This window comes from Cervus elaphus, chromosome 18 (assembly GCF_910594005.1).
Source record: "Cervus elaphus chromosome 18, mCerEla1.1, whole genome shotgun sequence".
NCBI classification, from domain to species: Eukaryota; Metazoa; Chordata; class Mammalia; order Artiodactyla; family Cervidae; genus Cervus; species Cervus elaphus.
The window spans coordinates 73,124,466-73,391,500 of NC_057832.1; the positions used below are offsets into that span (position 1 = coordinate 73,124,466).

General features: G+C 51.2%; 4 protein-coding genes, 1 long non-coding RNA gene and 1 pseudogene across 6 annotated transcripts; 3 read left to right on the plus strand and 3 right to left on the minus strand.

Annotated features, from left to right (window-relative positions):
* Positions 1-10,703: 10,703 nt before the first annotated feature.
* Positions 10,704-24,200, minus strand: AQP1 (aquaporin 1 (Colton blood group)). 2 transcript variants are annotated; one of them, XM_043872421.1, is made up of 5 exons: positions 23,631-24,200; positions 13,614-13,778; positions 13,210-13,290; positions 12,588-12,746; positions 10,704-12,355 (listed from the first exon to the last, which is right to left on the minus strand). In XM_043872421.1, the coding sequence occupies exons 1-5, from the start codon at positions 24,018-24,020 to the stop codon at positions 12,284-12,286; spliced, it is 867 nt and encodes a 288-aa protein (XP_043728356.1). In that variant the 5' UTR covers positions 24,021-24,200; the 3' UTR covers positions 10,704-12,283. The 2 variants fall into 2 exon arrangements, with proteins under 2 accessions (XP_043728356.1, XP_043728355.1); XM_043872420.1 differs by having other exon boundaries at positions 10,704-12,746; positions 23,631-24,196.
* Positions 24,201-24,927: 727 nt separating this feature from the next.
* LOC122674240 lies at positions 24,928-30,936 on the plus strand. The gene is made up of 4 exons (XR_006334936.1): positions 24,928-25,470; positions 25,592-26,320; positions 26,906-27,193; positions 29,708-30,936. It is a non-coding gene; the product is annotated as an uncharacterized LOC122674240 (long non-coding RNA).
* A 12,375-nt stretch (positions 30,937-43,311) lies between these two features.
* On the minus strand, positions 43,312-152,299 carry MINDY4 (MINDY lysine 48 deubiquitinase 4). Its single transcript, XM_043871937.1, has 18 exons — positions 152,145-152,299; positions 146,098-146,217; positions 142,299-142,534; positions 139,647-139,893; positions 135,171-135,598; positions 103,393-103,451; positions 98,316-98,422; positions 95,359-95,475; positions 94,069-94,157; positions 85,455-85,553; positions 83,767-83,830; positions 82,605-82,670; positions 76,368-76,435; positions 64,916-64,979; positions 61,441-61,602; positions 54,938-55,118; positions 54,280-54,352; positions 43,312-43,732 (listed from the first exon to the last, which is right to left on the minus strand). Exons 1-18 carry the CDS (start codon positions 152,205-152,207, stop codon positions 43,684-43,686), a joined length of 2,292 nt encoding a protein of 763 aa, XP_043727872.1. The 5' UTR covers positions 152,208-152,299; the 3' UTR covers positions 43,312-43,683.
* On the minus strand, positions 43,739-49,547 carry LOC122674638 (annotated as a pseudogene).
* A 15,235-nt stretch (positions 152,300-167,534) lies between the features above and the next one.
* Positions 167,535-171,917, plus strand: INMT (indolethylamine N-methyltransferase). Its single transcript, XM_043871938.1, has 3 exons — positions 167,535-167,720; positions 169,146-169,353; positions 171,249-171,917. Exons 1-3 carry the CDS (start codon positions 167,567-167,569, stop codon positions 171,676-171,678), a joined length of 792 nt encoding a protein of 263 aa, XP_043727873.1. The 5' UTR covers positions 167,535-167,566; the 3' UTR covers positions 171,679-171,917.
* A 38,220-nt stretch (positions 171,918-210,137) lies between these two features.
* On the plus strand, positions 210,138-255,181 carry CRHR2 (corticotropin releasing hormone receptor 2). Its single transcript, XM_043873372.1, has 13 exons — positions 210,138-210,348; positions 220,041-220,131; positions 226,590-226,715; positions 239,942-240,027; positions 241,566-241,675; positions 242,012-242,129; positions 244,209-244,362; positions 244,888-244,948; positions 246,378-246,450; positions 251,600-251,685; positions 251,880-252,015; positions 252,433-252,474; positions 253,615-255,181. The coding sequence occupies exons 1-13, from the start codon at positions 210,262-210,264 to the stop codon at positions 253,753-253,755; spliced, it is 1,311 nt and encodes a 436-aa protein (XP_043729307.1). The 5' UTR covers positions 210,138-210,261; the 3' UTR covers positions 253,756-255,181.
* The last annotated feature ends 11,854 nt before the right edge of the window (positions 255,182-267,035 follow it).

Consider the following 267,035-nt stretch of genomic DNA (forward strand, 5'->3'; position numbering starts at 1 on the left):
ACTCCCATGAAGTTTGCAGGACCTGATGGATAGAAATTGCTCAAAAATTGGTAGCTGTCCCCATTTAAAATGTTGATTTCTGTTGTTGCCTCCCAGGAGCAATTCCAGATGGCTTGGTCAAGTCCCTCAAAGTTGGGAGGGGAGGGGAAGTGACCTGTCTTCACTCACACAGCAAGACAGTTTGAGGCTCTCTCCTCCTCACTGCACTGCCTTTCTACTCCATGCTTCCTACCAGTATGGAGAAATGGAAAGAACTTGGGCCCAGACCGTGGCTCTGAATCCTGGCTCTGCCCTTGCTAGCTCTGCAACTTTGAATTGGTTGCCTAACCTCTCTGACTTAGAGTTTCTTCATCTTTAAAATATAAGCATATCTGTTTTGTTCAATATTTGATACCCAGAACAGTGCTTGACAAGTAATAGTATCTCCAGAAACATTTCTCCATTGAATTAACGAGTGAGTGATCCCTACATCTCAGCTCATTTATGAGTATCAGGCAAAGCAATATGGATGAGAAATCTTGCACAGAGCAAACACACAGCAGGACATTGTAGATGGGCTTCCCCTTTGCCCCTTCACGGACCACTCTGAGGGCTCCAGCCTCCCTTCTGATCCCATCCAGGATCCTCCATCTCCAAAGCCCAGATCATCCTGAAATTCCCAGGCACCAGGCACCTGGAACCAAAGAAGTCAGCTCAGAGAGCCCCAGCCAGCCTCCTCCTCAGCAGCTCCTCTGGCCGGTGCCCCAGCTCCCCTGCCTATCCTGTGGTCCCTTCACTCAGTGCCTAGAGATACAGCACCTCCAACTTCCTCATAAGGTCCAACCTGCAAGGCCTGCATCCCCAGACACCCCTTTCCTCTATTCTCTTTGGTTCGGTGAACATTTCCCTCTCTCCATGACCAGTGGATGTGCACAGGGGCACAGGCTGAGTGAGCTAAGAGCAGGGAGCCAGGTGAGTCTGACAACCATGCCCAGGTACCCACTGTGTTCGGAGTGATTCTGGAGGCTGTAAAGGCCTTCACAGAAAGAGATTGGGGCTACCCCATGGGGACAGGGAAAGGCAGAGATGAGAAATGACCATAGTGAAAAGCAGCCAGAGATGAGAGCCAGGGAAGGCTCAGGCAGCAGAAAGAGCTCCAGTCCAAGTGAGGATGGAACCCCCAGGTGAGGGAGGGAAAAGCCTTTGTCTCTGGCCTCAGTTTTTCCAGCTCTTTAATGGGGGCAGGAGTGTAGATATGAGGGATTTGGTCAACTATCTGTCACCCCCGACTCTTCTCAGCTTCCTAGCATTATCACACATCACATCGTCACAGCTTGCTCACACAGTCCCCATGGTCCCCACATGCAGACACAGCTGTCCCAGGACACCCAAAAGAACAGGCAGCTTCTATTTCCAGGCTGGCCTGCTAAGGAACCCTACCCACCCCCTTCTAGACTCCTTCCTCAATCTATTACACCCCAGAACCTGCCTTGTAGAGCCCGCAAGGGATTAGCAGCCATCAGGAGGAGGGGGTAGGACATTGTGAGCATGAGATTCGGGCTGAGAAATTGTCCCCTTGGATATGTTCAGCCCTGGGCAGGGGCTTCTCTGACTTCCTCAAGAGTTGGGCTGAGGTGCAGGGTGTTGCTTCCATCCTCGGAAGCCCCAGCGTGAGTAGAATAAGGGCCAGGTCTGTGGGTGCTGCCCAGTCCCTCTCCTCCCTTGGCAGGGGCTTAGGTCTGGGTCTCCAGCACTTGCATCAGGGCTGAGAGGGGTGGGAATGATGATGCATGTGGCCAGCCTCTGTGAAAGCCCACCATGACCCACCTTCCTCTCACCTCCATGCTGTTACCAAACTAATTTGGGGGAGGGGTGCCCCAGGTGCCCCAGCCCAGGAGAGGCTCAGACAACTGGGGAGGAAGAGCATAGTGCAGTCCTGCACCTTCTAGAGCTAGACAGGCCCCATCCTGGCTATGTGGGGTGTCGGGTCTCCCAAAGCATCCTGGAGCTTCCAGGATGAACCCAAGGCCTCCATCCCTCTGCCCACCCCCCACAGCAAGTGCAGAGCCCAGAGGGTCTTAGCTGCCCAGGCACGAGCTGGGGTCTGAATACAAAGACCCCCCCCAGGCCCACACATGAGGAGAGGCCTTCCGGCATGTGATTTGGAAAAGCCTTTGAGAAAATCCCAGATCCAAGAGGGGTTTCCTGGACTCTCAAATTCAATCCTCCTTGTACAGTTGGGGAAATCAAGGCCCAGAGAGAAGGAACGAAGCCAAGGTTTCACGGGAAGCGGACGGCAGAGGCAAGCCCAGAACCCAGCACGTCCTGGTGGACCTGCGTCAGCCTGTTTCCAAGGCTCTCTATGAGATGTGGTTCAGCTCAGACTCATCCCCAGCCCACAGCACCTTTGCCCATAGCTTGGGGAGCTTGGCATGGACAGCAGACTCCTCTGGTTCCAGCACAACGAAGGCCAGTCAATGATTCATGAAGGCTCTTTTCCAGGAGGCCTTCACTGCGTACACCAGGCACCTGCTCCTGGCCACAGTACAAGCCCCCCTGGACCGGGCAGGATGGGGATTAATCAGTGATGGGCCCTGAGGCGGGTTCTCCCCACCCATCAGGCAGACTGTACGCAGCCCACCCCCAGCCCCTAGCCTCTCCCTTTCTCTCTCTCTCTCTTTGTGTCTCTCAACCTTTGTAATCTTTCTGTGTCTTCTGATAACTGGTTATTTTCCTCTCTCTCCGAGTCTCTCCCCTACTCTCTCCATCCCAGTCTCTCTCTTGCACACACACACACACACACACACACACACACACACACACTTACCTGCCTCCCCCTTCCCCAGGGGCCCCAGTACCCTCACCCTGAACTCAGAACTTGTCTCTCTCTCACCCTCTCCCCTTGCACCTGCCCTCAGGAGAGGCTCTGATAGAACACTCCCGTCCCTGAGGTTTTAAATAGGGGAATCTTACAGAGGAGCTCTCAGAGACAATGCGCAGGCCACAGTGACAATATGTGCTCTGTGGAAAATCAGTTGTCCAAAACAGTCATCAAATTGCTTTCAAAAGAGTTCTATCGACAAAAATAAGTGTGGTGAACACTGGCTTCAACAAGTTCTTTATTGCAGGACTTGACAGAATCTCTACTACGATGAGTTTCCCAAAGGGTGATGTGTTTTTCAAAATTACCTCAGCCCCTGGGAAAACCGGTCAAGAGCTGAGGGGACCAGAGAGGGCAGGAGAACCACCCACGCCATTCACTCAGGCCGTGTCTGGCCACATGAATGGCACCTATCAGTAAAATCCCATGGCTGCTAAGCCTTGTCTCTAAGCTAATTCTCCAGAATTTTCCCTCCAGCTTGAGGTGGCTTCACAGGGAGAAAGAGGGAAAGAGAAGTGAGCAGGGAGCTGGGAGCCCTCAGAATTTTCTGGAACTGAAGGTTTGGGCCTGATGGAGGCATTCCTAGGCTTGGTGTCTCGAGGCCCCACATTCCTGGAGGCAGATGCAGTGGCTCCTCCCAGGCCGGGAGGTCAGCAGTGCCAGCAGTGGAAATTCTTGGAGTTCGTCTCGGATGGAAGGTGCCGCCGGCTCATCAGTCACAACCCGGACACATCAGCTAATCCCGGAACTTCACGAACAGTTTAACAGAGTCATTCTCTCCATAGAGCCCAGGAATCCTCTTGCAGGGTGTGGAGCAGATACAGAGCATCGAGGCAGTGGGGAGAGAGAGAAGAAAACAGGCAGGAGACACAGAGATACCGGTGTACAGAGGACCGGTAAATTCCCGTGTCCCTGTCTTTGCTGCTAAGACCCGGAAATATGGGTGAACACACAGTATGCTAGGACAGGAGCTCACAAATACTTCTTTCAGAGTTGTATGTGTATTATGCCTGCCGGCTCACACCTGCCAGAGCCTACAGACGGCAGGGGCCATGTGCCCCTGGACTGTGGGAGAGGTTGCCTCCCAAACTGGCCTGGGTCAATGATTTGACCTGAGACACAAAACTAGCTCCATCCTTCTTGAACGTGGAGCTCACCTCCCAGTGCTGATTCACAGGAATGTCAGCTGAGGAAGCGTGGTATGTGAAAATAGAGGTTGCCAGCATTTTTATCAAATGTATAATTTATTATGCATTTCTCACTGGCCAAAAAGGTAAAAACACCACCATGTTATGCGTAATCTGCCCAAGCAAGAAGATCTGACTTGGCGCGGGCAAGGAGGGAGTCTGATCTCTACCAGGCTCCCAGGAACTTGCTTTTCCCAGCAGGCAGATCCACACGGACCACCTGGAACTTAGCGCATGCTGGTCTGCTCTGTGGTCTGGGTAATGTGCCTTCATGGTGTTCAAAAACTCAAGCTTGGTGATTTAAAGGTTTCCTTGGAGTTCAGACAAATCACCCCAAATGTGTGAGATGTTCATATCATTCAGTAGCAAGCAGATGCTATAGGAGGTTCCACAGTCACCTCGGGCATCACTGATTCTTGCTTTATGGCCTTGACATCACTCTTCACCACACCCACACCCACCCCCACCAGAGTATATTGACACCTAGCATGACCCAGGCACAACCCACAGCTGTCAATGTCTATATGATTATGACTAACTTTATTGGTTTTATGCGTTTAGGTTGTTTGGGTTTTGTTTGTGTGGTTTTTTTTCTTTTTTTTTTTTTTTTTTTGAGTTCTTTAGAGTCATAGGTTATCTAAGTTGCATTCTGGAAAATATAAGTGAGTGAAAGTCACTCAGTCATGTGACCCCACCGACTGTAGCCCACCAGGCTCCTCTGTCCATGGAATTCTCCAGGCAAGAATATGGGAATGGGTAGCCATTCCCTTCTCTAGGGGATCTTCCTGACCCAGGGATCAAACCCAGTCTCCTGCATTGTAGGCAGATTCTCTACTGTCTAAGCCACGAGGGAAGTCTGAAAAATATAAGCTAAGTTTAAAAAAAAAAATAAAGCCCACATAAAGTAAGGGGTCAAGGATATGTTAACCAATTTTCAGAATGTTCAAGAGTTCTGTCAATGGTGAGCACCCATCCTTGAGAATTTTTTCATGTTTATTAATTCTTTGGGTTTGTTTCTTTTAGACTGATCTCAGTTAAATTCACTGAATCTCTCTCTCTCCTCTCTCTCCCCCTCCCTCCCTCTCTTTCATTTTCCTCCCCCAAAACAATACTTTTCCCCCTCCAAATTGTAGTTCCTTTGGCTCAAGCAGTAGCTTGTTGAAAATGTATACCAGCTCCCCCTTCTTGAGCACAGCCAGGCCAGTCATCCCAGGTTCATATTCTCCATGGAGGGCAGGCTGGCTTCAGGTAAACTGAGCATAGCACCTGGTGTTGGACCTCTTGTAAGATACGTGACCATGAGCAGAGGAGGTTTCTTTAGCCTTTGTCTATGTGTCAGGGATTGGTCCTCAATGAGGCTGCAAGAGCTAGCAGAGCACTGGGTCTGTGTACCTACACAAAACTGTCCCGTGATTCTCCCATGAGAATCACTGGCAGGTTCTCAGGACAGATCAGAGGATGATCCAAATACGGTACTGTAGGAATGAGTCCTCCTCCATCACACACAGTTTCTAATTTGGACCTTACTGGAAAGACACCTCTTTAAAAAAAAATAGAGAGAGAGAGAGAATGCACTCTTTCTTTCCCACCTAGAGGTGATGTGCAAAATACATGTCTCATGTGGCAAGGGCACCTATCTACAAAAAGCATCCCACAACTGTTGAGCTGGACAGGATCTTGGAGGTCCCCTGCTGATGACACTTTAACCCTTTAAGTGCTGAACTGCGGAGAGGTCTAGGGGAGGCTAGAGACTAGAGAAGCACCAGGGTAGCCCGAGACCAGACAGCTATGGGTGAGGGGTGGGGGGAGGTACTTGCAGAATTCAAAACATATGGAGGTTTTTTTTTATATTAACACATACATGCTACTATATATACAATAGATAACTAACAAGGACCTACAGAGAACTATACCAGTATTTTTGATAACCTATAAGGGAAAAGATTCTGAGAAAGGATATATATATATATGACGTTGCTGTTGTTTAGTCACTAAGTCATGTCTGACTCTTTGCGACCCCATGGACTGTATAGCCTGCCAGGCCCCTCTGTCCATGAGATTTTCCAGGCAAGAACAGTGGAGTGGGGTACCATTTCATTCTCCCAGGAATCTTCCCAACCCAGGATCGAACCCCATCTCCTGCACTGGCAGGCAGATTCTTTACTGTTGATCTATCAGGGAAGCCCTATGTATATACAAAAAAACTGAATCTATTTGCTATACATCTGAAACTAACACAGCATTGTAAGTCAACTATACTTCAAATAAATAAAAATGAAAAAGTTAATGGGGAAGAAATTAAAAGGAAACAAATATTTCTAATTCATTACACTTAAGTTCATGTTTAATATATTTAGTAATATGTTTGACTTGTACTCAATTTGGTGCCATTTAGTATTTAAGTAAAATTTGTTACTTAAAAATATTTTTGAAAGCAAACAAAAAAAGAATTGGCGAGGCCATACTAACCCACATGGTCAAAGATCAGTTCTACCCTGGCCCCATTCCTCATCAATACACTGGCAAAAAACAGAAAAATAAGCACACATCTACATACTGAGAATAAGGTTTACTAAAATGAAGTAGAGTCATCTAAGCAGGACATGCTTGTTACAATTTCTGGGCTCCCTTCCCCTGTGGCCTCTCTGCACACTAGGGCCTGAAGTGTTGGTGGGAACTGTTTCTTGAGGGCCAGAAATGATGGCCCTGTTGGCAAGAGCCTCATTTGCCTTTCCTACTTTCAGAATTTCCCCTTTTGAGGCACGAAGGACAGTAAACATCACCACCTGTGGGTCCTCAGCCCCAGAAATGGCCCCTCCCTGGCCCCCAGATCATAACAAATTCCACTCATCGTCCTCATTGTATTCTAATCCTAAAGAAAACAAGGTGTCATGCCCAGCAGCTCGACCATAAAACATTAATCACTATCTCCTTCCTTGAGAGGCTCCTGTCCAGTGAAGGTGTGACCCCCAGGAGTGGTGGAAAAATCCTGATGGCTCAGCACGTGACCGGGCCACGCTATGGGTGGAGGCCCCTGGCACCAGTCCCTCCGGTGCTTTTCCAGACTGGCTCCTGGCTTTGGTGGCAAGGACACTGGGGGCCAGCCAGGGAACCCCAATAGGGAGTGAGCCCTGTTAGCTTCTACCAAATCCCCAAAAGGCACCATACCCTTGAGGCTAAGTGGCAAATGGATGCCCTAAGCCACCCACAGCCTTTCATTTGGGGCCTCTTGGAGCTCACTTGAGCTTTGGAGATGGACAAGGATGCTGGGTTCAGGGAGAGTTTTGGGTCTCTAACCCCACTGAGGTCTCACGGCGTCTATGTCTGACCAGTTGACCGACCCCAGTCTTGATCCAGAGATCAATTCTTCTCCTGTAGACCTCTCTAGAGCCCTTCACCCTGGAGGAGAAGGATATATCAAAAGGAAAATGCAAGTCTATGTGCGTGTGTGTGTGCTCGGTCACTTCAGTCGTGTCCAACTCTTTGTGACCTTATGGACTGTAGTCCGCCAGGCTCCTCTGTCCATGGGGTTCTCCAGGCAAGAATACTGGAGTGGGTTGCCATGCCCTCCAGTGGGATCTTCCCGACCCAGGGATCAAACCTGCGTCTCCTGCGGCTACTGCACTGCAGGTGGATTCTTTACCACTGAATCACCAGGAAAGCGCATATGAGTTTACAAGTATCCCAGATTTCCGGATATTTAGAAATCCAGGACTGACCTGATGCAGGAGGTCATATATATGTGTGACTAAAAGGCAACCTTGAGTTGACCTGAGCATTACTCACAGGTCTCTGGCCGATGTCCCCTACAAAGGACTTTGGAAAAGCATGCAAAAAGGTGTGACTCAGAACAGATGAGGCAATTGCGAAATCACAACTTTTTGCTCTTGTGAGTTTAATGGAGGGACAAATACTCTAGGATTCACTAACTGCTGAATTACATCCTGCTTCCTTCGGGGCCAAGTGCTGAGGGCACAGCCTTCCAGGCCAAGTGAGCCCCCTTCATGTGCAGGTCTGCCCTGAACCATGGGGAGCCCAGGGGAGGAAGCAGCCTGTTATCTGGCCTCAGCATGGATGCAGCTGGGGAAGGGGGGTTGGTGATAGGTGACCACCCCCCCTCCATCAAAGCACCTCATGTGTGTAGTGGCTTGAATGCTCAGCATCTGGGAAACCAAGGCTGAGTCATGGAACATTTCAGGAAATATACTCTCTCCATTAAATTTTGATGAACAAAACAGACAAGAGTTCTGATTGCTCCAGAAGCTCCCCTTCAATTCAGCTACTCTCCTAAAGCCTCCCCTCTGTGCTGGGCTGGACAGAATATGAGCAGATTTGGGGATGACCCTTGGGAGAAAGAGGCCCTAAAGCCCTGAACCCACAGGCTGGAAGACGAGGAATCTGAAGCAGCCTGGTCCCATGTGCTTTTGCCCCCAGGCCTGAATGGTGCATTATTATCCTTCAGGGTATAGCATTGTCCTACTTCTTCCCATATATTCTAGTGGGAGAGGACAACCTCTGGATGAACAAGTTTATCAAATATTTTCCTCCAGAATAGAGAGAGGGGCAGTCAGGCCTGGAAGGCACTGGGTGGGGCCAGTACCAGGGGAGCAGTCTTGGGCCAGGTGGTAACAATAGGCCTCAAGCAGACACAGTATCCAGCTGGCCCCCAAATAAATGGCATTTCTCCTGGTGCTGGAGTCCCCTTCAGTCAGTTATTATTTTCCCTTACTTTTTCCTCTCAACACCCTCCAGGCAAAGGAAGCCTAGCTCATCCAGAGGTAAATTCAGTGGGAGTCTTGACAAAATGGGACAGCACCACATAGTAGAAAGAGCCCAATCTTTGAAGCCAGATAGAACAAGTTCAAATCCCAGTTTTGCCACAAACACACTGTGCGGACTTGGGCAAATTATTTCATCTTCAGGACCCTTAGCATCCTCTAGAAAAGGAGGCTGTTATCTCTGCCTTCCAAAGGTATTGTTAAGATTAGAAAAGCTGCATGTGAAGTCCAAGGGGAGTTCCTCGACCTCTTCTTCAGGCTCTGTATCCTGGCACTAGCATCCTGGAAGTTAAAACTAAACAGTTACTAAGAAAGGCGCTTCCCTGGAATGGTCAGAGGACAGCAAAGGAAGAGCAGGTGTTGAGATGGGGGTGGCCAGGCCCCTGATGGGGACTGAGAGGGCTTCACACCAGGGAGGAGGGGACAGGATGGAGATAAGCCAAGAAGGGCTGTGACAGAGAGTCTCGGCACACCCGCACAGGTAGGCCTAGCTGCTGCAGGCTTGCCTGGACCCTGTTCCCAGGGCCTGGCCTGCACCCTCCCATTCACAGCAGCTTGCCCTCAGCCTGGGAGGCGCAGAGGCAGTTTGCACGGACTGAGGCCCTAGCTGTCACTCGTAGCAGCCCCCTGCACCCTGGGATAAGAAAGCCTGCTCTGGCCACGCTGACCTCACAACTTCCACAGGCCAAGCTGCCCCTGTATCACCATCAGCAAAGGCCCCCACAGAGGGAGGCAGGATCTGGGCATCTCTCAGAGCAGAGTGGGGGTGCCAGGACCTTCCCTGTCATCCCTGACCTGCCCATGTAGCCCAGTGAGATATCCAGGTTGGTGGTTCTTGGAGTCTCCCAGACTCTGGGCCTCTGTTATTGAGCACTAGGTTTCAGTGTAGTTGTCCCTATTTCGAGAAACTAGCCCTAAGAGTGTGTGTGTGTGTGTGTGTGTGTGTGTGTGTGTGTGTGTGTGTGTGTCAGGGGCCTGAATCCAAATATCAGCTTGGCAAAGATCTGTCCTGAGACTTGGGCCTGTCTCTGAGGATCCTCTTGCCTCCACCGAATAAGGGTACACAGGCCTTCTGGGCCCCCAATACCAGGAGGCCACATGTGGGCTGGGATTTTGTGATCTGAAGAGGGCTGGATGGAGCCTTTCCAGCCTGCACCAGCCTTGGGCTACACCAGCACAGGTGTAAAGGCAGGAGCAGATGGAGGGGTCCTTTTCTGGCTTCCTGTCCCCCTGGGGACTGAGGTCAGGCCACTTTGATCTCTTCTGCCCTGGGGATGCCCCATAGTAGTCTGACAAAAACCACAGGAAGATGCCCAGAATGTGGGCATCCTCCCAGAATGTGGCTCATGCTTTCAGAGCAGAGGAACCCTTCACACACACACACACACACACACACACACACACACACACATGCCTCCCCCCCACCCCCGCCAGGCCCTAAGGAAATGAGGGACTTTTCCCCTCTTAGCTGCTGCTCGTCACATTTCCCCAGCCTCCCCTGCACCTGGCACTAACCTCACTCTGATGAGTGAGTCCACCTCCATCCCTGCCCCCAGGGCTGAGCCCCCCAAGCAGAGCCCAGCCCCAGGGCGGGTGGGTCAGAGATGTGCGGAGGGCCAGAGGAAGTGTGGCCCGGGCGTCCCTGGTGCTCCCGGGCTCTGTTCTAAGGAGGGGGTCAGAGGGAACCCTCAAGCTGTCACACGTCAATCCTGCATGAGGCTGATTGTCCCTCAGAGGGAGCTCTGGTTGTGTCCGCCCCCTGAGACCAGGAGTCCTCGGGTGCAGTGGCTCCTCCGCAGACTGGGCCCAAGTTCTCAGACCCAGAGATCCCTTGTGGGAACACGGTGCCCAAAGAAGAAAAACCTTCATTCCAAGGAGTCTGGATGACCTATATTATGTTTATTTTCTTAACATATAATGAAATTCCAATTCCAAAGAGACGTATATGCAGAGCAGACAGATGCAGGGTCCTGTGTGCAGCAGCCAGGACAGGACGGGATGGAGCGCCCCCTCTCCCCTCCAAAACTCCCCTCACCCTTCCTAGCACCTGGCCATTACCCAGGCAGAAATGCAGGATCTGGGTCTAAGAGGGCCCAGTCTCACAGTCCAGGGAGTAGCCAGAGGCATGGCCCTGGCTGCTAGGCCTGCCAAATCATCATCTTGCTCTGGGTCCTTGGACCCTAGTTTCTTTCTCTGTTAAATGGACTAGAAGCTTTTGCTCAGAAATGGAGGAGAGAGTATATGGATGTCATGATGTGCTGTGATCGTTGAAGGCCTCCTGGTTGTCCTGCTGCTTCCAGATATCTATGTATTGTGTCTCTCAGTGTTTGTCACCGTCGTGGCTGTGGGGCATGGGGGGACCTACTCTGGCCCTGGTGGAATGGTATGGAATGTGTAGATAGCTGCCTCCACAAACAGACTGTGCACGGAATTATCCTTGGGCTGCAGCCATAGCTACTTCATTTGGTCAAGACCAACTCTCCCCTCCAAATAAATGAAGAGGGAAGACTATGGCCTGGGAAGCCTGTGCAGGTCACCCAGCTTCCCCCCAGTGCCTCCAACCAGGACCTCTGGAATAAGGGAGGAATCTGCTTCTCCTCCTACCTTGTCAGCTAGGGGCTCAGAACCCTCGCTGAGGGTCCAGCAAGGACAACTGTCTCCAGGGGCTGACCTTCAGATGACCAAGTGTCCTTCAGTCAACACACCCGCCACTACATAATGTTGACCTGTGTCTGCACTGGCAAGAAAAACTGAAGAACCAAATAACGACGAGGGTGATACAGTGATAGGTAGAAAAGATCAACTACAACTCAGTGAAGGAACTCGGACATTCCTCTCTCTCCCTCTAGATGATCTTCATTCTGCAACAGCAGGCTCTGTCCACTCTCAGCTCTGCTTCCCTAGGAATGGGAACTTCCTACGGTTGGATGATCTGTTGCTCTTTGCTATGGAACATGTGTGCCTATGTACATGTGTTCACATAGATGTGTAGGTACAAGTAAATACTGGGCAAGTGGAAGAAGCAGCGCTGGGCCAGACTAGGCCTTCCAGAACGTGCAGTGTGTCTACACTTACAGAATTCTGGAGAGGGGTCTCGGGCCCATGTAGCTCTCCCTGCCCCTGCCTCTTTACAGATGGAGTCACTGAGTCCCCAAGATTGAGACGTTCCCAAGGTCGTATAGCACTTCCGGAGCTGGGGGAGCGGACCTGGAAGCCAGCCGGGCTGCAAGGACGGGCTCTGACTGCCCCCTGACCCCACCACTGCACTTGGTGGGGTCTCTCCCCCTTAGAGCATCCTTGGGGCAAGTGCACATTACAGAAAAGAGGGCCACGCTCAAAAGCACAAAGCTATCACTGAGGAGCCCCAGGCACCTGCAGCAGATGAGCTGGTGAGCAATTCTGGGATGGGGGGGGGCGTGCTTTCTGGCATACCTCACATCACACTCTGAGAGGACAACTTAGCAAGGTGGGTCCCTCTCTTTCACCTCCTTTGTGACTTCAAGGGAATGGGTGATTGGAAAATCTTGGTCCTCAGAGATCCCCAAAGCCGGGAAAAGGAGAAAGAGAAAGAAGGTGATAGCAACAGTCCCAAGTCAGGCTTAACCATGCAGGCCCTGCTGATCTTCGGGAAGTGAGTTTGGCCAGCTTGTCAGAGTGTCTATGATACAGATTTCACCCCTCCCCTCCCTCTGCCCTCCCCTGCCCCCCCACCCCCCAGGTGGATGCCCAGGCCTAGCCCCCTTATTTGGGCTTCATCTCCACCCTGGAGTTGATGTCGTCGGCATCCAGGTCATACTCCTCCACCTGACCGCTGGTCCACACCTTCACGCGGTCTGTGAGGTCACTGCTGCGTGGGGCCAGGATGAAGTCATAGATGAGCACTGCCAGGGCTGCTCCGATGAACGGCCCCACCCAGAAGATCTAGGAACAGACAGCAGACATGCTCAGGGGGCATCTGATGGGACCTGCTTCCCATGAGAGCCCCGACCCACCCACCACCCTCCCACTGCATGGCTGCTCCCCAACCTGTGCCTGGGACAGAAAAGGCAGTGCTGAATCTCAGCATCTGCAGCCCTCCACCCGCTACAACTGGCCCAAGCCAGGACTTAGGTAGTGGTTTTCTCCTTGCTTCTGTGTGACCCAACTCAGCGTGCCTGGAATGGTCAGACCATGGTCTGATCTGGGAGGGGAGGCTGCCTACACTGCCCTGCCTAAGGTGTGAACCCACCACCCCTTCATCTCAGGTCTCATCTTCCCGAATTCCTCCCCCTGGCCATCTCTCAGGGCCTTTGTGATGGGAGATGATGTCACAGGGTCAGGGGTGGATCTACCATAAGGCACCAAAGTCTCCCTCCCACCTGCACCGAGCAGCCCCACTGCTTACCCAGTGGTCCTGGAAATTGTGCGTGATCACCGAGGAGCCGAAGGACCGGGCAGGGTTAATACCGCAGCCGGTGTAGTCTATCTGTGGGAGGGAAGGGTCAGGGGGAACAGGAGAGGAGATGGAGAGAAAGAGACAGAGGGAGGGGGAGGGAGAGGGTGACATGGAGGAAGAAGACCAGAGGGGAAACAGGGCAGTGACCATCAGACCTGGAAGGAGGGTCAGCCAGGCCCTGTGCGTCCCTCTCCAGGGCAGCTGGTCCCCCAACCCGCGGAATGAGCCCTGTCGGAGTCCCACCCTCTGCCCTCAACAGGACACCCCCAGCAGCCTGGCTCCACCCTCCCCACCACCACTCCTACTTGGGAAGATTCCGCACACCCCCCCCCGGCCCCGCCTCCGCCGCTCACCGCCAGCAGGTGTCCCAGGGCCACAGAGAAGCCAATGGCCAGGGGGCCAGAGCCCCCGAGGTCGCGGCGCCTCCGGTCGGTGGTGGCCAGCACGCACAGCACCAGCTGCAGAGTCCCGATGATCTCGATGCCCAGGCCCTGGCCCGAGTTCACGCCAGGGGCCAGCTGTAGGGGAGAGGGGCGGCGAGCTCAGTGAGCAGAGCAGTGAGGATGGAGTCCCAGGGCCCCTAGGCCCGGGCACCAAAGGCCAGACCTCCAGTGCCCTCAGAGCCCATTGCATCCACCACACTCAAGCACATACAGCCAGCAGTGAGCATCAGGCCTTGGCCCCTCCCACACCTGTCGAGGAAGGACCAGCTTGTCCTAAATCCCACAGCATTCTCCCCAGAGGCCAGAGAGGCCTGGAGGCGGGATGGTGCTTCTGCATCCACCTACATCCAGACCAGGGTACACTGGGGGAACCAAGGCCATAGGTGATAGGCAAGCCCTAGAAATGGGAAGAGATGATCAGGGACATTCAGGGACAGTCAAAGAAGAAGAGGAGCAAATGGGTAGGAGAGCCCCCTGGAGACATTTCTTCTTACCCCCACATCTTGAGCATTCCACCCCATCTCCTGCAGAGGTGGAAAGGGACTTCGGCAGTTAGCTGGCCGCAGCTTCCCATGTCCATCTCTCCCTTGAGCCTGTGTTCCTCGCAGCCCCCACCTCTGTCTCCTTCCCACCTCTGTCTGTCTCTGCCCTCCGCTGTCTCTCTCCCATTTCCTTTGGGCCCCACCCTCCCTATCTGCCCCCTCCTTCTCCCTCCTGGCCACACAGGCCCCGCCACCACCGTCTGGCTCCCACTTGCTCCTGGGCCACTTTTAGAAACATGACTCATGGAAAAAGAAGGGAATGGGAGCTGCCATGAGGTCACCAGAGCCCTCCCTCTGCAGCTGCAGCCAGGAGACCCCTCCCCAAGAAGCCCCTGCACCATCCCCCATGTGGGGGTCAGTCCCAGGGGCCAAATATGCCCACACAGGGGACCTGGGCCACGTGCGTCAAGGCCCCCTCACAGATATGCCTGAATGTGGCCACGGAGGCTGCCTTCTCCCAGGCAGGGCTAGTGTGTCCAAATAAGACTGAACTTGAACCTTCTTCCTGAGCGGGATGGGGGTGTCTCCAAGGCCACAGGGCATTTTGCAGAATCCTAGGTGGAGGGCACCCCTCCACCATCCAGAGGTTTTCACAGCCCCACCCTGAGGCCATCTTACAAGAACAATTCTCTTCCCGCCTTTGTCTGCCACCCTGGATCACAGGGAAAATGACTCATATCCCCTCTCCTCCGTTGCAGCCCCAGCTCTGCACACTTTTCCTGGCCGACCCCAGGGCTGCAGCCCCTCATCTCAGCCAGCCCTCTGGGAAATACCCAGCTTTCTTTGCACCCCAGTGTGGGGCTATAGAGGTGACCCTGAGTTCAGGTCCCTGCTCTCCTACTTGCTGGCACCATGACCATGGTCTTGCCCCTCTCTGGTCCTCAGTTTCCCCATCTGTAAAGTAGATCTAATTTTCCCTTTCCCGTTCTCCAGAGAGGCCAGAGGTTCTAAGGTGTGGGGTGGAGGGGGAGGGGCTGTCTTGGGGCATTTGAAGTGTTGCAGAGGCAGGCAGGCTCAGGGTAGTTGTGGCTTTGTTCTGGTTCTTTCTCTTATCCCCAGAACTAGGTGGGGCAGGCAGAACAGGAGGGGCTGTGCTGCTCAGGAGTCTGGAGAGTAGAGTGAGGCCTGCCTGGAGCGGAGATAGGCTCCACGGAGGCCAGGCTGGTGAGGCCAGGCAACTCGCACCAATGCCCATCACATTCACACCTGCCGCTGCCCTCGTGTCTGAGCGCTCGGGAAGCTCGGGGCGCCTCCTCCCTCGCGCCTCCGCGCGCTCTCCTTTGCTCTCCAGGGTCGGCCTAATTGCTAGCTGGCAGAAGTCCTGAAACCAGCCTTTCCACTCTGATTAATGGAATGATCACTCTAAGTGGCTCCTGCCTCATACTCCTCATCCCCACCGCACTCATCACAGTTGTGGTCTGGGCGAGCTCATCTCTCCCGGGTTCTTAACCAGGTCTCAGCCTCTCCGCTCCTGCTCTGCCCAAGGACACCACTTTTCATGCAAAGTGGGCAGACCAGGGGCCCTGGTGCCAAGCCCAGTCCACAAGAAGTGATACCTGCCCTGGGGACTCTAAGATGCACCTCATCCTAGCGGCCCAGAGCCCTTAGAATTTGACTGCCCAGAACCACATGGGTTAGTAAATTTCCTCTCCCTAAACCCATTACCACCACCACCATCAGCAGGAAGCCTCCCCTGATTGCTTCTGTGATCTCTCTTTCAACTGCCTAAGAAGTTGTGCTACTTACATCTGAAAAAAAAACATCAATCATTCCAAATTGAAACGGATAGTTTAAGGTCTGCTGAAGTTTGACGTCCAGAAAAGAGCAAGTAAAAATTCAGACCCTATGTTCTGATTTTGTTGCTAAGTCTCTAAGTCTTTTCTGACTCTTTACGACTCCATGGACTGCAACCCTCCAGGCTCCTCTGTCCATGGGATTCTCCAGGCAAGGATACTGGAGCCGGTTGCCATTTCCTTCTCCAGGGGATCTTCCCAGACCAGGAATCGAACCAGCATCCCCTGTTTGACAAGCAGATTCTTTACCCCTGAGCCACCTGAGAAGCCCGTGTTCCTGTTTACAACCTATTGAAAATGACACAATTGCGTAAATAGGGCTAATCCCAGTTGTGATTACTTGTTATTGAAAAAAAAAGTTTGCACATCCCCAGAGCATTTTGCCCAGCCTAGGTCTTATATTTCACTAATTAAGGCCAAAAAAAAAAAAAAAAAAGGGTAACAATTTTCGGAGCACAAGTATAAATAAGAGAAAAAGCCAGACATTTAATCTTAAGCATCAGAAAGATGCAAACTCTCCAGTTTTGTATCAAACCCATTGAAGCTCACTCTCAAGGTCCAGTTCAGATTCCACCATCAATTCCAATTCAGTATCAAGAAGTTTTCTCAGGTCCCTGGCTGGAATTAACCTCTGCTTCCACTCATCAAGCCTTCACTAAACAGCTTGCAAATCTTGCGGAAAAGTAACCTTTCTGTCGCCTATCCGGTGCCTCAGAAGCCCTGGCCTGGGAGCTCAGTGGGGATAGAATGTGGACACCTTCTCATCTCCCTGCCCAGACCTCGAAGGGACACTTACTGTGTGGAGACAGAAGGGGCAGACAAGGAAATTTCTTGGAGGCCCAGTGGTTAGTACTCTGCACTTTTCACTGCCGAGGGCCTGGGTTCGATTCCTGGTCAGGGAAGTAAGATCCCCCAAGCTGTTCGGTGTAGGCCCTCTCCCCCAAAAGAAGTGGCAGATTATGTTAATTTTCTAGCATTTCCACCCACTCTAGAGGGAAGTTCTCCGGAGCCAGGGCTGGTTCATTTGCTTTCTAGCTGGGAGACTGCAGGCCAGTATTAGTCTCTGTGGACCTTGCAGAGCAGCCTGCTCAAGACTCTGTGAGATTACAGACGTGGAGGTCAAGGCCTAGGAAGGAGATGGCAACACCAGAATTCTTGCCCCAGAGTCTATGCTGCCTACGCTCACAGGCAAAGGTGCTGGCTACCTATGCACCTGGCTAGAGGTCCTGCCTGTTGCCACCTTAGACTGAGGAGCTGGCAGAAGATGTTCTGTAGCTGCCAGGGTATCCCAGGCCCCAGGGTGGCACAGAACTGACCTCTCTAGGCAATGAACTTCGAACCCTCCTCTCCCTGCTGCCCATGAGCAGACTGATCAAAGTAACTTCTGAGGCCCAAGGCCCCAGCATGACCTGAGCATCCTGGTGTCCCACCCTTCCTGAACCAGGCCTGGCTGGGCTCTGGGCATCCATTAAAGAACAAGACATCAAGGACTGCCCCACTCACCCACTGCCTGCAGGACTCAGTATCCCAGTGAGGGAGACCTCAATGAGCCCCCTCCCCAAGTATCACCCTTTCATCAGTGATTTTTCAAGTGCGCATGTGCCTCTGGGTATCCATGACTTTGTGTGCCTCTCTGTGTCTCTCTACACTGCTCTTTACAGAGTCTCTGGGTGACCACATATGTCCAGGTGTGACTCTTTTCTTTTTCCTTAGACATTAAGAGGTTTATTAGACACTAAGTAAGTGAAAAGTCTATCTAACAGTTATAAAAGTTCTCAACCTGTATGCACTAAAGAATACAACCTAAAAATAGGTGACACAAAAGTTGACAGAATTACAAAAAGAAAATGATCAATCCACTGCCAGAGTGAAGGGGTTTAACAACTCTCTCTTAGAAACCGACGGAGGGAAGTGTCAATAATATAAACAGCAAGAACAGGGCAGATTTGAACCACATAACTAACAAGCTTGATTTAAGGAAAATACATAAGCCCTGCACTTCCAAATTCAAGAATATACCCTCTTTTTCAGCCCACAGGGGACATTCAAACTAGTCATGTATTAACCCTACTAGGCAGGACGCCGTCTCTTACAAAGGTGGGCTCTAGGGGTGGGGTGGGGAGGGCTCTCTGTGTGGCCTTCGGTGTCTGTCTTGTGAGTCTAGTGGCATTTCTGAGTTGTCACCCTGTCCCCATGTGCTGCCCTCCCACATACATGTCCACCGCTGGCTGGGGATGGGGGAGGAGAAGGGATGGAAGCACCCTTGAGTAAGAGAGAAAGAAGCAGGTCTCAAAGCGCCCTTTATTTGCTCTCAGAAGACATTTCATCTCCCTGACAAGGAACAATACACAAAGCAAGGGCTTCCTCCTTCCCTCCTCCTTTCTTTCCTTGCTCGAGGGCAGCCCCCGCCTTCCTGCTTGGGAAAGGAAGAGGTACCATTGAGGGGCCCCCACTCCACCCTCCTAGGGTCCCAGGGCTTGAGGGGGACCACCCAGGCTTCAAAATGTGCTTTACGCCCGCCCGTGTGTGTGTGTGTGTGTGTGTGTGTGTGTGTGTGTGTGCACGCGCGCGCCTGTGTGCATCATATCGCTGTGACCGTGCACGCACACATGTCTGCCAGTGCAGCGTTAAGTATGTGCAATTTGCAGAGATTTTCAAGGGTTGTAGGCAGGCGGCTGGGGTCACAGTCCTGCTCCACCATCATCTGCTGCACAATACTGAGTGACTCCACCCATCTGTGAGCCGTGGTTTCCTTATCAGTAAAATGGAGGCCTCAGCCCAGATTATAGCCCCAAACTGTCTCTAGGATTCCTTGCTGCCTGACATGGGGCCCCTTCCCTCAAGACCTGCAGTCATCCTCCAGGCTAGGGTCCTGAGTGCAGGATTCCCACCTGGCCGTGTGAACGGCCGGTCTCCGCGTGGCACAGAGCCTGTCATAGGGCCTCCCGCCCACCTGGAACTGTTAGATGGCCCCCACCACTGCCCCCCGACATGCCTCAGAGCCGCAGCTGCCCGACACACCCTACCTGCACAGCCCTGGTGACCAGGAACTTATTGATTTGGAAGCCGTCCCTCCCCAATTTACAATAGTAAGTTCTTCCTTTACCCTGAGCAGACACCAGCCCCGGGTTGTCCTGATGGTGGGGTTTCAGGCACTGAAAGCACGTGCTCGTGGAAACAGGCATTTTCCTGCCTTTTCTATCAGCTTGTGAGTTGTTTTCAGCCTCAGGGTGTACTCACCCACTGGCCCGCAGCTCCTCGGATGTGTGGAGGGAGCCCCTCACTCACCCCCGGGGAACCGCCAGGGTTAAGGAGCCCCTCTGAACCCGGACGGAGGGTCTGGCTGAGGGAACTTTGCCTGCCCTTATCTGCAGTTGTGTGGGCTCAGCCCACACCCATTCAGGAGACCTCAGATACATCTATTCTTCCAGAGGGCAGGGACCATGGCCCCCAGGGGGCTCTGCCAGCAAAAACCAAGGGCTCCTTGTGCCTCCAGGAAAGCTTGCCCAAGCCAGTCTTCAAGGTGCAGGCAGGGGGCATGTCTGAGCTGCTTGGGGGAAGCCCTAGGAGGGTAAGGCTAAAGGCACCCTGCTGGGTGGGGCTGCAGAGAAAGTGGGGAACAACATGTGGGCCTGAGGTCAGGTTGGGGGAGACCGCATGCGATTGGCCTGCAGTCAGCTAATGCAGTGAGGGAAGGCTGTGACCTGGGTTGGGGAGAACAATGGAACAAGGTGAATCCTTGTCCCTCAGACTGAGGGACCCCGGTGGGCCATATCCCCTCTCAGGGCATAATCTCTTCACAGGAGGATTCCCAGAGCAAGCCCTGGTTAGGGGCCAGTGTCATGATGGACGACATGGGGCTGGCAGGGCGGCTCCAAGGGCTCTAATGGGGAAACCGCCTCAGAATTTTCCATGGTAAGGAAAGTCTCCACCGCAAAACTCCTGCCTCTCTCTGCGCTTCCCCCTCATCGGGCTCTGGCTGGAAACAGTAATTACATGTCCCATCTGTGGCACCACCACCCAGCCCCCAGCCCACTCCCTGGACAGGGCCATTGGAAAACTGGCTTCCCTTTCCCCAGTCCACCCTCAACTCCGGGGGAGGCGGAGGGCTCTCAACGCTGGAAGACCTGGTGGCGTGGGGAAGAGGGGTTCGGGGGTTGGAAGTGCCCTCATTCTGTGGCTGGGGAAACGGAGGCTCAGGAAGCTGGGGAAGTGGAAAGTTTGGGGCTAAAGCCAGGTCCCAGATGCAACAAGTAGAAGTGGTTCCCCAGGCAGTTAGGCCCATCTTCAATGGGGCTGAGAAAAGACCCCCAAATAAGGGAGGTTTGCACTCTGCCTGAGCTCCCAAAGGGGCTGAATCCACAGGCTCCAGGACGCAGGCAGACACTGACCTGAATCCTGAATCCTCACTGCTCTCTAGAGCTCCAGCCTCCCACCATGATCCACCTCCCAACCCGACCACCACATCAGCCACACCCTGTGATTCTCAGACCATGACCTCCTCTGCAGGAAACCCCTTCCTTCCTCCCTGGAATCTCAACTTTTAGGCTCCCGGGACACCTCTTCCTTGAAGGCCTCTTGGCCCTCACCACAGCTCGAGGTCAGAAGTTCCCAGGTGCCCTGACACGTCTTATCACACCTGCCTCCTGCCCCCTATCATTGACAGATGCGCAGCGGCCTTATCTTGCTTGGGACCATGGACTTCTCAGAGCAGGGAGCGGCCTGACTCAGCCCCAAATTTAGTCTGCAGTAGTGAAAGCCATGTTTGCAGCAGACATGGGTGAGCAAGCAAGAGAGGGGAAGAGTGAAATGAGCCAGTGAGTGGTCAGAATTTCAAGGTTCGAGAGCATCTTCCACTTCCTAGCTCCCAGCCACGCCTTGCGATACACGCATTCCACAGATGGGACCCGGGACCACACAGATGAGGTGGCTTGCCTAAAATCATACTGTATTGGTATCTGAACTAGGACAGGGCAGGCCAGGCACCAGCTGCTGCCTGTCTTTCACTCTAGAAATAAACTCAGGGTCTGGTTTTGAGAACCAGCTAGGATGTGGCAGGATGGTGAGAGGTCCATGGTCGCTCCAGGGCATATCCTGAGCCCTGACTCAGTGAGGAGAAAGTTTTCTCCAACATGTCACCATGGGACACCCCCTGACTCACTCCAACCACTTCCTGCCACTTCTTTCCCTATTCTCCTTGAAAATCTCCATGCCAACGACTGGTTTGGGCTGGGAGAGGCCCGGGACTCAAGGGGCTAGGGGAAACTTCTCCTGGAGTTTGGAGGAAAGAGCATGTCACCTGCTGTGTAGACTGGTCTCTGCCCTTCTTGAGGCATTGAGGCCACCTCCCAGGCCCCTTTAGATCCTAGGCTCAGTGTCCTGAACCCTTCCTGAGTTCTTCAGCCCAAGACATGTGTTTCTGGACCCCAAACTTCCATGGTGGGGCCAGGGCAATCCCTGGGCTCCCACCTCAGTATTTACTGCCCTTATGTTCAGCCTGGCACTTCTTGGACTCCTCTTAGCCAGCCCCTCCTGTGAAGAGTGATAAACTCAAGTCCACAAAGTGAGCTTGCTGGCAGTATGGGTGTGGCCAAGAGATATCAAGAGACCTAGGTCCCCTCTTGGAGACTTAAGGGCTCTCAGCTCCAAGAAAGTCAACAAGTAAGCAGCCAGGCCTTGAACCCAACTTGTCTGCTTCCCTGCCCAGGGTTGAGTTCCCTTTTCTCCCTCTCCTGCAAACCCGCCCAGCTCAGGTACTGGGGAGACTGGAAAAATGGAGGCTGGCAAGGGGAAAAGACACTGAATCAGGGTGTGGCCAGATCAAGATTGCACAGGGATGCTTGCCCTCCTCAAGTCTGCCTGGGATGCCTGTGTGAGAGAACAGAGTCACCAGCAGATGCCTGGCCTGACCCATCCTGGAGAAGGAAGGTCAAGAGGGGGCCAGAAGGCCTGGGGAGACTCTATTCACCCCCAGGAAGGATCTTTCCCCTTGCCCATCATACCCAGCTGAGCCCCGCGGTGATCCTGACCCTATTCCGTGGGCACGCCCTGAGGTTGCCCGGCTCTGCCCCCACTAGAGAGACAGGCCTGGAGGACCTTACATCCATGGAGACCACATCTTCCTTGACTAAAGTTTAAATTCCAGCCCAAAGGGCTAACCTTCAATCCTGGAGTGGGTGAAGTGTCACGGTGACACAAGGAGTGCTAATCCCTGCTTGGCAGGGTCATGCCAACTGCCCTCTGCACGGACGTTTGCAGCCGTAGCACCAGGATCTGGACTTTGGCTGGGAAGCAGGAGGACGTTTGCTTGTCTAATCACCCTGCCGCTCTTTCTGTGGAGCCTTTGGCCGGCTCCCTCACTGTCCCAACACCCGCCTGCCTTGCCCAGGCCCCGCCAACCCAGACCTGATCTGATTCCTTCTTTCTCCCTCCCTGTGAAAACAGCTCCTTGGGCACTCTGAGACCTCCTCCAAGCCTTCCTTGGCCTCTCAGGCCAAATTTTCCCCCTGCTGTGGCCCAAGCCAGGTCTGAGTTTGCACTTGGCTGAGGGTCTGGAAAAGCCCAGGTCGGCGACAGCAGGCAGCTGCCTGCCAACGGCCAATTAGCTGTGCTAAGCAGCCCGGGAGGAATTCTTTTCCGCAGCTTCCACCCAGTCGCCCACATCTGCTTATCATGAGTGCCCCCAGGTCAGGGCTGAGCAGTGGGCACACGCAGGTATGCGCTCACCTCCAGACACACTTACACCACAGCACTGACACGCTCACAGATACACTTTCAGAAGTAACACAGCCAGCTTTCACAGGTTCGGAGACCCATGCCGGCATCCACATGTGCACACACTGCTCACAGACACAAATAGACGCGCCACACCTCTCTGTGTCCGGTGATAGACAGCAGACCCAGAGATGGAAGATGTGCATCTCCATCAGAGCAGAGGTGAGATGTCCCTGCTCTGGCCCCCACCGTTTGCTACAATCCAGGAAAGTCACCTGCAGGCTGTCCTGAAACTGTTTTTACCTCCCATCTTTGTCCCATTCCCGGAGCCAGCAGAGCAAGAGGAGCTTTTTCCTTGAAGGCAGTTTGTTTGGGGACCTGTGTGAAGGTGGGGCTGCCTAGATGCTCAAGGAGCCCCTCTGGGAGAGTTCTGCTCACACAGGATTGTATGGCCAGCTGCAGACATGCTGGACGTGTGGTCCAGGGAGACTGGGGGCAGCAGGCAGAGTGTAAGAGGGTCCAGGCTGCGTGGGGGAGGGAGCCGCTGCCCAGACGGGGCTGAGCGGAGGGAGGGGAAGAAACTGCAGCCCAGGGGTGAGGAGCTGCTGGCCCCACTGTTAGCTGCCTCCAGAGCTTATTCCCCACAATAGAGACCCGCAGGGGACATTGGCAAGACCATTATGCTCTGGGTCTCAGCTTCCCACAGTGCCTGGCAAAAAACAGACTCTACTGAGTTCCAGGTACAGCTCTGCCTGACCTCCCACAACCTCTCATCCTCTCTGTTCCTCAGTGTCCCCATCTGCACAATGGGTGAGGATGAGACGAACCCATCTCAGCACCATTCTAGAGCCCCCAGAGCCTGGGGCCACCCCACTCACCGCGTTGAGGCCAAGCGAGTTGTCGGGCAGAGAGGAGGTGATGCCCGAGAGGATGGCAGTGGCGACGATGGCCCCCACGCACTGGGCAATGATGTACATGATGGCCCGGAGGACACTGATCTGGCAGCTGAGCAGAAGCCCCAGCGTGACAGCTGGGTTGAGGTGGGCACCGCTGATGTGGCCCACGCTCTGGGCCATCGTGGCGATGCTCAGCCCAAAGGCCAGTGACACCTTCACGTTATCCTGGACTGCACCTGTCGTCTGGTTGCTCTTTATTGGGTAGTGGAAGCCCAGGGCTGAACCGATGCTGATGAAGACGAAGAGGGTCATGGCCAGGAACTCGGCCACCACCGCCCTCCAAAAGAGCTTCTTCTTGAACTCGCTGGCCATGCTGGCAGGGGGCTTGGCTTGAGACCGCTGCCTGGTGCTCGCCTCCCTCTGAGAACTGAGCCACAGCCCGGGCTGGGCCTATTTATAGGGCCCCGGGGGGAGGAGAAGGGGGGAGCACAAAGGGAGGAAGGCCTCTCCTTGCTCCTGGCCCGCCCCACACTGCACAGGCCTCCTCTCAGCGATGGATGCAGACACAGCTCTGCTGTCGGACTGCCAACTTTTTTTCCTTCCTCCTCTCTCCCCTCCCTCCCTCTCTCCCTCCGCCCTCAGCCCTGCCCAGCCCGAGGAGGCAGGCAGGAGGCAGCCACTGCTCTAATAGGCTTTGAGAAATTCCTCCAAGTTGGCCCCACTCAGGGGGCCAGAGAAATCCAGGTGTCCCCGCCCTGTGTGCAAAGCTCAGGGGTGCCGGAGGGCAAAGCCAGGCCTCCGATGGACAGGGCAGGGTGAGTGGCAGGGATCAGTAGATGGACATTGCCCTCCAGGAGGCGGGCACCGTGACCCTGCTGGCCTGGCATCCCCATCCCACTCTAGAGTGACGTTATCCTGGAGCCCACAGGTCCTGGGGTTCCTAGGGGCTGTCTGCGCCTCCCACACCTGGTTCAGACCTGGCCACTGGATGTCACTGTAGGAATAGCCCAGGGCCCCCAGCCCCACCAGCCAGATCTCAGCTGATGGAGACCCGGCAACACCAGAGGGTACAGAGAGCTTGTCTGTGGACCACCCCCAACACTCCGGTCAAGGGCAGGCCTGAGATAGGTGAGAATATGGAAGGCCCCCACTCTGGGAGCCCTCAAGCTTCTGGAGCAATTTGAGCAAATGATCTCGGGGCAGGAGCAGGGAAAGGAAGGCAGGTGAGGATATTCGTCTCAAAGACTGTCACTCTGGCGGACCACAGGGGAGACAGAAGGAATGGCAGACTAATCTGGAGACTGGAGGCCTGGGGTTGGCAGTGGGGACGAGGGAGCATGAAAGTGAGGGACGACGGAAAGACCCAGAGAGAAGGAAGAGGGAAAGGAGACAGAGAGAGAAGGATGGACAGAGAAGAAGAATTAGCAGAAGCGGAATTGAAAGGGCCAGATCCCCAGGCAGAGACCGGGAGGTGGGTCTGGCTGAGTAGGAGAGACAGAGAGGGCATGCAGAATGAAGAGACAACCTGGACAGAGGGGAGACGGGACTGGACCCAGAGGCAAGAGTCCAAAAGAGAAAGATGAGCAAGCAGGAAGAGTTGGGGGAGGGATCAGACAGTGTCCCCAGCAGGGGAGGGGCAGAGGCTGCCCTGCAGACCATCCACACCCCCACCCTGCCCCGTAGTCCAGCCTCTACCCTGTGCGGCCCCAAACCAGACGCCCGGAGGCAGCCGAGGAAATGAGAAGAAACTGGATCCCTGGGCCAGGAGCCCGGTGAGGGGCCACCAGCCTGTTGCACATTATCCTGTGAGAAGAGGAGCCAGGTGGGGCCCAGGGTGAGGTTGGACCCACGAGGGAGGAGCCTTCCCAGCGCTCTCCTACCTGCCTCACCACAGCCCTACCTCATTTACACCACGAGAATGCTGGCTTCTCCCCATTTTACAGGTGGGAAACTGAGGCCCAGTGAGGGGAAGGGCTTCTCTGAGTTCTGCGTGTGTCCAGGGGCCATCTGCAGAAGATGATGCTGGCCCTCACTGGCCTCCCTGCTGCCTGACTGCAGCGCACCAGAGCTGCCCTCGCCCTGGAGTCAGCGGTCAGCCTGGTGTTTACTGGGAGAGGAGGCCCTCTGGGGTGGAGCTGCGGGGAGCTGTGTGCCCCTAAGCACACCTAAGTGTCTGTAAATACAGGATGGAGTGGACGTGAGGCAGGGAGGCAGCATGGTGGCGACAGGCCCAGCCTGCCCAGAGAGCCCTGTGGCCGGAGGTAATTGGTGCCTTATTAACTGTCTGAGAGAGGGAGCCAGCCCCACTGGGCCACTTCCCGGAACCTCCTCCACGTCCTTCACTCTGGGCAGCCCCAGCTCGGCTCTCCACACCCAGGGAGGCTCTTGCTCCCTGGCCCCTTGGGCTGGTGGCCACCATGCCCCTCAGTGAAGGGTCCTCTGGTCAGTTCCAAGCCTCCAACCAGAGCTCCCTCCACGTGGCCGGGATTCCCGCACTCTCAGGCTTTGGCGGATGGCCTATTTACCCTCAGACCAGGCTCTGAGGACAAGGTTGGGGTGCACCTCAGAGCAGGGTCTTCTGGAGCAGGACTGCTCCCTTCAAGACACGGACTCCATGTCCACCAAGGAGGGACACACACCCTCGGCTTGGGCAGCGACCAGCTCTGACGCCGGTAGGTGCTGGGACCCAGCCAGGAGGGCTCAAGGGAGGCAGCGGGGGGAGAGCTGACCAGCCCCACAGGGGCCACTAGACAGACTGGTGTGGGGGCGCAGTACCCCGGAGACAGGAACAGGAGTCTGCACAGGCCTGTGTGGGCTTCGGGTTCTGTGACAGTGTCCACGGGCCAGGTCAGGATCCAGGCATCTTGTGTTACTGTGCATGGGGGTGAGGGTCACCTGGGAAGTACTAATTCACCCAATAAATAATTATAGAGCACTTTTCAAGTGCCAGACACCATTCTGGGCACTGGGGGACAACTACAATCCAATGGCCCAGCTCCTTGTCCCCCTGAAGCCCAGCATATGAGCCTGCAGGCTCTGTGTGGGTGACCAAGCTTGTGACAGTGGGGGCATATGTGTGTGTGTGTACTTGCCAGAGGCCCACGTCCATCTGGAGCTGGGCAGGAGATGGGGGATGTGGAGGGGTTGTGACAAAGCAATTTGCCCAGGGAAATTAGGCAGCCACCAATCTTAGAATGATACGAGGGTCCTCGGGGCAGTACCCTCCAGCCCCCTGCAGTTCCTACCCCCTCTCCCAGGCCAGCGTGGCAGCTGCCTTTCTTTGGATGAAGGCACTGCCATCAGCAGGAGGCGCCATCAGAGTGCAGGCATCTCCAGAATAATGGCAGGCATCTCTCCTCGTTGGCCCGCCATCTCCCATTCTGCCAAAGGGCCTCTGTGGCCATGTCCTGACCATTCCAATGGGGAAGGGGGAGCCACAGTTCGTCGCTGGTCGGCCACAAATCCAGCCCAACCAGGGAAGGAAAAAATGGAAACAGCCTTTATCTGAAGGCCTGTCTTCACCACAGCCCTGGGAGGCTGAGACGGTAAGTGGTTTGCCAAGGAATGGCAGAGCTGGGGGACTCAGGAACCCCAGTCTGGTTCTCTGCCAGCCTAGCAGGATCCCTAAGAGGAAACCCCAGTTCTGCTGGCCCAGGAACAAGTACAAGGACTGGGGAAGCTGGCCTCAGAGGCCCTAGGATGGGTGAGGGGTGAGTGTGTGAGGACCACCTGCAACTTCCCAACATAATTCGGGTAGGGTCAGGGGTGCATGGGGAAGGGAGCATCAAGGAGAGAGTGGGTACATGGAGAAGCTGGGAGTCACCCTGCAGCCCCACCAGCTGGGGAGCTTGGGCTCCAAGGAGAGCGCTTCCCCCACCCGGTTCTCCCTCTGTGCGGCCTGGCTCGGGCTCCGCGGCCCTCCCATGGGCAGTGGTGTGGGCCTGGCCTCCAGAACCCACAGGCCTGAGCCAGGCTACATAAGGGGCGGGGGGGCTGCCCCCCTCCCCCGCCCCTGAGGCCTGGGCACTGTCTGGCCCTGCCGGAGCAGCGGCCTCAGCAAACGCTTTTCCAGATGTGCCTTCTTCTTCCTGACGTGCCCCGGAGACCTGCCTTCCAGTCAGAGCTGGCTGTTCCCAGGGCCGTCTGGTCCCGGTCCCCACCGGATGCAGCGGGAGGACCTCCACTTGGTCCAGAGGTGGACGCACAGAGACTCACACACTGGCCAAGGATCTGCCCTGGGCTGTGCAGGGGGAAGACGCCCACGGGTGTGGCCGAGGCCGTCACTCTTAGAGCCAGGAGCTTCTGTGGAGTGCAGAGCAGAGGGACGAGCAGATGGACCCTCCCTTCTGGGCCCACAGGGATTCCCCACCCATGGGCTGAGTTGTGGGGAACAATGACTTCATTCCCTCCAGAAGGCCCACCGGGAAGATGGAGTTCGAGGTGGGAGGAGACACAGACAGCAGACTGGCCGTGATCGTCATCAGCTCACCAGCAGCTTGGATGAATTCCCCAAAATCCCTCAGGCTTTTCTGAACCTGGCAGAGTGCACTCTTGTAGGGTAGAGATACAGGACAAAGTCTCTGGGGGTCTTGGAGAAGAAGCCATGAATGCCCACTCCCAGAGAATCCCTCTGGTCCTCGTATCTCTTCCCTTCAACAGGGCACCGGCTACCATACCACCCTGACCTTGACCTGGGCTACTCAGATGGGGCCTGTCTGCCCCCATTGCCTGGGAAGCAAGGATTTGACTCCAGCACAGAGTCATTATCCCTGGGAGGGATGGCCATTCCCCTCCAAGAGGGAGGAGAGGCGGGACAAAAGCCCAGAGTACAGAGACCAAAACGGAGACTCAAATCCTTGGCTATGTCCTCAAGGCTCTCCACTAACCACCCTGTGTGGCACCTGCCACCACCCCTTCCAGCCCCAGACAAAGACCCAGGTTCCTGAGTCACCAGGCTCACTTTGCCCAGATGTTTACGTGTGAACCCTGTCTCCTGCTCCCTCCCTACGCCAGCCTCCTCTGACCCCTCCTCCACAGCAGTATCCACAGCTACAGCTCACCCCATCCTGGGCTGTCCCCTTCTGACCTGGTGGGGTGAGGTGGGGCCCAAGGGCCTGGGTCTTCTCCCACCCCATCCACAGTATCCCCAGCAGAAATGAATGCATGGCTGGGCATGACAGACATGATCTTGGAAACTTCTGCTGGCTGACTGTCCAGCTCCCCCCAGAGACAAGGTACCCACCTCTGAAAGCATGTGAATTCTTCCCTGTGTGACAGATAACTCCTGGCCATTGAGGCGTCACACGATCCCCCTTAAATCAAAACCGGATTTAGCGGCCACCAGTGATTCACCAGAGGCGGAACGATTTAGTAATTTTCTAAACTACTGCCTCCCATTCAATTCTCCTCATGCTGCCCTCACCCCCTCCCTGCCTACCCTGTATAATATCAAAGCTTGTTGGGGAGGTAGGGAGGGTGGGACAGTGTCAGACCTCTTTCTGGAAAGCAGGATTTTCTATTTTGACATCTCGGCAACTCTCCAGCAATAGCCCTTACTTGAAGCTACAGAAGAGGATCCAGTGAGACAGTATGGGAAAATTGCCCCCCTGCCTGGCTGGGGGCGTTGGGCTAGGCTCATAGGCCTGAATGAGGACACGGGACAGCCCCCACCCCCTTCACTCCCTTATGCCCCTGTCTGCTAGGACTGGATGAGGTCCTCCAAGAGGGAGTGAGGTCACGTTTTCCCCAGCCCTGCCCTGCGGGTGAGGAGGGCGGCATCTCTCACTTCCAGAAAATGCTGGTGGTGCCATTTGTCCCAAGCTGCTGACCACACCCTTCAGGAGAGCACTGGCAGGATAGGGGGCTCCACCTGGAGCCGAACTCAGCATACTGGGTACCTGGCAGGGAAGTGGGTTTGGAGCCTTTCCTCACCCTGGGCACACACGGGGCACCCCCTGCTCCACTGGGCTGGCTGCCCCTGCAGCTCCCACTCGACTCTCCAAGACCCACACACTCTCCTGCCCTGGACTCTCAAACATCTCTTGTCTTTTCCTGGTTAGATCACAAAGCATCAAGACTTGATGGAGGGGTCTGAGAACAAGGGATCTGATGCCCTCATTTTTCACATGGGGAAACGGAGCCTCGGAGAGGCCAGGTGACGTGCCCGAGGTTCTTTGGTGGGTCAGAGTGAAGCCAAGACTGGAGGGCAGGTCTTCAGGTTCCTGCCAAGGCCCAGTCTGCCAGCCTCACCCAGCCTCTTCCTCCTCCCTTCTCTGCTGGACAAGAGGCCACCTCCTCCTTGATCTCCAGCAAGGACTCAGAGAAGTGTCTGGGCAGCTGGAAGGTATATTTGGGGGAGCCTGAATTCTATGTCCTGTGCCACCCCAGCCTCACCTCTGGTCATTGGTTCGGAGGGAGTGTCCAGGTGGGCACTGTAAGTCCAGCAGGCCAGGACTCTAGGCTCCCTGTTGTCTTGCTCCTGCCCTTGCCTAGATGCCTCCGTGCCCTCCCTGCCCTGGTGTGGGCCCTGGTGGTCTCCCTGCCCTCCTGTGGATCCCACTGCCTCTGCTCCTCCTCACGACATCTCACAGGGCCCTGCCTCCTCCTGAGGACCATCCCAGCTGCTGGACCCTGCTCCAGCTATCTCTTGCTCCCTTCACACCTGCTGGATGCCATGGCCTCCTCTGGGCCCTGCTGGGACACCTGGGCACTTCCTAGGGCCCAAGCCTCGCTGGCTCTGTGGAGTTTCCAGCAAGCACACCATCACTGGGTTCTAGCAGTGGGAGCAGGTGCCGGCTGGTGCCACGTCATGCCCACTCCAGGCCCCACAGTGGGACTGCCTGGGTCCTGCAGGTTCCAGAGCTTTAAGGAAATTCCTCTTTCACTGTGCTTGTGCCTCACCACCACAATTAATACACTTGTCTTTATATCCACCAAGTCATCAAATTCCGCATTTAGTATTTTTTATGGAGGAAGGGACCCACAAAAGCAAAAGAACCCCGAGCTCACAACAATCACAGTGCGGCTTGGGGCGCCACCCTGGCCACCACCACCACCACTGAGGCCAAAGACAGTGTTCGGGGAGGGGCCGGAGATGGGCACGCTCCAGCCGTGCTCACTCAGACTGACCCCTCTGACAAGTAAAGCGTAGTCCTGGGCTGAGCGGTGTGCGCATTTCTCTCCTTCATCGTGAGTCCTTCACCCCTCTTGACTGCCCTGCCAAGTCACACCTGACCCAGGTGCTACCACACAGGCCAGTTTGACCCTTCCTTCTCCCTGACAGTGAACGGGCTTGCATGCATGTGCGCACACACACACACACAGCATATTCTCACACACATGTATACATGTACACATGGACTTTGCATATGGATATATACGCAATGCACACACATTGGTTTTCATACACAAAACACATGTTGCACTCATACAAACACGTGTGCATGCCCAAATATATACCCCTGCACGTGCACACACATGCAAACACACAGAGTAAAGATATAGATCATGGCTCACAAACCCCTGCACCTCTGAAACACTCTGCCACGTACATTATAGCCTCTGCTGCCTATACCCTGAGCCCGGGGACATCTGCACGGCCTCTCTGGCACCTCCGAGCACTCACAGCTGCAGCCACCCATGCTGTTCACAAGCCCAGGACCTCCCTCTGCTCCTCAACATGAAGCTGAAGTTAAATGGTGGAGAGGAGGAGTCAAGGGCAAGAGGAACGCAGCGGTGGGCATTTCTGTGACATAGTGGCTTTGTGGATTCTCTCTTGGAAATTATCTTATCTCACTTACTCTCCAGATGGGACCCCGCCCCCAAGCCCTGGGTGGGTATGGGTACTGAGTCTGACCCAGTTCTCTGCTCACAGCCAGGTGGGGAGCAAGCTTACTGTGCAGGGCAGCTTGGGCAAGTTTCCAAAGGTGAATGGAACCAGCCAGCTGCCAGCCCACCAGCGAGTGTCAGGGTGGGTGTGCTGAGCCCCTACAGTGCCAAAAGGGGCAAGGCCAGCTATGGGGACCCCCCCTTTCACTCTTTGATTTTCTAGAATTCTGTGGGCTGGGGCTGGTGGGGGGAGTATAGGACGGTGGGAGGAGGTAGGCAGAGCCGCCCTTGTCCGCATCCACCGGAGACCCCTCCCTCTGTGGTCCAGTCTGGGGATTCTATTCATGTGAAGCCAACATTCCTTGAGCCCACAGGGCCAGCAAGATCATCTCACACAGGCGGATCGCTGTCTTGCCTAATGAGAAAATGATGACATGGCCCCCTGCCCTGGGCTCCTGGGCCCCGCAAGGGCCCTAACTCCTCAGCCTCCGGTACCAGCAGCCTCACCCCAACACACACACCTCCTGCTTTGTGCTACTGTCTTATAGGTATACCAGACAGTCCTAGGAAGTCAGCTCACAGGGTGCCTGTATAACCCTTTCCAGGGCCCCCCTGCCACAAAGACTGAGCATCTCTGACCTCCTGAGTACTAGACCATCAGGATAGAAGCACCTCCAGGTCATCAACACCTTATTGCACAAAGGTAAACTGAGGCCACAGACTAAAGTGGTTTCCCAGTGTCATACACAGTGACCTAGTCCCAGCCTAAGCCCTTTCCCCACCGTCAGAGCGGCAGTCAGGCAAGCACACAGTGACCAGGAAGGACTTGCCTCCTGAGAGAGGCAGGACTCGCCCCTCCCCACCACCCCCTCCAGGCTGACACCACTGGGACCTCTGAAGAGCCAGCACCTGAGGAGCTGAGGCAGTATTGCCCTAAACTCGGGAACCCTGGGTCCCCTCGTGTCAATCCTGCCTCTGTCCAAGGCAGGGTCAGGCCTGAAAGCAAATAAGTAGAATGTTGGCAGCAGGTTAAGAGGTGGTGAGAAGTCTTCCTCTGAGCCCTCCATGTTCAAGAGCCAGATGCCCGGAAAGTGGCTATTTTTTGAGTCAGTGGGTAAAGGGACCCACTGACCTGGATCAGCTGCCGCCACCTTCCTCTCATCTGTCTGTCATCTCTACGCTGCCAATCAAAGGACAAGGGGGCAGAGGGGGAGACCTAGACTTGAGTTACCAGGTTGCTTGAGGGGGCCCAGACTCACAAGTACAAAGCAGTCAGAGAAGAGCCTGAGCAAGGTTACCAGCTGGCGGGGAGGGAGTGAGCAGTGAGGGCAGGGGAAGTCATAGAAGCCTTCTTGGAGGAAGAGGACTTTGAATCATAGAATCTCAGAATCCGAAGGGATCGTACAGGCTGCCTAAAAATTGCATTTCATCAGACCTGGGAAGCTCTTAATATTTTCCCTGCCACAGGGCTATGACCTCCTCTGTGGCTACTTCTCCCCCTAGGAACCTCTCATCTGCTCCTGGTGAGGAGCTCTTGTGGTTAATGAGTGGTTCTTTATATGTCACTTCCCAGCAATGCTGCCACCTTCACCAGCACTGCCCTTCAGGGCCACAGACCAAGTGTGCCCCCTAACACTGACCAGCAACAGCTTTTTGCAAAAGAAGTGGGGGCTTAAGGACTATTTTTCAGGGCCTATCATGTGTCAGAGGGGCCATCCCCAAGTCTCTCTGGCCTTCTGTGCTGGTGGTGGTAGGGAGCCCAAGCCCAGCAAGATCACACCAGGACAATTCCATTACCCCCGGGAGTAGCCAGGAGCAGCCACTGCCCAGAGCCCAGTACTGTAGAAAGATGACCTTGATTCATGAGGGAGCAGACAGCTGGTCCATGGAGGGTCCCCTGTCCTGGGGCACATGCCCACCACCTGCCTCATCCTATAGATGACAACTTAAGAAGACTCCCATTCCATCTCCTCAGTGACCTAAGCCTGCTAGAGAGTATAACTGAGGACCAAAATCAGAGGCAGGGCTGGTATGAAGGGGTGGGGTCAGCTTGATCAAGGCTTCAGCAGAGATAAATTCGTTGGTGAAAAAATCAGGGTAGGAAATGGGAGAATCATTACTGGTCTTATTTCAAATATCTTTTACATCTGTTCCCAAAGCATCTGAGGAGTCCATCAGTGCTTCTCAGACTTTGATGGGAACATGAATCCCCTAGGGATCTTGTTAAAATGCAGATTTTGATTCAGCGGATCAGGTGGGGCCCAAGAGTGTGCATTTGTAACAAGCTCCCATATGATACCAATGCTGCTGGTCCCAAGACCCTTGGTCTCAGGACCTTGAGCTGCAAGGAGCTGAGTTACGAAAACAGGCAAGCAAAATAAACTCCTGATCTGAGTCTAGTTAAAATACAAACACAGAAAGGAAGGAACCTTCTCATGATACAGGAGAAAGATCACAACCGAATATCATTTTCCATCGGAGTTTCCTGGAAGCCATGGCAAGAAAGGAAAGAAGTGTTTACCTACTCTTACTGTATGATAACAGACACAGCTCTCTGTTATCAGGAGAAAGTCTTTCCCCTGATTCTGGCTGCCCAGGGAATTGATGAAGCAGCCCTCACCATCAGGAGATTTGAGAAACAGGCTATATTTTAGGGGCACAGCAGGCCTTTCCGTGAGAGGGACTGAGTCTGGGCAGCCCCATGAGATGCACCCCTGAGGGACACAGTGCTCCTTGTGCCCAGCCTGAGTCAACACCATGGTCAATGCCCACGGGAGATGGGCCTTCCAACCACCTACTGGCTCAGACACTAGTTGGCTCAAGGGCCCTGACAACAGAGGGAAATCTGGAGCTCTGAGGCTTCACCACTCAACCCTGAGTGTTCAGAAGAGGGCAGCTAAGGCCAGGGCCTGAGCCTCAGGAAGGGGTGAGGTGGACCTGTGGGCAGCGGAAGAACCCCACCTCTTCCCAATAATCAGGAAAGGCTTCCCGGAGGAGGGGACATGGCAGACAAACCTGTTTATGTAAAGGAAGGGAGGTGGTCTGCGGAGAGGAAAGACCAAGCCGAAGGAGGGATGGAATGGGGTGGGCTTCCAGCTACAGCAGAGGTGGGGAGGCTCCCCACTGCCCCTCTCTCCTCTGCTGGCTCAGACCCGCAGAGGAGCACTGGTGGAGGTGGGATGGCGCAGCGCCCCCCTCACGCCCGGGACATCCTGTATGAGTCTATCTTCTCTTCGCCACCCGAAACTCTGCTTCCCATCCCAGTTGGTGTGGAGGGGGAGGCCTGGGCCCTGCCTACTCAGGGAGCACCCACGCCAGGGGTGGAGAGACTGTGGCCTCAGAGAGCTCCAGACCAGGGACAGTGGGAGCTAGGGCTGAGCAAGGAACGCCAATATGGCCTCAGAACACGACCATGACCCAGGAGGAGAGAGACTTGGTCAGCCTCACACCAACAGGCCTTGGGAGGTCACTGCCCCCGCCCGAGGCCCTTCACTCGTAAACAGGTTTGTTCCTATGAAAGGCCAACTCAAGTGGTCATCTCTGCCTGAAGCGGGGTCAGATAGAGCACAGCGGGGTCACCTGGGAGCTGGGTCCCCAGTCTTCCTCACTAGCTCTTCCGGTGGTGACTCAGAACTTGCCCTCGGCCCCCAGCTTTCTTTGTGATGAGAGAGATGTGCAGGGCTCTGATGATTTCTCAGAAAAGGAAATGGAAAATCTAGACAAATAAAGCCAAGGTGTGTCTGCGTTAGCAGGGAAGAAAGACAAAAGCTCTTGGTATTTTCTGTGATTGCCAAAGTCGTTGGGAGTGGATGGGGAGAACTGGGGGAAGGGGCATAGGAAACGGGGTTTGCAGGAGACGCAGGGGCTGGATGGCTGCTCCAGCCTTGGCAGGCCAGGCTTCCTTCTGGGCAGGGCCCAATGGGGACTCTGACCCATCCTCTCCGGGCTGCTCGAGGGGAGAAGTCTGCAGCCTGAATTGAAGGAAAGGCTGGGCTCCCACACAATCGCTTGCTGGTATTGAAACCAGGACACTCGCAGATGTTTCCAGAGCCCCCAGAGTCTCAGGCCTGAGCTGGCGACAGGGCAGGAAGTAAGGGAAGATAGGAGAGGAGGGGTTCCAGGAAGCCCAGCCTCTCCCCCACCCGCTTGACCTTCAGGAGGCAGGAGAGCAAATAGGAAGGCTTGGCACCTGCTGTCTGTCAGCCTGGAGCCCTGGGAGAGTGCCCTGACGCTCTGAGACTGTTTCCTCATCTGGAAGCAGGAGGTTGGAGGGAGATGCCGGTCGGGTACTGGTCTGGGTCTTAACTCGCAAGCGGTCACTACTGAGACTGTGGGCCCAGCTGTCTAGGGCCACATCATCCAAGTGCCTCATTTCACAAATGGCACAAGAGGGGATCAAAATCCAGAGTCGGGAGGGAGGGCCTTATGGGGGTAACCAGAGAGGAAGGCATTTCTCCATCTAACTCAGAAGCAGTAAGAACTGGGGAAGGGAGAGGAGGGACAGCTATTTGGGGATGGGTTTGGAAAGGTATGAGGAGAGGGACTAACCTCCAGGGCTCAGTGAACAAGTTAAGGTCCAGCTGGCCTCGCTGCTTCTCAGCTTCCTCATGGTCACTCTTCTTGGACACTCAGTGAGCAAGACCACCCCCTCCCCGCCCCGCCTCAATTTCTGTGCCTTCCCATCCAACTCCCAGTAAAAGACTGGCATCCACCCAGCACCCAAGCACCCAGACTAGGTGATGGGCTCTAATCCAAGCACTGTACACTTACTCCTCACACCAAACTTCAGAGGCATGGGATGTGATTATTCCCATTTTACAGGGAGGGAATCTGAGGTTCAGAGAGGTTTTAATTTTGCTTGTTTTATAACTTAGGTGACATTGGAACTAAGATCTAAACCCAAGTAATCAAGCTGTCTGGGCCCCTTTCTCACAGTGCACACCCCATGGTGGCTGCAAGACAGATTCCCCCAAAACCAGCGAGAGAAGAGCAGATGGATGGACTCGGGCCCTCTGATCAACAGGTCGGGAGAGCTGAGGCCGTTACACAGCAGACATGAAGGAAGCATGAACCTGGGACCAGGATCTGGGAGCTCTCTTTACCTTCCTGCCTAAGAAACTCCTGGTCCTCGGGAGTGGAGCAGTTTCCAGAAAGCCCACCAACATTCCAAATGGCCAGAGCTGGGGGGCTTCAGCCTCTGAGAATACAAATGAGGCCCCAAGGCCCCCCCATCATGGCAGAGGCCCTCCCCAAGGCCGCCAAGGGACCGAGAACCGTCCTGCTAGACTGGCTGTCTTCCATGTGCATTTGGAGGTGGCCAGGCCCAAGGGAGCCGACCGGTCCCGTCCAGCTGGCCCAAGGTCACCAACAGCTCTAGAAACAATGGGCAATGGGTCCAGCCGTGGCCGAGGCCAGAACAAAGGCTTGGGCACTTCCTCACATTGAGGCCCCCTCCTTCATGGTTTGCCAAGGCAGGAGATGGAGGAAGCCTTCATCAGGAGGGCAGACATGTTTTGCAAAGACTGTTCCCAGGAGAATCGCGGTCGCCAGTGCCGACAGGGGAGCTGACAGAGGGGATGGTTACTCATGGCTGAAGTCTGCCTGCCAGGAAGCTAGGGAGATGGGGGCCCTGACTCCAGGCAGGCCCAAGGGGTTCCACCTTGCTCCCCAGGCTGGATCACTAAAATGCAGGGTATCACCCTGCTGCCCCTCCTCTCCGTGGCCCTAGCTTGGAAGTTGGCATCTTTTCTCTGAGCTGCCTCGCCCCCCACACTGTTGCAGTTTTCGTCTTCTAAACCAACTTGGCTCTACTGCCGCCCTGCTCTGAAACCCCCCATGGCTCCACAGTGCTCACAGAGACAGCTCAAGCTTCTTTGCTTGCCGTGCAAAGTCCTTCAGGAGCCAGCCCTAAAATCTTCCATCTTCCTGCCCACCCCCACCCCCTGGACTCCCCAGGCCCCTTTCCCCTGGCAACTCTGCCCTGCTCCCATCCCACATGGAGCGCCCTATGCCTCCAACTCCCCTACCCTCCTTCAGGGTCGGGCTTCAAAGAAGCAACTTCTCGCCCATACGAGTTTCCTCCTCTGAGCGCTAGGCCCGCAGTAAAATCCAAGGAGGATCTGAGCCCAGGAATTTGGAGAACAGGGTGTCAGGAGACCAACTGATAATGGGACAATTCTTCCTCAGACTAAACTTCCCCACACAGCACAGTCTGTTGACACAAGTGTCCTGACGTCATTGTTAAGAGCACCCCCTCAGGTTTGGCCCCTGTGCTGGGGCAGAGGAGGGGTGAGGCAGAGGGGGTAGGGCCCAGTGTCCCCCACCCGTGGCCTGAGACTACCTGCCCCGGGGTGCCCCAGCAGGGCCCGGGAAGATGGGGAGAAGGGCGCTTATCCCCCAGGGCTCCATTCTGCATGGAGGTGGGACTTGGCTGAGCCTCACAGAAGTCCATGGGCCTTAAAACAGACCTTGCCAGATAAGCACCCAGGATCACTCTTATCAGAGGCCACAGGAAAGGCGCTGGCTTTAATCTCAAAACCACACCTAACTCAACAGTTTGGACACCTCAAGCAGCTGGGCTGCCTGGCAGCCAGACACTCAGTGACGGGCTGGAGCTGGGGCACAGGGTGAAGGGAGGGGGCAGGTGTGGGCTGGAAGGGGCTTCTTCAAAGAGGAAAATGAACCTTGGGCTTCATCCCCCACGACAGGACTGGTATGGGTTGCTGGCGGGAAGGAGGGAGAGAGTGAAGACCAGGACCCCCAGGTCAGGAATAAGGAAACACAGTCACAGTGTGTGGTATAGATGTGTGTGTGTGTGTGTGTGATAGGCATGCACACACACACACACACTAAAGGGGGAAACCTGTAGCTGTGTGACCTACCCCCACTCACTGGGCTCTGGGCTTGTTAGAGAGGAGCTGACCAAGGACATCCAGCCGGGTAATCCAGGAGGGCTTCCTAGAGGTGGGGTCTTAGACACGGGCCCTGAGGGACAGGCAGTATTTGATGGACAGACATAGGGAGCTGGAGAGCAGGGACCCAGGTACAGCAAGGAGCACCAGGGAAGGCCTTAGGCCGCAAGGAGTTCACTGGGCCAGCAGCCGCTATGGTCTAGGGTGGGGAGTGCATGGAGATGGAGAAGGGAGTGGGGGAGCCAGAATTAGAGGCAGATTAGAGTCAGCCTTCCCATCATATGTGCTCCTTTCCACCTGAAGACCTTCGTGGTGGTTTGGTTTCCAAGAGACGCCTGTGAAGGAGAAACGCCCTAGGAGGACTCTTAATTACAGATTTCTCTCTGATCAGCTCCCCCATTTGTAAAGAGGAGTCCTTCAGTGTCTTCCTGAGGAACAGGATGGGTATTTTATGGGAATGTGGGCTGGACGGCAGGATGAAGCACCATGATATGAAAGTGGCGTGGAAGGAGGGGTGGGAAGGCAGACTGAGTACTTGGCCAGGGTGGGTGCTCTGCCCCCTCTCATGCAGACTGGGTCTGCTGGAGCAGCGACCCCAGCAACGCAGAGGCCCTGGCAGTGTGCACTCCGACCCACGGGAAGTCTGCCTGCCCACTGGTCCAGCCCACCTCTCGTCCCGCATTAAGCAATCTCCATTATCACAAATGCCTGGGATTTTTGCCTGGTAATTATAGCTCCCACAGGCCTGTGAGGATTAGGGAATGATTAGGGAGTGAGGAGGACTCTGGTGGTTGGAGAGAAATACTTGCAGATGGACTTGGTGGCCTCTTTACCCCCTGAAAGTGTCAGGATCCAGTAAGGAATCAGTGACCAGTGAGGATCATCCATGGGGCCGCCACTGGTGAAGGCCACAGCATTGGTCCCCCCACCATTGGTTCCTTGCCTTTCTGCTAGGACTGCTCCCCTGGGGCCACCACAGTAGCCCCTGGATGTGCCCCTTTCTCTGCCCCACACCCACACCCCCACCAAGGAGAAAGGTGAAGGAAAGCTCTGAGCAGTCCTTGTCTCCAGAGAAAACACCCCATCTCAGGACCTGCTGTCTCGGGTCTTCACCTCCTCAGCCCCCTCTCCTAATCCTCGGAGCCTCTCACTTACGTCATCCCCGGTGAGACCAACCCACATCATGGACTCTGGTGGGCTCACATGGAAGGATCTTCTATCCAGTTCTCGGCTTGTCAGAACCCATCCTGGTTCACGGTCGAGGCTGGATGCAGTACCGAGGCACCTCTCCTCACTCATGCTGGAAACATGAAGAGCAAACACTTCCCTGGCCCTTGGGATGTGCAGCCCTGCTCCCCGTGCTCAAGGTGTAGTAACGCCCCTCGTCCTCATTATGACCTGATGAGGGTTCACTTTACCGATGAGGAAACAGCTCCAGACAGCTTATGTCAAGTGCTCACAGCTACACAGGCAGGAAGCAGTGATTCAGGACTAAACTCAGGCCTTCTGCTCCCAATGTGACTTCTTCCCCCTGTGTCTGTATGGCGTTCCACTTGCTCGCTCCTTCAGTACTTCTTCATTATGGGGATGACTTCTGTGCTTCCAAACTGTGACCCCACTAAGCTTTAGGGCAGAGCTTCCAAGGCTCTCCCCTCACCACTCCCAGCCCTCCCAGGAACCTGGGCCCACGGTTGCCCGCTCTTCCATCAGCAGTGCCTCTGATGGGCCAGGCCCCAGCTTGGCTCCTGACTTCTGGCTCAGACACACACGGAGACCCTAGGGAGCAGTCAGGTGGGGTCTGGATGAAACCCCACCTTAGGATTTCCCCCAATGCCCCTCTAATCCCTGGTTCGACTCTGATCCCCAGGGAGTTCTCGCAGCTCTTCTGGAAACTCTTACCTATGCATCCGCTGTGTAGAACTTAGAAAGACAGATGTGAACAGTTCTGCCAAGGTTGGATCATCACACCCGCCAGCTGCAGGAGAAGGTGAGAAAGCCCTGGGCTGGCGGTGGAGCCGGCCAGCAGGTGGCAAGGGCTTCATTGAGGAGGCATCCATGTGCTGGGATCCCCTTCCCCACTTCCTCCTAATAAAGCATGTCCTCTCCCGAAGCCAAGGGAGGGAGGCTTCAAGAAAACTCCTCAAAAGCCAGTCATGTGAGCCCTGAGTGTGGGACTGTCCTTGACTCCTGCCTGGGGATAATAAGATGCCGCTGCTCCCGATGGGTGGCTGAGCAGACAGGCAGCCTGAGGGGAAAAGATCCGAGGAGGTGAAGATGTAATGGGGCTTTGCTTGGTTCAAACATGGATCCTGCAGAAGGAAGACTCCAGTCTTTCTGGAGTTGGGAAAAGAGGGAGGTTGACTCTACTAGCAGTGGGGGTGGGGCCAGTGCTGGGAGCCTCCATGAGCTCCAGCTTGGGGATGAGTCACCTGACTCAGGAGGGACCCCTGTGGTTTAGAGGTCCCCCATAAGACTAGCAGGAGGAGAAGGAACTTTCCAGTGATGAGAGCATGAACTTAAGTGTTGCCATCAGCCTGGTCTTACTGTTCACACTGCTAGAAGAGCAGTGGAACCAGACTGCCCTTTCATCCAGAGGCCAAGAGACCAATACCACTGAAAAGAAATCTAAACGGAAATGCAGACAACGTCCCTTGGCCTCTGAGCGGGACTGGTCCAGGAGGCACCAAGGGTACCAAATCCCAAGGATGCTCAAGTCCCATCGCTGGGCTATCAGTATCCGCTGGTGCAGAATCCATGGATATAGAGAGCCAACTGTAATGAGAAAGAATAAAGCTGCCTCCTGCTCGCATCCCACAGAGGTCTGCTTCTTCAATAAACTGGCTCCCCCATGCATGTGGAGGCCAGAGAGGGAGCAGCCAAGCCCAGGTTCAGCCCTTGAGAGGCCACTCAACCCTAGGATATGGTTCTTAACCTTTTGGGGGAAAAGAGAGGGACTTGTTGCAAGATCAAAGCTGTGAGGTAAGCTACAGACTCTCTCCACAGAAAATTACACAAATGTACACGTGCACAAAAAGTTTAATATAATCTGGGGGCACTATGGACCCTCACCCACAGTCTCCCTCGAAAACTCTGCAGCCCAGATGGGAAAGCCATGTGCAAGGAGGCAGGGCCTACATTTCATTCTTACAAGTTTGGCAGCAGCACCGTGGGCTCATTCTGATTTGTGGACCTGGAAGAGGGTGGTGTCGGGCTTTGCTCATCTACCTTTCCAGAAAATTCCAGGCCAGGGGCGTCATACTGCACTTGTACCTGTGTCTTGGCTTCTAGAAAAAGTGCTTTTGTGATTTGTTGGAACTGATCTCCTCAAGCAATGCTGGGAATATTTTGATTTCTCCAGCTCCGCCAATGGTGCCCTGGTCAGGAGGTTAAGTGTTTTATTGAAAAGACACACTTTTCCTTCCCAGGCTGATAAACAAGGCTGCTGCAGGGAAACCGACTTCCTCCCCCGGGTCGCTCAGCTGGAGCAGCCTAACCCTGGCCAAGGAAAACAAATGCATAAACATTTCAGGGACATATAGGAAGCGTTTCTGCTGGACGCCTGCAGTGAATGGCCACTGGAGTTTACACAGCAAACCCCACGGGGGCCTCGGCACAGCCAGGACAAAGCACTCCTGGCCTCTCACTTCCCTCCCGGCTCCTACTTGCTGCTCCCCAAAGACCCATAGTCCCGCCACTGCTTTTACCCAGCCCACGAAAGCACTAAACAGACTCTAGTGGTCACCATCAAACACCAGCTTTGCCTGCTGTATGCTTGGCTCTTAAAGAGAAGGAGGGGGTCTCCTTTCGGCCAGCACTGCCGGGGGATCACAACCCCCGAGCTGTTTGTGTCCTGAGCCTTAAGGGGGGACACGGAAGCTGGGGACTGGCTGCCATCCAGTGTCTACAATTCTCCCCGGGTCAGGGCAGATGTGGGAGGAGCGCGTGCCTGGTCCTTGCGTGTGAACACTCTGCTCTGCAGGCCCCACTCAGAATCCCAGCCAAGCACTCGAGGGGCACAGCCAGGTGTGTGTAGGGTAGGGGTGGGGGGACTCGTCCACGATGCAGCTCCTGACTCCCACGTGGGCAGCCAGGTGACAGAGGTCCCTGGAGGCCGTGTTCTACTTCTGGGTACCCTCGCTCAGTCCACTGTGGGGAGCCACTGCAGAGGGGTCTGTAGCTTCCGTTTTTGACAAAACTCTCTCTGGTCTCCTTCTTCACCAGCCTTCCATTGCTTTTCTATGCTTGCTCGTGCTCCTCTTTGGAATCCGTAGGATATAAATTATTGGAATGAAGGAGGCTCCAAGTACAATTTTCTCTTCTCGGGCGACTATGGAGTCTTCCCCGTTCCCACGTACTCTACCCTTCCCACCTACTCTACCCTCAATCTGGAGTGTGAGGGTCTCCATGGGCTCTGCCCACCCACAGTTAAGCCAGTTTTCTCCACACATGCCTCACTACGGTCACACAAGGGACCATATCTAGTCCCTCTTCTCATCCTCATCTTACTGTCCTCCAGGGCCAAAAGGTCCCTCCCTAGAAGGTTCTCTTCCCCATACCTGTTTGGCCATGTGTAGCCTACCCTCCAGGTGCACATGTCTGTCCTCATGGGGCCTCACAGGCATCGAGGTCAGCCCTGAGCTGGGATCCCAGGGGGCCTGAGTTACTCCTGCTCAGGACTGCTTATGGAGCTTGGTGTCTCAGACATGGGCTGATCAACAGAAGGCAGGCCAGACCATAAGCCCAGCCAGGGACACCTCTGGGCCACAGGGTATGTCTCACATAGAGACTCTTGCTGGGTGATGACTGAGCCCACAGGTCTCCAGGGCTCTGGCCCCCTCCACCCGTCACCATCCGCCCCCAGCTATGAACCTCACAAACCTCAAGCTTCCTTTGCAGCAACAGAACAAATGAGACTGGGCCTCAGCAAAGATCCGACTCCTGGTTTATAGAAACCAACTCTCAGAAATAACGAGTGCCCTGGATCCCTCGGCTGACCACATCAGAGGTCTGACGAGGGGATGGCCTGGCAGGGAGTCAGGGAGGGATGCACAGAAAAGGCAGCAGAGGTCCCACCAGCCTCCCTTGGCAGTCACAGCTCAGCTGGGAGGGGCTACACAGCAGCGCACTGGGCCCGAGTCGCTCCCCGGCAGGCCCTTCATGGAAGAGGCAGGCAGGTTTTGGACACTTCTGCGGCAGGGCTGGTTCAGGTGCTGGCCCAGACTTGTCCCTGAGGCCCAGGGCTCCGCCATCACCCCTGGTGATGAGAGGTGGAGCCATGAGCTCATCCCCACAGAGGGTCACAGGATGGGTTCCGAGCCATTCCAGTCCACTGATGCGCCCTTCCACCTAAGAACAGAGCGACAGAGAGTTAGAGCTGCGGGGCCACAGAGGAACCGTCTCTTGTCTTCACTCACCTGATCTCCCATCTCCAGGGCTTCGAGGATTTCAAGTTTCATCATGTCCACGTCACTCCTCCACACCCACAGACAAAACTACACACCGGGTCCCTATAAGACAAATGCACCCAAAACCCCTTGACAAGCCGAGTGATCTACACACATCTGAGTCCAGCCGCTCTTCGGGGGGGGGGCCAGATGGTGGCACTTTAAAGACACATGGGAAGACCCAGATATGGAGCAATCCTGGAGGTTTCAAGGCACAGAAGGGGGTCCAGTTGCCGGAGCCCAGAAAGGTAGGCAGGGGACATAGGGAGCCTGCAGGGGCTGCACCACACAGGACCTAGGAGGCCTCGCAAGGATTCTGGCCTTTGCTCTAAAAACCACGAGAAGTTAGTGAAGTGCTGTGAGCAGTTCAGTAAAACACAGGTTTGCATTTTCAAAAAATTACTTTAGGAAGCTTTAAGAAGCAGTGAGTATGATTAAATAGGAGTCCAGAGTTAGACAGGGCTTACTGGTGGATCAGATGTAAAGAATCTGCCCACAATGCACAAGACTCGGATTCGATCACTGGATTGGGAAGATCCCCTGGAGAAGGAAATGGCAACCCACTCCAGTATTCTTGCCTGGAGAATCCCATGGACAGAGGAGCCTGGCGGGCTGCAGTCCATGGGATTGCAATGAGTCAGACACAACTGAGCAACTAACACTTCAGCAGAGTTAGATATAATTTAATCATAGTTCAATCCCCAAATTAAAGTCATTATAGGAGAGACCAGCACTTAATTTTAATATTAGTACATGAAATTAGTTTTCTATAAAGGACTGAGAGGAATCACATTTATAGCAGGCAGAATACTTCGGAAAAATCTGGCATTGGGTGCATTATACACAAACGTACATCCTAACATTATACAAACCAGGAAACAGATGTTGCATACCTCAATAGCAGTACTAGAACATGGAGTTTGAGGCTGGGGTTTTGAAATGTTTCCCAGGGTGTGGGGTTTGGGGAGCAGACATTTTCAAACCCTAAAGTTTATAAGTCAAAATTGAAATTGTCACAGAGAGGGAAGAATGGGACACTTTTTTTTACTTTACTTGTACATCTGCACTGGAAAGCCCAGCACAGGCAGACCTCATTTTATTGAGCTTTTCTTTATTGAACTTCGCAGATACTGTGGGGTTTGTTTGTTTGTTTGTTTGTTTACAAATTGAAGGTTTATGGCAACCCTGAATCGAACAAGTTATCAGCACCATTTTTTCCAACAGCATTTGCTGACTCTGCAGTTCAAGCTGTTTCATTATTACTATCTTTGTTACCGTTATCCATGATCAGTGATCTTTGACATTATTACAAAAGATTACGACTCACTGAAGATCATGATGGTTAGCATTTTTGGCAATAAAGTATTTCCTAATTAAGATATACACATTGTTTTTTAGACATAATGCTATTGCACACTTGACACACTACAGGATAGTGTAAACCTAACCTTCATATGCACTGGGAAACCAATAATTCATATGAATTGCTTTACTGCATGGGTCTGGAACGAACCCACAACACCTCTGAGGTCTGTCTGTATCCCTGAGATTGCACCTGCAGCAAGATGGGAGTGAACAGGTTCTCTCAAAGTAAGACTGCTGCATTTTCCAACCAAGTGATTAGAAGTACCATGAAGTTTCAGTCGTGGTTCACCATAAAGCCAGTATTTTCCATCTTCATGAATAACCTAGAACCCCGCTGAATTTCTCTCCTTCCCTCCTCAGGCTTCTGCTCTTTGCCTTTCTTCATGACTGTGCCTGCCTTTCGGGACCCCATCTATGTCTCTGAGTTTCCAGTTGAGAGGGACAGCCTTGCAGAGGCAGGGGGATTCATACTCGTTCTGTTCTTCCAACCCACTTTCCTACCAATGACCAGCAACTTCTTGGTCTCTATAAAGACTGTAAGACCCCCACGGAGTATTTTTCACACTGTACATCATTCCATTTCCCTTCAAGTGAGCAAAAAGATTTCTTGTCATTTGGAGAAGAAAAAAAAAATCTTAGTGTAATTTTGTGTTCCTTGCTCCCATAGAAAGGTGTGGTGTGGGTGACAATATTTGCATGTAGTTCATTTTGTAACAATTATTACGGCATTCTCCTCCTAGCTCCACCGAGGCCTCCACCCTGCCCAGGGCTTCCATAACTCCCCAGGGAATGTAAGAATGTAATGGCTGCCATAGTCTAGACACCGGGCACAGCCCTGCCCGTGTCATGCGTGTCAAGTGACAGTTTAAGAAATTTTCATCTGGTCCAAATATGAACACTGGAATGCATCTTCTTGTTAAAACACTCGGCATAAAAGGCTGTGGACGATGGAATAGCTGCTCAGCCATGAATGTTAAACTATTTTAAGAAACCCTCCAAAACTAGCTCTGCATTCCCTTCAATGTCATTTGGTAGCGTCCTGGGATGCTGCACAATCACACCCAAAATGGGGTTGTATGGTTTTTTGGCAAATTGGTTCTTTTCTTCCTGCATAAAAGGCTAAGAGAGGTACCATTTCATCACCCGAACCACTTGGTCCCTGGAATCCTTCCAGTCTCAGATACTCAGAGGCAGGTCTGGATGTGCAAAAGTTTGCATACATTTCTAGAAGAGAGTTTCTCCCAAGAGTAATTGTTGGAAGAACTACCTTAACAAGATCCATTCCAAGCATACCCTGTGATAAGAAAGGCAGGATAACCTCTCATGCTCCTCCACGGACCTAACCTCTGCTTCATCATCAGTCATGTCTTGTGCATCAACAAGGTCAGCATTACCTGCTCCACTGGAACGTGGACTAAGTGATTCTTTGGTACCCGAGTGCCTTAGACAGTGTCCTGAGGTGCTGTGTTGTTGGCACTGAGATAGATCTAGAGGAACCTATTAGATGCTTTGGGGTTGAGCTAATTTGATGGAACCATCAGCATCAGAGCATCCATCACTGCTTTAAGGAGAGACACTGGGATGGTGTCTGGAGACAACATAGCAGCCCCAGAAGGAGTCAGGCTTCTCCTTGGTGAAGAGTGCCCACTGCCTGCCCTACCGGTGCAGGACCCTGATGACAGCTCACGGTAGCTAATAGAGGTCCAGCTGGTGGGGAAGATGGGTAGAGATCTGACTTCCACAACCAAGCAGGCTCTGGAGGTAAGATGAGCTGAGAAGGGTTGCGATGACCACAGGTTCCAAGGGAGTATGTGGACCTACTGCACCTACTGGGTAAACAGCACTTGAGCAACCTGCAGCCACATAAGGCAGAGCCTCATTGATTCTACCAGGCAACTTGAGGTTTTCAATTTGCTTTCTCTGCTCATCATCTTTGCAGTTTTGAAACACATCATTAAAAACCTTTTACTGTCCTGTTAAGATTTGTAGAGGAGAGTGTGTGTATGTGTGTTAGTCGCTCAATCGTGTCCGACTCTTTGCCACCCCATGGACTGTAGTCCACCAGGCTCCTCTGTCCATGGAATTTCCCAGGCAAGAATACTGGAGTGGGTTGCCATTCCCTTCTCCAGGGAATCTTACTGACTCAGGGATCGAACCCGGATCTCCTACATTGCAAGCAGGTTCATTGCCAACTGAGGCACCAGGGAAGCCCCGTAGAGGAGCATCAGCTTCCGTAAAGTTCCTATCAAAATCTTAGACACTAGGAGCACATCCTGAATCCAGATGCCCAGATGAAAGGCAGAGAAAAGAGCGACATTCCTGCCCACAGCCTGCCTCCAGACAGGCACCAGGGACCCAGATTTGCAAAGGAGAAACTACTGCCAAGACCAGTTTGGATTCTTGCCTCCAGTCATGGAGAGAATGAGGGGAAGAGTCAGAAATAGAGCAGATTTCCTGTATCCCTATAAGATCCACCCTCAGCCTGGTCCCCAGTGCCCTTCCCTCATCCCTCTCCATCCCTCACAGCCTCACCCTCCCCATACTGACAGGCAGACAGAAGCTTCTCCTCTGAGCTCCCAATTTGACAAAATAGTTTGGCTTCAGTGCAGGGGTGAGTCACTCTCATCTGCTGCTAGACGCCCATGTCACACCAACCAGTCAGTGAGTCCTAAGGTCTGGCTGTGGGTTTGATGTTGGCTTTGAGGCTTCCCATAGAGGTAACCAACACACCGCACCCTGGCCAACAGGTGCTGAGGCAGGGAGAGTAGCAGAAACACAGAAAGAAAGCAGTGTACAACTACAACAGGAAAGCAGACATGTTTTAAAATTAAAAGAGCTCAAAGGCTGGGATGCTGTGTTTATGAAGGGGATGAATGGTTCCCCGGGGGGATGGTTCTGAAAGTCTACAGGCCAATTACAAGGATGAATAAGAACTCTAAACATGCAATCAGGGGCTGATAGAGAAAGGGAAGGGTGAAATGGAGTGGCTTCTCGGTGGGCAGGCAGCATCAAAGCTCACTCAGCTATGAAGAAGCAGGGCTCCTCAGCGTGGGCACAGTGGGTATTTGGGGCTGAATAGTTCTGTTGTGATGGCTGTCTTGTGCACTGCAGGACATCTGACACCCTCCCCCCCACCAAGGGCAACCCAAAATGTCCCCAGATGTTGCCAAATATCCCCTGCGGTACAAAACTGCCCCCAGTCAAGGACCACTGGCTCAGGGGTTGAGCTCAGTGAAGATGCGGTGGTCCCCAGAGCTCAGGTACACTCAGCGTCACGGGCAGGCCCATCTCATGATCACGACTGAATCCCTTTCCTCTCCAGCAGCCATCACTGAGCAGAGCAGCAGTTACCTGCCTCCACAGATTCTCAACACTGACAGAACTGGTGTATTTCAGGGGGAAGAAAGCTGACTTGCTGTACCAGTGAGAAGAGAGCAGGCCTGCTTTTAAAGCCGCCAGAGCTGACCTGTAGAGATACACCCCAGAATTCCTCTCACTCATTTTGGATTTCCAGATAAGTATCCAGTGTGCCAGCATCCCATCCTAGGTGCCAGCCACTGGCAGCCAGAGCAGCTACAGGATGAGCCCCATGGGCTGCCTCTCACTTGAGAGCCTGGCCAGAGCTGTGCCCTCTGGGGGAATCATACCAACTGAAACCACCTATCCTGGCCAGGAACCATAGGAACCAATCACATGAGCTATTTTATGACAGGAGGCCCTGGTAAGGAACACAGAACAAGCCACCGTCAAACTGAAGAGTTCGGGAAAAGGTCAAAAGGAGACGCCTCATGTCCGACCACCTCCCAGAATCCTTTTCACCGGCATCCATCTTGGCTGAGCTATGTGTGCTTCAGCAGCAAGGACCCTGAGTCAGAATGACTGGCCAGAGACAACCCAGAAACTAATCCCATCCCCATAAAACCCGAGACTGTGAGCCACATGGCAGAGCAGTTCTCCTGGGTTCCCTTACTGCTCTCCACCCGGGCACCCCTTCCCAATAAAGTCTCTCACGCTGTCAGCACACGTGTCTCCTCGGACAACTCATTTCCGAGTGTTAGACAAGAGCCCACTGTTGGGCCCCAGAAGGGGTCCCTGTTCCTGCAACACCTGCACCTGCAATGACCATCCTCCCTCTCCACCCCGCATCCTTCCGGGTCAGATCTAGCACCCCTCCTTCCAGAAGTATCCTTCCTCAGTACCGCGGCCAGGCTCTCCCCACCATACTGTTATGGCGTCTTCCTCTCCTGCTAGACTGTGAGCCCCTAACGTGCAGAGCTGGTCTCACTTGCCTCCATCCCCTCCATGACCGCTGGCTCAGTGCTGGGCTCCCAGGGGTGCTGCTGAATGACCATGCCCCTGCACACCCACTACCCCTGCTATCCCTTCTCAAGCCTGGGCACCAGCAGGAAAACCTGAGTCTTCACACTGCACTCCCCCTCCCCTTTGACCCCAGTGGGCACTGAGATCTGTCCAAGGCCCACCTCCCCTCCCTTCCCTTCTGCCTCCTCCCATTCTTCCTCCTCCCCACCCATCCTCGGCCAACCTCGCGTGTGAGTCCCCCAAGGTCTCCAAAGGAAAGGGAATGCTTTCTCTCAACCTCGCCACAGCTCAGGGAAGGCACCATTATACCCAATCCACATATGGGAAATGGAGGTCCAGATGGAGCCAGACCTGGAGCCACATGATAGCAGCAGAGCCAGGACTCAGTCGGGGTCTCCAGACTCCCATTCAATGCTGTGCAACATGGTGTCACATATTCCATGAACAAGGAACACCATGGGCCATTGTGCCTGTGGGCTGCAGGGAGGGGACTCAGAAGAGGGGGGCTGGGTGGCAGGAGCACCCAGGGTACTCTCCCTCAGCGGGTGAGAGGCACTGTGAAGACAGCACCGAGGCAAGAAGGGTGTTTGCAGAGATTCCTCAGGCTGTAGGGGGGAGCAGCAGAGGGAGGTGGGCACTCGGCTACAGCCCCTCAAAGGCATCGTCCCAGCTGAAATTACATTTTCCATTTTTCGTCTGATCCTCCAAACAGAAACATCTGTGGCCCAGCCCCAGGCCCCAGTTATGAGTTCTTTCCTCTTTTCTCTGGACTGTTGACAACCGTTTCATTTTTTCTCCCCCATTCTACTGAGACTGGAAGCTTGAGAGAGGTTACTGTGTGTGCCTTGTTTGGAAATGACCATAAATCAGGCTTTTTTTTTTTTTTTTTTTTGCTGAGATGGCTAGAGAACGGAGGAGGGAGGAGGGTAGGTGACAGACACAAGCAAAGGTAACAGGAGATTCTATGAGGCTGAGGCATGTGTTACGCTAGAGAGTGGAGATGGTCCGGGACCTGGGGTGGATTCCAATTAGGATGCTCTTCTCCGAAGTCTGGCAGTCTGGTCTTGTGCAATGTCACCATGGCAACAAAGCCAGGTGGCGGGAAGTCACCCTGCCCGTTCAGTGACCTTCCACTGGGCTGGGACAGCATGGGCCTAAGCTCCAGGCCCTGCACTGTTCTTGACTCGGGGTGTGGCCTGGGGCCAGACCCCAACCCTAGAGAACCCTGTCCGTAGAAGGAAGGGCCATGTCAGAAGTTGTCCAAAGGCCTTTCTGTGGACCCAAGCAGGCCGCCAGATGGCCGGGCATGTGGCGTGCCTCGTGCGGTTTAGTGTGAGTGTCAGAGGCTCTTATAGGGCAACAAGAGCTGAGTCTGAGGGTGGGCAGTGCGTCTCTTCCTGCATTGCAACAGAGTTGATTCTGAACTTGACTTCTGTCCATTTGTGAACTCTGAGAGCAAGACGCAAGTCTCATCCAGCTGTTTCTTGCATAGAGTCAAGTCCAGAAGTTTCATGAGGTTGGAGTGATGATGGAGAAATCCCACCTGCCCTCAAGTTGGTCTATGCTGCTGTGAGACCTGCCTTTCAGCAGGTGCTTGGACTCTGACTGGCCTTGGAAAGGACCTGAGCTCGAGCCATACCCACTTCCTGTCAAGGCAGTAGGACCTATCCCCCAAGAGGCAGGGCCCCAGCACTAGCGGGTCTCACTGACCTTGAAGGTCACTTTCCCAAGTTTCTCCCTTTGAGCTGTTTGAGAATCTGGGATGAAAACAAAATGCAAAGCCTTTGTAATCCAACCCCTTGGAAGAGGATCCCAGGAGGCTGGGCCTGCTGTTTCCCATTACAATGGTATGTTATCTGACGGGTACACAGGGGGAAAATCCCACATTCCCTCTACTCACTCACCCACTCAGCTTTCCGGGAATGATGCTGGGAAAAGTCGTGTCGTGTTAACTACCCAGAAGGACCCAACAGGGTAGAGCAAGTGATGGGAGAAGTTGAATTGGTCTCAGCAAAGTCCACACGGGGGTGCAGCACTTAGACCTGGGCGGGCAGAGGGCAGCCGCGGAGCCAGGATGGAAGTACCTCAGGGACAGTGTGTCAGAGCAGGCCAGACGCTGGAGGCCCAGCATCTCACTTGACGGCTGACCCTCACCAGGCAGCCAGGGAGGGGGAGGGGAAGGTGGCCACCATCCCCACCAGCCACCAGAGCATCAGTTCTCAAAGGGCCGCCCTAGGACAGCAGCACCTACAGCCCCCAGGAACTCGAGAGATGCAGATTCTCAGGCCACATTCCAGACAGACTGAACCAGAAGCTCAGGGGTGGGCGTCAAGGGGCAAGGGATTTGTGTTTAACCATGCCCCAGCAGGGGAGGCCCGCTGAAGCCTGGGGACCACGCTCTAGAGCAAACCTTCCCTGCGAGGGGACAGACACAGACATGCTAGACCACTGATCTCCAGCAGCCAGCAGGGAACAGCTCTATTCAAGGGCTCACTGGCTATCCTACCAGGGGCCCCAGGCCAGTTGTCCCAAACCCTGTGTGTTGCCCACATATGATGATTTTCTATCTGTGACAAGCACTAAGGAGCTCTGCTGGAGGAGATGCCAGGACTCAGTCTGGCCCAGGCTGCTCCCGTGACAGTAAGCAGGGATGGACAAGGGCGGGGCAGGGACTCAACCTGGACCGCCTGCCCCAGGCCAAGGGCTCAGGGAAGCCTCTCCAGATCATTTCACATGCCGTCATTTCACTGGTTCATTTCAGGGCCCATGGCCCCACCCCAGGGCAGGGGTAGGTCATAGGAGAAGAGACCACTGACAGACGAGGGAGAGGAGCCTCAGGCCCACGTTCATACTTGGATGTCTCTGGACTGACCAGAGCCCCAAGTCATTCTCAAGCACTTGTCAATCAGGGCTGAGCCTACAAAGACCAATCCCTGGATCCCTGGGAGGCACCTGGTAAGCCGAGTTCTGCAGCAGAAGCATTCTCAGGAAAGGAGGAGTTACTCCAAAGAGGGTCAGCGGAGAGGTTCGGGGCAGTGGGCCACCGGGGAGGGCTGCAGAGACGGACTTTCCTGCAGAGGCCTTCAGGGAAAGGTCCCAGGGGTTTGGAGGAGGGCAGAGCCTGCGCCCAGGGCGTGGCCCGGAGCCCTGCTGGGCAGACCCTCCTGCAGGAAGGATGCCCGGTGGCCCCCCACCCTATCCTACAGGAGGTGCCAAGGTCGGTGTCACCTCCTTCCCCCGCTGCTGCCCGTCTCTCATCACTCTGAATGAGTGGCCCTTTGTACATGAAAGGAAAGCGGGCTGCGTGTGCCTTTAATCCTCCCGACGAAAGAAACGCCGGCACATGACCCCACAGGAATGCTCCACCCCGGCCCGGCAGGCAGGCAGGTGGACGGATGAGCAGATGGATGCATGAGTGGGGGACAAGGCAGATGTCCCCATACCTCCTCTACGTCCCTTCCTGTGTTTGTGGAGCCTACTTTCTCTCCTTGGCTCTATTCAAGGGCTCACTGGCTTGTGGGTGGCTGGGCAGCAGCCCTAGGCTCCAGGTGAGTCCCCTGGATCTCAGGCAGTCAGAGACGCAGGGCCCCAGACGTGGCCCACATCCTCCACCCCAATCGCCACCACTTCACAAACAGGAAAACAAAGGTTCCGCCCAAGGTCACTGGGAGTCGTGAGCGGTTGAGACAATAATATCCAGGGCTGTGCAAGGCACTTGGTGATGTTCTGGGTACTCTTTATGACAGCCATGTGAGCCAGGCCCAGCCATCAACCCCACTTTACAGACGACAAAGTGAGGCACAGACAGGAGTCCGATGGCTCACTGACAGAAAGCGGCGAGGCCGGGATCCAAACTCTGGGACCCACGCTCACCACGCTGGCACGTTCTCCTGCTCCCCTGCTGGAACCCGGGTCTCCTCCCTCCTGGCCTGCCCCTCCCCTGGCACCCTGAGGCCTCTGCGTCACCACCCAGAGGCTCTGAGAAGGGTCAGCCTGAGCGCTGGCGATTCCCTCTGCCTCCCCACTGCAGAGTGTCGCCCCAGCTCTGGGCCCGGTCAGGGAACTCCTGAGTCAAGTGAGTCCCCTGGCCTGATCCTCAGTCTCCCTAAAGACCGAGGGTGGGGTGATAGGACTGGAGGACCCCCCACTGCCTTGGAGGCTCCAGGGTGCCTCCACTGGGTGTTCAGAGGGCCCCACCTGCACCAGCAGAAGGTCCAGGGCCGCCCCTCCCTGACGCAGAGGCATCACTTCTCCAGGAGGCTCTGGCTGAGCACACCCTGGCCAGGCCGGGTCCTCCTCACTTCCGATCCTATTCAAGTGCCTCCCTGCCACCCCCCACCCTACACGACACCACCAGGTAACCTCACCTGCTCTTCCTCCTTTGGGCCTAACAGCACTCACCATGTCTGGCAGCTGCTGCTTTGAATGAGGAGGGGTCTCAAGAGGCACCAGCTCACCACCCCCACCACCTGACATGGGGCATTTTAACAAGCTGTCTGAAGACATGTCATCTCACAAATCACACGCTTCTCCCTGGGCTCCAGTGACCAGAAAATGCCACGTATGAACCAGCCCCAAGCACTGAGTCTTTCCAGTCTGCGGGGGTCCTCCATTCCCCATCACACACACCCCTCCTAGGTGGGGACAATCCAGGAACCCCATTCTCCTTCTTACAGACCACCCCCCCTACTGCTGCACCTCACCCCCCCACCCCTCCACCACCACTCGGGCAAGGCTCGGCAGTCAGAGATGAGCCTGACTCACTTGGTTCTGATGCAGAGCTCAAGGGGAGGGACGAGGCTGTTGTCTCTGTCCTCAGGGACGGTCTGGGTGGTGTCTGGGGAGGGAGGGAGAGAGAGGCACACAGTCATCAGCCAGGCCCAGGCTCACCCGAGGTCAGCATCAACAACCGTACTCCTCAGACCTGAGTCCTCGGGCACCTACCGCTCTTCTCCTCTCGTTTGGACCCTTCCTGGCTCCTCCTGCCTGTCAGCTCTGACCCAGATACCACAGAACCTACTCACTGGCCTCCCATCTCCAGTCTCTACCCCACCCTCCTGCTCCACTTCAGCTACCAGAATAATTCTTTCCAAAAACATATCTCATCCCATCACTCCCCTTGCTCCAAAACCTTCCATGGCTCCCCTTTGCCTGGAGAATAAAAACCCAAACTTGCTGGCGTGATGCGTTTTCCTCTGTAGTCTCCACGTCACCTTCCACCCTTTAAGCCCACCATTTCTCAAGGCCCGTTGCTGGCCCCGTCCTGCAGGAGGCCCTGCTCTTACTCGCCCTCTGATCCCCCAGTCCCAACAGTCGAGTCTGCATTGTTCTCTGCCTGCCCTGACTGGGTGTGCTAAGGCCGGCATCCCCGACCAGTCTGGAGGCTCCCCAGTCACACAGGATGGGTGGGGAGGCGGCGCACCGACGGTCAGCCGGATCTGCTCCTGCTGGTTGGCCAGGCCGTCGTAATAGTACAGGTCGAAGAGCCGCTCAATCCTCCAATCTCGCAGCAGCTCGAGCTGCTGGCTGAAGAGGACGCTGAAGTGGCTCTCACTGCATACCACCCAGATAGGGAACCTCGGGGTCTTCAGGAAGCAGCCCACCTGGACAAGGGAGAGGGAGCAGATGGAGATACCTGATGCAACACGGCACCCAGAGAAGCAGGTTGGCACATCTTCTGTCCAACCCCAGGCCTGGGCTGGCCTCAGCGAGGCCCTGTGGGGGATCCCGGCCTGTGTGTGCTGCTCACTGACAAAGGGCTGTCCCTGCCCACTGAGCCCCTCACTCCTAGGGCCTTTGCCCTACAGACAGTCATAGGGAGATACCCCTGCCTGAAAGCCAGGCATCATCCTCCCCTCATCTCTGGCAGCCAGCTGGCATGTGGTGCTGCCCATCGTGCCACTGAAGGCCCCCGCATGTCCAGCCCCTCTGCCCCCAGCAATGACCTCCTGACCGGTTCTTCCTACACCCTCCCCTCCCCAGCCACAGCCACACAGGGCCTCTCACCAGTCCTCAAGCTAATCCAGCAGGGCAAGCCTCATGCCTGCGCCCTGTCCACGAGTACACCTCTCTTCTCCTTCAGGTCCTGCTTCATCCAGATGACCCAGTCAGAGAGCACGCATCATGTCCCCCTCTGGGTCCCGGGGTGAGGATGGGAACTAGGTACCAAGTACCCACCCTCCTCTGTCACAGCGCATCCCTCTGCCCTACGACAGCATGTCTGCCTGCCCCTTGCACGGACTATATACCCTTAGCAGCAGTGCAGGGGCTATCAGTCGACACAAGCAAATGTTTGATGACCGAAGGTCCTGGTGATTGAAACAGAACATGGGCTAAGAATTTAGCTTGAAGACAGGTGGGGCTGGAGCCAGGTGGAGAAGGGAGGGAAGGCCTCTGGGTGAGCATCTATGCGTGATGCCAGGACAGATGTTCAGAGACCTTCAAGGAACAGCAAGCATCAGGGAAAAGCAGGGAAGGGGAGAATAATGGTGGAAGTTCCTGAGGAGGAAATCCTTTGGAAAGTCCCCAGCAGAGGACCTTCACGGTGGAGGAGTGCTGTGAGCAAGGCAGATGCCCAGGATCAACATCAGGGCCCTCCTGTTGTTGGATCTGCAAAGGGGAGAGGCAGGGCCTGGCCCCCCACCCCACTCAGATGCGTGCCTGGTCTGCCCCTTGGTGGCCAGACTTCGACACGCTCTCTCCCTGTCACCTGTGATTCCCAACCCTGGGCCCTGGCTGATTCAGTTCTGTACGTGCAGTGGGCCAGGCTTGATTCGACCTAATCCCCACCAGCCCCGGGGAGATGTTTGCACACTCAGGTATTTACAGCCGCAGCCTGTGGATTAAGGAAAGAATGGGAATTATTTTTCCAGTGGGGAGATGGGCATACTTTCTCCGGGGCCCGTCCCAGAAGACTGGGCCTCCCATAGCCCACCTGGAGCTGGCATGTCTCGGCCAGAGAGGCTGTGCTCTGGGGAAATGCCTGCTTGTGAACCTCCGACAGAGGGTAGCAGGGTGAACTTCACAAAGTCTTCACTTTCTCATTATCCAAGCACCCTGCCCATGTCCTACTTGGCCCGCTAGGCCCTCACCCCAGCCCCCTGGGAACAGTAAAGTGTGACTACAGAGCTCCCTCCTTGGTGAGAGGGGCGGGGAATTCGTTGTCTTAAGGGACGTGGCTGGACGTGCCTAAAGCCCACTGCAAACTTGGCTTCCGTTCCAGTTAAAAGAGGCTTTTCTGGTGAGGGCATCACCTCGAACAGGGAGCTCTGCAGACTGGGAAGCCAGCGCTCACTCATTGCAGGAAAAAGTGCCGTGCAGCCCGCCAGGAACCGGCGTCTGCAGAATCAGCCACCTTGAATTTTCCAGCAGAGGGACAAAAGGGCAGCTTGCCATCTAAGCAATGGTCAAAAGATTAAGGGCAAAAAAAGCTGCCCGGGGAATTTATAAATGAGTTTTCTCATTCAGGAGCCCCTTCCAATTGGGTGACTTTTTTCCAAAGACGAAATTGGCTTCCTGTGGTTTCCAGGGTAGCTGACCAAAGGCCTGGGGTGAGGAAGGAGGGTGGGGGCACATTTCCCGTCCCCCCAGCACGGCCCCAGGCTTTCTCCTAGTGGGTGAACGTGCAGCACAATCTTCAGGGATTACAGCTGACCCTTGAACAACATGGGTTTGAACCGTGCGGGTCCACTCATACATGGGTATTTTTCGATAGTAACTACTACACTACTACATAGTGCATGGCCGGTTGACTCTGGAGACCGAGGAATGGCAGATATGGAGAATCTATGATGAATTATATGCAGATTAACCCCTGAGTGGCTCAAGGGTCAACTTGTATTTTTAAATGGATTCTTGCATCTTTTGCAGGACAGAGGTGTGTGAATGCCTCCAACCCATTCACGGACTGCCAACTTTAAAGCCCTAATTTAAAAGGACCAACCTTTGACTGCAGCAAAGTGACAGTTCGTCATCTCCAAGGATCGCATCCTTTCAACGTGACTTATACTTCAGACCCAGGCGGTGAGGGACCCTAGAACAGCCTGTCCTTGCGGGGTTACCCATGGGTGGAGATAGTAAACAAATAATCACACAGACACATTCGCACCACATGTCAGTGAATCTAAGACGCCGTCAGAGTCACCATTAGTTGTGTGTCACTAAGAAAGAACACAGGCTGGCAATTAAAGCCGGACGCATCAACTGCCACTATACACCAAAATCTCAGAAGTGTTCAAATGTGGGGCAAGTTTGCATCTCAAAAGCAATGAAATGGGATATGTAAAACCAAGAGGAGGCCTGTGAAGGAAAGAATTAAGATTCTTGTGATGGAGAACCACAAGGTGGGCAGGGGGCCACAAGAGGAGACCTCTACTGAGATAGAGTGATGAGGTTAGGAAAGACTTCCTCTAAGAAGCGACAGTGAAGTCAAAACACGAAGAATGGGAAAAGCAGGGACAGGATGTAGGGCCTTATCAATCAAGGGAAGGTCTGGACTATAGTCTCTGTATTAGATTGCTAGAGCTGCATAACAAAGTTCCACAGACTGAGCAACTCAAACAACAGAAATTAATTTTCTCACAATTCTGGAGGCTGGAGGTCCCAGGTCAAAATGTCAACACGGTTGGTCTCTTCTGAGGCCCCTCTCCTTGGCATGAAGGTGGGCGGCTTCTCCCTGTGTCTTCAAGTGGTCTGCCCTTAGTGTGTGCCCATGTCCCAACCTCTTCTGATAAGGACACCAGTCAGCTGGATCTGGGCCCAACCATCGGACTTCTTTCACCTTTGTTACCTCTTTAATGGCCCTATCCCCAAGCATAGTCACATTCCAAGGTACTGCCAGCTAGGACTTCAACAAATGAATGCCGGGTTAAGGATCGGAGAGAAGACACGATTCAGCCCGTAACAGTCTCAGAGGGCTGGGAATCCATGAAAAGTTGTTAAGCAATGGAATAATGTGATCGATCTACTCTTTTAAAGATTACACTGGCTTCAGAGAAGGAGCCCGATTGGAAGGAGGCGGGGACAGGAGCCAGAGGCCAGCTGGGCTGCCACAGGTGTTCAGACCAGCAAGGCTGGTGGCTCGGATGGGGTGAAAGAGGACTTGAGAAACAACTTAGGGTGGGAGCCCCATGACCTCTTGATGGACTGGACGTACTCTTGGTTCAAGTAACTGGGCAGATGGTGCTATTTGTGGAGCTGGACAAAGGGGAGGAGGGTGGCGCTTGTAGATCTCTCCCTGCCAAGCTCAGTCTTTGCCCAGGTCCCTCCATGAAGGCAAGCAATGAACATGACTTACAGGTCATGGGGAAGCCCTTAAGTTAAATTCCCTGTGCTGTGTTTTCCTCCCTGGCCTGTCAGTCCCCCATCACCATGGCCACCAGGAGCCAGGAGGAGCTGGTCTTCCCAGTGCAGCCTAGCCTTCACATTGAGCCTGGGGATGCAGGGAGTAAGGGGAAGTCAGATGGGCAAGGCCAGTCCAGTTGGTCATGGAGAACAAATCAGGTTCCATAGGACACAGCCAGGCTGGAGTGGGAAGGGGTAGGGGCTCGTTACTTATGGCAGGGGTGCATTTTTTGGCCCAGAGTTGCCTCTGCTTCTCCCAGGGCACAGGAGGAATGTGGGTCACCTGACAGGACCTATCACCCCCCACAGACTCGTGAGGGCCCAGAACTCTGGCTCCCAGCCAGAGGCTGCACTGAGAAGCCTAGAGATGGGCTGTGAGTGAAGGCAGGCCGGGCTCCATGGAAGAAAAGCTTCAGCCTTATCAGAACAGCTCTGCTGTGGACATCATTTCCAGGTTGCTCCAAATACCAGATCTTCCCCATAAGCACATCTGGGCTGCCTGGTGGAAAAAGACCAGGCCAGGCTGAGTGGGGGCCCTGGCTCTGGGTCCAGGTCTGGGCCTGGATGCTTAACCTCCTTGGATTCCTTCTGTTTGATGTGGCTAATCATGAAGGCCCTGGGGAACTCAGAACCAAAACGACGGAGGGTGGAGTTCCAGGAGATGAAAGCACTCTGGTCAACTGCCAGGCCTCCACCTTCTCCTTCAGACGCCTGGTCCTCAGAGAGCTCTGGGGAGAAGGGGAGAGGCCCAGGGTTCCTTCTTTAACAAGGCCGCTGTCCTAAGGCAGAGGAGCAAACCACCCCTTGTTTCAAGGAGAGAGAGTGCCCGTCTCCAATCAAATAAACAGTGGCAGCTGGGGTGGGGATTCCATGTGGATCTGAGGATTCAGATCATTGTAGGATCTGAATTTCTGCAATCAGCATTTTACTCTAAGGAAAGGATGATGTCCAACTGATGTTCCTGTCAATTACCCCCAACAGACCAAAGGAAAATAGTTTACATTTAGACTAACACCCTCCACACAAGAGTGAGATCAGGGCTCCTAGTAAGCCTTGGGATTCTGTGAGCCTGGTCAAGATTACCTCTCCGCCTGTGGAATTTCAGGTGAATGCTTGCAGAGCCCACACAGGGTCCAAGGCTCAGGGTGCCTGGTGCATCTCATGGGCCACATGGCTGCACTCCTGGGTGCTCTCCTGACATCAGCACATCTGGGAATGAGTCACTCATTCTTTACTCCCTAAGTCTTTGGAACTCACAGGGTTGCTTCCTGTCTGTGGGGGTAGGGGTGGGGGGGTCACCCCAAGATGACCCCCAGATGTCATCCACAGATGTCTGGGGATGGGGCCATCCAAACAGTGGTGTTCAATGGAGACAGCACACTTGAACATGTGATCACCCAGGAAGGCCATGATGAAACTGAACTACCCTACATACCCATCCACCTAGCATGCTCTGAGCATCCCTTTGGCTCAGTCTCTGCATCCCTGGTTCTGGGGATATAAGATCTATGAGGCCTCATCCTGACCCTCCAAGAACCTCTGCAGGGCTGGTCACTGCAGAAAGACCTCCTGCTATTCCCTCAGGACAACTCATTCGTGAAATCAACCACAGAACAATTCTTCCCTGAAGACATGAAGACCGAGACTCGGAGAAGGCTTGGCAGCAGGCAGGGACAAGGACACAGGGCCCAGTGGTCCCCTGCCCATGTTGCCAGAGATACTGTCACCCTACCCTCTGTCCAGCTTCACCTGGGGGTCACATCCTTTCTAAGATCCCAGCTGAAGTGACAGGAGAGGTAGAGGGACCAAAACACTTGCAAACTGACTGAGACCTACTACGATTGAACTGTGTCTGCTCTAAAAAAGATCTGTTGAAGTTCTAGCCCCCTGTACCTCAGAATGTGGCTTTATTGGGAAACAGGACTGCTGTAGGTTACTTAGCTAAGATGAAGTTAGTGGAGTAGGGTGGGCCCGCAATCCACATGACTGTCTCCTTCTAAGGAGACATTGAGGGAGGAGATGGCCATGTGACACGGGAGGTAGAGATTGTAGTGACAACTCTACAAGCCAAGGATCACCAGGGGTTGCTGGAAAACACCAAACACTATAAGGGACAAGGAGGGATTCTCCTTGTGGATTTCAGGAGGAGCGTGGCCCTGCCAACACCTTGATTTTGGACTTATATTAGGAGAACTTGTCCTCCAGAGCCATGAAACGCCACATTCTGAGGTTTTAAGCCACCCAGCTTGTGACGCTTTGTTGAGACAGCTCTAGGAAACTAACACGGTGCCCAAGACCTCAGGTCCTGATCACTAGAGAAGACGCCCTGGCCAACACAGACACACACGACAACTGCGGCCGTTTGACGCTACAAATCCCCTGAAGTCCCTTTCCTGGTGTCTGCTGGCTGTGGGTGTGAACCCTGGATGGCAGGGGAGCCGCACTTCTCCTGAAGCTTTTGTGATTGAGACTGGACCCCGCTCTCGGGACCTGGAGTTGAGCTCTCCTTCTCCTGCCTGCTTCCTGCAGGTCCCCAGGAGCTGGGCTCCTGGGTCTCCGGGGGCCCAAGTGCTCCGAGGGTACCTGGCACACATTGTAGTGCTCAAAGAGGGACAGGAAGCCTATGTCGCTGCGTGAGGAGATGCCTTTGAGGAGCGTGATGTTCCCGTTCCCAGAATCCAGCTCCACCACGTCGTTGAAAACATTGGACACGGCCTTCCCGGTCAGGAGCAGATTGACAAGTTCCTGTTGATGAGAGGAGAGACCAACATCAGAGGGGCCGTACCCAGCACTCCCCCCGGCCCTCGGGGAAGCTGCCAGCACTGCTCATCAAAGCGACTCTGGGAACTCATCCGTCTTTACTCCACAAGCAGTCACTGAGCATCAGCTGCACCCGGGACCCCGCTTGGGGGCAGGGGGCGGTGTTCCTGATGGAGGGAAAGAGTGGCTCCTGACCCCGGGCGTCCGGGTCTAGAGCAGGGAGGATCAGGTACGGGCCTGCATGCCTGAAGAACAATGTAGGAAGTGACCGGAGCTGTAAAAAATGTGTGCACAGAGCACTCGTGGCCCACACGGACGTGGGACCACATGACTGAGTCAGAGACGCTTTGTGGAGAAGCGACATTTGGGTGGGTCCTGAAGTGTTGGACTTTCTTTTCTTAATAAGCTTTTTTATTTTGAAATAATTTTAGAGAGTCAAAAGAAGTTGTAAAAATAGCACAGAGGGTTCCTGTGTACCCTTCGCCCAGCTTCCCCCAGATAACATCTTGCGTAACCAGAGCGTGTTCTCAACACCAGGAAGCTGACAATGGGGAGACACCAGAAAGTCAGATCCAGGCTGTACTAGGACTTCACCAGTGAGGGCAGGGTCTTCCAGCAAGGAGGGAGAGGCAAGGCCAGCAGAGGCAGGGAGGTGGGGGCAGGCGGGCCCCGGCCTGGGCTCCTGCTCTGTCTCTGGCCCTGTCAGCAGCGTGGCCTCGGGACTCAGGTGCCGCACACCTGTCAGGCCGACGCGCCTGCTGACCCCAGAACCACCAGACTTGCGGAGCAGTGACTCTCTGACCATCTCCCTCAGGCAGTGCCTCCTGCGTTGAGATGGCTGCAATGGCCCTGCCCTAAGCAGAGCATCCAGGGGTCCAGCTTCCCGTTAGGAATGGGGAATCAAGTTCACAGCTGGGAGAGGATTTGCCCAGGCCACGCAGCCACTTAGCAACAGAGCCGGACTCCCACCCTCACTCTCCAGCTCCCTTTCCAGCATCCCTTCCCTCTCCCCTCACTCGTTACCCTTGAGGGGACCATCTGGCCAGCCAGAGATACAAGATGAAGGGCAACTTTTAAGTATCTGCTGCACCACTAAGGAAGGTTGCAAGAGCCCAGCCTTAACGCTGGGGCAGGACCTTCTGTCTGACCCACCCCCTGCCAGGGCTGCTGTGTGTCTGAGGCCAGCCCTCAGGAATCCCCCCGGTGGTACGTGGGAACGGCACTAACAGCTCTTGCCCATCATCAACTCTGGAGAGCAGAGTTCACAGAAGTGTTTTCCCCTGAATTGTGAGAGCGATGTGCAGGTTAATAACTCTCTCCGTCAACACCAGGATCCCTGGCCCAGAGGTAGTAAAAGAGGCCCCTCTGATGGCCGCAGAGGGGCCATTATTGAAGGGAGATGCCGAGGGGGCCTCATTGTATTCTTACAGAGGAAGCAAGAAGGAATTTGGAGGAAATGTCTGCTCTGAGATACTGCACTTTGGGGGCAGTGGCTGCCGAAGAAAGGCACAGACTTCTCCAGATACATTCAAGTGTTCCCAAATGGTTTTCGATGGGGAGAACACATCCTGCTCCCCATCTGAGGGGTATCCCAAAACCTTCCTCAGAGCAGGAAGCCTTCTCAAAATGACAAGTGGTGATAGGCCGCTCCCTGACCCTAGTCTCAAAAATCACACAGTGGCAAAGCTTAGTGGTCACCTGACTCCTCACAACTCAAATTGTCATCCGTGGACCAGCAGCATCGCCCTTCCTGGAAGCCTGTGAGAAATTCAAAACCTCAGACCCCAGTCCAGGCCCACTGAATCTGAGCCAGCTCTTCAACAAGATTTTGTAGGATTCACGGGCACATCCAAGTTCAAAAAGCACTGACTTAGGGATTTCCCTGGTGGTCCAGTGGCTAAGAATCCACCTTCCAATGTAGGAGGCTTGGGTTCAATCCCTGGTTGGGGAACTAAGATCCCATATGCCATGGGGCACCTAAGCTCATACACCTTAACTAAAGAGCCTGTGCACCACAACTGAGATCTGATGCAGCCAAATAAATATATAAATACTTTAAAAAAAAAAAAAAAAGAAGAAGAAGAAGAAGACTGATCTAGTCCCAGTGTTTCACTCTACAAATGAAGAGACCAAGGTTCAGGAAGGGGAAGAAAACTGTCCCAGCTCACGCCACAAGTGAAACTGCCAACACAGCTCAGAATTCAGCCCAGGCTCTGTTCTATATCCCCTGTATACTGTTTAAGTGCCCTCCCCTGAGTAGCACTGCTCTGCCTGCGTGGGGAAGCTCCCAAAGGGAGGACAGGTAGGAAGACCCAGAGCGGGCTGGACCACCCCCAGTGGCCGCTCAGCCTGAAACCTTTCTCTGGGGGCTGGGCAACAGCCAACCTCACATCTCCTTGGGTGCCTGAGACAAACCACAGGCCCTGAGCTAGCCCCTGCATGGTGCCCAGATGTGTTTTCAGGACTGGCACGTGTGAGCCAGGACCCCTAGGACAGCTGGGGTCAGCTGTCCTCTGTGGGCCCAGCAGCCAGAGAGGCTCCACCCAGCCAAGTTTGTGCTATATGCGCTGCCCCCAGAGGCACTGAGGGTTGGGTTTAACCGTGGCCAGGTGGCCACTCAGGGAGATCTTGCCATGCAGGGAAAAGCTCAGGCAGAAGTCAGGTGGAGCATTTGGCTCCCAGTCCTGACACCTGATGACAGGATCTTAAATTTATTTTTATTTATTTATTTTTTGGCCGCACCTTGCCGCATGTGGGATCTTAGTTCCTTAACCAGGGATTAGACCTGTGACGCCTGCAATGGAAGTGTGGATTCTCAACCACTGGACTTCCAGGGAAGTGCCTGCCATGATAGGTAAACAGATCCTTTTCCTGTATCACCGGGAAACCGGGAGAATTGAAGACAAGCAGTTGTGCTAAGGGAGACCTGCTCTCCACAAGGCCCCTCTGTGAAGATGCAGAGGGAAGGGTGGTCCTAAAGACAATATCCTGTACAAATGCAGGGGGCCAGGGCCGTCGTCGCCACAGCTGGACCTGGGCCCCTCATTCACGCCGGGGCTCTGGGCTGGGCAGTGCTTGGGTCTGTCTCTTTGGCACCTCCTCTGTCTACAGGCACACATATTGGGCACAGCAAAGCCTAAAAGCAGAAGCTAACCCGAGTTCCCTTTCTAGGTCTCTGTGATGAGGAAGCCCAGCAGAACCTGAAAGCTGCTCGGGGAGAGCTAGCAGGAGCAAAGACAGAAGGGAAGAGGAAGGGAAAGATGTGCTAGGCTGCCCCACACCCTACCATGGCCCTGACCTGCGTGCAGTATCCGTGTGCTCCAATCAGGTGGCTGGTGGGGACGTCGAAGTCCTGGCGGACACTGGGGAGCAAGAAGAAAGGGCTGTTAGCACGTCTCTGCCTGACTTGGGCTGCCGGGCAAACCTCAAGGAGGGCCTGGGACTCCCCTGAGGTTCCAGGCTGAGGCCCAGGACTCCAGCTTTGTCGGGAACCCGAGTTTCTGTACTCTGTGCCCACCCTGGGGCCGGAGCCCGGGACTCACTCTGCTCTGGGCAGCGGCCTCCACTCTGGCTTCATCGGGCCCTCTGTGGGCAACCAGAGGTTGGGGATGGAAGCATGCCACAGCAGAAAAGGGCCCTGGGTTTGGAATCTACACCCTGCATTCACACTCCGTCACTTACTAATGGTGGGGACTGGACATCCCCTGCCCTGTCCTCAGTCTACAAGTCAGTTAAATAGGAGGAATGGCCTCAAATGCCTCCTTGAGTCCAAAAAAAAAAAAAAAGCTACCACCACCTGGGCATAAACTCTGTACGAGGCCGAGTATAGTCACTGTTTCCTAAACCCTGAAAGAAAACCAAGGCTCCAAGAACTGACTTGCCCAGGACACTCAGCTCATGGTTGATGGCGCTGGAGAGGGACCTAGTTGCCAGTCTCAGTGGCCTGTGTTCCCCTCGCCCCACGTCACACCTGTGGCTCCACCTTCAGAATGGGTGTCCCCGCAAAGGCACAAGGAGAAAAGCAACTTTGCCAAAAGAAACCCATCAAACTGAAAGAAAGAGGTTTCTATGACTGTATGCTATTGGGGGCCAGAACAATGCAGGGTGTCACATCAGCAGTGGCCCTGTCACATGTGAGGTCAGTACTAGGACGCAAGCCCCTTGCCCATAAATCTCAAAACCATCATATTATATGGAAAACTCACCATAAGGACATGACTCCTTTTACCCCAAAGTAAATCCCTTAGGACACAAAGCATTGTTGTTGAACAGAGCTGTGCGATGGGTAATAAGAAAGGAGCTCCCCTCCACAGACTGCACTTATACAGAGGACAGCATTTCAAACCTCCAGCCACCGGGGGAAATGGCAATTACTATATATTATAGACTTGGCAGGGCTTCCCAGGTGGCGCTAGTGGTAAAGAATCCACTTGCCAATGCAGGAGACGTGAGAGATGTAGGTTTGATCCCTGGGTCAGGAAGATCCCCTGGAGTAGGAAATGCCAACCTGCTCTAGTATTCTTGCCTGGAAAATTCCATGGACAGAGGAGTCTGGCGGGCTACAGTCCATGAGGCTGCAAAGAGTCAGACATGACTGAGCTTTTATAGATGTGGAAAGAAGCTCAGAGGTTAACACCACGGGTAGGGTGTTACTTGAGGCCAGGGAGCTGGCTCCCCCTATAGCTGCCCACCCAGCATGGGCCGTGACCTGGCCTACCCCCTATATCCCCACCCCAAAGAGAGCGCCGAGAGATAGCCCAGAGGTAGAAAGAGCCAAGTAATCATGACGTTTGTTTTTCCTTCCAGTGGAAGAGAAGAAAAACCTGGCCTCGGTTTCATGCGTTAAATCTAAGACCTGCCGTAAGTCCATAAACCTAAAACATACTACTGTGGTCAAACGGTGATGGTCCGTGGTCCACATGGCCCTGGGTTAGCCCTGCAGGGCCCAGCCAAAAACCACTGAGGTGGGAGTCCTTTAGAAGGGCCCTGTAGGCTGGCCCACCAGACATGGCCCAGCAGGCCTGGGAAGGAGCCAGCTGGGGGGACGGGGGGACAAATGGCCGAGGGTGGCATGCAGCTGGTGCTGGCTCGGGCAGAAGAATTGATGGAAATACTCCTCGTGGCATACACAGGCATCTTCTGAAGGGAAGAAAATAACCTCAGAGGGGCCCTGGGTAGACTGATAAGCATCACTGGCCCCGAGCCGCCCCGAAGCTTTCAGAAGCAGTCTGATCTTCATAACCTCACAGTCTCATGTTCACCCAGCAGGGCTGAGCGCCTGCGTCAGCTGAGAGCAGAGGGACAGGCAGAGAGGACAATGGGAGGAAATGGTAATTGCATCCTTAGGTGCAAACATGATGGGAAATTCAGAAGTAGACTCAGATATTAAAAGGGAGGAACATCTGTATTTCATATCAGGGCATTTGGGAGACGCCAAGGAGCAGCTTATGGCTTAAGAGATTTACAACTTTGGCAAATCTAGATGCCCAGACCTCCCTCCAGGGGAAATCCCTGGAGAGCTGAAAGTGAGGAGTCTCGAAGCAAAGAAACAGCAGCTTCTGCTCTGCCCAGAGATGAGGCAATTCACATGGCAGGGCCAGCACCAGGTCTGAGTTCTAGCCCCCGTTCGCCGTAGGGCCACAGACCTCCCCTCTCTGGGTCTCAGTCTCCCCTTTTGAAATATGAGGGGCTTTGCGCAAGGTCAGGCAGCGTCCCAGGTGTAGGGGCTGAATCAGTGTCGGGGGGAGCGGTGCTGAAGGGCTCTAGGGTCCCTACCTTCTGGGCTTCTGAGCTTCAAGCTGCAATGGGCCCTCCCCTAGGACTGACCACCATTCCAGTCTAATGAGCAGGTTATTACTTCCATGGTCCTTCTGGGGGCTAGACAACACTGGACCCCAGGGGAGTTCTACAAAGCCCGAGGACCCAGGCACCAGGCTGGGTGACAGGAGCCAGGAGAAGCCAGGTCCTGATGAAGTCTGTCCCCTGAGACTGTCCTGTACTGGGGACCCCCTCAAGGAGCAGGAACTTGGCCTGGATTTTAGACTGCAGGAAGCACAGAGTGGTGGGAGCCTAAGCGGACCTGCCCAAGGCATGGAAACTTACGAGGAGGGGCGTGGCTCTAGCTGCCCTGCCACCAACCTCCTCAGCATTCTGGAAGCCAAGGGCCAGAACCTGGATCAATGGTCTGGGGTGATGAGCCAACCCTGGGGGTGTCCAGTCCACCTGCTGACAGAGGAGGGGCCTCTGCCCAGAGTGCCAGCGAGGACGGTTTCTCCCAGCTCTGCCTCTGTCGGGAGGTCCTGAGATGCTGCTCTGCGCCAAGAAACAGAACGAGGAGGGCGTCAGGGCTAGCACATCCCCCAGGGCCCAGCATTGTGCAGATGGGAGAATGAATGGCCAGAGAAAGGATGCAGCTGGCCCAGAGGTAGTGACAGGTGCCAGCTCACTCTCAGGCTGAAGCTGGTCTGAGAGCTCCACTGGCTCTGTCCAACCTTCCCTCCAGCACAGGGCTCGGAGGGACAAAGGTTCTGCCTCTGAGCAGCTTCCAGTGTACAAGACTTGGACCTGCAGAGTCTGCGGTCTCCGACACTTTCAGGAACACCTCCCTAAAGCCTTGGAGGCCAGCAGGCAAGAACCACCATCTCCGTGATGATGGGGAAACTGAGACCCAGAAAGGAGAAGAGACCTGGGGTCATACAGAGTCGGCAGGCCAGGACTGTGTCCCTGACCTGACGCCAACATCACACAGTGCAGCCTGAAACACATGATCGTAGTCAGCCCGGTCAGCCAGCTCCAGACAGGTACGGGAGCCCTGCAACCCCGCTGCTGGTTGCCACCCTCCCTGGCTGAGACACAGCTTGTCCCGTCACTCTAAAGCCTACCCAACACGCGAGTGAACGTGTGAATATGGGCATTTTGTGCAGAAGTTTCTGAATAAGAAGGATACGCCCAAGTGGCCGAGAAATAGGGTTCTGGTCTATAGCCAAAATTCACCTAAAATCAGTGTCCACGAGAGGTGGGGTCAGCGGGGTCCTGGCCTGGCTGGGTGACCTCGGGCAAGTCACTGCCTCGCTCTCAGCCTGTGTCTTCATTTATAAAACCAGAGGCCTGGAGCAGAAAGGTCTCCAGGGACCTTCCAGGATGTGAACAAGTGTGTCTGGTCCACAACTCTGATATTTAAAACATCATGCCTAAAAATAGTTGGTAATTAACCAACTATTTTTAGCAGGAGGACCTCACCAGCCACCTTCCCTCCACCTGACCTCTGGGGCGCCAGGCCCAGGGCACCCCCAGACCCCACTGGGCCAGCTCCTGCCTGTCCCTCCCAGGAGACCCTCCCCTAGATAATGCACCTTCCACTGTATTCCCGGCCACCTGCAGTGGCCTCCAAAAACCATCACCTATTGCGGGGACTTCTATTGACTCTTGAGGGCAACATCAACAGTGAAAGGACAGCTGTGGAACAACTAAGAGAACCTGGACTCTCAACTCAGGGACACTGGGATTACTCCCCTCTCTGAGCCTCAGTTTCCCCACCTGCAAAATGGGTATGAAGACACCTCTTTCTATTACAGAATTGCTGTGAGAACTGGATGAGATGAACTATATAAAGCACTTGACATTTGGGAAATGTCACTTCCTTTTTCCTACGATAACAGCCATAACAACAACAACAAAAAATAACAATGACTGAGCGGCCACGATTCCTGGAACTTCGACTATTCGTATCACGGCCAAGAACCCAGAATAGATGGAGGCTCCACTCCCAGTGACTGAACTGTGGCCATGGATATCTTAAAAGGATCTGGATGTGGTGGATACTAACTGTTTTCTCAGGAAGGTTGACAGGGAATTGACAATGAGTCACAACATCTGGGTGTCAGGTCCCCTCTGCCACCTGCACTGTGACCTTTGGTAAATTGTTTTCTACCTCTGAGCCTTGAGTATGGCATCCCCTGACAGGGATAACAATAACCACTTCAAAGGGTTGTTGCGATAAGGGATGAGCCCATAAAAAAGACTCGCAAACTCCAGACAGCTACCCAGATGGGAGGGAACGGGTGCTATTTCCATTCTGCCGGCAGGGGCCCTAAAGAGGAACGGGTAGATGGGGACCCAGGAACAGGGCAAGGTGTGGGGATGGAGAGAGAGGGACAGGCCTAAAGGAAGAAAGAGAAAACAGAGATGCCCAAGCCATTCCCTCCCCATCCCCTTTCCCCCTCACCGCTCCTGTTCCTCCCCCCACGTGCCCACACCTTCCTTCCAACCACACCTGGAGGAACCAGTCCCTGAAGACCTCTCAGCTGGCCTTCGCCTGCTTTGTCCTTGCTGCCTGCCACGGCCCTTCCAATGAAGCCCTCAAGCTCTGCTAAATGTCGTCTCATCCATTAAGAGACACCTCCCATGCCCCAGGACAGAGGTGCCCCATCTCTCTGTGGACACCCCCTTCTGAATAGCGCCCCCCAAACCCACTGCTTTCCGGGTGCCAACCTTGCTCCTCCAAGCAGCAAGGACCTGGAGGGTCAGGGTAACACTGTCCATCCAGCCCCGCAGCGCCCAGAACTGGGCCCTAACCACGCAGGTGCACAGCGGATGGACCCCAAATGATGTGAGCCTGCCCACACCCATCTTATGGAACAGCCTCTGGAAGTGGGGTCCCAGGGCATGGTCAGAGGCAGGCAGAAACAAGCTTCCCACCCAAGCAGCTGGAGATAGACTGGAGATTCCTTCCAAAGGTGAATGGTCTCTTCCTCCTCCTGAGGCCAGTCCTCTCTACCCAGGCATCTGAGCGAGCCTTTCGTGGAACAAGCAGGTGTAGCCCTAGGGTCAATGGGTAGGGCTGCTGGGTGCACTGGGCATCAGGAGACCCTCCCAGCTCTGCCACTAACCCTGGGGTGGTTTGGGCTTGGTCACCCTTCTCTGCATCCAGCCCCCAGGCTCTGTCTGTGGGCGGACCTGCCGCCTTCAGCCACGCCCTGCTGGCACTCACTGGCCATGACTTGCCATCTCAGCATCTAGGACCAGACCATGCTGGCTGAAATGAAGTGGAGAGTGAAGCCAGAAGACAAACATCAATTTGTCTGGGACTCCCTGGTGTCCTGTTTCCCACTCTCCTTCTAAGTGGGCAGACATGGAATAGAAGTGCCTGTCATTCCCCACCCAGCCCAGGAAGGGCCATGTAGGCACAGGATATGTTGGTGATGCTATCAGCTGTGTGCCAACCTACCCTGAATTCTCAGAGCCTTGGTCCCCACAACTGCAAAATGGAATAATGACTCCAGGCCTATGGGCCTGCTCCTTGGGTTACCGTCAGCCCCCAAAGCCCAGGGTAGGCTGTTTTTGCCCAGCCTCAGCTGAGTGGGAGGGACGCCTGCTTCTGCCCGCCTCCAAACACTGCCTGGGACCCAGCTTCTGGAGGCTGTTCCAGGGGCTGGGTGTGGGCAGGCTCACATCATTCGGGGCCCATCTGCTCTGCACCTGCAGGGGCCCAGGGCCCTCCCGCCCCCCTCCGCCTCCAGCCAGTGCTGCACCCTCAGAACCTGGCTTCCTCGGGGTGAGAGAGCGGACCAGAGAGCTACAGGACAGAACTCTGATCATTGCACAGGAGCTGGGAGACATGGGAGCTGGGTGCTCCCAGAAAGGGAACCCAGGAGGAAGCAAGGTCAGTCAAAGGAAGGGGGCCTGGGGAGAGAGTCTGTTACTTCCAATGACAAAGTATAGGCAAGCCCTTTGGGTCTGCCTCCCACATACCACCTTGACCTCTTCAGACACGTCTGCTGAAAGCACTCACTACCCGGCCTCCTTTGTTGTTCAGTCGCTAGGTCTTGTCCGACTCTTTGTGACCCCATGGACTGCAGCATGCCAGACTTCCCTGTCCTTCACTATCTCCCAGAGCTTGCTCAAACTCATGTCCACTGAGTTGGTGATGCCATCTAACCATCTCATCCTCTGCCACCCTCTTTTCCTTTTGCCTTCAAATACAGCCTCCACTGGAATTCAAATCCAGGTTAAAGGTGACCTGGAGTTCACTGAGAAAGTTCCTCTCCTCCAGTCTCCCACCTATAGTCAAAAGAACTTGCCATGTTGGGAATGAGGGCCATTAACCATTTCACTTGGTCTCCATGTCCCACCTGGAAGAGACAGGGGAGAGAGGCGAGGCTCCATTCAGGGCTGCAAAGCAGTGTGGAGTCAGGGCACCCGCTCTGGGCAGCTCTGTGTGCACCTCCCTTCCTGGACTCGGGTTTAGGGGGTGTGATAGGAGGGTGGAGGAGAACGCTGACGAGAATCCTATCTATCCCTTTCTACCAGGACTGCGTGTCTGTGGCCACCAAGATCCTGTGATTCTCAGCCAGAACAGCCCTCTGCTCAAATCCCTATGTCACCAGCCACCAGCCAGCCCAGCCCCCCTAAGGCAGACCGGAAGCTTTACCACTGCTTCTCTCCATCTCTGAGGGTGTCCTGCAGGGCCCAGATCTAACCCACCCTCAAGCTCAAGCCCCCTCCAGCTCCTGGATATGTCCCACACCTCGAGTTCCTCACCACACAGCCCGTGCCTGCCCCATCCCTTCCCCAGCCAGTGTGGTGGGTCCCTGGGTGGGGGAGGAGGGGTTGACCACCTTCGGGGGCAGCTCCCTGAGTTCACAGGCCCCACAATAGTTGCAACCCAGGCCTGGCCACCGCGAGGTTTCAGAAGTGGGGACACAACGCAGCTCCCTGTAGGCTGAGGAGTGCCCGTGAAAAGGCTCCCTGGAGCCCGCCAAGCAGGAGGCTCCCCTGGGAACACGGCGGAGACACAGGGAGCAAGAGTGAAGAGACAGAAGGGAGGACACCCAGTCCCGAAGACACTGTTTGGGTTTCTAGATCCAGCCACTCCCAAAGCCCTGGGCTTCAACATAAATCAATTAATAGAGCGCTTTCTGCTTACGGTAAGAGCTGGCTCTCTGTTACTTGCCTTTGCCTGACCAATGCACATGGCTAGCCTTCAGTTCCAGGCTGTTTCACTGTGTTGCTGTTTCCACTGAGGAGACGGTTACAGAGAGCACAGAGCCGCACGCTGTGGGGGCTGCTCCACACCCTCAGTGCCTGGCTTGTGCTGCTCAAAAATTACTTCAGCAAATGACAAAGTACTGCCTCTTCTGGACTTTCAAGACTGCCCTTGGGCATCGAGAGTTGCCACTGCAATGAATGCCAAAGGTCTACTGAATGAAAAGGTTTTCTTCACAAGCCGTCCCCCACCCCCACCCCCTGGGCCTAAGTCACCCGAGGGGCGTCGCCCAAACCCTCCCTGTGCCGAGGGGCTGGCACACCCCTGCGCTGCCCTCTGCAAGGCCTGGCACAGAGCTGACCTTGACCCCACAACCCTGAGCATCTTTGGGGTTTCTGAGAATGTGCGGGGGAAAGTTCTGGGCCAGGCGGTTTGGAAAGCAGGGGGGCTAGGCGAACATGAAAGCTTGCATGAGATTTACTGTAAGCAACTCAAGATCTTAGGAAAGAAAATAGATGGCTTGAAATCAAGCAGAAAAATAATAAAGCCTTCTCAAGGCTTTGCACTCAGCCTGGAGTAAACAAAACTCAAAGGCCAGCTTTGCTGCTGTTCTTTCAGCCTCTGAGGGTGAAGGGGGCAGGCTGCACCCTACTGCAGCTGTCTGTCCATGGTACCCTCACCCAGGCTCCACCCAGCGCTGGGGACAGCCCACGGACAGGGGGAAATGACTCTGGGGTGACAGCCTCCTCTGGGACTCAGACATGAGTCTCAGAGCCTTGCTAGGGGGAGGGTCGGTCATGCCCTCAGTCACACTCACACTCCCGCACACACACAGTCAAGTCACCCTTCCCACAGTCTCAGGCACAACCACCAACACCCACATCATCTCACACCCGGGCCTGCAGACTCACTCATCTCTCATCCACACACACCCCGCCACACACACACACAGACTCACACTATGTTTGTGAAGAACTTGGTGTGTTTCCCAGCCACCCCTGCCCCGCTTCTCCTGGCTGAACAGCATATGATTTGAGAGACTTGTGCTCTCTTTTGGGTTACCCACTTTATGCCCCAGATCACCCTGAAATGGTATCAAAGGATTCAGCAAAGCTAAATCTGAACCCCAGAGCAGGAGGCCCTTAGGTTTGCCTGGTCCTGTGGTTTTTAAGCAGTGTTTGCAGAACTGGGATTTCTGCAAAGAGCAGTCTCCAGGCAGCAAGGAGGACCCATATCACCCATTTGCAGGACATCCCCATGGCCTGATCTACACCACGAGGCACCCAGCCAAGACTGAAGGCAAGACAGGACAGCACAGGACAAGAGAAGCTCTGAGCACAGCTAGGATAGGACGGGACTAATCATAGCCGCCATCCAAGACCTCCCACCCCCTGGGACCTGCCAGGCACACAACAGGTATGTCTTCATTTAACCATGTGAGGTCGGAATGATCAGCCCCATTTTACAGAGCTAAGAAACTCAGGCTCAAAGGTGTATGGAGGCAGGCATGAAACCAAGTCTGTTCTACTCCCAAGTTCAAGTCCTTAAACAACAAACCCCAGAGAGTCCTGTCTGGGACCTGGCTGCCCGAGGTGAGCTGTGTAACTCTTGGGCAAATCACTCGACTCGCCTCTCAGAGCCTTATTTTCTCATCCGAAAGATGCTGACAGAGGTGACAACAGTGCCACCTAACAAGATTGCTGTGGGGATTAAACGCGTCTCGTGTAAAACGTCACAGCCAAGAACCTGGCGGGTAGGAAGCTTCCTAGATGTTGGCTGCTGTCCTTCTTACTTCTGATGAGAATGATCTCTATGCTGTCTACTTAGGAGAAGGGAAAGGAGAGCCACAGGAGTAAGACAAACCCCGCTGATGCGCTGCTGGGGCCAATGCTTGAGCGGGTGTCTGTGAGGTCCTCCTGGCAGGCAGGGGCCAGGATGGCTGTAGTTGCCCAGGAAGGTTCCAGAACCACAGGCCTCCAGTTCGCACGGAAGGTCCTCAGGGGCCCTGAGCAGGAGAGACCATCTTTCCATACTCTCTCTGGGGCCAAGAGGACCCCCACAGTGTCGTGTGTGTCTGCATGTGTATCTGTGTGTCTGAGTATGTGTATGTCCCTTTCTGCATCTGTGCATGGTGGAGGCAGAGGGGCCTGGCAACCCCTTCCCATAGGCATGAGGTTGTGCTGGTCCAGCAGGGCAGCCTCCCCAACACAGATGCCCCACAGGTACCACGGCTGAGGCAGGCACCTAGGGATCTGACTTGGTTGGATGGGGCGGGGAGGTGGCAGAAGCCACCCCAGTGGTGGAGCTCTAGAGAACATGAAGCAAAGCCTGGATGGGGGGCCCCAAGGCCCCTCAAATGGACACAGCTGCCCGAGCAGCTCCCTAAGGAGCATGCGCATGAACAGCGGGCCCAGCTTCCAGGCTGGCAAGTGGCACCAAGAGCAGAGACACTCTAAGCACAGAGGCCTTGATCCCCACAGTCAGGGGGCCCCCGTGCAGAGGGGGAAACGGGCCCAGAGGATTGCAGAAAGGCCTGGTCGTCCTGTCAGGGAGCTCAAGAGTATCCCCCACACACCCATCAGCCCAGGGATTAGCAAACCCAGGCCTGGGGAGATCGCAGCGCAGCGGCTTATGGTCTCCATGCACGTGAGCCCAGCCAGGAATGAATCATATCATTATGGCAGGATTAGAAGAAAAATGCCATTAGAAAGTGCACACACACGCATTTAATAAGGTCAGTAGCAGTGAGCAGCAGGCCGGCCCGCAGCACGAGGCTGCAGAGCCCCGGCCTCCCGCTCCTCCCACCAGCACCCGAGGCCTGGGGGAAAGTGGACAAGACCCGCTCAGGCCCAGGATCAGGGAGCAGGTGCCTCCTTATGCCGGGCCCCCCGCCAGTCTGGGCACCCCATGACTACTCTTTCCACCTCCCCTACTCAGAGTTGTTTCCAAATCTTCCCCAACACCATACACATCCTGCTCCCCTGTCAAGTGAAAATTTGTCCCCCTAGCTCTCCATGTCCTCTGGGGTCTGCGCTCTGCTTGGAAGTGGATGGGGTAATCAATTGTGTTTTACAAACCTCTTAATGTGCTATTAATCTGTTACCCTCCCTGGTGACATAATGCTCAGGTGACAACTATGGAAAAGAGGCCTAGAAAGCACCCAGGGAATGAGGGTGATGGCAGAGCTCCAGCTCTCAGGAAGCCTGGGAGCCTGAGTTTGATGGGATGCCCAGAGTACAAGTCGGGTACCCAACCTCCCTGCTCCCCCAGCCTCTAAGGCCCTGGTGCAGCCCCAGACCCAGCCCTCAGAGTTAGCTCTAGACACAAACCTGGAAGCCTTTGGGACTGCTTTGGCCCACAGCATGTCCACAGGACCCTTGGTCATCTCCCAGCTCCCAGCCTCAACTGTCCAGCCCTGCACACATCCAAGGGAGTCCACATGCACTCTCAAGCACTCGCCCACTGCAGTGCTGCTAGGACCCCAGGGGTGCTGTAAGCTCTTGAGGGGGTGAGGGGGGATGTCTTTTGGATCTGAGTCCCCTGCGACCCCCCGCCCCCAGTACATGCAGGGAGATGGAGGAGAAGGTAGTGCTGCCAATGTGTACAGAGGATGTAACTGTTCTCTCCCCGACTAGCCTACTGACCCCCAGTTCACTGCTCCATTCATCCTTTCCACCAGGCTCACTGAGCACCCACTGCCCGCCAAGCTCTGCAGTGACCAGACAGATAAGCCCGGCTCCGGGAACTAAGAGGGGAAAATACTCACAGCTCTGTCGATCTGGACAGGATGGCCGACAGTGTGAGCAGGACACATCCGTAAGGGCCTGCTTCAAACTGAAAAGAGGAGAAAGCAATGAGAACCATCAAGTGTCTGCACCTCCCTCCTCTGGGTTCCTTGGGGACCATACCCCAGGGAGCAGGCTGACTCCAAGCCAGCCAGCGACTTCGAGCTGGGTCCCAGAGGTGGCCCCACAGCAGACTCCATGCAGGTCTCCCAAACCAGATTCCCAAAGGGATGAGGAACACACAAGCCTCAGTGACAGCAGAGCAGATGCGGTGCCCCCGAGGAAACACCCATGACCTCGGAGTCCTGGAAGCTCGCGGACAGTGGTGGCCTCCACTACCGTGCAGGTGTCTCCTGCTGATTATCACATCTAAAACTACCCCGGGCCTGTAGGATAAACACCATATTCACCGCCCTCTGCCGTGTGAGGAAATGGGGGCTCAGAAACTGAGCAACTGGCCCAACGTCACACAACTTGCAGGCCGCCCACTGGGAATCCTGGGGGCTCCCTCTGATTCCAAATCCCTTATTCCTAAGGGGTCCTAAGAACTGCACTGGGCAGGGAGCAGGCTGGAGGACGGTCAGGTGGGGAGGTGCCAGTGAGGTGAGCCTGGCAAGTGCAAGGGCAGAGCCTGTCATTTCAAAATTTTTTGCCGTTCATCATGAATTTTTTTTGGATTAATTTTTAATAGTTTTTAGCTATTGCACTAAAATATTATTTGTGCTAATTACTGTGGTTTGAGGGGACCCCTCTGAATTTGAGGAGTGCCCTGCTTGCCTTTCCCTAGTCTCAACCCTGGTCTGGAGCCGGAGGTCTGCTGCCTGGGTTTACATCCCGGCTCTGCACCCCCACTTTTAGCTATGTGACCACAGGGAGATTTCTTAATTTTTCGCCCCCAGTCTTCTCATCTGTAAAACAAGGATAATACAAACAGGAACCACTCTCATGAGGCTGTTGTGAAGATTAAGTGAGATCGTCCTGGTAAAGTACTTCCAGCAGGGCCTGACACCCGCATTAGCGGTCAGTATGGTGTCGGGTCCTCAAGGCCCACCTGTCCAGTGAGTCCGGCAGGCCCAGCAGGCCACGAATGACTAGGATGGACTATGTCACTTTTGCTTCTGAGAGGAACGCTCTCCTCGCCGCAAATGGGTGTGAAGGCCTTCCTATGGGGACGATACCACTTCTGTGAGTTATTGTTGGAAATGCTGCCTGTAATAATAGTCACTGTTATTAATGGGTGATCAGTTTCTTTTTGAACTTAAAACTGAAAAAAAAGTTTACTTTCCTAGAAGAATGAGAATTATATAACTTATCATATTTCCACTTTGTTTTTGCCTTGGCTGCTAGGAGGCTCAGAGCCAAATATGATGTTCAACTACTCAAACTATTTTAGCTCAAACTTCTGATATTTTCTTTTCATCAAAATTATAGAGTTTATCAGGGGAAGACAAATACTGCATGTTATCACTTTTATGTGGGATCTAAAAAAATAAATGAATTAATATAATAAATCAGAAACAGACTCACAGATATATATCAGTGAGGAGAGGGAAAAGGGGAAAGGCAAGAAAGGGGTAGGGGGTTAAGAGGTACAAACTATCTTGTGAAAGTGAAAGTGTTAGTCTCTCAGTTGGGTCTGACTCTTTGCAGTCCCACAGACTGCAGCCTGCCAGGCTCCTCTGTCCATGGAATTCTCCAGGCAAGAATATGAAGTGAGTAGTCATGCCCTTCTCCAGGGGATCTTCCCGACCCAGGGATCAAACCTGGGTCTCCCGCATTGCAGGCACTTCTTTACCATCTGAGCCACCACGGAAGCCCGCAAACTATGATGTATATCACACAAACATATTGTACAACACAGGGAAATACAGTCACTATTTTATACCTTTAAATAGAGTATAATCTATAAAAATATTCAATTGCTATGTCATACACCTGAACTATATTGTAAATCAACTACAGTTCAATTAAATATGTATGTATTTTCTAAATGTTACATACACACACAATCTTTATTTTCACCCAGTCATTTGATTCGTCAAGTCATTCCAAAAAAAACAATTACTGGATGAACTTTTTGTGCCAAGAGGATGTGGCTGCTAAAGCTCTACTTGGGAACTTGGGAACAAGGTGGACATAGGTCTGCCCTCACAAGAAGTAACTCAGGAAGGAAAGAATAGCGAGCAACTTGAAAAAAGAGGGGTGGGAAAGGGACTCTATGCTGATGGGAAATACAAGGTTCCCTGGAAACCCATAGGAAGGGCCGTCAATACAGACCTGAGGCTTTGGGAAGGAGGGAGTGTCAAGGAAAGCTTTCTGGAGGAAGCAATGTCTGGACAGAAACCCAAGGGACAAGGAGGAATCAGAAGAGAAGGGAACTTTGTTCCAGGTGAGAGGAAAAGCATGTGCAAAGGCTCAGAGGCAAGACAGGGCAGGTTTATTACAGTTGAAGCACCGAAAAAACAAACAAACAAAACCCAAGGACATCATTTCTTATCTCTGTGTGAGCTCAGTTGTGTCTGACTCTTTGCGATCCCATGAACTGAAGCCCATCAGGATCCTGTGTCCATGAGGTTTTCCAGGCAAGAATATTGGAGTGGGTTGCCATTTCCAATTCTAGGGGATCTTCCCGACCCAAGGCTCAAACTCACATCTCTTGCGTCTTCTAAGTAAGTTGTTTTTTTGTTTTTTTTTGGAGAGGGGGAAAGGGGGGTGGGGCAGAAATGGAATGAATGAATGAACAACAATCTTAAATCAACTTCATCTAATTCTGTGACCTCAGGCTAGTCACTTAACTTCTGTTGTCTTCAGTTTCCCATTTGCAAAATGGGGATAACGAGTATCTCCATTGCATGTTTCCTTCCTTGGGTTATGGGGCACATCCTATGAGGTCAGGTCGGTGGAAATGCTCTGACAATTGCAAAGAGTAATGCTGATGTCCTTGCATGGGGATGGGGGGTGCAGTGGGGGGGACAGAGGTCCAGGAGGATTCAGGCCATCATTACCCTTATCATGGCTCTACTACAGGCTTGCCTGTTGCCTTAGGGAGTGACAAAGCTCCCTGGATCTCAGCTTCCCCTTCTGAAATGCCTACATACTTCTGCCAATTGTCTGGGGAGGCCACGGCACTTCCAGGGCCTATTTACCCCTCTTTGCAGGACTGCAATGAAGTAATGAACACAGATGCCCGTTGTAAGCCTAACTCTCTCTGCAAATGTAGAGAACTGTTATTATCCTCAGGCCAGCCTTTGCCACCGTCCTGGGGACATCTCCAAGGGGCACTCACCCTGAGCCAAGGATATGCCTGTCTGTGTGGACAGGTTAGGTGAGACTGGACATGACCCCCACCCAGGGCATCTGGCCTTTGCCGGAACACGACTGAATGACACCAAATATCCCGTTTGGTTTTAAAAAACATTTATTAAAATTATCTCATCAAATTCCAGCTGCCAAGCCATGGAAGGCCACAGGGCAAAGTGCCTGCATTGAAAGGAGAGCCCAGGCAGGCAAATGGGCCGGAACGCACCAGCAGGGTCTGGAAAAATGTCTGGTACTGTTTGGGAAGAAGGGGCCATTCCCCTGAGCTACTGGGGCTCTGGAGAGACCCGAGTCCATTGAGAAGCCCAGTAGGAGGCAGGGGCGGGACCATCCCCCAGCTCGCAGGGGGCGGTGGCCAGACATCTCACCAAGAGGGTGAGCTATAACGAAAACACAGCAAGGAGGCTATTTATTTTGGGCAGACGTGGCTCAGTGTTCATTTCCAGGCCTGGCACGAGGAACCCCTCTTAGGCCCAGGCCATGAAAAATGAATTTGGTGAGGGTAGTGCTGAGATGGCTCAACAGTTTCCAGCAAAAACACAAATTCAACTGCAGGCGGGAAACACCGCCTTCCAGAGCAAGGGCCAAATACTGACGGCTCGTACCCAGAGACCAATGCCAGGAGAAGGGAGAACTGCCCTGAGCCCAGAGGTGTGGCAGGGAGAAGGCAGCTCCCACTGCTGACGAGGACCCCACTTGCAGAACCTCTTTCACATTCACTGTCTGGCTTGGGCTTCATCGAAACTCCTGGGGGTACAGGAAGAGGGAGGAGGGAGACCCCATTTATAGACAAGGATGCAGACAATCTTCGTGCTGAAGGGTCACTCCAGGGCCATCAGGGCAATGACAGGGCCTCAGATCTTTGACAATGTGAGCAATCACCCCCTCCTATGGCCCACAGTAGCCCCACAGGGCTTCCCTCTTCCAACTCTGCTCCCCCTGACAGTGTGGACATAGGTGGCCTTGGTCCTGGCCTTCCTGAACGCACATGATGCTGTCAGGAGTTGCTCATCTCTCAGATGCATTGCTGTATGCTCACACTGCTCTGGTGTGTTTAATAAAAGGCGTCCTTTCTGCCTGCTTAGCTTGCCTCGTATGTAATTTGGAAGACATTCCTTCCCACGCATTTAAGGTTCTTCTTTAAGAATCACAGTTGGACGACAAAGAGCTGAAAGTTACCCACCAACTGCTCCACCTTCTGGTTTCCAGATGAGGCCACTGAGACCCAGTGACGTTCCTGAGGCCACACGTAACCAAGGAATAGGACAGAGAGGGTCCCAGGGCCCCTGCTCCAGGCCGGTGGTGAGCGCGCTGTGTCGACAAGACTGCCCACTGGGTGATGCCCGTGAAGAAACAGAGAAAGCCGGGGCAGGCAGCAAGTGACAGCCTACCCAGGACTCCCAACGCCAAGGGCAGGACCTCTCCTACATCAGAGGCCCTCCCACATACCTCCAGGACAGGCCAGGCTCTGGACCCCTCCTCAGGCAAAGTCATGCCCAAGGCAGCAGCTCTGGGGAGTGGACTGCAGGTGGCCTGGCACCTCAGGGGACCACACCCTCCCTGTGCGGGTCTCATGCAGGCCCCCTTCTTCTACCCAAGGGGCATCTGTGCTGTCAGGGCCAGAACAGTCCCTGGGCTATGCCTGGACCCTCAGCGTCTCCCAGGAATTGTCCCCGAGGAGGGTGTTCTGACAGCAGACGTGTTCAGCCTGGTCCCATAACCAGTGTGTCCTCCCGCCCTCTGGGCTCACCACCAAATGCTCTCATGCCTTCTCTGGAGCCTGAAAGGGCTGATCCCACAGCCTGGACAGCTGAAGGGAGGGCGGAGGGGAGGGAAGGAGATGGGCCTGTGCCCCAGAAGAGGGTGGCCTCATTGCCTTTCTCTCCTGCAGCCTGGCACATAGACATTAGAACCGTGTGGCCTGGTGGTTGGGAATCTCACAGGGTGTCCGTCCCCAGCCATGGCTCAGTCCGCTTCCTCTCGGCCATGCTTCCCTCCCATTTCTACCTGACTATAACTAACCTGTCTCAAGGTTGCCTTAGGAGATCATGACCAGGGTGATAAAACATCCGCAGTGGAAGCTAATGACCACTGGGAACATGGAGCAGGCACAGTGCTCCAGGCTCTCCGTACGCAGAGCCAAGGCTGGCTCCATCACCATCCTCATGCTCCATAGGAGGAAAATGAGGAACGGAGGGTGCATTAGGGTGCCCAAAGTCCCAGAGCTACCAAGGGGTGTAACCTAGATGCAAACACAGGGAGATGGCTCCAGAGACAATGTTCTTCACTCCTGGAGCCCCACGGCTACAGCCACACTCTGAATTCCCTCGGCTCTCTGAACCCTGGCTGGGTTCTGCCCCATCTCACAGTCAGGAGTCTGACGTATGGCTCTCCTCCAGTAGAGGGACGTCCCAGTGGCCCTGGCCAGCCCAGCCCTGCCTCCCAGGACACCACGCAAGGTCCTCTATTATCAGGGTCTCCAACAACAGTGCGCATACCTCCAACCCAGCCCAGGGATCCACGTCCTAGGCACCTCCCCAGCTGATATGGGGCCCCACCCACTGACAAAGGGGTCTTTACCTGCAGAGGTAGCTGCTCGCCCTCAGACAAAGAGAAGGCTCTCATAATCACAGTCTGATCACAGCTTCCCTTAGTCTGATCCCACTCCATCCCTGCTCTGCTTCTGCAGCCCTGACTATGGCAGCTCCTTTTATCTGTAGCTGTGGCCCGACGTCCAGGACTCAGTGACAGAGGTCGGATCCTCGGCCTCCCAGCCGACATCACCCCACTGCCCCAGGCTCGGGATGAATGGGGAACAACCCCAGCTCACCAGCATCTCTTCGGCAAAGAAAGCAGAAGCTGAGCAATGCACATCCCACACACTAAACCATGGTTCATACCTGATGGATACTCTGCTGAAGAAAAGTCACCAGCTCCTCATAGCAGGTCAAACTGTGGAGGATGAGCTGAGAAACAAACACACAGGGTGAACTGCCCAGGCCCGGTGGATGGACCCCGTGCTGGATGAGCTTCTGTGGCCCTGACTCCCGTAGTGAGTGGACCCCACTGGGGAATGAGTCTGCAGTCAGAGAGTGGTGACCTCGGGAGCAGGGGTGCAGAGGGGCTCCCGCAGCTATGTGTGACTTAAGGGCTGCAGGGTCCAGTTGGGGTCTCTGGGGCTGCCACCTTGTTGCAACACGGGACCTGCCTTTAGCGATCCAAGGATTCAAGACATCGTGGGACAAGGGCCCAGGAGTCCGCATATCATGTGAAGTTGACGGGTGGGGCCGCACCCTGAGGGCTAGTCTCAGATTTCTGAGAAGCACCTTGAGGGCAGGGTGTCCAGAAGGGTACAGGGAGAGTGACCCTGTACCAGATCACCACCGCCAGCCAGTTCTAGGCCCAGCAGGCAGCGTCCTGAGTTCAATGCAAAGCAGTGGTCATGAGTCTCCTGGGCTTTCTCAGGCAGGTCAGAAAAAAACACTTTTCTAGAAAATATTCAACAAAGTGAGGTCCTCAGGTGGGATCCCAGGACACATATGTCCAAAAAGAAATAAACAAAGTAAATGAGAAATTCTCAGTGAAGCAGTTAACGTGTGGGAAAGTGTCACAGTTTCTGCATGTCCACAGATCGCACATTTCTTTCCCATCCTTGTCTTCCTCGGGTCTGGCTTTGTCCATCAAAGCTCTTCTCTGCTCTCTACTTCCTCTCCCTCCCACCCACAGCATCCTCTCACTGCAATCCCAGAGAGGATGCTATGACATAAGAGGGCACAGGGAAGGCTGGGTGGAGCCAAAAGGCATTACGTACAGAATGCTGCAGGGACTTCAGATTCTGTACAACCTCAGTGTGACGGCTCCTGTCAGCCTTTTAGCCATAAAGCCAGTTCTGGCTGGAGTCCATTGGAAAGCCCCCCACCTCAACCCCAGGTAGAGGATTCTGCTGGCCTGAGCACAGGGAGGGCTTGCCCAGCCCCAACTGAGGGAGGATTTACTTATATAAAAGGAGACTGTCCCCAAACAAAGCCAAAGTTTGCGTGATAATTTTCCAGAAAGCCGTACTGTTTCTAAGATTCCATCTGCTTTGTATTTCCCTGTTGGACTGAAGTGCTGTGTTCCTGAAGCCCTAAAAAGGAAAGGGAGATGCATGAGCCTCCGCTCTCAGAGAAGACATGCCCCAGAGCCAGGGCAAAACCACACAGCCACTCAATGAGGACAAACAGAAAGGTGGCCCAGAGGGAAGAAGGGAGCCAAGTGCTTCTTTTGTGACTTCTTTGAAGTCACCCACTAAGCTGGTCCGGAGGACCCCACTAACAGGCGGGGGTAGGAGGTAAGGGGGTTGATATAGAGTGGGAAAAAAGACAGCTGAAGGAGAGCCTGGGATAACAAACCCAGATCCTGGCAGCCAAAAGTCTGCCTCTCAGCCACTGACGAGCATATTTCCAGACTAAGGAATGCTGACTTGCTCGTGGTTTTTAGGGACCTGAGGAAGTCCAGCCTCTATCCTTTTGGAGGTCATCTGTTTACACAGCCTCTGTATATGCAGCCAAGAGCAGCATGGACCAGAAGTGGCATTTGGGTTTGGGGCCACTATGACATGAGCCTGCTGGGCAGCCTTGGACTGGCCACTGCCCCTCTCTGGGGCTTGTTTCTTAATCTGTAAAGTGAGGAGGAATTGAATTTTTCTCCATCTGCTCTCAGGGCTACCATGCAGATCCTAAGGGCCAGGGTTTGTAGGTTAACTGGAACATGAGTACCAAGGACAAGCACTCGATGAGAACAACAGTGGTGACGACAATAATACCTAACACTGACCTGATACTTAGTATGTGCCAGAACTTATCCTGAGTGCTTCATATGACTCTTTATCATTTATTTATATGAATAAATGATTAAACTGATCAATGATACTACCATTTATTATATATCATTTATACTGACTCATTCAATCCTCACAATCACTCCATTAAGCAATCACTGTTATCATCCCTATTTCCCAGATGAGTAAACCAGTTAGGCACACAGAAGTCAAGTCAATCAATCAAGGTCACACAGCCAATAAGCAACAGCACCGGAGTCAGCCTTTGGAGTCTCTTAAGTGCTGTGCCCTCCTGACCACTGCGCCCCAGCGGGGTGACCCCCTTGACTAAAGCTTAGCCACACAGCTGGACTGAAGTGAGGCTTCCACTCTCCAGGGTCAGGCTGAGGAACTGGCAGACCATCCCTGTGGATTACGGGGGTGGGGTCCTCCATTAGCAGGACAGGGCAGCAGCGAGAAGACTGCGCTGGCTCCGCCACTGCCATCTCACCTCTGAGTCTCCCCATCTGAACACGGGCCCAAGAGACACAGCAAATGGGAGCGTACTTTGGGGACTGGGTCGGCCTAGAGGCTGTTTTCTGGGGTCTTCAGATCAGAGAAATACAGAGGGGAATAGGCTGCCAGGGCCCAGGGGTTTTCCCTGGTGGGTTACATCCCCCAGCGCTCCCTAGGAACGGGGTCCCTGGATCTGACACCCTCTCAACAGGGGCCAGGCGGAGGGCTAGCCCTCTCCCAGGGCAGGGCTGCCCAGAACATCAGGGCGACTCTCTGGGCTCCCCCTGACCTGGAGGACACAGACACGGTCCTTCAGCCCAGACCGCCTGCGTGAGAAGACGATTTCCCCAATGACAAGAAGACACACAGACAGCGCGCCTGCAGCCCGGCCCGCCCGAGGTAGAGCAGTAGCAACACAGTCCTGAGAAGCACTTACAGTGTGACCACGGCTCTCTCGCGGCCCCCAGCCCGCCACACAATGTCTGCAATGGCCAGGGCCAGGCAATGGGTCCTGCGAGCGTTTGAAGGCTGCAGCCTGAGGACAGAAAGGGAAACGTGCTTAGGCCTGTAGTGGCAGAAGTTAGAGACGGCACAGCCGTGAGGCAGAGGACCTGTCCTTTCCTCTGCCACCCAGAGGACTCAGACAGAACCTGGGACGGGGGCCTCCGCAGATGAGGACCAAGACAAGAGCTGAGAGGAAGGGGGCCCCGGCAGGGCTGGAGGAGGAGCAGGCTGAGAAAATCACCCACGGGAGCAAAGGGGCCTCTGGAGACTTGGCAGGACCCAGAAGTGTGTGCAAGAAAAGGCTGCGAGTTCTGGCAGAGCCCGGGAGACTGGCCCAGAACTGCTGCCGCTCCACGCAGAGGCACAGCCCTGACCCACCCCAGCTGGGCCAGTCCCGACACCTGGGCCCCGGAGACAGCGGCTCATGCAAGCAAAGAGGTGCCCTGTGCTGCTCCAGCTGATAGGGGATGAGACCCAAAGTGTGGACAGGAAGTGGCCTGACTGTCTGATTACCTAGACACGGGGTGTGGAGACGTGGGAAAGGAAGGATTCCTGATGACTGCAGGGTTTGGGGTGAGCGTATGGTGAAGCTGAAATGTGGGCACAGAGTGGGGAGCAGGGAGACAGGAGATGCATGAGGGACCTCCCCCCAAGGGGACCCCCATGCCCACGCCCTGCCTCAGGTGAAGCTGTCGTTCTAATGCCCAGGAGAGCAGCTTGGGCTGAGTAGAGGTTTATGGACCACCAGCCTGTGAAGTGTGCTGGGCACTCTAAATGGCTATCATTTCCCAGAGAGAGGATGAACGAGGCAGAGGCGGGGCCGAGGCTGGAGCCTGGTGGAATTCCAGTATATGAGGGAGGCGGGGACGGAGGCAGGAAGGGCAGAGCTCAGACATGGGCCAGTACTATCTTAGGACTAAAAGGGTTTAAGAAGGACAGGCAGTCAGCAGTGTCAACAATGACAGAGAGATCTCTGGTGGTGCTGGTGGTAAAGAACCCGCCTGTCAACGCAGGAGACATGAGACATGTGGGTTCGATCCCTGGGTCGGGAAGATCCCTTGGAGAAGGAAATGGCAACCCACTCCAGTATTCTTGCCTGGAGAATCCCATGGACAGAGGAGCCTGGCGGGCTACCGTCCATAGTGTTGCAAAGAGTTGGACGTGACTGAAGTCACTTACACACACACGAGGGGCCCCTAGTGCACGAAGTCAATAAGGGAGAAGGAGCAGCAGTCAAATACAGACGCCCTTTCTGTCTCCAGGGAGCCACAGAGCTGTGCTTCTTGCCCAACCCTGGATCCTGGGAAGCTTTCCTAAATTCCTACAGAGGCAGGCTGAGTGAGTGTTCCGCTACCGAAGGAACAAAAGGGGCTTGATGCCGGGGCTCCCAGGAGCACAGAGGGAGTTCCCATGCGTTCAGTTACCAGGTACCCTGAGCTCCAGGCTGAGCTGCTGGGAGAAAAATGGGGTTTGTCCTTCTTCCCCAGGGTAAGAAAGGAGACCCTGGAGACCAGAACACAGATCACCATAGGGGGCTGCACACGGTCACAGCCTAGAACCTGGGACACAGAGCCGGCCGTCTGCACCTAGGCTGTTGTGATGCAATGTCTTTAAAGTGGGAGGCGACATGACACAGGGTCCCTCCACGTCCCACTTCCTATACTGGCCATAGCAGTCGTACCTCCTGCATCGTGTCAGGCGATTCACATGAGACGATGTGCGTCAGGTTCACGGCCAGCGCCTGGCGTGCGGAGGATGCTCCTTAAAGGGTACCCTTTGCTGTTGTCTTTATGGAAGTGTCCCCACTTGACATTTGGCTGTGGCCAAAGAGTTGACAGGACGGTGATCCCCTGACATCTGGTGTGAAAGTGACAAGCCACCACACCAGGCAATCTTTGAACGAGACAAGCGAGCGCGCCACCACTTAAGAAATGAGACTCAGAGCGCCTGGGGTGTCTGCAGCCTCAGGAAGCCTGCCTGCTCCTCTGGAAACCGTTACCCCGCCGTCAGCACCCGACACTGGGGAAGCACTGGCTGCGGGCCACTGTCAACTATGAAAACAAAGGTGAGGAAACATCGCTCTGGGACTCAGGAGCGGCCGCCAGGGACCACGGAGGGACGGGAACACAGGGCTTGTCAGACAAAGGAGAAAGGGCTGGACATTCACCTCTTTGCAATCAGAGCCCATGGATGTGGACTCTGTCATCCCCACAGCTCCTGTTTCCAGCCCTGCCCCCACCCAGGTGACAGTCAGTCATGTCAGTCCCGGCTCCTGAGCACCCATGCTCATCCTGGTCTCACAGGCTTTAGTTACAGACCCCCTGAACGTCTGTGTTTCTGCACAAAGTCCTGGTTCTCTCCATTGGCTTCCATTTAGCCCCTCCATCCTTTCCTGGGCCTCCTCTAGCGCTTTCTTTTGAGACAAGCTTTCCAAAAGATGGCAGCATAGGGGCAAGTGCAGTGGTGGGGACTGCGTTCCATTCCTGGCTCACTCGGGGAAGCCCCTTGCCCTTGCTGGCCATCACCTCCCCATCCGGAAATGCAGACACTGGACCAGATGTCCCAAGCATCCTTCCAGCCTTGCCCTCTGCCATGTAGCCAGCCGCAGAGTATCCAGGGCTGTGGTGGGTGCAGATGACCAGAGGAAGTGGGGAGGTGCTGTGCTGAATCACTGGGCCTCCACTTTCCCAGGGGGAACTCAGTGTCTGCCTTCACCTTGATGACAAGGGTGGTGCTGAACTGCCTTCTTCCAACCCCAACCATGAACCCAGCACCTGGCCGTGCTCCTAAACCAAGAGAGGTTTCTTTGCTGCTGCTCAGCACTCAGTCGTGTCCGACTCTGTGTGACCCCATGGACTGTAGCCCACCAGGCTCCTCTGTCCATGGGATTCTCTAGGAAAGAGTACTAGAGTGGGTTGCCATGCCCTCCCCCAGGGGATCTTCCCAACCCAGGGATTGAACCCGGGGTCTCCTGCATTGTAGGCAGATTCTTTACTGCTAAGCCGCCAGGAAAGTGTCTTTAAAAGAGTCTAATTCCTCGCAAGAAGTGCAGGATTTGTCTAGGGATGGCGATGGGGGTCAGGGAGGAATACGTCCTGTGTTTGGCTTAATTACCCAGGTCTTTCAGATTAAAAAGATGGCTCTACCACCCTCATTAACTCAAAGTAGGCTCTCCTGTCCACTCTGACATGCCCGCCAGTCTGAGCCTACAGAAGAATCAGAGGAAAGCTGGCGAGCGACTGCGGGTCTTTCTGCCCCCTTTCTGGGTCACATGCTGCCAGCGCAGGCCTGGGGACCACTGGGTCTGGAATCTGAGCCCAGCTCCACTGACTCATGTCTGGAGCGGCCTTGGGCAAGCGCCCCTCCTTCTCTGGGCCTCAACTTCCCCAGTTGAGAAGGGAAGTGGAGGCAGGAGGACAGCTCCCTGGCCCATGGTGTGTCCCAGGCCCTCAGGGGAACGAGGCTCACCATTGCTTCCCACGAGCCGACCCGGCCGGCACAGCCCCTCCTGGAGTGGAAAAACACCAAGTCCTGCCGTCCGGCTCCATCCTCCCCAGTTGAGCAGAGGCCGGCTGCCGGCCTGATGGAATGAGTCTTAATGAAGCCAGACAGTCCCGCAGAAAAAACACCACCACTGCCAAGAAGCCTTTACTTCAGCATGATTTCCCTGGAGGGCGCAGTTACATCCTTGTGCGGCTTTCACAGAACCGCTTCCCCATCATTTGTTGGGGAGGCAGCGAGCAGGGGGGCATCCCCACCAGGCCTGCAGACGCAGTGCAGGAAGGCCCACCAACCTTGGTCCAAGAGACCCCCAAGGGCCCAGTGTGACAGCTGCGATGCTGTCCCAGTCCCTGTGTGATGTGAGGGCCTTTGCGGTGTTCCTAAAGGGAACAGAGGAGCTTGCCTGCTTTTTTTTTTTTTTAAGCCGGATCATTTCTGAAATCTCGGATTTCAGAGTCAAAAGGGAGGACTGAAGTTTCAAACCCAGCTCAGCGCACACAGCCCATGCAGCAATGTCAATGACCCAATCAATGTCGAGATCATACAAATAAATCCATGCAGCCAGAGGGGCTAGGGCTGGAAGAAATTCCTGCAGAGATGTCTAATGTCACCCTTTCCTCACATGAGGCAGCAGATCCCCAGGGGTTCACTGGACTCTTCTGCATTGATTTTTTTTTCCCCAAATTAGGAAAAAAGGGGAGGTTCCTGCCCAGAAGCCCTTTGTGAACTATAGCACCTACAGAGCTGTACCTTCGTTACTGAGAGTCTGTCTGGGGTCCAGCCCTCGGGTGTTTTAAGCCCACGACACTTAGCCTCCTGGCACCAGCCCCTTCCTGGCCTCTCTGGCCATTCTGATACTCTGAGTTTCTTGCGGGGCACAGCATGGTGTGATACATAGGGTGTCACATACCAAGCTTGGCTCTACCTTGGAGGCCAGGTGTGAACCTGGGCCAGCATCTTTCTGTCTCTGAGCCTCAGTTTCCCTGTATATACCCTAGTAGGTGATCCCCAGGTCCCACCCACTTGCACAGCCCTTGATTTATGAAGGACTAGGTTTCATTTCCTAAGTCAGTCTTGGGCAGGACAGAGATTCACAAATGGAGAAAGTGAAACCTTGCTGGCCCACGGGCTGTAATCCAGGTCTTTGGCTAGTCCAGTACTCTCTTTAGCAGCCCCATCCTGAGACAGGCTAAGACCCCAGAGCCGAGCACTGCCCCAGCCTCAGCACAGGCACCGACAGGGTGCACCGACACCCACTTGGCACGAACAACTTTCTATGGCCTCTGATCTGCAGGGCTTCGCTTCTGCAAGCAAACCCAGACTTTCACCCTTCCATCCCTCGGCTGCCAGCCTCAGGCCCCAGCCCCGCACTCCCCTGGCCTTTGCTTGACCCAAGTCTTCGCCTGAACCCAGGAGGACTCTCTCCTCTCACCCCCAATCGCCTTCCAGTCCCAAGGCAGCTTCATGCCTCAGCAAAGTCAGGCCCACTGCACGGCAGTGGGAGGAGGAGGCACGGGAGGAAGGTGTAGAGGCAGCTGGTGTCCCGTGCCCACAACCTGTCACCACTGGGACCTCCCTGAGCTGGTGCCCCACAGAGCCACATCTTTCTGAGTCCCCTCAGGCACTTGCAGTGGCTCTGGCTGGACAAGGGAGCCTGGGTCCCTAGGCCAAGCTCTCTGTCCCTCCCTCTAGGCTGGTCATGAAGAACACCCACTCTTGGGTCTGCTTGGCCGTCAATGTGAGCAGGAAGGCAGCCCACTCTGCTAGGCCTGCATGGAAAGCAGCTCTCAGTGCAGGGCCCCAGGGAAGGGACTTACCAGGAGCACCTCAGTTGTGGGGCTCCAAAGAAAGGTGAGTCACTCTTCTGTAGCGTGAATCCCTCCATGCCTCTTGTGTAAGGGGACCCTGTCTGGCCAACCGGCCGAGCTCTCCCGGCCAATCTGCATAGGCCTCCTCCAGCCTGGCCAGGCCGCCATCCCCCAGCGCGGGGTTCCTTCCCACCAGGCACACCCCACACAGAAACCCCAGCAGCCAGCAGCTCCTTCCAACCTCCTCCCGCTATGCACCACCAGCTGGCCCCGGAGGGCCCTTAGTCAAGGCTGGCCCCAGCTCTTCTCTCTCTGCTGATACAGGTTTCTTTCCACCCAGAGCCTGTCTTGGGCCCCTAGCTGGAATGGCTTTCTGCCTCCCAAACCCTGGCTTCCTTCTCAGGTGTGGAAGGAAAGCAGAACTCTCTCCTGAGGACATGCCTGGGGATCCAGAGGCTGTCACACCCCTCAGTGGGGCTGCAGGGTGGGAGACAAGAAACCAAGTCTGCCATGTGCACAAACAGCCCTTTGGGGAACCAACTTCCTGACTGTTGGGAAATGATCCACAACTTCCCCTGAGAAGCCCAAAGTCCAAGTTCAAAAGCAGCTCTGAAGGGGCATGGGGCTGAAATGAATTATAAAACATCTTCCACAGTGGCCAAAGCCAAGGCTTGACCTGAGCAGGCTGCTGGGCCCTGAGGGCCCTCTGGTAGCCCGGCCCTTACCCACCCACCAGCCCGGAGCCCCACCCTGCCCCTCTACAACTCTGCCCTGGTCACCCCAGGCAACTCTCAGCTCCTCTCCCTGCCCTGGGGCCTCTGCACATGCTGTTCTCCTTACTGGAATACCATCTCCTCCCCTCCCAGTCAGCCTGGATAACTCATGCATTTGTCCATGGCTTCATTCAACAAAAATTCTGAGGGCCTTTTCTGTGAACTAGGTCCGGGGCTGGATGCCAGGAACAAGCTATGGACCAAGAAGTCCAAGAAGACTCCTGTTCTCAGGGGTCTTGTGTTCCGCGGTGCAGACGATGGGCAGGTGATGACTTGGATAAAAAGGGCATCTAGTGGTAGGGGGCTTGCAGGCAGCAATTGGGGAGGTCGGGGAAGGCCGCCCTGAGGTCACAACTTCTGCACAGTAAGAAGCCAGGGGAGGAGTCTGAGGGATTTGCTGGGAAAGGAGAAACCAAGGGAGGAACAAGCTCATGCAAGGATGTGTGTGAAGCCAATTGGGAGTCCTGCTCACGATCCAGATCTCAGTTTAAGATTAAAGTGCCATGCATCTCCAGCAAGCACCCCCACAACCCTCTTCACGCCCGGGTGGGCCCTGAGCACTTGGCCGGTCCCATGACCTCCCACTCGTCTGGTCTTGTATTCAGGTGTAGGTCACATGAGGGCAAGCCCACAGTTGCCATGCCGGCCCCGCACTCCCTCCAAATGCTTACTAAGTCCTCTCTGCGAGCATCTCTCCTGTGCAAGGAGGAAAAGGGGACAGGGGGTGCATATGTGCTTAGAGAGGGTCCCTGCTCCCTTTGAGCGCGGGCAGCCAGAGGCCCCTCACTCAGCCAGTCCCGCCCAGCCAGTCAGGAGCATCTGGGACCATCATGCACGGCACGCGCCTCTCCCGACCACAGCATGGGCAGCACGTCACTGGACTGGACTCCAGAGCAGGCAGAGGGGGGAAGAACAGGACAAAGTCCGACCCTGCTGTGGAAATGCCATGTCACTGGGCTTCTGGTGGCATACGTTATGCCTCTAGGTAGCATCTTTCGGCTTGAAATCAAATACCTTGATTATCACTTCGTAAACTAATTAGACAAATCATCTTATTGGACAAATTATAAAATTCCAAGCATGAAAAGATACCTTCACTTGGACTGTCTAAGGCCACATCCTTTAAGCTGGTAAAACATCTTTCATTTGTACCAAGCTTGGCAGGGTACCTGGAGAACTAGTATCTTTCCCAGTAAACCGAACATGAATAAATGGGGGATATGGGCCTTGTTGTCTTTGGAAAAAAAAAAAAAGCTACCAAAATGCCTATGTCAAGAGTCCCTTTAATTAGGGTTCAGGAACTAGCAGAACTAAACTGTGACTTTCAAATCTGGTTAATTACAACTTTGGAGAAGAGAATGGAAGTGTCTACTGGGTATGAGGAATATTTTCTTTCTGGGAATATTTTCTTTCTTCATCTGGGGATGTGTTCATGGGTGTGTGATTTTGCAATAATTCATTAAACAGTACAGGAGTTGTGCACTTTCTTGAGCTGTGTACTCTTCTGTATGTATGTTGTGGTGGTGGTGGTTTAGTCGTTAAGTCATGTCCAGTTCTTGTGACCCCATGGACTATAGCCTGCCAGGCTTCTCTGACCATGGGATTTCCCAGGCAAGAGCACTAGAATGGGTTGCCACTTCCTTCTCCAGTATGTATGTTAGATTTCAACTGGGAAAAAAAAAAAAAAAGAACAAGTGCCAGAGGTTCTTCAAATCTGAGGGTTACTCAGAACAATTGGGAATGCAGTTATAGGTTAAGAGAGCTGCCTCTTCAAATTGGCCAGCTGGTCTGCCCCTGGCCAGCCCCTCAATAATCCTTCTAACTGAGCACCGACCACAGGGTAGGGTCAAGGTTTTCTCTCTGTCCCTCAACCTCACAGAGCACCCTGGAGAACAGAGAATGCATCTATTCCTCTCTATATCACTTGTGCCTACACAGAATGTTCCAGAAACATCTGTTGAGAGAGTGAGCGTGAGAATGAACTGTGTGCAAAAACTCAGCGTGTGCGGTGGAGAATGAATGGCTGAGGGTGGAAGCCATGTCCGGTGGGGCTGGTTGGACCGTGTGTGGGGAGATGGCTGCTGGCAGAGATGGGGTAAGAAGGGGAGGGAGGGGAGGCCTGGGCTCAGCGCAGGGGTCAGTGACCTGGGTGTGGACAGGATTCGGGCAGCTGCTGCTCCATTCCTGGGTTGGGGGGGTGGTGAGGATGGCCTGAGTTTCAGTGCTGTTCCAGCTGCTGCTTCTCATGTGGAACAGGACTTAACAAGCCTGCCCGCTCACAGGAGACAAACACATTCAGGTCATTTAAATAGGCCCGTGCTGGTCCTATTAGCCAGCCTCCATTTCCCTTTCCAGAAGACGGGAAATATCAGGGAACAAACACACGTTTCCTTGCTTATTTGTTCTGGACAGTGAGGAGAAGCCTTGGGAAAAGAAGATATTGCCGGAATGAGCGCTGACTTACCGAGCGCAGTCAGAGCTGCTATCTCCTTCAAACAGGAGTTTCTGCAGGACACAGCCCTGGACAGCCGCCAGGACCCCACAGGGACCACCCTGCAAAGAAGGACATGCGTGAGTGCCTGTGAGAACTGACCCATGGCTCAACCTTCTGTTCCTCCAGAACCAACCTCCGCCCACAGGTTACAGAACACGGAGAGCCCAGGCCCCTCAAACAGGGGTCTCTGTCATGGTGACTACTTCCCTGAAGTGCCGACTCTCAGTCACAGGGAGAAGGTGGCAAAGACCCTGGCACCCATTGCTAGAGGAATGTATGTGTGATGTGTGAATGTGAGGTGTGTGATGAGAGGAAAGCAACTCTTCACAACCCACCAGAGGCCATCATCACAGATGTCCAGTCATCTAGAGACACGGTTCCACGTCCACAGGCTGACGGTGTCAATTATCTACCCATCCTAAAGGCCTCCTCCTCCAGGAAGGCTTCCCTGACCACCTCAGCTAAACGCAACCCCCTTGGGCCACCTCCACTTGTGTGAGCAGCATTGTCCCCAGCCAGTAGCCTGCCTCGGCACCCAGTAGGTATGTCTCAGAGGGAGGGGGCTCCTTGAGGAGCTCAGCCCTGCAGCCATCAACAAGTACAAGTACTGTCAGAGCAGGGTCCGCAGGTGCTCTTGAACTCCGGATGCAAGAAAATGTGCCGACTTGCCCAAGGTAGGGGCAGAGGCAGGTGGTCTTGGGGTTTTTCCTCCCCCTGCCCCACGTCCTTGGGGCAGTGTGAGTCAGGGGGAGGCTCCTGAGGCTTGAGAAATAGAATCTGGATGAGCTGCTGGATTTTATAATATCTTCTGGCCCTGAAGATATGCCTTCTGGGAAATGTGTTTAAGCCATGTTCAGATCCTGCCACAAGCTACGTGCGTTTCCCTGCCTTATGCCCTCTCCTCCTCAGGTCTCCTGGTTCTCACACCAGATAGTTCTGCCCCCTTCTGCAGTTCCTAGGTATTCACAAGCCTCCCTTTGTTCAAGCTGCCACCTGTTTCCAGCATCCTTTCTCCAGATCTACCTGAAAAATCACCACTCGAGGTACTCAGCTAAAGGACCCTCTCTGGTAACCCCAAGCAGACACAGGGGCCCCCACCCTGTTCCCTCTCAGTGAGGATTCCCACATCACGCAGCACTTACATTAGGGGTCATGTTCCCCAGCCCTGCTCTGCCAGCCACAGTGAAGTTCCTGTGCTGGGCGACAATGTCCCTGATGGGCCCAGAGAAGGGTCCCGGGGGGCACTTAAAAACAACCTGCCTTGTTCTGCACAATGCCATATTTTAAGGATACTGAGTCATTAAAGGAAAAACTCTGAAGTTTCCACTCTTCATTGAAACAGCAAAAGCTGGAACCAAACAGAATGGTCTTTATGTCCTGTCAAAAGAAGAAAGAATTTTATTGGTTGTTTTAAAAGCAAACAACAACACACGGCTGGGTGTTTGCATTCCCACAGGAGCTGGTCTTGAATTCTATCTAGCAGGGTAGTCTGTTTTCCAGCAGGGTTATCTATTCCTTTTTGTTTTGCAAACCCATTTTTCTCATATTTGAGCAAAGAGAAAATTGACCCTGAGGGTCTTACCTCTGGAACATCTGTAAACCCAACCAGCCTGGGCTGACTCAAACCAAAATCTTTTTAGGTTCCTTAGACGTTCCTTAATACACAAAATTTTAGTCTGACAAGGGACCTTGAGGATTCTTGACTGCACATTATAATTACCTACAGAGCTCCGAACAATCCTGCTGCTCAGACCCCATGCTGGACCAACTGAAGAACCCCTGGGGGTCAGATGCTGTGATCTGTAGTTGTAAATGAGTCCAGTGCACAGCCAAGTTTGAGAACCTCTAGCAAACTATGACCCACAGGCCAAATCCAACCCTCTACTTCCTTTGTAAATACCGTTTTACTGAAATGCAGCAATACCCATGTGTTTACATATTATCTGTGTTTACTTTTAGATTACAATGGCAGAGTTGTGTGGTTGCAATCGAAAGCCAAAAATACAGGATCTAGTCCTCTGTGGAAAAAGTTTGCCAGCTTCACACCGGTACAACCCCTTCCTACACGTAAGAATCTCAACATTGCCAGAGAGTGGTGCCCGGTGCCCCCCAGAACTTGGTTTGAACATCCCAACCACCAAGTGAAGGGGTTCCCACTATCTCCCAAGGCAGCCCCTCCATTTTTTTGCAGCTCTGTCTTCTTCAAACCTCTGGCTGACATTGCTCTCCCATCAAACCAAGCCCCACCCTCCAGAGCCCCAGAAAGTGCCAACAATTCCCCACTGACCGGCCCTGGGGTGAGAAAGCAGAACCTCTCCCCAGACATCCCTCCCTATGCTGGCTGCCTCTCCTCTCTCTGTCATGATTTTACACCCCAGGGGATCTGAAGGGCCAAGGTGTGGATTCTGTCACTACACCCTCAGAGCCCCTTTCCAGATCATATCTTTCCTACAGACTCATATCTCCCTCTAAGGTCAGTTCTTTCTTTTCATTGTGTGTGCATGCTCAACAGTGCCCAAATTTTATCGACCCCATGGACCATAGCCTGCCAGATTCCTCTGTCCATAGGATTTCCCAGGCAAGAGTACTGGATGGGTTGCCATTTCCTTCTCCAAGGGATCTTCCCAACCCAGGGATCAAACCCACATCTCTTGCAATTCCTGCATTGGCAGGTGGATCCTTTACCAACTGTGCCACTTGGGAAGTCCTTCTTTTCATTAAGTACAGGGGAAAACTCTGTGACAGAGCACTTTTCCCCACGTCATCAAACGTGGGCTGACACCACACAGGAGAGAGGGGTGGCTAGATCAGGGCTTGGTTCCCCTTCTTGCACCAACTACAGTCATCCATGTATTGGGACTGAGTTTCCCGGGAGCCTAGAAACTATAGGAGCCTGAGTTTTCTGGCTGGAGCCTATGCCTATTCTCTCAAGCACAGAACGACAACTCTCACCTAGGCATCGTGTAGTTGCCCGGTCACAGGGTTGCGAGCCTGGGAACCTGGGTTCTCCTCGCTGTGGGGGCCATGCGTCCTGGCTTGTCCTTTCTCTGTGGGGGCCTCCCTCCTTTCTGCTGTTTTTTGAGATGCTACTACTGGGTGGTCTTTAGGGGCCTCTGAGGGCCCCTCCCAAAATGATAGTACCCACTACAAAGAATCATAGCCTGTGGCTATGTCTGTGGCTAAGGACAGCCAGAGCACTTACTGCCAGGCGTGGGACTACTTAAGACCGCTTGCCTGACCCCCTCCCTGTGGTTTCAAAAGAAGGAAGGGAAAGAGAGGGGAGGGATGAAGAGGGACAAACTCCAGAAAAACCTTTGACTTTTCATCTGTGTCCTCAGCGAATACTTGGTAAGTAGGAAGAGAAGAGGGTCAGCTGTGTCCCCAGGAGTTTTATTTTCTCTTCCTGAATCCTGGCTGAAAAGCCAGTGGAGGACAGCAGGAGCATCATTCCATCCTGCAGGAACTGCTGGCCATGGAGAAGGGCGAGGCCCTCTGGCACTGGACATGGAGAGGAGGCCAGGACATCCCCGCAGAGGAGGCTGCTAAGGCCAGGAACTGGCTCCCAGGGTCCTGTGACTCTCAGGACATCCCCGCAGAGGAGGCTGCTAAAGCCAGGAACCAGCTCCCCAAGTCCTGTGACTCTTAGGACATCCCCACAGAGAAGGCTGCTAAGGCCCGGAACTGGCTCCCGGAATCCTGTGGCTTCAGGAGGCCACGAGCATGACCGTAGATGGTGCTGAGACATTAGCCACACTCCCCTGTCCTTCCCTCGCTGCCGCCCAGCCTGAGCACCACTCAGGGGACCAGTGCAGGAGCAGAGTCAAGCTAATGAGGATTATTATTCTGGTCCCAGGTCTACTCTGGAGTTGGTGGGTGCAGACCTGGTGAAGCAGCTCTGGGCCAAAAGAAAAGCTGGATCCTGGAATGTTTCAATGAAAAGACGTTGTATCCTCACCTTTACTCTCGGAGAGGGAGAGGGAGCTGCCAGCACTAGGTCCCCATTTCCCTGACTCTCTGCTCATGTTTCTTCCCACATCACATGCAAATTTCCATTTTAACAACAACTGAGAGATTATAACGAGATGAATGAAGGCAGAGAGAGGAAGATCATCTCCTCCCACCAACTCAAATCAAGACACCTTCAAGTCATACCACACCAATTCACACCAGTTCAAATAAAGAAATACATCACCTCATACTTTGCAGTTGACACCTACCTTTGCCACCGAGAGGTCAATGGGCTTGGATACTACTTGCAGCTTGAGCATTGATGAGACTGGAGACAGGATGATTTCTTCCCTTACCAGTTCATCTTCCACATCCTCTGAAAGAAAATCGTGGCCATGTGAGCTCTTCATCATGATGTACAGATAACAGATTAGGAGGCCATTTAACACCCAGGACACTGATGAGTGCTGAGAGGGTTGGGATGAGAGGAGGGGTCCTCTACCATCCACCCCGCTGTGGACCCTCTGGGGCTCCCAAGCCCCCATCAGAAGGGAGAAGGCAGAGCAAGAGCCCTTGCTCCTTGTCACCCCATGCTGGTCCAAGGACACTGGCAGCTGGGACATGGCTCTCAGTCCACTAGAAGGCTCTGCTTGTGGACATGCAGGAACAAGGGCCTAGGCCTAAGTTGTTGACTCAGGCCAAGAAAAGCCTGGCCCAGATTCGATTCTCCCAAAAGGCAGACATGACCCACAGATCTGTCCCCCCGAGGATAAACATGAAAAGGGCAAAATTAGGAAAGAAAGTGCTGCCCTTCCTGAGAGAATAATGACAGTTATAATAGATCATCACTATTGTGGTTTTCACTACCTATGTTTATCCCCTAAGCCCCACTCTCTCCTTGAGAGAGTAATTCTTATCATGCCCATTTACAGATGAGGAAATTGAGGTTGAGACAAGCTAAGTCACTGACCTAAAGTCACCCAGATGGAAAGTTACAGAGACAGAATATATCCCAGAGAATATCTCCCAGGCCAGCTCCCAACAGAGAATACCTCCAGAATATATCCCAGAGAGTATCTCCCAGGCCAGCTCCCAACAGCTCTGCCATCCTGCCAGTCAGACCTCCATGGATCTCCAACCAAAAGGGACACTAAGTCACACTGCAAATACAGCCTTCTCACAGCTGGAGTGACGGAGGCCCAGGGAAGGTCCCGGAGTGAGTGCTGGCAGCACCAGCCTGAGCCTTCCCTGGCAGGCGAGGCTCCCTCTCGCCAGTACACCTGCTGTGGCACCACTTACCAGAACCCTCAGATGCAGGACCCACGTGAAAACAGCCCAAGGCAGTGATGCTGGCAGAGCTCAGCAGGCTGCTCTCCAGGGAGCCTCTGGAGACTTCCTCCCACCCTTTTCCCAAGACTAAATGATTACTTAAAAAGCACACCACACTGTATAGACCTCAACATCATCTGCCATAAGTCTGTGCACGTGGGACCATAGAAATGTCACAGTCCCTGCCGCGCATCTTCTGAGATACTGTCCAAAGGTCAACATCCCCAGGACACGCGCCTTAAATCTTACTCTACAGCCTCCTTTTCTTCCCTGGAGGAGGACCAGGCACAGCATGAGGCCAACTCCTAGAGGCTCAGTCCACTGAAAAGGAGACAGATTCTACCTTTAGGCTGAAACAAAAGTTTCCAGTAAGTCTGGAATTTAAATGAGAAACTTTCTTAGTGAGGGTCTCAGAGAAAAGCCACCCTATGACCATGGTCTTACAAAAACACCTGAAATAAAGACCAGATGTTCACACAGTGACACACAGGTCTTGAAAGCATGCCACTGGGTAGAGAAAGTAAGAAAGAAAATGCAATTGATAACACAACACAATTTACATCCAGTATAAACACATGCACGCAAAACAACTCCAAACATTTTTGCATGAACACACACAAGCGAAAGAAATCACTAAATATACAAGGGTGGAGTGGTTGATAGTGAGGAGGGTCATGGGAGTGTGGGGTGGGGCTCAAGCGAAATCAGGAAGGAAAAGTAAAAGGGAGGACAGTGGGCAGCTTTTCAAAGATCAAAACTGAGAAAGTTCACTAAGGTATGGAGATGTGTGATTAATTCAACCCTAGGCATCTAAGGCCCAAAAACAGAGGGGGAGAGGAACTGAGCGATTCCACCAGGCCTCAGCAATGCCTCAGCCCGGACTGCTTCTGGGAGGCCCAGAGAGGGCAGGATTTAAGCCTATTTGGAGGCTGCTGTTTAGTCTGGGATGTCCCGAAGGGAACCGGGCTGAAACGTGCTCTGCTCAAGCCCATGAACTAAGTCTAAGGATGGAGGCTAGGGGCCCACGGGAAGCTGACTGGGTGGAGCCCCCAGGAGGAGGTGGCCTCTCTCGGCCTCTGCCAGGAGGCGGTTGGCGCCTGCACAGGGAACTGGTTCAGGACAGCTAGGCAGGCGCAGATGCGGCGGGATTGCCGTGCAGGGGAAAACAAAGCACTCTGGCATGACATGTTGGCCAAGCGGACAAACCCAGCTGCAAATGCTGATGGTTTTCAGTTGCTATTTTTAAGGCCCGGTGTAAATGTCTGGTTGAAAACAAGCAAGGGATTTTATTTCCCATACCATTTAACTTACTCTTTGGAGAAAGAAAACATATACATAACCTCGGAAGTACTTAATAGAGCCTGTCTATCTATTTCCAGGTCCCCACTCAGTATTTCCCATTGACTACAAGACATCTTCTGCTGGAAGTGCCCCAATGCCCCAGACTCAGGAACCTCAGCACTGAACCCCTCCAGGCTTCTATTTTGATTACAGAATCCATCTCCCCAGCCCTCCACCAGGGACCCAGGCCAAAACCTCAACCCTCTCCCACAGAGCACACTGCTCTAGCCTCCAGGTTATCCTGCCCCCAGAATGCCTCATAACACTGCCCACCGCCCACACTTTCCCTCTCCACTTTTATAGCAACGTGTCATTATTTTTCGATTTGCTCATCAAGCACTTTACTGAACACCCATGATGTGCCACTGGGTATGTGGGACAGAAGAGGTCCAGAGATGATGAAAACACCATCCCTGCCTTCAAGGAGCTCACTAACTAAAGAGGGAAACAGAACCCTAAACAAATAACATGATGTCAGTGCTAAAATGGAGATTAGGGCAAAGGTTCTAAGAGCAGAGAGGAAGAGACAAGTAATCCTGCCTACAGGGTCAGAAAAGCTTCACATAAATGGTAAATACTTGAGCAGGGTCTTGAAATACCCAGAGGATTTCCCCAGATAGGACAGGGGCTCAGTCACCTCTTTTCTAGACTATTCTAAGAGCCCCCCCCCCCAGTCTCCCAAAATCCAGGCTTTTACCCCTAAAACTCATCCTCCACCCACATCTAGAGACGGCCTCAAACATCATTCGTTTCACATCTCTGCTTGATAAGTCCTTGTCCATCCTTCAAAGCCCAGTCTAAATGATACCCCACTGTGGAACCCACCACAGACTTGGCTAAATCGCCTCTTGAAGCAGTGAAGAGCTGCTGGTCATTTACTTTGGTGTGGTTTTCAGAAAACACCTCTCTTCCTTCATCCTACTCAACCCCGCCCTCCAGGAAAGCAAGAGCACTTTTCATCACCTCCATCCACGTTCAACAGTCCTGTTTGTGCGCGGGCATGTAAGAGCTAACCGAAGTGGGCAGAAGTGAACCCGAGAAAGATGAAGTGGGGTGAGGAAGGGAATGCTGTCCCTCTAAACAAACTGCATTCCTTGTTTCTGGTTGACCCACCCCAAACTTCTCCTCCACTCTCTCTGGGTAACTGGGTTCCATAAGAGGACTCTGGGCCTCTGATCTTTTATCTCAGTGTCCTCCTCTAAATCGTTAGCTGAGCCACCAGCAAAGAGAGGCTGGGCTCCCTCTGGAAAACCACACACACTTCAAAGAGCTGGGTTCTGAGAGAATTGCTAAAAGCCTTCCTCCCAGCAGAAGCCCTCTGGGTTCTGAGGGCAGGGAACCGCTTCACTTTACATCCAGACAGGAGTGGCTTTCATTAGAAAACCTTAGAGTGCTTTACAGAAAGTTTTCAGATGCCAGTGTTTTCTGGCTCCATGCTTCATTCTGCACAGCCCTGTGCCCAGTGAAATTTGCCCCTTCCTGGGTGGGCCAACGATCCCACCAGCCATTCCTGTGAGGAACGGTTACCTCTGAAGAAAACTAAGTAGAATAAACAAACCCCCTGCTTCCATCACTCGGAGGCCAGTCCCTGCCTTTCAACTTCATCAAAGCAAACCGTCAGACAGCCTGTCTCACACCAGGCACTTCTAAAGGGCAAGCTGCTTTCTTCCTTCGTGTAAAAGGGAGTGCTTAAAAGGAGAGGAAAAGGATGTGAGTAGCTCCCAGCCCTTGTATGCCAAAATGGTCCAAAAGGTATCAATACATTGCTGGCTTCCAGGAGAAGAGCAAAGGTCAATGGCACTCAAGCCTCGTCCTTTCATGTCTGGTCCTTGGTTGTCATCCTTTATTCTATTCCTGGTTTTTGCCAAGGCCTGCAAACATATTAGTCTTTGGGGAATGGAGAATTCCAGAAAGAGGAAAAAAGGTGGCTTCAAAGAGAAAGAGTGGATGGACAAGTTCCTGTCTAGATCTTACAGAGGAGGTACCCAGATGCATACACAGGTGGAAGGGCATGATGCACCTCACAATTTGTATTTTACACTTCAGTGAGGTGGTGTGTGTTAGTCGCAAAGTCGTGTACAACTCTTTGTGACCCAATGGACTGTGGCTTCCCGGGCTCCTCCGTCCATGGGACTTCCCAGGCAAGAACAGTGGCGTTGGTTGTCATGTCCTCCTCCAGGGGATCTTCGTGACCCAGGGATTGAACCCGGGTCTCCTGCATTGCAGGCAGAGTCTTTACCATCTGAGCCACCAGGGAAGACCCAAGGATATGTGGGTAAAAACTTTTAAAGGATGGGCTTCTCCAGGCAGAGATGTACTAATATTTCGACTGAGCACTGTCTTCTAGAGACTTCTGTAGGTTCTGAGAAGCCTTAAAAGAACCCCCAAATGCAGAAAATGCTACTCTGCCCCCTCTCTCCCAGTGTAGATCTAGAAGTGTAGATTTCTAGATTTCTCTGGGTGAGACGGGCAGTGGAAGATGGATTTGGACATCAACCAAAAAAGAGAGAAACCTGCTCTACTCTCTCGGCCAGTCCCTCCTTCCCAAGGTCAGGTGGGAGAAAAGGAGCCCCGCCCCTGCCAGCAGAAAGCCCCACCACCCACTACCTCCCAGACAGACCAAATGAAGACCGCTGGACCCTGCTGGGCAAGCACAGAGGCCCCAGTGGTACCTACCAAGCTGCAGCACATCTAGATCACTTTCAACCTTGTTGGACACTGACAGCTGATTTTTCCTAGAGGAAAAAAAATGGGGAAATGTCAATGCAGCATAGGAGAATACCAGAGAAATGCAAACAACAGAGAAGAATGGGAGGAGCGCTGGCTGGGCCTTCAGGAGGGGGGTTCTCTCCAGACCTGGCCCTGCCTCTCTGTGTGTGCCATCTACCAGCACTCTCCCTCACTGAGCCACAGGGTCCACGTCAGATGGGATCAAATCACTTCTGGGGCGCTTCTCAGTTGTGCACACACACAAACACACCCCGGCCAAGACAGGATGAGAGACCCTGTAGTTTGACACTTGCCAAGAACTGAATGCAAGCAATCTTGCTGATGCCACTGTGATACTGCTGGGAAACACTCGCAGGTGCACCTGCACACACGCACACACACGGATCAAGTTCCTGCAGTCACTGCACAGATTTTCTTATCTCACTTTTTTGTTTGTTTCCTTTCTCCCAGCTTTTTTGTAAAGCTATCAGCAGCCATTTCTCAGAAATCTCTAGAATGCACCAGACAGAATACCTTCTGTGATTCTGACTAGTAGATTTAGGGATGTGCACACAGAGCCTTCTTTAAACAGCCCACCTGTATTTCAGCTCTCTTTAGATTTTCTTTTCCTTCATCTGAACTAAAGTAAAATCATTTTTTTTAAATGTATTAAAAAATAACAACATTACATCACCCTCTTGAAAAATCCATTTACTATATTAAAAATGACAGCTCTTTTGAACATAGCATTGAAATGTATTTTCCTCCAACATCCTTGCAGGATAAGATATGATTGAAGTAACAATCGTAATCTTGCCACAGTAGGTTCTATTGAATTGGCTTCCTCCTGAAGATGTATGAAGGGGTGTTGAGTGGAAGACCGCAGAGGACGCACAGTACTGAATCCCCCAGCACGTACCACTTCGGACCCCAGGGTTCCTGTCTCTGGCGCTGGAACACAGAGCACCTCCCCGTCCCTCCCAGGCAGCCCTGAGCCTCTCGCGTCCCCCTCCACTCAGGGAAGCCCACTTTCCTCAATTCGAAACCACAAAATTCCCACGCTACCAGGGTTCTGCAAGCCTTCTTGTGGGGAATGGTGAAAGAACAAGTTAACTTGGAAAGAAGAGCTAAGGCATGGAGGGGCACCAGAAGGACATGGGGGGGGTTGTGGTTAAAAGAGAGGCTGTAAAAAAATAATAAAAGACAGGCTGTGCCCCCCTCCCCCCGCCCCCCGCCACAGCGCCCAGCAATGAACTATGCTTTCATCGGACACCTCCACCAACCCCACCTCTCCCCCACCACCCGCGCTGCAAGGGAAGGCAAGGACCCAAGTCCCACTTCTTCTATCCCCTCTGTCACCATTTCATCCAGAGACTAAGGCGCTGCGCCTCAGTGTCCCGGTCTGAAAAACGAGGACTTGGGTGCAGGTGCAGGATGGCCTCTAAGAGCCACCTTGAGTCGTTCTGAGCTGGAAATATCAGGAGTAAAGATGCCTCTGGACCATTCCAATGCCAACATCTCTCTGGCACCCATCTCTGCTCTCTGCCTCTTCGTCTGTCACCCAGATCATTCTCACAGCCCTCTAACTGGTTTCCTGACCCCAGGGTGATGCCCTACCTGGTGCTGGCCCCTACATCTTCACGAGTGTCAAAGGCATCTTTCTATAAAGAAAGTCTGACCACGCCACAGCCTGGCTGAAATTCTTCAAAAGTTCACCATCATCATTATCATCAACAACGGTCATCTTATTTATAAAAATGATGGCAATTATAATAGCAGATGCGTTCTGATTTCTTTGACTGTTGCAGCAACAAAAGTCATCTGCTCCTCAGAAGAGCCTTATGAAGTGGTCAGTGCACTGAGTCTCAGAGAGGTCCAGTAATCTCCCCAGAGTTACAGCAAGTAGTGGCAGGACAGAAATATAAACCCAGGCAATGACACTGTCAACTAAAAAAAAAAAAAGCACAATGTGAGGGATGCAAGTTAAGTTTTCTTGGGGCAATATGATGTCTACAGCCTGGGAGATAGCTCCTCAGGTGGATCTGAAAGACTGTTCCAAAGAGGCAGAGGGAAAAGACAGTATATGTGATTTTGGAAAAGGGGGAGTACATGCAGTCAAGCACATACTTCTTTTGTAGAAAGTTTCTGCTGGTCTCATGAAGCTTCAGCTAGTCACAAGAAACAACCATCACCGGGAAGAATTTTAGTCCTTTTCTAGATATGAGGAGATACAAGAACTGGGCTCATAAACTCTGCCCTGAGAATATCTAACTATCTAAAGACGTGTCCTGCCAGTTTCTCAGAGCACAGAGTATCTCACTTTTCATCCTGAACTCCTTTAGGGAGGTGTTATAAGTCAGCAGCTGCAGCATCACAAAATTTAATCCTTGTAGAATTAGATGCCAAGCACCCACGCTAAGTTCCAATTCATGGTTGACAACGCCAAAGATAATGGCAGCAAACACGACATATACTGCTTGCTCATAAAACAAAACCCAAGCCCATTAGTGTGCCCGCTGGGCTGCCTGTGACCTGGCCACCTACCACCCCAGTGCCACCTGCCTCTGCACCCTCCCACTCCACCTGCATGTCCTCCGTGCTAACGTCTCAGCCCACACTGCTACACCTTTGCACAAGCTGATCATTCCCACTAGAATATCCTTTGGCAAACTCACACTCATCCCTTTCAGCCTAGTTGGAATGCTACCTTCTTCTCAACTCCAAAGCGTGCATGTATTCGTTTCTTCACTCAGTCACCTAGCAAGCATGTGGCAGTTATTCAGTAGGTCTGTCTCCCTGCTCCAATGAGACCCAGTTGTGTACAATAAACATACACAAGTTGCAATATGACATGGCACAGTAGGCTGAATAATGGCCCCCAGAGATATTCACATCCTAATCCCTGGAAATGGAAAATGGTAACTGATATGGCAAAAAGAACTTGCCAAAGAGATTAAGTTAAAGATCTTGAAACGGAAGAAAGCATCCTGGATTATCCAGATGGGGCCAAACTAATTACAAGTGTCCTTATAAGAGGGAGGCAGAAGGAGATTGGACACAGCAGAGGACAGGTAGGATGATAATGAAAACAGAGGTTGAAACGATACACTTTCAAGATAGAGGAAGGGGCCACAAGCAAAGAAAGGAAGGTGGCCATGAGGAGCTGAAAAAGGCAAGGAAACAGATTCTAGCTGTTAAACAGCTAGCCCTACCAACACCTTGGCTTTAACACAGTGGAACTGATTTCAGACTTCAGTCTTCCAGAACAGCGAGACAATAAATTAATGTTGCTTTAAGTCAGTAAATTACTGGGTGATTTGCTGGAGCAGCCGTGGGAAACTAATACGTACAGAGAGAGAAAAACCAAGGAGGAACAATGGACTACAGGATTCTCTTGATGGCCTCTGTGTCCTGCATGCCCTGCACCTAGTCGCTGCTCCAAAAATGGGTGCCAAATACCAGAATGACCCTCACACAAGCTAGGCGGCTCACACAGGTCACTCAACTTAGAGGTGCCAGGGCCAGGGCTCAAACCCAGGCCGCTGGCTCCAAGTGCTCTTTTGCTCTTTCTTGTATTTGGTGCCCAGAACCCTCCACGGCTGCCTGTGGACCAGAAGACAAAACCTACACCGCCCCCCCCAAGTGGTCCCCTTGGCTCCCAAGGGCAAAGCCACAGGAGCATGCAGACTGGCAGGAGCCGCGGGGAGAGGGCAGGGATGATGTTCCCGCCGTGCAGGGTACAGCTGGGCCTCTTCCCGGTCATGAGACTTCCACCCTGAGGCCATCCATCAGCCACGAGCGTCGGGCTCAGATGCTGTGTGCCGCTTCCCATAAATCTCTTCACCAGAGGAGACTTCAGTCGTGCTCACACTTAGGGAATGTGCTATTGTTCCTTTCATGTGCCCCTTTGTGGCATAAGCATTACACAGTTGAAAAGGTCAGTTTAAAGGCATGTTCTTGCCTTTGAGTGAAAACTATTATGAGCAACAATGACAAAAAGATAAATCAAGGATTCAAAACACTTGAACCAAGGATAAATCAAGGATACAGACATGTGTCAAAGTGTGCATCTAGTAAATCTAGGGGAGCCAGGCTGGAAATACCCACTTGCCTGCTGGGACCAAGGCCTCCGTTTTCCAGCCAAGACCCTCTGTGGCTCCATACCCCCCACCCCCAGGAGGGGCAAAGGCTACGGCACTGCAGGTATTCAGGGCTACATAGAGCCAGGACTCAATCCCTGGATAACTGGGTCTTGAGTAGGTAGAAAGAGCCACTCAGAGACCAGAGGTTTTGCCCTTGATCCCCCAACTCTGAGTGACCCCTAGGCAAGACACTCACCTCTGCGGGCATCAGACATCTCAGTTATACCTTGGAGAAAGCCTGAGCATGGCTATGGAACATGACCAGGTGGGCGGGCCCTGAGAGGATGGACATGCCCAGCTCGTGCTATTCTTGAAGATGTTCAACTGCTTTTGCACCGAACACTCAGGATAGTTCACCAGCTCTTAGCATAAAAACAGACAAGGAGCTGTTCTTTCCCCTGTGTTTGATACTGGATACTTGACTAAATTAGTTATGATTACAAAAGAAAGCTGTCCCGTGAGAAGAAACACATTGATCACTTACTATATATTCTATTTGATGAAAACACTGGACCCAGTGTGAATTGATCCCACTCATGTTGCTTCCCTGGTAGCTCAGATGGTAAAGAATCTGCCTGCAATGCAGGAGACCTTGGTTCAATCCCTGGGTCAGGAAGATCCTCTGATGAAGGCAATGGCAACCCACTCCAGTATTCTTGCCTAGAGAATTCCATGGATAGAACATGGGGTCGCAAAGAGTTCAACAAGCAACTAACACAACAACATGTTGTGCAAGAATCCAGAATATAAGAAATTTACATAAAACTTCCCAGCACACCTCACTGAAGCAATGTAAAATTATCTGGAGAGACACTTCTACAAGCAAGTCACACAAGCTTGCCCAGGAAAGAGAGAGATTTTTTAAGTCCCAACTAAAAATATGCTTAAAACAAACAAACAAAAAAAAACTTAAATATATGAGATGATCCACCATAAGTAAAAGTCAACTGACACAACAAGTAGGACTCTCAAGAACTTGAGATAACAGAACAATAATCTAAAAGAGGCTGTAATTAGAGTAGGGGAACATTTTTAAAAGGAATGGAAATTATACGAAAAGAAACAGACACTATGAGAAAAGGATGGGCTGCTCTGACAAGAAAATATATTCATGAAAAATGAGAAAACTTGGGGCATACAATGATGGTGATGGATAATACCATACAAATACATATTCTGTTTTAAATCCATGAGTCTGCTAATAGAGGAGGAAGGAGGGGCAAAGGCAGGTAACAGAAAGCTCTATGAAACATGCCCCCTAGTAAATGGGAAAGGAATGATAAAATGACAAAACAGGAAATCGCCATTTTTTACATTTCTAATATGGGAAAAGATCATCAATGGATATTCAAACCACGGGTTAAGAGGTTTTTGAGGCACAGAATATTCACATGGTCTGAAAGTTACAGAGTCCATATTAATTGCAAAGGGGAAGACTGCTTTATGATAACAGAGAGATTGGCAGAAACCCTAGAGGACTAACACAACTTAGCATCGCATCACCAAAAATAAACTTATATCATGCGCTCCTGACGTGAAGTAATGGGAAGTACACAGCATCACATAAGTATTGTCCTTAACCAAAAACTGTTTAACACAAACCCAATAATGAAACAGACATATCTAGAATGTGGTCATTCTATGAGACAAGAGCCTACATTCATCATGAAAACCTGAAAAGAGACAGAAATTATTTGAGACTGAAAGAGATTAGAGAGACATGGCAACCAAATATAGGTGAACCTTAAATGGACCCTGGGTTGAAAAACTAAAGCCCAAAAAACATTTTGGAGCCATTTGGGAGAAATTTGAGCACGGGCTTTACATTAGTGGATGTTACTGAGCCAATGTGAAATTTCTCGGTTGTGATACTGGTGCTGTGGTTATATTCTTGTCCTTGGGAGATGGAAACTGAAATATTTAAGGGTGAAATGCCATAATATCTGAATTTTAGTTTCAAATCAACCAGCAAAAATATTTGCGGAAGGGGGAAGAAGAGGAGAGAGAAAACAAATCCAAAAAAACCTTAGAATTACAGAAGGTAGGTTTTATGTACTATTCTTTCAACTTTTCTATGGGCTAGAACATTTTTAAAGGTGGGGGAAAACTGTTGAAAAACTTTAAGAAGGAGATTAGATACAATGAAGAGATAATAAATTACTAGGAACAATGAGATGACATTTATTCAGAATGCAGCTCAATCAGAGATCAAATATATGAAAGAACAAATAAGAGACGTGGAGGGAAAAAATTTTAAGCCTAATATACATCTAAAAGGAGATCCAAGGACTTCCCTGGTGGTACAGTGGTTAAGACTCAATACTTCCACGGCAGGGGGCACCAGTTCAATCCCTGCTTGGGGACCTAAGATCCCACTTGATGTGCGGTGCAGCCAAAAAATAAATTAGTTAAATTAAAAAAAAAAAAGGAGTTCCAGAAAGAAAGCATAAAGAGAATATGAGAAAGGAAATTATTAAAAAGATAATTGCTAAGAATCTACCAGACATGAATCCTCAGAGAAACATAATAAATTTCAAACAGTACATGTGAAAATAAATGCACACCTAGACACGTCATCTTGAAACTACCAGAATACTAAAGACAATGAGAAAAACCTTAGAGAAAGGTAGATTATCTATAAACAACAATTACTTTAACAAAAAACATCTTTAGTATTAAAAATATTAAAGGTAAGGACAAAATGAAAACATTTTCAGACAAAGACTAAAAATGTTAACCACCACAGACCTTCACTGAATGAACGACTAAGAGACTTACTGCAGGAGAAGAAAACTGAACCCAGAGGGAAAGAGCAGGATGCAAGCAATGGCAGAAAAGAAATCTGTGAACATTTAGATAAACCTAAATGAGAGCTGACAATAACAACTAATCTAGAGAAAGTTTTTAAAAACAAAGGGATAATACTAGACAATAATAAACAGGGAACCTGGGAGGGGGAAACGATCAAAATTAAAGCTTTCTAAAATCCTTGCATTTTTTTGAGGGAGCAGAGATATTGATTAAACTGAAAACTTTAAGTATCTCAGCTAACACATAGCAATTACTCTGCCAGATACTAGCCTCAGCACTTAATGTATTAACTTGTTGAGTTCTCACCACAAATGTTTGAGGTAGGACAATTATTAACCATTTTACAGAGGTTCATGTTGGGCTAAATTTTCATGTCGAATTCCTCCTTTTGTTATTCTGTAACAAGTAGGTTTATCACTCATAATGCTTTTTATCCTATTTTGATTTTTATCCAATAGCGTTTAGCTACTTTAGCTTTTAAATGGTTGGCATGCAAGTGCTATATTTTTTCCCATTTCTCCATGCTTAGTTATTCTCCTTTTCTCCACATGTATCATATGAAGTATCATGTTGCTAATTTAAAAAATCGATTTGAGTGTCTTTGTCTTTTAACTGGAGAGTTTAATTTGTTCACCTTTAATATAATTATTGATATACTTGAATTCATTTGTCCTGTTATATTTTACACTTTTCTTTTGCCATACTTTTACTTTCTTTGTTTTCTTCTTTAAAATAAAAAATCAGCCATTTTAAAGTGAACAATCCAGTGGTATATAAGGCACTCACAAATCTGTGTAACCACCACCTCTTGGTAAAGAATGCGCCTGCAATGCAGGAGACCTGGGTTAGATCCCTGGGCTGGGAAGATCCCCTGGAGAAGGGAAAGGCTACCCACTCCAGTATTCCTGTCCTCCCAACAGTGACTCTGCACAGCCCTGGCACTTAAAGGCTCTTATTAAAGACCGAACTTCGGAAGGGGTTAGCCTTGGCGAGGGGGATCCCTGAGGGCAAGCTAATATAAAAAGAACTTTAAAAAAAGTTCTCCATAGAAGAAAAGATCTCTTCTTTCGATTTTCCTGCTCTCTGTTTCTTTCTGGCTTCCCAGAGAGGCTCAGCCAAGCTCCCCCAGAAGAAGGCGCAAGGTGCAGGATCATGGTGAGTTAGACTCGGAAGGCGCTTGGGTAGTAACCTGGCATAACCTTTGGACTTACAGATGAGGAAACAGTGCTCTGGAGTAAGAAAGGGGGCTCCGCCACTGTCTCCACCTTCCGGGTGCTCGGCCCGAGGGATCCACGGCCCAGCCTCGGAAAGAGCTCCACCTTCCTGGGCCGCCACATCCACAGGCGTTTTTAAAATTAAGCCGTCAAAGAACAGGAGGTCTCATCAAGGGCTGGGTTATCAAGAAGTCATCATGTGTACACATCTCAGTTTTATACCCGGCAGTTGTCAGTTCTCCAACTGTTGACCTTCAACATATAAAAGGAATCTTTTTTTTCCCCTCTCTTTTCTCTTACGGATGTGGAAAACCTGACTAGAACTGCCTGGTCTGACATTTCCTGTGAGAAAGCACTCTGCTTGGATACTGTGAAAGCAATCTGCCTTAACAATTCAGCCCAAATAAATTATCTTCCTGAAACGAGTGAATGACTTTAATTGGGAATTGGGCTGCATACCCAAGACTCTCTCATCCGGGCTGGACAAAGGTGGGACAAAGATAGGGATCGCCTGGTGAGAACGGACTGGGAGGGAGGTCCCCAATGGCCCTGTGTCCTCCTGGAAAAGCCATCGGCTCAGCCCATTGAGCTGGAGAGAACACACGTACTCTCCACCTCCTGAACCATTGTTCTCTGGGGGGTGAAGATCTCTCAGTTCAACTATCTTTCTGTGTGCACCCCTCCCCACAGGCTCTGTCACACACACCCTTGGCCAGAAGTGTGCAGAGCCAGAGCAAGATCCAAAACCAAGTCCTACAGTTCTCCTTCCCTGAGCTGGGCTGGATTCTGGCACATTCCAGGAACAGAGAAGAAATTTACCCCGGGTCACCAAGGCATCAGACTGGGAGGGTTCGTCAAGGGCACACAATTCGCAAAACAAAACTGTACCGGCTGTGACCTTCCTTCATGTTATTCTCCCAATTTGGCACAAGGCCTCGACATACAACTAGTCTTCAATGGATGCTCCCTCTGGAAGCCGAGGGGGTATCCAGAGTAGCCAGCGCCTTGTCCAGGGGATCTTCCAGACCCAGGGATTGAACCCGGGTCTTCCGCATTACAGGATTCTTTACCGTCTGAATTCTTTACCAGGGAAGCCTCACCCAGATAAGGCTCATGCCTCTGTAAGGGCTGGAAACGCTAACTCAGACCAACTAATCTAATCCTGCCACCCTGTCAGGGGTAGGAAGGGGAGGGAGAGCTTTTACTAATATCTAGAGCCCCTGTGTAGTGGGCAAAGCCAGAAACAGAACTTTAGGCTCCAGGCTCTCACCACAGTTCATTTTCATCTATCCCATGTTGGATGTTGGAGGCACCAACTGTGTTTTGTAAAGACCCAAAATGCACTGGGTCGGGTGGTCGCTCTCCCCTTAATGAATGCACGCTAGCAGGATTTGTGGCTCTCCCAACTCCTATCTGTCTGCCCTTCTCGCAGGCTGCAGTTTCCTGGTGTGTGGCTGAACTCAACTCCACAAGGTGACTGGTGCTGAGGGGCGGGCATTTGCTCAACAGGCAGTGAAAAGGTGGGTAGAGAGGAGGTGGCTCCAGGGGAAGAAAAATATCCTCTTGAAGGACAAGTGGTCTCCCTGGAGTACAGCTCTGGGATGCGGCCAGATCACTGAATAATCACTCATTCACCACCCGCACTGTGCAGCTCACCAGGCAGAGTGCCGCCAGCCCGTGACCCTACTTCCCCTTGCTCTCACCTCCTCCCCTCTGCCCACCAGCACGAGGCCGTGTGGCTCCGCCAAGCCCAACCATTGTGGAATGCTTCTTGTTGTTGTTTAGTCACTAAGGCATGTCCTACTTTTTGCGACCCCACAGACTACAGCCCTCCAGGCTCCTTTGCCCATGGGATTCTCCAGGCAAGAATGCTGGAGCGGGTTGCCATTTCCTTCTCCAGGGGATCTTCCCGACCCAGGGAACAAACCTGCGTCTCCTGCATTGGCAGGCGGGTTCTTTACCTCTGAGCCACCTGGGAAGACCCCGTGGGATGCTGGAAGAGCCCAATCACCAGGGCTGGAGTGAGAGACCTGATGTGGTACCTGGCCCACACCAGGAGCCTCGCCCCCTCCCACCAGGAGCCCCAGACTGCGCACCCAGCAGGTGGGATCACTAAGGCTGTCTCTGATTAGGGCTCCCGACAGTGGAGTGAAGACCTGAGGGGATGATTCTGTCAGAGACAGATTCCCCCAACCCTGCCCTCCCCAAGGCTCGTGTGACAGCCCAGGATGGAAAGGATTGCCTCTACGACCTTGGCCCTGTCCCAGGAAGTCTAAAGTCACACTTGGAGTTATAAAAGGGAAGGTTCCAAAGTGTGCCTGAAAGGCATTACATAAGAGTTGCCGCCGGTCTCCATAGTGGATTGGAAAGCTGTGCGGAGATGTTTACTTAGCTGCTAGGAGAAGCTGCTTTTTGGCACCAGGATTGCTCTTTACTGTCCGAATAAAGGACAACACACCCCGGGAAGGAGCTGTCCCAATGACCAAGGCTGACTTTTTCCGAGTCCCATTAAATGTTAAACCCACTTGAGTTCTGTTTGGTAAAATAGGCCAAAGGGTGGCTTAAAACAACTTCTGGGGTGAAATATTTTCGTTTTGAACTCACAAAACGTTTCCCTGCGTTAAGCATTAATAAAAGGGCCTAAAGCAGCAAGTTTGAAACAACACTGTCTGGGCCCAAGGTTAACTTCATATCGACCCAGAGGAATCGGGTGGAGAGGGAGGTGGGAGGGGGGATCGGGATGGGGAAAACATGTAACTCCATGGCTGATTCATGTCAATGTATGACAAAACCCACTACAATATTGTAAAGTAATTAGCCTCCAACTAATAAAAATAAATGAAAAAAAAAAAGGAAAAAAAAGAAGAAGAGAGGGAGGCAAAAAAATTGGTCCTAGAGCAAAAATTGGTAAAACAAAAACCAGAATGAACTTTAAGTTTGATCTTTCTATTAAAAATGGCAAAAGATTAATTTAAAAAAAAAAGAAAGAAACTGGGGTTCACTTACTTTTAGAAAAGGTGAGGAGGTGTACACTTGAATGACACCTTTTTTCTGGAGCTCCTGTCTTTCCCCAAGCAGATGTGGATGAATCCTCCCTTGCCCTGAGCTTCCACTGTCCTTCCTGTGACAGTCTGAGGGTTCTAATTTTTGTCCTTTCAATAAGTGTTTATTTGGGTGCTTATTTCTACTTTAGCAAGCACAGTTTTTTATTTATTTCTGACAAACAGCTTTGCTGCACGGAAGCAGCAAAGGGACGTTTTAGCCCTATTTTCAAAAATGAGGACACTGAGGTTTGGAAAGTCAGAAATATTCCAACACAGATCAGTCCTTGGCACACAGGTCTGTGACCAAATGGGGGCCATAGGTAACAATACAGTGAATCTTTCCTTAGGCTTAATTTGTTCATTTCAAAGCTGGGACTTTTCTTTCAAGATTGGATATATATTTAAATTTTACAGAATTGTTGTAATGTTCTTACTTAGCAAGAAAAATAAATAATAATAACCTGAAGAGTGTCTGATTTCAGTTCAGTTCAGTCGCTCACTCATGTCTGACTCTTTGTGACCCCATGGACTGCAGCTCACCAGGCATCCCTGTCCATCACCAACTTCTGGAGCTTGCTCAAACTCATGTCCATTGAGTCCATGATGCCATCCAACCATCTCATCCTCTGTCATCCCCTTCTCCTCCTGCTTTCACTCTTTCCCAGCATCAGGGTCTGTTGCAATGAGTCAGTTCTTCACATCAGGTGGCCAAAGTATTGGAATTTCAGCTTCAGCATCAGTCCTTCCAATGAATATTCAGGGCTGATTTCCTTTAGGATGGACTGGTTGGATCTCCTTGCAGTCTCTCAAGAGTCTGCAAGAGTCTCTCAAGGGACTCTCAAGAGTCTTCTCCAACACCAGAGTTCAAAAGCATCAATTTTTCAGTGCTCAGGTTTCTTTAGAGCCCAACTCTCACATCCATACATGACTATTGGAAAAACCATAGCTTTGACTAGACGGACCTTTGTTGGCAAAGTAATGTGTCTGATTTACCATGAAGTTAATGGGACTTAAGCTTCAGGGATCCTCTTGCACAGGCCCTGTTACGAGGTCCTAGTGTTGGCACAGTCTTCTATTTTTGTCAAATTTGCAAAAATGAGGTAGGTGTATGTTCTTTATCTTCAAGAGACACCCAAACTGTGAAAGTTTCAGGCCCACAACGTCTGGATCTGAACATGAACCCAGGCAGTTTGTTTTGGCATTTTTGTTTGTATTTTGCTGATCCATGAACCCCACCCAGAGATGACCCATCCTCCTACCAGTAGATGCCCCAGCGTCTCCTCCACCCCAGGCACCCTGTGAGTGTCTTATCCAAGTTCATACAGAGCTTTCTGTACCCAGCCAAGACTGGCTCCTAAAGCCCCTCTTTCTTCCACCCCATGCTGTCCCATCACACACACACAAAAAAGGAATCTCCAGGAAATTTTGACCTACTCCAAAAACACAGAAGACTCATTGTTTTATGGGTCTTTCTTAGAAAAAGGAGAAAGGGATGCTGTTTAGATCCAAGTTAGCTTTGCAAACTTAGAACATTACACCACTCAAACACATAAAACTGGAGAGCTATGGAATTTCTCTCGGTGAGCCAGTCCCCAATCAGGACACGCACACCCTGGACTAAAATTAGCCATGACCCTGAGCCAGCTCGACCGCCTCCCTGTGCCTCTCCAGGCAGTGCCTGCACTTGATGTGGAGGGTGAGGGTCCTCAGATACCAAGAAGAGTGTGACAGCCCTTGCTCTCCCCTCTTAGGGTTTCCACCCCTGCTTCCCAGGAGGGTTCCCAGGAATTCATCATGGGGGGCTCACAGGTGGAGAGCCTGGGAGGCATGGGTATTCAGTGGGAGGTGGGACACTGATAAACACAGCTGCTCAAAGGTGGGGAATCTGTGCTGGAACTTTCCATGAGCCCCAAAGTGGGGGGTGCAAAGGACCCCCCTCATACAGAAGTCAGGAAGTAGAGACTCTGGATTTTAGCACAGGGCAAGTATTCCTTCCCAGATCCTTAAGCTGTAACAATATTCTGTGAGACTTTGCAAGAAGGAAAAAAAAAAATCAAAGCAGCACATTCTCTTTTCTCCTTGATAGTGAAACTTCTGCAGAAGTGGAATGAAGAAGCCCTTTGGCAAGGCTCTGGCTCCCTCGGTTTCTAGGGATCTAAATGCGAATAACATACCACGCAGGAGACTGAAAACACACGCCCTGCAAAGCCCTCCGGAGTCCTGCTTCTCCAGGCGGCCACACCCTTCTGCAGGGTGACCTGGGCCCCGGCAGGGTGGACGTGCAGGGACTTACAGACTGCAGCCTCTGCTGGGCTGCGTGGGTGAGAAATGGTCCCATAAGCACGGCCAACAGGAAGAGTGTTGACCAAATGTAGCTGGAGCCTTTTCCAGGACAAATAGAAAAACCAGATGAAGCAGCTGGACCCATGTCGGGCAGTCTCCTGTTGGAAATGTCACGTTGAGCCTCACGGCGTGGGTGTAATCAAAGGATTGTAAGTGTCGAGAAAACATCCAGAAGGTCCTGAGAGGGAAGATGTGGTCAGTTTGTACTGTGGGCGTGCAGATTCCAGGCCCAGCAGTGTGGGTGAGGGAAGATGGATGTGGGAAGGGAGCTAAGAGTGGGCTTCCCAGTCCCCCCCAGGACGACAACAATGGAGGCTGCTTTCTGTGCGTCTGGAAAACATATTCAAGTTTTGTTTCTGTCACAGTCACTGGTTCCTTGGAGATCAAAGGACTAGAGGATGCCCATAATAAACAAGAAGAGGCTGAGTTAGGGTGTTCCCTCTGTGTCTCTTGGGCTCGCCTTGGGTCTATACTATCACCTACCCAGATTCCAGCATCTAATGTCCCTATTACATTCTTCGTGATCTTTACTGAGAGATAAACAATAGATCCTACTGACTATTCATTTTTCCTATTTGTTCCATATATATTTTCCCTTTTTATTTTGAAAAATGTTAAGCCTATGGGAAAATTGAAAGAATGAATACAATAACATCAGTATACTATTCACTAACAGTAACAAATTGTTAATATTTTGCGGTATTTGCTTTCCCTCTCTACATCTATCTCTTTTTTCTCTCCAAACACACACACATATGTACACACTTTTTTTTTTTTTTTGCTGGACTATCTGAAAGCAAGTTGCAGATATTACTATAGTCTTAATTCCTAAGAATAAGAACAGTCTCCTGCAAAATCCACATGGGATTTATTTGTATGACAACACTTTTTAAAACCAGAATCTTTGTTTAAGCTCTCCCAGGTTCCTGCATCTGATAAGTCTATCCTTTTGGAGTTATTTTCTTTAAAAAGAATCATAAATTAGTCATGATGTCTTTAATAGGCCAGATCTGTTTTTGGTTTTTGTCTAACATGGATACTTTCAACTTCTCTTTTCTTCTTTTAATACATTGTGGGAGGTGAGGCTCTGGGTTGTAGAGTGGTGTGGACGGATTTCCTTGGCAGCTTCTGGCACTGGTTCCTAGACACTTGTTGAAATGTCCTTATAAGTTCATCTGCCCTCTGCATAGTAGCTTCTGGAACAGGAACACTCAATGTGTCATTGCTCCATGAGGAGGTGAGTAAAAAAATGAGGCAGCCTTGCAAAAGAGCCTCCAGTCCTCTGATGAGCTGTTGTTGTTGTTCAGTCGCTAAGTCATATCTGACTCTTTGCAGGCTTGCCTGTCCTTCACTGTCTCCTGGAGTTGCTCAAACTCATGTCCATCAAGTCGGTGACACTATCCAACCATCTCATCCTCTGTGGCCCCCTTTTCCTCCCGCCCTGAATCTTTCCTAGCATCAGAGTCCTTTTCAGTTTGGTTTCCATCAGTGACTTTTTGAGTTTGCTCCATTTTTCTTCCTTATTCAAAACAAGAAGGGAGAAGGTCAAACAAAGTGAACTGGGACCAAAGGAAACATTGTCATCACTTACAGGAGCTCCACCTCCATCACGGACTTCCTGTTGCTGTTCACTCCCTTACAGAATCTAATGGAGCCTAGGGCCCTGAGCAGCAGCCTCGAGAGCAGGGACCATAGCTGTGTGGGCCAAGCAAGGGCAGTTCACTGTGCCAGCCCACTATCCAGGCCCGGCCTCGGGAGAGCTTCTGGAAAAGAGAACGGTGTGCACGCACCTCCCCTGGGCCCTCAGTGCATGGGGAGTCCACCCCCTACAGAGAAGGGACTGCTCTAAACCCGGGTCTGGGACCCCAACCCATGCTCTAAGCCTCAGCCTCCTTGACTGTGACCCACACAACAGGACTGAACATTGCTCTTTGACCATCACCATCATGCATAATCTGCTTCTCATCTCTCACTTCCCATCCCTTTCTTACAAAATGCCCATTTATTCAGGAATATGTCCATCAATTTGAGACACAGGGCATTTGGGGTAACTAAATAGTCGGCAAGAACATAGGTGTTTATTAATTATTGTAGGCCCAACATTTTACATACATTATTTCTCTGACACTTCACAATATAAAAACTACATAAACATAAAAGTAGGTACCCCGTCCCATTTTTTAGATGAAGAAATGAAGTTGTAATGATTTTTTTTAAAACACACACACACACACACACACTGTGCCCGAGGTCACCCTGTTAGTAAGAGGTAGATCCCTCCAGTTCTAAATCTTGGGCCTTTCAACCCACCATGCTGAGTCGCCAAATATATTTTAGATGGAGAGCCCCATTGCACAGTCTCAGAATACAATAAAATGCTATGTTTCCCAAATAGCAGTCCTCAGTAACTTAACAAAGCTTTGCTTAATTGGGATACATTTCAAAGAACCCAAAAACTCTGCTGAGCAGAATTGGCTCTTTCACTGAGGATTTAAAAGGTACTCTGGGAACTTGTAATGCCCCGGGCCCGTCATTATGGACATCAATTATCATCATGGAGCGTGGCAGAAAATGAATCTGGCTACTGTGGCTGCTGCTCGCTCCCAGCCTGCCCCAGCAAGCCCTTCCTGCCTCCTTGGGGTCTCTGTGAACCATCAGCCTCTCCCCTCTGGTGCTGGCACCTAGCCCTTGGCTTACAGATGTGCTCACATCTCTCCTGTCCTAGAGACAAAGACTCTGCTCCCTAGCCCTCTCCCCTTTTGAACTGCCATCCTGTCCCTACCTTCCCATCCCCTCTAACTTCTTTGAAAAAGCCCCGTGTTCTCGTGTGTGTCCTCACCCCGCTGCAAGAGACCTTCTGTCCCCAGTCCCTACTGAAATCGCTCTCTCCAAAACCACTCCATCACCAGTCCCAGTGACCTTCCCAAATTCCCAGCCAAGGGCTCGAAGCTGCCCACACCTCCCGCTTCCTGCAGACCCTCTCTTCCCTCACCTCTGGAGTCCTTCTCCGCTCCGACCGCTCCTCTTCCTTACCACACCAAACATGTGCTTCTCCCATTGCAGGACTCTGACCTGGCACCTTTATCCTAGACCCTTGGACATGACCACCCCCTCCAAGGACTTCGGCTCTCAGCCCCTCCCAGACACCCCTCTCTCAGTCTCTCGGAACTGTCTTTCTGCCTCACTCCTGACTGTGGAAACAAGAGCCCCACTGGCCATCTCCAGGAACAGCCTCCTCCTCCGCTTCCTGACCCAGTGCCTCCCCCGTCGAGTCCCCTCTCCCTGCCGTCTGCGTGCCTGGCCTCCCGAGCCCTCCAGGCCTACAACCTCCCTGCACGCCAAGTCCCATGGACTCCCCTCCCAGATCCCCTCCTCCTCGCCCCTCTGTACAGTTGGGTCAGGGCCCACCACACCTTCTGTGTCAGGCTCCTGCTCCCGGTCACCCTTCTTAGTCCTGCAGCACCCCCAGGCTAATCTTCCTGAAGTACAGCTCTAACTAGTTAAAAAAAAAAAAAAAAAAACCACCACCACCACCTAACTAAAAATGCCAGAGGACTTTCTGTTTCTCTCTACTGCTCTTTAGCCTGGCTCTCGAGCACCATCCAGTCTTTCAGCCTTCTCTCATCCTGGTTCCCACACATGCCCTGGGTTCCAGCTATACCACCTCACCCGCCTCCTCACACTTGCTCACACTGGCCTCTCAGCTTGGCATGCATCCGCTCCCTGAATCGCCAGACCAGCCCTCTCAGTCCTTGCCCAGGTCAGCTCCCCATCAGTCCTTCCTCAAACAGCAGCCTCAGGATAGGGGTTAAGATTGAGGTGCCTAGCGCCAGACTGCCTGCAAGTACTCAGGCTGGTTAGTCATTCTGTGCCTCAGTATTTCCACCTGTAAAATGGGACTGATAACCCTCCTAGTACTGTCAGAATTAAATGAGGTGATACATCGAACACTCTTACAATCTTACAACAGAATGAGTATTCGATAGATATTAACAACTTAATTATCCCTAAAACAATACACACTCCAGCTCCAGACCTGTCCCCTTCTCACTTTCTTTCTTTTTTTTCAATTCTGTGGAACAGTTATGTGTATGGATGTCTCAGTCTCTTTGGGGCAAGAACCACATCTTCAGCATCTCTCTCCCCAACACTATTTGAACAAGCAAGAGGCGCTCCATAAACACTTTGTTGAACTGAATAAAATTAAATAACAGGTATTTTGATAGAGATCAAGGACTGTTTACTCTATTGGGAAGCGGCCCTACTTCTGAGGGACCCATGGCCGCGAAACTGGCCTCAACAGGAAATGGAAGGAATCCCATGGCTTTAGTAACTTCTTGTGGAATGAGCAGAGAAAACAAAATAGAATTTTCTGGAATGAGGCACACACACGGAATCCAGCTATACAGGAAACCACCCCGGCGGGTCATCTCTGTGATTTGCAGAACTCTGCCCAGAATGCCCCTGATAGAACTCAGCCTCAGAGGCCATCTTTTCAAGGTGGTGGCAGCAGCCCAAGTGAATCACGGCCACCATTTAGGAAAAGCAGCTGAGGGCCTCACGAGGGAAGGTCCCATCCAGCAGGATGGAGCGGGCTTTGGCAGGGGAAAGACTTCAGCTCTTTTCCCCAGGCCCCCAGGTACCAGCCAACCCTACTCAGGATGGGAACAAGGATGCCCATTTTTGTCATAAATCAAGGCCCTTTCCCAATCCTTTGCAAAGTTCCAAGTTTAGGCTCTTTCTCCATGAGCCACCATACATGCACATCATCAAAAAATATCACGAATGCAATAGAACCCAATGCAGGCCCCAGGAAAAAAAGGAGGGGCTGAGGAAGATCCAGGGAGCCGCTTCAGTCTTTAGAAATGAGATCCCAAGGACACGAGCAAACCTTTCCCCCTAAAATCTCAGGCTTGGAGGAAGGTACAGAAAAGAGATGAGTATGTCAGGCGTTGTAGTGAGGCCCTTGGCTGGCCCCCAACTGGTCTATCCCAGCCCTGCTCTGCCTCCAAAGCCTGGCCCAGGACAGCCCCCTCCTCTAAGATCCTATGGCACCTCAGGGGCACCATTCATCTGGCTCTGGGGCAGATGCCGCCTCCTATTTTTAGGTGACCTCCCTGCTTGCTAAACCACTAGTCCCACTCTCCTATGTGTCCACTGAGCTCCCCAAGGCAAAGCCTATCATTTAGCTCCATCCGATACATTTGGAACAATTCTGAACAAAATTGAGGGAGGCACAGACAACTCACCTCCATACTCAGATGACTGACAATCCAGCAGCAGAAACAAAGGAGTCTGTCAGCTCTCTCCAGTGTGACATGTGCTGTGAAAGGTATGAGAAGGGGCTCACGTCCAGGTATAGAAGGGAAGAGATCAGAAAGGCTTCCTAAAGAAGGCAGCATTCAAGATGACTTCCATACAGGACATCACAGTTGTAATGGGCTGTGCTGGTAGGTTGGTGAGTTGATGTGTTGGTGATTGAATAGTTGGTTGATTGGTTGGTTGGATGGATGGTTAGTTACATGAATATATGAATAAGAAATTAAGGAGTGAATGAAAGCCACCAAGTGAACCTGAAGATAAAGTTTGGATTGTTCCAATTCTATTAAAGATGATCAACTTAAGTTTCGTGACATTGTCCCAAACAAATCAGCATGATTTTCCCTTTCATTCTCCTTATGATGCACATGCTCTCTTTTGCTCAGTATAGATTTCCAGGTCCAGGGATATAGCTAGAAAAACAATGACAACAAAGAAATACAGCCCACTCCAACCCTCAAAGAGTTCATGGAAGTAAAAATGAGTTATCAATCATTGTGCTCTATCAATGATTATCCATGATACTAAGGAGCAGAAGGGAAGCAGCCCAGACTAAGGGCCAGACTGGCATTAGGTACCTAGGATGCAAAATTTAAGGAGGCACTCAGTCTCAAGTTGATGGAGGTGACTACACTACAGGTGAAACACCTTAAGAGTGAGCGCCTCCTTAAATTTCACACCTCGGAAACCTCTCCGGCTTCATTCTCATCCTGACTTTGTTGCTGATCTCTGTATGGACCTCTCTCTGGTTCTGGTAGCCAGGGTCTGCTGGAAGCTAGCTCATAGACCAGCCAAAAAGCGTCCTGGAGTGAGGAAAGAAATGCAGCCAGGAAATAGTTTCCATACACCTCCTCTGCTGACATTCATCTCCCCCAAATTATCCCTGAGCATTAATGGCCTCTTTCCATCTAGCAGCAGCAGCTTCCACTGCATGGAATATCTTTCTGTCCATGTGCCATGGACCCGGGCCTGGGGCAGAGCTGGCAAGGGTCAGGTGTGGGCAGAGGAGGCTCTCAGATCTGCCATTCTGATGTCCAGAGATGGACAAAATGAGACTATTTCTCCTTCCAAGGAGGGGGTGGAACCTCTCTTCCCTCTTTAGCCACACTTTCTTGATCTCAAAGGAAATTTGAGTCATGAGAAGTCTCTTTGCCCTGGGGGATGCATTGGATCAAAGAAACTCAGAAACCCCAGAACTGAAGGTATGTGGCAGCTTTAATTACTGCACAGGGGAGAGAGCGTCAACCCCGCTCATGGAGGGCTCCAAGTGGCCCCTAATGTGTGCTGGAGTCGGTTTTCATGTTTACTCTCCTGGGCAATACTAGGGAGAGGCCAGCATTTGGAGGAGACAGAAGTGGCATTCCACTGGGGATGGGGGATGCACATGTAGTATGAATAGTGGGCAAGAGGTGGGAAGGAGAACCCGCTGGGCACAGGGACCAATGGCAGGTGTGAAGGGCAGCGTGCCACCCGAGAAGACTGGTCCCTGGGGCCAGCATGAAGGGGAAGCTGCACAGCACAGGGGCCCCAGGCAGGCCACCTGTCTACACGGGGCTTCTGGCCCACAGGAAAGCAATTGTGTGTGATGTATGTTTCAACAGTCAGCTAATTTCAAACCTCCTTAGTCCGACATAAAGTCCAAATAATGTGCAGAGACAAATGAAAATGGGATTCTCTCCATGACTCATCCCAGGCAGTACAGATGTTGTCAGACTTGGGATCCTCGGATAGAGGGAACAGTCAATAAACCGCAAATGCCACATCCTCTGCTCAGCCTCTGCCAGGCCCCAGATGGCAACATTTGCTCCCTCTCACGACACAAACAGGCCTGGGCTCATGATCTGGAGCCTGGGCAGGGTGAGAACTGGAGGGACTGGATCTCATTCATCTGTCTCCCACCCAAGTGCGTTGTCATCCTCATCGGTAGGGGCCTGGGGACAGTCACACAACAGGGCCACCCAAAGTCTCTGGGGGTCCTGAAGACTGATGCGGGTCTGCTGCCACCTACTGTCCATTTTCCTGCAAAACCAGAAAATTGGACGGGGCACACCCAATGTCGGTAGTTGAATCCTTGAACTGACTACTGGCTTTGACAGAGGCGGGGACATGGATGCTGTGGTGGGGCAGTGGCTGTGCCCAGGCTGCAGAGACCCACACAGAACACGGCAGGCTAATCACAGCTATTCCTCACCCAGTGTTACTAGTTCACCATGAGGTTTTTGTACTAAATGCAGCCTCTTCAAGCCCAAGGCTGCCCTGCCCTGTCAACAGAGCCCCCACCTGCTCCTGGATCTTCCACTCTTCTGTGAGGACCACAGTTAAGCACCCAATTACACAGAGCATGGGCTTCAGAGCAAGCAGCCATCTCATCCTCTCACATCCCCAGTGCCAGATTTGGACACCAAGAAAGCTCAAAGCCACCTCCTGTCTGAGACAGCAGAGCATTGCTCAGCTATGATGCCAGTGATGGGTTAACATGGTGCTCTTACAAAGAGAGCTGAGGGGGTCTCGATGGGAGGGGGCTGTCTGCGGGCCTATATCAGGTTTCACTCCAGCCTGCCCCTCTGGGGTCTGTCTCCTCACCTGTAAATGACCCCTGTTTGGCCTGCCTCACCAGGGCATCCTATGCACCAGAGGGGAGAGCCATGAGCAAGCTTTGGAAATGTCTATTTCCATTATCCCACTGGGAGCTGGGGGAGCATAGAAGGAATCATGAGGACTGACATGGAAGATGCAAGGAGTCCCTTGCCTGGTTACCCCCATCCCAGGTGCTGTCCACGTTGGCTGCTAACAGCTCACAGCTGCACCCTTTACCAGAGACCAATCCTTCATAAAAGTCAGCCAGGCAGTGGCACACTGCCCCCCAGCATGGGCCACCCATAGCCAATGGCTGACACAAGAAAAATAGGCCCTCTCCTGGCTTAAAGGTGGAAGTGGCTCTGGGTGAGTCCACACTCTCATCTCCCTGTGGGAGGAGCCTGCCCCCCCAACATCCTCCCCTGCCCTTGCATGTGTCCCTCACTGCCTTTCTCCTGAGAGCACACCCCCGATAGATTACATGTGCCTGACCCTCCATCTCAGGCTTAGCTTCCAGGACACTGGTTCTCCAAACTCGGCCTGCAACCCATCACCTGGAGGGCTTGTTAAAATACACTGCCGGGTTTCACCCCCAAAGTTCCAATTCCGCAGGTCACACAAGCTGTGTTTCTAACACATTCCCAGGCGATGCACGTGCTCCTGGTCCAGGGATTAGAGTCTGAGAATAGCTGTTCTTGGGACTTTGACCTAAGATAGAAATCATTCAACAAGTAACAGGCAAAGGGGCTGGAGGTGTCAGGATTAAACCATGTAGCACTCAGCCGGCCTCCCAGTCAAAACCCTGAAGCTGGAACAGGAGATCATCATGCCTCCAGCAACAGAACCCCATGCTAGGGGCTAGAGGAGAATCTGGGTTGCTGAGCCCTGCCTGTATCATTTTACAAGAGCTCAGAGGAGCCCACAGTCCAGGAGGGACTCCCATGGCACAGAAACCCAGTTTGTACGCTCATTCTCTACACAAGATGAACATCAGGGGGTCAGCCAAAAAGACTGTGATTCCTGGATCTCAGACAAAGTGGAAGTTTGACCTGGACACATCCAAGGCCATGTGTAAATGGAGGATGAGGGGATGTCAGGGACTGTGGTGGCTGTTGTTGTCGCTAAGTTGTGTCTGATTCTTTGCAACCCCAGGATGGATAGCCCACCAGGCTCCTCTGTCCATGGGATTTCCCAAGCAAGAATACTGGAGTGGGTTGCCAGTTCCTTTTCCAGGGGATCTTCCCAACCCAGGGATCGAACCCATGTCTCCTGCATTAGCAAGCAGATTCTTTACCACTGAGCCACCAGGGAAGTCCTCAGAGATGGAGACGACCCTAAAGAGCAGTCCATCTAATCCCTTCCCTTACAGATAGGAGCACAGAGGCCCGGAAAGGGCTAGAGATCTGACCAAAGCAGACCTTCTACCTGCAAACACAGGAAAAATAAGTGCTCGATTTAAAGGCAAGACAACTGCTTTTACTGTCCTCAGAGAAGAGCCGTGAGCAATCCTATTACATGGCCTCTAGTAATAGTCCTGGTGTGAGAAACAACCTCTTCACAGCTTCACTAAGACCCCAAGGCCAGAAGAGAAGAGAATTGTCCTGTCACAACAGCATCAACAGGGCCTGAAATGAGAACCACAGGACAGCTGACCGCTCACATCTGCAGATTCCAGACACAAGGTCCCTGACTCACAGGCCACAGGGAGGCCAGTCAACAAAGAAACACAATTGGCTTGATAAAATGTATCCCGACAGGTGGGCAATGGACTGTGCCCCAACGTCCATGACCTAACCCTGCTCCTTCCACCGTCTTCCTCATTTCAGGGAAGAGCAACACCATCTCCCAGTTGTTCAGCCAGAAACTTTGGCGTCATCCTTGCCTCTCTTTTTCTCTAATGCACACATCTAATCCATGGGCAAATCCTGTTGACTCAACCACTTACAGGTTCCCCTTCCACTCAAAAGTAAAGCCTTCCCATGAAAGCTTTCCCAGGCTGAAGTGGGGTAAAGCCAAGAAGCAATGACCTTAGGACACATCTTGTTAACAGAGGCACAGAACAAGTTGAGATCCAGCCCAGAGGCTCAGGGGCACAGAGCTGAGGGTGGTTCCAGGGGAAGGAGCTCGGGAGTGCCGCTCTGACGGCTGTTCCCGGTGAAAGCTGCCTTTGCAACGACTTAGTACAAAGCGGTGATCACTATTTTCACTTTTTGTCTTTTCCTTAAAAGTGAAAATCCTCTTTGGATTTATTTTGCTTAACTAATATAGGTCTTTAGTAAAAGTGAACTGGAATAAAACTAAACTCAAAAAGCAGAAGATCCATGTGTGTGTGCTTCCTCTAGCTCATGTCTCGTCACCTTCACTGCCACTACCCGATTCAAGCCACCGTCAGCTCTCCTGAAGACGGTTGCATTGCCCCCTGCCCGTTTTCAGCCTCGTCTCCGGAATCTATTCTCAACCCCAACCAGCAGCCAGAGGGATCCTACTTAACACGAGGCACCACAGGCCCTGCCTCTGCCTAACCTCCAAAGGCTCCGCCATCACCTAGAGGTAAAGCCAGCACCTTCAGAGGCCCCCAGATCCCCCTGCTCCCTCACCCCCCCCTCACCTCCTCTCTCCCTCTTCTGCTCAGCCTGAACAAGCAACCCCAGGACCCCATGGCTGCTCTCTCTTTGCATTTGCTTTCAGGGATCAAAAGTTGGTTCCCTGTCTTCCTTCTGGTCTCCTCTCATGCATCTTCTCAAAAAAGGTTTCCCCAGCTACTCCTTTTTAAAATAGCAGCCCCAAAGCCAGGGCTCTCCATCACACTTCCTTGATTTATTAATACTTTTCCTCACAGCACACAGGTACACTGTATATTTACCTGTTGGGTGGTTGTGCTGGCTGCCTCTCCCCACCAGAAGTATACACTCCATAAGAGTAGAGACTTAAGTTTGTTTCATCCACATGGAATCCCCAGTGGATAGAACAGTGTCTGGCACACAGGAGCCCATCACAGGTGGAGTGCTGGCGGAAGCTAACCAGCTCTCCAGGGTAAGTGAGAGGGATGCTAATTTGCAGCATTTGCCAATATTCTGGGGCTTCCCAGGTGATGCAATGGTAAAGAATCTGCCTGCCAATGCAGGAAACACAGGAGATGTGGGTTCAATTCCTGAGTCGGGAAGATCCCCTGGAGTAAGAAATGGCAACCCACTCCAGTATTCTTGACTGGGAAAATTCCATGGACAGAGCAGCCTGGTGGGCTATAGTCCATGGGATCACAAAGAGTCAGACATGACTAAGCACGCACACATAGCTAAACATGGTTTAAATACTCCTACCATGACCAAGTTCAAGCTACTACCTTGACATCAGACACGGCAACACTGGGCTCTGTGAGCCAGCACAAGCCGGCTGTAACGCACTATGGCATTCATTAAAGAGTTATTAACAAGTTAACTGAATAAATGAACATTTCTGTGAATTGATGTGGATTTTTTGAGGACAAACTCCATGAACTCAGGGTCTAAAGTCAAGTCTCTCTAAAACCAAGGGAGTCACTGCTTGAGGAATAGGAATGTCACATGTTGACTGGTGACAATTGTGCTGGAGGCTTATACTGAGAACAGGAAGGGTCATACATATTTTGAGCAAAAGCTCTAAACATAGCCTGACAGTGAAAGCAGAGCTTATGGAAGGACTGTAGGACACTTGCAAGAGCTGAGGTGAGTCATCTCCCCTCTGGTCCCTGAGCCCTGCTCCCCAACTGCTAAATGAAGGGCTTGGATCCTAAGGACCTTTCTACCCCTGACAAACTATAAGGTTAAGAATTGAGACAGACCCTAAGGCAGCATCTATTCCACTCTGCTTTTAAAACACCCAATTGAAAATATCTTTTTTAAAAAATCCAATGAAATTAAACTTGAATTTCATGGATTCCCATCATTCTTTAAGCTTGTCTTCTGGGAAAACATTCACCATCCCCAAGGTGACATCCATCAGTGTTCAGGAAATTCATAACTGCCCTGAGCTCACTGGACACACCATGGCAGCCCCAGAGCCAGACATCTCCACGCCTAATCCCGGAGCTCCCAGGGACCGACCAGGCTTTCCTGGTTCCCTTCCCACAGGTGATCCACATGAAAAAGACAGACACATAAAGATAGTCAAACAGGGGAGAAAGCCTAGAAAAGGTGAAAACAACACAATTTCTTCTGAGAGTGGTAGAAATGGATACTGAGAGGCTAAAAGTAAGCATTTTAAAAATCGTAAGGAGACCAAAAAGATTTTAAACACTGCAAGAAAAAACCAGTTGCCCTCTGTAGCAGGCAGGTTAATGTCAACCCCTAATAATGCTCATTTCTTAAGTTCTGGAACCTGTGAAATGTTGGGTTACATGGCAAGGGAATTAGGTTCCAGATGGAGATAAGGTTGCTGGTCCGCTGATCTTGAGATCAGACTATCCTGGATATTCCTGATGGAACCCAATGGAACCAGAGGGATCCTTCAAAGGGGAAGAAGGAGGCAGAAAAGGGAGAACCAGAGAAATGGGAGCCTGAGAAGGATGCAGCCAACACCGAAAATGCAATAATAATTGCTGGGGAGGGAAGATGCTTGTTCTCAGCTCCCAGAGTGTCCTGGCTGTTTGGAGGAAGTTCTACTGGTCTACCCCATGGACCTTTCCTCTCCTCCTTTCTATTCACTCCATCCTGAGGACGGAGGTGTGTCTTGTCTGATGGGCTAATTGGGGAAAGAAAGGAAAGAGGAACATCAGGCTCAGCTGCACCCTGTCTCCTCCGGGAGTGAGCTGCTCTTCCAGGGACGCCCCTCCCACCACGTGGCCTGGGCCTGAGTCGAGGGGAGGAAGTCTGTCCCACGCTGGGCACGCGAAGACTCGTGGCCTGCTGTGTCTTCTATCTTTCCATTATCAATCTCAGAGATGATATGCATTTTACCCCAATCTAGTTAATACCCTTTGTTTTATTTGACAATTTGTTCAGAACTCAGGAGAATACTATTTAATGACAAACTCCCCTCTTCACCAGAAAAAAACAAATAATATCCACCTCAATGGATTATCCTAAAGAGCAAATGAGATAATATACACAAGTGTTTTTGCATGGTGCTCAGCATATAGGGAGTAAGTAGAAGGTAAACAACAAAGCTCCCAAAATGTTTACTGATATAAAGATCAACACTATGATCACATGTTAAACACTACTAGTTGTACCTCACCTGGTACTGAAGGAGCGGGCAGTAGCAGCATGTTTACCTGCCACCTACCTCTTCCTATAAGACAAAGTTCATATTATCTTTCAAAGGTTTGATAACTGGTCAAAGGCCACAGTTTTTATAAAGGGCAGAGGTGGTTTGCCAGTTCGGGTCATCAGACTCCAGAGCCCATTTCAGGCAATGATAGATGCTGTAATAAACAATAAAATAGGCTAGAGGTGACGGGGTGGAGGTAAAGTTAGTCAAAGAAAACCACTATGAGTACAGAACATCTGATTGACAAGAAAGAGACAGTCATGAGATGGTTTGAGAGCAGGACCTTTACAGCAAGGGGATGAACCAGTTCTTCCTCATGTAGAAAGAAGCAAGACATGTTGGGGGAACAGAGAATAAAGATCTGTATTGTCAATCCTAAAAGAAAAGAGAAATAGGGAACTGATCCTACCAACATAATAGGCTATAACTACAATGCAATAGTACTAAAAGCTATGGTCATGTGTTTTTTTTATTAAAAAAAAAAAAGTACCAATGAAACACAGAGAAATCAAAGACAGATCCATGTTTACATGGGTAGAGAAGGAAATGGCAACCCACTCCAGTATTCCTGCCTGGGAAATATCATGGACAGAGGGGCTGGGCGGGCTACAGTCCATGGAGTCCCACAAGAGTTGGACACAACTTAGCAACAACAACAACATCTATATTCGAACTTAGAAAAGAATCAAGACAGCTCCATAAATCTATGGGGAAAGAACAAATTGTAGAGTAGGTGATGCTAGGAAAACTGTCTTATATTAAATATATGGAGAAAAATAAAAGTGAGTCTTACAGCCTAACAAATACAAAAGATTAAATACCTAAATGTGAAAGCTAAAATTATAAAGTTAATGGAAAAACATAAGAGAATATCAGTGAAATCTAAAGGAAAGAATGAACTTAATAAAGAAAAAATGCAAATCATATGCCAAACAAGAAATTTCTTAATTATGTCAAAATTAAGAATTTCTGTTCAACAAAGGAGATAATGGACAAAGTTATGGGACAAATAACAGAATGACAGAAGTTATATTACAAAGTCTAAAACTAATGAGAGATTAATATCTACCTAAAGAGAATTAAAGTCTCTTAACCACTACAATTATTCCTATGCAATGTCTGGAATTTAGTTTATCAATGCAAAGAAACAGGACAAAATGATCAAAACCTGAAAGAAAAAAGGACAGTATCAATAGACCTATAGGTGATCCAGATATGGAAGTTACCAAACAGGACTTTAAAATGACTGTGAATAATATGCTCAAGAAAATAAAAGATGGAGAATCTCACAAAAGACTGCTATTTTTTAAAAAGAAATAGAAATTATAAAACTGAAAAATAATTAAGAATTTATTATATATATTTAATAGCATGGAAAAGAGAAGAAACATGAACCAGAAGGTAGATCAAAAGAGAATACCTAGATTAAAGTAGAGAGAAAAGGAAAAAAAAAGATGGAAAATATAGGAAAACATTCTTTCCTATCTAGTATATGTGTAACTGGAAGGCCAGGAGAAAAAAGAGAAAATGGGATAAAAGCAATATTTGAAAAGATAATAGATAATAATTTTCAAAACAGATGAAAGGTAGCAATCCCAAATTGCAGGAAGTTCTACATGTCCCATTGTGACTCAGCTGGTAAAGAATCCACGTGCAATGCAGGAAACCTGGGTTTCATTCCTGGGATGGGGAGATCCCCTGGAGAAGAAAATGGCAACCCACTCCAGTATCCTGGCCTGGAGAATTCTATGGACTGTGTAGTCCATAGGGTCACAAAGATCACACACAGCTGAGCAACTTTCACTTCACTTCACTACATATCCCAAGCAGAATCATCAAAGAAAACCATGTTGAGGCACATTATAGTAGCTCTGTTGACATTAAAGAATGAGAAAATCTTAAAAGATCGGGGAAAAAAGCAGCCAGAGTGAAAAAAAAAAAAAAAAAAAAGACATACTACCTCCAAAAGAGTAATACAAAGATAAGACAATGGACTATTTAAAGTCCCGAAAAAATAAACCACCAATCTAGAATTCTATACCCATTGAAATATCCTTCAAAAATAAAGGTAAAATAAAGACATCACTAAACAAAAATTGAAAAAAAATGTAACATACTTGTTAAAGAAATACTACAGAAAGTTAAGTTTTGTAATCAAAAGGAAAATGCAAATGCAATAATTATTTCAACTAAAGCAAAAATTTATCAGACAAGATTTAAAAACCTAAATACATGCCGCCCATAGGAGACAAACTTTAAATATACACTAGACCATAAAGAAATCTTAACAAATATCAAAGGACTGAAATCATAGAGAATATATTATGAACAATGTAGAAATAAACTAGAAATCAACAACAAAAAGATAACCAGAAAAATAGCCCAAAGGCTTTGAATTAGTCGATACATGTCTAAATAACCCATGGGTCAAAAGAATAAATCACAACAGGAATGAGAAAATAACTAAATTATATGATTATATAATATATTAACGTGTGGGATACAGACAAAGCATTACTTAGAGGGGAATTTGTAGCTTTCAAAGATATTACAAAAGAAGAAGGCTGAGGTGGGTAGAAGGTGGGAAAAATGGGTGACCTGTTTTTGTTCTGCTTTCTTTTAGTTCAGTTTAAACAATTGGCTTTTAAAAGGATAAAGCCTGGTAAACCCCAAAGGCTTTTAGTTGGCACCCTTAAATATGAATAAATAAAAGTAAAAAGATGGAAAAGATATATCATAAAAACACTAATCAAAGGAAAGCTGTGGTAGCTATTCCTAAATAGACATTAAGGCAATAAGTATTACTAGAAATTCTCATAATAATAGAAAAGTCTCTCCAACAGAAAGTTATAATAATTCTATATGTATATGTATCAAATAAACTAGCCAAAAAATGTCTAAGCAAACTGGCCCAGCTTATCCATGGTCACAAAGGGACTTAATGGACTACATCTGTTTAGCTTCCCTTGTACTACCAATGTCTGGCACACATTAGATGCACAGTAAATGACTAAAACAGCAGTACTACAAACCAGGATGCCTATCTTATACCAATCCTGCAGAAATTACTAGTGCTTAAAGAATACACAGGGGCTTCCTATGTGATGCAATGGTAAAGAATTCACCTGCCAGTACAGAGATTCAGAATACACGAGTTAGTTCCCTGATTTAGGAAGATCCCCTGGAGTAGGAAATGGCAACCCGCTCCAGTATTCTTGCCTGAAAAATTCCATGGACAGAGAGGCCTGGCAAGCTACAGTCCATGGAGTTGTAAAGAGTCAGACATGACTGAGCACACACGCACTTTCTTAAAACATATACAACACACGCAAACAAAAACATGGTAACCTAACAAGTATAAGATGGTGTTTACAAGCATGATGGGCTTTGAACTCATCTGTAAGTTGAGGACTACCTCCTTGCTGGTTTAAGAAATATTATAGAATAATATATGAAAAGTGTCCAGTATAGTGTCAGCCGCTAAGTAAACACTCAATGGTAGCAGTTAATATATGTAAGAAATATTGAACATAATTCTGGAATAGCAGTCAACAAACCCCCTAAAAATTAAAATCAGAAATGCCAAAAGAAGAAGAGGAGGAGGAAGGGACAAAGAAGAAAAAGTGGCTGAGAATCAATAATTCAAGATACATATCAATAAAATAGAAAATAATAGCAAACTAAACTCAAAGAAAGCAGAATGAAAGAGTGGAAATCAATAAATTAGAAACCAAACCTACAACACAGAGGATGAGATGGTTGGATGGCATCACCAACTCAATGGACATGAGTTTCGGTAGACTCCGGGAGTTGGTGATGGACAGGGAGGCCTAGCGTGCTGCGGTTCATGGGGTCGCAAAGAGTCGGACAGACTGAGCGACTGAACTGAACTGAAACCTACAAAGTCAAAAGTTACCTCTTTGAAAGAAAGAGCATATAATTCACAACCCCCTACTAAAACTTGTTGAGAAATAGAACACAAATTACCAGTATCAGGAATGGAAACAAAGACAATCTTGAAGATCTTACAGACTTTAAACTGACAATAAGAAGACATTATAATTACACAATTTTATATACATAAAGTTAAAATATAAATTATATGGTTAAATTCCTTGGAAAAATACAACTTGCCAAAACTGACACAAAATGAAATAGAAAAATTTAATTATACATAAAAACGGATGCTTAGTTGTGAAAATACACAAATGATACCTAGAAAGACAAACAAATGCTAAACTGCTTGTGATTATGAATGACTTTGTTTTTTGCTTTTGGTGTTTTTTGGTTTCCTAATATGCACCTGCTAACTTTTAAGAAATAAAAGCTATTTTTAAAACATTTAAAAAAGATAATTTTAATTAAAAATTTTTTATTTGAATTCATAATTTAAAACCTTTTAATTCAATGTTCAGAAAATTCTCTCAAATATTTAAGGAAGAAATAACACCAATCTTACACTAACTATTCAAGACTGTTTAAAAAAAAATAAAAGAGGAACTACTTCTAGCGTATCCTAGATATAAAAATCTAACAAGGCTGTTTTTCCAAGAAAGGAAATTTGCCAGTCAGTCTCCTCCATGAATTTATATACAAAAACCCTACACAAAATACTAATAAATTAAATCAAACAATATATAAAATTAATACATGACAGCCAAGTGTGTTTTATTCCAGAAATGTAAGGTTGGCTTAACATTCAAAAATCAACCAGTGTACGAATCCTCAAGGTCCACTGTGAAAGAATAAAACAGAAGGACTCAGGATAGGGTTTTTAAAAACTGCCCCTCATGGAGCCTTGTGGAGCTGATTCACCGACATACCTCTGGCCTCCACACACTCCTCATACCACGTCAGCCTGACCCTTGAGAAGTAAGAGCCAAGGAAGCCTCCCCAAAGCCTCCTGGCGTGTGGGCTCTGGGCTGTTTTCTCCCTGGTGGGGTGACGAGCATCACCTCTCCCACTTCACAGCCACACTCAGAGCCCAAGGAGCCACTCAGGACTGGACGGTTCTCTGAAAAACCATCACCTGGGCACAGCACACTCACCTGAGGGATGGGGGCGGGCTCCCCTGCCGTTGAAACGCTCCCTCCAGCCTCTCCTGGGTCATCGGGACATTCCCATTGGACAGGGAGAACTTCGAGGCAGTTTTGTTGGCCTCTGAGCCACCGTCCATGGCTGGACTGTCTTTGGAAAGGTCTCCCCACCTGCCACTCCCCCTGGGGGGCAGCCCTTTGCCTGGCAGGTGAGGTGGGCTGCCAGGAGAGGTTCTCCGTCCTTCCCTCGCCAGCTCGCTGAGCGGGCCCCGGGGGCTCCTAGAGGTGGAGGCAGTGCTGGAAGCTGGTCCCTCCGGCGGGGCGGGACAGCTGGAGGTGTGAGTAGAGAGCTCGGGCTCTTGTGGGCTCCCTTCCTTGTGAGGCTGGGCAGCACTGCTCAAGGCCGGGGACCGCCTCAGCGAGCGTCTGCGGAGGGAATCCTGAAAGGGACAAGGACAGAAGCAGAGGTGAGGATCCCCTTGGAGGGAGGTGGGAAATAACCTACTTCAAGACTATGATGCTCCCTTCCCAGGGAATGTCTTTTCCATCCTCAATTCCTTCTCTTAAAATTCTACCTACCCTCTGAGGAGACTCTCGGGGGCCCCATTTCTCTCTTGCTTTCACAGCACCCCACGAGTATAAACCCCAGGAGCATGCCTCAGCCCCCTCCCATACCCCTCACAGAGAGCTCCAAGGTCAGACGTGTTCTAATTCCTGAACTGCCCCTGCTAGCCATGTCCCCTGTGACAAGTCATTGAACTTCTTTGTCCCTCACTTCCCATTCCTGTAATCTAATCTGTCTACAATCTGCTATCTGTAATTTCTAAACCCCAAAACCTCTAAAAAATGAACATTTCTGTTGGATTCCTATGGCAAATTCTTTTTAATTGTTATGAAGTTACTTGTAGTCTGTTTTTTTCCCCACCATACCATGGGGCTTGGGGCATCGCAGTTTCCTGATCAGGGATCAAACCCTGGCCCTCAGCAGTGAAAGTGAGGAACCTTAGCCCCTGGATTGTCAGGGAATTCCCTTGGGGTCTTTTTTCAAGCATGAATATTCATATGTTTTGTGGCAGATATGTTTTGTTTATGGGACACTACACCAAACCCTACTTCAGATGTTCTGTGGTATGTGGTTTATGCACTGTATTTCCTTTCTGAAGTTTAAAAAAAAAATCTAAATTATAAAACACGTTTGGCCCAAAGGTTCTGGATAAAGGACTGGGGACCTGCAGTGCTGACCTCCCACAAGATCACGGTGAGGGCTAAAGAAGAGACCCAGACCCATGTGTGGCAGTAGCACAGAGCCAACCCCTCGAAGCAGCCAGCAAATGTTATAACACTATTGCTTAGTATCTTTGCCCCTGTCTCCACATAATCATAGCCCTACCCCTTCCTGCCAGTAGACCAAGTGATAGGGACCATTATTCCTTCCTCTCTGGTGTCCCCAGAGCTTCCCAGTTCAGTGACCTATACCTAGTAAGCAATCAAGTCTTGCTCACTTCTGAAATGAAGGAACTTCATAGGAGTCAACTGAAGCGTCCTCTCTATCAATCATTAACCAGTGAAATGGGAACATGTTACCCATCTGAGCTGGAGGAGTAGAGGGAGGGGACAAAAATACACCTGCTGAGCTTTTTCTGGACCTCTCAGCAATTCCAGAAATAATCCTGAGCCAAATGGTAAAGCCTGTGCCAAAAAAAGAACATCTAATTCTGTCTGTTCCCACCCAGTGGAAATTACTAGGCACCATAAACCTCCTCCGAAAGCCACCCAGGGCATCCCTTGCCGCAGAGCAAAGAAAACATTAGTCATTGTTCCCAAGGAGACCCAAAAAACTTCCGGCCAAGGGCAGGGAACCCAGCCTCTTACTCAGCCTTCGAAAGTGCAGAGCAGACCTAGCAGTAAAAAAATGATGCAATACCTAGCAAACCTCGCTCTTTTCTCTTGTATGGCCAAGGCACTCAAAAGCCCACAGGACACCTTCCAGGAAACCTTGGGGAAATTCTGCCTCAGGGCCCCTTCACAAGATTCAGATACCCCAGGATAAAAGAACACCTCAAAGGAGAACTGCTTCTCCTTTGGGGAGGAGTTTGCGGTAATCTCTCAGTAGTAAAGGAGGTCCAAGCCCTCGCCCTCACACCTCAGTACTGAAGGGGACTGAACTGCACAGACTTGATGATTCAAAAGTCATGGTAGGCAGGACCTCCCTGGTGGTCCAGTGGCTAAGATTCTGCGCTCCCAATGCAGGGGACCCAGGTTCGATTCTTGGTCAGGGAACTAGATCCCACATGTCACAACTAAAGGTCCCTCATGCCACAATGAAAATCAAAGATCCCTCATGCCCCAACTAAGACCCGGCACTGCCAAACAAATAAATACGTATAAAAAAAGCAAGTCATGGTATGATAGGACCCTAACATTCATCTGGTCCACCAGTTCTCAAAGTATAGCCCATCAACCTTAGGGGTCTGCGCCCAAACACTTTCAGAGAGCTCAAAACTATTTTCATTATAATAATAAGATATGTTGTGCCTTTTTCACTATGTTGATGTTTGCAGTGATGGTCCAAAAGCACTGGTGGGAAAACCTGCTGGCCTTCAGCACGAATCAAGACAGTGGCACCAAACTATACCACTGTTCGAGGTATTCAACCACACTTACAATAAAAATGCTAACTTCACTTAAGAATGTCCATGCTGATGCACAGAAAATGTTAATTGCATCCGATCTTGATCCTGCGTTAGACATCTCTTTAATAGTCTGTGTGACAAAGTAGGAGGTATACATAAACATTGTGTGGGATACAGATGATGAAGGCTGTGACTAGGCAAAGCCCTATATGCAGCCATCTGAGTTGTGAGCTGAACTTGCTACTATTTTTCATGGAACCACTGACAGATGAACTATGGTTAATTCAGACAGGTATTTGGCAGGCATTTTCTTGAAAATAAATTGAACTCAAGGGAAACAAATGATATATTGTTGCCAGTGATCAAATACAAGTTACCTTAAAAATCAGAATTTGGAGAAACATGTTTGCCATTATGAACTCCAGGGCTTCCTGACACTTAAAAACTTTCTGATGAGTTGAGTGATGACATTAACAAATGTGATTTTTTATATGGTTTCTTGTATAATGAAATGTGTCAACATTCAGAGGCTCTATATAACTTCATAAAACAATAACTTTCACGTGACCAACGTATCATGTTACTAAGCCATGCAGTGGTAAAAGATTCATTCAAAGTGCAAGACAAACCAGTGAAAACTGATAACACACAAAAAGTTCATTGGGATGGTTTCAGATTCCACATTAAGAAACAACTTGTCTAGCTTTGATGTAATAGTAAAGAATACCCCTAGTTTTCTGAAAAGACAGTGAAGAAACTTTTCCCTTTTCCAACTGCATGACCATCTCTGAGCCATGAAATTCCAGATCTCAAAAGGCATCTTGGACACCTGGTCTAAAAAACAAGACCATGGCCAAGAGACCATGTCCAAAAGACCTTTAAAGGCCCTGTCCCAGAGGAATCGGGTGGAGAGGGAGGTGGGAGGGGGGATCAGGATTGGGAATACATGTAAATCCATGGCTGATTCAAAGAATAAAAAAATAAAATAAAATAAAATAAAAATAAATAAATAAAGGCCCTGTCCGAAAATCTCACAAGATGTAGGCAGGGGCAGAGAGAGTGTCCACTGCTTTTTGCCTTTAATTCCATATGAACTGGGAAAGAGTGCTGGCCCCTGAAGCCTCACGTACCCGCATGTATACATGCTGCCCCAAGAGTGGGGGCGACCAGCGTGGGCACAGATGCCCTGCTTGTGGTTTGCTCGGGCGCCCTGATTTGACGGACACCACACTATGAGTTTGGGGTTTGATTTTCCCTTGTTCTGTCCCTCCTTTTACACTCATCCTCTCCTTTGCTTTAGTTTCTCATCTGACAGGACCCTACCATCGCCTCTTTTTAAGGGAGACTATAGAACATTGGTGTTAAATTTTTAGAATTTTTTTTAAAGCAAAACCAAACTATAAGGATTGGGATTTCTTTTTCTCTTTTCACTGTCATGTTTTTAAAAATCAAAAATATGTTCTCTAGACTTGGCTGGGTCCCCCACTCCTGAACTGCAAAGATAAACCTTGGTCGATGTGTTCTCACTCGGCAAAGGAACATAGGACCATGGTAACTACCTGGTTGATAAGATGGGTAAACTGAGGGCAGGGTAGGTGATGAGGCCATGGCCCCACAGGGAGCTGGCAGAAGAGCTAGGGAATGATAAAAGGCCCCTTCTTCTTGCCCATCCCACGATATATATCCTCCCTTCTGGAGCTGTCTTGTGGGGCACCCTAAATAAACCCAGACACCCCTTAAGCCATGCCTATCCTCAATTTCCACACTCATAGCATCAAGCTCAAGCATCATAGCTCATAGCTCATAGTTCATAGCTCATAGCTCATCATGCTCATAGTTCAAGCATCAAGCCCACCTGTGGGGAGCTGGCAACGGGCCCGGCCATCATGCCTCGGACAATCAGGCCAGACTTTGGCCTGACCTTCTCTCCCATCCTCTTCGTGTCCAAGGAAGGCTCTGACATTGGAAGCTTGTCCATCTTCTCCCAAGCAGAAGCCACAGGGGGGCCTTCACCTGGGACAGTCTTTATGGGCCTACTTTTGTGAGAGGACCTTTTGGATGATACAAAATGACCAAGTACCTCCCCATCAAGACTGTCTTGTCTGCAAAAAAGGGATATTTCCATTAAAACAGAGTCCTCAAGGGAAATCGCTAGCAATAATAATAAATTGCACAGTCCACAGGCACTCACAGTAAGCCCATTCACAAATCTGTGGTGATTTCTAACCAGCTTTATCACTAAAGGTAAGGAAAAGAGCAGACTTCTGTATCTGGGCAGGTCTGGCCTACAGAATGAGACCAGAACCAAGAAACAAAACCAGGGTTGATGCCTGATGATAGGATTCCTTGAATTGTCAACATAAAGAGCATCCTTGTTTCTCCCAGACCCCAGTGATTAAGGAAAACTGTCGCCCTTCAATGCAATAGTCCCCCACCCCACCCCACCTATAGTATATACAGGGTTTAGTACTAACCAGGGTTCCAGGTGTTTATTGGGGGTCTTGGAATGTATCCCCCATGGATAATGGGGAAGGATGGTATAGTCTTGAAAGGGGTGGAGCCCCATTATTGCACACCACTCAAGGTGGTGGATAGAGACCTTTGACAAACTTGGTGTTCCCAGTTAAAGTTCAGCAATGTTAGGCATGGCAACAGCTTCTTTTCTTGGGTTGCTTGGCATTGAGAGAGAGAAAGAATAAGAAAGAAAGATGGTGCACGTGTATGTGTGTGTATGTTTAAGAAAGTAAGAAAGCAGGACTTCCCTGGTGGACCAGTGGCTGAGATTCCGCACTCCTAATCCAGGGGGCCCAAGTTCGATCCCTGGCTGGGGAACTAGATCCCACATGCTGCAACAAAAATTGAAGATCCCTGTGCCACAGGTAAGACCCAGTGCAACCAAATAAATAGTTTTTTTTTTTTTTAATGCCAATTCTTTTTTTTTCTGAGTTCCAAAAGGACTTATTTTTCAGATTTTTTCATCTCTCCAGTGTTCTGTGGCCTTTCAGAATTCTATACCTGTCTTTAAGAACATGCAAACAAAGGAAGCCCTTGAACCTTCTGAATCATGGAAATTAAATTACACATTTTGAATCATAAGTATCCTCCATCACAAAGTGATCCATTCCCATGGCCTCTGGAGAAAAATAACAGTGCTCCATGACAGGGATTCTGAAAACGCAGAGGGTGGGAGGCTGAGTGACGGCCTCCTGAAGATGTTCACACCCTAAACCCTGGAACCCGTGAATATGTTACCTTACATGGCAAAAGAAAACGACTTTGCAGACATGACTATGTTAAGACTCTTGAGATGAAGAGGGAGGGGATAAATGTACACATACAAGTGACTCACGATGTTGTATGGAGGAAACTAACACAATGTTGTAAAGAAATTATATTCCAGTAAAAAATAAACAAAAAGAATCTTGAGATGGGCATATTACCATAGATTGGCTGGGTGGGCCCAGCACAATCACAGGGGTCCTTCTTAGAGGGAGACAGGAGGATGAGTCAGCAGTAGATGTGACAACAGAAGCAGGGGTTGTAGGGATGTGCTCTGAAGACAGAGAAAAAGGCCACAAGCCAAGGAATGGAGGCGGCCTCTAGAATTTAGAAAAGGGAAGGAAACAGATTCTCCCCTCAAAGTTTCTAGAAAGAACCAACCCTCCTGACACCTTGCCATTAGCCCAGTGAGACCAATTTTGGACTTCTGACCTCAGAACTGTAAGGTAATAAATTGGTGTCACTTTAGGACATCATGATTGTTCAGTTTTGTAGGTCAACTTGTTTAGGCTATCTATGCTCCCCAAGTGTTTGGTCAAACACTAGTCAAGATGTTGCTATGAAGATATTTTTTAGATGTGATTAATATCTACAATCAGATGCTTAAGTAAAGGATATCACCCTAGATAATACAGGTGGGCTTTAATTAATCAGTTGACGACCCTAAGAAAAAAAACAAAAGTTTCCCAAAGAAGTAATTCTGTCTCAAGGTTGTAACACAGAAAACCTGCCTGAGCTTCCAGCATACTCGTCTGCCACATAGATTTCAGACTTGCCAGCCCCTACAACCACATGAACCAATTCCTTAAAAATAAATCTTTAAATACATAACATTTATGCATACATATATTTATGCATGTGTGCTAAGTCACTTCAGTAGTGTCTGACTCTTTTAGACCCTGTGGACTGTAGCTCTCCAGGCTCCTCTGTCCATAGGATTCTCCAGGCAAGAAAACTGGAGGATGATTACCATGCCATCCTCCAGGGGATCTTCCCAACTCAGGGATCAAACCACATTTCTTAATGTCTGTTGCATTGGCAGGCGGGTTCTTTACCATTAGCACGACCTTGGAAGCCAATGTACATTTATACCTATACACATTTATATATCCTATTAGTTCCTGCTGGTCGTGTATCTCTGGAGAACCCTATTACAGCCACTGAGTTTATCACAATTTATTACAGAAGAAGTAAGAAACTAATCCACAGTATAAATGAGAAGAGATACCTGGCTTTACTTATTTCTGACAATGATGTTCTCCAGCTCTCATCTTCATCTGCGAGGTCATATATGTTTACCAGAGCGGTCTCTGAGCTTGTCCATGGTAATTTGTTACTTTTCTTTGGTAGGGAGAGTGCAGGGATTGGTGTTTCTTGAGTAACATTGTTACCAATATTCTCAAAGTGATCCAGAAAGTATCTGGTAATGAGTTCAAGGTTTGTTTTTAGAGGATTTTCCTTTGCCTATCATTGGAAGAAAAAAAATCCTTAATTTATTCACAGCTTTAGAGGAAGGGTGGGAAAAGCAGCCACTGCAATTCTTTGACATAGTTTATTAACTTCTTACTCATCTATACATTCTCTCAGCAAACATTCACTGACTACTTATTATATGTCAAGTTCTGTGTTAGGTAGCAACAGAGATGAAAATAAAACCAATACCTTCAAAGAACTAGCATCCAATGCTTAAGACAGGAGATTCAGTGATAATAAATGTAATAAAATGTGATATGAACAGAGGCATACCTAATCAAATTTCCTCTTGGTTTTTTTCACCTGGAAATAAATTTATAAAATATATATCCTTTCATTAAAAGAAAAAAATTAAGTCTTTATGATCACTAACTCTACTAGTTTATAAACATTTGGGACCTGAATGATTTCTTAGTTTGTGTACGCTATGTGTGTGTGTGTGTGTGCTAAGTCACCAGTCTTGTCCAACTCTTTGCAACCCCATGGACTGTAGCCTTCCAGGCTCCTCTGTCCATGGCATTCTCCAGGCAAAATCCTGGAGTGGGCTGCCATGCCCTCCTCCAGGGGACCTTCCCGTGGAGGATCTAACCCCGACCCAAGGATCTAACCGTGTCTACTGTGGCTCCTGCTCTGCAGGCGGGTTCTTCCACTGAGCCACCGGGGAAGCCCCTTCCGAGCCTGTGGACTCTACATCTAACACTGCACGCAAGGAAGGCTGGACAAACAGCAGCAGCTTAGTGCTAGAGCCCAGAGAGGCAGTCAGGATTGACTCAGTGTACGTCCCAATCTGAAAAAGATAAAACGAAACCCTTTGGTAGTAGATTTTGGAAACAAGTGGTATCAGTACTTCCCTACCCTGACAGCACTAAATATTACCTTTGAAGGTTTCTTTCAAAGACAAATTCTCAGGCCTTGCTGAGTCTTACTAAGCCAAAATCGCCCAAGATTAGAGCCCTGATTCCTTTTAGAAGTTCCCCTAGGTAATTTGCATAGACAGAGTTATCCAAGCTGGTCTCAGGAGCTAGCCCATGTGTCAGTCAGCACCCCACCTGCTGGGTAACATTCAGGCCCTTGGGAAAAGCAGCCAGGCATGGGGCAGGTGGTGACTTTGCAGTCAGAAGGATAAAGTGCCTGATAAAGAGCCTGGCACAAGGCACAGAGCCTGAGTACTCTGGGACCAGGACCCACAGGTTATGACCAAGCTCAACAGAATCATCAGGCAGTCAAAATCAGGGGACAGTTCTATTTTTTAGAACGGGCCCCAAACTATTTTGTCTAAGTCTAAATGAAACTTACAAGGAAGAGAGTTGGGGGTGGGGGGGGTGGGGCTGGGGACATTACATAATTTACTTCAATCTTCTTATTTTTCTTTCAGTATGAGAGATTTGGGGCCCTAAATACCTGAATTATACATTGTGGTTTTTCATATCACTTTGCTCATAAAGATACAGCCTTTATATGACACGAGATACCATTTTTCAAAACCTTAGTTTTACATAAGCATTTTATCTATGGCATAGTTAATAGGGGAAAACAAATGACTAAAATTAACATTAAATTGCAGGGCTTTCCCAGAATCACTCTAGTTTTGAGCTGAGTGAACATCAAAATTATCATGACATAGATAAATGTGTATATTTTCCTATAAAATATAAACTCCAATGTATTATATAATAGCTAGTAACTACTGGATAAATTGAATAATCAGGGTACTTATCAAGGTCTAATGAAAATACCTTAAGGATCTTAAGATAATAGCTACCCTTAGGGAGACCATACTACAGTGAAGAAATAAAAATAACTTGAACGGCAAAGATGCTTCTGGGAAGTTAGGTAAAGTTGCATTTTTACAAAAATCTCACTGTGCCACAACGGTTAATTGAATTTTCTGCTTAACTGTCTCACTCTCTCTGGAAAAAAATCTTTGTAAAATGTACAATGCACTCTCCTGCCTTGTAAGAGAGCCGGGGGACGACTGCTGAGTGTTTGCTGCCTGGGCAGCAGTCTTCTGTCTACAGGACTTCAATCAAGTGCGAACAGGAGATGGAGGGGCCCGCGTGTCACCACAGGACCCCGAGCACAAAGGTCTTTCCATTGCTTCTGGAAAGACTTCACCCGGCTGCCACTGGTGATAAATGCTGAACAACACGTCCATGAGATTCTTTCCACCTCTGACACTACGCCCTCCCACAAGGCAACATCTGCTGGAGAGCCCCTTCTTGAATCTGTCAACTACACACTGGCGCTTGCTGAGGGCATTTGCCGTCTGCCTCTGTGGAGATGACTCCTGTGCCGCTGTAGCTCTTGGCGCATCCTGGGGGAGTTCAGGGTGGAGACTGAGGCACTCTGAGCTCCAGGGAAACTGGTGGAACAAGTCTTAAGACAGTTTTCAGGAACTGATATTTTCAGGATATCGCAATATTTTTAGGAACTGATTTCAGGATCCTAATCCTTGCAAGCTCCTCATATCTAGAAAAGCATTAAAACCCTTCATGATGACATCAGCTCCTTGTGACTAGCAGAAAATCTCTTGTAAAGAAGCGCTTGACTGTACTGAACTCCTGCTTCACCAAAATCTTATATATCGCCCTTCCCCCACTACCTCTTTGGCGCAGTCTCTCAGAGCCATCTGAGATGCTGCCTCCCAGGCTGCAGTCGTCACTTTGCCCCAAATAACACTTAACTCACAACCCTCACATTGTGCATCATTTTTAGTCAACAAGTCAAATCATAAGATTGTCTCTTCTAACAGAAAGAGCAATTAATTCAGAATGATAGTTTTATTCATTCATTCGTATCTTCATTCACTTGTTCGTTCATTCATTCATTCATAAATACACACTATTTACTACATCATCAAGCATGTATGAAGTATGCAGATACAACCGGTATCCTAAAGCGTCCAGAGTAGTGGGAGAGGCAGACCTTAAGTAAACACCCACACAAATATTCTATTATAAGCGTAATAAGCACAACAGAAGAAAACTATGCAGTATCCTGAAGGCTTATAACTGACGGTGGGGGGATCGAGGTGGGGGATCAAGTAAGCACCCCCATCACCACCCAAGGAGGTACCTATTCCATTTGCTATCTCAACTCCAACACACCCGGGTTAGTTGAACCCAAACCCCCCATCTGCCTGAATTAAATGTCACAGTAGCCTTAAGAAAAAGGTATTACTCAGAGCTGAAGAAAGAAAACCATTTGGAGGCAAAGAATGGAAAATTTTAGCATAACTGAATGCTATATTCTTCAGTACAGTCTTAACTAAAAATAGTCTCTCGGGAGAGGAGGGAGCACAGGGAATAATTGTTAACAGGCTCAGGCCTGGGTGCAAAAATGAGCCCCATACAGTGCAAGCATGCTCTGACAGTGGGGTGGGGCAGACAGAAGCTGGAAACCCAGCACACAGTCGGGATTTGTCTGTTTCTCCCTGACCGCAGGTACGGCAAGCCTCCAGCCACTGGTCTCTGATGACCTGGCAGGGCTCGTGAGTACCGTGACATTACCAGAATCCGTTCCAGAACTCCCCACCACACTTTAAAAGCATGTACCTTGTTCTCCTTGTAGAGAAATTCAAGATGCAAAACCTTTCGGAGATGGTTTCTGCTGTTTATGCTGAGATCAGAGCGTGGGCGTTCCTGGTCCATGGTCACACACGTCTTCTTTAAGCCCTGAGGGAAGCACTCTAAATCACTATTTACCATTTTAAATCTAAACCTTCCCAGCTCTGACGCAGAGGATCAACAAAAGACTGTTGATGTTCATTACGGTCATCTCCCACCTTCCTCACTGGATATTGGGAGGACTGAAAACTGACTTAAGAATTTACTCTTATGTAACTTTCACACTTGACATCATCTTCATGATTATTATTCCGAATCTTACAGCCACACTGTGGGCAGAGCTCAGGCTGAAGCTGTCAGCACATTTTAGAGAAAAAGAAAGTGAAATCCGGGTAACTGTCTCGCTGCCCACCACTGGCTCAGGAGCTCGGGGTTTGGCTTAGATATGGGGCCACGAGATGTGAAGCTTTAAAAATAAACAGGAGGAAACACATAAGCAAAAGGCCAACAGTCATTCCCTTCTTTTTGCAGATGGGGCGCCAGGGTTGATTTGTCCAACATAACAGAATGGACTCACAGAGATGGAGATCTGACCATCCCGGACTGTGAGCAGGTGACACCAGGACCAGACTCACAGGAAGCACGTGGTGAGCGTCTGCTGTGTCCCAGCCCAGCTGCTTTCCATCCTCCAGCCCTGAACTCCCAAAAGGCCCAGCCCGTGGGGCCCCTTAAGAGTCTGGCTCCTTCTTTTGAAAACAACCAGAGCAGCTGCAGCCTGCCCACCTCCCCAGACAGCGATGAGCACCAAAAGGCAGAAGAATGGGAGATGCCTCACACGCAGCTCAGCCTGGCACTAAGGGATCCCCTTGCTCTTGATGGATCCAGACCCCAGTGTGAGCCAGGCTTCAGTGGCTCCCCCAGGCTTTGCGTTCAGAATTTTGCAGAGACTCTCAGTGCTGGGAGAACAAGAAAAAAAACTGCTGCCTGCCATGAGCTGGGCCAACAAGAATTTGTGAAACAAGACATACGAATACAACCTTGAACCAAAGAGAAAAAAAGGAAGTTTCTAGTCAGCTATTTACTGACCATCATCCATGTGCTCACTCCTGTTTTCCAGTTTCCCCATCTGTGAAATGAAAGCAACAAACCACTAGTCCACCAGTTTGTCTGCTAGAGGCAGAGGAGTGAAAAGACCACAGTCCTGACCCTCATAGAGCTCACCCAAATGACAAGTACAAAGGCCCCGTGGCAGCTACAAGGAGGCCAGTATAGCTAGAGCCATATAACTAGGGGCAAGTGGCAGGAAATAAGGTCAGAGAGGTTGCCTAGAGCTTGCTAAGCAAAGGCCTTATTGGCTTTTGTGAAATGGGAAGGCTACTGGAGGACTGGGGAAAAAGGAGCATTCTGAACTAACATATTTGCAAAGGATTGCTTGGCTTCTAGGTTGAGGGCAGACTATATGGGACAGGGGACTAAGCATTAAGACTAGGAGGCTATTGAACAATTCACATGAAAGATGGAGGTGGCGTGGACCAGGGTAGTGGTAGCAGAAGTGTAGGTAAGTACGCTTTATGTACATAAAGTATTATGTACTTATGTACATAAGTATTCTTTACGTGCTCTGATGGTAAAGCCCACAAGTGTACAGATGGACTGCATGCAGGGTGCATAAGAAGGAAAAGGCCAGGGATGGTTCTAAAGGCTTTGGCCCAGGCAACCATACAGTTAGTGGTGTTACTGAAGTGGGAAAAATTGCAGGAGGTAGAAAGAATCAGGAATTGAGTTTTGAATGTGTGAAGTTGAGATGTTTATTGGATATCCAAGCGAAAATGTAAACTAGGCAGTTGGAAAGAATGTAAGAGTTCAAGGAGAGGTCTTGGCTAGAGACAGACATTTGGGAATTGTCAGCATGTCGATAGTAATGGAGCCCACAACAGTGGTGGAAGCGGCTGAAAAATGAGAAGAGAAGAGAGTCAGAGACTAAGCCTTTAAATCCACCAGCACGCACATGGCTTCCCTGGTAGCTCAGACAGTAAAGAATCCGCCTGCAACGCAGGAAACCCTAGTTCAATTCCAGGGTTGGGAAGAGTTGCTGGAGAAGAGATAGGCTACCCACTCCAGTATTCTTGGGCTTTCCTTGTGGCTCAGCTGAAGAATCTGCCTGCAATGAGGGAGACCTGGGTTTGATCCCTGGGTTGGGAAGATCCCCTGGAGAAGGGATAGGCTACACACTCCAGTATTCTGGCCTGGAGAGTTCCATGGACAGAGGAGCCTGGCAGGCTACAGTCCATGGGGTCGCAAAGAGTCGGTCACAACTGAGCAACTTTCACATGCACAGCTCAGGAAGCCACGGGCAATTTGCCAAGAACCCAAGAAAGAGTGACCAGAGAAGTACAGAAGGAAAACCAAAAGGAGGTGATCTCCAGAAGCCAAGGGGAATGAGCTTCCAAGAAGGACATAACCAGCTGAGTTCAACATGATTGTTAGACCAATAAATGTAAAGACTGAAAACAAGACGTCACTGATGAAACTGACAAGAGCTGTCTCCATGGATTGAGGGGGACAAAAGCCTGATTAAAGTTTGAGAAAACAGGGAGAAGAATTAGAATCAGAGCATACATAGTCCTTTCATACAGTTTTGCTATAAAAAGGAGAAGAAAAATAGACTAGTAGCAGGAGGGGCATGGGGGTCAGGATGGACTTTGTAGGAGCATGTTTACACGTTGATAGAACCGATCCAGTAGAGAAGGCAAAAATGTATGATACAATAAAGACAGGATGGTAACCGCACCAGTGTCCTGGAGCACAGAGAGGGGACAGGCACATGGGGAAGGCTTGGCCTTACCCAGAGGATGGCAAACTCATTCCCAAGAACAGGAGGGAGGATGGGGCAAATGGTTCAGGCCCAAGAGGGTTAGTTACCGTAGGGCATGATGGAGTTTTCTCATGAATGTTTCTATTTTCTCAGTGAAATTAAGAAGGGGAAGGGGCTTTGGCGCTTGAGGAGAGAGATGTGTGAAACGTCCATCTAAGACTGGAGACTGGAGAAGGAAATGGCAACCCACTCCAGTATTCTTGCCTGGGAAATCCCATGGACAGAGGAGCCTGGCAGGCTACAGTCCATGTGGTCACAAAGAGTCAGAAACAACTGAGTGACTAAGAACGAGACTGCAGAAGTATAACCAGGTGGGCAGGCATCTCTGAGGCATCACAGGAGTGAGAGACCACAAATTGATGGTGAAACCATCAACATAACAGTGTGCTTTTCCCCAGCCTCATTCAGCTCCACAGCGCAAGCAAGGAGGAGGCCAAATATAAAGAAGGGAGAGACGGACAAGTGATCTGAGTGGGGTGTTGAGGGGTGATGTATGGGTAAGATGTGGGGAGAGGCCACAAGAGGGCTGAGGGACCATGAAAAGTTGGCAAAAACAGTGGAATGGAGATGGGAGTGAGGCTGAAGAATAGTTTATATTGGACTGCTGCTGGGAATGAGCTGGAAGTGAGGATGATGGGATGCTTGGAACTGGGATTATGGAAATGACAAGCTTAGGGCATGACCACCTGCAAGAGGCAGCGGAGGCAGGCTAGGACACGTTCTTGCAGGAGAATGCAGCTGGGGCACGAGCTTGGTGGATCCTGCCACTGCCAGGAGACTGTCCTGATTCTCCCTGTGGAGGGATCACACTTGGAGGAGGCCAGCATAGCTGGGCATGATGTAGGATGGAGGGTAAAGGAAGCAGCAGTAGAAGGTAAGGTTCGGGGGGAGCTGGCAGCCAGGTTGTAGGGAGCCTGGGAGGCCCGGGCAAGGCCTTCCCTGGGATTTATTCTAATTGCAAAAGAAATATATGGGGGGCACAGTTTGGGCAGAGGAGTGGCATGATCTGACCCGCTCACCCCAGGCAAGTTTATTCACCTCCCAGTCTTATCATAGTCTTTTGTGAAAGGGAATAATTATACATGTCTTTCAGCACTGTTATGAGGGTTTGAGAAAATAAACAGGCACCTGGAAGGTACCACACATCAGGATGAGAACTCCCTTGGTTAGGTAGGTAGGTACCTGCTTTGCACCAAGCCCCAGGGACAGTCCACAGTCTCTGCCCCAGAGCAGAAAGCAGCCAATCTGGGCTGCAGTCCCAGCTTCCATGTGTTTCTGAGTGACTGTGGGTAACAGACTCCTTTCTCCTCTTGGGGTTTAGTGTCTCCTGACAAAAAGTGGGAAGAGAGGAAGCCAGGTGAACCAGATAACTGCAAAGGTTCTGCCCAGTTCAGTATGCCCACCAATGTGAACCTGTCTAGTGGGTGAGACAGGCAGATGCATAAACTATAACATGAGTGCCCATGAGCAGACCACAGACAAATGAGTCAGTTCTTCCAGCCACAGGTACCTGAGACCTCCTGAAGGAAATGGGACTTGGGATGGACTGTGGGTGGAATAGGGGAAAGCATGTGAGAGAAGCTGGAAATGAAACTGGACTGGTAAGCTGGGGTTAGGCTACAGGGGAGCCTCGAACATCAGGTGAGGATTTCGGATTTCGTTTGCACTCAAGTGAGGACAGACATGGGGAAGACGCTCGGGGAGTTCCGCTTGGTAGCCCAGACTTAAACAATGGCAGTAGTCATCCTCACAGGGTGTATCATTGATATCCTGTGTGTAGCCAGGACTAGGTGATGGTGGGTCAATTAGCCATAAAAACAGAGCAGATACAGTTGAGGCCACATTGCATTTTAAATAAAAATACATTTTCGAAAAGCAAAGAAAGACACTTTCAAAACGGGCACATCAGAGATGTTGAATGCCTACTATGTGCCAGATACAGTGGCTGGAACCTGCCTGTAGATCATTATTAATCTTCACTATAAATCTGCCATGGGCAGGTCTTATTATTCCTCTTCTGTTGTTGTTGTTTAGTCGCTAAGTTATGTCAGACTCTTTGCGACCCCATGGACTGTAGCCTGCCAGGCTCCTCTGTCCAAGGGATTTCCCAGGCAAGAATACTGGAGTGGGTTGCCATTCCCTTCTCCAGGAGACCTTGTGTAAGAGTGATGGGTTCGCTCCCTACACTCCTACTATACATGATGTAACTCCCAGCAACCTCTTCCCCAGCCCGCCTTCACCTCCACTGTCACGACAGGTGACAGCCAAGGACCTCCCCAATTTCTGAGTTCTCTGAAAACTCTCCCAGCACAAGATAATGTGCTCTGCTGTGCCTAGTCGCTCAGTCGTGTCGGACTCTTTGCCACCCCATGGATTGCAGCCGGCCAGGCTCCTCTGTCCATGGGAGTCTCCAGGCAAGAATACTGGAATGGGTCGCCACGACCTCCTCCAGGGGATCTTCCCAACCCAGGGATCGAATCCAGGTCTCACGCATTGCAGGCAGATTCTTTACCTTCTGAGCCATCAGGGAAGCCCAAGAATACAGGAGTGGGTAGCCTATCCCTTCTCCAGGGTATCTTCCCCACCCAGGAACCGAACCGGGGTCTCTTGCATTGCAGGTGGATTCTTCACCAGCTGAGCCACCAGGGAAGCCCGATACAAGATAACAGAACTTAAAACGACCTCGATTGAACTTCCCACTGATGAACAGGACTAAAGGGTTTGACTGGCAAGAACTTTTTTTAGCCCTCTGGGTTCCCTTTGGGAGGAAGTTCTTTCCTAGTGGGATGTAAGTTTGATTACATCAGAGTCGGGCAGCCGTGCTGGCCTGCTGGGCTCCCAGTGCCTCGGGAACTTTAGGAAAATGAGGAGGGCGCAGGCCCCGGCTTCGCCAGCTGGGAAGAGAGAGATCCCTCTAAGGGCGGCCGCTGTCCTGTCCCTGCTTGCCGGAAGTGAGCGGAGACAGAAATGGCTCCTGGGAAATGTAGTTCCCAAAGCCCGGGAAAAGGGGTTCTCACAGCAGGCATCTCCAGGGCAGGCAGCGGGCAGGGGAAGGGCTCCATCCAAAAGGTCTCCAGAGCCGGAAAGTCTCCAGACTGCTCCCCTCACCCACCCCCACAATCAAGCAACTTCCCAGAACTGAAAGGGTGGCGCCACGTACCTTTCTGCTGAGAAACTCCCTGACCAGGGAGGCCGCCACCTCCTCCACGAAGAGGCTGTCCATGCTCCGCTTTGGCCACGAGGCCGCAGCGCCGCAGACCCAAACCCCGGGTCCGTTGCGGCCAGTATGGCCGCGTTGCCGTGGCGACGGTGTCAGCAGGGCCGGGGAACTCCGCCCCTCCCCTGGGAGTGAGCGGGTTGGGAAGGCGGGAGGAAAGGGGAGGAGCATCCTTCAAACTTGCTCTGAGAGCGGGAAGCAGAATCCAGAAGGCACAAACCCCGCGCATCCCAGGGACCAGGCCACGGGCTCCCGACTTGTGCGTCCTGGCACTGGCCTTGTCCATCTGGGTTTCCTGGATCAAGTTCCTGTTCCAGTCTGAGTCCCCATCTCTCAAGGTGTGAATGGGGGAGAGTGCCTGCCTCCTAATTCCTAAAGGAGTAAAGCCACAGTGAAGTGGTCCCTAGAGGTCTAACCCCAGCACCTCCGCCTTCTCCTGGGTTCCCACAGGCTGACTGACCTCCGTTGGCCCGGGCTGCAAGGAAAAGGAGGCCCAGGGCTTTCTGCTGACATGGTGCTGAACTTAGAGGATGAGTCCCTGGCCTCCTTGGTGCCTGCTTTCCCATAAGGACACTGCCAGTTACTGAGCAGTAAGAATTTACATACATTATCACGTCTTTAATCCTGCAGCCTCCAGTCCAGGTGGTCACTATTGGCCTATGCTTTAAAAACAAGACGCTGAGATTCAGAGAGGTTAAGATTGTGCTAAAGGTCACACGGGCTTCCCTGGTCGCTCAGTGGTAAAGAACCCACCTGCCAATGCAGGAGACGACAGTCGATCCCTGGATCAGGAAGATCCCCTGGAAAAAGAAACGGCTACCCACTCTAGTATTCTCACTTGGGAAATCCCATGGACAGAGGAGCCTGGAGGGCCCCAAAAGAGACAGATATGACTTAGCAACTGAACAATAACAACAGTATTTCAGCAAAAAACAGAAGAAGGATAAAAGCCACACAGATGCTCAGAGCAGAGCTCTCCAGGTAGAAGCAGCAACAAGTATAAATGTCCTGAGACGGCATCGAGCCTGAGTGCTTGTGAAACAGGGAGGCCAGGAGGGAATGGGGCAACAGGACCCACAATGAAAGCCTGTGATTTCAGAAGGACATGGGCTTTTACTCGGAATTGGAGTTTGTTTGGTTTCTTTTTGTTTTTTTTAATTATTTATTTATTTATGGCTGCACTGGATCTTGGTTGCTGTGTGCGGGCTTTCTCTATTGTGGCAATCAGGGGCTACTTTTCCTTGTGGTGCATGAGTTCCTCATTGCAGTGGTTTCTCTTGTTGCTTCAGTAGTTGCAGCAGGGCCAGCTCAGTAGTTGTGGTACATGGGCTTAGTTGCTGTGCCACATGCAAGATCTTCCTGGACCAGGGGGCAAACCCCTGTGCCCTGCATTGGCAGACAAATTCTTAACCTCTGGACGACCACAGAAGTCTCCTAAATTGGTTTTTGAGCAGGCCTTAACAGGATCTCTCTGGCTTTGATGTTGAGAATTAACTGTAGAGGGGTCAGTGGGGAAACAGAAGAGTTAGGAGGCAATTACAACAATCAGTAGTACACGTAAATTTTAAGCTAGACATATTGGTGTGTGTGTGTTATATTTTCCTGACTGTGGTACTTTTTTATTTTCTTAAACACACTGAAATGGAATGGTTAAGCAGGAGAAGCCCAGGAATGCATTCTTTTTCCAGACACATAGCTGAGTCCTAGGGATACAATTATCTTGAGATAACTTTGCATGTCATGCTCAGTTGCTCAGTCTTATCTGACTCTTTGTGACCCCATAGACTGTAGTCCTTCAGGCTCCTCTGTCCATGGAATTTTCCAGGCAAGAATACTGGAGTGAGTTGCCATTTCCTGCTCCAGGGTCTCTTCTTGACCAAGGGATTGAACCTGCGTCTCCTGCATTGGTAGGTGGATTCTTTACCACCGAGCCTCCTGAAATAACTTTAAAATGCCACATAAAAGGGGACAATCTGCTCAGTAGGGGAAGGGTGAAGGGTGTCTTGCCAGCAATCTGGGGGAGGGAGTAGATTGCATCATATATCCCAATTCTTACAACTGATCCCAGCCAGTCATCCTGACTTTTTCACATTGTGTTCTTGTCAGTTGGAGAATCCCACAAAGCACTGTAAGACAGTTTAGCTCTTCTGCCAGAATGTGAATGGTGGTTGAGGTCCTCAAAAATGACTCCTTATAATGAACATGCAGAGATGTGACAACAACATCATCAAAATAAACACCGAATCATTTATACTCAATAGCTAAGTCATGTCTGGCTTTTTGCAACCCCTTGGGCTGCAGCCCACCTGGCTCCTCTGTCCATGGGATTTTCCAAGCAAGAATACTGGAGTGATTGCTATTTCCTCTTCCAGAGAAATCATTATAAATACCAATAATAATCATTTTTTAATGCCTTTCCAAGTTCCATAAATGGGGATCCACCCCTGGAGCCAATAAATAAACAAGAGCTCTAGAGCATGCAATCACAGTTTCTTCACACCACTTGCTAGCCTAAAACCAGCCGTAGCAAAGACGAGCATTGCCTCACTACTAATTAGCAGTCATATTATTTGCCTACTCAGAAATTCAGTGGACTATTCAGTGGGCTTCACAATAGAACGGTGAGTGAAAAAGTTAACCCTCAAAAGATTACATACAACAGATCTCTGTGTAAACTTAAAACAATGTAAACCAAAAAATCATAAAATTTGCAAGAAACATGACTTCAGCATAGCCTTGTAAAAATAAAAGTGAGAGAGTAAAGACCGTATGATTCAGAACAGCAGTTGCCTTGGGAGCGGGAGGCAAGGGCAGAAGGTAGGGAGAACCATGACGGTAAATATAAGTAATTGCCAGTGTTCTGGGTGTCATAGGGGTACCTGTTTCATAAGTGCTTGCTATGGTACTTCTGTTAATTTGTTAGTTAATAAAAGATGGCTCAGGCAGGTGGGAGCAAGGGTCTGACCAGGTGAAGCTTGTTGCAACCAGCTGGGTTGGAAGAACATTGTGAGAGTCCTTTAATGACATAACCCTCAGTCTTTCCTACCACTCCCAGAAGTCAGAGCTAGCCCAAGCCACTGTCCTTGGCAACATCAACTCCTCCCAGGGTCTCCAAACTGCCACCCTGCCCTGCAGACTTATCGCTCTTATCTCTCTCTTTTATTTGTATACATTCTACTAGTTCTGTTTCTCCAGAGAACCCTCACTAAGCATCCCCCCTCAACCCACCCTGCTGCATACCCACTCTACAATGGTCCTGAGATATTCTTGAGCAAAGCTCCTTAGACACTGCCCAGATATAAAAAATGCCTTCTCTAGAGAAAACTGCAGTCTTACACAGTAATTCCATATTCTGGTGCTTTCACCATCAAGTGCAGATCCCAGACCCTCAGACACTGCTGCCAGTGCCAACTTGTGAATAGTTCCTGATTGAAACAAGATGATGTCATTCTTTGGAAATCACAATGCAATATCCTCTAAAAAAGCATTCTACATGAAAATGCTGGTCCAGGTAAACCAATGGAAATTTTTCTCAAAGCACCATGGCAAAATCCACTGATTTCCCCCAGAATCCATTCTTTCCTTCATTTGCAATAATATATGTGGAGGTGGGCAAGTGGCTTCCCATTCAGACTGCATTTCCCAGCTTTCCTTATGGTTGGACATGGCCATGGAACTAAGTGGTCACCGAGGAAAGAGAATGAGAGGGCCAGCACTTTAAGATCGGGCCCCACCTTTTCCATCCTCTTTTCTCCCCAGTAAGCCTGAGCACAGCTGCACCTATGGGTGTGTGCTGTGACCATAAACACAAGACAGTACCCTAGGGCAGTGATTCTCAAACTGTGGTCGCCACACCAGTATCACCTGAGAACTTGTCAGACATGCAAATTCTCAGACCTTACCTTTGGATCTACTGAAGTTCTGAGGGTGGTGCCAGCAATTTGTATGAAACCAGATCTCTATATAATTCTGGTGCTCACCTTCATTTGAGCATGCTTCCCTCAGGGCTGGCAGAAATAAGATGGAAAGTACCTGGTTCCCTGAATGACTGCGTGGAGCAGAGTCACCTGGTGGCCTGGAATTCAGAAGCTTACAAGTAAGAGAAGTAAACTTCAGTGTGATTTGGGCTTTGTTTGTTTATTTACTTGTTTGTTTTTATTTTTGGAAGTGGGGATGGAGATGTCTTTTGTTACAGCAGCTTATCTTTTCAACCTAAATAATACAAACCATCTAAGGCTATACCACCCTGAACATGCCTGATCTTGTCTAAATAATACAAATGATCCCCATGGGGGATCATCCATACCAACCTGCTGCAAACTGGGAATGGGTGTGCTGAGATCACCACCTCCTCAGGCCTCCTGGAAGCTGGCTAAAGCCTACCTGGCCAGAGACCACAGGCTGGATAGCCATGACCAGCCTTCTCCATTTACCCCAATACACATGGTCATTTTTGTATGTGCCCTGACTTGAACACTGCCCAGGGTGCACCTCTTGCTCTTCACAATATTCCATCTTCTGCTTCTTTGCTCTCCCCTCCCCTGGTTCTCTGACCTCTGAGTACACTGTAAGGTCTGGGTCTCTGGCTCCCGTGGCCTGATTTGGGCACCTTGCTCCAGGTTGGCTGTCAGAACATTTCGACACTACGCTCCTAAGCTGATGGTCATCAGGATTTTCCCTTTCACTCCAGTCTCCCTAAAGACAGGGGGATCCCTTCTCAGTTTTAAGGTGGTACTTGGGGGTTGTTGGAGGATTTCTTTTTTCCCGGGTTTCTCTGCTCAAGTCTTCTGCTCCAAAGGAGGCTGTTTGGAGCAAGTGGCTCTCCATGCCTCCCCAGGTCAACTCAGGCTCAGGGTGGTTGCTTCAGGGACCACCTTGTGATCTGGCAGGCAATGTGATGGGTCTCAGGTAAATTCAGTTCAGTCGATCCGTCGTGTCTGACTCTTTGCAACCCTATGGACTGTGGCACGCCAGGCATCCCTGTCCATCACCAACTCCCAGAGTTTACTCAAACTGATGTCCATTGAGTCAGTGATGCCATCCAACTATCCCATCCTCTGTCAGCCCCTTCTCCTCCCGCCTTCAAGCTTTCCCAGCATCAGGATCTTTTTCAATGAGTCAGTTCTTCACATCAGGTGGCCAAAGTATTGGAGTTTCAGCTTCAGCATCAGTCCTTCCAATGAATATTCAGGATTGATTTCCTTTAGGATGGACTGGTTGGATCTCCTTGCTGTCCAAGGAACTCTCAAGAGTCTCCTCCAACACCAGAGTTCAAAAGCATCAATTCTTCGGTGCTCATCTTTCTTTATAGTCCAACTCTCACATCCATACATGACTACTGGAAAAACCATAGCTTTGACTAGATGGACCTTTGTTGGCAAATGTCTCTGCTTTTTATTATGCTGTCTAGGTTGGTCATAACTTTTCTTCCAAGGAGCAAGCATCTTTTAATTTCATGGCTGCAGTTACCATCTGCAGTGATTTTGGAGCCCAGAAAAATAAAGTCTGTCACTGTTTCCACTGTTTCCCCGTCTATTTGCCATGAAGTGATGGGACTGGATGCCATGATCTTAGTTTTCTGAATGTTGAGTTTTAAGCCAGCTTTTTCACTCTCCTCTTTCACTTTCATCAAGAGGCTCTTTAGTTCTTCTCTTTCTGCCATAAAGATGGTGTCATCTGCGCATCTGAGATTATTAATATTTCTCCCGGCTATCTTGATTCCAGCTTGGGCTTCATCCAGCCCAGCGCTTCTCATGATGGGTCTCAGGAACCAAAGCAAAAGAAGGCAGCCAAGAGCCCTCAGTTCTTTGCGTTTACTCCTGTGCCTGATTATATTGGTTAGCATTAGGTTAATTCGAGAGTGACAAACAAGAGCAACTTAGTAAGGAAGTGCTCCAAGAATGATGGGGACATGTCAGAGAACACACAGCCAACTTAAAGGGACTCCTACTGGCCAAATCTTTACATCAAAGGAAGTGATAACAATAATATAGATCATAACCTATGGAATAAAAGAAGAATCCATGAGTCCATATTTACATTAGGAAACAAATCAGAAGAAAGAAAGAAAGAAAGCTCCTTATACATTTTTATGTCAACTAATAAATGTATTGAATAGGAAAATGATAGAATTAACAAATCGCCATTTGACAACTAGCATAATAATTGTTCACTCAGGCAAGAAAGAATCATTAATGGGAACTTCCCTAGCCATCCAGTGGTTAAGACTCTGAACTTCCAATCCAGGGGAGCACGGGTTCGATTCCTAGTCCAGAACTAAGATCCTGCATGCCACTCAGCACAGCCAAAAAGAAAAAAAAAAAACCATTAATGGGTGCTAAAACTAGTGGGTAAAATTTGGTGAGAAATGGGATATTTTTTATAGTCTCAGAAGTATCTGTCTGTAAGATATTTCTGTATTACAAAGGGGAAAATAGTCACTTTACAGTAAAGAAAGTTGACTGATCCAACATTAACCAAGCAGTAAAGCCAATCTACTGAAACCAGGTTAAGTGGTAAAGAAAAGTGCAGCATTTTTTGCAGGGCACCAAGCAAGGAGTCCAAGGAGGTTCAGTTCAGTTCAGTCGCTCAGTTGTGTCTGACTCTCTGCAACCCCATGGACTACAGCATGCCAGGCCTCCCTGTCCATCACCAACTCCCAGAGTTTAACCAAACTCATGTTCATTGAGTCGATGATGCCATCCAACCATCTCATCCTCTGTCATCCCCTTCTCCACCTGCCCTCAATCTTTCCCAGCATCAGGGTCTTTTCAAATGAGTCCAAGGCAGCTGGTGCTCAAAACACTCAAATTCCCTAAAGAGTTTCAGGGAAGGGAGGGTGAGGAAGGAGTCCCAGGATATGTGAGTCAGCTTGTGCATAATTCTCAGGTTGGTTGATGGTGCGGTAACAGGATGGTGTTGTAGGGGTTAACATTATCAGTCTTTAGGGGCCAGTAGGTCTGGGGGCTACATGTTCACAGTCATCAAGTAGGTAATTTCTTCCATTTGGTGGTGGTTTTAGCATCTGCAAAACAACTCAGGAAATGAGTTGATACTCATCAGATGCTGTTATCTGGGTACTTCAAAGAAGAAATAAGGCAGAGGATATGGGAGAGTGATCTATGCCTGGAAGGCCCCATAGGGTCCTGCTTGGTTACATGGGAAGTTGTCTTCTAATGAGTATGGAGTTTCAGTTTGTGAAGGTGAAAAGCATTTTATGAATGTAGATGCCGGTGATGATTGTACAATGTGAGTATACCTGATACAACTCAACTGTGCACTTAAAACAGTTATGATAAATTTCATGACATGTGTATTTTACCATAATTATAAAAAATAATTTTTTTAAAGTGGCTGACACTTAATATGAGCTATGAGGGTACGAGTTATTAACACTAGCGTAAGATCTGTATTTGTGTTATTTATCTCTCTCCTTCAAAACTGAAGGAGTTCAGTCTTGGTATAATGAGCAACTCATTAAGGGCAGGGTGGGGGCTGAACATGCACAATTCATGCAGAGCAACTCATAGAGGTGGATTAGAGGACAAAGCAAGGAAGATTCCAAACAGAAACTGCCTCTAAGGAGAGGTGGCAAGGGATAAACCTCACCCGGGATGAGCCTGATGAGCGCAAAGTGAGACAGAGAATTCACAGAGCAGGCAGAACCCGAGGAGGGTGGGGAGCCCCTTTCTCCTCAGGGCTTGGGCAGGACACCTGTAGCCATCGTATGGTATACACCCCCTCTGAGTTTTCCCATTAGTGTCTGAGAAGCAGCTGTCACATTAAGGACAGAGCATCTAGAAAGGGAGTGGGAGAGACAGAGTCGTTGAGCTTTAAGAGCAGGCTCTCATCCAGTTCCCAGCAGAACCCACTGAGGAACATGTGAAAGGGGCCTGAGGCAGGTGCAGAGAGTGGCCTACTCAAATAGACACGCATGTCAGAAAGAGCCAGGACTGCTGTTGCTGACCAAGCCTGTCCTAGGAGAGACCCAAGGCCAAGAGGGTTTCCCATGCCCTTCCAAACCTGTGGGAACACCTAGGGGGGTGGAAGGTACACTGGACCAGGAGTCAGGAAACCCGATTCTCACTCGAACTCTGTCACAAGTTTGCTGTGTGTCTCTGGGCAAGTCACTTACCCTCTCAGGACCCCCTTCCTGGCTGTAGAACAAACAGATTGTACTAATTTCAAAGGGCTGTTTCAACCCCCCCTTTTTTTTTTTAACTTTCCACTTACGTCCCTACTTTCTTTTTTTTTTATTATTAATTTATTTTTTCATGTTCCAACTCTTATTTGGGGAAATAAAGCCCATAGTCAGTTTGTACCAAGCATTTTACTTTTCAAAGCACTTTCACATCAATGATTTTCTGCTCCCAGAACTTCTTTGTTGATTATTAGATTAGGTCCCATGCCTCCAACTTCATAGAAAGGAAATATGAGGCCCAGGGAAGGGAAAAGACTCACCTAAGTTCACCCAGCCAACAAATGGCAGAGTCAAGACCCGAATCTGGGTCTCCTGACTCTTGTCCGGGTCGCTGTGTCCAGCTAAGCTGGTTTTACCTCACACAGAGGTGTAGTCTCCAGGGAAAAGGAGACTGAAGTACACTCACGGATAGGACCAAGTCAGCCTGAGGGAAAGGACAGCTTTCTCTAATTGGTCTGCCCAGAGGGGCACCTTCTTTTCATAGTTCTTCCAGAGACAGAGGGAATATTTCTTTCCCAATTAATCAGCCCAGATGGTACCTTTCTACAATTTCTGTCTGTCTGTCTGTCTGTCTGCCTGCCTGCCTGTGGGAGCACCTTTCCTTAATTTGCACAAAGGCACCTTGTGTGTTAGCAGCAGCCCTGACTCCTGGGTTGTGCCGCTTCCCATTAGGGGCTGGAGTAAGGCTGCCAGATGGAATACAGAACACTTAGCTATATTTGACTTTCAGAGGGACAATTAAGACTTAGATAATATGTCCTATGCAAATTGGGGAACACAATTATCCTTTAAAAACGTATTTTGCTTATCTAAAATTTAACTAACTGAGCATCCTATACTTTTACTTGTTCAATCTGCCAGCCCTCGTCTGGAAGCCATGGTGTACTCATTCTGACCTGTACAGCTCATGAGAGCCAATGGTTAATTTTCTGGGAATTTCGTGAGCCAGTTGTTCAGCCACTGGGAGCTTAAAATCAACCACGGTGGGAGTGTTCACAGTGTGGAATCTGGCAGTCACCACAGACCAACACTTTTCTTTTTTTAGAGCTGGCCGTGAAACATTTAAGAGGGTTTCCCAGGTGGTGCTAGTGGTAAAGAACCTGCCTGCCAATGCAGGAGACACAGAGACACAGGTTCCATCCCTGGGTTGAGAAGATCCCCTGGAGCAGGGCATGGCATCCCACTCCAGTATTCTTGCCTGGAGAATCCCACGGACAGGGGAGCCTGGCAGGCTCCATAGGGTCCATAGGGTCGCAAAGAGTCGGACACGACTGAAGTGACTTAGCAGCACCCATACGTGAAACATTTAGCAATATTCCATTGTCCAGAGGCTTCCTTGTCTTTAACACACAGAGTCAAGACTCTGAAGCCGTGTCATGGGAGGCACATACCCAGGGCCTCCATGGAGGGCAGCCTCATGGGGACCACTGGTACTAAAAGCACTTCCCACCCAGGGGGACTACCTGGCCATCTGCTACCTTACCCTCCCTACTATGGCTTTGACTGCGACCTCTTGTCCATGGCTGAGAGGTTCAAATCTAACCTGGAGTTTCATCACAAGACCTTTGGCCAGTGAGCAGGGAGAGCCGTCCTTCACCCTTCTCTGCAGCCTTTTGAACATCTCTCCACCAACCGGGATGCAGGTGGCTAGCTGAGGTGGAAACTTGGTCTTCTCTGGGGCTTCAGGGAATGGGGGTTGAAGTGGGGGGCTGGTGGGGCCCTGCCCCTCTCTTCAAGCAGATATTATTCAAGAGGGGGTCCTGGAGCGGAGTGCTGGACGAGAAAGCAGGAAATGCTGTGGGGAGAGTACAGCGCCTGTTCCCAAATACTCTCCATTATTCCCTAAGACTTTGGGGTGAGGCAAGGAAGGTCACCAAGTTTGCCAAGCCCAGCCCTGCCCGATCACCAGTGCCAAACAGGGGTACTGTGGCGGGGTTAGGGTGTGGCTGTAACCAGGTTCTAGAAAAGTCCTACACGGAGGTCAGGGGTGCTGGGTAGGGTCTCGGTCCTGTCACAGCCTCGCTGGCAGGACCCCCAGCCTCCAACGGCCTCCATCGAGCCATCTGTAAGGTGTTTTTCGGCATCTGCCTGCCTCCCAAAGATAAGATAATCCTCTCCTGCTGGCACGGTGATTGGGCAGTGGCCTCTGGGCCCTCATGGCCATAACGTCACTCTGCACACTTGATTGGGGAACAGTGGGGGGAATGTCCTGGTGAGGAGGGTCGGGGAAAGTTAAGAGGCCACTAGCCCTGGAGGAGCAGGAGGGTTAGGGAGACAGAAATCAGAGAACAGCCTAGCCCTGCAGGATGAGAGATGGCCCCAAGCCTGGGCCCCAGACAGCCTGTTGGAAGTCACACTTCACTGTGGCTTCCAGGCCACCCTAAACACAGCCCTGGGCTATCTTCCCAGGTCATCTCCTTCTCAGCCCAGCCGTCTGACCCATCTGCCTTCCCAGAGCAAGTCATCCAGGCAGAACCAAACATGCAGGGGAGGCTCCCAGTCAGCCTTGAACTTACAGGCTTTGCTCCCAGGATGGGCTCTCTGAACACTCCAGCCAGAACCTTGTCCAGATCTAGGCCTGGGGCTCCTGTTCTTTGTCCAGGAAGGCAAAGGTTACGCTCTTGGCTGAAAGGCATTGGGACAATTGTTTAATCTTTCTCAGAATCAGTTTTATAACCTAATTAGTCTAGTTAGTCAGGCCCTCCAGAGAAGCAGAACCAACAGGCTGTGGGGTGTGTGTGTATGTTAGCTGTGTTGGCTCTTTGCGACCCCATGGACTGTAGCCCACTAGGCTCCTCGGCCCATGGAATTCTCCAGGCAAGAATACTGGAGTGGGTGGCCATTCCCTTCTGCAGGGGATCTTCCCAACCGAGGGACTGAACCCAGGTCTCCTCATTGCAGGCAGATTCGTTACCATCTGAGCCACCAGGGATGCAAATATACATACAGAAAGATTTAAAGGGTTGGCTCACACAATTCTGGAGTATCATGGAGGCAGACAAGTCCAAAAACTGCAAGATGAACCAGCAGGTTGGAGAACCGGAAAGAGCCAATTCAATAGCCAGTTCAAGTCTGAGAACCATCTGCTGGCAAAATTCCCTCTTGCTCAGAGGAGGTCAGTCCTTCTATTCAGGACTTCAGCTGATTGGATGGAGCCCACCCACATTATGGAACACAATCTGTTTTACTCAAAGTTCACCAACTTTAAAGTTAATCTCATCCAAGAACACTCTCCCAGAAACATGCAGAATAGTGTTTGACTACAGATCTGAGCCCCAGGGCCCAGCTAAATTAATACACAAAAGCAAGCATCCAAGTGCTCCAGGGGGAATAGCAGGGAGGAGCCGTTGTCCACCCTGGACCTAAGGCAGAGCTGTACAGACAGGGCTTCCTCAACTGCCAACAGACAAGGAGCTGAAGAGCAAACACCCAGACCTCCCTTTCCTACCACCCTTCAGTAGCCAGCAAATTCCAGAGGGCAAGGGAGCCACTCATACAGTCCACATAAGTTAGTCTTCTGGCATTCACAAGAGAATGAAGAAGGATGGAGAGTGAATAGTGAGAGACACGTGGAAGATGCTTGGCTTAGCATCTATTAACATTTCTAAAGTGAACTGTGGACATCTATGTACCCAGAACCCCAGCAGTGGGATGCCAGCATCCAGGGTCTGCCCAGCTTAGGTGAAGAGAGACCACTCTTTCATTCATTGTGCTACAGTGGACGTCCTGGAGGGACAGATGAGGTGTACCCCAACTCAGGGCCTCCAGTGCCTGGTGCTGCACAGTGGAATGGATCCAACCTCCTCCGCTCCAGCAACATTCCAGAACTTTTACCCTCTGACCTCCACCAGCCCACCCTCTCCATCCCAACTCACATCTGACTCTGGCCTAGCTAGGGTTCTTCACAGAGCTAGGGTGATCTGCTCAAAATCAAATCTTGTACAGATATGTTCTAAAAAAACATGTCTCCATGTCAGCAACACTGACATTTCAGGCCAGATAATTCATCTCCAACTATGACAAATCAAACATCTCCAGATATGGACAGATGACCCCAGAGCAGGAAAGTATACCCCAACCCTCCACCCCAGTGGAGACCCACTGTCCTAAGGTTTGCCTTCATCAATTTGACAGCATTTTGTTCTTGCCAGGGTTGTCTTGGACCCTCTTAAGAATATCTGCCTCATCTTAAACATCTTTCTATATAGTGACCGGAATAACTCAGAGAAATTTCTGTTCAAGGGGACTTCTCCCTTAATTTTAACACAGGAGCACATTTTCAAGCTAACTGTCAAGAAAACGAATTGCTTAAGAGTCAACCAGATGAGAAAAGAACCAACCTTATTCTCCATATTAGGAAAGTGACTATCTCAGCATCCCATTATCTTTATTTCCACATGAGGCTGTGGGGTGAAGAAATAGTCCAGAACTTGCATATGTAAGCATACTTTTCTCCAGTGAATTGTCAGCAGCCACACAGAACCCCATCTCACACCAAACACCAAAATAATGGGTAAATATTTTTTAAATAAACAATCACAGAAACTATCACAATCAGACGGCTCTCAGAACTCTGAACAGGGAAGGATTTTCAAAGCTTAGGTAGAAACAAACCCAAAGGAAAAAAAATTTTAACACATTTTATTAAAGAAAAAAATAAATATTTGTCATGAAACAAAGAAAAAGTAAAAAGCATTGTTTTTCTTAGAAACATAATTTGGCAAGTGTTTACCTAATTTATTTGTACTAAAAGCTTTAAAACATTGATCCATTAGTCCAATATTTAGGAATCCAGCCCAAAGCCTGACTCTAAACTCTAAAATACAGAAAAAGCTTACTACTGATTACAAGGTTATTTATAATGATGAACACCTGTAAGTCTCTTACCTGTCAATCACTTGAGGAGCAGGTAGCTCAAGTTAACTTGAACTTCTGTGTACTGTGCATTAGGCAGCACGGAAAATGGACATTTCTAGCACATTTAAAGAGACACGGAGACGTGATGCTGACCCCGTGCCAGGACCACTGAGTAGGCATGGGGTCACACACGGTGACACGGCAGTCCTGCAAAGCCCCTGCTGGTTCACGTGTCTGCAGGCAAATCGATCATAAGAACCCCTAGGGACAACATGATACACTCAGTGTCACCAGTCCCTTTAATCCTCCTAGATTTTATGTTAATTGAGTTTGAGTATAAAATTCTCTTCTAACAAATTGGAGAGAAGTGTAACTTTATTTTCTTCCAACTGGACAGGAAGCTGTGCCATCATCATTTATTACACAATCAAACCTGTTCCCACCGAATGGAAATAGCACAGAGTTCAGGTTCTAGTAACTGCAGTGAATAAAATTAGAGGTTCTATTCTGCAGGAACTCCAAATTCTGAAACATAAATGTTGATTCTGGGCAGTAGGATCCAGGGCTGTGCCGTTCACATCCCGGTGGCCTCAGTATATTCTGGGATTATTATAGCTGTAGAATCTCAAGAACCACAACCTGCACTTAGAGGGATCCCCAGGTGATTCCTGGGCACGCTAGTTTGAGCAGCACAGCTAAGGGACCCTGCTAGACTGCACAATGTGATGCTGCTGCTGCTGCTAAGTCACTTCAGCCGTGTCCGACTCTGTGCGACCCCATAGACGGCAGCCCACCCGGCTCCCCCATCCCTGGGATTCTCCAGGCAAGAACGCTGGAGTGGGGTACCACTGCCTTTTCCGATAGTGTGATGAGGAGACAATAAATTTGGAGTGAGTCTTCATTTTGGCTTTGGATGCTGGCCTTGAATTTACTCCTAGACCCTGTCACTTGCTGCCAGGACCCCCTTGGGAAAAGGCTCGTCACCTTCAGCTTCCTAATCTCCAAGGAGTGAGTAGGGCTCAACATCTACTCTACAGTTTGTCACAAAGAAGGCAGATTAAGAGGGTGAGGGACACACCCAGCACACTTTACAGACCAGGGCCCCAGACTTGCCCATTTGCAAAACACATTAGAGTTTGCTACCTGAAACCTCTGATCTTAGGTGAATTTTTGGAAGAGATTTGCAAACACTTTTTTTTTTTTCTGTTTTTTTTTTTTCCTTTTGGAAGCAGTTTCTTTGTTAACATAACTTTTTATTTTGTAGATTCACATGCAGCCTAGGAAATAATACAGAGGGATTTGAGTACATTTCAATGATAACATAAAGGTAGCATCTTTCAAAACATAGTATCACAACCAGAATATTGCCACAACCAGAAGATATGTTGGAAATAAACCAGCTCCTACCAAGAAGTCATTCTGAAACCTACTCAGAAGGGCAGGCAACCCTTTTGATACAACCCATTGCTCTCATTCATCTTTTGCACCTTTTACTAGTAGTTATGTGTGTGTGAGTTTCTGTGTGTGTTTGTGTGTGTGATTGTTCATGCAAGCAAATTCCACAAAATTTAATTACATGTTCTGTTTATGAATGCCAGCACTTTTCAAATGATTTGGGCAGAGGCTTCTCAGCCTTTTGGGGGACCCTGGTTAAGTTTACTTTTATCCTCAGAAAAATAAAGGATTGATTAAGAAAATAGAGTAAACAGGATTAAAGACAGGAGGAAATATTTAACCAAGTTCAGGACAAACAATTTTAAAGAGCAAACTCACTGACCTCAGTCAGTGAAATTTTAACCATTTCTGCATTTTGTTTTCCATGCTACAGGGTTTTCCTTTCTGGGTTTCATTTTCCCAGCAAACCCAAAGAGAGAAGGATACTTGACCTGTTCCAGATGCTTGGCCTCTCTGTGCCTTTGTCTTTATCACTCTTTGCCCATCTCTGTCTCTTTCTTTGTTCTGTGGCCCAGACCCTCTGCTTCATTCTCCCCTAAATCTAACCCCTGCCAGCAGCATCTACATTCAAAACATCACTTCTCAGAAGTGAAATACTGAGACCCCCCCACCCCAGGAGCATTTGCTGACTATCCTGTTGCATTTCTGTGTTTTGATAATTACCAAACAGATAAACCCCAGCCAGAAAGCTAACATGTGGCCTAACTCCATGATGTGCAATCCCAGCTCCTCCCTGGGAGGGAGGGTCTCTCTGATGAGATTACGACACTCCCGATGGGAAGGGCCTGGGAAAAGAGGGTAGATATAATGGGGAACTGCAGCAGTGGGAGATGCAGCAAGGTTTGCAGCCAGAATGGAGGGCAAGGTGTACACAGGAGAGGACTACAAGACAAAGTTCAACCCCAGGGACTACTTAAAGACCTACTACGCCTTTGATTCAGGCACTGTAGCTGAAAACGAAATCTTGAAATTCCTCCTGAATAATCTCTTCGAAACTTTCTCTCCAGGTGAGTGTCTGGTCTCCATCCCAGGGAGACCACGGGGCTGCACCTTGCAGGAAGGGCTTTTGGGGGCAGGGGACCCATCCTCTGGGACACCGCTCACCTCGGACGCTGAAAAAGCAGCCCAGCTGTGAATCCATGGGGACCGTCGCTGGGTGGCCACTCGGTGGAAACCAAGCACTGGCCTTTGCAGCCCAGGAACCAGGCCTGAATCTCTGACAGTCCACCTCAGTTTCTTGCCCTGGGAAACAGGAAGGTAACTCCTGGACTGTGGGGCTCATCGACTCATGCTGGTAGGGATAGGAGACAAGAGATATGAACATATTGCTTGCCTCCCCTTCAGTGACCTAAAAGTGGCTTTATGGCCTGGAACCATGAGCCCCCTTGAATATCTGATGAAAGACATGGTATACACACAACACAGAAACACTCCTAACATTTTACACAAAATTAAGAGGGTTCATGGACACCCAAAGCCAAACCACAGAGCTCAGTTTACAAATTTCTGCTCTGAGGTGTCAGGCTAGGGGGACGGGCAGAGATTATCACCCAAGTCTTCCATGCACACAAGGGGAGGCTCAGGTGGAAGACACCAGGGTGGCCAGCCCATGTCAGACCGCACGTCAGTGGCAGCAGAAAATCTCAAGATCAGTTCATGCAGGGCTGTCTTGTGCAGTTGGGCAGGGAGTGAACTGAACAACTAGGGAATTACTCAGTCAATCAACAAATCTTGCCTTATGTAATCAATGCCAAGAAAGGGATATCAAGCAAGGTCCACAGAAATACAGACAAAAGAAAGCTTAAGCCTCACAGAGAAATTTTAGGAGACTCTAGAGGAGGGACTGGGATTAATGCTTGGAAAAGGGACTGGTTTCAATGGAGAAGGATGGAGGGAGGAAGCAGGGAGAGAAGGGTGATGTACTTATATTGCTCTTCCCCCAACTCATCACTAGATCCTCTTGCCTTCTGTAATTGGTTGAGCCAGTTTTGAACCCACTGGCTCAGCTCTCATCCTTTATCAGAAGCTCTGTCCTTGCAGCAAGGAAGTGGGAGGGGGGCCTGTGGGGTCACTCTCACCATTGCTTTAAACCCAGAGTCAGAAGACTTGCCAATAAACCAGCTTGTACCAAGAAGCCAATCTGAAAGCTGCCCAGAAGGGCACGACTTGTCCTAACAGGGCTCCAGTAGCAACCCTTGAGGCGGCAGGGGGACCTAGTGTGTGCTAGCCTGTGCCCCACCCTCCTCTCTCACCCTCCTGAGCCCCAGGCGTAAGGGCTAGAACCCTCACACAGTCCAAGTACTGCCCAAGGCAGGGTCGGGTCCCCTGAGAGTCACCCTGGGGAAAGGGCACAGCCCGGCATCTCCATCTACCACAACTGGCATGGAGCCAGGTGTCTGCCCCCCACACCTGGAACACGCTACCTCCTGCAGGAGGCGTGGGAGGTGACATCCTGATCGACGTCGGCACAGGCCCCACCATCTACCAGCTGCTCTCAGCCTGCGAGGCCTTCCGGGAGATCATCGTGTCAGACTACTTGGAGCTTAACCTCCGGGAGGTGGACAAGTGGCTGAAGAAGGAGCCGGGGGCCTATGACTGGTCCCCAGCCGTGCAATACGTGTGTGAGCTCGAGGGAGACAGGTATCCACAGCCACCATCCTTCTCCCTACCCCCACAGGCCGGAGGCCAAGCCTGCCACCCTGCATCACTGGCTGTCTCCCTCTAGGTTGATCCTAACCCACCTGGGTCTCTGGCCCAGAGCACCTCCCTCCCTTTGAGTGTGTCTCACCTCCAGCCGCAGAGTTGCCTGTGCTCTAAGCTTCGGTAACCTTATTTGCTCTCCATGTTCTGCATCCCATCCACCCTGTGGGACCTATTTCAGTCCCACCTCCTCCTGGAAGCTCCCCTGATTGCTCCAGCACACGCAGATCTCTTTCCTCTCAAAACTAGTGGTTCAGCTTCCACTTTACCTAGTGTTGGAGGGGAACTTGTTATGGGAAGACATGGGCTTCTTGGAATCGCCCACATATATCTCCTCAGCACTGCTACCAAGCCCTAGAGACCAATAGCACTCACCCCCTCCAGGTACTTCCCTGTCCCGTTCACAGACAGGGAATCCATCAACCAGAGTCCAGGAAACCAAGGCCCAGACGCGGAGAGTGCCCTCGAGGCCACCTTAGAGCAGGACAAAGACCAGACTAAATTCCTGCCCCATCTCTGGTCATGGGGGCCTGACCCAGTTACAGACAGGGGCAGCCTGAAGTGGAACAGGGCCTCACGGTCTCTGAGCACAGGGTCTCTGCATCAACCCAGCCTGGGCTTCATACATTCTTGTCATCATTCACAGAGAGCATTCTGAGAGTCAGGTCACTTCCAGATACTGAGACTAGCACAGTGAATAAAGTCTCTGCCCCACGGAGCTCACATTCTAGTAGGGAGGACAACATCACCAAAGTAGATGGAGGTAGGGATTCAGGGAAAAACAAGTGTTCTAGAGAAGACTCTCCAGCTGACAGGGCCTAGAGAAGTACGGGTGCTATGTTAGGTGGCAGGGTGTCTTACTCACCTTGAGCCATCATACAAGATGTCATAGATCAGCGGCTTGAACAAAGATGCTCTTTTCTCACTTTCTGGAGGCTGGGATCTCAGGATCAGGCCTTGAACTTGGTGAGGGTGCTCTTCCTGGCCTGTAGATGCCGTCTTGCCATGTCCTCTGAAGAAGGAGCAGGAGAGTCAGCTAGCTCTCTAGTCTGTCTTCTTGTAAAAGGCACAAATCCCATCATGAGTGGCCCCACCCTCATAATCTCATTTACCTCTGTTTACCTGCCAAAGGCTCCATCACCAAATATATCCACATACATGTTAGGGTTTCAGCATATGAATATGATGGGGATTCAATTCAGTCCCCAGCAGATGGCAAGAGGAGGCCTCTCCTCTAAGAAAGAGCCCTTGGAGCTGCTTCCTGGGAGATGTGAGGGAGAAAGGATGAGACGATTTGGAGAAAGAGAGTCAGGCAGAGGGGATGGCAAGGGCAAAGGCCCAGCTGTGGGAAAGAGCTGGCTTAAAGAAGGATATTTACAGGGTCAGGGGCTACAGGGAGGAGGAATGGGGATATATTGCATAACGGATGCAAAGTTTCAGCATGGGTGATAACAAGTTTTGGAAGCAGAAAATAGTGACAGTTGCACACATTATGAATGCAATTAAGGCCCCTGGATTCTACAAAGTGACTGAAATGGCAAATTTTTGCTATATGTCTTTTACAACTTAATAATGCAATATGCTAAAATTGAGTTATTCACAAGAAAGACAGAAAAAAGGAGAAAGAGGAAGAAGGAGGAATCAGATGTCAAATGCACTGTCACCTATCAGCTGTGTGGCCTTGAACAAATCACTCAACCTCTGTGTGCCTCAGTTTCCTCATCTATATAATGAGGGAAATATGATCTTCTTCATAGGCCCTTAGAAAGGCCACCCTGGGGGGTGGGGGATGTTGTCCTAATTGTCATTGTCACCTCATTGACCCTCCCTCACAGGAGCAAGTGGCAGGAGAAGGAGGCCCGGCTCCAAAGGACAGTCACGCGGTTACTGACATGCGACGTGAACCAGCCCCGTCCTCTGGGGTCGGCCCAGGTGCCCGCAGTGGACTGCGTGCTGACCCTGCTGGCCCTGGAGTGCGCCTGCCGTGACGTGGACGCCTACCGGGCAGCCATCCGGAGCCTGGTCGGCCTACTGAAGCCAGGCGGGCACCTGGTCACCTCGGTGGCCCTGCACTTACAGAACTACATGGTGGGACACAGTAAGTTCTTTGGCCTCCCACTGGAGAAGGAGACAGTGGAGAAGGCCTTGCAGGAGGCCGGCTGCCAGGTGCTAAAGAGCCAGTACAGCCCTATTAACTACTCAGAGGCCTACTGCATCAACGAGGGCCTCTATTTTGTGGTCGCCCGCAAGGATCCTGGGGCCTGAGTCCAGTCTGGCAGACGGGGCCTGCCCAGACCGGGAAGTCAGGGTCCCAAAGTCTAGTAAGTCTGGAGCCCCCCACTGCAGAGTCAGCCTGAACACCATCCCTTCCATCTTATTACTATGTCCCCAGGTCACAGGTGAAAGGCGAGTTCTCCCTGCCCCCAGCCCAGGTATCCATCCCCCACACCCTTTTCCCTTTCATCCTGCACCATAAGTCAGGAAAATAAAGTGGCTCAGCCAAACGCTGTCTTGATTTGGGTCACCCACTCTCCGACGCAGATTTGAAACATGGATTTGAGAGTAAACAGTTTACCTGCGAGAGGATCCCAGGAAACCCTAACAGGAACGAGGGAAGAAAAGAAGGCAGGCAGGCGGGCAGGTAATGAAGGCGGGTCATCAAGTTCGTCAGCACAGTGGCAACAGTTCTTCGGTTGGGAGACCTCGGAGTCACCCATTCTCAGGAATCTGGGGCTTTGTCATCAGTATCATGATAGAGCCTCAGAGAATGGTCAGTTGAAGCAGGCCAGGCAAGGCAGGGAGTCCAGCTGCCCCTCCACATGACCAAGAATTGGAGCTTTGGGAAGACCTGAGTCACGTCTCTAGAAGCACCTTCATGAGGCCACATGTCTCTCAAGACACTCCCTGTCCACACAACTGGCCAGCTCGCAGCCCAACCAGCTCCTGACCCTGGGCTGACATGTTCTCTCTGGCATGTGGGAGAGTGTTGGCCTTCCACCACCCAAGCCTGGCTCACGTGTGAAGCCCTTAACGCTCTCTGAACTGGGGCAGGAGCCCCTCACAGTGCCCACTGTCCACCGTAGTCCATGCCCCACACAGCAGGCCCCCTGAGCAAATGCAGTCAAGCCTCTAGACACAGGACCAGGTCTCAACAGGTAAAAGCCTGTAAGTCCCTCCAGCAGCTGGCAGCTGCTTCCCGTCCTGAAGTCACCACGCAGGGCTCCCTGAACCAGTCCAGCCTGCGTGTCCTCCCTACACAGACTCGTTCTGTCTCCTCCAGCCCATGTTCCAGCTCTGAACAGCTTCCAGGAGGAAAGGCCAGTGACAGGGAGAAGAGCTGAGCCAGGACCCTTCACCCATTTGCTGGCCTGCTGCTAAAGCCCAGGGTTTTCCCAACTGCTTCCATTGTGTTCTGGGGGTCCCTGAGCCTTGTGGCAGAGGGCAGCAACAGGAAAGTCTTCTTCCTTCCAACCTCAGTTGGGTCTTGGGGTTCAGGCAGCAGAGAAGGGGCGATGCGGTTGCCATGGCTCGCGATGGCCACCAGAGGGCACTGCAGGTCAGGAAGCAGCTGGCAAAGTGCAGGAAGGACAGATGCCAGGGGCCTCCTTAGGAAAGAAAACTCACCCAGCAGAGAAGCCATGACCCGCATGCTCAGAGGAACCCGAAAACCCTTGGAGAGTGAGCGCCTCCATGAAGCTAGAATTTGCAGTCACTATGGGTCCTGGACCCTGCATTTCAGCTAGGGCCCAGGAGACCAAGGCTTTGCAGAAAATGTGCATGTGAGTCAGCTGGGAAGCTGGTTAAAGAATGGATTCTGACACAGTAGGTACAATGTAGTAGAGCCTGAGATCCTGCCTTCTCAGAATCAAGCCTGAAGCTATCCTAGGCAGCTAATTTGAGGGCCATTATTTTGAGTAGGCAGCAAGGATTGCCTCTTGTTCTGCTTCTCCCTGAATAACAGAACTCCTGGGCGCTCCTTGCGGCTGGCACCCCTAACTTCCTGGTTCCTGTCTCCAGGTGAGAGAGGGCGAAGCCTAGCACTCTTCCCGGAAGACACCCCCACCCCTTCTGCCTTCTCTTACCCTGGGTGTGGTGGGCTCTCCTTCCTCTGCTCCTTGATGACCTTCCCCCACAGATGGAACCCCTCAGGGTATGAACTGAGGGAGCCTTCGACTCCTTGCTCAGCAGTTCCCTGTCTGGCCTGACAGATTCTGCCGCTCCTGATGCTGGTGTGTGTTTCAAACTACATGCCTGCCCCAGCCAGCTCTTCATGGCTCTTGACCTTCCCTCCATCCCCACCCCTACATCACCTGCCCTCCTCTGAGCTCCTACAAACCAGAGGGCACAGGGTGGTTTCACTTGAGGCCCAAAGATGCAAAGTGACTTCCACAAAGGGTCTGCCCTCCAACACTGCCAGCTCTAGTCCCTCAAAGATGACTGGGTAGGGACTGGGGTTTGGGTCTCACCCTGGATATACATGAGAGTCACCCAGGGAGCTGGAACCTTCGGGCAGCCTGGGCCTTCCCCAGACCAACTATATCAGAAGTTCCAGTTTGGGGGTAGGGACCCAGGAAGCAGTATTTCATCACATTCCCCTGGGGATCCGAGTGTGTAAACCCAGTGGAGAACTACTCACCTGGGCCAATGCTTCTGAAATGCTCTTTTGCTCATGAACCATCAGGGCTCTGATAAAACCCAGAGTCAGAGTCCGTAGGTCTGTGGTGGGCTGAGAATTTGCATTTCTAACCTGTCCCCAGGTGATACCTCTGCGGCTGAGCCCAGAGCCAGTCTGGGAAACAAGACTACACAGAAGGGGACCACCTTTCAGCCTCCAGCCTGGGTGCACACTAGTTGGGGGGAGTTTAGTTCAGCTGCTCAGTCATGTCCAACTCTTTGCGACTCCATGGACTGCAGCACGCCAGGCTTCCCTGTCCACCATCAACTCCCAGAGTTTGCTCAAACTCATGTCCATCAAGTCGGCGATGCCATCCAACCAGCTCATCCTCTGTCAGCCTCTTCTCCTCCCGCCTTCAGTCTTTCCCAGCATCAGGGCCTTTTCTCATGAGTCAGCCCTTCGCTCAGGTGGCCAAAGTATTGGAGCTTCAGCTTCAGCAATCAGTCCTTCCAATGAATATTCAGGATTGATTTCCTTTAGGATTGACTGGTTTGATCTCCTCGCAGTCCAAGAGACTCAAGAGTCTTCTCCAATACCACATTTCAAAAGCATCAAATCTTCAGTGTTCAGCTTTCTTTATGGTCCAACTCTCACATCCATACTTGACTTCTGGAAAAACCATGGCTTTGACTAGACAGATCTCTTTTGGCAAAGTGATGTCTCTGTTTTTTAATATGCTGTTTAGGTTTGGGGGAGGCGTACCAAAGAATAGGGCTTCCCTGGTGGCTCATATGGTAAAGAATCCACCTGCAATGCAGGAGACCTAAATTCAATCCCTGGGTTGGGAAGACCCCTTGGAGGAGGGCATGGCAAGCCACTCCAGTATTCTTGCCTGGAGAATCCCCATAGACAGAGGAGCCTGGAAGGCTACAGTCCATGGTGTCACAAAGAGTTGGACAGGACTGAGTGATTAAGCACAGACCACACAAGCCAAGGAACATTTAATAAAGTGGTCCAAGTGCAAAGCAATGACTTCTGATGGACCACCATGTCCTTCAGACCTGGGGTCTTGAATGAGTCATAAAAACCTCCTGAATCACCAAAGATGTATCTTTCTGCACAGCCTCTATTAAGTCCTTAGGAGCATCATTCCTTCTAGAAGCTCATCCACAGACCAGCTGTGTGCATTTTAGCCTTACCTACTCTCTGCCCTCCCGACTACAGTGTCTAGCTGCCTTCACTTCCCTGACCTCAGCCCCTCTAACTCAGCAGATCCAAAGGCAGAGGCCCCATTCCCCATCCTTGCTCCTCTCTCACATCCCCACCCTAGTGAGGACACTTTTGGCCATGCCCTCACCCATCCCAGCCTCCTTCCTCTCACCCTTGGTCATCACTCTGGCTCACCTGGACCTCTTGATATTACCTCCTAAACAGCTCTTCACATCCACCCAACTGCTCTGATCCCTGTCACTGCCTGAGTCCAGTTGTATTATCCTCACGTCAATTCTGCCATGGTTTCTGGACCAGTCCTACCTTCATATCTGCAATTTTGTGTCTGTTTCATCTTTTCTACCAGCCAAAGAACTCCATGGAGCACACAGGGCATGCACACAGGAGGCATTTGATAAATGATGTCTGCCTGAAAGAGTCAGGGGCCCTGGTGTACAGTCTTAGCTCTGTTCACTCACTCACTGATATTTGGCAAGAACTTTCTTCCCCCTAGCATCACTCCCCTCATTTGAAATGGTACCCAAAGATGCTTAAACATCAGTTCTGAGATTCCTGTGAGTGGGCTGTCATACTCTGTTTCTTACTCATCCTCTAGTAGCCAAAGGGGTCAGCTGAGTTTCCCAGGAGAAAACATCCGTGGGGTTTCCTCTCTCCCTCTCTCTTCACTGCCATCCAAGCCTGTCCCTGAACGTGGACATCTCAGTCTGAGAAAGGTCAGGGTTTCCACACACCTGGACTCTGGCAGCAGGATGGGCATCCCAGGGAACTTGTTAGAAGTTCAGATGCTCAGGTCCCAGCCCAGACCTGCAGGAGCAGAGATGCACTTTAACAAGATCCCTGCAAAGCACTGCTACAGACATGCAGAGCTGAAGGCAGGACACAGAGGGAGAGGCGGGCCGTGGAGGGGGAGCAGGGCTCCTTCCCAGTAGTCTCCTCTCCAGCCCTCCTCACACTCACATCTCAGCTCAAGGGTGGGGTTCCTGCCCACCCCCCATGGAGCACATGCTCCCTCCTCACCCCTCCATCCCCACCACATCACCTGTCCCTTCATTGCACCTGTCATTCTGCTTCTGTGTCCCTCCCTTCCCTCCCTGGAGAGGACATTCACTTCCCTGCAGCTCACCCAGTGCCCACCACGCAGTATGAATGCACAACTATTGCTAAGTAAAGGCCTTGCCTGAGTGAAAGTGACTATCATTGGTGCTGCCACCCTCACCCTCTGATCTTCAAAGCTGCTAAAGCCATCTAATCCAGCAGTTTTGTCTCATTCCCTCTACATGTCAAATGGGCCCCAGTCCAACAACTTGGAGTTCAGGCAGAAGATTGAGATATCATAAAGTGTGTGCATGAGCAGGGAAGACTGTACAGCTGACCAAAAATCTTCCATTCCCAGTGGAAAATCTGCCTCATCGAATGACTTTGCTTTTCCTCCCACTGAGAGGACAAGTCCATTTCTCACCATCACCTCCCCCCTCCCAGTCTGACTCAGTCACATCTCTTGGTTTGGTGGATACAACATCAGCAAATGCAATGCCAGGAGGGGCTTGAAAAAAACTTGCACATGGGGCTTGTTCCATCTCTTGCTCCTTGGTATTTACCCAAGAAAGTTGAAAATGTATGTCCACACCAACACCTGTACACAGAGGTATACACCAGCTTTATTCATAATTGTCAAAACTCAGAAGTAAGCAAGATGTCCCGTGGGTAAAGGGATAAATAAACTGGTCCATCTAATAATAGAATAATATGAGGTGTAAAAAATAATGATCTGTTAAGCCCTAAAAGTCATGGAGGAACCTTAAACAAGACCCCATCGACTATACAGCCCTTGGAATTCTCCAGGCCAGAATATGAGAGTGAGTAGCCTTTCCCTTCTCCAGAGGATCTTCCCAACCCAGGGATCAAACCCAGGTCTCCCACATTGCAGGAGGGTTTTTTACCAGCTGAGCCACAAGGGAAGCCCTAAACAATGTTACTGAGTGCAAAAGCCCATCGGAAAAGGCTACATACCGCACAATTCCAACTCTACATGACTTCTTGGGAGAGGCAAAACTATGGAGATAGTAAAAGGATCAGCTTTTGCAGAGGTGGGGGAAAGGAGGTATTAATAGGGTGAGCACAGAAGATATTTAGGACAGTGAAACTGCCCTGTATGACCCTGTAATGGTGGATATGTGCTTTTATATGCAGTTGTCAACACCCATAGAATGTACCCCAAGAGTAACCCGATGCAAACTGTGGCCTTTGAGTGGTAATGACACACCAGTGTAGATTCACTGATGGCAGCAAGCGTGCCTGTCTAGCAGGGGCTGTTGATATCAGGGAGGCTGAGCAGGGATGGAGGGCTATGGGAACCCTCTCGATTTTCTCTTCAGTTTCACTGTGGACATAAAACTGCGCTAAACAATAAAGTCCTTTTTTAAAACAATGTGCTCTACACCGGAGCTTGTTTCCTATCTGGCTGCTCTGGGGAACCCTGCAGTTTGGAGCATGCGCAAAAGCCCGGTGGCCTCTGGATCCTGGTGGCCATGCCGTTGCCATTGCCCCAGCCAATATGGAGCAACCGCCAGACACGTGAGTGAGGGCCTCTGAGAACGTCCGCCCTGCCAAGGTGCCAGCTGAACGCGGAGTAGCCAAACCCTCTCTGGCTAGGAGCCCTGAGCAGCCAAAGCACAGGATCACCAAATAATATAAATGTTTCTTGTTTTTGGTCTCTGGTTTTGGGGGAAGTTGCTATCACACAAAACATAGCCGAAACACGGAGTTTTCAGTTCATGATGGCAGACCTCAGAAGGTGTCTGGGGAAGCAGGAAGGGCTCAGGCAGCAGGAATCCTCCCTGGAGGAGGGCGATGGGGGCTTGACACAAGGAAAGACAGGCATTCTTCCGCTGAGGAGGCTGGCGGGGGAGTGCATGCATGGGTGTGGGAGAAGGGAGTGAGCTCCACGTCACCAGGGGCTATGTAAGCAGAGGTTGAGGGCTCCTGCAGGAACGAAAGAGGGGCCCCAGCAGCCCAGCACCCAGGGGGAGCTTAGTCTAGAGGAAGTACATTCTGGCCCTCCCTTTAGTCCCCAGACTGAAGATGAAAGTCTGGCATGAGTGTGGCTGGCTGCCATGAGAGGGGGCCCAGTGAAGGTGAGCACCAGGAGAGAGGGGAAAGAGCTGGGGCCCCTGGGAGGGTCATCAAGGACTCCTGCAGGAGCTGGTGTGGGCATGGGGGGTTTCCACAGGTAGACTAGGGGTTAAGGCCTGGAGGTGGAGCTATGGGGAGGGGGCTGATCATCCTGGCAAAGAGGTTGGTATGACCTAAGGCAGGGGGAAGATGGGCAGGCGTGGGGTGCCCAGATCAGAAAGACTGGGTGGCTGGTGGGTGTTAACTCACCAGATAAGATGGAGAAGCAGGAAAGGTCTGAATACATAGGGTCTGGCATGTCAGGATGCCTGACGCCCCTTCCTTGGGAAGGGGAGGGCCAGCAGCAAAGCATAGTGCTTCTCCGTGGCTATGGTGGAGGTGGGGGTCAGAGGCTTTCCCAGAAGGACCAGGGTTGGAAATCCTTACTCTGCATATGTAGCCATGCCCGCTGGACAGGCCAGCCTGGATGGGAACCACAGGGTTACAGAAGGTCAGGGAGCACATCTGTAATGAAGGGAGAAATCCATTTCCCACTGTTTGTAGACTACCTGAAATGCGGAAAATTAAACAAGGAGCTTCTCTTTGTAATGATAACTTCTGGATCTGAGAAAGAGGTCCGCTGTCAATTCTGCCAGTAGTAAATTACACTCCCGCCTCTCCCCTCACCGAGTTATAGTCCCTTTTTAGACCTCAAAAAGCAGAACTGCCTGTTTTTCTTTAAACATCACAAAGAAGGAAATCTTTTCCACTGTGGCAGCAAAGGCAGGAAGCTTCTGAAATCCATTAAGAGAGCCCAGCATTTGGCTTTCAGACAGAATAACCCCCTCACACCTGCACTGCTGTGCTGGGGGTGGGGTGGGGGAGGGGGAACAGAATCCCAGAGTGTTTGGAGAGGCCACCATGGATGGAACCCGCCTGCTGTCAGCCTTCCCAAGAGCTGGCGGGAAAGGGGAGTCCCAGTGCAGCCAGGCCCCTGAAGGCCGTGGAGTCCATTACCCAATCTCAGGGAAAACTGAGATTTCAGAAGAGGGGGAGCAACCTTTGGGCTTGAAGCTGAATGGTGACCCGGTGCCCTGGAGCTGGGAACCCTGGATCCCAGGCACAGCTGAACCTGTCATCAGCTCTGTGGCTTTGAGTGTAGTGGGTCACCCCTTTCCTGATGTGAGGTGGTGGAGGGAACATGGTGCATGGGCTCCTTCTCCATGTCATCTCGGTGGCGCACCAGAACAAAGGCAAGGGGCCTGGTGGGGCACAGTAGTGTCCATTGGAGGGCGGCCAGGGAGGGCCTCAGTGACCTTCGCGTCAGGAGGTGAGGGAGGGAGCCAGGCAGGTGTCCAGGCAGGTGACTCCCAGGCAGAGGGAAGAGCTGGGGTAATGACCCTGAGAGGGGAGAGTGAGCGGCTGGCAAGTTTCAGGTGCAGAGTTATGCAGGTGCATGCATGTGCGTGTGTGTGTGTTTGCATGTGTGTGCAGGCATCTATGTGTTGTTCACGCAAGGGTCTGTGTTAGTGCACACAAGGGATACACGCCTTCAGACCTGGGTGAGAATGGTATGGGGTTTATGCAGGGCTCTGCATTTCTCTGTGTGTGTGTGTGTGTGTGTGTGTGTGCAGGCATCTGTGTGCTGTTCACGCGAGGGTCTGTGTTTGTGCACACAGGGGACACATGTCTGCAGTCCTGGGTGTGAATGGTATGCTGCTCGTGCAGGTCTGTGTGCGTGTGTATGTGTGTGTGCGTGTGAATCTGTGCTTGTGAATGGAGAGCCTAGAGGGCCTCTGTAAGGCCCAGGCCCTTCCTCTCAGTGAGGTGAGAGTCATTTCTGGCACTTGAGCAGAGGCGTGACAGGATCAGACTTGGCTTTCAAGGCCCACTAAGGGGGCCGTCTCTGCCTGGGCCCCTGGCGGCCTCCCCAAGGCCACTCCCACCCAGGCCTAGGACTAGGCTAAGCGGTGCCTCCAAGCTCTGCTCACTAGGCAGGAAGCAGGGGCTGTGAGGAGAGGGGCGGGGGTGCAGCAGAGATGGGGCAGGGTGAGGATGTTGGCATCAGTCTGGGCAAGTAATTGGAGAAGAAAAGCCCACGTCTCCCTGGGTCAGGGCTGCAGCTCAGAGGGCCTTGTAAATAATGCTCTGAATAATTACAGAGGTTGTGTCCCCCTCCTCCTGCCTCTGGAGAGGGATGTTCACATGCAAATAATTAAAACTGAAGCCAGCATCTGTATGACTCCCACACTCAGACTCTGTGTGAACCACTGGGACCCCGGAAGATGCCTAGGCACCAGGAGTGGTTCAACTCAGCTGCTCAGCTCAGCCCTGGTGGGCATCCCAGCTTCTGGCCCCAGAGTCCAGCTGCCCTGGGTCTCTTATTTCTGAGCCCAGAGCACTGTCCACAGGATGGGCAAGGGGGAATGGGGATCACTAGGCCCCCTCCACATCGAAACGGGTTTCTGGTGGGGCAGGGTGGGCCCAGTGCCCTCTGACTTGCTAAGGGGTCTCCACTGACCATTTGGGGGCAAGAAGAAGACTCTGGCTGAGAGACTGCGGGGAAGAGCTACCAGTGTTGATGAAACACGACTTCAAAAAGAAAAGAAAAAGGCTATGCAAATCAAGCTAGAATTATATCATGTAACTGAAAAATAGCAACAGGCTTCTGGGTGGCTGAGAAGTCAGCTGAAGTCCAAAATCAAGTGCCAAGTTCCCACGTGGCAGCAATATTCCTCAGGGAAAGGGGCTGACTGGTGAGCCTTAATTGGAGTCCTGGCACCAGGTGGGCCTGAGAGAAGCCGTGGGATCTGGGCCCCCACCTTGGAGCTGGTCCCTGTGGTCACTGCCCCAGGCCCATCAGTGGCAGTGGTCTGGCCCAACTGCTGGTTAACCTGCCCCAAGACACCTTGTAGGTGGAAGAGGCCCGGGGGGATTCTTGGAACCTAGAAGGTCAAGCTCTACCTACCAGGTGGATGTGTCCCACCTCAGCCACAGGTTGTCCAGGTGATGGTTCACCTTGATGAAAACCAGGGCACTCATTTTGTCCTGGCAGAGGCCCAGGGAGGAGAAATGGGATCTTTCTCTCCTCCCTACCTCTCTGTCTCTGTCTCTCGCTATCTCTCTCTGACACACACATTCACACGCACACACACACTGGAAAGACGACATGCCTCCCTCCCAGCTCAGAGCTCCAGCCACCTTGCTGCACACAGCCTGCACGCAGAGCACTCTATCTCCCAGAATCTGTGACCTCCCCAGCCCCGCAGCCAAAACCAAGTGCCGGCACCCAATGAATTCACTCTTCCCAGACATTGAACTCCCAGGTAGAGCAGTAGGGATGCGCTGAGGCCTTCCTGAAATCATGAAAGGGAGTCAGGTTAAGCGTTCTGAGTGGGGGTGGGGGGACTGCAGAAGCGATTTATCCCCTTTCCATCTGCTTAAAGCAACAGAACCCTCGAGAACTCTGTGCCCCTGCCAGGAAGCTGGAATCTGATCAGATGGAGGTATTCTCCCTCTACCTGCCCTGGGGAGGATTATCTGGGCAAACTTTGCTTTCAAGTCTTTGTTGGCAGTGATGGTGGTGGTAGTAGTAATAGTTATCAGTTATGAAGCACGTACTGTGTGCCAGGCACTGACTTCCTCTTACCTGTGACCTTCTACTTGAGCTAAGTGCCATTGCTTGGATTTTACGGTCAAGGCAACTGAAAGTTGGTGAAATCAAGAAACTGGCTGAAACTCACACAGCTGGCGAGTGACATGACTACATGAGAATGTAACCCCTCGGCCATCCTGCCCCATCCCTGGCGCTCTAACCTTCCCTCCTCTCCTTCATTTCACCCCATAGCACCTACCTCCATGTGACTTACTATGACTTGATTTAATCATCTGTTTATGGCCTGCTTCTCATCACAGAGTCTCACATCCACAAAGACAGTGATTCTCATCTCTTCTTTTCCCCAGGGCTTCAAAGGTCCCTGGCACAGAATAGGCACTCGATACATAGTAGCTGAATGAATAAACAATATGTTATGAGATTGTTCCAGGCCTTGCTGCCTGTGCCCCCAAGTCCCTGTGATCCATGTTGAAAGGAGACAGATGTCCAAAGGGAGGTAGGAACAGTTCTCCTGAGAATCATCTGGGATTATTACAGATGTTAAAGCCTCAAGAACCACAGACTGCATCTAGAGGGATCCTCGGGTGATTCCTTGGCAAGCTAGTTTGAGCAGCACAGCCAAGGGACCCTGCTAGACTGCATCGTGTGATGAGGAGACAATAAATTTGGAGTGAGTCTCATTTTGGCTTTGGACACTGGTCTTGAATCTACTGCTAAACCTTGTCACTTGCTGCCAGGAACCCCTTGGGAAAAGGCTCGTCACCTTCAGCTTCCTAATCTCCAAGGAGTGAATAGGTCTCAACATCTACTCCACAGTTTGTCACAAAGAAGGCAGAAGATGAGCATGAGGGACACACCCAGCACACTTTCAAACCAGGGCCCCAGACTTGCCCATTTGCAAAACACATTAGAGTTTGCTACCTGAAATCTCTGATCTTAGGTGAATTTTGTGAAGAGATTTAGAGACAGTTTTTTTTCATTCTTTTTTTTAAAGTTTTTTCTTTTCCCTTTGGATACCCTTTTTTTTTTAGTGTAAAACTTTTTATTTTATAGATTCACACACAACTGTAGGAAATAATACAGAGAGATTTCTGTATATTTTAATGAAGCATAATAGTCGCATCTTTCAAAACTTAGTATCACAACCAGAAAACTGTCACAAACAGAAGACTGTTGGAAATAAACTAGCTCCTACCAAGAAGCCAATGTGAAACCTACTCAGAAGTGCAGGCTTGTCAATACATTCACTGCTCTGATTCATCTTTTCCCCATTTTACCAGTAGTTATGTGAGTGTGAGTTTCTGTGTGTGTTTGTGTGTGTGATTGCGCATGCAAGCACATTCCACAAAATTTAATCACGTGTTCTGTTTATGAATGCCAACACTTTTAAAATGATTTGTGCAAACAGAGGCTTCTCAACCTTTTGGGGGGCCCTGGTTATGTTTCCTTTTATCCTCAGAAAAATAAAGGATTGATTAAGAAAATAGAGTAAACAGGATTGAAGATAGGAGGAAATATTTAACCAAGTTCAGGACAAACAATTTTAAAGAGCAAACTCACTGACCTCGGTTAGTGAAATTTTAGCCATTTCTGCATCCTATTTGCCACCCTACAGGGTTTTCCTTTTTGGGTTTCATTTTCCCAGCAAACCCAAATAGAGAAGGATACTTGACCTGTTCCAGATGCTTGGCCTCTCTGTGCCTTTGTTTTTATCACTCTTTGCCCATCTGTGTCTCTCTCTTTGTTCTGTGGCCCAGACCCTCTGCTTCATTTTCCCCCAAATCTAACCCCTGCCAGCAGCGTCTACATTCAAAACATCACCTCTCAGAAGCGAAATACGGAGACCCCCCACCCCCCCGCACCGCCCAGAAGCACTTGTTGACCATCCTGTTGTATTTCTCTGTTTTGATAATTACCAAACAGATAAACCCCAGCCAGAAACTGAGGCACCAACAGGAACTAAGGAAGCAAAGAAGGCAGGCAAGTGGGTAAGTCATGAAGATGGGTCACCAAGGCCATCACCATGGTGGGAACTGGAATCACCTGTCGGGAAGTCACCCATCCTCAGGGAGCTGGGACATTTATTCAGCAACACCCAGAGGGCTGGTCCAGGGGTACCACATTAACTGCACAGCATTTTCAGCCTGTCAATTCGTGGGTATAAGGAGAAGACAGGATCAGGCAAAGACCTAAAGGGCTGGTCCCAGGAAGTTGGGTGCAGGCCGAGAGGATGGAGAAAAGCCTCCAAGAGCATGTGCCACTCACACGCACACCCCATGAACTGAGGTGTGGGACCGGTTCTGGGCAGTCTGGCCCTTCAGCTGGAGGAACAGAAGCTGCAGCTTCTTAAAGGACAAAAGCATCCATAAGAACTGGATGATTTCTAGGAGAAACTCCTATTACCCTTGGGTGGGACAACTGACATGCGGGAGGAAAGGTGACTGGTCCCCGGTGGCTCATGGAATCCACTGCAGAGTCAGAACTGGCACCAAGGTCCAGGTGAGGATGGGCCTGGGTGGGAGATGGAGCTGCTGGGAGTGGGCACAGGTGGGACCTGGAAGGCCCAAGGGGAGCAGGGGTCTGCAATCAGCCCATGGACACTGTGCCCCTTGTTTTTTCTGCTTGAAGTCATCCCATCAGCCCAGCGAGGAAAACCAAAGGTGCTCCCCCAGAGTATCTGTGAGGTGAGGTTACTAGGGACCAAGAAGGTGATGGAGCCTCAGGGAGTTGTCATCTGAACCAGGGGAGGTAGAGCAGGGAGTCCGGCTGCCCCTCCACATGACCAAGAATTGGAGCTTTGGGAAGACCTGAGTCACGTCTCTAGAAGCACCTTCATGAGGCCACATGTCTCTCAAGACACTCCCTGTCCACACAACTGGCCAGCTCGCAGCCCGACCAGCTCCTGACCCTGGGCTGACATGTTCTCTCTGGCATGTGGGAGAGTGTTGGCCTTCCACCACCCAAGCCTGGCTCACGTGTGAAGCCCTTAACGCTCTCTGAACTGGGGCAGGAGCCCCTCACAGCGCCCACTGTCCACCGTAGTCCATGCCCCACACAGCAGGCCCCCTGAGCAAATGCAGTCAAGCCTCTGGACACAGGACCAGGTCTCAACAGGTAAAAGCCTGTAAGTCCCTCCAGCAGCTGGCAGCTGCTTCCCGTCCTGAAGTCACCACGCAGGGCTCCCTGAACCAGTCCAGCCTGCATGTCCTCCCTACACAGACTCGTTCTGTCTCCTCCAGCCCATGTTCCAGCTCTGAACAGCTTCCAGGAGGAAAGGCCAGTGACAGGGAGAAGAGCTGAGCCAGGACCCTTCACCCATTTGCTGGTCTGCTGCTAAAGCCCAGGGTTTTCCCAACTGCTTCCATTGTGTTCTGGGGGCCCCTGAGCCTTGTGGCAGAGGGCAGCAACAGGAAAGTCCTCTTGCTTCCAACCTCAGTTGGGTCTTGGGGTTCAGGCAGCAGAGAAGGGGCGATGCGGTTGCCGTGGCTTGCAATGGCCACCAGAGGGCACTGCAGGGCAGGAAGCAGCTGGCAAAGTGCAGGAAGGACAGATGCCAGGGGCCTCCTTAGGAAAGAAAACACAGTTGGGCCACTTTTTGGCTCGCTGGGCCCTTCCAGACCTCGCCGAGGCCTGAACCCATGACCAGCCCACTCACAGGAGCCTGGAAACCCTTGGACAGTAGAGCCTCCGTGAAGCCAGAACCCTCCTCTCTGTGTGTCCTGGACACTGCATTTAGCTGGGACCCAGGAGACTAGGGCTTTGCAAAGAAATATGCATCAGGGGGGAAGTGAGTCACCTGGGAACCATGATAAACCATGGATTCTGAGCCAATAGGTCCAGTGCGGCAGGGCCTGAGTCTCTGCACTCCGAGCAAGCCTCAGGCTGTCTGGGTGCTGCTGGTCCAGGGGCCGTACTTTGAAGCACAAGGCATTAAGGAATGTATCCTGATTTCTGATATTTCCCTGAAAAGCCAGTGCTCCTGGCCACACCTAGAGATGGCATCCCTAACTTCCTGATTTCTGTCTCCAGCTAAAAGAGAGAGGATGTCCAGCATTCCTCCCAGGAAACACCCCCATCCCCCTTCTCTTACCCCGGGTGTGGCGGCTTCTCCTCCCCCTGCTCCTTGATGACTATCCCCCCCACCAATGGACCCTTCAGGGTTTGAACTGAGGGAGCCCCTGACTCCTCACTCAGTAGTTCCCTGTCTGGCCTGACAGATTCTGCCACTCCTGACGCTGGTGTGTGTTTCAAACAATTAGATACCTGTCAGCCAGGCTTCTGTGGCTCTGGACCTCCCCGCCATCCCCACCCTTACATCACCTGCCCTCTTCTGAGCTCCTACAAAGCAGAGGGCACGGGGTGGTTTCACTCGAGGCCCAAAGATGCAAAATGACTTCCACAAAGGGGCTGCCCTCCAACATTCCCAGCTCTGGACCCTCAAAGAGGACTGAGGAGGCCTGGGCTGGGGTCTTGCCCTGGATATACGTGGGACCTGAATCACCCAGGGAGCTGGAACCTTCGGGCAGCCAGGGCCTCCCCCAGACCAAAAACATCAGAAGCTCTTGGAGGTAGAGGACCCAGGCAGCAGCATTTCATCACACTCTCCTGGGGATCTGAGTGTGTAAACCCAGTGTAGTAGTACTCACCTGGGCCAGTGCTTCTGAAATGCTGTTTTGCTCATGAACCACTGGGGCTCTGATAAAACCCAGAGTCTGAGTCCATAGGTCTGAGGTGGGCTAAGAATTTGCATTTCTAAGCTGTCCCCAGGTGATACCTCTGCAGCTGAGCCCAGAGCCAGTCTGGGAAACAAGACTACTCAGAAGGGGACCACCTCTCAGCCTCCAGCCTGGGCGCACACTAGTTGGGGGAGGGGTACTGAAGAACATTATAAAGTGGTCCCAGTGCAAAGCAATGACCCCTGAGGGACCACATTCTTCAGACCTGGAGTCTTGAATGACTTACAAAAGCCTTCTGAATCACCAAAGACAGATCATTCCTCACAGCCTCTACTAATATGTCTTTGGGACAGTTTAGGAGTCACTCATTCCTTCTAGAAGTTCATCCACAGAGAAACTGTATTTTAGCCTTGCCTGCTCTCCCCCCCTCCTGACAACAGTGTCTGGCAGCCTCCACTTGCCTGTCCTGGGCCCCTCTAACTCAGCAGCTCCGAAGGCAGAGTCCCCAATGCCCATCTCTGCTCTTCTTCCCAAGCCCCCATTGTCGTGGCCCCTCCTGAGCTCAGAATGACCCTTTGATGTCTCCCTCTCTCACTGCCAGCCAAGCCCATCCCTCAACCTGGACATCGCAGCCTGAGAAGGCTCAGGGTTCCCACACCCCTGGACTCTGGCAGCAGGATGGGCATCCCAGGGAACTCGTTAGAAATTCAGATGCTCAGGTCCCAGCCCAGACCTGCAGGAGCAGAGATGCACTTTAACAAGATCCCTGCAAAGCACTGCTACAGACATGCAGAGCTGAAGGCAGGACACAGAGGGAGAGGCGGGCCGTGGAGGGGGAGCAGGGCTCCTTCCCAGTAGTCTCCTCTCCAGCCCTCCTCACACTCACATCTCAGCTCAAGGGTGGGGTTCCTGCCCACCCCCCATGGAGCACATGCTCCCTCCTTACCCTTCCATCCCCACCACATCACCTGTCCCTTCATTGCACCTGTCATTCTGCTTCTGTGTCCCTCCCTTCCCTCCCTGGAGAGGACATTCACTTCCCTGCAGCTCACCCAGTGCCCACCACGCAGTATGAATGCACAACTATTGCTGAGTAAAGGCCTTGCCTGAGTGAAAGTGACTATCATTGGTGCTGCCACCCTCACCCTCTGATCTTCAAAGCTGCTAAAGCCATCTAATCCAGCAGTTTTGTCTCATTCCCTCTACATGTCAAATGGGCCCCAGTCCAACAACTTGGTGTTCAGGCAGAAGATTGAGATATCATAAAGTGTGTGCATGAGCAGGGAAGACTGTACAGCTGACCAAAAATCTTCCATTCCCAGTGGAAAATCTGCCTCATCGAATGACTTTGCTTTTCCTCCCACTGAGAGGACAAGTCCATTTCTCACCATCACCTCCCCCCTCCCAGTCTGACTCAGTCACATCTCTTGGTTTGGTGGATACAACATCAGCAAATGCAATGCCAGGAGGGGCTTGAAAAAAACTTGCACATGGGGCTTGTTCCATCTCTTGCTCCTTGGTATTTACCCAAGAAAGTTGAAAATGTATGTCCACACCAACACCTGTACACAGAGGTATACACCAGCTTTATTCATAATTGTCAAAACTCGGAAGTAAGCAAGATGTCCCGTAGGTAAAGGGATAAATAAACTGGTCCATCTAATAATAGAATAATATGAGGTGTAAAAAATAATGATCTGTTAAGCCCTAAAAGTCATGGAGGAACCTTAAATAAGACCCCATCGACTATACAGCCCTTGGAATTCTCCAGGCCAGAATATGAGAGTGAGTAGCCTTTCCCTTCTCCAGAGGATCTTCCCAACCCAGGGATCAAACCCAGGTCTCCCACATTGCAGGAGGGTTTTTTACCAGCTGAGCCACAAGGGAAGCCCTAAACAATGTTACTGAGTGCAAAAGCCCATCGGAAAAGGCTACATACCGCACGATTCCAACTCTACATGACTTCTTGGGAGAGGCAAAACTATGGAGATAGTAAAAGGATCAGCTTTTGCAGAGGTGGGGGAAAGGAGGTATTAATAGGGTGAGCACAGAAGATATTTAGGACAGTGAAACTGCCCTGTCTGATGCTGTACTGGTAGATGTGTGTCTTTATATGCAGTTGTCAACACCCATAGAATGTACCCCAAGAGTAACCCGATGCAAACTGTGGCCTTTGAGTGGTAATGACACACCAGTGTAGATTCACTGATGGCAGCAAGCGTGCCTGTCTAGCAGGGGCTGTTGATAGCAGGGAGGCTGAGCAGGGAAGGAGGGCTATGGGAACCCTCTCGATTTTCTCTTCAGTTTCACTGTGGACATGAAACTGCGCTAAACAATAAAGTCCTTTTTTAAAACAATGTGCTCTACACCGGAGCTTGTTTCCTATCTGGCTGCTCTGGGGAACCCTGCAGTTTGGAGCATGCGCAAAAGCCCGGTGGCCTCTGGGTCCTGGTGGCCATGCCGTTGCCATTGCCCCAGCCAATATGGAGCAACCGCCAGACACGTGAGTGAGGGCCTCTCAGAACGTCCGCCCTGCCAAGGTGCCAGCTGAATGCGGAGTAGCCAAACCCGCCCTGGCCAGGAGCCCTGAGCAGCCAAAGCACAGGATCACAAAGTAATATAAACGTTTCTTGTTTTTGGTCTCTAGATTTGGGAGAAGTTGTTATCACATAAAACATAGGTGAAACACGAAGTTTTCAGTTCATGATGGCAGACCTCAGAAGGTGTCTGGGGAAGTAGGAAAGGTTCAGGCAGCAGGAATCCTCCCTGGAGGAGGGTGATGGGGGCTTGACACAAGGAAAGACAGGCATTCTTCCGCTGAGGAGGCTGTGGCGGGGGCGGGGGGAGCAGTGCATGGGTGTGGGAGAAGGGAGTGAGCTCCATGTCACCAGGGGCTATGTAAGCAGAGGTTGAGGGCTCCTGCAGGAACGAAAGAGGGGCCCCAGCAGCCCAGCACCCAGGGGGAGCTTAGTCTAGAGGAAGTGCATTCTGGCCCTCCCTTTAGTCCCCAGACTGAAGGTAAAAGTCTGGCATGAGTGTGGCTGGCTGCCATGAGAGGGGGCCCAGTGAAGGTGAGCACCAGGAGAGAGGGGAAAGAGCTGGGGCCCCTGGGAGGGTCATCAAGGACTCCTGCAGGAGCTGGTGTGGGCATGGGGGGTTTCCACAGGTAGACTAGGGGTTAAGGCCTGGAGGTGGAGCTATGGGGAGGGGGCTGATCATCCTGGCAAAGAGGTTGGTATGACCTAAGGCAGGGGGAAGATGGGCAGGCGTGGGGTGCCCAGATCAGAAAGACTGGGTGGCTGGTGGGTGTTAACTCACCAGATAAGAAGATGGAGAAGCAGGAAAGGTCTGAATACATAGGGTCTGGCATGTCAGGATGCCTGACGCCCCTTCCTTGGGAAGGGGAGGGCCAGCAGCAAAGGATAGTGCTTCTCCATGGCTATGGTGGAGGTGGGGGTCAGAGGCTTTCCCAGAAGGACCAGGGTTGGAAATCCTTACTCTGCATATGTAGCCATGCCCGCTGGACAGGCCAGCCTGGATGGGAACCACAGGGTTACAGAAGGTCAGGGAGCACATCTGTAATGAAGGGAGAAATCCATTTCCCACTGTTTGTAGACTACCTGAAATGCGGAAAATTAAACAAGGAGCTTCTCTTTGTAATGATAACTTCTGGATCTGAGAAAGAGGTCCGCTGTCAATTCTGCCAGTAGTAAATTACACTCCCGCCTCTCCCCTCACCGAGTTATAGTCCCTTTTTAGACCTCAAAAGGCAGAACTGCCTGTTTTTCTTTAAACATCACAAAGAAGGAAATCTTTTCCACTGTGGCAGCAAAGGCAGGAAGCTTCTGAAATCCATTAAGAGAGCCCAGCATTTGGCTTTCAGACAGAATAACCCCCTCACACCTGCACTGCTGTGCTGGGGGTGGGGTGGGGGAGGGGGAACAGAATCCCAGAGTGTTTGGAGAGGCCACCATGGATGGAACCCGCCTGCTGTCAGCCTTCCCAAGAGCTGGCGGGAAAGGGGAGTCCCAGTGCAGCCAGGCCCCTGAAGGCCGTGGAGTCCATTACCCAATCTCAGGGAAAACTGAGATTCCAGAAGAGGGGGAGCAACCTTTGGGCTTGAAGCTGAATGGTGACCCGGTGCCCTGGAGCTGGGAACCCTGGATCCCAGGCACAGCTGAGCCTGTCATCAGCTCTGTGGCCTTGAGTGTAGTGGGTCGCCCCTTTCCTGATGTGAGGTGGTGGAGGGAACATGGTGCATGGGCTCCTTCTCCATGTCATCTCGGTGGCGCACCAGAACAAAGGCAAGGGGCCTGGTGGGGCAAAGTAGTGTCCATTGGAGGGCGGCCAGGGAGGGCCTCAGTGACCTTCGCGTCAGGAGGTGAGGGAGGGAGCCAGGCAGGTGTCCAGGCAGGTGACTCCCAGGCAGAGGGAAGAGCTGGGGTAATGGCCCTGAGAGGGGAGAGTGAGCGGCTGGCGAGTTTCAGGTGCAGAGTTATGCAGGTGCATGCATGTGCGTGTGTGTGTGTGCGCATGTGTGTGCAGGCATCTGTGTGTTGTTCACACAAGGGTCTGTGTTAGTGCACACAGGGGATACAAGCCTGCAGACCTGGGTGTGAATGGTATGGGGTTTATGCAGGGCTCTGCATTTCTCTGTGTGTGTGTGTGTGTGTGCAGGCATCTGTGTGCTGTTCACGCGAGGGTCTGTGTTTGTGCACACAGGGGACACATGTCTGCAGTCCTGGGTGTGAATGGTATGCTGCTCGTGCAGGTCTGTGTGCGTGTGTATGTGTGTGTGCGTGTGAATCTGTGCTTGTGAATGGAGAGCCTAGAGGGCCTCTGTAAGGCCCAGGCCCTTCCTCTCAGTGAGGTGAGAGTCATTTCTGGCACTTGAGCAGAGGCGTGACAGGATCAGACTTGGCTTTCAAGGCCCACTAAGGGGGCCGTCTCTGCCTGGGCCCCTGGCGGCCTCCCCAAGGCCACTCCCACCCAGGCCTAGGACTAGGCTAAGCGGTGCCTCCAAGCTCTGCTCACTAGGCAGGAAGCAGGGGCTGTGAGGAGAGGGGCGGGGGTGCAGCAGAGATGGGGCAGGGTGAGGATGTTGGCATCAGTCTGGGCAAGTAATTGGAGAAGAAAAGCCCACGTCTCCCTGGGTCAGGGCTGCAGCTCAGAGGGCCTTGTAAATAATGCTCTGAATAATTACAGAGGTTGTGTCCCCCTCCTCCTGCCTCTGGAGAGGGATGTTCACATGCAAATAATTAAAACTGAAGCCAGCATCTGTATGACTCCCACACTCAGACTCTGTGTGAACCACTGGGACCCCGGAAGATGCCTAGGCACCAGGAGTGGTTCAACTCAGCTGCTCAGCTCAGCCCTGGTGGGCATCCCAGCTTCTGGCCCCAGAGTCCAGCTGCCCTGTGCTTATTAGTTCTGATCCCAGTGCACTGTCCACAGGATGGGCGAGGGGGAATGGGGATCACTAGGCCCCCTCCACATCGAAACGGGTTTCTGGTGGGGCAGGGTGGGCCCAGTGCCCTCTGACTTGCTAAGGGGTCTCCACTGACCATTTGGGGGCAAGAAGAAGACTCTGGCTGAGAGACTGCGGGAAGAGCTACCAGTGTTGATGGAACACGACTTCAAAAAGAAAAGAAAAAGGCTATGCAAATCAAGCTAGAATTATATCATGTAACTGAAAAATAGCAACAGACACGAGGCTGAGCCCTACTTCTGGGTGGCTGAGAAGTCAGCTGAAGTCCAAAATCAAGTGCCAAGTTCCCACGTGGCAGCAATATTCCTCAGGGAAAGGGGCTGACTGGTGAGCCTTAATTGGAGTCCTGGCACCAGGTGGGCCTGAGAGAAGCCGTGGGATCTGGGCCCCCACCTTGGAGCTGGTCCCTGTGGTCACTGCCCCAGGCCCATCAGTGGCAGTGGTCTGGCCCAACTGCTGGTTAACCTGCCCCAAGACACCTTGTAGGTGGAAGAGGCCCGGGGGGATTCTTGGAACCTAGAAGGTCAAGCTCTACCTACCAGGCGGATGTGTCCCACCTCAGCCACAGGCTGTCCAGGTGATGGTTCACCTTGATGAAAACCAGGGCACTCATTTTGTTCTGGCAGAGGCCCAGGGAGGAGAAATGGGATCTTTCTCTCCTCCCTACCTCTCTGTCTCTGTCTCTCGCTATCTCTCTCTGACACACACATTCACACGCACACACACACTGGAAAGACGACATGCCTCCCTCCCAGCTCAGAGCTCTAGCTGCCTTGCTGCACACAGCCTGCATGCAGAGCACTCTATCTCCCAGAATCTGTGACCTCCCCAGTCCCGCAGCCAAAACCAAGTGCCGGCACCCAATGAATTCACTCTTCCCAGACATTGAACTCCCAGGTAGAGCAGTAGGGATGCGCTGAGGCCTTCCTGAAATCATGAAAGGGAGTCAGGTTAAGCGTTCTGAGTCGGGGGGCTGCAGAAGCAGATTTGTCCCCTTTCCATCTGCTTAAAGCAACAGAACCCTCAAGAACTCTGTGCCCCTGCCAGGGAGCTGGAATCTGATCAGATGGAGGTATTCTCCCTCTACCTGCCCTGGGGAGGATTATCTGGGCAAACTTTGCTTTCAAGTCTTTGTTGGCAGTGATGGTGGTGGTAGTAGTAATAGTTATCAGTTATGAAGCACGTACTGTGTGCCAGGCACTGACTTCCTCTTACCTATGACCTTCTACTTGAGCTAAGTGCCATTGCTTGGATTTTACGGTCAAGGCAACTGAAAGTTGGTGAAATCAAGAAATTGGCGGAAATTCACACAGCTGGCGAGTGACATGACTACATGAGAATGTAACCCCTCGGCCATCCTGCCCCATCCCTGGCACTCTAGTCTTCCCTCCTCTCCTTCATTTCACCCCATCATAGCACCTACCTCCATTACTATGACTTGATTTAATCATCTGTTTATGGCCTGCCTCCCACCAGAGTCTCACATCCACAAAGACAGTGATTCTCATCTCTTCTTTTCCCCAGGGCTACAACGGTCCCTGGCACAGAATAGGCACTCGATACATAGTAGCTGAATGAATAAACAATATGTTATGAGATTGTTCCAGGCCTTGCTCCCTGTGCCCCAAATCCCTGTGATCCATGTTGAAAGGAGACAGATGTCCAAAGGGAGGTAGGAACAGTTCTCCTGAGAAGCTGAAAACGGCAATGGTGAGGAGGTGACCTTTGCTATAAGCTCATGGAGGGTGGGGAGGATACACTTAGGAACAGAGTTGAGGGAAGGGGCTATTCCAGGCCTGGGTTGATATCAGCTAAGGACCTGCAGAGAAGAGGAAGAGTCTGGAAGCCTAGAGCAGAGCTGCCCCTGGGTAGGGCGGTGACCGTGGGGCTACAAGCCTGGCTTTTGTGTAGACTCGGGGGGAAGATGTGAGGTCAGAGGAAGCCCAGGGGAGTCTTACCCAGCCAGGCAGCTTCATCCCAGGAGATACAGCAAGCCTTCTTATCAGAGTTCCAGAAACATGGACTGCCTTCCCCAACGGGGCTCCAAAGTGATCATTACCGCCTGCCGCTTTTCACCTAGCCTCTGAAATCCTGTATTCCCAGCGCACGCTGGAGCTGGAGTGGGAAGACAGAAAGCCTGCAGGGGTGATTGAAACCCTTCACTCCAGATGAATCACACCTCTAAGTGGCCCCCCACCCACCGTGTGTGGCAGGATATTGCCCCATCTAAGCAAGCAGGGACCAGAGGGGGCTGCTGATGAGCAGGAGACCCAGCTATCAGGGCCAGACCTGCTCCGCTCCCCTGAAGTTTCAGCTCGGCAAGGGCTGTGGGGGAGAGGAGTGCAAAAGTCCAGGGCCTCCTGGAGTGAGCCTTGGTTCTGAATCAGATGGAGCCTCCAGGGCTGGGAACCTGGCTTTGCTGCTCTCCAGCTCCTTATTTTCCAAATTTACAAGAAAAGATGCCCTGACTCTCGGGTTTGGAACTGGGATTCACAACAACCTGGGAACGTTGAGAACCAGGGGACTGAGGGTACTCCCTGAAGGCAGCCTCATAGAGCCCATGAACATGGGGAGCAGAGAAAACGGGTGTGCAGGGGAGGCCTTGGTGCCCCCCAGGGAGCTGGGGGGGCGGGCAGCCTGAGTGATTGCTGGGTTTTTTCAACCCAGACCTTTCCTCTGCTGCATTTTCTGGCCTAGGCTTCTCTGAGACACCCCAAGTCCTTATACATTCTCCTCTTTTTCTTCAATCAGTTTTGAGAGGATTTTAATTGTTCCAAATTGGGGTTTGCAAAGGTTACAACAGTCTCTCTCAGCCCACATGCTGTTTTGCAATTGGCCCTTGCCACTCCCCCACAAGAGTGAAATCTATGTCCCCTCCTTTGGCCCTGCGACTGGTCTAGCTGGTAGAATGAGGCATCAGTGATGTTCCAGGGCTTCCGGTTTGGGCATTAAGAAGACCTGGTAGCTTTTACTTATGCAGGCTGAGGGGAGCCCATGGCCAGGTAAAAAATCACCATGCCGTCAGGAAAGCTCAGCTAAGCCACCTGGAAACGCCATGAAGCACAATGCCCAACCAGGCCCCAGCTGGTCCAGCCACCTTGGCCCAGGCTTCAGCTATGCGAATTTAGAAGCCTTCTTGCGTGATCCAGCCCCAGCAGCCAACTCAAAGAGCTGGCCATTAACAACTGAGCTGTCGCCGTTGAGCCCTCTACAAACCGCAGAAGTGTGAGCAAACCAATGGTTGCTGTTGTCTTAACCATTACTTTTGAGGTAGTTTGCAATAATGGATAACAAACAAATTGTAGCCAAAAGACTGCAATCTTCCCTAGAGTCCAGACAATGACAGATCCCATCGTGAGGGACATCAAGTTAGGGTGGGACCTTATGAGCTGAGAAAAACTCGAGTTCAGGTCCCAGCCTTGTCCTGTGTCAGGAAGAACCCCTGGAGGAGGAAATGACAACCCACTCCAGAATTCTTGCCTGGAAAATCCCACGGACAGAGGAGCCTGGCAGGCTACAGTTCATGGGATTGCAAAGAGCTAGACACGACTGAGCACGCACGTGCTTTTCCCTGTTCGAGTGTGACTCCATTGTTCTAAGTGTCATAAATGCCTTCCTCACCCTGTACTCCACCTGGTCCTGTAAGCATCCCTCCTGGACCAGCCCATGACCCGGACCTCAGAGCGATCCACTCTGAGCTGCAGTACTCTGCTCCTCCTTTCACAGTATCTTTACTCAACACCTATTGCATTCAGTGAGAGTTTCCTCTACGAATGGCTAATAACCATATGGAAGTATGCTCAGCCTCATGAGTAATCAGGGAAATGCAAATTAAAGCAAGAATGAGATTCAGCTTCCTGTTCATCAGATTGGCAAAGTGAAGATGGATATAAAGGCTCTAGTGGACATATTGGGGGTCTTAGGCAGCGGGAAGCCAGCAATGTAGAGGACAATTTAACAGCATCTATTAAAATATAAAATGTCTGTATCCTCCTAATCAGTAATCCCACGTTGGAGTTTGTGCCCCAGAGAAATACTAGCACATGTTACATGAAGAGGCGTGTGCAAAAAGTTCTCTGCAGTATAGGAAAAAACTGAACCTCTGGAAAGGGAGAATGCCTCCATTAACAAGGGCACTGTACCCCACTCTGGTACACAAGGCTACCATTACTATGAATGGTATTTCCTGCCATTTTTCTGCCGTAGCATTGATGACACACATATATGACATACATAAATGGCATTTACTACATCAGTGCTGACACTGAAAGACCTCTAAGACATATTGTTAAGTGAAAGTGCATCTTTGCAGTATAACATTTGTGTAAACAACCTCAAAATATAGTACAAAAATTCGAATGTAAATGCAGAATTTAAGGTGTGAAAAGGAACTCAGAAAACATAAAATGTGTTCTCTGGGGACGTGAATTGGGAGGGCCAAAGGAGCCTCTTTTAGTTTGTCTCTTTTAGTTTTATTTTTTAATAATGGTAATATATTTGAGTGTTTCTTACGTTATGAGACACTTTTTTTAAGTCAGTGTTTATGAATACACATGGGTGCAGATGAGAAGGAACCCAGCTGGGGAGAAGAGCCAGGGCTACAGTCTGAGGCTCAGACTCAGGGGGAACACAGGAGTGGGGAGATCACTGGGCCCAGGATGGTCAAGGAAGGCAGCCAGGAGGAGGCTGCCTTTGAGGCTGCACCCCAAAGGCTGTACAGTAAAAATAAACTTCGGGGACTTCCCTGGTGGCATGGTGGTTAAGAGTCTGTCTTGTAATGCAGGTGATGGGGATTTGATTCCTGGTCAGGGAACTAGGATCCCGCTTACTGCAGAGAAATTAAGCCCACGTACTACAACCAGAGCCTGTGCACTGCAACGAAGGCCGCCGTATCGCCACAGCTGAGACCTGACACACCCAAATAAACAAATAATATATTTTTAAAATAAAATAAAAATAGCCTTTGAGAAAAAATGAAATAAACCATAAAGATACACAAAATATACATTCACATTTTTATTATCAGATTCAGCAAGCCTAAAATTACTCTGTTAATTGCCGTAAAAATTTCCATATGCTTACTCTCAATTTCTGTACTCACTGCAGGACGATAGTCAAAAGTTTACAAGCTGACAGCATCCACGGACCCCCTCCCCACTCTGAGAAGCCCTAAGAGACACCCTGTAACTCTAAGGGCCAGTCCCAGTCGGACAAAGATGACCAACAATCTAATGCTACCTTCCCCTGGAGAGTCACCTCTCTCCTCACTGTGTCTTCAGCTCTCAAACCTGGATGAGCATCATATCCTCTTTCCTCTGTCTACAGATTGTCTTTCATAAGGGCCAGAACTAGGAGATTTTCTGCACTATTTTTTAAAGCATCATTACTGGGACTATCACTTAGAGGGGGCTTGCTAAGAAGCACTATTTTCTTGCAGTCAGATTCCTAGTTGGGAAGTTAGCAGTTCTGGGTTCTGGTCTTCGATCTATCACCAACTAGCTAAGAGGCAAATAATATTTCTCTTGGTGTCACCTTCTCCCCCGCCCCCATGAACTGCACAGAAAGGCATCTCCGGACCCTGCAATGTCACCACTGTGGTTGCAACGATCTAGAAGATGCACATGGCCCTGTAGGTTCAGACCTTAATGGACAGGACAGAAATCATGGTGAGGCCCTCTTGGAAAGAAGTCTCTGGTTAACTAGTCACACGGGTAATAGGTCTTATTAAACCAATGGCCTCTGTCCCTCCCTAGGTGAATCCTGGCACCACTATAGTGCCAAACATGCTAACTTGTGTTTGCCCTTTCCCACAGGCAATCTGCCGATTCTTTGACCTTCAAACCTCTGATCAATTCAGAGTCATGGACAGAGAAGTGAATCTGGAGAAGCAGTGCAGCCCCCCATCCAGAGGGACACAAGTCCTGTCTCTAACAGAGCCTCACTGAGGGGGCTGAGCACACCCCACCCCCCATTGAGCCTCAGGTCCCACATCTACGAGGAAGGGAATCAAAGTAGATGTTCTCTGAAGTGTTGAAAGTGTTAGTCGCTCAGTCATGTCTGACTCTTTTCGACTCCATGGACTGTAGTCCACCAGGCTCTTCTGTCCATGGGATTCTCCAGGCAAGAATACTGAAGTGGGTAGACATTCGCTTCTCCAAGGGATCTTTCTGACCCAGGGATCAAGCATTGCAGGCAGATTCTCTACCATCTGAACCACCAGGTTAGCCTCTCTATTTTGTATATCAACTTTCATCATAACATGAGTCTTTGTAAAAGACCAATGTCACTTCCGGTCTGGATCACCTGGGTGGTTTCCTCCATCCCGACCACATTTTGCGTTCACTTTCCCATGTAAACCTGTCATAGCAGCTAGACTCGCTGAGAGTAAACCACAGTCCAGGCACTGAAGTGCCTTCTGCTTTGATCAATCCATGTCATCCTCAGAGCCATCCCAGGAGGCAGGGACTACAATAGGCACTATTCTGAGCTCTACCATACAAAGAGAATTGTGACCCATAGAACTGAAGCAACACGTCCACGGTCACACAGCTAGAATACAGTGGACAGTCGGCTTTAATCAGTGTCTACTGAGCCCCTTTGAGGCACACATAAGACCTTGCACAGAACGAAACTTTGGGGCAACCTCTGATGGTATTTATGTTACATTCAAAAATCAATTTCTCCTTCTTCCTGAGCAGCCAAGGGAAATGCAGGACAAATATGAATTTCCTTTGTCAACATTCTATATTCACACCAAAGAGAACATTAGCAGATTATGCCAGGAGATGCAGTTCTCCGAACAAACACCTCCTATTATCACTGAATCAATGGCTCCAGTGCTCAGTTTGAGAGCACTGTCCTTAAGGGAAGAAAAGGCTTTTGAGTAAAATTCCAATTCTCCCTTTATAAGCAGCCTCCTGGTCAGACCAGCCAAGGGGCCAGGTTGTTGATGCCCAGGTGGGCTCTGAAATGCAGGAGAGCTGGGTCTGGGGAGAGTTGAGGTTCTCACATCATAGAAAACAAGAGTGACATTTCTAAAAACCTACAGACCTTAGGTGGCCCTACCTGCAGAAAGACACCTTAGCATGGTGGCTAAGATCATGGCTTCCTGACCCTCACTGCTTGGGTTCGACTCCTCAGACCATTACCTATTGGCCCTGTGACCCTGGGCCCACTGCTTAATCTGTCTGTGCTTCAGTTTCTCCATCCTTAAAACAGAGACAACAGTAAGGTTTTGTGAGAATTATGTAAGTCCATACTGTCTATGTGAAGGGATTAGTCATGCCTAGCAGGGAACTCGTCTATGTATGCCTCAGTTGTTATTATTTTAATTTCTGATAACTCAGAAAGTCCACTACTTGGAAATGCAGAAGTCAAGAATTTAAATGTGGGATTTCACTTCCTCATGAAAATACTTCCTTATGAGAAAAGTGTGATGACCTTCCCTGAACTCGAGGCCATAGGAATGACTTTCTTTCCCTTCTTCTCTCCACCGACTAAGTGTATCCATCCTTGGGTTCTCATCTCCTCTCCTTCTCTGACTATTCTAGCACCCATGGCCTCCACCCCTCCTCAACATAGTCGCAGCCTCCAATACCCCATTCTGGGCTGTTGCTTGACTGAGGCAGACTGAAAGCCCCAGAAAATGGGGCCTGAATTTTTCCTCTGCTTATCCTCTCATCCCCCTGGATCAGCCTGGTTCACCTCTTCCCATCTTCCCAGAGAAAGGGTGACAGAGGGCTGGGTCCACAGAAAGGACTGGGGCAGGACTAACTCATACCAAGTGACCACGGGGTAGAGGTTGCTGAGAAGACAGTCTGGGGTGAAATGCTAGCCACAGCTCATCTGCAAGCTATCTATAGAGCATGGCCTCCAGCAGTCCTAAGGGCCTGGTCTCTTCTCTGACTCCCACCAGGACTCTGCAAAGCCTGGTTGGAGTTTATGTGTACACTTTGTCCTCGTCTGACCCCAAAGCAGCTCTCCCAGTATTCCCTCACCCACCACTCCCTGGGGGTTTGTATGTGGGGTAGGGGGAAGGACAGGGAAGTCTGGTGTGCTGCAGCCCATGGGGTCGCAAAGAGTCAGAAACGACTGAGCAACTGAATAACAATAACAACAGAGGGGAACCAGGCACCCCAGGTCCAGGCCCTGAATTAACCCAGGGGTCTCACCCTCCTTGCAGCCCTTGGCCCCCAAGTTTCCAACTAGAATCGGAAACCATGAGCCTGTTCAGTGTGATGAGGAAAAACTCAAGCCTAGGGGTCAGAAGCCCTGGGGTCTCCTCCACAGCAGCCTTGCTTAAATGCCCTCACGAACCCACCCAACCTGAGAGGTCAAGAGAAACCCTTTCTCATTCCCTAGAAGAAGCATAACAAATTCCTACATTTTAAAATAAATTTTTCTTAATATTAAAAAGGACTGGGCTTCCCTGGTGGTCTGGTGGTTAAGAATCCACCTTACAAAGCAGGAGACATCAGTTCAAACCCTGGTCCAGGAAGATCCCACATGCTGCAGAGCAACTAAGCCTGTGTGCTGCAACTATTTAAGCCCATGCCCTGGAGCTTGTGAGCTGCAACTGCTGAGCCCATGCACAACTACTGAAGCCTGTGCCCCCGGAGCCTGAGCTCCGCAGCAGAAGCCACCACAGTAAGAAGCCCGCGCGTGGCAATTAGAGGGTAGCCCCCACTCACCACAACTAGAGAAAGCCTGAGTGCAGCAACAAAGATGAAAGAATTTCCCCAAGTGGGGGTGATGAAAGAACTTTTCCCCAAAGATGAAAGAATTCAGCCTCAAGACTGCCACCTGGAAACCCTGCCTGCGTTTCCAGTCTATCTGCCTTGCCTGGCATATTTCAGACTCAAGACTGCAATACAAACTCTCCCCTGAATCTCCAACCTGCCAGTTAATCTGTGGATTTCAGACTTTCTAGCTTTCATGTCTGTGTGAGCCAATTTTTCAAAATGAACCTCTTTTTGTGGGTACATATCCTAGTGGTTCTGTTTCTCTAGAAAGCCCTGATAAACACAGGCAAAGTCAGGTAGCAGAGTAGCTCTGAGACCCAGGAGGGTAGGTCAGGGCAGACCAGAGACTGGAGGGAAGGAGTAACCTGAACGCACCATGCTAGTCTCAGTCTCGCCTCTCTGGTGGCCTGTGGGCACACCCATCCATGAAGGGCACTGTCCACTACACACACCCAGTCAGTCAGTCAGTTCAGTTGCTCAGTCGTGTCCGACTCTTGAGACCCCATGGACTGCAGCACACCAGGCCTCCCTGTCCATCACCAGCTCCCGGAGTTTACTCACTCATATCCATTGAGTCGGTGATGCCTTCCAACCATCTCATCCTCTGTCATCCCTTTCTCCTCCCACCTTCATTCTTTCCCAGAATCAGGGTCTTTTGCAATGAGTCAGCTCTTCACATCAGGTGGCCAAAGTATTGGTGCTTCAGCATCAGTCCTTCCAATGAATATTCAGGACTGATTTCCTTTAGGATGGACTGGTTGGATCTCCTTGCTGTCCAAGGGATGCTCAAGAGTCTTCTCCAACACCACAGTTCAAAAGTATCGATTCTTTGGTGCTGAGCTTTCTTTATAGTCCAACTCTCACATCCATACATGACTACAGGAAAAACCATAGCTTTGACTAGATGGACCTTTGTTGGCAAAGTAATGTCTCTGCCTTTTAATACGCTGTCTAGGTTGGTCACAACTTTTCTTCCAAGGAGCAAGCATCTTTTAATTTCATGGCTGCAATCACCACCTGCAGTGATTTTGGAGCCCCCAAAAGTAAAGTCTGTCACTGTTTCCACTGTTTCCCCATCTATTTGCCATGAAGTGATGGGACCAGATGCCATGATCTTAGGTTTGTGAATGCTGAGTTTTAAGCCAACTTTTTCACTCTCCTCTTTCACTTTCATCAAGCGGCTCTTTAGTTCTTCTTCGCAGCATCTCCTTTGGGGCCTCTAACCGAGGACTACTCTCCCTCCCCATTTCCCAGCAGACAATGCACTGGGTTCCGCACATCCTCTGTCCCCAGGCAGGGGTGAGTGGGGCCGGGGCCTGGCAGGGGTGAGTTTCAAGGCAGCGGATCTAGGCACAGCCAGCTGGAGCAGGAGGGTCTTGGCTCAGCAAGAGGAAGAAGGGTCTCATGGTCGAGCTTCCACATAGCAGGAGTAGCCGTACCCGGGTCCGTGGTCAGGGGCCCAGGGGAAATACATGTGTGGGTCTATGCAAGCCAAACAGAGAGACAAGGGCAAGACAAGAGGCCAGCAGAAGCTGGGACTCTGACCAGAGGTGACCATGAGAACATGAGCATCCTGGAATCCATGACCACCCGGAGAGGTCACTGAACCTCCCCTGGGATGTGGGATAACGTGCTTACACCAACTTGAGCTAAACCTCCAAGGACAGCTGTTGTCACATGGAAAGAGCTATGGATGGGCAAGGCCAAGGGGAAAGCAGTCCCCTGCCCACCCCCACCCCCCCCCCCCCCACGGATGGGATGCAGGCATATTGACTGGAAGGCAGGGCCCAGGGTGGCCCAGCGTCCTGGTTCAGGACTTCCTTAGAGCTTTGACTAAATGTTCCTTGTTTCTGGCCTAGCTCTAGCCTTCAGTACAGTCGATTTTTTGTATATCTTGGGAAGATTAAAGGGGGTGAATTAGGAGGTGTAAGTCTTCAGCTGTCATAACCTTCTCGTCCCGTAATTTGTCATTGTCAAGTCATGTTCCAGCAAGGGCTGAGGACTGTGGAAAAGAGATCAGAATGGAAGGAAGTGAACTTTACCCCACAGCACTGACAGGCTGGCGCTGGACGACGAAGCAAGGCAGAACTACCACCCTACCTCAACTGTACCCCGGGCCAGGAAGTTATCAGAGTGTCTGCCCGAAAGGCCATCAAACAAACCCCACATGGAGAGGGCCTGAGTAGAGACCAGGGACCCCGACAGGGAGACCAGACCTCTGGGAATCTGCACTTCTCCAGCCTCTTCCATGACCCGGAGGATGATGTAAGGCAGTCTAATCACAGACATCCTTATCCCCATTTGACAGATGAGAAGACTGAGGCCCAGGGGGTGAAGCTTTTTGTCAAGGGCTGACAGCTGATAAGTTATGCAGCAGGACTGGGCCCTCCTCCCAGTGCAGCCTTGGGGTCAAGTTCAACCAGATGCTGCCAAGCTGCCCAGTCACTGGGCCTGATCTTTTGCCAGCAAAGGGCTGAATCCAGGCCCCACCAGCCTCACAGAACACTCACCTTTTATTGAGCTATGTCTTGGGCTCTTGCTGTCTGGGGTACCCACACGTTACCCTGAAGCAGAGGCAATCTGGCCCAGGAGAAGAGGGGGAGGGGACCAGCCGGAGGTGCAGCCTAGGAGCAGCCTTCGGAGGGGCAGCCTTCCCGCACTGCCCTCACTGGGTCTTGGCTTCTCATCTGTAAAGTGGGGTGGGAACTGAGTGACTGTTACGGTCCTTCCAGCTCTGATGGTCTCTGGGGAGCAGCGTCAGGACCAGGACTCGGGCCACCGCCACTTCCAATCCTTAGAGCTTCCTGACTTGTCTCCTGCCTCTGGGGCATGTCCCAGCGGAGCCCCTGCCCACTCTGTTCTCTCTGCAGTGCCCATGTGACCCTGTGACCCCCACAGCTAGTTCCTCCACTACCTGCTTTATCCCGCCCACATGCCCCCTGTTCGGGGCTCTGCCCACTGCTCAGCCTCACTTCAGTGGTCTCACCACCTCCCCGTCCCCACCCGTGACTAACTCCACCCCCACGACCTCCCGGCCATCCCCCCCACCCCCTCCCCCAGACTCTCGATTTCTTACTCTCTCTGAGAGGCCCTCTGTCCTCCTTGACTGCCCCTGCTCTGGCCTCCACACTTCCACCCTCACCCAGTTGAGCTCTGCTCATCCTCTGCCAACCTGGGAGCTAGATGGTATTAGTGACCCACACTCACCGACCCTCACAGCCCTTGCCTGTTCACTAGTCTGTCCCCCCACCACTCTGGGACAACCACTATATCTTACCTCCCTGCATCCTGCACTTAATAGGTGCTCCAGAACTGTTGAATTCATACTAAGGACAGTCCTCCTCCTTCCTGCCCAGTGCTCTTACAGGAGTCCAGGAAAGGCAGACTTGACGGGAAACATTCAGAGTCTGCCCATTGTGCCAGGGCCTTCTCAAATCCCTCTGTCCCTGACTGCTCCAAGCCTCTTGCTCCAAGACTCCTGTGGTCATCCCCAGTCATCTGCTAGCTTGACAAACACTTGTTAGGAACCTAGGCCATTCTAGGCACCCACATTCATACCTTGCATAGGACCTTGCACATAGTAGGTCCTCAATATTTGTTGATTTTGAACTGAAGAAGCAGAGTGGCCACAAAGATCTTCCCTTACATTTCCAGGAAGTGGTTGTTCTCCTCCAATCCTACTGAGAATAGGCGTTACTATTTCATTTTACAGATATAGCCACTGAGGAGAAAGGTAGAGAGAATTAAGCCATAGGGGCCACAGCAGACCCTGGAGCAGGGCGGACACCAGAGACCAGACCCTTTCCCAGGGGATAGCAGCAGACTGGCCTGGCCTGCACCGCCTTCAGGATCCCTTCCATGGGTTTCTGCCCTGTCCAACCCACTGTGCCCGCCCCTGGGAGGAGCCTGCACAGGTCACAGGGGCAGCTGTGAAACCACAGACACGACAACCAGGAGCCAGACCCCAAGTGCCACTCAGCCCAGGAGTCCAGGCTATTCTGGAAAGTACAAGTCCCACAGCTGTTCTCCAGGCACGAAGTTCAAGGCTCTTTGGTGAGTCGGTAAGAACTCTGCCAGAGCTGACTTAATCCCCATTAATCAAACATGATGACTTGTTTTCCTTTAGAGACGAGTGACAACAAAGCTGATCATAACTCAGACTTGGATCTGACTTCCCTGAACCAGGATTTGGGAGGCAAAAAAAGACCAAGAGAGAGACCAAAGTAATAGCCCACAGAACCCACAGAAAAAATAAAAGCAAATAGTGAGCAAAATCAATGCCTGTTCTTTCAGCAACGCTATAACACTGTGTTCTGAAATTGCATCGCAAAAGCATACTCTGCAGTCTGAGGCTAAATGGGTGTGAGCACAGCTAAAGTAAGGAAATAACATCATAAATGGCTGGGGGGCAAGATGAGAGATGATGTCAGGGCAGTGGCCCCAGAAGGCAGGACAGGGAGCCTGGCCAACGTCCCCTTCATGGTGCAGACTCTGCCTTCCCGACAGACTCAGGACTGAGATGTCCCCTTATCTCTTGCCTGGGCCACTGCCCCAGCCAACTGCTTTCTCCTTAACTTCAGACTTGTTTTTCTGACCCAAGACCAACCACCCCGCTGCTCAAGCAAGCATTCTAGAAGCAGATCCAGCCTTGTCCTGCCCCTGCTCAGAGACACGAGCAACCCAAGTGTCCTCCAAAACCACCCTTTCCTTTCACAGCCAACATCATGACCTGACTGTGCCTGGCCATTAGACTTACAGAAACTCAGGCTCTCCATGACAGTTCTGGTTCCCAGACATGGGGATGGGGTACCTTCCATTTTCCTGGTCACCTTTTGTTCTCAACTCTACTGTTCAATTCTTTTTATTCATTTATCTAGCTGTGTGGATGAGGCCTTAGTTGCGGCATACAAACTCTAAGTTGCAGCATGTGAGATCCAGTTCTCTGACCAGGGATCGAACCCAGCCCCGCCACACCCCACCCCACCCACACTGAGAGCTTAGAGTCTTAACCACTGGACCACCAGGGAAGTCTCTGTTCAGTTCTTGATCCTTCTGTGTTGATCAGAATTCCTTGGATTGTCAACACAGAAACACACTTCAGACTAGCTCAGGGTGTCAGGGAAGATTTACTGAGATTTCCTTCCTGGGGGCAGAAGCATAGTGGGTTTCTGGATGGACTGGAACCAGAGACTCAAAGGTTACCAGGACCTTCTCCCATCCTCTTTTCTCTGTTCCCCTTTTCTTCAGCTTGGCTTTCCCCAGACAACTGTCAATATCCTGGCAGTTGCCGCACTTTGCATCTGTCAGTTTCTCCAAGAGAGGAATAGTCTTCCTCTCGATGCAAAGTTCAAAAACCCAAGGGAAGACCTCTGATTGAGTCAGTTCACATCAGCTGCCCAATCTTGCACCAACCAGCTATGCTCAGTGGGGTGAGGCCCTCTTGTCTGTCCATCCGATGGATTGCATTGGGCCAATGCAATCTACATGGCTGAATCAGAACATGCACTCTGGGGGAAGGTGGAGGAGAAAAATCATGCTCCTAAGGAAGCAAAAAGTGGTTCTTGGAAGGCAAGATATTATAAGGGTTGATGGCCCACCAAAGAACTATAGTACATAAACAGACACAGAATATGTCTGTGGCATTAAAATTTCATAGCAGGGAAGGAAAATAGGAAAAAAGAAATCTAAAATAGCCGCCTTTTGGGTGGAGGAGTGATAATGAAAAAATACATTGAGAAACACTGGGACAGAGAATGGAGCATTGCTCAGAAGGACAACACCATTCCAGAGAAAACAATGTCCAGTGCCCTCCCACTTCCTACCTCTGCTGACCCCTCTCCAGCCCTGTCCATACACAGGCCCAGCATCTGGCCTCGTTCTCCAAGCATCACTGGCACCTGCTGTCTCGTAGGATGCACTATTTCTAAAGGCAAGTGTAGTGGAGGAGGAGGGTAATTACAGCCCCATCGCTAATGTTCACTGACCATTCACATCGCTGGGAGGCTTCCAGCCCTCCCCTCCTCAGACCTGGCTTGCTCTGTGGTCCTTGTCCCCCTTTTCTCTCTGAGACCCTGGGACAACCCTCAGCTCAGATTCCGGCCCTTCTACTCATTTCACTGTCTCAGATGTCAAACTGAGCTAAATTTCAGAATTTCCACTTGCTTTATTTTACCTCCCTTCTAGACCACCCTCAGTTCATCTTTCATAATCTAAAAAGGGCCATAAAGACATTTTCATAAATAAAAGTGTCTTCTGCCCCAGTTTTCCCTTAGGAACAGAAAGCTTATAAATGACACTTTGTATTAGCCTTGCCCAGATCAATAGCTTCAGGCGGGGTCTCTTCTGCCATGAACAATCTGTGAGAACAGAGAAGAGCTGTCCAGGGGACAATTCAGGGGCTCGAAAATGTTTGTATGTCTTGTATTGTTGTTGCTAAATGTTTTTAACCCATTCCATTTAGGAGGGCCAAGTCCAGACTTTCCTAACCTTCTAGGCTCCTGTTGATCCCCAGCGATGAGATGAGAATTCCCATATAGCACTCATGAGGGAGGTGCTCCCAGAAGAGACCGGTAAGAGAGGGGGGAAAGCATGACAGAGAGGGGAAAGGAGACCAGCAGCAATGAGATGCGTGGGAGCCCCAAGTGTTAAGGAGCCCCAAGTGTTAATTACATCTGGAGTTGGTTCACCTCCAGGTAAAGGAGCACCAGCCAGTCAATGGCAAAAGCAAGCCCTTGGGGGTTGGAAGATGTAAACCTCTGGGTTCCTGGAGATCAGTTCCTACATTGTTGCAAAATGTGGCTCTAGGTGTCCAAGAGATGCCCTCCTATGAGCATTCCAGGCTGCGGAAGGGCACTGATTTTGAAGCACACACAGAATGCCTGGCCAGAGAGGAATCAGGACCCAGCACCCTGCCTGCTCTGTAGACCCTCCTAGAACTAGAGCAGATCTAGCTTCCTTGCAGCCTGTCTTCCGCCACCTGGCCCTCCGCTGTCCCCACCCCAGCCAGACACCCAGGCCAGCCAGCTGTGCTTGCCCATCTCCTAGCTCCCGCTCTCCCTAACCTCCCTCGGGAAAGATCTCTCCCTTCTCCATCACTTTAAATCACTCAAAGGTCTCCTGTAGCACATTTTCCCTGGAGTCCCCCCATCACTCCCTGAGCTGCCACGCACCTTGTACCATCTCTCAGCTCCCTTCACAGTTACTTACACCCTCATTGGCTCCACATCTGCTCCCTCTGCTGGCGCTCTCTGCACAGGCAATGAGGCTGACCTTGAGGTCAGAGCCTCTGCTCTCTGCTCACAGCACCCACTGTGAGGCTGGCCATGGAGGTGCTCTGGTAACACGTGCGGGAAAGGACTGGTGATCCTCACGATGACCCATCAACTCTCTTTCTGAGTCTCCCCACCCTTCAGTCAACGTCCTGCTGAGTGGTAATCTCCTGCCAGGAGCCCTCTCTGACCAAGCCTGTCGGACTGGGTCTGGTAAAGCCACATCCTGTCTCAGAGGTTTCCTCCCTGTCAGCATCAAGTGAATGGGGATATCTGGTCGACCCTTCCTTTGCTTTCCCCATAAAGATGCCTGTGCACTACGGGAGCTAGACTCGGACAACAGGAAGAAATAAAAAGAAGTGCCTCCAGCCTCCTGGCCAAACTGGTTGGAGACCAACCTCATTGAAGGGCCTTCAGCAAACAATGCACATCAAGGAGGAGCCAGAGGCTCAGATTTAGGCCCTAAGATTTTAGGGGAGGGCGATGTGGAAGCTGAAGGCACAGTCAGGAAGGGCTACCTGGAGGAAGAGGGTAGAGGAGGGGAGGACCTGAGGGACAGAAAAGTGTCCCAGGCAGAGGCCAGAGTGAACATAAAGGGTCTAAGTTTCTTGAACTTGGGCTGCACCCTCCCAGGAAAGCTCAGTGCCTCACTAATCACATTCCTCAAATGCTTTCCCCTCAGATCCTAACAACATTGGAACTGCTGCTTAAGCTTTTCAACTCTGCACACCAGGCCCACCTGTGTGGACAGTTCCAGAGGCTGCTGCAAGGGCTCCCAGAGAACCGGCCTCACCTCCAGCCCCAGTCTGGACCTGTCCCCATCTGAGGGCAGCATCACTCAGCCCTGCATGGTATCAGGATCCCTGTGAAATCTACTGAAATGTGTCAATGCCTGGGCCCCATCCCAACCTATAAAAGCAGAAACTCTGGGCGGGGCCTGGCATCGCTGCATTTATTGTCCTTGTTCTGTTCTTTTAATACAGTTTTTAGCTTTTTATTTCGAATTTACAGAATACTTGGAAGAATGATCCAAAGAATACACATGTAGTTGCCCACATTTCCCAATTATTTACATTTTGCCTCATTTGGTATATTGTTCTCTTTATCAGAGTGTATGTGTGTGCATACACATTTTGCCTCATTGTGCATACACATTTTGCCTCATTTGGTATATTGTTCTCTTTATCAGAGTGTATATGTGTGCATGTGTATGTGTATTTCTGAAGCATCTGAAAATAAGTTTGAGATATGGTGCCCCTGTAGCCCTAAATATTACTCAATAAGAACAAGACTCCACAGTGCAGTCATCAAAATCAGCAAGTTGAACATTGATACAGAGCTATTATTCAATTTGGCCTCCACATAGGAATTTCAATTGTCCCAATAGGCATAGTGTTAGTCTCTCATCATGTCAGACTCTTTGTGACCCCATGGACTGTAGCCCAGGAGTCTCCAGTGTCCATGGAATTCTCCAGGCAAGCATACTGGGGTGGGTTGCCTTTCCCTTCTCCAGGGGAATCTTCCCAACCCAAGGGTTGAGCTTGGGTCTCCTCTATTGCAGGCAGACCCTCTACAGTCTGAGCCAACAGGGAAGTCTCCAGTAGGCATGGTGCCTGGTAAAAGCTCCCAGGGACAATTAGAAGATGCCGGCAGGGCTGGAAAACCTGGTGGGGATGTGATCTACCCAGCCTATTCAGTGCTCTGGCCACAACCACCGCCAAGACCCCCTCCTCCCTTTCTCAGTTCCTCTCTCCCCAGAGCAGGGAGCTCCAGCCCTGGCAAAGGTGGCTGGCTGGTGAAAGGCATTAACCCCTTCTCTGGGGGCAGAGTCTGGGCTCTGGCTGCCTAGGCAGAAGCCACTGCCCAGCACCGCTATAAATAACCTGGAGGGGGCGGGCCGTGGGGCGGTGTCCCTGTGGGCGGGGGAGGCGGGAGATACCCCCCAGTGCCCCGGGCCATACCTTGGCCGCCCCGGCTCGTTGGGGAGGGAGGGGCCCACTCGGCTCTGGCCGGTAGCGGAGGAGGGTGGGAGGCCCGGGCGGCGGCGGGCGGGGCGGGACCGCCGTGCTGGGAGGTGCGCTCCTGTCCGCGGCCGCAGAGGGCATGGGGGGTCCCGCGGGGCCCCCACGCCTCCTCCACGTCCCGCACCGTGTCCTCTGTCTGCTCTGCCTCCTTCCGCCACTGCTTAAAGTAAGTGTTGGGTGTGGTGGTGGGGGGCTGTTCTCAGGGTGGGGGCGCTGGGAGCTGGAGCTCCGTGCTCTCCTGCCTGCGAGGCGGTGGAGGTGGGGGGTGGGGGGCTCACTGCTTAGTTACTGGGCTTAGTTTCACTCAGCCCTGTTAGGAGATGGATGGAAGAGGTCTTAGGGCTTGGTGGCTGTGATGGAGTTGGGGATCCCTGCATCCGGTGATGGGATGGAGATGTCCTGCCTAAATGAGGGGGAAGGGGAAGGAGATGAAACTCTTAACACCAGCTAGGATGGGACTTAGCAGCCCTTGTGGATGAGCAGAACGTGCAGGGAGACGCCCTAGTGTCTAGGACATGCCCTTTCCTCAGGTCCAGGAATTCCTAGTCTCTGTCCACTTTGTCCCCTCCTCCATGGATCGCACTCCCCCTCCCTTGCAGGAGCCTCAAGTCCCTTCCTCACCCCATCCCAGTTCTGGTCCTTCCCCACAAGGGATCCCCATAGAGCTGTCCCCTGTCTCCTGCAGGCAGGCCGGTCCCCACCCTCGGCTCAGGGCCTGAAACCAGGCAACCCTCGGTACCAAATGAGCAATGGAGCCGAGGGGGCACCTGGGGGAACCAACCTTGCCAAGCACTTCTCAAAGCTGTGAGTATCCCCCCAAGCCCAAAGCTGTGGGTGTGCGCACTGGTTGGAGTCAGGGTCTGCAGGTGGGAACTGGGGGTGTTGAGATGGGGAGGAGCTGCGCAGAAAGAGCTGCAGAAGTGGGGGTGAGGTTGGGAGTGATACCCAGAAATGGATGTGGGGGGAAGTGATCTCTAACTCTTTCCCCATTTTACAGATGGGGAAACTGAGGTTCAGAGAGGGAGGGCCACACTTTTCATGAAGAGCCACGACATCAAAAGGGTTCAAGGCCATGCAGGCCAAGGGTCAGAGCCAGGATGGAGGTCAGGAGGCCTGGTCCCACCCCCATATGTCACAGAGGACTCCTTGAGCATCCACTGTCCGTGGCAAAGTGGTTTTGCCGACAGACCTGATCAAATCCCTGCTTTGCTGATTGGTGTGTCACCTTGGGCAGGCTACTCACGTTTCCCCTCAGCTTCCTCCTGGGTAAAATGAGGATGGTTTTGGTGCTTAATGAACAAGGTTTTCATGAGGAATGGCTGTGACCGTGCCTGGCACAGAGTTAGCACTCAGTAAATACAGCTGGGGTTTTGTACCAGGTACTTGAGATGAAGACATGAGGGGCCCTGCACTTCCGAGGGATCTGGTTAGGTGGAAGAGAGGACAGGGCACCGTGCAAGGTGTGGTCAGTATCCCACTGGGCAGACAGTCCCTGGACCTGCCAGGTCCTTTTAACGACATTGCAGGGAGGGGTGGAGGCTGTGGAGTAGATTCACTACCACCCACAACCGCTCATCCCCACTCCTGATGTCTTGGGCTCTGAACTCTTTTGCCCCCTAGCACTTGTTCCCTGGGTGGGTGCCTTCCAAGGGAGCTGGTGTTAGGACCAGGGTTGCCCTTTGTCCCTGCCCGTCTGGGAGCCGTGATGCCAACTGCCTAAGCTGGTTAGATGGAGAGGGTTGCTGATTGCTGTCCCAGACTCCAATGCAGGTAGAGGAGTCTGTGGGAGGTTACCCTGGGTCCCAGGGACGTTAGGACCAGGAACTTCGGAGGCAAGAGTCTGCTCTCCCCTTAGAGTCCACCCAGGCCCTGCCCCTAGCCCCCTGGATGGCCCAAGACTAGAGACTAGTTATCCACCCAAAGTTATCATTGCATAACTGCTAAAGAGCCTGTGGTCTCTCTAGCCCCAAAGAGCAGTCTTCCTTGCTCTGGGTCTTTGTGGTAATGCTATTTATTTCTGGATCCTTTTCCAACTATTCTGAGATTTCTGTTGTCTATGAAAATAGAGTAAGTGACCTGGAGCAGGTGGTAGGGAAGTAAGGGAACCCAGGAGGGACCTGGCCTCCAGCCCTCTCATTAATTCGGTAATACTTTATTCAACCAGTATTTAAGGAGGATCATGTGTGGTAAAGACACAAGGGTGAAAACATCAGCCTTTACCCTAAGAAGTTGCTAGCCTAGAGCAGACATGAGCAGGAAGAAAACAATGGTGAAGAATTAATTGTGTATTTACTAACTGGTCACGGGAACTGATGGCTCAGCGAGTAAAGAATCGCCTGCAATGCAGGAGACACCAGAGATGCAGGTTCATTCCCTGGTCAGGGAGATCCCCTGGAGGAGGAAAGGGCAACCCACTCCAGCACTCTTGCCTGGAGAATCCCATGGACAGAGGAGCCTGCTGGGCAACAGTCCGAAGGGTCTCAAAGAGTCTGCTATGACAGAGCGGCTAAGCACACACATGGGAGCTAAGAACAAATGTGTGCAGATATAAGAGCCTCTGCCATAATTGGGGGGAGATCTGGCGGGAGGTGGGCAGGAAGGCGGGGGTGGAGATGGGGTGGTCCTAGATAGGCACTGAGAAAAGAGCAAGCTAGAGGGAAGGCTCCAGGGTCCCAACCCTGAGAAGAGATGGTGTGAGGCTCCAGGGAGCATGGTGGTCGTGGTGGGACCTGATTTCTATCCCTGGGGAGCTCAGGGCTCACTGACCTGGGGAGGAGCCTGATCTCACCATTACAATTGTGAAAGTTCCAGCAGGCAGTTGAGTAGTGAGGATACCCTGGGCCAGCCCCCACTGCAAGGGCCTGGAGGAGCCAAGCCTTGACTCTGGTGCTACTGGCTGCCCTCTGAGCCCTTGAGAAGCTACTTTGAAAGCAGTGCTGAAATCATGCAGCCTTCTTGGGCACCAGACACCATGCCAAGCCCTTTACTAAAACACTGGGAAGGTGGGGACATTTATTTACAGACGGAAATGGAGGTCAAGTAAGGCTAAGGAAGATGGTGCTGGACTCCAAAATCCTTGATTAAAACTGCCTCGCCCCCTGTGGCACACTGCCAATGAGGGAGACACAGGTTCGATCCCTGGGTCAGGAAGAATCCCTGAAGAAGGAAATGACAACCCACTCCAGTATTCCTCCCTGGAGAATCCCATAAATAGAAGATCCTGGCAGGCTACCATCGATGGGGTCGCAAAAAGTCAGACACGATTTAGCGACTAAACAGCAACAACATCGCCCTCTGTGAAAACCCCAAGAGTCTTATCTGGGTTCAGATCCTCAGACATCTGGGCAACAAGACGCTCCCTCAGAACCTCAAAACAACTTTTCTTGCTTCCTGTGGGGTCATCTGTACCAAGAAGAGGGAAAGAGGGAAAACCCAGAGTCCAGAAGCCTGGACCCTCCCTAACCTGCACAGCCCTCCCCAGGACCAAGGCCAGGGGCCAGGACACCCCCGCCTGCCCCCATACCCAGGGTCTACAGGGTGGGGGTGGGGGAACTCAGGGGCCATTTACCAGAAGTTAATTCATTTAATAACTCTTCTCCCAAATTCAAGTACTCTCTGAGTGTTTTCTAACCTAATCAACTAATTTAGTCTCTCCATTTTTGCCATTTTGTTGATGTTTTAGTATGTTTTTAAAAAACCAATTTGTCTGAGGGCACTGCCCATTTAATTTCATATTCCTAGTCAGTCTCAGATTTGCAGCACTTTATGTATTACAGGACTATTCTGTATTCTCTTAACTGTCATTTTCTACTTTGTCTAATTTTAAGCATTTTTAGGACTCCTCAGTCAGTTTGTCTCAGGTCATTGTATCCAAAATTCTGTTTTTTTAAGATGTCATTTTAAATCTTCCAGAGGGAGGGGTATATTATTCCATAAGCTTATTTTGTTTATTCTCTTTAGCATCTGCATCGGGCTTACCACATGCTTGCTACTGTTCTGAGCCCTGAGACACATTACTGGTTTTAAGCTTCACAATCACCCTGGGGCATAAGACCATCATGTACCCCCATTTGACAGGTGAGAAAGCTGACACCGTTCACGTGGTCAATCGTCTACTGGTAGTAGGGCCAGGATTCAAAGGAGATAGACTGACTGCAGATTCAGTTCTGCTAATGAAAATGTAAGATATTCAGATACCAAAACAATCAGAAAAAGGTGACTCTAGGGCAGCCTGACATTAGATGAGTGGATCATTAAGAGATCATTTGAGGCCTCGTGACCTGTTATGAGACGCTCCCTGCAGTTCCTGCCTTCCCTCCTCCCCCACCCTCTGTATCCCTCCCTGCTGGCCCCTCAGACATCCGTGCGCAGAACTCAGGGCGTGACACAGGACAGAAGAGGGACATTGGGCTTTCAGAGACGAGGGAGAACACTTGGCAAGGAGGGGCCTGGAAGTTTGTCCAGGCAAGCTGGTGGGCTGGATGGGAGAGTGGGACATCTTGGGCAGAGGGACCTGCTGGAACATGCGGGGAAGGGAGATCTGGCTGGAAGGCTGCTGTGGACTCCTGGGGTCTCCACTCAGAGGTCTGGGCAGCTGATTTTTTATAACAGAGCACCTGCCAGAAAGTCTGCCCAGACACTCCAGAAAATAATCACCTACTTCCTTCGTCTGACTGCCAGTCCCTCAGCCTCTGCCTTGGCCAGCCTCAGCTCCAGTATGGCCTCCACTGTGTCTGCTCAGGGCCCATACTCAGCCTCCTCTCCCCCACCTTTCTGCCCTCACTTCTGCCCCTCTATCTCCCTCTATTGTTCCTCTTGTCCTCTCCCCTTTCTTCCCTCTCTCCTCCTTCCTCCCTCCCCTGTCCCCCAGTGACCTCATCTCCTCCTCCTTCCCAGGGACAGGGCCTGAGTTTCTTCTGCCTCTATTCCTAGCTCAGGCTCAATGAAACTGGTGAATGAAAGAGAACCCTGGGGAGGACTCCTCCCCCTCCCAGAGGAGTCCTCTCTGACCTTGGACAGAGAGGGGGGAGGCAGGGTGGGAGCTCACCCAGTTCCCCTCCAGTTACTGGCAGCCTGGCTACAGGACCTGTGGTCCCAAATCTCCCAGGCTTAGACCAGTGGCTAATTTTAGAGGAAGCCTTGTCACCAAGCCAGGAGGGAGCACTAGGCTGGGCCAGACCCCCTGGCTCCAGGGAGGTGGCACCTTTCAAGCCCGCCTGGCCCCTGGGGCACAGGTTCTGCCTGGACAGGGCCCAAGGGTGGAGAAAGAACAGCTGGCATCTTGGCTTCAACCCACTGCCTCTTCCCCCTGCCAGGGCGACTCCTTTGCCCTCGTCTAAGGTGAGAACTTCCGACTCCAGACTCAGCGAGGCTGGAACTAGGACCCCAGCCATTCTCAAAGGGAGAATTCAGAAAGAAGGCTGCCTGGCAAGCAGGGAAGCCCCAGAGCCTGAGCTCCCAGAACTGGGGGTCAGAGTGCCACTCTACCTGGTGGAGGGGGCCATGGTCTCATCCACACAGACATTTATTGAGCACCTGCTGTGTGCCAGGCTCTGGACTGGGAACTGTGACCTGGATGTGAGTCAAACAGACACGGGCCCTGAGGTCCGGCAGCCTGTAGCTTCGTGGGGCAGGACTGAGGCATCAGGACAACTCTCTGCTGATATAACAGCCAAGAGCTGATCAGTAGAAGCCCAAGGTGTCCCCCACATAAGAGATAAAGAGGTCTTCAGGTGGCTCAGAGTCAGTTCCAGAAGCCAGACTTCTTGTGTCTCTTGAGCACACCCCGCCCTACTGACTGGGTCTGCCTCCTCTCCTGCCATGACCAGCTGTCTGCCTGAAGCCCTCCACTCCAGTGGTGAGAGCAGCTTCTTACTCACCTTGTTTGGAGCCAGGGTCCTCCCAGCATCCGTGGACCACAGGCCTTCACCTTCTTACCCAGCTCTTCCATGTGTATCTTAACCTACTAGACCGTCTGTCCAATCCTGCCTCTGCCCCTTATTCACTCATTGTGTGGCCTTGAGCAGTGACTTCACCACTCTGGGCCTCAGTTGCCTGACCTGTAAAATGGGGTCATTACGGAGACCTCAGTGGCAATTGTGAGGATTAAATGGGCTTTGCTGAAGCATTCAGAGCTTCATCTAGCACATAGGAAATGCTGACTACACATCAAAGAAGCCTCTTTCCAACCCTCTGCTCTCTTTTTAAAATTTTATTTATTTTCGGCTGCGTTGGTCTTCATTGCTGGGGTTGGTTTTCTCTAGCTGCAGTGAGCACAGGCTAGGCTCTTGTTGCTCTGTGCCGGCTTCTCATCACGGTGGCTGCTCTTGTTGCAGAGCATGGGTTCGAGGGCAGGCAGGCTTCAGTAGTTGTGGCTTGTGGGCTTAAATGCCCCGTAGTATGTGGACTCTTCCTGGGCCAGGGATCGAACCTGTGTCCCCTGCATTGGCAGGCGGATTCTTAACCGCCAGACCACCAGGGAAGTCCTGCCCTCTTAATAACATCCCTAGACCAGAAGCTCGCTGCTTCCTGAGCAGGCCCTCTGCTTCCCTGCCTCTCAGCCTTTGCTTGCCCAACTCCTGCCCCTAGCATTTCGTTCTGCTCCTCTTACCCTTCCTCCTCCCTTGGACTCGATTTCCATGCCGAGTTTCTTCACCCAGCATCCATTGAGCACTGCTGAGCAGTGAGCCCGGTGAGGGAGCTGCAGATGTACTTTCAGGGGCCACTGTCTGTGGAAGGGGGTCTGCAGAGAGCTGAGGGGGAGCTGCACTGGCTGGAGGGTTTGGAAGGTGGAACACAGGGTTTCCAGGAGGTTTTTCTAGAGGAGAAGGGCTTGATCCAGGCCATGGGACTCCCTCTAATGAGGTTTGAACCCTCTATCTCTGAACTCTCTAACTAGACCCCTCCTCTAGAGTCCATGACGAGGGCTACCATGGAACATGTGTCTTCCATCTGCCAGCTCTTGACATTCAGTAATTTGTTTAATGCACACAAAATCCCAGGGGCCTGTATTATCCTCATTTCAAAGGAGGAGGCCAGGACTCAAGGAAGTTAAATAACTTGGTCAAGGCCACAGTGCCGAGGAGCAGCAACCCGAGAGCCCTGAATGTGGGCGTGTTTGCAGTCTGCCGCCTCTGAGAGGTCATCACCCAGCCCTTGGGGGTATTTACTTGTGGCTGTGTCTCTGCTCTCCCTGGCCCACCGTGTGCTTTCTGAGGGCACCAGTCTCTTCATCCTCCTCCCTGCCCACCTACCGCTCACCACCACCCGCAGCAGCGGCTATGTCCAAAATAGGCACCTCCAGGGTGTGCCGCAGGTTTGAGCTGAGTCAGATCCACCCAACTGGCCCCTTGAAGAGAATGAATGTCGTTGCCAGCTTATTGGACCAGTGAAGAAGGAGAGGGAGTCCAGATCTGGGAGTTATTCCAAACCCTTTCTGATCTGCTCGCCATTTTGCCCACGCTTGAACAGCACACACCGATGCTGAGCGCAGCGGCTGTGCCCCCTGCTTCACTCAACAAGAAGACTCAGCTGTGGCCTCAGGTCACAGCGCCTGAGACAAGGACACCCCACAAAGCCTGAGTCCCACTGGAGGATGTCCTGCGTCCCTGTCCGTGAGCTTAGCACCATGTGTTCAGACTCCCACCTAACGCTGAACACGAGATGCCTGAGTGACTAGGCCATAGTGTGGCCTTTGGGGGCTTTGAGAGAAGGAGCTTGCATCTAAGATGCAAAATTTGATCGGTCAGAGTCCACCATTAACGCTGAGTGCCTCTGCATTGAGCATTGCTTCTCCAATGACCTCCAGAGGCTGGCGGCTTCCTCAGAACTCACTCCATCCCCCAAATAAACTGTTACCAGCTGCTTCTCAAACAAAGAGAAGGGGGTTGGAAAGGGGTAATGGGTCAGGCCAAGACCCGCACTTTCCCCAGACCAGCTGAGGGTGGGACACCAGAATTATTCTTGGAGGATCTTGGGACCCAGAGTGTCCCTCCCCAGCCCACCTCACTCCTGGCAGGTGGCTCTCTGGGCAGCTGAGCCTTCCTGATGCCCAAGAAGCTGACATTGGGTAGCTCCTGGCATCCCTGGGATATGTGAACAACAGGACCATGGCTCCCAGTGTCTGTCCTGCAAGCCAAATGGCCAGAGCTCCTGGCCGATGGCTCAGGAAGCTCCTTATAGCACACACACGCTGTATGCATATTATTCACATACACAAGCACACACCCTACACAGACATATACATGCCCCGCACACATACCCCTTATGCACACTAACCTCACACACAGGACTTCTGCTCCCCAGCAGTTCCTTCTGCCCTTAGCCCTGTGGAGACAGTTGACAGAACCCAGGGGCAATGAGTGCTTGTAGGTGCTGGCCGTGCCACCCTCGCTCTCCCATCTGACCAAGCGGGGTAATTAATTAGGGGTTCCAGGCTGGCGTGGTGAGGGTGAGCGTGTGGCCTCCAGCCCCAGCACAGGAAATGGACTAAGCCTGATGTGAGGAACGTGATGTTTGAGGGCTGTCAGGCTCTGGTCCTGGGAATATTGTAGGGCAAACATTGACCCAGCTGCCAGGGAGGGAGCATCTGATAGGCAGGAGAGAGGGGAGGGGCTGCCCACTACAGGGGCAGTCTTCCTAGAATCAGAAATATCAGTGTTGGGGTGGTGCAAAAGTCATCTCATATACACACACACAAGTGCACACACACACACTGGTCATAGGATAAGAACAGTGGTGGTCTTGGAAAGAATGGGAAACGATGGTTAGAACTGTAGAGGGCATTGCTTTTGTTCAGTCTCACACCATGCATTTCCCAACCTCTCTGGTTTTTGCACATGTGTTGTTGTCTATCTATGACACTACCCTTACCCTTATGACACCACCTCTATCCCAGCACTACCCTTATCAACTGGGCAAACTCCTACTCAACCTTCAAAGCCCACATCAGTGTGACTTCCTCTGTAATGCTACCCCATTCCTTCTAAGCAAATTATAGACACTGTAACAAGTTGGTTATCTATCCATCTTTCCCACCAGAAGATGGTCCCCCTTGAGGACAGAGATAACCACATCTACTTTATCCCTCCATATCTAGCATTCCCTCATGACTTTTTCAGGAGATGTGATCCTGGGTGGTTTCTGTCTTTTGGATGGGATTGCCATTGTTACAACAACCATATTTGTTCCCAGGCAAGTCTCTACATTGGCACCGTGGTCCCTTCCTTTTCCCCTACTCGTCCATCTGGCTGCCCCCAACATGCCACTTCTTCCAGGAAGCCTCCCCTCTCTTCCCAAGTTCAAGTTAGGAGTCTCTTCCACATATTAACCTTTGTAATTGCCTGTTTACCTGTGTGACAGGGAAACAAAGTCAAACTATCCACTCTTCTCCCATCTCTTCTGAGCCTCCAAGTCTAGGGCATCCCTACCTGACCTGGGACTACTTTGAAGACTCCCACTGTGTCCCCCAGCCAGGGCCTGACACACAGTCGGGGTTGTACAGTGTTTGCTGGGGGATTGAAGGGCTGGTGGACACCCCCACTCCAGCTTTGCCAACCGAAGAGCACAGGACATAGCCCATCCTGGGGAGGAAACCTTTAAGGGCTGAGGGATGGGCAGAGCATGTTCTTCCCTGGGGCACCAAGCTGCACTAGACTACCTCTAAAGCCTTTCCAGGGTTCCAGGCCTGGCCAGGCTGCTGGTCTGCTCTGTGGGGCCTTGAACTTTCCCTCCTCTTTTTAACTCTGTACGATATAGAGGAATAAGGGACAGGACAGGGCGGGGCAGGGAGCAGCGAGGGGTAGACATATGCTGTCACTGTCTAGCCAGAGCCTGACCTTCATCCCTCTTGTCCTCTAGGTGGGGTCCAGCCAGGCTACCAGAGACCAGCCCGTGTGGGCACTGCTGGAGCAGTACTGCCACTCCGTCAAGACCCTCGCCAACCTCTCAGGTATGCCAGCCCCCGGCCACCACCTGCAGCAGACCCGGGGAGGTGAGGGCGAGCCTCTGGGCCTCGGGGAGAAGCGGGCCAAGCCAGGCTCAGCGGGTGGTAGATGGAGACTGGCTTCCAGGCCTGGGCCTTGGGTCTGTCCTTGGGCAGCCCCCTTCCCCACTGGGGGCACAGGTCACTGATGAAGAAGGGCTTGGCCGGGAGTCCTCCTGTGCCTAAGGAAGTGGCTGGGCCGGCATTCAGGTGCCCAAGAAGGGGGCACCTCTCTGCTTCAAACTCCAGCAGAAGGTGTAAAATACATTCCCCGTTGCCGTGGCTACAGGTGTCACCTCCCGGTAAGAACCTGTGAAGTAGCAGCTGGGTCCCTGAGTTCTGACCCCTTAGAGTTTCCTGGCAGCTGATTCAGTCAGGGGCAGCCACTGCAGAGCTCAGAAGAGCCCTGGGTCTTCACAGGCTCTGGAAAGATGTCCCCAAAGCTCCGCCCAATGTCCCAGCCTTCTCAGGGCTGCATCCACAGATGCAGCAAGGAAGGAGGAGGGCTGCGGTGTCCCCGGGGTCTGGAGCTACTGCCAGAGCACAAGGATAGACAAGAGTGCTGGCCAGAACTGGGACCCGGCACCAAACGCAGCTCGAGTCGCGCATCAAAGAAGAAAACCCTGTCGTCTGCCCTCCTTACAATGGGGTGGTCAAGAGCTCAGGTGCTGGGGTCAGTCAGACCCGATCCCAGATCTGGATCCCAGCTCCTTCACCTAACAGCCGCGTGACCCTGAACAAGTCACCTGACCCGTTGTATTAATTTGCTCGTTAGGCACTCAGTCGTGTTCGATATTTTGCGACCCCACAGACTATAGCCCGCCAGGCTCCTCTGTCCATGGAATTCTCCAGACAAGAATACTGGAGTGGGTTGCCATTTCCTTCTGCAGGGGATCTTCCCCATCCAGGGATCAAATCCCAGTCTCCTGCACTGCAGGCAGATTCTTTAGTGTCTGAATCACCAGGGAAGCCCATTAATTTGCTTGGGCTGCTGTAAAAGACCACAGACTGGTTAGTTTAAACAACACAATCACAAGGCCTCCCCTGCTTGACTTGTAATATCATTCATCCAATTTATAAATGGAATATGTAATATATGTATATATTTAATTTGGAAAAAGATATTTTTAAAAACCGAAGAAGACTATTAATGCTCATTATCCCACAACCCAGGGATTTTTTAATGTTTCTATCTGCCAGAAGTTTATCACACCATAGAGTCTCGTGTTTTTTCTTTTTTCTTTTTCCACAAAACCAGGATGATCCTGTGTCTACAGTTCTGTAACCTGCTTTTTCTTCTTGTAACTCAGAGTGAACATTTCCCTGTGTCATTAATTATTCATCCACCACATTGCTGGTGGTGCTGCCTAGCAGCCGCCGTGGGGATGCATCATCCCTCATTAACCATGCCCCTGCAGTGGGCGGTACTGGCTGTTAGGGTGCCCTTGAACTTCAGGAATAGTTTCTCCGGTCCCCACATGATAGGTATCTCCTTTTAGGCGTCCACCAATTGAGAAAATGCATATTGACTAACCTAAAGCTCAGAAACAAGTAAAACCAAACAACCTATTGTTTAGACGTATGTACATGTGATAAAACTGAAAAAACTAAGAGCAAAGGAATGATAAATGCAACATTCAAAAGAATGTTCCCTCTGAGGAAGGAGTATATAGATAAATTTGTAAGTGATTGGTAATGATCTGGTTTTGGACTGGGCAATAGATCATTATATGTGCTACTACATACAAACTTCCATAAAAGAAAAGACTAAACTAAAATAAAATTGGGCCATGTATAGGCTAATGATGACAAAGGGTCATGAATCAAAGACTATGATCAATTAAATTGCATGACCCTAAGGTCCAAATAAAGAAAAAACACACATAATCACAAGAGAGTTCAAGCAGGCTTTAAATGGATTATTTCTGTTTTTTCATCACAGAGGAATCTAATAAAGCATATACTGTAAGTTGTGAGGCATATTATTTTTTCAGTCCATAGGCAATGTAAGGGTCCAAATGGAATCAAGGATCCCTTGGAAATAACTCCCTAATCCAACACACACACACACACACACATACACACACTCGTGCACACACACCTGGACTGATCATATGTGAAGAGACCCTTGGATCTCAGGAGACAGGGCTGCTGCCAAAGCACCCATTCCTTCAGTGGTGATTTGCTGAGCACAAGCATGAAGCACTCTGATGGGTGCTGGGGACTGGTTAGTGAACATGACCAGCCCTGCCTTCCACAACAGAAAAGCCAATAACCTTGATGTGATACAGGCTAGCCCCCAGCAGAACGAGGCATGAAGAGCCACCCACCCCAGATAAGACAAAGGAGGTGGGGGCTAAGCTGAACATTAGAAGGGCAGGTGGGAGTCAGCTAGGTTAACTGGAATAGAGCGGTAAGGGCATTCCCGGCAGAGGAAACAGCACCTATGAAGGTGTGGAGGTAGAGAATGCTCCAAGGGAATGGCGAGTGGACCCCAAGGGCATCTCAAGTTAAGCAAGAGGAGAGGATGGGGAATAGACAATCATGAAGAGTGCTGTTTGTGGTGCTAAAGAGCTGGGCTTCGTCCCAAGGGCAATGGAGAGCTGTTCTTGCAAGAAGAAGTCACATAATCTTAGAAAAATCACTTCCTCTGCCCAGTGGAGGAGGCAGGGAGCCCAGTCCGGCTGCTGTGGAGAGGAGGATGGCCTGGGAGGGGTTGGAGGGGGAAATTCCTTTTCCTCCTCTGGGCCTCCATTTGGCCATCTGTAAATGAGAGTGTGGGGCTGGACAGTTGCCAGGGACCCTTCCTGCTCCACAGCCTGGTCCCATGGCTCCACTTGAAGACACCAGGCCATCTCCCGTGTGCCAAGGTGGAGTGAGGTAGGATGGGGAAGGAGTGTCTGGCCTGGCCTGGGGCACTATCCGCAGTGCTACAGGGAAAGAGTGGGGCATCTTCTGGCCTCTCCCAAGTCTCATGCCCTCAGCAGCCCCACTGTAACCACAGTGATCCCCCACAGCCTGTCCCAGTTCTGTATACTCTTCAGCCCGACTGAGCACAGCCCCTCAGACATGCAAAGACAGGCTGTCCCCTTAAATCCTGGTTTCTAGCGGATATCTGATGGGTGGTGGGATGAGTGAGAGAAAGTGTGTACTCTGCAGACCCATGACTGTGTGAGATGCCGTGTGTGTTTCCATTATGCTCTGCACGCCTGCCCGGTGTCAGCTGAACCCTGGAGCACCTGGACTGCCACTGCAGCTGCCATCAGAGGTGGGCCAGAGGTACCTGCCCCGACGCTGCCCATGACACACAGGTGTCTCCTCCAGCACCTGTCACACTTCCCTATAACTTATTTGCAACCTGTCCCACCAGCCCAGGGGCATACAGACTGTCCCGAATACCTCTGCTCCAGTGCCTGGCCTGGGAGCTCACCTCCATCCCAGGGACCTCCCACCCACCTCTGCTTCCTTAGCTAGCAAAAAGGCCCAAACTTTAATGGTAGTTGGATTTCATCTAGGTGAGGAAAGTTTTTGCTCTTTACAATTTCTTACTCATTTACTTATTTGCAAACACTAAAATGAGCTGTAAAATCCATTTGTTCCAAAGCTGCTCCTCTTTTCATTTTCCTCTCTGTCACATCTAGAATAACAGACAATCGTGCTAGTGATAATAAACTCCACAGTGAAATGCCACTGCATTCTGGAGGCCAGGGGACCTTGGGTCTGTGGGCCTGTGCTCAGGTCCCAACTGTCCCGTCAAGATGCAGAATGGCCTTTAACTCTGCCCCTAAAATGCTCACTTCCCAGAGGAACGTTTATCCCATGCGCTCTCCAATTAAGAGCAGTCTAGGTCACCCAGACCAACTTTCCATCCTGCATGTGAGATGTTAAGTCCTTGGCCTCTGGTCACTGGGCACTCACCTCCCCCTGAGACAGCTGCTTTTCCTACGCGGTGGCTCTGGTGATGAACAGGTTAATAACTTTAGCTTGGGCTCTCCTTTCCCTCTGTGCTGGGATCAGTGTGTGGAGCACCCTCCTTTGTGCATGAATGAGACTACTTCCCAATGAAGAAATGGGCTGATGCTGCCAGCCACAGTCTAGCCTGTGGGGGACACTGGGCAGCAGGGCTTGGTCTGGGACCTGGGCCGAGTCTCAGCCTGGCACTGGTGACAGGACTCTGCCTAGGGTTGGGGTTGGGACCCAACTGATCCTCGCCTGCTCCTGGCACTGGTTATTAGGGACAGTAAGGGACCTCTGCCTCTGCAGCTGCCCAGAGCTGAGCCCAGGGCTCTGTCCATTTAAAAGGCAGAGGGTAGACCTGGCTGGCTGGTCTGCACCTCGTACCTGCCAATCAGCTGGCCCCAGACAGAGTCCTGTGCTTGCTCTCTGGCTCTGCCTGGGCAATGAGAACAGCATTAATATGGAGGCTGGTGAGACGGGAGCACACAAACCCAGCCCAGTCTGCCTCTCCCCTCGCCCTGCTCAGGGAATAATGCTGGCTTAGGATGCTCTTAGCCTTCTCTTGCAGCTTTGTTCCCAGTGGAAGATGGCAAGAAGGAATAGGACTAGCCACCCTGGGGCTTCCAGCCCAGCTGGGACTGGGTCCCAGCTCTCCCTGCCTTCTAAAGATAAAAGCACACACATACATATTCACACACATGTACATCTCCCTCAGTCTTTGCATCTCATAACTCAGGACCAGAGTCTCAAGGCTGGGAGGGGCCTTTGAGAACATTTCACTGATGGAGGAACTGCCCCAGAAGAGAGGGTGAGAATTAGGGTGACATGCAGGGAGAGCAGAGACAAAGGCAGGCCAGAATCCAACCTGAGTTGAGGTGAAACACATCCCAGGCCCTGTATCTTGAGCCCAGACCCACCCCCACCCCCCTCAGTAGTCCTGAGCAGTGGACCTGCCCTCGCATTCAGAATGGAACCACCACGGGGAGTTAAGGAGCAGGCAGTCCTGAGGGGCCTGGGCAAATCCCAGATAAAGGTTTTCAGCTCCTCCACACTTGCTGTGGGGTCTGATCTCCCCTCCACACTTAAACACACACACACACACACACACACACCCTGCTCTCCTCCACACTTAAACACACACACACACACACACACACACACACACCCTGCTCCCCTCCACACTTAAACACACACACACACACACACACACACACACACACGGCTGTGGAAACCAGTTTCAGGTTGCCCTGCCCAAGCCAAGAGGAAAAGAGGTTCTCACTTCTCGTTTTATTCCCTCTGAACCCCAGGGCAGTAAGACCTGGGTGTTTGAGGTTCTTCAGATAATTTCAGCCAGTTTCTCCCCTGGACTTCTCCATCTCAGTGAATGGCAACACTACTCCTGCCCCCAGTCACCCAAGCGGGAGACCTGGCATTACCCCTGCCTCCTGGCTCCTGTTGGAAGCCACCCACCCACTCCCCTCTCCAGTCCTGCCTCACCAGGGCTGGTTCTCCTGGAAATCCCTCTCCACCCTAGCCCCCATGGGCTGGCACAGGTCTGCACCTATTCAAGTCTCTTGATCTCACCAGCTTCTCTCGTGACTCCCTTGATTCCCTCGACGCCCCTCCAATCCACTCCTTTCCCAGAGGCCACGGGGGCTTTTCTAGAGTGCAGATCTGCTCGTGGGCTCTCCACGCCCTCTGTCATCCCCTCCAGTGTCCTCGCTCAAGGAGAAGAAACAGGAGGCGAGCTCCTTGGGCGGGCGGGCGCGCTTTCCAGCCCCCAGAGCTCGACCCTCGGGCAGGTCATTCCGCCACCGAAGGCCCACACTGTCCATTCCCGCCGCCCTCCTCGGGACCTGGTGTGAGCCTGAGAAGGCGGACTCTGGGTTGGACTGGTGGGCCGGGGGCGGGAGCCTGGGCCCGGCAGAGAGGAGCCGCCCGGCCCCGCCCCCTGGTGCAGCCATTGGCCGCGACCGAGCGGGTGGACCCGCAGCTGGGTGCGTTCTGCGGCTCCTCTCCGCTAAGGTCCAGACCTGGCAGCTCCCGACGTTCGAGCGAAGCGCCGGGAGGCTGTTGGCAGGTCGGGGTTGGGCGAGAGGAGCTAAGACTCTGCGCTCTCTCGGCCGCTCACTCTCGAACCCAGCCCCTGGCAGCCACGCTGGGCGCGCAGTCACACTCCCTCTCCGCGCGCCGCTCCGGGGCGCAATGGACGCGGCACTGCTCCACAGCCTGCTGGAGGCCAACTGCAGCCTGGAACTGGCCGAGGAGCTGGTTTTGGACGGCTGGGGGCTGCCCTTGCACCCCGAGGGTAGGCGAGAGGCGAGCAGACCCGGCCGGCGCGGGCTCCTTGTCTGGCGCGTTGAGTGTGCCCGGTCCCCGCGCTCGAGCGCCTCGCGCCCTGCGTCCTGCGGCGCCCCGCGGACCCCAGCAGCCCCTCTGATCCCCGCTCCGCTCTCTCCCGTCACCAGGTCCCTACTCCTACTGCAACACGACCTTGGACCAGATCGGGACGTGCTGGCCCCGGAGCGCGGCCGGAGCCCTGGTGGAGAGGCCGTGCCCCGAGTACTTCAACGGAGTCAAGTACAACACGACCCGTGAGTGTCCCTGGGACCCTCCGTCGCGGGCTCAACACCTGGCTCCCCGGAGGGCGGTTTAGGGGGTAGCGAGGGCTCCGAAGCCAGCGTCGAAGACGTGAGAGCCAAGGCATGGTCAGAGCGCCGGCGTTAAAGACATAATATTAGGGGCGCTCCCTCTGCCCGTACCTCACCGTAGCTTCAGACATCGGTAAGACAGCGATTTGCCCACGATTCCCGTGCTCCATGCGCTGAGAACCCAGAAAGAGAAGGAAATCCTTCCTTTTGAAACCAAATATATCTCCCACATTATATACTCCGGGTGCCTGAAGTTTCTCCGTTAGGGCTTCTCTTTGTTTAGCCAATTTCCGCCCGCATCTCCCCGGGGCGGTGGGGAGGGATGGGGCGCTTAGGATATGTTCCCAATCCCCAGGGTGAGTGCGGTGGTCAGACTCTACTGTGGGAGAAGGGAGAGCAGGAGGCAGGAAAGATGGGGTGAGGCTTGTGTTGGGGCTGGGCATGCGAAGTGTAGCTGTTTCTGGACCAGAGTGTGGGGTGTAGTCTCTTCCCTACCTGGATGTCCTGGGGCTGGCTCTCTGGGCTGTGAGTCAGGGGCAGTGGTCAGCATTCCTCCTGCCGCTCAGCGTCGTGTCTGAACCAGGCCCACCCCTCACCTCCTGGGGAGAGCAGCCTGTGCCCCACTTCCTCCTGGCAAATCACTGGCTAGCTTGCCACTCTGTGGAGGACAGCAGCAGATGCTCCAGGAGTCACACACAGCATCCAAGTGGGGTGGTTCTGAATGGGCTCTGGGAGAGGAAGGGGGTGCCTGAGTCTGCCCTGTGGAAGGTCCAATGGGAGCCAATGGCAGTGTCTTGTGAGGCTGTGGGATGCAGCATCACTAGCCCACCTTGAAGGGCCACTCACATCTCCAGCCCCACCCACACGAGCAAAGAGCCTTCTGAGACGCTAGGCAGCAGTGGAGGGCACCTGTTTGTCTGAAGCCCCTCATCCTAGAAACATCATAGCAACCTCTGTGTGTCTGAATAGTGGCACGGCTCCCCCATCAGCTCACTCATGCGTGCTCTCGTGCACGCACCCACACACACACACACACACAAACACGTATGTCTGTCCGAACTCATACCTTCACCCAGAGAGATGGTTAGTGGGCTAGACCGCAGCCTCTGCATCTGATGCTAGGCAGCATTGCCCTGTCTGCACCAGCGGAGGGCTCTCGTGGGCCCAGAGAGCAGCTTGCTTGGAGGAGTCCAATGGCAGTGGTGCTCCTGATGGAGGCGGGTGGGAGACCTAGTGGGGCTGCTGAGGAAGATTTCTGCGTCATCTGACCACACTTCCTGCCCATGATTAAGACAGACCTTCCAGGGAGGAGGTGAGGTCCCTGATCCAGGAGATGCGCAAGCAGAAGGAATGGTTTCCATGCTCCTTGCCAGTCCTGGGATTATAAAACTGTGTTTTTAGGATCCTGTGAGCTCTGTGGGGTGGAGCAGTGGAGGTCAGGGTCTCTGATTCAGTCTGAGCCAGAGATAAACGCTAAGTGAGGTGGTGCGGCTCCTCTACCCCTCAGCCTGTGGACCTGAGGCAGCCCTGCTCTGGTTCCTACCCCAGCCTGGGCTGTCTCCTTTCTCCTCAACCCACCTGGAGCCCCCGAGGACAGGGCCTGGGTCTCTTCTCTTCAGACAGTTTATTAAACAGCTACTATGTGCCAGCCACTGCACTGGCGTTGAGGCCTTCACTCACAATTGCAATAGACAAAAGGATACAGAGTGAGAAATGCCGTGATATGGGAGTGCAAGGGGGCTGTGGATGAGGAAGGTGGGAGGGGAGATGGGGAAGGCTTCCCAAAGGAGGTGTCGCAGCACCTCCCACACCACTCACACCATGTCAGATGAGAAGCCGAGGAAAGGTCAGGGCACCACCAAGGTTGGCACATGTAGTGCCGATTGGCCCCTGGTACTAATGAACCACTGTCTTCATTTGGACCAAAGTACAGCCCATGCTCTGACTCCTGGTGAATGGGAGAAGCATGGGGGCAGAAGGAGCGTTGCTATTAATCAGTGTGACAGCTGAGGTGTGAAGAGCTGAGGCAGCTAATGTCAATGGCAATGATTGATTTCTCTCCTCCCTGCCTCCTGGCCACTGCTTCCTTCTGCTCGGTTTGCCTTTTCAGTGGGATCTTTCCTGGAGAAAGGACACAGGGAGGAAAAGAGGTCCTCTGAGAAGCCTGGGGGAAGAGGTGCAAGGGTCCTGGCTCTTTCCTGCCGGATTTTGTTACGCTGCAACCAAATCCGCACTGAAGCCTCATTGTTTAGAGGGCAGGCATTGTCCGGGTGGGACAGCAGCTTAGGCATTAGTCCTTGTGAACTTCCACCCACTCAGCTGAGCACAGAGAATTGGCCACCAAACTCCCAAGTGTGGACCGTGGTCCAGGTGCCAGCTACCACTGAGAGAGCTTTGCATACGTGACCCCCCCCCCACGTTCCCACCTCCCTAAGGCCCCCTGAGATATGTACTGCTCTTGTGCCCATATTGCAGATGAGAAAACTGAGGCTCAGAGACGTGAAGTAACTTTTCAAGGTTATAACCAGTTCCCTCAGCCCCCACTCTTAACCACCCGGCTGCACTGCCTCTGTGAAGGATGATTTGCGAGAAGAGCTTAAAGGGACAGGAAGAAGACTCAGGCCTTCACCCTGGAGGGTCAGGGAGTACTTGACCTCTGAGCTGAACTTTTAGGGACAGGTGGGATTTTAGCAGGGGAAAGTGTCATCGGTCTAGGGGAAGAGATGGGACCATGCTCTGTGCCTCAGGACTGGCTGGTGTTATATGGAGTACGGGTAGCAGGAGAAAGAAGCAAATGAGAGCAGATGAGTGGGTGTTGGTCAAGTGATGTAGGGCATCGCAGAAGACTTCACCTTTGGTGTGGCAGGGAGCCTGGGGCAACTTGTAAGGGGAGGAATTCAGCTTCAGGGCTTAGAGTCTCTGGCCGCAAAAGAAGGGGTTAGGAGACACTGTAACTGACCCAGGTCAAGCGGAGGCTAGGGAGCAAAGGAGGACGCATCTGTAACTGACAAGACTAGCGTGGGACAGGAAGGGGGCGGAGTCAGAGACCACACCAGGAAATCAACAAGCACAGCTGAGTATATGTGGACTCCGAGGAGCTGGAGGGACATCTGAATGAAGATGCAGAGAAGGCAGTTGGCTGGATGAGGAAGCCCAGGCAAGCACCTTGGGCTGGAGACAAGGTATTCGAGAGTTCTTATGTGGTTAGCTAACAGCCACGGAAGTGAGTGTGGGAGGCTTGATCAGAGCCTTGTTATTCTTACCCAGAGACTATTTCTGGATGCAGCAGTGGCCAAGAGAAGAGAAGAGACTTGTTCAAGGCCACTTATGCTAGTCTGTGGCAGAACCAAGTTAAGTGTCCATGAGTCTGAGTCCCCTCCAGTGTTCTCCCCACCTCCACCTCCTCCTGCTTCAGTGGCCCAGGTTCTGCGTGTCTGTACTGTCGTTTGACCTATGTTAACACATTGATCTTTACACTCACCCAGTGACAGAGACATAGTATTATCCTCATATTACACATGAGGAAACTGAGGCACAGAGGAGTGACTTTGCCAAAGTCACACAGCTTATAACAGGACAAGGATTCTAACTAAGGCTCTGCTGCCTCTGAGGAAGCAACTCTGATGGACTAAACAGAGAAGGGATTTGTTGAAAGGATATTGGGAAGTTTATGTAATTATTGGATAGGATGGAGAATCAGATATGGGGTCCCCAGCCAAGAATTTAGAGCAGAGCTGCCCTAGCGAGGGAACCCCCACTCTCTCTGAGTGGGCTTTGACAATGCCATGAGCCCTGGTCACCGTATGGGCCGCAGCCCTGCTGTCATCACTGCCTTAGGATCTCAAGCTTTCCTGCAGTGGTCCTCAGGAAGGCTTCTCCCCATCTCCATGTTGTGGGCCCCCAGCTCATGGATTTCCTTGGTGCCAGAGCATCTGAGGAAGTGGGGGAACGGGAGAGCTTTTGGTTCCCCAGTCCAGCTCTGGCTACAGGGGAGCCTGGAAGGGGAGGGCCTTTCATTTCAGCTCTATGGCAGGAGGTATTCTCTGCCCCCCACCCCGTGCCCATATGGGAAGCAGGTTCAAATTCTGGGCCACCTAAAACTAACATAATGTCCATATACAGTAGAACCTGGAGCAATCCCGCCCCCTTCTCAGGCTCCAGTGCCCCTGTCCCAGGGAGAAGGCCGGTGGTTTAGCTCAGCGGTGGTTTGGCCGGAGGTGGGCGCTGTGTTCCATTTTCCTCCCACCTCTCACCTGTGTGCCACTCTGGTGCCCATCTCTGTACGCGGGTCTCTCAGTGTTTCTGTTTGTCTCCATGACTCTATCTTTGTTTCTGTTTCTATGTTTGGTCCTGTCTCTGTCTCTGGGTGTATTTTCTCAGTGTCTCTTTCTGTGTGTATGTCTCTGTGTATTTCTCAGTCTCTCTTTTGTTTTCTATCTGTGTGGTTCTCTCCCACCTTAGCTCCATCTTCCCTCTCTGTCCTCCCCTCCATCCCACCAGATTCTCTGTCTCTCCCTCCTGCCATTGCTCACTCTATCTGCCCTGCTCCGACACCTCCTCTTGCCTGTCGCTGTGGTCCTCGTGTTTGCAAAGGAGGGTCCTGCAACCACGTGGCCTGGGTCATTTTTCTCCTGTGGAATCTCTAAGCCCAGCCCAGCTCAGCCTCAGCTCCTCCACCTCAGGCTCCCACCAGGTCCTGTTGAGAATGGCAGGCCCATCAATACTGAAGCATCTTCCAGGGTAGGGAAGATACACCCCACCTCACTCAACCCCATGGGGAGGATTGGGGTCCCCACTTCCCAGAACCCCACTCTAGGGACATGCTGAAGACCTGGTTGTATTAAAATGGAAACACATAACCTAGATGGTCTCCAGCCACAGAGGTCTTCCCCCTGGGTCTTCCTGCTTGTACTTGGGAACCAGAGGTGATGAAAAAGGCTAAGCTCTCTCCTCAGAGAGCCCCAGGGTGCTTAAAGACCAAGTTCACCCAAATCAGCCATCAGGGATTGGAAAGATGAGCTTGGTGGGCACTGGAGCATTCCTGGAAGGCTTCCTGGAGGATGGGGGCAGGACTGGTTCTCGAGGCCTTGAAGCCTCGAGAGGAGGCTTTTGAGGACAGGCCTGGTGCCAGGGTGGAGCCTCAGCTCCAGAGTCCCAGGAAGATGTCTCTCTGGGTTGAGAAATAGAAGCTGTGACTCCAGGAACTCATGTCTGCATTCCTAGTCCCCAGTGAGACCCAACCACACCCTGAGCCCTGAAGCCCAAGGGTCAGCAGTCACCCTTTTGAGAACTGTCTCCTGCTGGGAGAGAGGGAAAGTTGAATGCCTATCACTGAGGGTTTGGCTGAGGGAAGGAGGAGGAAAGAAAGACAGAGCAGAAAAGGATGCCTCTCTGGTCATCCAAACACCTGAGAACTTCTGTGCTGAGTCTGGCATTCCCTTCCCTTGCTGCTTAAGACTGGGAGATGCTTGGTCCAGAGAGGAAAAGACACTTACCCAGGGTTCCACAGAAAGCCAGGGCCCTGAACAGTCTCTGCTGGCTCTAAGAGCTCTTGGCCCACACTCCACGTCTGCATGCATGGGGCCTGGACCACTGAGAAACATTAACAGTGGACTCCCAGCTGTCCCTCTGCCTAAGCACCCTTCATCTCAGGCAAGACCAAAGGTGCGGCCTCCCATGACTTTCCTTCACCCCCTCACCAGGAATCCTCCACTTAAAATCCCTTCGTTGGATTTATATGTTTCCCTTTCTCCACTAGAAACAAGCTCTTCAAAGAGTCATAAGACCTGAGTCAGCCTTCCAGGGTCTCCTGTGCTAGAGAGAGAGATGTTTAAAGAGAACTGCTTGGTATTTGCTCTTCAGTAAAATACCACAGCCAAGGCTGTAGGAATACATGGAAGGAAGTTGGTTCCAAAAAAGAAGAGAAAGCAAGTTGGGAAGCCTTCATGGAGCATGTGCTCTGGAACACACTCTTGGATAATTAAGCCAGTGATGTGTCAGGTGGAAGGGAGAGTAGGTACAGAGGGAGAGAGGGAGCAGGGCCAGATCATGGAGGCCTTGAACACCAGGGCATGGGCTTCAGTTCTGCTCACACTGCTCAGGCCCCAAATGCTCGTCCAGAGCATCATGAGGCAGGACTGGAATACTCCCGAAGGGTGCTGCTCGATGTTCAGGATGTACCTTCTAAATCTGAATCCAGATTGGCTGAGAACTTTGACCTTGTCCCTCTCCTCCCTTCCCTCCTGCTGTTAAGTCAGAAGCTTCAGCGTCCTTCGCTGTCCACTCTCCCTCCAGCCTGGCAACCCCAGCAGGATCGGGAACCCCCACAGCAAATTCCACCCCCGGTGACTCTCAGGGACCACCCCAAAGGACCCTAAAGGCAGTCCACCCACCTCAAACCAGGTGCTCCAGAGTCTGGCCAGAATTTCCCTTTAGAGCACCTGCAGGGGTGGGACTGGGGATGGGGAATAGCAGGAGGAACCCAGACTCAGCTTCAGGGGAGCCCACGCAAGTGCTGGCTGTGCTGGGATTCACCGAGTGGATGGGTGGCAGATCCACCCCATCTGAGTCTCAGTTTCCTTATCTGTGTGAAGGACACAGGAACATACTGACCTCATGGGCCCTGTGGCAACCGGGAGACAACACCACCTGGGACTCGCTGTGCACAGCCAGGCTGTGTCGGCAGGACGAGCAGAGTGTGGCTTAGGGTCTGGAGGGAGGAGGAGGAGCAATCGTGTCTCTGGGATCGTGTCCTTGAGGGTCCCACTCACACCAAGGATGCTTGTCCTCCTTCTGGGGTGGTGTCACCTTCTATTGACCCTGAGAAGCACCAAGCTGTGTGGTCTCTGGATGGTGTCTTGGGGCACCAAGACGGGGCAGTCTGTCTACACTAAGAGGATCTGATCCCCAAAGGTCTCCGGAGAGAAGTGACGCCCTGGCCCCCAGAGACCCCTGTGTTAACAGGAGAACAGAAGACTGCCAGCCAGAGATGCCCTGCCCCCACCCCCCATCAGTTCACAGAAGCGATGGTTGGGAGCCAGTTCTAATTCTACGTGGCTCACCTTTGGGCAGGTTTTTCTCCTCTTTGAGCCCCAGTTTCTCTGTATGAGGTGGGTGGGGAGCTGGATGAGTTCCTGGGGCTCCCTTCCCCTGACACCCTCCTCTCTACAGCAGCCTCTGCTTCGAGGGTCCTTCTTCCAGCCTCCCTCTGCTAGCTGGCGTCATGGTGACAAGCCGATGGAGTGTTGCTAGGCATGACTGGAAGGAGGGAGCCTGCACAATAGCGGCCCGAACAAGGGGAGGCGCCTCCTCCCACTTGCCCCTTCCCTGGAGAGGCCAGTGATCTCACACAGTGAGCTGGATTCTACTCATACCTCTTCCCTTTTTCATGGACCCAGTGGGGTCTGCGTTGTGTCTTCCTGACTCAGTTTCTCCACTCTCTGCTGTAGGTGTGGACATTTACCCCTCCAACACTTACTCAAGGACAGAAGGGCAGAAATAGAGAGCTGGGGGGTTGGGGAGGTCCAGGGTGATGGTGGAGTCTGGAGAGCAGTGTCTACACAACACTGAAAAAATGGGAAAGACGTTCCCTTCCCCTCTGTCACAAGCAGATGGCCCTGAGGGGCCCCTTCCGAACCTGATGACTGGGTTGATGATGGCAGATTCTCAGTCTCTCAGTGCGGCAGGTGGGTTCTGAATTTGGGTCAGCATCACCAGCTGCCCCCAGCTCTACCCCCACCAATGTGCAGTAATCAGATCTAGACAGGAAATGTGCAGGCTTAACTCGGGGAGACGCACATTGTTTGGGTAGCTCAGGGAAATTGCTGTTGGCACAGGGCTGAATGTGAATGTGGGATGGGGGTGGGCTTAGGGTTAGGTCTTAGGAGCTCTCCAGTTCCCCGAAGTGGCATCCACGGTGAGAAGAAGGGAGTGGGAGCAGTCTGCTATCCGTGGTACTGAAAGTTTCAGTCCGGCACAGTGACCTCATTCCTTCAGTAAATACTGCTTCTGGCCCTTCCCATCTCCCTGTCAGCACCTTTCCGCCCTCACTTCTTGTCATTTTCTTTCCAGATAGCCAGTGACCACATTGCTGCTCCTCCACCACAGTCTCACTCATCCCCACGCCCCACCTGACTCTTGCACTCTGTCTCATAACTACCACTAGAAAAATGGTCCCTCATGGTCCCCATCTCCCATACACTGCTGGTTCGACTATCAGAGATAGAAGTGCCAACCTCAGGAGTGCTTAAAAGTGACGTATGGATGTCTGAGGTTGTTACAATGGCTTGAGGGTACTCCTGGCGTTTAGCAGATTGAAAAGTCCCGTGCAGCAAATACTTGACCCGCCTGGAATGCCAACACAGCATCACTGAGAAGCAGTTTGCATTACTTTTCATGAGTGGGGAAGCTGAGGGCGAAAGGAATGGGACTTAACCAACATCACTTAATCAGCCAGAGACAAAACTACAGCTAGAATGTAGGCTTCCATTTTCTCCCAGCCAGGCTCCCAGACCACTCAGGTGACTGCCCAAACCAGAAACTCTCATCAAAGTGTCAGCATCTGAAAGGGAGAGAGCATATTGAAATGGGGGCTTTCAACAGGCCAGGGCCACTCTGGGGGCAGAGTCCTGTCTGCTGCCAGGGTTAGAGTCCGGGCTTTCCAGACCACAGAGCCCTGGAAGAGAAGACCTTGCCTGCATCATACAGACCCTGATGCCCCTGGAAGACTGCACTGCACACCATTGGCATTGATCTTTGGTGGGGGCACCTGTGTTGCTGTGGTAATAGGCACCCACCTTGCCGCCTCCATCCCCACAATTCTGGCCTGACCACCTGCCCTCAGACACTCCATGCCCATCTTCCTTTGGTCCCCAGGGGGGACCCTTCCAGTCTTCCTTTCTTCTGTCTGAGGCTGTGCCTGAGGGCTCAGCATCCTCATTAGCCAACTCTCCCGAAGTGCTGGGGACATCTGTCTTCCAGCCTCCTGGTCCTCAGTGTGTATAACCAGAGCCTTATTCCCAGCACGACTGGGTCCCCAGAGGGCAAGCCCCCTCACACCACTGCATCCCACTTCTCAGACCCTACTTTCCCAGGTTTTGCCAGATTTGAATTAATTTGATTCAGTCCAAATGTACTCAGTGGCTCACTCCTGAGGCAGGATCTGTTGATTCCAGTATGGTTTCTGTCTACTTGTCTGTCCCCAGGGAGCTTAAGTTCAGTAGCAAAGAAAAGAACGATCAATTCTAAAGAGATGAAGCCCATAGTGAATGATGGCAAATGCTCTAAAAGATTTTTCTTTTTCAAAGGGTGTTGTACCATAGCAGATTGTGAAGTAAATTTAGGGGGTCGTGACTAGCATTTGGGTATAAAATACATATAATTCATTAAAAAAGAATAGAAAGAAAATATTATAGCCATGGTAAGATAAAATTTGCTTTGTGAAACTGGATTCGGTCATGTGAGGGATATGTGTGTGTGTGCTCTGGACTATGATATGAAATGGATGTGCTGCTTTAGTTCAAGGGCAATAGAGTGTGAAGACCTATGTTTCAAGAAATGGGAAGACATAGAGGAGGTGTTTAGAGGGAAAAAGAAGAGATTACGTAGTACCCTAGGTACTGGGGAAGCCTCCAGGAGGAGGTGGCATTAGAGATGGGGGTTAAAAGAGAGGTAGGATTTTGTCAGTGAGTAGTGGGTGAGAGTCTCTAGGGGTGGTGTGTGTCAGGCCTGCTGGTGCAAATATCACCAGCCACGTGGAGAGGTAGTGATGGGTCAGGAAAGTTCTGCTGGGGCCCGAGTGTCAAGAGCCTTGATTAGCACACCAGGAAGGTTGGACTTTATTCTCCAGAGTGATAAAAAGCTGTTGATGGCCTTTATTGGGCTTCCCAGGTAGCTCAGTGGTAAAGAATCTACTTGCCAATGCAGGAGATGTAGGAGTTATGGGTTCAATCCCTAGGTTGGGAAGATCCCCTGGAGAAGGAAATGGCAACCCACTCCAGTATTCTTGCCTGGAAAATCCTCATGGTCTGAGGAGCCTGGTGGGCTACAGTCCATGGGGTCTCAAAGAGTTGAGATGACTGAGCATGCACGCAGCAGCAGCAGCAGATGGCTTTTATTTAGAAATCAACATGAAATGGGGGTAAAGAACAGAGGGTTGAGGGGAACAAGCAATGAGGCAGGGAGGCAAGAGAGGAGGCTGCTGTACCCGTCCAGGCAAGATGATGAGAGAGGAGGCGGGTGGGGGGGCGAGGGGAGGGGTGGACTTCAGGGGAGAAAAAAAATAAAGGAGGAGACAAATTCCATAGAGCTTGGTACCCCAAGGGCATTGATGTAAAGGATCAGAAAGGCCTCAGATCTGCAGCCTCTCTAGCCTGACCCCTCCCATCCTCAAGCCCACCCATGGTCAGTACCACCACAAGATGCCATACTTGGGAGATGAGTATTCTCAGCTTAGGGGTAAGAATTGATGCCTCGAACTGTGGTCCTGGAGAAGATTCTTGAGAGTCCCTTGGACAGCAAGGAAATCAAACCAGTCAATCTTAAGGGAAATCAACCCTGAATACTCGTTGGAAAGACTGATGCTGAAGCTGAAACTCCAGTGTTCTGGTCATCTGATGTGAATAGCTGACTCATTGGAAAAGTCCCTGATGCTGGGAAAGATTGAGGGAAGAAGAAGAGGGCATCAGAGGATAAGATGGCTGGATGGTATCACTGATGCAATGGACATGAACTAGGGCAAACCTCAGGAGATGGTGAGGGACAGGGAGGCCTGGCATGCTGCAGTCCATGGGGTCGCAAAGAATTGGACATGACTGGGCAACTGAACAACAACATCCTCAGGGAGCCCCACACTGACCTGAGACACCAGACTCATGCACCTGAACAACTCAGGTCCAGGTCATATGCAAGAGCTTAAGTGTGGGGCTCAGGCTGTCAGGACTGAGGAGCATGGAGGTATTGGGAGACTCAGGAGAAAGAGACTCTTTAGACGGAAGCAATCAAAAAGTCCTTCCTGGAGGAAGGAGCTTAGCACTGAACTTCTGGAAGGCTGGATAACATCTAAGAACACATCCAAAGAAGATAAAATTTTCTGCCTTTTGGACTACAGCCAGGATCAGAGTCTGTCTCATCTTACCCAGGCCTGTTGAGAGGGACTCTAAACCCCTATCAGGGAGGGACTGTTCATTTAATAAAAGCACCCACCCTCCCAAAATGCCTTTCCATTGGTCCTTTTGGCTTCACCCTATACTCTTCCTTAGTTCAGTGACATCACTGATCCTATGCATCACATTCTCTTAACATACAACTTTTCTGTATATAACAAGCCTGTCGGAGGAGAGACCCCACTGGGGCTGGGTGCCATGGTTAGGGGCAAGGAGCTGGTGTCCTTGCACTGGGTCAGAGTCAGTGTCAGACCAACACTGGCCTAACTAACTCATACCCTGGCCAGGGACCTCGCTGACAGGTGACAGGCCCAGGAGTCCGGAGTAGGCCAGTAACAACCCCAAATTTGAAAAACCTATGAGCTCAAATTAAAAAAACAATTAGGCTAATAGAATCTCCGCCATTGTTTCTGCTCTTCAGCAAGTGTGCCTTCATAATTTCATTGCTTTTAACTCACTGTTAGCTCAGCGGAAGTGGATTTTTAAAGTAACGTAATTATTTCAGAATTCATTGCTTCCAAAAACAATCTAAGGTTCCCCCCTCCAGCTCTGTGACTCTGTGCTCTGTGAACCATTTATTTTAATTAGCTTTGTATTGTGATTCAAACGTAAGCGCAAAAGAAAAATCCACAAACAACTGCCCATTAGCCAGAGAGCAGAACCCTGGAACAAATTACCCCTAAACAATGGGTGGTTTGGAGTTTCTGAGTAAGCGGGGGAGGTAAGGTACAGAAAACAGCAAAATGCCCAGCCGAGCCAAGGCAGCAGAGGGCTTTGAAGTTATCAGGTATGAGAGGTTCCTTCTGGCTGGAGGTGACCTGGAGAGGGTGGCTACCTGGAGAGGGTGGCTTAGGAGCTAGATCTTGACAGTCAAGCTAGGATTTAAAGAAAATATGAGCATTCTTTGAACTTCGTACATCCCCCTTCAATAAAGCCCTCACTTCTCTATATCAGACACAGATGTTCTGAAATTCTTTTCCCACATCGCACTCCAACTTGAGCACAGAGGCAAGTTCTCAAACATGTAGAGATCACGTGGTGGCCTCCCAGGCAGCTGCAGCTCAAGGTCAGCAGCACAGTCTTGTTGCCCCAAATTGCCGTCATTCCTGCCACTACCCAGTAGCTTAGAGGCTAGGAACATAAGCCCTGAATTGGACCTTCTGGGTTTGAATCTTCTTATCTCTGAATCCTTGGCAAACTGCTTGATTGCCTCGTGCCTGACTTTTCTCATCTGTAAAATGGGTTAATCTTAGTACGTCCTCCATGGGGTTGCTGTGAGGATTGAAGGGGCAAGTGTAACTAAAGCAGTTAAAAGAGGACTTGGTACAGGGCAGACACCTGCTGTGTAAACAGTGACTGTCGTGAACATGAAAGTGCTGATCCTGAGGGGAAAGTATGGATCTCAGGAGCATAAAATGATTGTGATAAGTTTGGAAACTATTCATCGTGCTGAAAGTAGTGAGTCTTCAGCCACATCCCAGGCTCACTGTGGGGTTCAACCTTTTTTTTTAATGTTTATTTACTGCACCGGGTCTTAGTTGCAGCACATAGGATCTTCAGTCTTCATTGAAGCATGTGGGATCTCTAGTAGTGCCATGCAGAATTTTTAGTTGTGGTATGCAAATTCTTAGTTTCAACATGTGGGCTCTAGTTCCCCAACCAGAATCAAACCTGGGCCCACTGCATTGGGAGCATGGAGGCTTAGTCATTGGACCACCAGGGAAGTCCCTGGGGTTCAGTTTTGAACAAAATTAAAGAAAATGTACAAATTGCTAATCAAAGATTGTATCAGAAATGGGTTTTAATCATGCCTTTCAGCCACCCCGGGTGGTAAGCCTTCTATGCACTTTTCACATTAATGACTTTCACGTGAACGTACAGACGTGTTGTGTTTGCAGGTCTAGAGAGCCTGAGACGTAGGGACCTTAACCTGTGGGTACCAGGGAGCCAGGGAGAGTTCTTAAAAAGTGACTGCCACCCCTGCTTGGCGCTGGCCATCTTTTGTAGGGAATGCCTACCGAGAGTGCTTGGAGAATGGGACGTGGGCCTCGCGGATCAACTACTCACAGTGTGAACCCATTCTGGATGATAAGGTGAGTGTCCCCACCTGCCCCACCCTTGGTCCTTGTATAAGTGTAGGACTGGGACAGAGCACAGAGGATGCCAAGGGGGCAGAACCAGTCCTTGTGTCGGCCACCCACCCCTTTTTGCACCTCTTGTCCCTGCCTTTATGTCCTGTCCTGTGCTCAGTGACATTGTGGTGGGCAGAGAAGGGGACACAGAGCCCCACCTTCGGGAGAGCTCGGCTGGTGAGGGGCCCAAGCAAGGTGGCGCATGACACACGCAGGGAATGACCATGTGACCAGTGTCCCCACATCTAACAGGCTGTGTGACTCCTCTCCTCTGGGCCTGTTTCTCCTTCTTGCATTCTGATTCTACGACTCCATGTGGAAACAGGTGCAGGGCTCAGAGGGGTATTCCCTGCAGGAAGCTGCGCCCCCCTCAGGCTTCACCCCTCCCCTTGCTCTGGAACTGGATTCCGTACTGTCTGTGGTGCCAACCTCCTCCCCTTTGAAGCTATTTCTCAACTCCTGACTCCAAAAGATACATCCCACCTCCATCTTCCTCCTCATTCACCCTTTACAGCCCCCAGTGAGGCTGTAACTTTCCCCCAAAAGAAGTCCACATTCAAAGAAAAAACATTTGTCTTCCCTGAGAAAGTGATTCTACAAAATGTGAGCCAAAGGAGGTCTACAGTGAGGCCACAAGAGGGGCAAGCGGGACGGTCATAAAGGAGAGAAAGTGGTCCCCTCCAGCCCTCTGCCTTCACTCCCCATCTCACAGTGCTTGAGATGTGAACACTGGTAAACCAAAGTGAGGGTGGGGTGTCGGGATAGCCTGCCCCGACAGGAAGGACTATCTTAATCATTGCCTTTGTTTAGAATTGCCAGCGAGTAGTGATAAAGCAGACTGACTTTTGTTTGGCCTTGATACTGTTCTTAAAATCTCTACAGACAAGACACCCTCTCACAGCTGTACCCAGGGCAGACCGATCCCATGGGACCCCCAGACCTGCCATACATAGTTCACTGCTTCAGAGATGGGAGGGCGGGTTGGCTTCATTATACAGAGTCCCAGAGGTATAAGTCAGTGCACTCTGAGGGGCATCCCGTTCGGGTGTGAGCTGAGACAAAACACAGGTGTAGCTACTTCCATTCCAGAATTAAAAATGAAATAGAAGGGACAGGGTGGGGAGGGAGGAAGGAGTGGGGTTCAGGATGGGGGAACACATGTACACCTGTGGCTGATTCATGTTGATATATGGCAAAAACCACCACTATATTGTAATTAACCTCCAATTAAAATAAATTAATTACAAAAATAAAATAGAGTCTACATCCCCACAACTCTGGCCTAGCTCAGGATACGTTGTGTTCAGATCTGCCCCAAATTGCATGTTGGGACTCCTGAACACAGCCGTTCATACCAAGAGCCACACAGGGCCGACAGGAGAGAGCTGTGGGAGCCAGGTGTCTAGTGCCCCCAAGGTCAGGACGCACTGGGTGGCCATCGCTAGAGAACCCACGTGCCCCAGGCCTCCAACTGCCTGTGTGTCTGTCTGTCTGTCCAGCAGAGGAAGTATGACCTGCACTACCGCATTGCACTCATCGTCAACTACCTGGGCCACTGCGTGTCCGTGGCAGCCCTCGTGGGTGCCTTCCTGCTTTTCCTGGCCCTGCGGTGAGTCCACCCCACCCCTGCTTTTTCTCCCCCCGCCACCATAGCATCTCCTTCACCTATCTCAGACATTCTCACCTCCACTCTGGCGACCCTGGGGCCAATGGACAAAAGGGGCTTGGGGAGGTACCAGAGCACTGACCACTAGCAGGCATGCAGAATGCAAAAGGGCTGCTGGCCCTGGAAGACTGTCTTGCCTTCATCCCAGGCTAAGTCTCTCCCTCACCTCGGGTCAGAGGGAGGGGCACAGGCCCAGCTGACCCCTGTCCCCTGCCCCAACTGAGCTCTGAGCCCAGGTGCAGCCTGTCCCGGCTGACAGCTATCCTGGGTCTCACACAGGAGCATTCGCTGTCTCCGGAACGTGATTCACTGGAATCTCATCACCACCTTTATCCTGCGGAATGTCATGTGGTTCCTGCTGCAGCTCATCGACCATGAAGTGCATGAGAGCAACAAGGTCGTGGGTGGAGGTTTGGGGCTGGGCCTGGGGGGCTCTGGGGGCTCCCATCTCTCTCACCCCATCTTCACATGCAGACCTGAGCCTGAGCTCACCTCTACCCCATCATTGTCCCTCCAGAGCTGGAGGTGGGGGAATGGGGCTCCAGGTGGGGTCTTGAGAGCAGCTCAGACCAGACCCCAGACTTTGGTTTATCCTGTTCCACTCCCTGTCTTGTGCATTTAGTACCTCCCGAAGATCCCTTAGAGGAAAGGAGGCTGAAATGAACCTCTATTGAGCTTTAGCTCACTTGATTCCAATTAGAGAGTTGTAGGAATTTTCCTACATGGAATTTTCCAGACCTGGAAACTGAGGCTCAGAGAGGTTAGATGACGTTGTTATGATGCCTCTGCAGCTGGGCCATCAGGACATTGAGCAGAACAGCGCGTTAGCTGCCCGCTCTGGATTTGTGTCAACCGCTGTTGTACTGCGTCCAGGTTGTGAAACCAGAGCCTAGAATGGAGCCATGCACAGAGCTCTTCTGTCCACTATTAGACACTGCTCAATACGTTGTCTTTGGATGGCTAGTCCTGAGCACATACCCAGCCTGGTTTGCCTTTTGACTTGGCCCCTCCTCAAGCCTTGCCTCAGCATCAACAGAATTCAATCAGTTTGGGGTGTCATGCAGCCCACTGTTGGCTTGTATTGACAAGGCATTGTTAACCTGGGGGCGGGGAAGCAGGAAGAAGATCTGCGGAGGAGCAGATCTTAGGAGTCCTTGCTCAGCAGGACTTTCTCAGAATAGAGAAGACAGACGGCCACATGGAGCCCAAGATCAGGGCTGGGATCATGGAGGGAAGCCACAGAGGCTGAGATCAGCTCAGCTGATGCTCTGACAGCCGAGGCTATTAGAGCCTGACAGAGAGGGGCTGAGCCGTCCACAATCCATTCCCATGGCAGGGCTCCTCTGACCACCATTGCCCATGTCCTCAGCTCTGAGGGTGCCCTGGGGACAAATCCCTAAGAAAGATGGCCAGGGAGGGTCCATTGAGAAGAGGTCTGGCCTGAAGCTGGACCTGGCCATGGCCCACGCTGGCTCTGGGCAGGCTTGTCCTCTGAGGGAGTGGTAGTAACCCTGCTCAGAGGGACAAGGACAAATTCCCCTTAACTGAGAAGGCACTTGGCAATGGCATTCATTTCGTGGTGCCTGCCTTTGCCACCTCCATCTCCTGGAGCCAGCCTGTAGGATGGCATTATCTTTTTCTCTACAACACGGTGAGGTTCGGAGAGGTATGGCCACTTGCCAGAGGCCCCAGTGTTAGTGAGGCCCCAGCTCCAGAGACAACAGCAATCACGCTAAGCCCAGAATTTCCTAAACCTGGGAATCTGGGAGGATCACCTCCAGAGCTGTGGCTCACCTTCATAGACCCTGTACTGTTTCAATAGCAGTCTTTAAATTGACTCACTAATTTTTTTCTGCATGAAATTTCATAGTCCATCCCTAAATGGAAACCAGGCTGATTTGCTGTGAACTGAAGGTGATCCTTGAAAAAATAGGCTTCCCAGGTGGCTCAGTGGTAAAGAATCCACCTGCTGAGGCAGGAGACATGGGTTCAATCGATCCCTGGATCGGGAAGATCCCCTGGAGGAGGAAATGACAACCCACTCCAGTATCCTTGCTGGAAAAATCCCAAGCACAAAGCAGCCTGGCAGGCTACAGTCCATGGGGTCGCAGAGAGTCGTACATTACTGGGCTACTGAGCCCAACCCACATGCTGGAGAAAATGACAGTGATACACAGCAGTGCGGTTCAGTTCTAGCCTCTCCCTGCAGAAAGCTCAGAGCCAGACTCCCACTTTCTTTTATGAAAAAGGAGATTAGAAATCACCAGGGAGAAGTCAGACACCCTGGTGTCAGGGGAGCCTGGCCCCTTAATCTGAAAAACTGAAAGAGAAATGATGAAGGATGAAGCTTCCCAGAATGAGATTCGAGAGTGTTTGTGTCCGTGACCTAACGCAAATGACTCCACTCTGTCAGCACCCGAGCTGCGCACGGGGCCTTGGCTCCAGGCAGCTGCTGACTGCTGCCTGCCCCTTGCAGGTCTGGTGCCGCTGCATCACCACCATCTTCAACTACTTCGTGGTGACAAACTTCTTCTGGATGTTCGTAGAGGGCTGCTACCTGCACACGGCCATTGTCATGACCTATTCCACCGAGCGCCTGCGCAAATGGCTCTTCCTCTTCATTGGATGGTGTGAGGGTCCCGGGGGGCCTGCAGGGTCTAGTGGGGAGAGGATTCTGCTGACCGGGTCACCTCCTTTCATCTTGGGTCCAAGGACGGGACCATGTTGCCATCTACCATCCCCAGGATAGTCTGAGGAGGCAGCCACTCTCCTCCAAGTGGACGAGGGAGAAGCAAATAGTCCCTCCAAGAGGACAGTCCACAAATGGTCCTCCTCTTCTTGCTTGGAATGGCTGATCCAAAGACCTTTGTCTCTCACCTCAAAAGAGAAGCTGGCCAGCTCCACTTCTCTATCAAAAAATCTCAGAAAATCACACTATCCCCTCATCTCTCTGACCTGCTTGGAGGGGATAGCTGAGAGTAGGGGAGGGGTGTGGCAGGGGTCTAGGAACGGGGCCCCCCAAGGTCCTAGATGGCCTGCAGTTGAATGATTGGAAACAATGTCCTAGCCCTTTGTGGTCCCCATACTCTGTGTTCTACAAGAGGGTCTCCTGACCATCTCTCTGTCCACTGCAGCTTTGTCTGTCCTTCTTTTAGGTGTCCCCTGCCCCATCGTCATTGCCTGGGCCATTGGCAAACTCTACTACGAGAATGAACAGTAAGTAGGACTGGCCAGCCGTGGGCTCTGGCCAGACCACGGGGTTGGACCTGCAGCCAAGCCAGGACATATTCACTTTTCCGTTGTTTTAAAATTGAAAAACTTTCCCCAGAACCCAGAGGTACTCATGTGATAGGTGTCAAGTCAACTTAGTGGAATTGAGTTAGGAATCATGGTTCCTTTAGGCATCCAATGCATGACCCTCTTGACCTTTGGTAAGGCCTCCTCCTGGAGTTGGGTGTGGTGAGCCTGGCCTGGGCCATATGGAGGAGGCCAAGGACTCCCAGGTTTCAGGCCAGAGCACATCCAGGATTGTGGCATTGAGCCACTCACAGATGCCCCGGGTCAGGCCAGTGGACGCTTGTTTTACTCTGCACCCCAGTCTCTGCCTTGGGTACAGTGTTCCATGCTGGGACCCTCTGCACCAGAGACTTTGAAATAGCCTCAGCACAGATCTCGGCAACAGAGCAGCCAAGGAACAGCGGGGAAGTTGGGAGCCACCCACTGAGAGAAGAGAGGACGAGGAGCGTCAGTCTCGATGCTCAGATCTTCTTGCCGTCTCCAAGGCTAGAGACAACAGATGAGGTTTAGGGGTGGGGGCAGTGATGGGGTAGGTTCCAGGCTCCTAGCAATAAAGGCTGCCCTAGAGTGAGAGGGCTGCCTTGAGAGGTAGTGAGCTTCCCATCATGGGGGCATTTAAGCAAAGGAAAAAAATCCCTGTGCTAGGAGGGCAGCAGTGAGGGTACACAACTAGGCAGTGTGCACTGGATGGCCTCCAAGGTTGTGGAAGACATAGAACTTTCTGAAGTCTGTGGGGCCCTTTCTGAGGTCCAATAAGAGTTGCTGACAGAGCCAAACTGGGTCCTGGGCTAACCCTGACCCCAGGCCCTGAAGCTTCTCCACTCCTGGCATCCCCAGGGAATAGCCAACCAGCGTAGAAACAGGCTTCCTCCCCTGAGTGAATGAGGCCGGGGATGCACCAGGAGAAGGCTCCCGCCTCCGCACCTGCGGTTTTGTGTGGCTAAGTGCCTGGCACAGGAGATGCGTGTTCCCGGCAATGCGGGAACAGGTCGTGCAGGTGGTTGGGCTTTGGGCCAGCGAGGGGGAGACCAGCTCTCCATTCATGAGCCTCTTGTGGGTCCAGGCCTGGGCCCAGCAGACTGGGATGGGGTTGGGGGAGTGAGGAGGAGACCCAGACCCTCTCTCGGTCTACCTGAGGAGACCAGACCCTCCACGTAGGGCAAAAGGCAGCTCAGGAGTGACCCAAGGAGGTCAGTGGGTCTGGGGCTGTCCATCCAGGCTTTAGGGGGAGGAGCAGCCATGGAGATGGGGTCTCAGAAAGGATCAAGCCAGGGGACCCTGGCTTCAAGGCTGCAATGGTCCCAGGCTCTGGTTCAGCAGGCCACTTAGAGCCACCCCATCTTTGCAGGTGCTGGTTTGGCAAGGAGCCCGGTGACCTGGTGGACTACATCTACCAGGGCCCCATCATCCTCGTGCTCCTGGTAGGTCCTCAGTGGGAACTGGGATGGGGCTGGGCACCCAGAGGACTGCAGAGGACCCACCACAGAGATGCTGGGGAAGGATGTGGCCTGGAGCAGCCCCTCCCCCGCCCCCCCCAACTCTGTACACAGTACCACACTGCTTGGCTCTCTGTTCTCTCTTTTGCAACGCTCTACACCCTGATGCAGCCCCATTCCCCTCTCTGGCCCTTGGGTTCTTTCTCTGGGCAGAGAGTGGGTCTGACTGGCAGATTTCTAGTCTCTCTGACATCTGACATCCCCTTGCCAGGTTCAGTGTTGAGACAGCCAGGCGGAGGGAGAGGGGGCAACTGGTGGCAAGAGAAGGGTCTGCAGGATTTGGTTCAGCCCAGACCTACCTCTCCCTCCACCCGCAGAGACCTCCTCCAAGGTTCAGCCCACCGCCCCCAGCCTGGAGCAGTGGGACCAAATGAAGCAAAGCATAATGAGCAATTGTTCCTTACCCAGCTCCCCACCCTTTGCCAGAAGTATTCACATCTAAGATATAATTGCAGCCATGTCTCTAAACCACAGCGAGCTTTAATTAAGGTAGAGTTTAAGTAGAGGCTGCATTCTGCAAAAAAATGAACCCATTATATATCATACATTAAAAAAAAAAGAAATGTACAAAAAAGCACCATAAGAAATTGGCATTTACGTAAGACTTATTTCAGGCTTGGTAATTTCAGGCTCCTGTATGTACCAGCTTCTTTAAAGGGCCACTCGCTTCCTGTGGGAAGCTTGAGAGGGAATGGTCATCCCCCTGTTGCACACAGCAGGTGCCTAATGGTCTACCTTAGAGACAATGACTGTTTATCTCTTTTTATCTCCTTATTCTCCACCCTTTTGTAACTTCCTCCAGGATTCATTTGACCCCTTCTTTGGAGTGTCCTTGATAAATATGACTAAGAAGGTTTTTTACCCAGTGCCTGAAACTCTACCATCAGGGCTTCATTCATTTCAGAGATGGAAGCCAGTCATTGTCAGCAGTCAGTTGGGGGGATCATTGTCCTTGGATTCCCAGCTGCAATGAGTCACTGATCCCCACCCCCTCCACCGTGTGAATGGAAACCCCATGAGACCCATCCCTTCCCCACCAGCAGCTGAGAGCCCATTCTGGAGGGAGAAGGCTTCTGATGAGCCTGAGAACCAGCCAAGGAAGACTGACCTGGGTGGGGTTCGAGCCCCCTCTGCAAAGATGTTGGAGAGCAGTGAGGAAATGCAGAGAAGGGGGACAGTCTTGGAAGGCCCAGTGTGTGTGTGTGTGTGTGTCAGTCACTCAGTCGTGTCAGACTCTTTGCCACCCCGTGGACTGTAGCCTGCCAGGCGCCTCTGCCCGTGGAATTCTCCAGGCAAGAATACTGGGGTGGGTTGTTACACCTTCTCCAGGGGAATCTTCCTGACCCGGGGAACAAACCCTGGTCTCCTGCATTAGCAGGCAGATTCTTTACCTTCTGAGCCACCAGGGAGGCCAGGAAGGCCCGATGCCAGGACCCGATTCCCGCCTCCTGTCTATGCTCCCTTCTTTGGTTCCACCCTCACCAAGGGCCTTGTCTTTCCCTGTGGACCCAGCCCACACACTGCTGTGTACATGGACAGGGCTTCCAGGTTCTAAGTTCAACCCTTCTAGAAGCTCTATCTTCATTTCCAGTCCTCACACCCTTGAAGCCTAGAGATATGGATAATGCTCCCGTTTCACAGATGAAGAACCTGAGAGATGAAATGACTATACAAGATTACCACTAATAGCTAGCTGAGCTGAGACCTAAGGGGCAGATCACCCACCACCTCTTGTTGTCCTTTCCATTGGATGCGAGCTTGGTGACCCTGCCACCCCTGCTCACAACTGTCTGAGAGACCCATGCTCGTTTCTGGGTTCTGGGAAGTGAGTTGGCTTGGTTGGGTTTGCAGGAGGCTGTTGTCACTGTTGTCAGCGTGGGAAGAGCACAAGCTCAGTGCTCTCCATGAGTGTTTGAACGTGAGCCGACCTTCCCAGACAGGCTCCGTGGCAATCCTTGCTAGACCAGCAAGGAAGCAGAAGCTCAGAAAGGTTGTCTAAGCAGTTTGCCTAAGGCCACGCAGATTCTAGTTGGAATAGCTGAAGTTAGAGCCATGTGTGTTCATGTGGGAGGTGGTCCTCGGAAGCAGAATGATAGTGAAAGTAGAAGACAAGGAAGGAAGCCAGCGAAGGTGAACTGATGAGCAGGCTTCCTCAGGGCAACAAGTGGAAGAGTCTCAGAACTGACCCTCGGTTGGGAAGCCAGGTTACTTACCCACACATTTCATGTCCCATCAGTGGCTGATGCCCTGGGGACCTGGAATCCCCATGTTTCCAGGCTCCTCTCTGTTTTCTGACCAAGCTAGCTCCCCTGGCACCAGAGAAAGCCCCAACCTGGGAACTGCCCCCTGCAGCTATAGGTGAACGGTGGATGGCACATGAGGTCTGTCTGGCGAAAGACTTGGATCTTTGATCCATGGATGGTGTCTTCCTCAGCAGCATCTCAGCTTCCCTGTTCCAAATGCAGATTCCAGGGCCCTCATCTGCCACTGGGAATCTCTGAGGTGGGTCTAGGATCTGTATTTGGAATAAGCACCTTTGATGTGCATACTCTAGTTGAAGAACCGTGGTGTGTCCAGCGGCCTTGTGGTCAGGGATGTGAGTCATCTGGGCTTTCTCCATGGCCCAGATAGGGCCCTGTCTATAGTTGGACTCAGGACTGGGGCCTCTGAGACGCTATAGATCCAGGCAAGACTAGCAGGCTGGCTATGTTGCTTGAGCCAGTGAATGTGCATGATAAGAAGCTGAGGCCGGGAGAGGTGGGAAGAGGGAGCAGAGATGTCATGGCAGCACCCCAATACCCAGAACTGAAGGGATGCAGAGGACACCCTCAAGGGCTGGGGCTTCCCCTCCTGGCCTGGGTTTAAAGGACAGGAGGAATCACATCTGAAGCCAAGAAGGAAGAGATGCCAGGCCTCCTCCCTCCCCGCCTGCCTCTGCACATGCGCAGACAGGGAAGGTTTGGAAAGTGGGGGGTGGGTGGGTGGTGTCAGTGCCTCTCTGGGGAAGGGAGGAAGGTGCCTGCAGTTAAATGAGGTGGAGAAGATGTTGTAAATGGGGAGGCTGGGAGCCAAGCTCAAAAGGAAAGAGTGACTTTGGGGCTGCACAGACCAGGCTGAGATGGGGTGGGGACAGTGTCACCAACTCCTGCCTGGTGTGAGGAGAGGGGATAAGGCCTTGTCTCCCAGACCCTCCACACCAGCCCCTGTCCTGCCCTTCCCTCACAGAAGGGGCCCCGTAACTCAAAGGTGCTCAGCAACTGCTTATATTGGGTGGATGGGTGGGTGGGTAGGTGGTTAGTGAATCTGTGTATGTTATCTGTTAAGTGAGTGAGAGGGTAGATAAATTGATGAATAGAATGTTGAACAGATATTTAGATGGATGGATGGATGGTTGGATGGATGGGTAGATGAATGTCACACATTAAATAAGTGGGTAGGTGGCTAGAGAAGTTAATAAAACGATGGTCGAGTAATATTTGGATGGATGGATTAAAGGAATGATGGATAAAAGCAAGTGGATAATTGAATTGGTTAGAGGGTTTATGGATGATTATTGAATAAGGTTTAAAATGCAGGGAAATATGGAAGAAATGAGAATATATTTTGATTCCAATAACCTCTATTCTCAGAGAAGTTAGGAAGAATCAGAAAAGGTCAAGTGTTTTGTATCACTTGTATGAGAAAATTAGGATCTACCTATGTGTCCAAGTGACCTCATGATCCAGGAGAATATACCAGAAACCCAGGAGCTAGAGATTAGATGAGCCTTAAGAGGAAGCAAGGTACATTAGGTCATGGCATCCCTGGCTGAACGCTTCCACCACCCCTCACCCTGGGTTCACCAGGCTGTGCCACTGTGGTTCAAGAGCAGCAGGCTGTGACTGAGGAGGCACCCCCCACCCCAGGCCCCTGGAGCATCCTCAAGCTTAGGGGTGATCCAGAGGCCACAGGGATGTCTGTGTCCCCAGACTCCCTGTCTGGGGTCCAGAACTTAGGAGACTTCAGAAATGACAGAGTCTCAGGTCCGGGACAGGAGGGGTGTGTGTGTGTGTGCACACATCTCAGACGTGTGTAGACGCATGACCCAGCAGACACCCCTGGGCTAATATGTATCTTCCTCTTTCCTGGGAGAGATTCCTAGGGTGTCAGGCCCACAGTGCTCACTTTCTTGTCTCCTTGTACTTGGAGATGGATGAAGAGAGACACAGGCATGTCCGCGTCCCCAGATACACACTCACACATGAGCATGCTCCCAGGCAAACGTCCCAGCACAGAGCACAGACCCACATGGAACACTGAGAGGGCAGCACACAGGCACACGGACAAGCCAACACTTGCACGCCTACAGAGACCACACACAGCCTGAAGCTGCCTCCAGAGGCCACACGGGCAGGTCCTGGGGAGAGGCGGGGTGTGGCAGGCTCCGATGCTGAGAGAAGGCTCAGAATGAAGATAAATGAGGCCCTTCTAGGAGCCTCGGAGTCAGCCCAGGAGCCTGTTCATCCCCATGGCCTCAGAGGTGTCTGTGAATATTTTAGAGTTTTCCTCTAAAAATGAATGGTGAGAGATTAATCACTCCTCCCAGCAACTAAGTCACTTATTGCTCCATCTGGCTGGGTCCATGCCACCAGGGCAGGGCCATCCTCTGTCCAGGGGGCCTCCAGGAGCCCCTCAGTTGACACGTGGGAGCCCTGCAGCAGGGCAGTGTGGGAGGAGGGCCAACCAGGGCCGTCAGTTTCTTTGGTATCCCTGGGGAGGGCACGGATTTGGGGACTCTGAGGAGCTGTGCCTTAGGAAGGAGTGAACACTCCCTCCAAGTCTGTGTTCCCTCCCTTGGGCCTGCGGGTGGAGAAGCAGGCTTTGGAACCCTCAGGTGAGGGGACTGAGGTATCTACCTGCCCTTAGGAGGAAGGAGCAGAGGCCTTGGGACCCCACGCAGGTGCTGGGGTAACAGGTGGAATGGGAGTGTGCATGGGACATGGATTTTCAGGGGGTTGCAGGGGAGAAGGCTGTCTCTCAGCTCGTCCCCACCTCATGGCTCTTTCTTTTTCCCTCCCTGCCCTTCTCCCTCCAGATCAACTTTGTATTTCTGTTCAACATTGTCAGGATTCTAATGACAAAGTTACGAGCATCCACCACATCAGAGACGATCCAGTACAGGTAAGTGATGGGTGCCTCGACCCTCAGCAGGGAAGGAATGAGGAGGCCATCTGGGCCATCCCCCGGCCTCTGGGCAGGACCCTCTGAGTTTCACCTGGGGGCCTCGCTCAGGCTCCCAGAAGAAACACCAGCCAGTGAGGACCCACCTGCAGTGTGGGCTCAGATGGGTCTCGTTACCTTTTCCACCCCCCCAGGAAGGCGGTGAAGGCCACCCTGGTTCTCCTGCCCCTTCTGGGCATCACCTACATGCTCTTCTTCGTCAACCCTGGGGAGGACGAGCTGTCGCAGATTGTGTTCATCTATTTCAACTCCTTCCTGCAGTCGTTCCAGGTGGGTCGCATGGCAGGATGGGGCTGCAGTGAGCTTCGCTGCCCTGGATTGCTCAGGCACCCCTGCCCTCACAGAGCACTTCAGTGGGGCTGGCGCCCGCGGGGTTCACTTCATGCACACTGAAGTACAAGTGTGTGCACACCCAGGGTCAGTTGGGCCCACCCCCGCCTGGACCAGGGTCACCCTTGCCTGCGCCTGCTGCAGGCCCCAGCCCCTGCTCCAAGGACTTATGGCACCCTGTGGCTCACAGTGAACCCTGGTAAACCTGCTCCTTGATGGGGGTGCCCACCCAGTTCTGAACCTCTGGGGTGCCAAGTCAGAGTGTTCCCCCAGCCAACCCATCCCTGCTCCAACCCCCACCCCCCAGGCAGAGCGGCTCCCCCAGCAGGTCACTGACCTCTCCCTCTTCCTTCCCAGGGTTTCTTTGTGTCTGTCTTCTACTGCTTCTTCAATGGAGAGGTACGACGCCTGTCCCAGGGAGGCCCGGGCTTTGAGGTCCTCAGACCTCCCTCCAGGGCAATTTGAGGGGAGTCCCTGACTCTGGAAAAGGGAGGGCCAGAGAAACCACTCAACTTTGGGGAGACAGGAACCTGTCTCAGGGACTCCAACCAGTTTAGAAGGTCAACTCTGCAGGCGGAAACAATACACCATCTCTCCACAATGCACCCGAAAAGCTGGGTGGGCAGGAGCCCAGGCCACAGAGGCTCATGGGAGAGGAAAGCCAGCACATGGGTGATGACAGGAGAGCACTTTCCAGGAGTGAGGTGTGAGCTGTGCATCCAGGCTTTTATGGACCAGGGAGCAGAAAGACACCAGCGCATCCTTTCCCATCTCCCTACTGCTTCAGGGACAACAGGCCTCCAGATGGTTTCAGGGAGCCAGGCTCCAGTGAAACCTGGTGAACTTTACAAAGCCCGGAATCCTAGCAGAGCAGACTTGCAGGAGAGAGGCTCACTCAGGCCTCTGGTGAGTGAGGACCCATAGTGGGTGCTGGGGCAGAAAGCAGATACCCTCCCAGGGCTCGAGAGTTTCCACACACCCCAGAGGAATGCCAGTGACATCCTGAGGCCCCTTTACCTGCCCGTGCACAGGGTGATAGTGGGGTCTGCATGCTGGGGTCTCTGCCAGTTAAAGCAGACCCCAGGTAGGAGAGTCCACAGTGGAGACCAGCATGGGCTGCTAGAGGGCAGAGAGAGAAGGAACCACTAAAGCAAGCCAACAGTGAATGCTTGTGGAGCATTTATTCTGTTTAGCCATGTGACAGGCCCGCATGTGGGGGACATGATCCATTTTGCAGAAAATTCTTTCATTGCAATGCAGATGAGAATAGTGGCACCAGTGACAGTCAGGTCTTAAAATGAGTAGTGCTCCATCTCCGCTGCATGCTGGGGTAAGCAGGGCGTATCTTGCAGGGGCATAGAGAAGATCAGGGCTGCAGAGGACATGCAAAGGACCCTGCTTTTGGAACCAGCCCGTCCCTGGGCGTGAGGGTGGCAGTCAGGTGGGTCACCTCAGCCTCCCGTGAGGGCCCAGCAAGAGGCAGGGGGCAGGGGAGAGGACTGGCTGGGACCTCAGGATCGTTCCCCCCCTCCCCTGCAGGTACGCTCAGCTGTGAGGAAAAGGTGGCACCGCTGGCAGGACCATCACTCCCTCCGAGCCCCCGTGGCCCGGGCCATGTCCATCCCCACGTCGCCCACGCGGATCAGCTTCCACAGCATCAAGCAGACGGCCGCTGTATGACCTCTGAGTGCCCCCATCTCGCCCATCACTTGACCACCAGAACAGCATCCCCATTTTCCTCCAGCACCTTTCTCTGGGTTCTTCCAGCCATGCAGGCCCTGGTGGGGGCAAAGAGAAGGGAAGCACAAGTGGGGTCTCAGGAACCAGGGCCGGCGGGGCCCCAAGTCTCAGTGCGAGAGGGAGATGAGCTGAGAAGTCACAGGAACCCCCAGAGATGAGCAGGTCACAGATCTTCAGGCATTGCCCACACCAGCCTCTGGCTGGATCCTTACTGTCACCCTGTTACAAGACGAAGAACTGAGGCCCAGAGCCAGGAAGGGCTTTCATGACAGACCAGGGGCTCCTCTGCCCCCACTCACAGCTAAGGGTCTTCCCACCAGCAGCAGGGTGATGGCTGGCCCCTCCAAGCCATCTGCCTCTGTGTTCAGTGGCGCCCCCTGCAGTTGGAGGGAGGCACAGCAGCTGAAGAGATGAATTCCGCAGGCTTCATCCCAGGGACTCTGAACCTAGAGAAGCCTCACCTACCCCCCACCCCGACCCCATCCTCCTGCCCCTCGGGCTCTTAGAAGGATATGCTGCCTCCTTTCCTGAGGGGCCTCTTCTCATCCTGGTCCACAGATTCAGAGCCTGGGGGAGGGGCAGGTGAGGAGGAAGATGCTGACAGGATGGCACATACTCTTAGTACAGGACGAAACGGGAGGAGAAGTCTGGGGGGTGAGTTGGGTGAAGGAGTAGGGTAGAAAGAGCAGAAACCAAAGTCCGACTCTGGTGACTGGAACTAATCTCTCAGCCCCGACCTGAGGCTGGGCTTCAGTCTCCCCTTCAGAAACGCCTGTGCTATCTGAGAAACAAACCATGCTATTGTAGAAACGCAGCCTCCCCTCGGGGGAAGGGGTGCTGTGGGCCAAGGGTGGTGGGCCCAGTCCACCCTCATTTGCAGAGACTCTCGCCCTGGCCTGGGGCCCCTCTCCACCAATGCCTGCAGGTCTGTCCCTTATGTTCACCCAGGCCAGTGTCTGCCCTTCCTGCTAACCTGAAGGCAGTTTAATTCAGCACTAAGGAGAGGTTCATCCCAGCAGGCTGCGGTCTGTTCTTGTTTCCTGTTCTGAAGTCTTGAGGGAGGTATAGAGCTGGCCCCTGCCGTCTCCATGGGTAATAACCATGGCTGGCTCCATCTGCCCTTCCCTCCAGGAGAGGGTGGGAGTCGAAGGCCAGGAAGAGCCATCAGGCTGGGGTTTGAAAGAGCTTTTGCTCTTGGCATACCGCCCCCACCCCATATTTTTAAAATTATGTATCTCATCTTGCACCTTTTTAAGTTGGCATCTAATATTTTTCACATGAATTTTAAAACTTGTGAAGGATGTGATTTCTGGCATTTGGTAAATATTTACATTTTAAAATAAAACTACCACAATGCTTTACAATACATCATCTGAAATCCAAACAGTGGTGATTTAATACTCTCATCTATTAAAAAAAAAATGCAACCTGTTCTTCCTTAACAACTGGAAATTTTAGGATGTTCCTTTTCTCTTGAAACTTGTACTTTCATCCCATTCCCCCTACAGAATTTCTTAGTAATGCAGCATTTTTTATGGTTGAAAGTTTCTCACCTTATCATACTTCTCTGCCACAAATAAATATTTAGAAATTAGAATTGAAATAACTTCCTATGACAAAACATTCTAAGGGTTTTTTTTTTTAAGTCTTCTGGATTGAGTTATTACAACTGATTTTTAACATAAAATATAACATACAAGTGATTAAAACAATATAGATGTCTAAAATTTTTTATAAGTAATTGCTGAACCTAGAAAGGAAAATATTGAAAACACATCTTAGTGAAACAAATAAGAAATTATTTGTGAATCTGTGGATGCATCAGGATCCAGCCTCTTTATTTTCTTCCATTTTTATAGCTCTAGATGCTGAGAAGCCTTTCACGCAAATAAGTATAATAGATGTCACCCAATTCTCCGAACTCTTTTTGACATGTGTGCCAAAAATTGCACAGTGATTTATCATCAAAGATGATCTGTCAGCTGGCCACATGATTAAGTCCTCTAAATGAGGCTGCGAAAAATGAAATGAACAACCTCAAACTTGTCAAGGGCTTTGCTGTGTGGAGAATATGCTTTTTGGGTGGTTCACCCAGAGCACCTGGACTTCCTCCGTCGCTGGGGCTGGGAGGGGTGGGGTTAAGCCCTGGGAGGTGCTCGAATGAGAGGTAGGAGGGGGATGCTCTGCTTCACACGTGTGCAGTAGAGAGAGGTGGGGGGCCCTGACTCCCAGGTGCGGAGGGAGGTCTTGGAAAGTCTTGGAAAGTCTTGCAGGTCTTGGAAAGTCTCCCTGCGCCCTCAGAGGTGACACAGTGGCTGCTTCCATTGTGGGCCCTTGCAGAGCAAGGAGCAGTAAATGACTCAGGCCCAAGAGGCCACTTGGAGAGCCCTGCTGCTGGAGGAGCTGAGTGTTCGTAAGAGCAGCGCGGAGAACTCGGGCAGCTGCAGAGCCACAGTGCCATGTCCCAGCCACTCATTATCCCGCCAGCCTGCTCCCTGGAGGGCCTGCCCTGGAGCGCCCCTGAAGTCGCTAACACTTGTGCAGCAAGGTCAGCCAGAGGGACCGTTTGACTCAGCTCCCTCGGCAGTTTGGAGAGGCCCCTCTGAGGTCCTGCGCTGACCCTGCAGCCCCTCATTACCGGGGCTCCTGGTCACGGCTCCGTGAGCTCTGACTTGAAATGCCACCAGAGCCATTAGGCCCTGTCTCTGGGTCCCCTGCTCATTAACTTCATTCAGCCCCTGTTCCTCGCAGCCAAGCCCATCCTTTTTAGCATCTGCTTTAGTGTAGACAGCCCCTTGTCTGCTGGCCTTCCTGGAAAGCAGCCTCATTAGCAGGCTCACATTTTGAGCAGGCAAGTTCCCAGACCCCTGCGCCCTTAGGCACTCCTGCTTAACCCTTTCACCTCCCCGATTTATAAAGCTAGGAAAGACTTGAGACCACAATGGCAGTCCTCACCCCAGGCTTCTGGCTCTCCTGCCTGTCAGAGACCACAGGCAGAGCCCTATCCCCAGCATGGCTGCCACCTCCTGGCTCATTATCACAGTGAGGTCACAGAGTGCCTCCTGGGGTACGAGCCAGTAATGACACATGCCAGCAATCGTGGCAGGTGATGGTGGCAAGTGAAAGGCAGGTCTGACATTTCCCTCCTGGGAGGGTCTGTTTAGAAGCCTCCAGACCCCTGGTTTCCAGTGGAGGACAGTAACTAGCAGAACAACAGAAAAGGGACTTCAGGTGGAGATAAGGTGCAGAAACGGAGTACCAGCAGGTGGACTTACACAGAGCTGGAACACACAGAAGCTCACAGGCGTGGAGGCAAACACCCCTGAGGCCACAAAGGGAGGCCCGGGTGGACAGAGAAACACCTAGGGTGTGCAGAGGAGGACCCAGACACTGGACGCACACCTGTCCATCAGCCAGTCATTCCCCATTTAGTGAGCACCACTGTGTACCCAGTGTGGAAGAAACACAATAAATTAGACAAGCTTCCAATTGCAAGAAACTCAAAATCTAGTTGAGAAGAAACAGCTCCCAAACAGTACAAAGGGTAAAGTCAGGAAGCAGCACTGGTGCTCTGCATCACATTTGTCTGAGTACAACGCTGCTTGGATAAATGAATGAGTCACAATGCTGCTTGGATAAATGAATGAGAGCCAGATATACAGAAACTTCCAAGTGTTAACCACTGCACTTTGAAAAGAGAGCCCGAGGAGAAGGAAACCTCTGAGGCTGAGTCCAAGTCCAGTCTGGATATCTGCTTGTTTGACAGACCCATGAGCGGGGCGAGGAGGGAGGCGCTGATCTAACTCTGGAAGATAATCAGCATTGAGCCTCTGTGGTGAATAAAACAAAGTAATTAATTGTGATTCTTAATTAGCTCTGCAGGGCACTGAGTAAGGCCCCCTCTGGTTCCTGGAGGCCTGACAGCGATTAACAGTCTGGATCATGGATCCCCATGGAGGCTCCTTTGCCCACGCAGGCAGAGACATTCAAAGACCTGTCACTTCTCCCTGCCTCCTCCAGTTCCGGCCTCCTGTTCTCTGGGGAAGATTAGTGGCAGGCCCACAAGCAACCCTGCAGCTGCCTCCTCGCTTTCTTAGTCTTTCAGCTCAGCCCAAGTACCTCGTCCTTTCAGGGTTTTCCAAAGGGTGCACTATGGGGTCTGTGTCACTAGTTCCTGAGCAAATGAACTTCCCCAGCCCTGGATCTCCAGACCCATCTCATTCCTCCACCTGACAGATTCTGGGCTCTTCTCGCACCATCAACATGCAGACTTGAATGTTAAAGTCTGCATCTGAAGGAATGAGGAGAAAGTCCTTCCTTGGAAATGTGATGGATTCTTTTCCCTAGAAAAATTACAAATGTATAACACACAAACATATAGTGTATTCAATAGTGCATGTCTATACAAATGCTCACAGGAACCATGGATCCAAGTTTAAAAGACCCTGACCTCAGGATAAACTTACAATGCTCTAATTTAACTAGTGGGTTTCCCAGGTGGTTCAGTGGTAAATAATTCACCTGCCAATATAAGAGACTCAGGAGACATAGGTTAAATCCCTGGGTGGGGAAATATTCCCCTGGAACAGGAAATGGCAACCCATTCCAGGGTTCTTGCCTGGAGAATCCCATGGACAGAGAAGCCTAGTGGGCTACAGTCCATAGGGTCGCAAAGTCGGACATGACTGAGCACGCACACACAGCAGCATGCACAATTTAGCTAAAAAAGAATTCCCTGCATTGATAGTGTGGGTTAGAAGCACAAGGGCATTTAAAGTCACACAGGTTTCTGAGCCCACTCCAGACGTCCCAAAATATGGAGAGTGGAAATTCACACTTTTAACAACCATCCTCACATAGAAGGGCCCTCAGAGCCACCAGCATACAAGGATGTTCTTGGCTGTATCTCCCACTGTACTGGCCTCTTCAGGCAGTGGGCAACTCCTCAATCACAGGCCCCTCCTTGGTGTCAGGTTGGGTCAATAAGGGTATGAGGGCAGGGCCTTGTCTGCCCCAGCCCTGAAATGTCATTACCCAGGGAAATGTCAGGGTTTCAAGAGAGATTTCATTTGAACTAAGGATTCCAAAAGGATGAATCTGAAAACCACTGAATTTACACAATTTTAGTCCCTTGGTAAGGGGCTTCCCTCATAGCTCAGTTGGTAGAGAATCTGCCTGCAATGCAGGAGACCCAGGTTCGATTCCTGTGTCGAGAAGATCCCCTGGAGAGGGAAATGGCAACCCACTCCAATATTCTTGTCTGGAAAATCCCATGGACAGAGGAGCCTGGCAGGCTACAGCTCATGGGGTCACAAGAGTCGGACACAACTTAACGACTAAACCACCACCACCCTTGGTAAGAACTACTCGGAGGCTTCAGGGTTTTTGCAGTGTGGGAAAAATGTGTGTTTTAAGCTGAGTCAGTCAGTCAGTCAGTCCAATCATTCAGTCGTGTCCGACTCTTTAAGACCCTGCAGCAGGTCAGGCTTCCCTGTCTGTCACCAACTCCTGGAGCTTGCTCAAACTCATGTCCATTGAGTCAGTGATGCCATCCAACCATCTCATCCTCTGTCGTCCCCTTCTCCTCCTGCCTTCAGTCTTACCCAGCATCAGGTCTTTTCCAGTGAGTCAGTTCCTCACATCAGGTGGCCAAAGTATTGGAGCTTCAGCTTCAGCGTCAGTCCTTCCAATGAATATTCAGGACTGATTTCCTTTAGGATGGACTGGTTGGATCTCCTTGCAGTCCAAGGGACTCTCAAGAGTCTTCTCCAACACCACAGTTCAAAAGCATCAATTCTTTGGCGCTCAGCTTTCTTTATGGTCCAACTCTCACATCCATACATGACTACTGGAAAAACCATAGCTTTGATTAGATGGACCTTTGTCGGCAAAGTAATGTTATAGTAGTAATGTAATTAAAGCCGAGACTTAAGTTATATATGTATCTCTGGGCTAGTCATTTCGAAGTAAGCCAGTTTTTACACCAAAATACTGAATGCGGCAGCTGCCCTGGAGAAGATGCTTTCAGAAGTCATTCAAATATTTCTTGAGCACCTACTGAATGCTAGGCACTTCTCTGGGCACAACAGAGGATATACACTTAAATGAGGCAGATTCAAATTCTTGTCCTCATGGAATTGTTGACTTAAAAAATTGCACAATGTGACAGTTGTGAGTCAAGTTTTATTTAGGGCAAAATGGACTACAGCCCAGGAGATAGCTCTGAGAAACTGCTTCAAAGAGGAAGGTCAGTATATATGTGATTTTGGTGAAGGGGGAGCACATGCAATCAAGCACATATTTTTTGCAGAAGTTTCTGCAAGTCACATGAAGGTTACTGCTAATCACAAGGAACAGACATCACCATGAGGGATTTTAGTGCTTTTCTAGATATGAGGAGATACAAGAATTGGGCTCTTAAAACTGGCTCCTGAAAACATCTAACTATCTGAAGACTTGTCCTGCCAGTTCTCCCCAGAGCCCAGTGTGCCTCATTTCTGCTCTCTCCCCTGAATTCCTTCAAGGGGTGTTGAAAACCAGCAGCTGCAGCAGCACGTGATCTAATCCTTGTAGAAGCAAGTGCAATTTGTAGTTTATAAAGTTTATATTCCAATGGGGACACTGAAAATTAAACAGACAAAGAAGCAAAGTATATTACCGAGTGTTAACCACGAAAGAGAAAAGGAGAAAAAGGAGGAGAGTATGAAATGTGTACGGATCTGAATGTTCTGAGGAGGGAGGCAGGGTGTTGGTCAGTGTTGAAACTGTGGGTGAAATGGTTGGGGGAGGGCTCATGGGGGTGATGACTGAACAGGTCTTGAAGGAGGTGAGGGAGAAGATGTGAGGATTGAGATGAAAAGCACTGCAGGCAGACGAGCAGCGAGGGCCAAGGAACTGCTTCTAGATGTGCTGGGGCAACAAAACAGTGGGCTGTGTATGTATGTGTGCTTGCTGGGGAGAGGGGAGAGGGGCTTCACGCAGGTGTTATTCTTTAGTGAGAAGAAAAGCCACTGAGTTTTTAGAGTGAATGGGACCACTCTGACTACTGGGTGTAAATAGATTGTGATGGGGTACAGGTACAGCAAAGAGTTCATGTAAGAGCCCAGTAGACCAGGTGGGAGACGGCCAGGTGCCTTGGACCAGGGTGGTGGCTCGATTCTGAAAATCTAGTGAAGCTGGATTTGATGGCCTCGATGTGGCATGGATGAGAAAGAGAAATCAAGACTGGCATCCATTGTTAACTAACCCAGAGGACAGGTTAATGGAGTGGACCAGTGGACCAGTGCAAGCCTGCTTCAGAATTCTTTTTAGCAAGATAGAAGATCTGGCCTCAATTTTAAAATGAATGTTCATAAAGATTTTTAAAAGCTTGTCAGTGCTTTTTTTTTATTTCCCATAATCTCATCGTGCTTAATCTCACTATCAATTAACTCACCCTCAGATGCAGAACAGTGGGTTTTGATGAGCCAAAAAAGGTTTCAATCAGTCTAAATTGTTTCAGTTAGCATAACTGCTTCTGCACTAATTGTTGGTGATTGAGTTTTAAGACCCAGCAAATGTAGACACTGCCTGGAAAAACGCTCCTGGGGCTCATGTCTGCGCCAAGTCCTTAAAGTTGAAAGAGGAGGACAGAAAGCATTGGCTCCCAAAGAGGAAGGGCTCTCTTGTCCCAGTCCCAAGCTCCAGAAATTTCCATGAGGTTCAGGTTCAGGCTGTGGCCTGGGATGGAAGTATGAGGGTTAGAGCAAGGCTGTCATTGTTAGAATCTCAGAGTCAGGACCAGAGTCCACTTTACTTGGCTTCCGGCACAAAACTCACAGCTGCACCCACCCTCATTCAGCAAGACCACCGGTCCTGAATTAAGGTCACCTGGGAAAACTGCAGTCCATTGCTCAGTTCCCCAGCCCCACACCTGCTTGTCTAATTGTCTCACTGGATACAAGTTTCTCATAAATACACACTCTCAAAGGGAAACACTTTAAGGAGAGCAAGCAGTCCAGCATTTCCTATGGCCAAGAAAGTGCACAGTGGTAAAGTAGGGAAAACACTACAAGAAACAAAAGCAATGACAGCCCCTTAGAGGGATCCCTTAGGGCTCACCTTGACTACATTGTCCCTGTCCCCCAACACACACAATCCACAGATTCTGGGCTCCCACAAGGGCAGACAGCCAGTGCACATTTGCTCGTTGAACAGGCCCCCTTCTCTGAAAATCCAACAGCACGTGACCCAGGACTAGATTTCTCCATCTAGCATTCACAACAGTAGCTCTGCAGTCTTCTCTCTAGCCAAGTTGGAGTGGATTCAGATTTTGAAAATTAAAAAAATCAACCTTTTTTCATTTAACACAAGAGCCATACCATACCCTACCCCCAACCCCCCAGGCCCAAGACAGGTTCATCTGCCTGAAGTTCTGCTGATGGAGGATTTTTTTCTTCTTATTCCTTTTCAAATGAAGACATAGCTTCTTTAGTAGTAAAGGACTGTCAGCTCTAGGTTAGACACATTGCCCACCACAACACTGCCTGCGTGTCTGAGTCCATTTACCTGTGGATAAGTCTGCCTCCAGAGTCAATGCTTTACTGTGGTAATATCTCACCAGCAGGAAATGACATTGAGCAGGAAAACGAGAATGGTCACAGATTCTGAACCCAAGTCTCAACCAGCACAGAGAAGTCAGGCCAAGGACACATGCCTCCCACTCAGCCACCTCTGCTGGTGACTCCGAGGAGTAAAGGAGAAAGCTTTTACTTAGTCGTTTATGGGCCGACTTACTAAAATCTGAAATCATTCTCTTAAACCAGGTTTCAGAAAAGGAAATGAACTCTCCAGGAGAGCAGAAAAAGGACTGAGTGATTCAGGTGACAGCTCTCCGCTCTTTAAGCTAGAGCCTCTTATGTTTCCTGCGTAATAACTCTCTCAGCCCTCCTCACAGCCCCAGACAGCAGACAGCTATGCGTACTTTGTGCTCTAGCTGCTGGACCGATGGCCCAGATCTGACACATGTCCTAACCTGGGCAAAGAATCTTAAATGGCTACGCAGATGATGTCCAAATGGTTTTGGTAAATCTACATATTGAGGTACACAGGAAAGCTGGGAATCTCCTGATGCTAAGTAAGAATTGTGTTTTGTGGTAAATACCCCAAACGGGCAAATGTTGACCAGTGGACAAGAGATTAAAGTAGAAAGATGAGCAAGAAAGAGAAAGAGATGGGGGGAGGGGGAGTAGAGGAAAATTTGAGCTTGATAGGGTATTAAGCAAAACTGATGGTTGAGGACAGAAATGGGTTTGTGGAGACAGAAAATATCAATGCTGTAGTCTACCACTGAGCCCGTGAGAAGTTTTCCTGCCTCCTTCTTCCCTCATCATCATCTCTAGTGCTGGCAACACCCTCCTCAAAGAGATATCTACAGGCACAGCTTCTCGTGAAGTTAAGTCATGGCTGAGAAGGCTAGACTTCCTAACCTGGCTGAGAATCTGCATTCACAAACTCCAAAGTGTGGGACAAGAAGGAAAGGTCCTGAGCTGTAGGGCAAGGGTTATATACAAGTAAGCATCTCCCAACAGCAACAGACTATTTGGAACTGTTAATAAGTAACTGAGTGCTCAGATGCTAAAGAATCCACCTGCAATGCAGGAGACCTGGGTTCGATCCCTGGGTTGGGAAGATCCCCTGGAGAAGGAAATGGGAACCCACTCCTGTATTCTTGCCTGGAGAATCCCATGGACTAAGGACCCTGGTGGGCTACCGTTCGTGGGGTTCCAAAGGGTCGGACATGAATGAGCAACTAACACTTTCACTTTTTCTTCTTTTTTAAAGGACAGTAATATTTAAATTACCGTAAGGGTGAAAAGAGAGAACACAAAGGACCTCTCTTAGAATAGAGCCTGGCAAGTGATAGGCACGCAGCAAACATGCCATTCTCCCTGGAAACACTGAGCTCCAACCACTAAAGTCCTGAAGGGATATCGGGCAGAGGAGAGGCCTGAACCCCCAACACTGGCCAAGGGAAGCTGGATATGAGCCGCAGAGGGTTCACGAGAGCACGTTTACTGACACCTCACCGGAGCAACATAAAACAATACCTGCTAAATTCATCTTTTCTGGAAACTTTGGTATGTTTAATGACAACTTTTAACCTGTTGTCAGTAAAAATTTTGTTCAGAAGATGCTTCCCCACTCTGGAGTGGGGCAGGAGGGGGCAGGGCTCAGTCTTTTTATGGCTTGAGCTGAAGTATCTGTTTTAGCAGAGGTTTTCCTAAGGGGCTTTCGAAATTTTGCTGTCTGAACTTCAAAACTCAGTAAATTGGTTTGAAGGGTGCATATACATGAGCATTTTTCAAAGCTCCAGTGATTCCAGTGTGCAGGCAGTGTTGAGAACTACTGTCCTAACTCTTTCACTGCTGCAAAAGGTTTAAAAAGATGTATCCTTAATCATGCAGGAAAGGTATACCATCGCAACTGGGAGAACAGAAGTCGCCAGCAGCAGAAAATCTCCTGGCAGGAGGGCAGGGCCATAGGCTACAGCTCTCAGGCATTTCCTGGTGAAGCTCCCAAATAATAACCCAATTTCCAGAAGAGCCATTAATCCTTTCCACATGATCCTAACACAATTACTGCTTAGACGCAGCCCAATAACCAAGATTTATTGAAGAGACAGGCGAATTTTGAGGCACAACAAAATTATTCATCCATTCATATGCTGAATCTTCAACTAAACTTCTTTGGGGTGGACAAACGCCAAGCAAACAAAACCTGCCTTACACATAGTCAGACTATCAGCAAAGATGCTGGTGCAAGGCTCTTTTTTTTTTTTTTTTTCAGTGGGTTTTGTCATACATTGATATGTATCAGCCATAGATTTACACGTATTCCCCATCCTGATCCCCCCTCCCACCTCCCTCTCCACCCAATTCCTCTGGGTCTTCCCAGTGCACCAGGCCCGAGCACTTGTCTCATGCATCCCACCTGGGCTGGTGATCTGTTTCACCATAGATAGTATACATGCTGTTCTTTTGAAATATCCCACCCTCACATTCTCCCACAGAGTTCAAAAGTCTGTTCTGTATTTCTGTGTCTCTTTTTCTGTTTTGCATATAGGGTTATCGTTACCATCTTTCTAAATTCCATATATATGTGTTAGTATGCTGTAATGTTCTTTATCTTTCTGGCTTACTTCACTCTGTATAATGGGCTCCAGCTTTATCCATCTCATTAGGACTGATTCAAATGAATTCTTTTTAATGGCTGAGTAATATTCCATGGTGTATATGTACCACAGCTTCCTTATCCATTCATCTGCTGATGGGCATCTAGGTTGCTTCCATGTCCTGGCTATTATAAACAGTGCTGCGATGAACATTGGGGTGCACGTGTCTCTTTCAGATCTGGTTTCCTCAGTGTGTATGCCCAGAAGTGGGATTGCTGGGTCATATGGTAGTTCTATTTCCAGTTTTTTAAGAAATCTCCACACTGTTTTCCATAGCGGCTGTACTAGTTTGCACTCCCACCAACAGTGTAAGAGGGTTCCCTTTTCTCCACACCCTCTCCAGCATGTATTGCTTGTAGACTTTTGGATAGCAGCCATCCTGACTGGCGTGTAATGATACCTCATTGTGGTTTTGATTTGCATTTCTCTGATAATGAGTGATGTTGAGCATCTTTTCATGTGTTTGTTAGCCATCTGTATGTCTTCTTTGGAGAAATGTCTGTTTAGTTCTTTGGCCCATTTTTTGATTGGGTCATTTATTTTTCTGGAATTGAGCTGCAGGAGTTGCTTGTACATTTTTGAGATTAATCCTTTGTCTGTTTCTTCATTTGCTATTATTTTCTCCCAATCTGAGGGCTGTCTTTTCACCTTACTTATAGTTTCCTTTGTAGTGCAAAAGCTTTCAAGTTTCATTGGTCCCATTTGTTTAGTTTTGCTTTTATTTCCAATATTCTGGGAGGTGAGTCATAGAGGATCTTGCTGTGATTTATGTCGGAGAGTGTTTTGCCTATGTTCTCCTCTAGGAGTTTTATAGTTTCTGGTCTTACATTTAGATCTTTAATCCATTTGAGTTTATTTTTGTGTATGGTGTTAGAAAGTGTTCTAGTTTCATTCTTTTACAAGTGGTTGACCAGTTTTCCCAGCACCACTTGTTAAAGAGGTTGTCTTTTTTCCATTGTATATCCTTGCCTCCTTTGTCAAAGATAAGGTGTCCATAGGTTCGTGGATTTATCTCTGGGCTTTCTATTCTGTTCCATTGATCTATATTTCTGTCTTTGTGCCAGTACCATACTGTCTTGATGACTGTGGCTTTGTAGTAGAGTCTGAAGTCAGGCAGGTTGATTCCTCCAGTTCCATTCTTCTTTCTCAAGATTACTTTGGCTATTCGAGGTTTTTTGTATTTCCATACAAATTGTGAAATTCTTTGGTCTAGTTCTGTGAAAAATACCGTTGGTAGCTTGATAGGGATTGCATTGAATCTATAGATTGCTTTGGGTAGAATAGCCATTTTGACAATATTGATTCTTCCAATCCATGAACACGGTATGTTTCTCCATCTGTTTGTGTCCTCTTTGATTTCTTTCATCAGTGTTTTATAGTTTTCTATGTATAGGTCTTTTGTTTCTTTAGGCAGATATACTCCTAAGTATTTTATTCTTTTTGTTGCAATGGTGAATGGTATTGTTTCCTTTTCTCTTTCTGTTTTTTCATTGTTAGTATATAGGAATGCAAGGGATTTCTGTGTGTTAATTTTATATCCTGCAACTTTACTATATTCATTGATTAGCTCTAGTAATTTTCTGGTAGAGTCTTTAGGGTTTTCTATGTAGAGGATCATGTCATCTGCAAACAGTGAGAGTTTCACTTCTTCTTTTCCTATCTGGATTCCTTTTACTTCTTTTTCTGCTCTGATTGCTGTGGCCAGAACTTCCAACATTATGTTGAATAGTAGTGGTGAGAGTGGGCACCCTTGTCTTGTTCCTGATTTCAGGGGAAATGCTTTCAATTTTTCACCATTGAGGGTGATGCTTGCTGTGGGTTTGTCATATATAGCTTTTATTATGTTGAGGTATGTTCCTTCTATTCCTGCTTTTTGGAGAGTTTTAATCATAAATGAGTGTTGAATTTTGTCAAAGGCTTTCTCTGCATCTATTGAGATAATCATATGGTTTTTATCTTTCAATTTGTTAATATGGTGTATTACATTGATTGATTTGCAGATATTAAA

Bases quoted from the DNA above. Each gene is read 5' to 3' on its own strand.
- AQP1 (XM_043872421.1), bottom strand. From the start codon at position 24,020: ATGGCCAGCGAGTTCAAGAAGAAGCTCTTTTGGAGGGCGGTGGTGGCC. The intron at 13,291-13,613 runs GTGAGCGGCGGA...TCCCTCCCACAG, and splicing joins CCCTGGGACACCTGCTGGCG to ATAGACTACACCGGCTGCGG. The intron at 12,747-13,209 runs GTAAGCAGTGGG...GTCTGTTCCTAG, and splicing joins ACAATTTCCAGGACCACTGG to ATCTTCTGGGTGGGGCCGTT.
- CRHR2 (XM_043873372.1), top strand. From the start codon at position 210,262: ATGGGGGGTCCCGCGGGGCCCCCACGCCTCCTCCACGTCCCGCACCGT. The intron at 244,949-246,377 runs GTAAGTAGGACT...CCATCTTTGCAG, and splicing joins CTCTACTACGAGAATGAACA to GTGCTGGTTTGGCAAGGAGC. The intron at 252,016-252,432 runs GTGGGTCGCATG...CTTCCTTCCCAG, and splicing joins CCTTCCTGCAGTCGTTCCAG to GGTTTCTTTGTGTCTGTCTT.
- INMT (XM_043871938.1), top strand. From the start codon at position 167,567: ATGGAGGGCAAGGTGTACACAGGAGAGGACTACAAGACAAAGTTCAAC. The intron at 167,721-169,145 runs GTGAGTGTCTGG...TACCTCCTGCAG, and splicing joins CTTCGAAACTTTCTCTCCAG to GAGGCGTGGGAGGTGACATC. The intron at 169,354-171,248 runs GTATCCACAGCC...CCTCCCTCACAG, and splicing joins TGTGAGCTCGAGGGAGACAG to GAGCAAGTGGCAGGAGAAGG.
- MINDY4 (XM_043871937.1), bottom strand. From the start codon at position 152,207: ATGGACAGCCTCTTCGTGGAGGAGGTGGCGGCCTCCCTGGTCAGGGAG. The intron at 95,476-98,315 runs GTAGGTGTCAAC...TTCTTTTGACAG, and splicing joins TTGACCTCTCGGTGGCAAAG to GACATAAAGACCATTCTGTT. The intron at 54,353-54,937 runs GTGCGCCGCCTC...CTCCCTCCCCAG, and splicing joins GCAGATCCGGCTGACCGTCG to ACACCACCCAGACCGTCCCT.